The sequence below is a fragment of the Sphaeramia orbicularis genome, chromosome 11 (assembly GCF_902148855.1).
Source record: "Sphaeramia orbicularis chromosome 11, fSphaOr1.1, whole genome shotgun sequence".
Taxonomy (NCBI): domain Eukaryota; kingdom Metazoa; phylum Chordata; class Actinopteri; order Kurtiformes; family Apogonidae; genus Sphaeramia; species Sphaeramia orbicularis.
Window position 1 is genome coordinate 20,254,286 of NC_043967.1, and position 288,358 is coordinate 20,542,643.

The window sequence follows — 288,358 nt, forward strand, 5'->3', positions numbered from 1 at the left end:
CTTTCTGCTTGTACCCTTGGAGCTCTCTGCCTCTGCTAGAGTCACTTCTCCTGTGGAATAATGCAACAGTTGAAATACATTATACACAATATCTCACCTAAATCTCAACAGATAAGTAGAATCTTCACCAAACCGTACTAACTTGTTTTGGACAATCAAAAAATATTTAATAAATGGTGGACAAAAGAAGATTAATCTGCCAATAGACCATGAGTAAAAACAGGGGCATCTAAAAAAAATTAGAATGTGGTGGAAAAACTCAATATTTTTTTGTCAGCTCTTTCAGGAAGTCACATCTGTGTATTTTCTAGACTCATTATATGTAAACTAAAAATGTTTAAAGCTTTTTTTTTTTTTTTTCAAATTTTAATTTAGATACAACTATAGCTCAAAAAAATGAAAAAACATATCTTGAAATATTACAATATTTCATTTCAAATTTGAGTAATTCCCATAAATCTGTCAGTCAGGTTCAGTACACACTACCACAATCATGATGAAGACTGCTGAGTTGACAGTTGTCCAGAAGACACTCAGTGAATCCCTCCACAAGGAGGGTAAGCCACAGAGGATCATTGCTAAAAGGGCTGGCTGTTCACAGAGTGCTAGATCAAAGTAGATTCATGGAAAGTTGACTGAAGGACAAAGTGTGGCAGCAAAAGGTGCACAAGCAGCAGAAATGACCACAGCCTTGAGAAGACTGTCATGCAAAACCGATTCAAGAACTTGGTGGAACTTCACAGGGAGTGGTCTGAGGCTGGAGTCAGAGCATCAAGAGCCACCACACACAGAAGCATCTTCATAAAGCTGGTCAGCAAACACAAGCATGAAGTGCTCTAAAATCTCCTGGTAGACGCTGTGTTGACTTTTGACTTGATAAAACCCAGTGGACCAACAGCAGCAGATGACACAGCACCCAAACCATCAGTGACTGTGGACACTTCACACTGGACTACAAGCAGCTTGGAATTATGAGCAATGATCCAGTTTTCCTTCTCCAGGTGAGACTCTTCAGACATCTCCGGTTCAGGAGTGACTTGACATGAGGAATGTGACACTTGTAGTCACATCTCCGGACTCTTGATGCTGTGACTCCAGCCTCAGTCCACCCTCTGTGAAGCTCCACCAAGTTCTTGAATCTATTTTGCTTAACAATCTTCTCCAGGCTGCAGTCATCCCTGTTGTTTGTGCACCTTTTCCCACCACACTTTGTCCTCCAGTCAACCTTCCATGAATCTGCTTCAATCCAGCGCTCTGAACAGCCAACCCTTTGACCAATGATCTTCTGTGGCTGACTGCCTTTGTGGAGGCTGTCACTGAGTGTGTTCTGGACAACTGTCAGGTCAGCAGTCTTCCCCATGACAGTGGTGATGTGTACTGAACCTGACTGACAGATTCATGGGAATTATACAGCAGAAATCCTCATTTACTTAAACTAGAAATTAAATATTCAAACATTTTCAGGTGCATTTCTTTTTCTTTTTTAGCTGTAGGCTGCAATTATGTAAATGAAAATTAAAAAAAAAAAAAATGCTTGAAACCTTTTAGTTTATATGTACTCAGTCTGAAATATTGTGTTTTCAATGCCTGAAATAACAGTCAAAGAATATTGAACTTTTCCCTTATTTTCCTTCTAACTTTTTGAGATTACCTGTACATGAAAATGTGTAGAAACAACTGTCTTGGGCCAGCAAAGATTTGACTAAATTTTCATGCCAACTGACCAAAAGATACAATACACACTGGTTTATTCTATGTGATCTACATTCCAATCAAATAAAGTGTAAATGAAGGTGTAAGAGAATAATATGTAATACATCCACTTTTTTCTAAGGTCAGGATCAGAGTCTTCATCACCTTCACTTATCTCTGCTGCATTCACATCCAGAGTCATTTTCAAGTCACCTGTAGAAAAGAATGTTTTAAAAATATGCACATTTAATTGACATACACATATAATTGCAAAACCAATACATTTATTGTGTTCCAACAGTCATTTAGCAGCAGAGATGGTTAGTAATGAGCGACATCTACTTGAGTAACCTTTTGGGGTCAGTTTTACTGTTTGAAGTAGCTTCAGTATACTTTCAATCTCACTTGGGCAGATTTTTCAAGAAAAATCTTTACTTTGTTACATCAAGAATAAATGGTGTTACTAATGTTGCTACTTTTATTTATTGCTTTATAAATGTCTTTGCATGTTAAGAGGCAGGTTGTCAGCTGTTCCCAGGTCTGTTATTACCTCCGCCAAGGAGGTTATATTTTTGCCGGCGTTGGTTTGTTTATCTGTCTGTCTGTCTGTTCATGTGCGAAATAACTCAAAAGGTTATGGACCAATTTGGATGAAAATTTCAGGAAATGTTGATACTGGCACAAGGAACAAATGATTAAATTTTGGTGGTGATGGGGGGGAGGGGACTGATTTGCCTTGGCGGAGGTCTGCACTCTCCGAGTGCTTTTCTAGTTATTTAATGCAATCATGAACATGGGTAGGATGTAGGATATCAGCTGGTCCCAGGTCTGCTGGTGCAGCCACACCATTCAATAACTCTGCACAGAGCAGCAGCAGTATCACTTTCAAATTGCTATAAGAGCTAATATATACAGAAGAACAAACAATTAACAGTGCACGCTGCAGCTGTATGAATCTATAACCTCAGAAAAGTGCAGGTGTATCTGTTGGTGTGTGTCAGGCTTCATAGCTGCTGCTGTCTGCTCATGTAAACATTCAAGCTGAAGGTGGGTCATCAGCCTGATGAGGAGAGGGAGAAAAGTACAGACCAAACTATTCACTTGAAATAAGACAAACTACTTTTTTTTAGTGTTCATAACTGATATGATGTTTGAACCTCAGATGGTCCTTAGTTTGAGGTCAAACAGGAAGCACACATTATTTCAATATATGATGATGAAACATCACAGCATCATCTCCCAGTTAAGCAAATGAAGTCATTAAATCACTTCTGTAGAAATCTGTACTGGGATGACTGAACTTAAAGAGCATATAAACATGTGCAAACACCTGAAATTTACTTTTTGAACAACAAAAGTCTTATATGCAAGATTTGCTTATTTATTTCATATAGCATAGTAAGAATTACAGGATAACTACCAAAGGATGAGATTTTCATTCATTCATTTTCTAAACCTGCTTTATCCTCACTAGGGTCACAGGGGTCGCTTGGAGCCTATCCCAGCTACATGTATATGTATATGTAAATGTACTGTATATGTAGCTGGATGAGATTTTATTTTTAATAAAATAGAGTAACATAATATTTTGTGATCATACTGGGCAGGCACAGACTGGGAATACCTGTATGATGTATGTGGAAGAATATATTCAGGGGACAGTGTTTTGTTATAAAGGAACCCAGGTGTGTGTTAACCTCACCTAATGCATTTGCACTCTTACTCAACTAGTTCTTTTAAATTACTTATTTTACTTCCACTAAAGTTACTGTTCACTGTTCAGTAACACTAGTTTTAACCCAGTACATTTATTGACTACTCTACCTACCTCTGTCCCTGATGTGAATGTCATGCGCCCCCACAGAGCGGTCAGCAGCTGGACTGACAGATGACAGAGGGGACACACACTTAGATGTTCTGTGTGCAGATGATTTTGCTTCACAGATCCTAAATAATGGCATGGGACTCTGTATTCCTAGTGTAAGCATGTAAGTAGTTGGGCAGTAATGTACTGATACAATCTGGTGTAATCAACGTTTAAGCACTGTATACTCATTATGCTCTATTTTTTTGTCAAGATGGAGAGAGGGAGGGAAAAAAAACCCTGAGCAGGATCCCAAAGACCACATACTGTCAGGCACAGACAAAGCCTTCACTGAGTAATGAACAATCAATGCATTTAAAGGTATGTCATGTTAGGAATTAAGGGTCTTCACATTCTGTCATTTCACCCCAGGGTGAAACATTTATCATTTTAGATACTTGTACCGATCATAATGAATTTCTTAGCAGTGTTTATATTTTAGTTAGCCAGCTAATGTTTTTATCTAGAGAAATTAGCTTGTATTTGTTCTTTTTCTGAAGTTTTTTCCTGATTGTTGCAGGCATTACTCCAAGATCACAGGTCAGACTTCAAGTTAAATATATAGTGGCTGAGGCATTTTAAACTTCTTCTTTTAACATTTTCTTTGTTGTCATGGTACATATCAGCTTATATATCTAATGTTCCTTGCCAATACAGGGTGACCTCAGCCCTCTTTTCATAATGTATTATTCAACAGAAATATCAAATTCAGATTCCACTGTAACATGTGCTACATCAAATAGGGTTGTCTTTGTAACTACTGCTCACTGTACTACTGCCTCCTGCTGCACCTACAGGACAGACACATTCTACCTCCTATGACTGCAATCATAGTCCTGTCTGTTACTCCGACTACCTATTAATATCATTTTTCCTCCCTGTGTTACTACATGGAATTTTATATCTAACTTTTTTCAAAGTAAGCCATGAGGAGATTAACTGTAAAACAAAGGGGCTAAATCAGTGGAATAGCTTCATGTTTACATTCTTTTCATTTTAGGGAGTGGTGTATCCGCACTTGAGCATATCGAGCCATTCACCTTTGATGTGGAGTATCGTGAAATACTCTTGAAGAGTAAAAAGATGTTAACAATATTCCAGGAAATTACTTGTTTGATTTTACATGGAATGGCACTCGCTATTGGTAAGTTGACTTATTGATCTAAGTAATTACAAAATCTACAGTTTTTTACAGCCATCATTCCTTCCTTTGGCCAGTGCAGCTGTGCTGGTTTTTGCCAGTTGTTTAACATCTGTGTGTTTGACAAGCACATGATGGTGCAGTGATGTTGTTTTGTTGTTGGTGTGTACACACACACACACACACACACACACACAGCAGTAATTATATCATCTAGCCTGATTTACCACTGGCGGGCAGACCTTAAGACTTACAATGATCAAAGGCAGTACTATCCCATAATCTGTAATATAACGACCTCCACAATATTACCTGATACCAGTTGAGTTAAGCTGTTAGTTGAAACTCATACAGAAATAACAGACCTTGCCTCAGAAGAGTCATAATAGACATTAAAATCATCATGTACACTACAGGTGACATTTTGTAATGTCTAAATGTAGAATTCGTTCATAGTTTTCAGTTTTTCACTCGGAAAATGTAAAAGGATGAAATAACATTCAACATACATAGAATTCAACCCTGTGAGCTAGAGATCTTCTCAGGTACCTTAGCCTGGCAATATGACATGAACTCATTATTAAAGGAGGAAGAAGGTGAACGTTACTAAACACTGAATGTAGCGCCTTTAGCCTTAATGGAAGAAAGCAAACCATAATTCCCCTTGGTTTAGAAAGTTGGACTGACTGGAAGTTGAACAGTGATCAATTATTGTCTCCCAAAGCAATTGTCATTTTGCAGAGCATGGAATTAAGGAAAAAACAAAACACACACAAAAAAAACCAGAGCTATTTCAATTAAAAATAAAGATTAAAAAAATGTTCAATGAAAGTGTCCTTTCTTTTGTATCAGAAGATGAAGTTCTGTCCTGTGTTGGGTGTGTGTGTGTGTGTGTGTGTGTGTGTGTGTGTGTGTGTGTGTGTGTGTGTGTATACAGTTCTGGATAAAAAAATAAGAGACCTCTGCAAAATTATCACTTTCTCTGATTTTACCATTTATAGGTATGTGTTTGAGTAAAATGAACATTTTTGTTTTATTCTCTAAACTACCAACAACATTTCTCCCAAATTCCAAATAAAAATATTAATATTTAGAGCATGTATTTGCAGAACACGACACATAGTCAAAATAACAAAAAGATGCAGGTGTTTTCAGACCTCAAGTAATACAAAGAAAATCAGTTCATATACATTTCTAAACAACACAATACTAATGTTGTAAATAAATGTTGAACTAAAGTTCAGACATCAATATTTGGTGGAATAATCCTAATTTTCAATGACAGCTTTCATGTGTCTTGGCTCTCCACCATTGCTGTTGGATGACTTTATGTGGCTCCTGCCAAAGAAATTCAAAAAGCTCAGCAATGTTCTATGGCTTGTGTCCATCCATCTTCCTCCAGAAGTTTTCAAAGTGGGTTCAGGTCTGGAGATTGGGCTGGTCATGACAGGGTCTTCATCTGGTGGTCCGTCATCCACACCTTTATGGACCTAGCTGAGGCCAGGAGCATTGTCCTGATAGAAGAACCAGTCCTCAGAGTTTGGGAACATTGTCAGAGCAGAAGTCCAGTAGTTTTCAATAGTTATTTTTGGATTCCACTTACTTTTGTGGTACTAATAGCATTGTTTTTGTCTATTGGAAGAAGATAGTGATGGCCACAGTAGTGGTTTTTATACTTCTCCTTAAGTAAGACATGAACCAGGTGTTTATTAGGTAGAATAAGGTGTGCTCGTGTTGGAATTCAACAGACACAGGAATGGAATGGCTGTCATACGTGCAGACATGCTGATTTCAGAGGAAGTTGCAGTGGTCTCTTAATTTTTTCCACAGCTGTATATGTTCGTTCTACTACCCGGGTAGGTTTTGAGTGTTGTTGTCTGTGTTCATGGGTGGAGTGAGTAGAGGTTCTTGTTGAGGTGGATTCCACGCGGGGCCCCAACGTGCTTCCACCCGGCCTGCTCTGTTCTCCTGGCTCACCACTGAAGCGCTCAGGGTTCAGACTCAGTTTTTATCCAGCAAAAAAAAAAACAGTCTACACATGTAGTGCAGAAAACATCACAATTACTATCATATCTCATGTCATACTACTCTTACTCTGAACTTCAATATAATTGCTGGATACACCTCATGTCAGTTATTGTACATGAACTGAAATACATTTACAGTATTTTAATATGATACAGTTATTTACATAAATTTATATCTTTTTAACATAAATTAACTTATTTATCTTGTTTAGCTCTTTTAATCAATATTCATCGTTTAAGCATCAGCATTCATCTTTATAATCACAGCTTACATCTCTTTTTTTAAACATGTTTTTAGCTGTAAATCAGCTGTATTAATTTATTATTGCTAATTTAAACCTACAACTGTTTTTTACTAACAGCCATCAAACAAATCACATTTGGTACGTAACATTCATCAGGGAACTTTTTTTTTGTTTGTTTCTTATCACAAACTAGTACCATATTAACAGATATGTGCATCATGTACCATCTCCGTGTCCCTCACTTAATGCAGTAATGACAAGCTAGCACCTTTGTTAGCTCCCTTACAGAATGATACTTTTAATATCTGAGCTAACGTGATGGCGGATAACACTGGGGATTAGCATTAGCATTGGGCTAACGTGGTGAACAATCTTTTAGCATTCAATTTACACAGTATACAATGATATAGATAATACCATGGTAAGCCCAAACACCAACAAACACATCAACAAACATCAGTGACTCAGACTGGTTTTATGAAATCATCACAATTAAATAATTTTTTCATGACAATTCACATCAACAAGCTAACTTCAAGGCCTAGCCTCTAGCATGTATCTTACTGATATACAGATGTATACCCTTATTGTCTTTGAACTTTACTACAGAGGAGTAAGTATTCTTTTCATCCTCACGGTGGCACTATTGAATATTCAGAAAAGGTGTTGGGAGGCAATTTACCTCTTGTATTGTGTCTCTGATGAACATCTGTTTAATGTTTGTTGGGTTTTTTTGTTTTGTTTTTTTGCAGCAATTACCATCTTCACACAATAATAATAAGGCGAAACATAAAACTGAGATTAAAATCAAATTGATGCATCATATTTTAACAATGTAGTGAATGCAAAGTAAATGAAACTGTAAAATGTACATATTTACTGTTAGTTATCACACACATACATACACAGAATATGCGTCACCTCCAATGTGACCATTGATTCAACACAGGGGCTGTCTAACATGCGGCTCAGGGGCCAAATCTGGCCCATTAAAGGGTCTAATCTGGTCCATGGGATGAAATTGTGAAATGCAACAATTACACTGACAATATTAACAATCATTTTACCTCAGGTTCCACATTCAGACCAATTCAATCTAAAGTGAATCAGACCAGTAAAATACTGTCATGATAACCAATGAATCATGACAACTCCAAATTTTTCTCTTTGTAAATGTAAACATTTTCATGTAACTTTACTGTATTTACACTAAAACAAACTATGATTTCTCAAAATATATAAATGACCTGAACAAATATGAACAACCTGAAATGTCTTAAGAGAAGTAAGTGCGACTTTTAACAATATTATGTCTGTTATTAAATGTTTTGTATATTTGTTGATCCACTTTGATCTGTAAGTTGTAATGCACCTGTGTGAATGATAATAATGTTCAAATTGCGCCTATCTTTCTCAATACATTTCATTTTGTGTATGTTAGTCACATTATTTTAATCTCCCGAGACCCAGTAAGGAAACATTTTTGCCATTTTCCATTAAAGAATTGCCTTAATTGGAAACAGCATGATGCAATTGTTTTTTCAGATACATTTTTATTAAATTTTTTTATTTACTGTATATAATATCCTTTTAAGTGTCTTTTTTTTTTTTTTTTTTTTTTTTTTTAATAAAGCTGTAAAACTCTTGTCCACTACAAAGGACAAAAATGCATTGCTGGGTCTCAAGAGGATAAAAGATAGTTAGATGTAAACATTTTCATGATGTAATTTAACTGTTTTCATTGTGAAACATACAGGACAGCTTGGAGTTGACATTGTTTATATATTATTATGTCATTATTTTACTGGTCTGGCCCACTTCAGGTCAAATTTGGCTGATTGTGACCCCTGAAGTAATATGAGTATGACACCCCTGATTTAACATTAGTGCAGTTCACAAATGTGGCCACTAGATGACAGCAACAGGCTGTATTTTCCATGTTACATAATCTGGCACAACACCAAAATATTTGGACCAATCCCATAAAACCATGCCACACATGTAGACACAGTAAGTCATGTATTCTTGCAAATGCAGAGAATGACGCTGCAGTAAAAAGCTTGTATCAACAAACATTCATCATCAACGGGTCTGGACTCAGGGAAGTATTTGGTTCTGACGTCTGGGGGAAGACTTCATTGGGGGGGGGGGTTCGTGTCCGAGCTCGCCATGTGTGTTTAAACTGTGGAACCAGCTGTTGGGATTACACACATGAAGAGTCCAGAGAACTGTCAGCCTGTGTCTGGCTGCACACACACACACACACACACACACACACACACCCTCCACTCTACTTCAGCATGGCCTGAAGCGACCCCACCAACACTGACTGTGTGTTATACAGCTGCTACTGAATGAAACTGTATAATTGTTCATGTTTTTTTGTTTCAGGGCGTGTTTAAGTCTTTGAACATATTTAGATCTAGAACATAGTTTGGAAAAAGGCCAAGTTTCCTAATGTTCCGACTGCACTGAAGAATGTGAACTGATCAGTTGCACAACAGAAACATTATGTCTTAATCTGTGCACATGTAAATGAGTCAGAGAAGAAGTGGGATGAATAAGCATTTCAATTCATGATCCATTTGGTTGTTTGAACATATCATTATACAGAAACACGTCATAAATGAGGGGTCTGTAACATCTGGATCTGTAGCAGTAGGGCCTTCAGACACCAGGTTTCTTTAACCCGTTATCAGGCAAGTGACTATATTTGGTCATTTCTGCATACATTACAACACAGTGACAGCAACAGTTCCAGTGAGTCAACAATCTCAGGTCCAATGTGGTCTACAGGGTCTGTAAGGTCCACCTCTGTATGAACAGTGAGTGTACCTGCTTTGTTAGGTACCATGAAGTAATGGTACTAATGTAAGGAATGATGTTCAAAGGGAGAATGTGGATGTGGACAGGGGTCTGGATCAGCACTGATGTTGGTCTAATGTTCTAAAATGCACGTTCCTTTCATATTTTACATGTATTTTTCTTGTATTTTATATACTTCTTGGATTTATTTATTTCATCTTATTTTATTTTATTTTATTTTATTTTATTGCCACATACGGGCAAGGAACCAAATATGGTAACTTCACTGGCCTTGATTTTCTACATGACAATAAGCTATTATGAAAAATGTCACATAATAAAGTCTTGTTTTGTCCTCCAATAACACACAAAGGTTGAAATATTAAGTTTCAGAGTATTTCTGTAAACGCCCTGCAAAGGGTTAAGTCAAAAATAATTTGTTTTTCTATTTTTCTGTTACTAATGTAAGTAATGATGTTCTAAGTGATAATGTGTATGTTGACAGGTGTCTGTAACAGCACTTATGTTGTTGCAATGTTCAAAAAGTGATGTTCCTTTTACCTTACATGTGTTTTTATTGTATTTTTTATATATACAGTTGCGGAAAAAATTATTAGACCACCCTTGTTTTCTTCAATTTCATGTTCATTTTAATGTACAACTAAAGGTACATTTGTTTGGACAAATACAGGGTGACACAAAAAAACAGGAACTTTTTAACAATCCAATAAAACCAAGAGTGATGGAAGATTAAAACATGCCATTTAAGAAACAATGATGGAATTTTCATTTTTTTAAAATTACTTCCTGTAGATGGCGTCCTCCTGTACGAATGCATTCTTGAAATCTGCTGTTGAGATTCCTCATTGACCGCTGCAACATCTCAGCTGGGATACTGTGAATTTCATCCTGAATTCTCTGTTTTAACTCATCCAGAGTTCTTGGTCGAGTCGTGTACACTTTACTCTTGAGATAGCCCCACAAGAAAAAATCACAAACGGACAAATCTGGCAGTCTAGGGGACCAGGAAACGTTACCGAATCTTGAGATCACACGGTTACCGAACAATTCTCGCACAGCCGCCAATGGTTACTAAAATGGGGGTGTGTTTACTTGCTCAAGGTCACTGTCTCGCAGTGCTGCCACTTGCTAATGTCTGCCAATACGCATTTCAAAAATTCCCGTTTTTTTGGGTCACCCAGTATATACAGTTGCGGAAAAAATTATTAGACCACCCTTTTTTTCTTCAATTTCTTGTTCATTTTAATGCCTGGTACAACTAAAGGTACATTTGTTTGGACAAATATAATGATAACAACAAAAATAGCTCATAAGAGTGTAATTTCAGAGCTGATATCTATCCAGTTTCCATGTTTTCTTGATAATAACCAAAATCACTTCAGTTCTTACATCAATATCTATGGCATTGTACTGACAAAAACAGTGCTTTTAGGCATTCTGTGTTTTCTTTTCTGTCTGTTTTAGTCACATGATACACACAGGAGTTAGCACTTGATTGCATAAGCATTGTTTTTGATGACTTTCAAAGGTCTAATGATTTTTTCTGCGATTGTGCTGCTTGGATTTTTTGTTTGTTTGTTTTTGCTACTTACAGGTAAGGAAATACATATGGTAACTTCAATAACCCTGATTTTCTACATAGCAATAAAAAATCTTGAAAATTTTCACAAAAGTAGTAAAGTCTTGTTATGTCCTGCAATAACACACTAAGGTTGAAATTTTGAATTTTAGAGTATTTCTATGAGTGTCCTATAAAGGTTTAAAGGCCCCAGAGGTGATGTGCATGATGTTCTAACCCAGAATTAATAGCCCATAAAAACCCAGTGTGAGTTTTGTGGTAGTTCCCAAATGAATTTTTATCTCTATTTAACATTTCTTCAGTGATTTATCACCATTTATTATATCCTCTGAATTTAGCAATATTTCAGTGAAAATCAAGTATTTTCTTACAGTTAATTCACTAATCATGTAGATGTTCATAATATTAAATTAAAGTTGAGGGTTATTATATCAGAGACAGAGAAAACTGAAGAAAAAATGACTTGCTCAGCAAAGATATCATTAACTGAACATAAAAATAAGTGTCTCCATCCACTGTCATTGATCCAACTCCATGGGTTTTTACTGGTGAATCAATGTTGTAGAAGATGACGGTGTTTCCACGGTAACTAGGGAGCCTCTGAACGTCCAAATAGGTCACATCTGATGACCATGAAAAGATGACAAACTGCATTTTACACCAATTATTTACATGGATTGATGGGATTAGTGGATCAACAGGTATTAAACAGTCAGTGGTGGATGTTTGGGTCTTTATGGGATAAAACAATAAATCACAAAGTAATCCGGTTCATCTGTTTAGCTCTAACATGATAACATTTATGTGCGGATCTACTTGGGAAGTTTATGAATACAACCAGTCATGATATTGTTTGATACTGACATTAACATTTTAACATCAGGGTGAAACAAAATAACAGACATAGACACATTGTCCAACATAATCCTAGTGAAAGTGTGTCACGAAGGCAGCAATCAGCGTGAACAGCAGGATTATCTTATTGTATATGGTGATTCAGAGTTAAACAGCTGCTAATGTAAGCAGGAAGTTGATTTTATGTTTGCATTTTTCCACTAGTTAATCATGCATAATTCAGTCCACATAAACTGACACTGGGTGCTTTTTTCACAAATATACTTAGTGAACATCTTGCATTAGAATATGTTATAGAAGTATTATGGAAAGCAACTTCTTATATTGTGAAATGTGGTTTCTATTGTCACCTTCTGATAACACAACACTCTGTAGTTTATGGAAAAAAAAACTCTTATTTTTATAATTTTTCTAAAATATATTTTCAGGTCAAACTTAATTACCATTTTATAGAAATATGGAGAGTCTCAGTACATTTGAGGTCTACTGTATGGTTTCAGTTTTATTATAATTCACACATGAACCCATACAGACCCAGTGCTACTTTTGTGGCAGTTCCCAAATTATATTTTCTCTATTTTTAACCTTTTTTAAGTCATTTCATTTTGCTGTAATGTTATCCTCTTTAGTTTGAGGGGTTTTTTTTTCAGTGTAAATCAGGTATTTTCCTATATTTAATTCACTGATCATGTAGATGTTAATTAAAGTTCAGAGTAAATTCAAAAGTTATTTCATTAGAAACAGAGAAAAGTGAAGAAATAGTGACTTTTTCAGTAAAGTCTATCATTAACTGAACATAAACCAAGTGTGTCCATCCACTGTCATTGAACAAACTCGATGGGTTTTACTGGTGAATCAATGTGGTTGATGACACTGTTTAAATGTTCACTATGGAGCCTCATTCATTATAATAATATCCTCCCTATTTTGCATTTTTCAGTGAAAATCTGGTATTTTCGTATATTTAATTTACTGATCATTTAGATGTTCATAAACTCTCAGTGTAAGAAGTCACTTTTTTTTTTTTACCAAAATATATCGTTACCTGACCATAAAAAATGTCTCCATCCACTGTCATTGATCCAACTCCATTGGTTTTACTGGTGAATCCTGACAGTGTTTCCACATTCACTACGGAGCCTCTTAACGTCCAAATGGGTCATATCTGATGATCATGAAAAGATCACAAACTGCATTTTACACCAAATATTTACATGTATTGATAGGATTAATGGATCAACAGGTACTAAACATTTAAGATCAGTAATACGGGTTAAATTACATAATAATGGATTAGATTTCTATAGCACTTTTCAAGGCACCCAAAGTGCTTTACATTATTGATCTATTATTCATTCACTCTCACATTCTCACTCAGTTGGTGGTAAACTACATTTGTAGCCACAGCTGTCCTGGGGTAGACTGATGGAAGCGTGGCTGCCAATTCGTGCCGAACGGCTTGACACAACGGACTGACAAGGACAGAGCTGGATTAGAACCAACAACCTTTCAGTTATTGGACCACCCGCTCTACCTCCTGAGCCATGGCTGCCCCAATACAATACAATACAATCCAGGATTTGCACTTTTAGAATCAGACTTTATTGGAAGGCTTCTCCAAACACTACCAAACACTGGTATCACATGGACAGATGGTTTTACAGCTCTGTAAAGGTAAATCACCGCAGAGTTTATTTTATCTATCACTGTAACTGTTGCCAGGAAAATATAGAGAAACTGCGTTCACCTTACAAAGTAAGCGACCTGGAGTTTGTGCAGCCATGTGTTTGATTGGCCAACTAAAACTGCAGCTGCAAGTCACACTGCAGCGCCTTACTGAATAATGCAATGACTGAGGTCAAAAACTGAACCACATTTACATTTTTTTGCTGCTTGACCCAGCATCGACCCCTGCTGCCTTCATGGATGAGTGCCAGTCAGATGAATGAGAAGACTGTGTGTTTTCATGCAGAAAGGCGAGTGGTATTAGTCTGAACACTCCCTCATGCCGATGAAAGAAAATAATGAAAAATCTGAAAACAATACCACACCTCATGATGTAGGCTTTACCTTCTAACCAGCAGCTTCAGTGACATGCGTTCACCACGGCCATAGTTTCCATATCCCACCTGTTTGTAATGTCAGCACACAATGTGATGATAATGTATCATAACAAACAACAGCAGCAGCATCTGGTACATGTACAGTAGATAGCAACCCCCGAAAAGAACAGCACAGTCACACTGGGTTGTATTCACTGACATGTTTGGGACGACACGGTCCTCACCACCTGTAAACATTAAAATATTATACACATGTGCATTATAAAAACAAACAAATGACAGTTGTTGACATTAAAACTCAGATTGTGACTTTTGGACAAAGTTGAAAACATGAAAAAAGAGGGGGGGGGGGCTGTACTATGTACAGTAATGTGAACCCCCAACCCGGGGGTATTCCCTTTGTGCATCTCAGTGAATCTAAGGGAGGTGTGGACATTTCACCTTTGTAATTTGATTTAAAGGTTCAACGTCTAATATTTAGATGTACTGCTATGCCAGCAATTCGGCCTCTCCTATGGTGAAAGTATCTTAGTAGAGACATGTTATGCACATTTTGAAGTTTTTCATAGAAAAATGTTCATGAAAATGGAAAAAACAAAATATCAAACCCTGCTTTTGACAAGTGCAAAGAAGCTTGTTGACTCACTTGAGGTAGTTTTTGGTGTTTGCTGTTCAGAAAGATAGTTCATGTGCATAATGGGAAATGGAAACAATATATTTTTAATATTCTTAATTATACACTCCAAAAAAACAAAAACAAACAGCCCCCCACCACCACCACCACCACCACCAGAACAGTGAACACTATATCCCACTTATGTAAATCAATTTCTTCTTGTCAGCAATTTTTCTGAATGCCTTACACAACCAAGAGTGTGTCTAGCTTAGCCACTACCCAATAATTACCTACTCTGACCAGTAACATGATGCAGTTTTAATGCTTGTGAAGTCAGTGCATCACATACAGTCATATACAACTGGAACATTTTTAATGTGATGCAACAAGTGATGAGAAAAAAGTAGTAATAAGGGAGTGTCATAAGTTTTTAGACCAAAAAAAAACAGCCACAGTAAAACTACAAATCACCTTCATTTTCTGTGGAGTTTGTGTTGTCAGTAGCTGCATTAAAGATCTGTTTGGAATCATCCGAACAAGGTCAGAACTGTCACAGTTTAGTCTGAACCACAGATCAATAAAGAAGCTTATCAAAAATAATAACATCACAAAATTACTTTATATCTACTAGGGCTGGGCAAGTTAACATGTTATTACTGCGTTAACGCATTCATTAAGTAACACCGATAATTTTTGTTTATTTCACGTTAATGCCATTTTATTCTAACTCATATTCTTCTGCCTCTGTTTGTGTGCGTGTAGCGATTAGCTCGGTAGATAGACAACAGGTTTCCCAAGAAAGCCGGACGCCCAAAACTTCTCTCCAAATCTTTTACTGTAGACTCCCTGTAAAACTGCAACACACATACAAAATATGTCTCAGTTCTGTTCATTGCCTTAGTACATTTACATGGCATTATACATTTAAATGAATGGGAAAAAGATCACTAGCTCGATGCTAACTTGAATGGGAAAATCCATAGACATACTAATGATTAGCATTTACAGATTAATTTAAGATTTACAACGTCTTTTTATCCAGCAACAAAGGTTCACATCAGAGATATTTGATACTATTCATTCTTACAACAACTGAAAATAAAATACTCACAGGCAAACGTTTTTTGGGCCATACAAACAGAGTGACAGAAACATGTCTGTTAGTTCCTTCTTATGTCTGAACTGGCTGCGGGAACACTGACAGGACAAAACATACGTTAGTGCAACTTATTCCGACCACTAGTGGGCCCCCTTTGCTTGCTTTTAACAACTGAACATCACATATTATTGGGCTTATTAGTATTAGTACTTATTAGTGGGCTTAAGAGTCCTGTCAGTCACTCACAACCAGAAATAAACTGGTGTGGACATAAACATGGAGGAAAGTACCGGTCTTTTCCATGGACATTTTCATTTTAAATGTCTTCAGATGATGGGGTTGAGAAGGACAAAGTTGTTTGTAAGCACTGACATGTGGAATTATTTTTGATCACCGGAGTACTTCAAGTCTGAAATATCACTGAAAGGCAATACACGCTGTTGATGCCGGCACCCCACCCCCACCCCACCCATGTAACTATGCAATTAATCGTGATTAATCGCAGAAATCCACACGATTAATTACGATTAAAAATTTTAACCACTGCCCAGCGCTAATATCCACATGAGCCTACATGAATCTAATTCCTGTAGAAGAAACACTGTGATTCCATCATCAAACTCCTTTTATTTTCATTTAAAGCTGTGTCCAGTGGAGAAAACAACACCAGTGCTTCTAGTTTTTATCACTTTGTCATTGTATTTGACTGTAAAAGTTGTTTCATAGTTGTTCTCATCCCATCTCGTCACTGTAATGTTTTGCTCAAAGGCCCTGTGGCGTTAGTTTTCCTCTATATGAGTCCAACAGAGTGACTCACTACTCCCTCTAGTGGTCATAGAAATCCTCCAACCTATGGGTGTGAATAAATTCAGTTTATATCTCTATAATCTCATTCATCGGCATCTTTGGCAGAATTTCAGAACTCTGCATTCTAAACCCTCTAATGACACTTTTAGGTAATTTTTTTTTTTTTTTTTTTTATTTGATACATTATACCCCCTTTATGGCTTAAACAGACCAACACAAATTCATTAAAAGGCCAGATTTTTATATGCTTTTACTTATTCCATTCCACATCTCACATTTAACGCATTTTCTGTATACATATATTGCTCTCACTGCTCCAAAACAGAATGAGAGAGAGTCAAAATGTTCTCAGACAAATGTAAGTAACACAATATTTTTGCTACATAATCTCCATTAGAGTCTAAACCCTTTCACAATCTATGTTTCCACTGGTAGATTATTTCCTTGTAGAGTTCCAGGGGCTGTGCATTTTGAAATAAGAACATTTGTCTGAGAACTTTTTGACTCTCCCTCGTATTATATTTTACGGATTGGCTTCGTTACCGGTAACAGTAGAAATTACACAACATACCAGACGCAGAAAAACAGGAAAAATGCATCTAAGTCGTAAAGGTATGTGACATGTACAGTATCACCATTGTATTCAGGATGTGGTAAGGTCGGTGGTGTCTTAGATGTTGCTGCTGCAACTGACAAACACAGCCAGTAATAAAAAACATGTTGTTCAAGAATTTTCCTCTTCTTATTATCTGTTTTTATTTCAAGGATGCCACTTTCTAGAAGTATCCTCAAATATGTGAAACTGTGGTAACAAACAGATGATGGGAAATTATCTTTAAAGGTTTCCATCACCTTAAGGAGAATGTTAGAGTGTTTTCACCTGTATTTAATTGCAAAAAGGTTCTTACGTTCCAAATTATTCATTCCTTGGACTAGATTATACTACTAAAGCACGACCTCATAAATAATGGACAGTCTTACCTTTGCACTAATCCCATTCATTAAGCTACAAGGGATCATGCCTGGAGCTGTTTTCACTCTTTCTAGTACACCTGCATGCAGAAATGTGAAGGAAGTACTTGTGATTGTATGTTTTTTTTTTTTTTTTTACATTATAGGACATATGTGGATAAAATGAACATCCCTTTAACATCATCCATTTCAGTTTGATGGTTAAGAGTGTTTTAAGGTTAGGTTAAGGTATGTTGTGGTTAGGGTAAGTCTCCATGAAATCAATGTAAGTCAATATAAAACACATGGAAACACACCGTCTGTGTGTGTGTGTGTGTGTGTGTGTGTGTGTGTGTGTGTGTGTGTGTGTGTGTGTGTGTGTGTGTGTGTGTGTGTGTGTGTGAGTGAACTGGTCTGAGGGCCTCCATGTTGATGTTGATTGTAACACTACTTGACAGCTCCCAGAACAAAATGCCCCAGTTGCCAGAGGGAGCAGGCACTCAACTGCACACAGATACTTTATTTATAGGTGGAGGAGATCAGAGTGAGGACGGGTTCATGAGGTCAGCTGCCAGCACATCACTGTTTGTTTGGTTTTTTTTGCATTGCTGGATGGCACTTCAGACAAACCACAAACATGCGAAGAACGCTTTTTGAAGCCGGTGTCTGGGGAATTAAGAACAGATCGATGCAATTTTCATTCAAGCACTTTTTATTTTCCAACAGGAATTAATTACTAATTCAGTCCCACGGTATGTTCATACATGATCAGAAATATCACATAAAATATGAAGTGAGCGCATAAATATTTGTCCGTTTTTGGAGCAGAAGCAGAGCTGTTTTTAACCCATAAAGACCCAAACATCCACCATCGTCCAAAACCATCCACTGATCTAAAATGTTTACTAACTGTTGATCCACTAATTATATCAATACATGTAGATAATTGGTGTTAATCACAGGTGTCAAACATGCGGCCCAGGGGCCAAAACCGGCCCACCAAAGGTTCCCAATCTGGCCCACGAGATGAATTTGCAAAGTGCAAGTTAGGCCATCAAACTCAAAAATAAGATCATAATAACCTATAAATAATGACAACACCATTTTTGTCCTCTTTGATTTAGTGCAAAAAACATTAAATTATGAAAATGTTTAGATAAACAAACTATCCTTTAATAATAAAATGTGAATAACCTGAACAAATATGAACAACCTGAAATGTCTGAAGAAAATTAAGCACAATTTTAACAATATTCTGCCTGTTACTAAATGTTTTGTGCCTTTGTAGCTCTGACCTGTAATCCACATGTATAAATGATAAGTCGAGGCATAATATTGATAAAATTCTACTAATATTTCTTAACAAATTCCATTTTTTCCAGGTTATTCACATCCTTTTTGTTTGGATAGTTTGTAAATGTAAATATTGGCGTAATTCAGTGTTATTTTTTGCACTAAAACAATTTGGAGTTGTCATTATTTATTGGCTGTCATGCTCTTATTTTACTGGTCCGGCCCACTGCAGATTAAATTGGGCTGAATGTGGCCCCCGGAAGAAAATGACTTTGACACCCCTGGTGTAAAATGTAGTTTGTTGTCTTTTCATGGTCATCAGATATGACCCATTTGGACGTTCAGAGGCTTCGTAGTGAACGTGGAAACACCGTCATCTTCTACAACATTGATTCACTGGTAAAACTCATGGAGTTTGACCAATGACAGTGGATGGAGACACTTAGTTTTATGTTCAGTTAATGATATGCTTTCCTAAAAAAGTTACTTTTTCTCCAGTTTTTGCTGTTTCTGAAATAATGACCCTGAACTTTGATCTGAGTTTTTATGAACAACTTCATGATCAGTGAATTAAATACAGGAAAATATCAGATTTATACTGATAAAATGCTAAATACAGTGGATAATATTATAACAAATGGTGCTAAATCACTTAAGAAAGGTATAGATATAAAGAAAACTGGAAACTGAGAAAAAAAAAGTAGCACTGGCTCTTTAAGGTTAATATAAGCAGGCACCAAACTAGCAAGACCCCCACTGTTAACCTTGAATGGGTTCTGGATGTATCATTTGCTCTTAGTTATTATTCAGGCTTAACGCTTTATTGGGCAAGTGAATATTCTTGGTAATTTCCACAAACATTAAATATGGGTCCAATCCTGTGCCTCCGTGAGGTCAAGAAGTATGTTGGTTTTTATAACACTACAGTGATTCAGAGAGATTTTATAGATATTTTGAAGCTGTAAATAGTGAATATGAGTGATTTTTGTCAGTTTATGACCTTATAACAGTTGTTTTATTGTATGTGTTTACTTTTTTTGCAAGAGCTGTTCAGATGTTTTATGGCAAGAGGAGGGACACTGTTGTCACACCAACCAACGAGGAGGTAGATGATGATGTCCAATAACACACAAAGGTTGAAATTTTGAATTTCAGAGTATTTCAGTGAGTGCCTTAGAAAGGGTTAAAGGAGTTTCACATTGAGGACAGAGTTTCAAATGAAATTTCACATGGAAATATAATGGAAATTTATTAAAGCTGACTTTGTGGGTTCTTGTGAATGCTTGTACACCCCTGCGGAAAATTAGTGTGGGATATACATTGGACCAGTGACATCCTTTGTCCCAGCTCATGAACCAGCCCTCCTACGGACATGTCAGCCAATACTGGCTTTTTATTTACAAGCCAGAAAACCAAGAGTCGTGTTAGTAAAATGCTGGAAAACAGCTGCATGCAGCTGCTGGGTACAGTGGCACTGAGAGTACATCTATAAACCAAGACTGAAACCAGTCCAAAGAGCTGGTTGAAACTCAATAGTCAGGTTTCAGTACTCCACTGAGTAAACAGTTGGTTACTCCGCTAAGACAATCCTTGGAGCATGGCACTGTGGGAGTAATCTGACCCACTCTTCAACTGTGTCATAACTTTTAATCATTTATGTTGATATTCATGGCTGTGTAGAGTAAAAACAGCTGCTTAAGAATTTACTTACTTAAACACTGTCTATCATGGAATGTCAGCGGTGCTAAAGAGTTTACACAGTGTGAACATAAGATAATTATCTGCACATTTGATACTACTATCATTGCACAAAACAATGTAGGCTCACATATAATAACCATACAGATCAGATGTTTCAGGCTAGTGGGTTGGACAGGGTGTATTTTCATTTTAATCCCCCATGTTTCCTGACCTCAGTTTTCAAAATAGTAACTTCAGATTTAGTATTCACACTCATGACACTCAAATCACATCCACTCCACCCAAAGCTGCTTCAACACAATTGATGACAGAAACATGAATCCTAATCCTGGGGATATGTTTTAAAGGTCAAGAAATTGATTCATAACATACACTACAGTATAAATGTTTCTTTGAGTGTATTCACACAGTGGTATTATTCACAGTGGTGGATATAATCTAAGGGACTCAAGGTCTGAAATCTGTGATTGACTCATCGTCAGGCTGTAACTCAACCAGGTTAATACCTATACATCTGTTATACAGTAGATATTGAGTCCACTTTTAACCCATAAAGACCCAGTGTTATTTATGTGGCAGTTCCCAAATGAATTTTTCTCTCTATTTAACATTTCTTAAATTATTTATCATCATTTATTATAATACTATCCTCTGTATTTTGCATTCTTCAGTTGCATTTTTCCTATATTTAATTTACTAATCATGCAGATGGTCACAAAGTCTCAGTGTAATAAGTCACTTTTTCATCAAAATATATCATTACCTGACAATAAAAAAGTGTCTCCATCCACTGTCACTGATCCAACTCCATGGGTTTTACTGGTGAAATAATGTTGTAGAAGATGACGGTGTTTCCACAGTAACTATGGAGCCTCTAAATGTCCAAATGGGTCATATCTGATGACCATGAAAAGATAACAAACTGTATTTTACACCAATCATTTATATGAATTGACAGGCTTAGAGGATCAACAGGTATTAAACGTTATACATCCAATGTGATATCATGAATTGCGTACAGATAACACCACTTTTAATTGGCGTATTATCTGTACGTATTAAAAGCTTTCAGCGTGTATATTTACACCGCGTAAAATAACACACCATTAGCATGGTTAGGGTTAGCGATTAGCGGCCAGCGCATTGACACATCATCAAACACCATTAAATAACACGCGAATGGATGAAAATGTGTACATAAATGCAATAAACTGGCATCACATAGAATGTGATTTCATGAGGTCAGTCTGGTACATCAGTAGATGATTTTAACATTTGGGTCTCTAAGGGTTACTATTTTATTGCTGTTGATGATGATTAGATCAGCTGATTTTATATCAAAGAATGTGGTTTTTATTATGATGATGTCAAAACAAGCAAGAACCATAAAAGACAGTTGTGAACACATGAACAACTTAACCCATACTGACTAAAAATGAGTGAGTGTGGAATATGACTAAGCATGGGGGTCTATATGTGAACGGACTCATGTCTCATGACAATGCCCCTGGTTTGTTTGTTACATAAAGTTCCTGTAGTGTGACAGATCACTGGTCTGAACATCAACAGACTATTAACTATGCAAACAGGATAACAGCCAATACATGTATAACAGTATTAGTTACCACAACATCACCATCAGTCAAGAGGAAATATGAGAAATAAGAGTTTGACATTTAGTTTGAGAGTCCAGGGGCAAGTTGACTCAATTTGCCTTGGCAGGAATGAGTGTTCCTGTTAATAATAGTCACCACTATGACCCAATCTGTGCCAGAAACTTAGTTCTCTATGCCTGTGCAAAAATTACTTCCTGTCACTTGTATATTCTATATTCTTTCATTCAAGTGGTATAATAGCAAATCAAAGTGAAATATAATAATAATAATAATAATAATAATAATAATAATAATAATAAATTGCTACAAGTTTTTGTCTTATGAAGATCATCAAATATGTGATACTAATATTATAAATGGTTTGCTAGATTTCCTCTATTAATTCAGTTAATCTTTATTAACACAGTCCATAAGGCAATAGCGACAAAATGTGAGTGTTATGAGGCTTCTGCAATAAAAACAGAGATATGGCCAATATAAAATCAATATACTCAAGGTGGTTAGTGCGGTTGCCAATGTTCAATCACAGCACCGGCCTGGTTTTGTTTCTGTGTGGAGTTTACATGTTCTAGATGCTTGGGTTGTCTCTCAGTGCCACCTTCCAAAGACATGCCCCTTACAGAGTAATTGGCCCAGGGATTAAGTGGTTTGGAAAATGAAGAAACGAAAGTAACAGTTAACTAAAATATAATATAGTAAGAATAAAAAAAAAAAAAGTGCTTCAGTGCTGAAAGTTTCCTCAAATGCCCCAAATATTTTATGTTTTTAAAGTTACTTACATTCATTTTGTGATTCCTTACTCCCCTCAGTGTGACTGAAGTGCTGGTAGCTTTCTAGCCACCATTAGCCATTGTTAGCTCATAAGCTAATGATGGCTGATTGATTATCTGAAGGAAAAAAACAACAAAAAACAACAAAAGGTAAACAAGAAAATCTGTTAATGCCATCATCTTCTGAACTGCTTTATCCTCACTGGGGTCATAGGATTTACTGGAGCCTATCCCAGCTATCTATGGTCAAAGGTGGGGTACACCCTGGACGTGTCGCCAGTTTAGCTTTACCCTTCATTGAGCAAGTGACTATATTTGGTCATTTCCACATACATTACAAGACACTGACAGTAACAGTTACAGTGAGGACAGTGAGTTACCAATCTCAGGTCCATTGTGGTCTACAGGGTCTGTAAGGTCCACCTCTGCATGAACAGTGAGTGTACGTGCTTTGTTCGGTACCATGAAGTAATGGTACTAATGTAAGGAATGATGTTCAAAGGGATAATGTGGATGTGGACAGGGGTCTGGATCAGCACTTATGTTGGTCTAATGTTGTAAAAGTGTTGTTCTAACATTCTAAAATATATATTTCTTTCACCTTACATGTGTTTTTCTTGTTTGTTTGTTTGTTTTTTTGTTTGATTTGTTTTGTTTTGTTTTTTATCACTTACAGGTAAGGAACCAAATATGGTAACTTCACTGACCTTACTTTTCTACATAACAATAAAAAAATGTGAAAAATTTTACAAAAGTAATAGTCTTTTTAAGTCCACCAATAACACACTAAGGCTGAAATTTTGAATTTCAGAGCATTTCTATTGTATTTCTGTGCCCTATAAAGGGTTAACCAACTAACCTATTAGTACATGTCTGTGGATGGTGGGAGGAAGCCTGAGTACTTGGAGAGAACCCAAGCAAACATGGGGAGAACATGCAAACTTTGCACAGATAGGTCTTGGTGTTGGAAAACCTCAATGTATTTGATTAGAAAAAAATATTATATTCCATGACTACTAAAAGATTTACAACCATTGACTTTAAATTCCGTATTTTGACATAACTAAGTGATAGGATGCAGAAATTTTGAACAGGAATAAAATAAATCAAGTTCAAATCAGTCACCTTAGAAGACCTTCAGACTTATTTGCATTTCTTGTTTACTTGTGAATGACAAGAAGTTGGAATGAGCCTGTTGTGCAGACCTACATCCTGTTAATGTTGCACTGAGGCAGACTGAGTCCTACAGTGACTCACTATTCACTCTACTGTGTCAGACTGCTATGAAGAGACAGGATGGAGCAGGGTTAGCTGGTTAGCACCATGACTCCTGCAGTTGCAATGCTGTACACTGACATCTCCGGCACGACATAAAAAAATATTTATCTGCATCCTAAGAAGAATTTTTAGGTAATTTTCCAAAATAAAAACATTACAAGAAGCTCCTTTAACTTTTAGGCCCATGTGATAAAGACGGTGTGGCTGCAGGGGCCAGCCTCAGATGTCATGCTGTTTTCTTGCAAGGAGACCATTCATATCTAATGCTAAAGGCCAGAAATGTGGGAAGGGAAGATTTTCTTCTTTGTTGCTGTACACCACATCACTTAAATCACATGACCAAGGGGTAAAATGACATCTGTTTATCTCCATCAGCTTTAGTTCATACCACAACTTTAAAAATGTAGTGGAATATGCTGAGCAACTATGCATTTTATGACCTTGCATGCATGTTTTTCATTAATATTTTATGATACATAAAGTATTTCTTCTGTACAATTGCACTGTGGATGTGAGACATTATTTCAGGTAAATGTCCTGCTGTGAATCGGCATCTGTTTCAGTGTCATAAAAGCTGCTGTGAGTATGTGCTTGTGTTCATTTTCTTCAGTGGTTTTGTTTTACTGTGTGTTTTAGGGTCAAAACAGGGTGGAATAACAGAAGAAGACAAAAAGAGGAATTGAAATTTGTCAGGTTTTTACAAAATAAGCCACTCAGAATGTATATCAATAAGAGATTTAGGATGATGAACATGAACTGTGAACTGGAACACACTGAAAAATAACAAGTGTTTGAATTTTGGCTCATTAGTTTTTGTTTTGGGGCTTTTTTTTCTAAATCAGTCCAACTGTTTTCTTTTTGGCACCTGGTTGAACTCCAAAAAGCAGTAACACGGTCAAAACTGGGTAAAAACACGGTAAATAAATAAATAAATAAATAATGAAAAATCACTGCAACACTGCAAACAAGAGTAAAAACAAAAAAACAAGGAAAATGGTGTTTTAAAAAAACTGTCCGAACTGTCTATTTTTATAGCGAGTCGGTCTCACTCACTGCTCTGTGTTTTACCCCCCCATTCCACAGGCGGCAGGGGGTGCACTGAGCATGCTCAGATGTCTATGGAAAGCACAAGGTGTATTCTATCAGCACATTTGGAAATTTTTCCTACTGAGCAAACAGTTGAATTTTTATGACTGTTTAAAATAAATCATTCATTCGGAACGCTCACCACAGACACATCAGGGGTTAAAGGGTTAACATTACTGGTGAAACATTCATCACCATCATTTTGCTACACAGCCTGTTTTTGTCATACTTAAGTCACTAACATCATTCTGTCCTAAAGAAGCGGCAACCCAAGATCTGACAAGAGAGAAAAACAAAGACAGGAAATGATCATTGAGTGAAGGAAATTATAAAAAAGAAAGGAAAGGAAAACAGAAAAGGAAGGGTGAACATAAGAATGGAAAGAAAAGCACAAGAAAAGCAAAGAAAGTTAAAATTTCCCACATCTTTAAGTCCATTACATTTCACTGAAAACAGCCCACACATACGGTATTAAACATCAAAGCTGAATTTGAAGCAATATTAGATCAAATTGCATTACATTGGTTTATATAAAATTTTAATGATCCTTTTGCAAAAAGTGGGTCACTGCAGTAGGCAAAAAAACCACAGGGAAGAACAGATATACTGAGGATAATTAAACAACACACTGAGAATAAGATCATCACTACATTAATAAATAAAAGGAGCATATCTGTCTTTGTAACAGAGCTCATATTAGTTTACAAGAAAGTGGGTGATTATCTTTCCATTAAAGTTTACAGAGTGGATGTTTGTGCCCACACCGACTGCTCACATGATCACCATACAGATGGAAGCACATGCAGCAGAGTGAAGGGTGGAGAGAGTAGAAGCAGACAAGCTCCTGAGGCCAAAGGAAGTGTTGAGTTTCATGTAAAGACTGCTGATGTTCCACCGAGTCCCAACACCCAGACAGCTGCTGAAGAGGAGATATGACCAATGGAGTCTGTCTGTCTCTGTCTGTCTGTCTGTCTGTCAGGTATGTATGTATGTACGGTATGTACAGTATGTATGTATGTATGTATGTATGTATGTATGTATGTATGTATGTACAGTATGTATGTATGTACGGTATGTACAGTATGTATGTATGTATGTATGTATGTATGTATGTATGTATGTATGTATGTATGTACAGTATGTATGTATGTACGGTATGTACAGTATGTATGTATGTATGTATGTATGTATGTATGTATGTATGTATGTATGTATGTATGTATGTACAGTATGTATGTATGTACGGTATGTACAGTATGTATGTATGTATGTATGTATGTATGTATGTATGTATGTACAGTATGTATGTATGTACGGTATGTACAGTATGTATGTATGTATGTATGTATGTATGTATGTACAGTATGCATGTATGTATGTATGTACGCATGTACGTATGTATGTATGTACGTATGTATGTAAGTAAGCATGTATGCATGTACGTATGTATGTATGTATGTATGTATGCATGTACGTACATATATATGTATTTACGTATGTATGTATGTATGTATGTATGTATGTATGTACACATGTATGTATGTATGTATGTATGTACGCATGTAAGTATGTATGTATGTATGTATGTATGTATGCATGTACGTACATATGTGTGTATTTACGTATATACGTATGTATGTACGCATGTATGCATGTACGTATGTATGTATGTATGTATGTATGTATGTACGTATGTATATATGTTAAGTATGTGTATGTATGTACACTATATTGCCAAAAGTATTCGTTCACCCATCCAAATAATCAGAATCAGGTGTTCCAGTCACTTCCATGGCCACAGGTGTATAAAATCAAGCACCTAGGCATGCAGACTGCTTTCACAAACATTTGTGACAGAATGGGTCGCTCTCAGGAGCTCAGTGAATTCCAGCGTGGAACTGTGATAGGATGCCACCTGTGCAACAAATCCAGTTGTGAAATTTCCTCGCTCCTAAATATTCCACAGTCAACTGTCAGCTGTATTATAAGAAAGTGGAAGTGTTTGGGAACGACAGCAACTCAGCCACGAAGTGGTAGGCCACGTAAACTGACGGAGCGGGGTCAGCGGATGCTGAGGCGCATAGTGCGAAGAGGTCACCAACTTTCTGCAGAGTCAATCGCTACAGACCTCCAAACTTCATCTGGCCTTCAGATTAGCTCAAGAACAGTGCGCAGAGAGCTTCATGGAATGGGTTTCCATGGCCGAGCAGCTGCATCCAAGCCATACATCACCAAGTGCAATGCAAAGCGTCGGATGCAGTGGTGTAAAGCACGCCGCCACTGGACTGTAGAGCAGTGGAGGCACGTTCTCTGGAGTGACGAATCGCGCTTCTCCATCTGGCAATCTGATGGACGGGTCTGGGTTTGGCGGTCGCCAGGAGAACGATACTTGTCAGACCGCATTGTGCCGAGTGTAAAGTTTGGTGGAGGGGGGATTATGGTGTGGGGTTGTTTTTCAGGAGCTGGGCTTGGCCCCTTAGTTCCAGTGAAAGGAACTGGGAATGCTTCAGCATACCAAGACGTTTTGGACAATTCCATGCTCCCAACTTTGTGGGAAAAGTTTGGAGCTGGCCCCTTCCTCTTCCAACATGACTGTGCACCAGTGCACAAAGCAAGGTCCATAAAGACATGGATGACAGAGTCTGGTGTGGATGAACTGGACTGGCCTGCACAGAGTCCTGACCTCAACCCCATAGAACACCTTTGGGATGAATTAGAGCGGAGACTGAGAGCCAGGCCTTCTGTCCAACATCAGTGTGTGACCTCACAAATACACTTCTGGAAGAATGGTCCAAAATTCCCATGAACACACTCCTAAACCTTGTGGACAGCCTTCCCAGAAGAGTTGAAGCTGTTATAGCTGCAAAGGGTGGACCCACGTCATATTGAACCCCACAGACTAGGAATGGGATTCTGAAAGACTGAAGGACTGAAATTCATATGCGAGTCAAGGCAGGTGAGCAAATACTTTTGGCAATATAGTGTATATATGTATGTATGCATGTCTATACAGCAAAGGTATGTATGTATGTATGTATGTATGTATGTATGTATGCTGACTTTTTTGTATTTCCCAAGTGATTTATCACTATTTATTATAATAGTATCCTCTGCATTTATCATTTTTCAGTGTAAAACATGCATTTTCCTATATTTAATTTACCAAGCATGTAGATGGTCATTAAACCTCAAAGGTTATTATATCAAAACAGAGAAAATGGAAGAAAAAGTGATATGTTTCTTAAGTCGATATATCACCATTTATTAAAATATTACCTCTGCATTTCAGATTTTCAAGGTATTTTCTTATATTTAAATTACTGATCATGTCAGTATTCATAGTTTATTCTGTCTTTCTTTCTTTCTTTCTTTCTTTCTTTCTTTCAATTGAGCTGATTCGTGTTCAGAAGAGTTTGTGATAAATGTAAAGGTTTTAGTATCAAAAAAAAGCATTAAGCTAAGGAAAAACAGACTTTTTCCCCAGAACACAGTATATCATAAACTGAACATAAAAACCAGCATCTGCATCCTCCATGTTTTATCTACTATATGTTTTTTTACTGGTGAATCAATGTTGCAGACAACGACAGTGTTTCCACGTTCACTCTAAAGCCTCTGAACATCCAAATGGGTCATATCTGATGGCCATGAACAGATGACAGACTGCATTTTACCTGAATTATGTCATCATACTGATAATATTAGTGGTTCTAAAGTATTAAACATTTTAGATCAGTAGATGCTTTTGGTCACCAGTTGTTTAGGTCTGTCAGAGTTAAACCGTGCTGAAAATCAACTAATAATTTCTACAGAGGCTGAAGTTCAGACTGTATTTTGGTTTAAATATTAAACTATTATTATATGTCTTTGCATATTTATGCATATTTCCTCTCTGTCTTCTCTCTTTGTTTTTACTCAGATTTGTATAGTGTTTGTAATTTGTAAAGTGCATTGAGATACTCGCACTACATAAACCCAACTGAATTTATGTGTAGTAAATAGTACTACCAACATAACCATATAGATCCATAAAATACTTCATGTAGATACGGTTGGATTTAATTTACATAACATCAATTGCTATGTGATGTGCACAACCTACCACAAAATGTGAATGCAGCTGAAATGTGCATGTGCATGAGGTTTGTAAAAAGTATTTCTAAATTAAAAGAGTTAAGAATGCACTGACATGTTTTTATCATATATAAAGTTCTGTAATGATGACATTCAGCACTCATGGAACAATATTACCATTTATTTGCATTTAATATCATAGGAACATAGCACCCTACATACACATAATGTATGAATAAATGTGAATACTAAATACTACTAATGGTTCACCAGTCTGCACAGTTATAAAAGGTCTCATTATTATAATGGTTTTATATTGTATGTGCATTTAGTCATCTGACGATTATGTTCTCAACATATGAAGGAACCAAAGGGAATAGTCTCATCTACTACGATTAGTACTACTACTACTACTACTATTACTATTACTCCTCCTCCTCCCCCTACTATTGCTACTACTACTACTACTACTACTACTACTACTACTACTACTACTATTACTACAATTACTACTACCATTACTACTACTACTACTACCACCACTACTACTACAATTATTACTATTACTACTACTTCTACTACAATTACTAATACCATTACTACTACTTTAATTACTACTACCATTACTACTACTACTACTAGTATCACTACTACTACTACAATTACTACTACCATTACTACTACTACTACTACTACTACTACTACTACTACTACTACTACTACTACTACTACAATTATTAATACGATTACTCCTACTACAATTACTACTACCATTACTACTACTACCACTACTACAATTACTCCTACCATTACTACTACTACTACAATTACTACTACCATTACTACTACTACTACTACCACTACTACTACTACAATTACTACTACCATTACTACTACTACTACTGCTACTACTACCACTACTACTACGACAATTACTACTACCATTACTACTACTATTACTACTACTATTGCTACTATTACTACTACAATTACTACTTTTGGTTCTACTACTACTATTGCTGCTACTACTACTAGTACTACTACTACTACTAGCACTGTTGGTTCTACTACAACTACCACCATTACTACTACTACTACTACTACTACTACTACTACTACTACTCATACTACTACTACTACCACCATTACTACTACTACTATTATTACTACTACTCCTACTACTACTACTACTACTACTCATACTAATACTACTACCACCATTACTACTACTACTACTACTACTACTAGTACTCATACTAATACTACTACCACCATTACTACTACTACTACTACTACTACTACTACTAGTACTCATACTAATACTACTACCACCATTACTACTACTACTACTACTACTACTACTACTACTACTACTACTAGTACTCATACTAATACTACTACCATCATTACTACTACTACTACTACTACTACTACTACTAGTACTACTCATACTACTAGTACTACCATCATTACTACTACTATTACTCCTCCATTTAGGGCTCACCACAGTAGCTCTTCTTCTTCTTCTTCTTCTTCTTCTTCTTCTTCTTCTTCTTCTTCTTCTTCTTCTTCTTCTTCTTCTTCTTCTTCTTCTTCTTCCATCTGCCTCTGTCTCCTTCCTCTTCTACCTTCCTGTCCTCCTTCACCACATCCATAAATCTCCTCTCTTCCTCCTTCCTGGTATCTCCGTCTTCATCATCCTTCCATCAGTAAATTCACTATCCCTCTTCTGCACATGTCCTAACCATCTCAGTCTGGCCTCTCTCACTTTCTCCCCAAACGTCCAACCTGAGCTGTCCCTCTGAAGTGCTTGTTCCTAATCCTGTCCATCCTTGTCACTCCCAGACAAAACAGAACAGTCCTTTCTTATCATGGTGGAAACTTCGTTTTTAGCTTCTGATCCAAACTGTTATGGCATCTTTGAAAAATACAGTTACCGGATACTGAAACAAACATTGCCTCAGTAATTAAATTTGTGCAATGAATGTTAATCAAATATTCTAATATGTCCAAACTTCAAACAGTTTTATTAAATGTTTCACAACATTATATTTGAATTTTCAGTCTACTGAGGCTTTTATACATAAAGTACATCATTTTAATACATTTGAATCATTTTATAAGACATTTAAATTGAGTCATTGTTGTCATTTTGTGGCCACAGTTTACATATTTTCACTCATCTGTCATTATTTCTTAGATTTCCATAGTGTATATTTTTTTAAACAAAATGAATGCTGTGCTTTGACATTTTAATCAATCATTAAGATAACACAACATTTTATTTACCTCTCAAATACTATTTCAAACAAGTTCAATCAGATATGTTCACTATCCTTGCACCATAATCTGCACATGCATTTTTATTTATTTATTTTATTTTTATGTTGTTGTTTTTTTTTAGTTTTTTTCTGTAGCCAAAAATGTGTTCCGTGAGGTCACAACAACCTTAGCCTTTTGGCCATTAAAATCTTATCAGTGCATCCTTGAATCCAAGTGAATGTTTATACCAATTTAGGAAAAGCATTTCTGACACAACTGGATGTGAATAGAGAGACAAGACGTCACAGTGAGCTTGACCTTTGACCTTTGGTAACAAAATCATTTAAATTAGTTCATGCCGGCACTCATGACGATATTTGTACCAAGTGTTAAAAAAAACCTTGAGCTATTTTGCTAAAAAAAAAAAAAGAAAGGATAAATGACATCTCAGTGAACCTGACCTGTACCTACTGAAATAGTTTCAGTTCATCCTTGCAGCGAAAAGAACATGTGTCTCTGAGATAATGTCATAAATGGAACCAACTAAGTTATCTTACAGAAATGCCAAATCAGGAAATAATAATAATAATAATAATAATAATAATAATAATAATAATAATAATAATAATAATAATAATAATAATATATTTCATTTGTATAGCGCTTTTCATGGATCTCAAAGACACTTTTACATGCAGCAGATAAAAACAGAAACCAAACACATTAAAAACAGATAATAAGCAAGTGCAAAAGGCAGGTAGACTGTTATACTGCAACGGTTTAACCCATAAAGACCCAAACATCCACCATTGACAAAAATCATCTACTGATGTAAAATATTTAATAACTTCTGAACCTATTAACAAGTGTAAATAATTGGTGTAAAATACAGTTTGTCATCTTTTCATGGTCATCAGATATGACCCATTTGGACGTTCAGAGGCTCCGTAGTTACCGTGGAAACACTGTCATCTTCTACAACATTGATTCACCAGTAAAACTCATGGAGTTGGATTAATGACAGTGGATGGACACGCTGGGTTTATGTTCAGTTAATGACAGATTTTATTGAGAAAAGTCACTTTTTCTTCAGTTTTCTCTGTTTCTGATATAACCCTCAATTTTATTATGAGCTTTAATGGACATCTAAATAATCAGTAAATTACATTATGAAAATACCTGATTTTCACTGAAAAAACACAAAATACAGAACACAATATTATAATAAATGGTGATAAATAATTGAAGAAAACATTAAATATAGGGGAAAATTCAATTAGGAACTGCCACAAATTTAGCACTGGGTCTTTATGGGTTAATATTCATCAGATAAGGATCTATGTACGCATATGCTAACCCATAAAGACCCATACATCCACCGTCAACCAACAGCATCTACTGATCTAAAATGTTTATTAGCTGTTGATCAACTGATCTTATCAATACATATAACTAATTCTGGTAAAATACAGTTTGTCATCTTTTCACGGTCATCAGATATGACCCATTTGGACGTTCAGAGGCTCCGTAGTTACCATAGAAACACTGTAATCTTCTACAACACAGATTCACCTGTAAAACCCATGGAGTTTGATCCATGACAGTGGATGGAGACACTTGTTTTAATGTTCAGTTAATGATAGATTTTGCTGAAAAAGTCTGTTTTACCTCAGCTTCATCTTTTTTTGATACTATAACCTTTGAATTTATCACAAGCTCAATTCTCAGTCGAAAGAAAGAAAGAAAGAAAGAAAGAAAGAAAGAAAGAAAGAAAGAAAGAAAGAAAGAAAGAAAGAAAGAAAGAAAGAAAGAACATCTACATGATCAGTAATTTATATATAAGAAAATACCTGAAAAATCCAAAATGCAGAGGATAATATTTTTAATAAATGGTAATAAATCAACTTAAGAAACACTACCATGTGGAAGTTGCTACTAAAGTAGTTCTAGGTCTTTAAGGGTTAACTGAATGTGCCTCACCATTCTTTTAATGTCAAGGTCAGCAGCCTGATAATAACCAAATATTAAACAACTCTGACATCCACTGCTGATACAATCACACAACAGTTATTTATTCATATTTACATTGAACACAATCCTCTGCTGATCTTAATTGGGTTCTTACTGCCTGAAGGGAACCGGTTATGAGAGTCTGGATTTCAACTTCACCCTTGGATTCTTGCATATTTGCTGCTGAAGACTTGCTTTTCATTATGCGAGTCAAAATAAAGTAGCACAGCTCAAAATGACAAACTACTCCTACAAACAAAATCCAGGGCTGATATTTTTTTTCCCAACAAGGTGTGATTGCAGCTACAGTTTAGTTTGTGGTAAATATATAGTTTGACTCAGAATCCTGTATATATTCCACATGCTAGTTTTAATCGTGCTGTCATTGTAACTACATATTTAAAGACTGTAAATTTAACTACAGATCTAATCTTTGGCATATTATCAAGTAGTCTGAGAGGAAACTAGATAACTGTATCTTTTCTTAGGCTTTAGAAAACCCACCGTTACAGGAGACTTCAGCCAAACACAGCATTTTTTACACAGGTGATTGACAGCGGTAATGACCAATCACTGTCAAAAATTTCCCAGCTACATCCCTCCTGCATAGACTTATACATCAGTCAAAATCAAGGATGTCAAACATACATGCCTTAAATGTCTCAAGAAAAATAAGTGAAATTTTAACAATATAATGTTCGTTACTAAATGTTTTATGCATTTCTATTTGAACTTGCACTTATTTATCAGACATTTCAGGCTGTATGTGGTTGTTCAGTTTTTTGTTTTTTTGTTTTTTTTATGTAATTTTACTTTTTTCTCACTAAAACAAAGTCAACAAGCGGTGCCAGGCACAACAAACCCCGCCCCTTGTGTATTTTGGCATCAATCCAGCTGATGTCATCATGTCTACGTATGTGCTGATGTCAGCATATCAACTGCCTCAATATGTGTGCGAAGTTTGAAGTAAATTGAGACAAAATTGATGTTTTTATAGACATTTGAACCCCCCCCCCCCCCATTATAAGTAAATGAGAGAAAAAAATTTTTTAAAAATTCCTAAAAAATTTAACTTTGAGCTATTTTTCCCAAAATACAATGACATCTACTCTGGGTCACTGGCAATCTATAAATCAAATTTGGTATGATTTCAACCAACCATTTTGCTGCGACAGACATTTGAAATTCTACTCAAACTCTAATCTACACTGAACAAAAATATAAACACACCACTTTTGTTTTTGCTCCCATTTTTCATGACCTGAACTCAAAGATCTAAAACTTTTTCTGTGTACACACAAGGTTTATTTCTCTCAAATATTGTTCACAAATCTGTCTAAATTTGTGTTAGTGAACACTTCTTCTTTGCTGAGATAATCCATCCACCTCACAGGTGTGGCATATCATGATGCTGATTAGACAGCATGATTTTTGCACAGGTGTGCCTTAGGCTGGCCACAATAAAAGGCCACTCCAAAATGTGCAGTTTTATCACACAGCACAATACCACAGATGTCACAAGTTTTGAGGGAATATGCAATTGGCATGCTGACTTCAGGAATCTCCACCAGAGTTTTTGCCTGTGAATTGAATGTTAATTTCTCTACCATAAGCCATCTCCAAAGCTGTTTCAGAGAATTCATGAAGAACACTGTGCGAGGAAAATGGTGGTCACACCAAATACTGACTGGTTTTCTGACCCCCCTGGACCACCCAATACAGTAAAAGTGCACATTTTAGAGTGGCCTTTTATTGTGGCCAGCCTAAGTCACACCTGTGCAATAATCCTGCTGTCTGATCAGCATCTTGATATGCCACACCTGTGAGGTGGATGGATTATCTCAGCAAAGGACAAAGGAGAAGTGCTCACTAACACAGATTTAGACAAATTTATGAACAATATTTGAGAGAAATAGGCCTTTTGTGTACATAGAAGAAGTTTTAGATCTTTGAGTTCAGCTCATGAAAAATGGGAGCAAAAACAAAAGTGGTGCATTTATATTTTTGTTCAGTGTAATTCTAATGATGCAATTTGCCCAATATAAGTAAATAGGAAAAAAAAAAGATTTTAAATTATACTTTTCTTTTTTCTTTTGTTCAGACAAGGTACAGTTTTTAGATGTTACTTGCTCGACAGTTTCTGATTGGTCCGTCAATGCAACCAGCTGATAAATTACACGTCAGCAGCGCGTCGGATGATGCCTCTGAGGAAGACTGGAGTCACAGTCAAAACTGTCAAGCAGGTAACATCTAAAAACTATACCTTTTCTGAGCAAAAGAAAAAAGAAAAGTGTAATTACATAAACAGAAGACAAAATGAATGTCATTAGCCTTAAAAGATTTTAAAAATTCAGAAAAAATTAGAATTTTGACCTACTTTTCCTAAAATGTAATGAGATCTATTCTGGGTCACTGGCAATCTATAAACCCAGTTTGGTATGAATTGAACCAATAGTTTTGCTGCTAGAGTGTTAACAAACAAACCGAACCAAAAACAATACCCCTTGCCTCCCCTTTGGAGAGCAGGGTAAAAATTTTGATTATTACTTAAGGGGTTATTATGCCTATTATTTTACTGGTCTGGCTGAGGGGCTGAATGTGGCCTCTGAACTAAAATGAGTTTGACAGCTCTCGTCTAAATAGTTGTCTTTGCTTAGCCGTGACAATAGCTAGTTGATTTTTCCAAATGCAAAGAGCAGAATGCACCAGTGCTTCCTTTAGTGTCTCCTTTAGCCTGTGGACCACTGGACCAACCACTGCCTCAACCTTCACAAAAATAAATGATCAACATGACAGACAGGATGTCATCTTTTGCCACGGCCTGTCAGTATTTTAGTATCTTTTGAACTTTAAACAATAGGAACATGTTGTAGTACGTTGTAACCGAACCTATCCTTGGTTTGCATTAGTTATGCCTCGTTTGTTTTATTAAACACAAACAGATGCCTTGATAGAACTGGAAAAAATTAACTTGATCTTCAACAGAATGACCAATACAGCTGAATGGAACCATGCAGAGAAAAGCACATTTGTGAGTCGTAAATTTACCAATATGTGATAAATATATATAACATGTAAACCTAAATATGATTACATGCATAATAGTAGATTTGTAGACCTCATTTCTAGCTTTAAAGATTAAAATTTAGTCTTCAAAACACACACACACATAGTGTTTTTTTGGGGCGGTCATGGCTCAGGTGGTAGAGCAGGTCGTCCAATAACCGAAGGGTTGGCGGTTCGAATCCCGCTCTATCCTTGTCAGTCCATTGTGTCCTTGGGCAAGACACTTCACCCTCCTTGCCTCCAGTGCCACTCACACTGGTGTATGAATCCGTATGAATATTTGGTGGTGGTCGGAGGGACCGTAGGCACGAATTGGCAGCCACGCTTCTGTCAGTCTGCCCCAGAGCAACTGTGGCTACATATGCAGTTTACCACCACCAGAGGGAGAATGTGAGAGTGAATGAATAATGGATCAATAATGTAAAGCGCTTTGGGTGTCTAGAAAAGCGCTATATAAAATCTAATCCATTATTATTATTATTATTATTATTATGGTACACACAGAACTTAACATTATCAATTAGCATTAGCATCAGGACATTTGGAACAGTGAGCTGCCATTGAAGACATCTAGATCTTCATCAGCACCTAAGTCAAGGGCACTGACAGGAGAATTAACCTGTTTATACATGTGTTTTGTGGTGGCAGAAACCAGAGGACCCAGAGGAAACCATTCCTAAATGTAGCATAGTAATTTGGGCTTCATGAGTCCTATATTCATTTATGTATTGTATTATAGAAACGTTTGTCATTGGCTTGTCATTGTTTTGAATCTGTATGAAACTATTCAAAACCCAGAATAGAAAGATGTGGTTTTTTTACACTTTATATTACATTTCACCATGGCCAACGCATGTAACAGTGACCTAGTTGGATTCTCTCAGCCCCGTCTGCTGTCTTTTTCTTATGAATGTTACTTTAACTCATGTGTATAAATAGGACTGAAAAGAGGAATGTGTCTAAAACCTCAATTATTTAAACTTTATATGCAAGAGTATAAATTAGAGGTGATTTTTTGGACTTTTTGGACACACTCCATCTCTTGTCTTGTCACAGAAGCATCATGGCAGCTGTAACTGATGTTTTAACGTCATGTCTAAGCTGTGTATTCTTAGTTGCATATATCCATGATACCAGCTTGTACACTGATTTCTATGGAGGAACTCAGGTTGCCTTTTCTGCTAAAATCCTTATGCTCACTTCTAACAATCTCCGAGCCTCTTTTGTGCTCCTCTGCAGCAGCAAAACTGCAAAACTAGCTATTCTTTAAGGAGAAGGCTGGTCTAAGATGATGCAGCTTTTGCTTCCCCCATGAAATTTCACATCTGTATGTGGTACAAAGTGATGTTCACTACTTCCACTGCTGATTTATATTGTTAGTAAAGCCTTCGACTGGGGTAACCACACATATTTAGTAAAAAAACAGTTCAGAACACTCTTAGTTCTTCAGCCAACTCTTCAAGATCTTTCAGTACTCTCACTGACAAAACCACAATCAGAGAGCACTTCCTGAGCTGTTCTGAAACTGAGCCATGTGTTAAGTGTAAGACAACACTTTGTACTTTACAAAGGGCTTTTTCTTTTTTTTTTCAGGGCTTAAATACACAAACAAGAGACAAAAAAAACTCAAACATGTAGAAAAACTATGCCAGATTAAAGCTATATAGGTTATGTAAGCTAATTATAGCAAACTCACTGATCTTCCAACAAGATGAATGTTTGTGTGAGTAAAATTCTGCCTGTGAATCCTGATGTGCAGCAGCTGTTCGCAACCTGCACCGCCATGGACGTCTCCCTGAACATCAATGATTAGAATTAGATTAGTGTAAGAGTAGAATTTCACTAAATGCTAATCATCACGTTTAAGCACAGTGTAGTACAGAAAATGGTTAGAACATAAATAATACATAAGAGGGACTAATAGTAATAATTGCAAAACTGGAAAAATATGCCACATCAGTATTAAAGGAGTGATATTTTGCTTTTTTAAATGGAATTATGCATTTTAAAACATTTCCCTGTGGTCTACATAAACTGTAAATGCCATACTCAGGTCTGAATTCCTCATTAATTCAACTGCACAGGTCCATCTTCAACACTATTTCTGAGTACCGTACTTTCCAGACTATTGGCCACGCCTGACTATAAGCCACACCCACCCCATCTCCAACATCTCACCATCGATTCATTGATGCCAAGCTTATGTGCAGCAGCTCTGTTTCCTTCTTCGACAGCTGGATCAGTCGTTAGCCCGGAAAACATAAATTAGCTGCATCATTTTTGAGCCGCGTGTGGAAAAAAAATATCAGCTTATAGACCGGAAATTACGGTAATGACACCAGAAAGGTCGTTTTGAGCGCTGGCCCTTTAAATGCACATGAGCCACTTCACACCCCACCCCCTCCAGGTTGTTGACTGTGCTGCTCTGTCCTGTTCAACCACTTGTGTTTGTTAATACTATCAACAACTGAACATTTTAGGTAATCTGCTCGAAGTTTGGACATATTTTCAGTATGGACTACAACCGCTGCTGCTGACAAACATTTATTTTGTACTCGGAGAAATGTTCGTTGGAAGTCTTGACCTTATATGTGCAAATGTAGAGATATAACTAGTTATAGACGTAACAAATTAAGAAGGAATTGAAACAGGTTAAAGAAATCCACTTGATTTTTGCCGGAATTAATGTAAAGATAGCTTTGCAGCACCTGGAGGGTTCAAATTCAAACTTTATGAAATATTAGGGTCCAAATACACAAATAAATGAACCAAAGACTAATAAAAGTGGGTTTAACAAAATATGACCCCTTCAAAATATTGATTTGGATTCTGTAATGGCTGGATAGGATTGACAAGATTTTACCCATACCGGTGCCATTATGGATTCTGCGTATGAGGCAAATTTTTTAGTGATTCCCTAAGTGATAGTGGTTTTCAGTGTCAAGAAAGTGGTTTTATTATCTCTAAATCAGAACTTGGTGTAGACACAGAAATATGGCATGGGTGAGCCACAGGTGTGCAGGGGTTTCTGTTGAACTGTTGCTTCATTTGGAACCTGATGGGTGAGTCGAGGCGGCTCTAGCAACTGTCTGTCTGTCTGTCCGTCTGTTCCACCATGTAAAATGATTAAGCTAGAGGAATATTTATATAGACTTTGTTTTGAGTCTTAGCAAAGAAAAAATCTGTCTGATGTTGTTGTATAGTAACTGTTATATACATGGCATTCTTGGGATTTACCCCATAAAGACCCAGATACATATTTAATATTTATCACCATTTATTGTAATATTATCCTCTGTATTTTGCATTTTTGTTTTGTTTTTTTTCAGTGAAAATTAGGCATTTTATTATGTTTAATTTTCTGATTATGTAGATGCTCATAAAAGTTCATATTAAAGTTCAGGGATATTATATCAGAAACAGTGAAAACTTTGGAAAATGCGACTTTTTGAGCAAATATATCAATAATTGAACAGGAAAAACAAGCATCTACATGCACTGTCATTTATCAAATTACATTTCCTCATTTCCGTTCCCTGGTAATTCAACATAGTAGAGGATAAATGTGTTTCCAGGTTCACTACAGAGCCTCTGAACTTCCAGTTGGGTCATTTCTGATGGCCATGAAAAGATGACAAACTGTATTTTACACCAGTTATTTACATGTATTGATAGGTTTAGTGGTTCAGAAATTATTAAACATTTTAGATCAGTAGATGCTTTTGGTTGCCAGTGGTTGTTTGGGTCTTTATGGGTTGAGGTAATGATGTGTTCAAAAGAATATTTCAGCATATTGCTTTTGTAACCACACTGTTGCCATCTTTCTTTCTTTCAATATTCACTACATGTTATTGGATCTACCACAGAGAGGGCCAACCAGGAGGAAATATCGGATCAGACCCGGTAGAACCAAGTAAGCTTTATGCACTTGCTGCACGTCTTCTTCTCCATTTTTTCGCAAGACCATTACAATGCCACATACAGGCCTGGTATTTGTACTACATTGTTTTCAGTGGTTTCGTGTGGATGCAGCTATTTCCTGAAATGACTCAGTGTTTATGGAGCACTTTTTTGAAAAAGATAAAGAATAAGACTGGATAGGAAAAGATGCAGTTTTGTGTAGACGTGGCTTTAGTCCCTGTCACTAATGGTCCAATCTAGCAACAGTATGATGTATTCTGAACCTGGTGTAATGCAGCTCTTTTAATAATACAGAGTAATAACAGTGATAATCTACTGGTGATAGTGACTAATCACCAGTAGGCACCACTTCAGCAATAACTCATGGATTTTTCATAATGTCTCATTTGCCATTATGAAAAATCTATGAGAGTGAATTAATCATAGTGGATTTATAACCACTACACTAAAATGTTTTCCTTATATCAGTCAGAAAAATCAGTACTAACCAACATATTATAATTCAGCAGCATTTTAAGCTCAACTGAACTGTGTCCGCAGTGGAGAGCGTCAACTGTGAAAGGTATTGCTTACGGATCATGCATGCAGTTTTAATCAGCCCCGCTGAGCTTCACCGCTGTTGGTGTTTTTGGTTTTTTTTGACCCACAACTTCACTGGTTTGATTCAGTGTTTTCAAGATGGTCGCTCTCAGGGCTTTAATGCAACAGTTGAGTCTTTTACCTGGTGTAACCTGTTCAGCAGAAAAATGTGAACAAACCTGGTGAACCATACCCAAAATATTAGATCTGATAATGTTTGTTTAAGTTTACTCCTCCAAAAACAACTGAAAAATCATTAAATCACCCTCATCATTGGACTATAACCAGACGTGCAGAAACTTAAAAAAGAATATTATGTTTCTTCTAACATTAGGAGTGATGGTATTTAATTGAATTATAAGACTGTTCGATCTTGATGGCAGTAGTCCCTTTATATACTGACAGCAGATGAAAATAAACATACATTATATGACCATCATAAGGATGAGACCACTCAACACGCTGCAGACTGTTGAGCCATTACTAGTACTTAGTATTCATATTTATTATTTATTCATACATTATGTGTGTATGCAGCCTGCTACGTGCTCATGATAGTAATACAAATAAATGGTAATATTGCCCTGCAAGTACTGGATGTGTAATGATATACTAACACATAAGGAAACATTTTATGTGACAAAGACATATCAGTGCAAGAATTACTTATAACCATTGTCATCTCTGTCTCTCTCTCACTACATATATATATATATATATATATATATATATATATATATATATATATATATATATATACACCCCTACATTTCAACTGCATTTACATTTTGTGATCGCCTAAATAAATAAGAGCTTCCTTCCTTTCTGTAAATTCTTCATATGCTGTGCACATCACATACTAATTAAATGTTATTTTGTTACTGTTTATTGTTATTTTATATCTACATTGGCAGTACTTTAATACATGAAAATTCCCTAAAGAAATAATCTTGAAAAAAAAAAAAAAAACACGATGTACCCATTAATTCAGTTCACCTCTGTTTTGTTAATATCGTGCCACTATCTCAAGGCACTTCACAAATTACATATACTATATGAAGAACTTCTCAGAGCAAGCGACAGCTAGAGCAAGATTTCCCATATGACTGGGTTATTACTAACCAGGTGCATTGAATACAACTGCAACTAATACATTAGTTCGGTAAAAAAAAAAAAAAAAAAAAAAAAAAACACCATAAATAATTGTGCTATAGTAATCAGCTGTTGACCATTAGGAGGCAGAAAAACTTAGGTTGATGGACTATTAAAATAAAAATTAAATAATGCAGTTTGGGTAGTTTAAAAGAGTGCAAACACGTATCTGATCATAGAAACATTTCAACCTAAATATCACTCTGTACACTGTGTGGTTTTTTGTTTTCACATTTCTGTTCTGCAAACAGCTTTGTTTTTTAAACAGCTCATATACATTACCGGTTTTGCAATTATACTATATGCGGTTGTGGTTTAACGTATGGCAGTTTATCTTCCCTGTGCGTCTGTGATCTCTGTGGTGTTTCACACGCTATACACAGGTGTGTCTGCAGGTTCCCGCCTGTTCATTGTGAACTGTATTTAATAAAGTCAACCTCCACATATGAATGCTGCGTCTACGAGGAATTAAGTCAAAAACAGCAGCCGGTTCTGACATTTGTTCTTCATCGTCATTTGGCGTGCCTTTTTCTTTTTGCTGCAGTCTGCCATCGACAATATGACAGTGTTGCGATATTTTCCAGTTTTAGCTGTGATGCAGGCTGACAGCAGAAAATGTGTCAGCTACTAAAAAACATCAGCAGTAAACTCCGGCTTTGCTGTCATTCCCTCGGAATCAAAGAGAAAGGGCTGCTTCTGAGGCTCATAGTTTTGCTCTGACAGGGAAGAATACAGGGTAGAGGAGGTGAAAACGAGAGAGAACAGCCTCACATTTGCAATAAGTTGAAGATATAGAACATCATATTTTTACCTTGTTGTTTTTCCCTTTGAATTGTTATTCATAGTCCATGTAAATGTTGCTGTGTACCTTTATTTGTATACTGTATGGTCAAGCCATTCCCAAAATGCTATTTGTTCATATGTAGCCACAAAATCCCTCCTGAAAGCATTAAACTTAACAACCGTGGCAGCGTGAGAGATACCATTGGATCCCACTTCCTTCATTTGCATTTAAACAAAAAAGTTTCCATAGCATGTGTGTGTGTACCGGAGCTGAAAGCTTTTTAAAGTGGTACCACACTAGTCGATATGTTCATCAGGGCCCCGTCATGGAGCCACCAGACATTATTCTGTACACAAAGCCCAGATATCAGTTTCTAGTATAAAACCAGTCAAACGACTGCTCCTTCACATACTTGGAGAACGTCCAAGACAAGCATACAGTACAGGAAAGCAAAGGCAACGCAAGGTAAGTGATCAGTCGTACCATCCAAGGTACTGTATGCATGTAAGCAAGACTTTGAAACCTTTCACTAATTATTTACCTGATTGATATGTTTCTGCCATATGCAAGGCAGCAACCGGACGGACTGTCTGCAAAGAACACAGGAACATTAAATAAGGCAAAGTTGAATGTGTAGACTTTAACATACTTAATCAGTCACTTACAATCCTCCATTTCAGAGCTGTTAACCCTTTATTGGGCAAGTGGCTATTTTTGGTAATTTCTGTACACGTTCGCATTACAAGACAGCGACAGCAACAGTTCCAGTGAGGACAGTGAGTCAATAGTCTGAGGTCCAATGTGGTCTACAGGGTCTGTAAGGTCCACCTGTGCATGAACAGTGAGTGTACTTGCTTTGTTAGGTACCATGAAGTAATGGTACTAATGTAAGGAATGATGTTCAAAGGAATAATCTGGATGTGGACAGGTGTCTGGATCAGCACTTATGTTGGTCTAATGTTCTAAAAGAGATGTTCTAATGTTCTACAATACGTGTTCTTTTCACATTAAATGTTTTTTCTTGTAAAGATATTAACACATAATCCAATTGTTAAAAACCTGATCCTGATTTGATATGAGCTTCATAAACATACAGGTGAGATACCTATGTTATCTCAATTTACACAAATCTGTGGTAGCTGTGGTTTTACACCTGGCAAACAACATTCAGGCCTCAAAATTTGGGTAAACAAAAGCCTAAGTAAAATTGCAGATTTATTTAACTGTAACATTCTCATGTTGTTTGAAAATTTGAGACAAAAGTATGACACCAAACCAAAACACATTTTTAAATACCTGCAGATAAGAAGCTGCATATTTAAGATAAAGAGACCTTTATCTCTACCTACTCTTAGCTCTACAGAGGAAATAGCAACAAATGAACACTCTAAGAGGAAGCTGACCTCAAGTTTCTATGCAATAATCATGCATGGATCAAAGGTTTCCTCCGATAGTAAAAGATTGGCATGGTGTGAGGATTTAAGTTCTGTAATCCCAAATGAGGACTGGCAGAAGATTTGCTTAAAAATCTCAAACACAAACAATAAAAACCCATTTTAAATTACTTCAGTACAAGTGAATAATGAGAATATATGTAGCACCAACTCAGCTACATAAATATGACCTAAATAATCCCAACACATGGCAAGGCAAGGCAAATTTATTTGTATAGTGCAATTCATACATAGGACAATTGACAGTGCTTTACAAAAATAGAAAAGAGACAAGTTAAAAACATACATTTACAACTAAAACATAATCAGTAAACATAAATAATAATCAATTAAAATGTAGTAAAAGAGAAGAGTGCAGATAGAACCCTTTCAGTTGTTCTATGCACAGTTGAACAGAGCCGTTTTCAGCCTGGACTTAAACATTGTCAGAGTAGAAGCTTATCTCACATCATCAGGTCATGTTTATCTTATTGAAGATGAGTCTTACTGTGATAGTTCTGTTTTGCACCTGTGTTATTTGTTGTAGAGGGAAAACTTTCTCTGAAAATTAATAAACACACTGGTTGAAAAAAAAATTATTTTTTTTCTTGTATTTCTTTTTTTATTTATACTTCTTGTATTTAAATTATTTTTGCTACATACAGGCAAGGACCCAAATATGATAACTTCATTGACCTTTATTTTCTAACAATGAAAAATTTGGAAAAATTTCACAAATGTAATAAAGCCTTGTCATGTCCTCCACTAACACACTAAGATTGAAATTTTGAATTACAGAGTATTTCCATGTGTGCCCTATAAAGGGTTAAGTTTGCTCTAAGCTGAAGGTCATCACAACAGGCCCCAGCACAGTTAGTTATTAAATATGAGGTACATGCACGCACATATTAGCCAAAATAATCTAATTTAGAGGTGTTTGTTACCTTCTAGTCCAGTTCTCTTCTCTCTCACCAAGTTCACTGAAGGTATTAGATACTGTTCCTCATCATGTCGTTGCCATGGGGTCAAATAGTCACTCCACACTGGACATCATTAACATTCATACAGTACTGCACAAAAGTTATTGTTTAAGCAAGGGTAGAATGATGTGTTATACTGTGTGTGTCTGTAAGTATAGAACAGCATTAAAAACAAGAATTTCAGAAAAAAAAAAAGTGCATATTGACATATTATATCTTGTATTTACTGTGACCTTTCTTTCTATTTAACATGTCTTGAACTGTTCTGGGCAGACCTTTTGAGGTTTATTGAGCTAATCTTGACATATTTTACACCAGGTTCCATTCAACACATGTCCTATGTTTCTTATTATTTGAGACAGAGATCACACTAAATTCCTGGAATTCATACCAAATTTGGTTTATAGATTGCCAGTGACCCAGAACAGATCTAATTATATTGTGGGAACAGCAGGTCAAAGTTAAAATGTTTTATACATTTTTAAAATCTTCTTTTCTCCCATTTACTTACAATGGGCGAAATTTCAAATATCTATAAAAACATAATTTTGGTTTCAATTTACTTCAAATTTGGCACATATATAGAGATAATTGATATGTTGACAACAGCACACGCATAGACATGATGACATCAGCGGGATCAATGCCAAAACGAGCTACACTACGTGCGAGGGGCGGGGTTTGTTGTGCCTGGCACCGCTTGTGTTTTGTTTTTTTAACCCATAAGGAACCAATGTGACATTTGTGTTGGTTCCCAAATAAAATTTTATCTCTATTTAACCGTCCTTAAGAGAATTATCACTGTTTATTGTAATATTAACTTCTGTATTCTGTGTTGTTCTTTTTTTTGTTTTTGTTTTTTGGTGAAAGTCAGGTATTTTCCTATATTTGCTTCACTGATCATGTAGATGTTCATAAAAGCTCAGAGTAAAGTTGAGGATTATTATATGAAACATTAGAGAAAACTCAAGAAAAAGTGACTTTTTCAGTCCAATCTCTTATTAACTGAACATAAAATAAGTGTCTCCGTCGACTGTCTTTGATCCAACTCCATGGGTTTTACTGGTGAATCAATGTTGTAGAAGATGACAGTGTTTCCAGGGTAACTACAGAGCCTCTGAATGTCTAAATGGGTCATATTTGATGACCATGAAAAGATGATAAGCTGTATTTTACACCAATTATTTCTGTGTATTAGTGGATTAACAGGGATTAAATGGTTTATATCAGTAAATGAGTTTGGTAGATGGTGGATGTTTGGGTCTTTATGGGTTAAAAAAGAGACCGGGAAATTGATATTATGCTCATTACAGCTGTGTAAAATGAAAATACTTAAGGATGACCTAAGATTTCTATTCAGTACTGTACATATATCTAGTTAGTAGCAGTATATATTTTGTTCCAGATAGCTGCTGACAGCCTGCACCCCACCCCACCCATCCACCTACCAAAAAAAAAAAAAAAAAGCCTGTCACAGTTATTACATTACAAAAATTAACAGTTAATATGTAAAATCTGAACTAAAATGTAGTTTTTAGTCATGTGTTTCTGTGTTATATCATTAATAATAATAATTGCAGTTACATACTTGATATGTATATATGTGTGTGTGATTATCTCACTACTCCAACAGCGCAGACTCTGTTCAGGCATTATCTATATTTTCCACCCTTGTGTGTTGATCACGTGTGCTTTTTTTTTTTTAGTCTGTCAGAATGAAAGTAGGAGTTTGCAGAAGTCTGTGCAACACACTTTGCTGATGAGTCTGTAAAGTCATAACAGCAAACATAAATGTAGCACAAATCATAATTTATTCAGCTGTTGTACTGAGTCATGGGACATCCTTGTTTCTGTATCATTAAATCATAAATGCTAATATCTTAACCCATAAAGACCCAAACATCCACTGGCGACCATAATCATTCACTGATATAAAATGTTTATTAATTCCATCAATTCATATAAATAATTGGTGTAAAATGCAGTTTCTTATCTTTTCGTGGTCATCAGATATGACCCATTTGGATGTTCAGAGGCTCCAATAGTTACCGTGGAAACACCATCAACTTCTACAACATTAATTCACCAGTAAAACCCATGGACTTGGATCAATGACAAGGGTTGGAGATGCTTATTTTATGTTCAATTTATGATATATTTTGCAGAAAAATTGATAGTTTCCTTCAGTTTTCTCTGTTTTGGATATAATAACCTTCAACTTTAATCTGAGCTTTAATAAACATCAACATAATCAGTACAATTAAACATAGGAAAATTTCTTATTTTCACTTTAAAATGTAAAATACACAGGATAATATTAGAGTAAATGGTGATAAAGTAGTTAAGAAAGGTTAAAAATAGAGAAAAATTTATTTGCAAACTGCCACAAACATAACACGGGGTCTTTATTGGTAAAGGTTTACCCTTAGTTGCTATCTATAGGGTAATATATGTCCCCATCTCTGAGCCAAACTGCAAATGAGCTTCAGGAAGCATTCTATCAGCTTCAGATCTCACTACAGGAGCTTAGGCTGGTTCTGAACGCAAAGAAATCTAAATGTATGACTTTTGCTAAGGCTCAGCCATATTCCATAGACGACAAAAATCTGTATACTTTGAAGGGGGGCAGAATGGAAATAGTTCCATTATCTAAGTATTTAGGCGTTTAGTTTAATGGAAACCTTCCTCGAAGACAGAGGTTCTCGTGGACATTCTCCCTGGGGGGGCCACGAGCAGATGGGGGGTGTTGCAAGTGTGAGTGTGTTAGCGACTACTGTTGTACATCACAACGGTATAAATCATCCCCCCCCAAAATATGCAAATGCTGATTGGTTTCTTGGTTTCTTCTTCTGTCTGCTTTTATGATGAGTGAGAGAGACTGAGCGGCTGTCGCGTCTTCACTGGGGGGGGCGGGGGGCAGCAGGATGTCAATGATAAGGGGAGGGGAGGGGGGAAGGGGGGCTCACTTTCAAAAAGGTTGAGAGACCCTGCTCTAAGATACACACAGAAAATGTAGTGAAGAGGCTGAAATTAAGACTAGGCTTTTATTTGAACTCATCATTGTGATCATCATTCTCACATATATCACCTTTACATATTTGTATATATAAGGCTGCACTGGTAAATTCCTTTAATATTTCTGCAAATTCATAGTAGAGATCTCTAGTGGTCTTCTCTATTTCTCATCAGGTTCAAAAGGTGTGTTCTGAGCTGCATTAAAAAAAACAAACAAAAAAAAAAAAAACAACCTTTGCTTATTTTGCTTCTTGTTTATGGAGCAACTTGTAGAGTTCTACACCTGAAAAATGTACTGTCATTGGATAATTTTGACAACTTTGAGTTAACTTTTGAACTGAAAAATGGGATTGTTTGATTTAGCTGGGTTTATTCTCTCCTTGTTTGATGACACTCACTGAAATGTTTGTTTTTAGTACTGTTGGTCATTCATTCTGTTCATGGGGTTGTTTTTAATTATTATATTTATGTTGTGATTAGGGTTTAGCTCAGTCATTTTTAGTTGTTATTTATTTTATGTATTGTGGAGACAGGTGCAATAATCTTTTGCAACATTCTGCATATACTCTCATAGCATTGTTCTGTTTTTATGTATGTGTGTAACTGCACTGTTTGGACATATTGTTCTGCAGTTTTTCAGCACCAAGAACAATTTTCCCTCGGGTAAAAAAAAAGTACATTTGATTAATTGATGCATTTTAATGTTCCTTTAATCGGAACTAGAGTGCCAGGTCTCCCTCATAAAAGAGATCTTGATCTTATTGGATTACCTGGTTAAATAAAGGTGGATATATCCTCCTGAGACCCAAGAAAGTAAAGATTTTAGCTTTTGTACATTACATAACTGCCTTGATTGGAAACAGCATGATGCAACAGTTTGTTCAGACACATTTTTTTAATGGAATGTCCCTTGACAGCATTTCTGTATTTTTTTTTTTGTAAGGTAAAGCTATAAAACTCTTGTCCCCAGAGGACAAAAAAGCATTGTTGAGTAAAATGTGGAGGATACAATGTGCTGTACATTTAATTTTAAACAACGTAAACAAAAATAAATATATCTTTTTTTTTTTTGAACATTTTTTGTATTGAAGTCAAGGTAAAAGACAGTGGCAGTCAAACAAGAAAAAACAATATTTTTGGATTTTCTGCATAACAAAAAAATACAATACCCACCCCATCCCTCCCCCCACCCTATAAGTCCTGGGCAATGCATCTCCATCTAAGAATAAATAAATAAATAAATAAATAAATAAATAAATAAATAAATAAATAAGCAAAACAAATAGAGGCAATAATATTAGTAGGTATGACAATCATCTGACATAAATAAGTAAACAAAAAGAAGACAAGAGTGGAGTTGGTCTACAAGGAAGATTTGAGAGCAAATGAGGTTGTGTTGTGTTGGGCTGCGTAACAACACATATATCTATTTTAAAGAAGACTGCACTTCCAAATTTTTTGAGGGAGGGCACCACTAAGCAATTACTCAGGACAACCAAAACATAAGTAGACAATGTAATAAAATATAACATAATACTACTACTGACTGATAATAATATTTTGACCTGATTTTTGTTCCTGACTTATAGTTGAAGAAACCAGACAGTTAATTGTGGTTTAAATTTGGTTATTTATTGTCAGATCATGGCAAATGCTTCAGAAATCGACAAGTAGAACATTTAAAACAATTACAATGATGAAAAAAAGAGCAAAAGTAAGTAAAAAAACTCTGAAGGATTTTGTAAGCATTTCAAATAACAGTGTAAACAATACCCTTTTTACAATATGTGTCACAGTATTATTGCATTAATATTAATAATAAATAAATAAATGTTGTTAAATATTAATAGACAAATTATTTTGTGACATTACTAATTTTTTTGTAGCCCAGCCTACTGTTAGCAACAATACCCCTGAATGTGTCCCAATACCTTTGTCTATATCCTCCTGAGACCCAGAAAAGGAAATTCTGGGTTTTGTTTTACATTTAATAATTGCCTTGATTGGAAACATCATGATGCAACAGTTTTTTCAGATACATTTTTTTAATAGAATGTCCTTTGCATTGGACAGCACTTTTTTTTTTTTTTTTTTTTTTTTTGAGTTAGGAAACTCTTGTCCCCTATAAAAGACAAAAATGCATTGCTGGATCTCAGGAGGATATAGTGCATGTACATGTCACTATAATGTTGTCACTATACATGTCATATCTTCCTGAGACCCAGGAAAGCACTTTTTTTTTTTTTTTTTAAACATTAAAGAATTGCCTTGATTGGACACAGCATAATGTAATGTTTGTTTTGTTTTGTTTTGTTTTGTTTTTTCAGATGATTTTTTTTTATTTTTATGGATTGTCCTTTGCAGTGGACAGTGTTTTTTTTTTTTTTTTTTGTTTGAATTTGTGAAATTCTTGTCCCCTACAGAGGACAGAAATGCATTGCTGGATCTCAGGAGGATATAGTGCATGTACATGTCACTATAATGTTGTCACTATAGATGTCATATCTTCCTGAGACCCAGGAAAGTACTTTTTTTTTTTAAACATTAAAGAATTGCCTTGATTGGACACAGTATAATGTAATGTTTTGTTGTCGTTTTTTTTTTTTTTTTTTTTTTTTTAAATGGAATGTCCTTTCCAGTGGACAGTGTTTTTTTTTTTTTTTTTTTTTTTTTGTAATCTGTGAAATTCTTGTCCCCTACAGAAGACAAAAATGCATTGCTGGGTCTCAGGAGGATATAGTGCATGTACATGTCACTATAATGTTGTCACTATAGATGTCATATCCTCCTGAGACCAAGGAAAGTACTTTTTTCTTTTTTTTTTTTAAACATTAAAGAATTGCCTTGATGGGACACAGCATTAATGCACTGTTTTTTGTTGTTGTTTTCTAAGAGGTTTTTTTTTTTTTTTTTTTTTTTTTTTTTTTTTTTTTTTTTATGGATTGTCTTTTGCAGTGGACAGTGTTTTTTTTTTTTTAATCTGTGAAATTCTTGCCCCCTACAGAGGACAGAAATGAATTGCTGGGTCTCAGGAGGATAATGCAATACTGCAAAATTGCTTCCCCAAAAGAAGGTTTTAACAAGATAATAATAATAATAATAATAATAATAATAATAATAATAATAATAATAAGTTACAATAATATATTTCCTGCTCTGTGTGCATGTACCAGGCCTACAGTAAAAACAACCAACCACCATCCACAAAAAAAAAAAAAAAAAAAAAAAGAGTTGGAGTTTGTAATAAGGGCGAGGCTTATTTTGTTCGGTTCCTGCCCATGATTCAGCTCTGTGATTCCCCGTAGCGATCAGTGGGAGCGCTACAATTGTCAGTTTGGCCAGAGTGTCGCTTTTTTTTTTTTTTGGAGGCTTTCTTTTTTTCGGCTCCATGTTGAAGTTTTTGCGTCCAGACCTCAGACTCTGGTAGCCGTGTGTGTGTGTGCTGCTGTTAGCTCCTGCTCCGGTCCCTCCACACACACGCACACACACACACACACACATAGACAGACAGACAGACAGACAGACAGACAGACAGAGCCAGTCCTCCACAGGCAGAGGCAGACACACGGGCATATCCCTTCGCCTGATTTGCACTAGCGCGGGTCATTTCAGGTTAAACCCTGGCGGTGTGTCCCGTTCAGCTTAGCCGACGGAGAGCAGCGCCGGTTCCAGCTGAAGAGGAATGCACAAGCACTGGGACTCCATATAATATTTGGATACGAGTTTCGTCTTGCATATGCGGTATGTTTCATTTTTGGGGTCTTTTTTTTTTAAGTAACACTCGCACTGACAGCCTGTTCCAAAGCTGACAGTAGAGTCTTTTACTCACTGTATATTGTGTTTTTTTTTTTTTTTTTTAAGCTAAATAATATTGTGAATTTGAATGCCTCTCATGTAGCCACCTCCAATGGGTGCTTTAAGGACATAATAGCCGAACTACATTAGTGTTTTCTGAAATTTGACGCTTCCTTGCTAGTCAGGAGACGATACACACCTGGAAAGAACATGATTTAAACCTTTCCTGAATCCTCTGAGTGTGTTTCACAATTCGGAGGATAAGTTACACACCAAGCAACTACTTTATTTGCGCAACATTAACAGTTTATAATTTGGACACATTGGCTGCTTCCGCCCACGACGGCTGTGTTTGGTCGGAATGAGAGATAGCGTCACTAAAAATAAAAGACAAAACTAATAAGAAAAGTTCCATTCGAATTGAAATCGTATTGTTTTTGCCACACGCCGAATTGAATATCAGGTTGTGTTAAGTGAAAAAGTGTCAGGTTTAATGATTTTATTCAGGTGCCATTTTGACTAAAAAGCGCGAGCGTTTTCAGTTGACAGATAGTTGGCACGAGGTTCTGACAGCAGACGCAACGGGACAGAACAGTGTTAGCTTTTATAAGATACTTTACGGGCCCTAGTTATTATCATTCGTAGCTTAAAGAGTCCTACAAAAAAAAAAAAAAAACTGGCACCGCTGGTACTTGTGTCAGAAATCTAGTCCTCTGCTTTAGCTTTTTTTTGGCAACTTCACTGAAACAGTCGATCAACATCTGGAATGCCAAATAAGCAGACCCCTTCACTGTCCATTTGTGACCCAGCGGTTGGACTTTTGGACATTACTCTACTGTGTATCATGGCATTAGACAAACATAACTCCCAAGACAGGCTGTTGGTGCTTCATTTGACAAATATGCAGTAGTTAGGCCACCGGTCATAGAGACGGCTGTTTTCTGGGTGTTTATTAAAATATGCTGACACATAAACAAACAGAAACTGTCCTCTGTGCCTTGCCGTAGTTCGTTGGTGACATGTTACCGTATGAGCATATTTTGATGCTTTCAAATGTACGACTAAAAAATCTGAAAATGTACGACTATTAGTCTTCTTTTTTTGTCTCTAAAGATGCGAGTATGGAGGGTGGATAGGAATGAGGCTGTGACAGCAGCTGGTGTTACAAGTGAGGTTTACCACATTTGTCAAAGCACGTTGTATTCCAGTGCCAGCAAAAATGCAAATTATTATTATTATTTTTTTCCCCAAAACAGCAGCAGATGATTGCAAATAATCTACTCTACATTGTCAGCCTGTTATGAAATTGTTATTCATTGCAATTTTACATTTCACATTGTCTTAGTAATTCCCTGAAAAAAATCTCTATGCTGTATCTCGTTCAATCTATTTAACAAAATATACCAGATATTTAAAAATCTCTGCAATAATTCCATACCATTGTAATGCATCAAAGTGCTATAACAGTGACGTCACATGAAACCGCACTGCACTAAAATCCATTTAAGTCATATTAAAGCTCTATCAGCAAAAAGGGGAGTTTCCAAGGAGCTACCGAAGGCAGCATCAGTACTCAGCAGAGGGTATATAAGGTCACTTGTATGTTCCGTGGGAGCTTGTAAGGACGTTGGTATGCCTCATGTATGAAACAATGCTGCCTACTTAATGCATATTATTGAAACATATAGTGATGATAACAAGAAGCGCTGAGCTGGAAAGCTTCAGTTCTACATTTTCAATTAAATTAGAAATCCCATAGTTGTGTTGAAACTTGTTGGGCTGCTTTCACAGCGAGCTGCAGGCCCCACCCTGATAGAGACATTTTACAATTTGACAAAACAAAACTTGACTCCTGGCAAGGAAAAAGTACAGTCAGTACAAGAAATAGTTTAACTTCAATTCTTTAATTTTGCATCTGATTCAAGAACATATATCTATTTTTTTTAACCTATTATTATTATTATTATTATTATTATTATTATTATTATTATTATTATTATTATCTCGTTAAAACTTTCATTTGGGGAAAGCAATTTTGCAATATTGCATTATGACATCTATAGTGACAACATTATAGTGACAACTACATGCACTATATAGGCAAAGGTACTGGGACACATTCAAAGGTATTGTTGCTAACAGTTGGCTGGGCTACAAAACAATGACTGATGTCACAAAATAATTTGTCTATTAATACTGAACAATATTTATATGTTAATATTAATGTAATACTACTGTGATAAATATCATTGTAAAAATGGTTTCATTTCATCTTTAGAGTGAATATTGTTTACATTGTCATTTAAAATGCTTACAAAATCCTTCAGAGTTTTTTTTTCTACTTCCTTTCACACAATCTTTTTTTTTTGTCATTGTAATTGTTTTAAATGTTCTACTTGTAGATTTCTGAAACATTTGCCATGATCTGACAATAAATAATCATTTTAAACCACAATTAATTGTCTGGTTTTTTCAAGTATAATTCAGGAACAAAAATCAGGTTTTAAATGAACAAGAAATAGCAATTTAACATTTATCATGATAATTATTGACAAGTGACAACTTTTTTATCATGCTGTTTCAAATCAGCAGGAATGCGAAGTCCTAATTCTGTAGGTCTGATGTGTCCCAGTATTTTTGTCCATATAGTGAATTTAATTTCCCAACAAAGTGATGGTAAACCCACACAGTTGCGTTCACTCATTCTGTCTGTTAAGACTCCTTACCAGTGTGTGGGTATGAATGGATGATGCCAGACTGACTCTGTTAATCCTCTGGTCATTTTGGCACACTTGTGATGGCCAAGTCACACCTGCATATAGCAACTGCACTCAGGTCGAACAAACACAACAGACTAAGATAACTATTTTACTGAGATGAATTCACCGTAGTTTATGGACTGCAGTAAGAGGATAATAAGCTATTTTTCACTAGCAACCTAGCATGTTAGCTCCCTGCTGAAAACTGATGCATCTGCAAATGTTTCCAGGAGACACTTTTGTGATGCTTCAAGCCATAGAGTACATACAAGAATGAGAAAATACTGATAACCCCACTATCAATGTGTCATCAGAGCAGAGCTGTGCTGTGACACAATAAATCAGTTTGACATAAATTAGCATTCTTTCATGTTAGATTTGCACTGATCTCCATAGGCCTATCTGGAAATAAAATCATGCCAGATTAAAACTGAGACACAGAGTCTTAGTCTAGCAGCCCAGTATTTACTTCTGTTTTAGTGTTGCCATGTCGATGTCAATATGCTGTAAGTGCGAGTAATTGTGAAAGTGTGTAGCTTGTATCACTAGCAGCCCATGTTGTGTGCTGATATGTGTGTGTGTGTGATAACTGAGTACACTGTAAGTAATTAAAGTGCCTACATTATAATAGTTTTTTTGAATGCATGGAGTGTGTTTACATGCACAAGAATGTGCCACTATTTTTCTGAATGTGATAATATTCAGAATGACGTCTTGTAAACAGAAAATTCCTCCAAGATGTGTCAAATTAGGCCTTTTCGATTCAGATATGTGGGATGGGCTGATATTACTCTTGTTTTATGAGGATTTGATGGACATGTATAGAACTGTAATTTGGACGTTTATTGCAGGTTGTGACAAAGATCTGTGATTAAAATGGATGTTCTAAGTGAAAAAGGGCATATCTGGTTAGAAGGTGAAACATACCAACTGTTGAATATTAATGTTATTTGAATGAAGAATAGAGGGAGGGTGAGTTCACACTTTGTCCCAGACATTTTTAAAAATTAGATTAGGGCAGTGTTACTCAAACTTTGGGGCACAGGGGCTTGCAGGGGTGGGGTGGGGGTGGGGGTGGCGAGATTGCTCCTGGGTATTTTTTTTTTTTTTTTCCAGGTCGCAGGCGGAACTAATATTTTGGCGTTGGAGCACCTCAAACTCATTTTGAGGATGAACAACAAACAAATCCACTGCCATGGTGATTTCTCACTTGACTAGACAAACAATGTAGTTTTGGAGAACAGACAAGTATCTTACAAGTGTGAAAAGAGTAATGTGCAACGTTTCCATTTTTGCACAATTTGTACAGTTTGCACCTTATTGTTCAGAGAATAAGTGCAATGTAAAACAGGCTCATTGCAGCCACTGGTACTGTTAAAATATTAATCTTTGGTACCAGAAATGTGTTGTTCTAAAAATATTCCAGTTTATTGTTATAGTTATAATGTAATTGCACATATAACATTTTATTTGGAAAACTATTAGCTATCTCAGAGAACAGTCTTTAGTGTATTTGAGTTCTTTTAATTTGCACAACAAATTATAAAAAAAAAAAACCCTAAAAGATAATAATAATAATAATAATAATAATAATAATAATAATAATAATAATACTGATGTGTCTTTCAACAAATACACTTACACCAGAAATATGCACAAATCCTAAACAAATTTGTATTTGATCAGAACAGGATCTAATGCTATATCACAAAACATTCCTCTGTAAAAACTTTAAGTGCAGGATTTGGATAAATAAAGTTTTAACATCTGGCTTTACCAGAACAAAACACATAAAAATGAATTAAATTATGTTGTACAGTTTAAGATCCTGCTCAAATGTTCATATTCTATTATTTGTGAGAAGAATGCATAGTGGACAATCCCCGAATCATCCAACATCATACCATTATTTTTGTGCAGTTCCAACAAAGGAACTAATATCTGCCTCTGTCAGAGGTTAAAAAGAGCTTTAAGGTTGCTTGAAATAACCATTATTTAACAAAACAGTGTTATCAATTTCAAAACATAACGTGCTGCACACATTTAATCCCCCTTGGCCAAATATAGTGTAAGATTCTGTTGGAAATTACAGTCCTATAATTTAGATTAGATTGTTTTTGTGTAAAACTTATTACATACATCTTTATATTTGAAAGTACTCAGATATTATAACTGCACAAGGGCATTTGACCATTAAAAAATAGGCCAAGGTCACTTATTTTCAATAGGCTTCTGATCCATGCCAAGATGCATCCACAGTATAAATTTGGTGCAGATATATCAATGCATTGTTCAGATAATGCGATTATGTCGTTGAATGGATGGACAGACAGACAGATGACAAAATGATTACAGTACCCCTCGGCCGAGGGGTAAAAACTACATGCATAACCTGCGATATCACAATTCTACATTTGTAGCACACAAACAACAGAGCAAAATACCCATGTATATTATAAAAGCCAAGTGGCCTCTGTGTGTGTTTGTGTGTCTGGGGATTCATGTAAAATCTGTAAAGAGCTGACCTCTGCAGTTTGGCAGACTTCTGTATTTTTGGTCAAGGAACAGACTAATGAAAACGACAAGCTGATAGGACCAATATTAGTTATTTTGGAATATAGTAGCCTTACAATCATGTTGCTATACCTGGAACGCTTTGGCGGTGACTGCTGGACAAACGCACAAATACACAACAGTATAAAAACTACCACATCTAGAACCCATTGATCCCCATGAAAACCCCAAACCTCAACGAAACAAAATCCCAATGCACTAGTATATAAGTAAAAGAACTCACAGGATTCACAAAAAAGCAAAACAACAACCAAAATGAATCTTTACATGTCTGCATTTGAATAAATACCTAAAAATGTCAATACAGTACTTTTTAATATTGACAGTATTGTGGAATAAAATATTGTGATATATTGTGGAACCTATATTTCCTTACACCCCTATTTTTGATTGACATCTCTTTTACAAGGTCGACCTGGGCAAGAAGTCAAGCAGTATTTAAGAACCACTGTGTTCATGCGGTGTTTTTTACACAACGGCTGCTCAGATTAGATTATCAGTTACGGCCTATTATTTTTTCAGCCTGTCCATGTGCCCTTAAGCATGTACATTATTTGAAAAGACAGCACATGAATGTACTAAAGTGCATCTCCTGTTTCAGTCATAACTGAAGGCACATGACACTTGTGCTCCTGTTTGAGCAGTATATTAGTCAGTACAAACAGACCCAGACTCACTAACAAATAATTAATGCCCTAGTGTTTAGAGGCTCAAAAGTGTTGATCTGACAAAACACTTCTTCAGCAAAGATATTTGTAATACAATATGTATCTCTTATAATGTAAGCATAGACTAAGTTGTGTTGTTCTTCTTGATTCAGCAGAATTTAAAGCGGCTGGGTATGAAAGCTGGCCAGTGTGAGCTGCATGCAGGCACATGCAGACATAGTTACCCCCATTTAGAGAACTTAGTTATACGATCGTTACCTTCTTTGAGTACATATGGTTCCTCCCAAACATTATGAGGTCAGAATACTATTGTAGAGCTGTTACCGTAAATCACATTGGAATAATAAATCTCTAAAGGCAATTATACAGTATCATGTTTCCATTATGGTTTGGATATATTGATGTGCTAACTTAGATATAAGGCTATAAAACAATGTGATATTAAAGTATAATGGCTTTGATGTGTTATCTTGCATTTTCAGCAAGTAACTCCAACCATCAATGAACCACAATCACTTCCCTCCTGCATGTGGAAGTATTTAGTTGTGATTTCAACATCGCCTCTTACAATACACTGAAATGATTGCATAATTGTAATCATACATAATTTACCCCTCAAAGCCTCCCCCAACAAAAGAAATCACATAACATCAGCAATTACTTTAATCTATCTCACACTTGAAATATTCAGTAATGGTCACAAGTTAATTTCTACCCTCCACGGCAGAGGGTGTTGTAAGGATGTGGGTGTTGTTTGGGGAAATGCGCCCCTTTAGTTGCTCTGATAAAAGCTTTGAATAGAGGTATAAGCGACCTCTCATGCATTTTGCACGTGTCAGGTAGAGCTATTGTTTGTGAAAGAAAATCACATTGGCTGTGAGGGTTCTAGTAACAGGGTACAGGTAACGGGATCCAGGCGCTCACACCGGGACACGGCAGGTTGAGTTTAACGGGAGCACACTTAGTCAGCGAGGCAGAATTACAGTTGGCAACCCGTGGACTGAATCGAGTAGAGGAAATATGTGGGCAATCTGGTAGGCCAACAGGAAGACATGTGACTTTTGGAACATTTATCCAACTTAAAGGAGCCTTCTGCATATTTTATGACGCTGCCAACAGAACTCATCTGGGTCAGGGATTTAAGACTACAAAGATTTGAGGAAAACTTGTATTTGTAACATAGGGCCTTCAGTTTAGTCTGGAATTATGGGAATTGTAGTATTCAGCCTTATGCTCAGTCACTTAAATTAAATTAGGAGCAAAACTGTTTCAACTTACAATTGCGGAAAAATTATAAGACCACCCCTTGTTTTCTTTCATTTCTTGTTCATTTTAATGCCTGGTACAACTAAAAGGTACATTTGTTTGGACAAATATAATGATAATAACAAAAATAGCTCATAGTAGTTTAATTTCAGAGCTGATATCAGACATTTTCCATGTTTTCTTGATAATAACCAAAATCACTTCAGTTCTTACATCAATAGCTATGGTGTTGTTCTGCCAAAACAGTGCTTTTAGGCATTCCATGTTTTATTTTCTGTCTGTTTTAGTCACATGATACACACAGGAGTTAGTACTTGATTGCAGAACCATTGTTTTTAATGACTTTTGAATGGTCTAATAATTTTTTCTGTGACTAAAAATATGAGTGAAAGGGCTGCCTTATATTTTTACATCACATGAACAAACACAAACATGTTCTCTAACATACTGTACATCATGTTGTCTCAATGAAATAGGCTATCCCTTGTTGTGTGTACCTCTGTTTTTTTTTTGGACACAGATTTGTTAGTTAAACTGTTAGGGTAGTTGTTTGAACTTAAAAATTTAATTAAGCTTAATTAGAAATTTAATTATGTAGACTGTTGTTTCATCTCACCAGTCATGGCTGGTGATGGAATCGAACACAGGACCTTTTTGTACCTTTATTTCTAGCTGTTTAATTTTTTAATTTCTTTACAAATCGCTATCTCACCTAATGCTGACGAGGACATTAATTGAAATGTAGTAATAGTAACAACAACAACAAAATTACTGAAACTGAAATTGCTGCAGCTGAACTGTTATAATAATACTAATACTAACACTACTACTACTACTAATAATAATAACTAATAATAATAACTAATAATAATAATAATAATACAAAGTTCAAAATCTTATTTGCTTCTATAATTTCAAACAATAGGAGTCCATACAGTTGAGGCAATTTCTTAAAATAAATGCATAATGTGTGTTCTAAAATGTATCTTATCTTATCTTATCTTATCTTATCTTATCTTATCTTATCTTATCTTATCTTATCATTACATGCATGCATCACGAACAGAGGACCTTTGCACTCATTTGGAATTGTTTTGGATGCTGCCTGATATTTATAAACACAGTATTTATTTGCTCAACTTTACTTATTGTACAAGCAGTCTTCATAAAACCGTTTTTGTGCACCAAAACCCAGACTACAAATCCAGTATAGCTGTATAAACACATATTTTCCGTGGCTTGTCAGTATGTTTCTCATGATATAAACCTAATTCACTGATAATCACAAATTGGTTATTTCAGCTTTGGTGAAGGCATTATAAAGTACACAGTGATATATTCTGTACATGAGTTATAACATGAGCAAAGTAGCTCAACAACCACTATCAACTACTGTCTTTGCTTGTGTGTTTGTGTCTGTATGGGTGTTTCATATAGCCTACACATTCCAGTGGACCACCATGGGGATGCCTTTGTCAGACTGACTTCAATAGATTTGACTTGAAATAACAGAAGACTGAATAATATGGACTCAACATCACAGGCTAAACTTTGCGCTCAACTCAACTTTATGGCTCGAGGACATGCGGTTTATACACCTTATCTTCAAAACCCAAGTGAAACTAAATCCCTGTGAACTTATGCTCAACTGAACTTCTTATGAGTCTGCTGATTTTATGGTAGCACTGTGTTTCCATTATGATCATAAATGTTAACTGGTGCAGCCCACTGTTACAGTATGTCCTGTTCACTCTGAGAAGAACTCATCGTATTGATAACATTTATTACACAATTTGCAGGTCTTTATCACTTGAACAAAATAGTTTTTGCCCACCATAATGTACTGTAGGTGATACGATAGGCCTAGATCCTGTAACCGGTGATGTGACTATGTACCAACTGCAGTTTATTGAGCTGCTGTAACAAGAGGATGCTGCCTGCCCCGGCTGTCTTTAGTGGATTTAATGGTCGTGTTTATGAGGGGGAAAGACTTAAAAAAGACTCACTGCAATGAGCCTGTCCTGCTGTTTGCACCTAAACTGAATTTCTTCTCATTTAGAACATTGTCACAGCCGCAACAGTGATTGTCTCCTGTATGTTACAGGTTATGTTAGACCTCATGGACAACCAAATGTGATAGATCAGGTTGAAGGAGTTTATTGTGTGAAATGATGCAGGAGTTGATTGGACCTTTGCTGATACAATGCTAGGTCCTGAAAGCTAATGATAGCTAACTGCTGCAGATAGAAGGCTTACTTTAGTTGGAGAGACGCTATGGTAACGTAACTATCTACCTCTATATGCATATATCCCATAGTCATCAGACTATATGATAGTTGACTGTAATCCCTCCATATCATACCAGTTTTTAAATCATTATGTGCAATTATACTGTAAAAGTGTAAACAATATGTATGTATGTACAGAAAAAACATGCATATTGGGGTGGCACTGTGGTGTAGTGGTTAGCCCTTTTGCCTCAGAGGTAGAAGGTTCTGGTTTCAATTGTCAGTCGGGCCTCGGCCTTTCTGTGTTGAGTTTGCCTCCTCCCTCTGTCTTGTATGGGTTTCCTCTGGGTCCTCCAGTTTTCCCTGCCATTAAAAATTAGCATATGTAGCCTAATTGTCCTCTCAGTGCCCTTGACCACAGTACTAATGAATATCTAGACTTGGTTCCTGAGCACCTCCAATTGCAGCTCATCGCTCCTAATATAGTAAGTGCTAATGCTAATTGCAAATGGTAATGCTAGGTGGTGTGTGTGTATTATGATGGGTAAAATGCAGACCAAGTTTTCCTATGGGGATAATAAAATGAGTTAATCTTTAACTTTTGTGGTATAACATTCTATCTTTTCCATGTTGTGGTTGTTTCGTGGTGAATTAGGGCTCATCTCTGTATTGTAAAACGGATACTCATAAACAGAAGTCATTGCGGTGTGTACTTTGTTTTGAAAGAGCTGCAAAATTAATCAACTCACAACTTTAACTTGTGCAATTATACTGTCAAAAAAGGTTGCAATCTATATGCAAAATCAAAGTTGCTGCATTAAAAAATGCTTTATGTGTTTATATATTTGTAATAGTGTGTTGGAAAAACACGTATATCAGAATGATCAGTAATCTTCCTTGATTTCCAAGCAAATAGACTTAAATTCTAGTCACAATTGCAATTGTTCAATATAATGGCAATGTACTTTTTCACCAAATCATGCTCTTTAACAATTTGTTGCTTCATATTGGACCCAGACTCTGCAAGAAACAATTAACAATATGTTGACTGGTTCAGTAGTATAGTTTTCATAGACTTGCTGTTTACTCAGTCAGTGTCTTTAGCTAAATTTTGCCTACAGGGAATATTTTGAATTAATTATGTCTAACATGATGTGAGCAGATGCTATGAGATGCTCATGTGTATGTCTTAATGAGCCCACAGAAGACAACATTCAGGGGCTGTGTGTCGCTGTAGGTTTCTGTTCCAGGGTTAAGTAAAGCTCACGGGGTGATGCCAATGGAAATTGTTGCAGCTCAGTATGAATGTCTTGTAAAACATAAGACTCACAGGGACACTGGTAACCCTATGAGGAAAGAACAGTTTGATCCAGTGTGAGTTAAACTGTCGCTGTCAGTCAGACACCAGAAACCCTGGCATCTTAAACCTCTCTGCTGTCCCAACAAGCAGTGTGCTGAGAGTGATAAGTGCAACAAGCAAAAACATTCTCTGTACTATTTCCTCACCCCGTCAGTATAGATTTGTCAGGCAAATCTGCGAATGCAAAAAAAAAAACAAAAAAAAAAAAAAAACATGCATTATCAGTATTTTTTGGTGGCAAGTTGTGCAGCAGAATAGTGTGGAAACCAGTGATACTAGCACCAAGGCGAGACTCCTGACAAACTGTGATGGCTGTTGGCTTGTTTGGCTCACTGCACATATTTTGCAGCTGTCAGAAACAACTGCTCACATGGCTCACATATAAGAGTATAGGGGTTGGACTTTAGAAAACAAGTGCCCGTATATGTCTGCCGCAATGGGAATCAAGACCTCAAGTGTGACACAAATAACTACCTTTTAGATGCTAATTAGTTCTTATAAAATCAATGCATGTGCTTCAGTAATAGGTGTTTTTACAACATCCTCAGAGTCCTGCAGCAATACTGCTGTCTGTTATAAAAGCTCTGCAAAAATATACATTTATGAGATCACATTTTTACTGGAACTTCTTCTTTTTCAGTTTATTCACACTAAGTATGAACTCATCATTCAGTAGTACAGAGACTGATTTTTAGTGCACGTAAAACCCACGAATAGTGTAATGTGCATTTGTTCTTTTACTTTCCACTTGCTCGTTTGATCAGAATCAATTTTGTTTCCCACATGAGTTTGTAACTGATGGGCCTTTGGCTCAGTAAGCTCATTAAAACACTGAATCAAAAATCTTTCTAATACACTTGTACCTGTTCGTGTATGTGGCCATCTTCAGCTTTGCACTGCTCCACTGGTGTTAAACCTGGCTGCAAACTGCTGTAAAATACTTTATTTTCCATTCTTGTTTAATTGTCATTTTTAAGTATATCTAAAAGTAATGCAGTGTTTGCATTGTAATGACATACAAGAAAATAATGATCAGGGCTCATGGCTACTGACTCAGGGTGTTTATCAACTCCCTAAGTTTAAGTTTGTTTATGTATTGGTATATTATACTTTGAACATGTAAATCTGGGTTATTTATATACCTGTTTCCCAAGGGAAGGGCCTTGACTCTAGAATGAAGCAAATATCTCAATGTTTTAATACTTCTGATAGCTACTGGGGTGGCTCCAAAAAGCCCTGGGTCCCATAGATTTACACTAGATGTAAAAAATACTATATCAGTCATTTTTTATTCACTCATTCCATCATCCATTTTATGTGGACCCACTAATGAGCGATTTGGTGGTTCATCTTTAAATTTTCTCCCTGTTACTGAGATCTTAGGTCAAATAGAAGACTTTGAAGGGTGGCTGATTCCGCTGCTTCCACTAACAAGACTATAAAGTGACATTGTTGTGCAATGCTTGACAAAGTTTACGTGCTTAACCTCACCTATGACCTCTTGCAGATGACTCTGATGCCTCATATTACTGCAGCTCTGCCCCTTTTATTCAAATATGGTCACTTCCTACCCTAAAAGGCCAACACAGCAGCGATCAAAATACTGGCATCAGAACTGAAGGTCAGAAACCAATGGCTGAAGTCTTGGATCTTCCATCCAGTAATTATATACAGTCTATGCTTTCTGCTTTTGCTTATCCATATAGGACATATCTCTAGCTTTTGTCACTGCTTCAGTTGATGACAGTTTCCCTAACCTTTTGGACGCTGTCATTTGTAGTGATTAACTCTTAGTGTTCTATCAGACAGTAGAGACGAACAACCAAGGGTGGAGGATTTGTTCCAAGTCAGTTATCTACACGATGCATTATTGTGGTGTCTACTGGAGTCTCTAAACTCGGATAAGGGCTTCCTCTGCCCTCATAAACCACAAACAGGTGCAAACACATTACTGGTATTATGTAAAACCTTGGAAATTGTTGGGATTGTAATATCTATGTAAACAGGCCTATTATTACAGGAGTCATATGCTTTGAGGGCTTTGGCAGATACATCTGTCACTTGGTTCTAATTAGCCTGCCGTAGACTCGTTTTAATTTTCCATAACCTTCATGTCAGGGTAACACTGTCAAAGTCAGAGGCGTACTGTAATCCATGCTATGTCAGTGAGGAGAGTCCAATTAGAAACGTATGACACAAGAGGTGTAACGTTAAAGTCACTGACACTAACAGCAGAAGAACAGAGACCAGAGGAGTCCCTTGTCTGGACTGTGGTGGTGGTGGTTGGGGGCTGGGGGGGCTGGGGGGGGCTGTCGCTGAGTGAAAGTCAACTCTGAATTTCCCCGTTGGTGATGTGGTGGTGGTGATTTGACTGAAATAGTGAACAGCAGGGCACAGTGAGTGAATTATACACTGTTGTGCAGCTGTAGACCTGATAGAGAATGTGTCAGAAAGGTACTGATATTGAAAGAGCGGCATACATCCAGTAGATCATTGACTGGCAGAAAAGTCATTGATCAAACAAATCTACTTGGCAGAGTGGGAGTAGAAGAGATGTAAATGGAAAACACAAAAATGAAAGGAGACAGCCTGCTTCTTCAGGTTTGGTTAGGACTTCGTAACCCCTACTGAAGTTGTCATTCACAGAAGTTAAAAGTCCAGGATCTTATTGAAGAAATGACTTATAGTAGTGGTGAATATGCAGCAGTAAATCGGTGTGTTTTTGAAACCTTAGAATGAGCCATTGTATATCTACACAAGGAGTAAGCTACTTCTCAGGGAGTTCCTTCCATTTTGTGGTGGGTGGCATCCAGCTTACAGGACATTCCTATAATATGATGAAGTGAGTATCAGATGTATTGTTTCCTTTACTAACAAATCCACATCAGATAAACAATGCTCCATCTGGAGGACCTTTTGTTTTCATGTGTTTAGTGTTCTTGCTGCCATCATAGGGAAAGGTGACGTGATTTATTAACTTTTAAATATCCATGTTTTTAATGTAAACTTAAGTTTCACTCAGGTTTAGGGTTAAGCTTATAAATAAAGTGAAGGTCTGAGGTTAAACTGTATGTATTAGACTCCAGTTCAAAGGGGCCATGGCAGTATATTTGTTTCTTGGTGCAATACAAAATTCCTAGTATATGCTGAATATGAGCAGACTGGTGTTTACACATCCTCTAAAAATCTCTCACATTTTAAGTGGATGGTTGTCAGTCTCGCTACAGTGTGTTTTATTAGAGTTCAGGCTTTGGTTGGGTCATTTAAGGACACTCGGAGAGTTGAAGCCTTTCCAGTGTTGCCTTGGCTTGGTGCCTTAGCCACTTGTACTTTTTCTGCTTGGGGCTGCATACGCTTAGAAGGAGGGATTCTTTCAGGATACCGCCATTCACAGAGCCCTCAATACAGACCAGACATCCAGTCTGTTAGCAAGAACTATTTACCACATCGTGCTGCTGTCACCACCAAACTTAATGTCAAAAAATTGTGTTAGACAGATGATGAGAGTTTCCAAAGCGCAGTGTTTTTGTCCAGAGATCAGGCAATTCTAAGGTTTTTTTCCCCTCCATTGGTTAATTCCTTTACATGAGCACATGAGGAGTCTAAGAATCATTCAGCCACATCTCTTGATCTGTATCAGAAAGCAATGTTTGCAAAGCTTGTCATGGATATAATATAGAGCAAAGGGTAAAGTTGTTGTCAAACTTGATTTTTGTTTTTGAGACAGCTCAAACAGACCATTGATTTTCTTGTTGGCCTCATAGCAATGAATTGTGTTTATATTCTTTCTGTTCCTTGAGGTTGCTTCTGATTTCAGTGCCTCTCTTACACGTCTTTCTGGAGATGGTGGGCGTAATTCTCATTGCAGATAGTAGAGCTACATTTATTGGAGATACATGAACTTTAAACTATGCTTATTGCAGATTCTAAGGAAGTAACTACTCCATAATTTGTGCTTCTCATGTAGTAGCATCCAAGATACAAACTGCTTCACTGAAAAATCCAAACTTCATAATTCCTGTTATGATGAAAAGGTTTTAGGGATTCTGTAAATTACCTCAAAACTGCAGGGTTTCTAAGAAATCTTTCAGTTAATTTTGTCATAGAAAAATATGGATATAGCCTACTAATCAAATGTATGCTGACTAGAGGTAGACCAGTAGTGGATGTTTATAAGCCAACATAATCAGTTACCTTGTCTTGACGTAGCATGGAGCTGTAAATGTGTTAGCTTTAGTAGTTCAGTAAAAGTTATTTCTACAACAACATCTGGAGTAACAAAGGACAGTTTGTTCAGGGTCTGGTAACACTTTACCATCTTTATTCGGTTATCGTATGAACTGCAGGAAATGAGCACATATGTTCACATTACATTTATAGAAATCACATTGACTTTATTATCTACATACACTGCACATAATGTACAGTCAAAGATCATATACAACCTTTGAAATAAACCACATCATATGGGAGTCAGTGCAGCCACATATAAAATACTGTCCTTAACCTTGTATGAATTTAAATAAAATCTATAATAGGAATTTATGTTAGATTTCACTTGATAATATATCACTCTGTTATGCCATTTTTGTTTACCCTTTGTAGTTCTGCCTAACAGTTCTACACTCCAAGATACATGCACAAATGCAGCCTACTGTACTTTAAATACTAAAGATATGTTATTCACATGATGTTTTAAGTCTAAAATGTGATCATGAATTGATGAACCTCAAACAGATCTGATTTGTTACTTGTGCTTAATCCTGTTATACCTATCTAGCTTCATGATATTAAAAAAAAATGCCATGTTGAATTCTTTTTCTAATTCAGTTGTGGTCGGAGGAGTGGTGGGTGGTGCTTGAAAATCACTGCAGTCAGAAGGTGCAAAAGAGGATTTCCCTCTCTCTGAAAACACACCAGCTGGGACATGAAAGATGCCAAGCTGCTCATCTTCTTTACCTACATAGAAAAAAAATTATATTATTTTTGCTATGAGTCATTAGAAATTTGACAGCTTGCAACTAGGTCTGGGTGATCTCAAGATCTTAATCGATCTTAGTTTGGCAGCACAGTGCTGTCTAAACCTGCCTACTCAGCTAGTATTTGTTTTAAATGGCCCAGTACAGACCACAATTTAATTAGGGTATGTTGCAGAGTGTTGCATTATGGGACTGTTGCATAAATGTCACTAATTTACATCTGTTTGTAGCACTAGTTTAGGATCCAGAATGCACTAAGGTGTTCTGTTTCAGCAGATTCAACTTCCAGAGTTTGTGTAATGTGTCGTCTTACTGCTCCTGGAGAAATGGTGACTGAAGAATTACCGAAAGACCTTGTGCTGCTATTCCAGATGCAGAAATCTGACGCGTAGTGTAGTGAGTCTGTTTTGCACAGACACTTTAGAGTTTTGCTGGAGTTTAGAAATGTTTTGGATTTTGATACAAATTAGGCCACAGCCTTTGTAGTTAATGGAAGACACTGCAGCAGTCACAGATGTGTATACTGTTGGGAAAATGTGGACTTGTACTTCATCTAGATATTGTCAGAATCTTCAAATTATGTTGGTCTGAAAGGATGCAAGTGTTTATAGTTACATAACAACACAAAAACCCCCTTGCACACAGTCTTACCCTCTGAAAACCAAAGAAAAGTTGGGGAAAATATGCCATACTTTGGTTCTAACTTGCTTACATTTTGTGAGACCTGAGAAAAATTTGAGTCATGGGACTCTACCTCAAAAGATCATCATATGATCTTTTGGTCAAATCCACCAACCCTATTTGCAGTAAATTCTAAATATCTAGAAAAAAATTTCCTTGGATGAAAACAGAGATATCATAATGTCAGGTTTAGGGATGCACCGATATCAGTTTTTTCCAGACCAAGTACAAGTACTCACATTTGATTACTTGCTGAAACAGAGTACTGATACGAGTACTTAATAATACCATTACAGTTCTTACTTAGTTTTGGAAATGTGCTTTATTTTCGTTGTCATTAGTCTGACTGGAACAAAGTGCTGCTACTGACATTTAATGAGTTGGAATGAGTGTTTCTCAATCAATCCACCAGAGGGCGCTGCTCTGAATTAACCATACTGGACAAATACCACGAAGAAGAGTTACGTTTCTTGAGAAGAAGAAAGTCAATAATAACAAACATGGTGATGACAGAAGAGGTAACACTAATGTGGATACTAATGTTGATATTGATGAGGGTAGTTGTCATAAATATGTCAGTAGTTTTTCTCTAACTCACACAGTCGCTCTTTGAACAAATCCACTACCTCCACGGTTCCCGGTGGTGCTGCGTCTCCATCTGGGTACACACAGAGCCTTATATATAAGATAATATGATGATCTTTATATAGCTCTAGGTATGCATCTGCAGGCTCCCAGAAAACAGACAGTATTATGTATGGAATGTATGCAGAGGATGGACAGAACGCTCCATCCGTATCCATCTGTGCCTTTAACATAGCTTGCAGTCACCATTACTTTTATCACCGTTTATTTTGAACAATCCACACTGCTGACATTACTCCTTAGCCGCGTACCTGCTGCACTATGAGGTAAACGTCACACTGCCGTCAAGTGGTACCGGTGTGTTTGTGTCAGAGCACTTTTACGAGTACAAGTATTAGTACACGCACTCAGTACTGGACCAATACCTGATAGTGGTGTCAGTATCGGTGCATCCCTAGTCAGGTTTAACACATAGAATATCTACAGGTGCTTCAAACTTCTGACAGTTTTATTTGCGTAACAAGATAATGAAACAGGAAAAGAAACAGTAAACATGCTTCAGGTCAAGTTGTAGAGGTTGTGTCACTGCTTGCTCATATTACTCACATTTTAATTCCCTGTAAACCTTTTTTGAAAAAAGCAAAACAAAAATTCTTGTCAGAAACATATGCCAGCATTACTGAACTCCACCAGAATACATTATCAGAGGTACTTATTCTAACTTCTAGCATGGTTGTTCCTCCCGGACACCAGATGTTGAAAGACAATTGTTTTCATTTCTGACTCCTGCAGCTCCTGATTCTTAACATTTGATTTCGATAAGCCTTGACCTTAATCCAATAGAAAAATTCTAAGCTGAACTGCAAATAGCAGGTTTGTGCAAGTAGGTCCAGAAACTTGACATCAGCTGAGTCCTGCCAGGAGAAATGGACTAAAGCTCCTGCAGACTGTGAAGTTTCTGAAAGGCAAATGTGTTTGATTCAAGTAACATAGTGGCATCACATAGTAACAGGTGTACAAGTGTTTCGACCTTCTGAGAATGTGATAAACTAAATAGAACTAAACAGTTAAGTTAAAGATCATAATTATAATTCAGAGCTATAATAACATCAGAATAAAGCATAAAACAATGGTAGTAGATGCTTCACTTGGTCAAAAAACACAAAATTTAAATGTCTATAAATTAATCAAATGCATCGTCAAGGATGTGGAATGCATAAAAACAAAAATACAAAAGGACTCTTGCAGAAAAATATTAAATATCAACGTTCAAAAAGCATATACAAACATAATTATTACCTGAGGAGACACCATTGCCAAGATGTTTTGACAACAGAAAGTCTTCATCAGGACATGAGGGCAACAACAGCCAATTTAGCCCTTTTGTTTTCCAAAATAAAGTAACTGAACTGTATCATAAATATTGAAATAAAATGACCAACAGAATTTGTTTACATTTTAGTGCTGTCAAAATTTAACAAAAATTATGCAAAATGTATATTTCCTAACATAAAAAAGTCCACAGAACAGCAAACCAGTAAAGTAAAGTCATAAATACTTGTAGAGATATGTTCATTCAAACGTTTCTTAAAAGAGCTGTACATACACATGACAGAATCAGGAAAGCTGTGCTGTGATATGTAATAACAGATGTTTCATATATGTATGGGTGTGCACATGTTCTGGCATCATGGCAAAATCAACATACTATAAAGAATACACTTCCATTCTAGCATTTCACTCTTACACTGAACTAACTTACAAGTGTTTTCATACATTTACACTGTGGTGGTGTAGATTCAACTCTCAGTGTGTTGAGTTTACCTGATATCTCACACTGTGCTGGTTTCCTCCATGTCCTCTGGTACATGTAGGTTAATTCTCCTGTCAGTGCTCCTGACCACAGTGTTGGTGAAGGTCTGGAGTTGGTCCCTGATTGTCTTCAATGGCAGCTCACTGCTCCTTATGTGTGCTAAGTGCTAATGGTAATGCTAGATGCTAAGTATGTATTATGATAAGTCTAACGCAGACACCCAGTTTCCCTGCGGGGATAAGGGTCTGAGGGTCTGTGACATCCGCTAGAAACAATACTTTGTCCAAATGTAGCATTCATACGACTTCATCTCACTGTTCCATGATTTTACTTTCTATCGACCGAAATCAGAAGTAGCAATTCCAAGCAGCGCTTTTTAGGTCACTGGGGCTACATTTACATGTAGTCAGATATCTGGCAAAACAGAGATTTTTCTTTGTGTTTGTGCCTATCGTTGACATGACAACAATGGGCATGCAGACTGAAAACGATGGTTTTGAAAAACTCTGGCCAAAGTGGTGATTTTGGCAAATGTCTGTTTTTGCATTTGCATGTAAACAGAGGGAAACGGAGATCTCAGACCAATGTCAGTTTTCAAAGGAAATATTCTACCACTCTACATACGATGATGCAGTATAGAGGAAGAGGATGGAGCTGATTTGTGAAGTTACAAGTATTAAATGAGAAAATAAGGAAGTTTGGTGCTAGCGAATGTTAGCATCTTAGCTAAGTAGCGCCCACTGCATCTGCTAAAAAGGACCTTTTTGTATTCATTGATATAGAATAAGGCTTTTATGATGTGTTTCCACATCTTCATACCTTGTATTTTGTTTATCAGTCCTTTATTTGCTCTGTCCAGTTCAGTGGAAGATAAATGAAGTAATAATTTACGTTCGTGCACAGTGGTCTTCTTGAACTAAAGACAAAACCTGATTGAAGCTGTTAACGACTACAGAACTAACATGGTTCGACTCAACAGAGTTCAAACGCTTTTTCATCTGCACATCAGAAAAGCAGTTTGTGATGGTAAAAAAAAAAAGAAAGTCAGCGGCTCATCCATTTACATTGCATTACACTGGTTGTACGTCTCGGACTTTTTTGGACCTACAACCAGGAAAACACATGACGGTTACATCTAGTGCTGCCGCGATTAGTCGACTTAGATGTAATCGACCATGAAAATTAGTCGACAGCAATTTTGTTAGTCATTTTACCATTGACCGCCTATTTATTTTTGGTCTCCCTCCCATCTCAAACACAGTAGGAATGGAATCTCCCTGTAACCGCTGCCAGAGACAAGTCACAGGTACGCCGCAATGGAACGGGTACGCTGCAGCACCTGGGCAATCCATGCTGGCATTGGCGCCTGCAGCGTACCTCAGACCTTGGATCCATGCGTACCACATTCATTCTCCACCCCCCCACCCCCTAGGATTCAAAAATAAAATGGACACAACAAAATAACAAACAGTTGATTTTTTTTAAATTTGTCGTTTACATTAGTCAACTAATCAAAAAATTAGTCAAAAGATTAGTCGTTAGAAAATTAGTCGTTAGTGGCAGCGCTAGTTACATCATAACTTACCATCCCCATAGGTTCATAAGGGAAGTAACGTTTTGTTGTGATTCTTTTCAGGATTCTGATTTGTTAAAGGTACTCAATTGTTTCATCACACTGACATCTACAGGCTTGACATGGTCTTGACTGTGTAGATATACAGGGTCGTGTAAACAAAGATTTTTCTGAAAACAGCTACACGTGCACTCGGTTTTCCAAAATACACGGCTACGTGTAAACATAGCCTGGGTCTGAACTCTCTGACATCCTTTGAGCAGGGTTGTCATTGAATGATTTCCTCTCTTCAGCTTGACCTACAGTTAATTTTAAACCCTGCAGTGTAACCCCTGTCTGTCGTCATTGCACTCAAAGTGTCCCAGATCTTGCAAGACTCAATAGTGACTTTCACAATCGGATGTCTGTTTTCGTTGAATATTGTTTGACAACCATAAAACACTTCGCTAAGATGTATGTAAACCTCAGCCCTCAGCTGCAGACAGTTGTTTAGATCATAAACTACATGCATTTCCTTCCTCTGCTGTCCTGTTAAAGATACACCGAGATTAACAGTCGGATTTGCACAATCAGTAAAAAAAAGGCATAATAATATGTTGTTAAAAGAGCACAAATGACTGTTTTTATCGATTTCCTCCTCAGCCCACTGCTTCCTCTTTCTGTTCAGCATTTTTTTTTAGTGAGCAAATAAAAAATGCACATAAAAACTGGGGAAAGGAAACATACTGACACGTTTATCTCCTAATGCATGTAGTGACTATGACAGTTTAATTCTTCTGTTACCATTTTCTGATAGGTAAGATTGTTTTCCTTTGCCCCCCTCCCTCCACTGCCGCTGCAACTTTCAACCTCTTCTCAGCATTTCACAGAGACAGACACTCGGATGGAAGGAAGTAAAACATGATACCGATGCAAAAAAAGCAAAAAAACAAAGGAAGCTGTCACACTGTGCCCCAAATGCTCCTAACACTTTCTTGTTTCTTTTTTTCTTGTTCTGTAGACTCATATACATGAAGACAGGTTGGCCAGTCATCTTACATTTTCTGTATTTCTTTTTTTGCCATGAGGTGTGTTTGACTCATCCTTGTCTTTCTGCTTTCTCTTCCTGTGTCAGTTCTTTTTTTTGTTTGTTTGTTTCTTATGTGAGTCTCTAATGCATGACTGAGTGCTTTTAAGAAAGAAAGTATTATACAAACTCGCAAACATCTGACTGGGTGATTGTTTCCGGATTTCTGTCCTTTTTTTATGAATCTAAGCAATTATAATAATTCAGTGATAATGGGACTGTTTTAACCAAATCTGATGGGGAAATACACACTTATGGATGCACGTAATTTTCTTCCAATGGACTTAAAAAAATGACACATGGTTGACACATGGACGCTGTGCTCAGATTGCTGACAGGCTTTCAGAGAAAAAAAAAAATCACGTCTCTGTGGGATTTTCAGAGAAGACACATCAGGCTAATTAGATTTACAGACATCTAAGTAATCTGATGATTCACCCTGATTTGGGGGGGAATGGGTGAAAAGTAAACAAGAAGGCTTCAGTGTTTCTACTGCAACAGCTCTTAATGTTGGATTAAGGCAGATTTAGACTTGTACCTTAACCCTTTTAACTGCAATCGGAGTCCTAAGTGTATTATATGTCCACTAAACCCGTCTTTGAAATCTGCTTTGGGTTTGATGAAAACCAGAGCCTAAACTTAAGTCTGCTCTGGTTTATAACACCAGCGTTTGGAACTTGAGCAAAGATTTAATGGGAGTGCGTTATAAAAATGCTTCTTTGAACTGGTTTGTTTCCATGTGGTATGATTGGAACTATACCACGATATAAATTGGTTAAAAAGCCCATGACAAAGCATGCTATGTATGTATCAAAGCTCACTGGAGCCTTTGTGGGTCTGCATTAGGAATGTGCTGTAGATTCTCAAATGTATTGAGAGCAGATGGAGCAGATGGATGTAATTTTTGGTTGCATCTTTGACTTGAGAAAGTCTGTTTTCCAAAAATGTAAAAACCCTGTTTTTTTTTATTGTTTTCAATGATGCATGTAGCATTATTATTTGAAGCAAATAAACAGAAAGCTCTAATAAACTTCAGTGCAGTCTGCAAAGCAGTGATGTAGCACTAATATTAATGAATGGACTGCTAACAAAGATTTAAAGCATTAAAAGTGATTGTGCTTTCAGTCTTATTAGAAAGTTCAGTAGCCCACTCCAAACTTACTTAGCCTTCAAGGTTGACCATTTTTAATTGGCATTTCAGCAAAACAGCCTGGAACTAATGCGTGTTGTATTTTGTTCTGAAAGAAAAAGTTCTTTGACATTTCTCTAAGAGGAACCCCTGCGGATTGGAAAACACTGCTGTTGATCACAGAGGTTACTGTGCAGCATACAAATTTAAAGTTCAGCGAAAGAGAGCAAACTCTGCAGCAGTTCCCAGAAAAGCATAGACACACACACAAATAAAACTGTGGCAGCCAGAACGAGTGTTTTTCCAATATAAAAGACAGGCGGGGTGCCGGCCCACAGATTTGAAGTAAAAGCTGCAGTCTTGTCTTACACTAAGCTGACCTTTTTTTTTCCTCAACATGTTATTTCTGCTTTTTCCATCGTACACAACAAGTGTTTCACTTAACATGTGCCTTGGTCCAATTGCTGACACACTGACCTTAGCACCTCAACCATTAGAAATTATATGTGGTAGCTCTGTGGAACCAAACCAAACTAAATCAAAATGAGGAAACCAAAGGAAATGGTTTTAGAAAGCTGAAATGTATAACCATAAAACAGAAGAACAAAAACAGAACTTGCTTGACTCTTTTCCATATTTCCAACTTGAGAGTCTAGTGGGGCCACATTGTAATTGTGCCTTTTATGTACAAGCTGAGGCAACAATGTGACAGCATAACAATGTATCAGTGGAAAGTATGCCCATTGTGCACTGATGACTGGGCATTGATAGGCTTATTTGGTTACGCGTTAAGTAGGCTACAGTAGCTATAATCTTCCTTTAGTAGTCTAATCCTCTTCTAGTAGGTAGCAGGAACATTGTTATTTTTCAGTCATACTTTTTTCAGTGTACACCTCTATATAATTTCTATATTTGGTTTCACTGAGAAAACATATCCTTTTTGACTTAACCCTTTACAGGGCACTTAGACAAAAACTCTGAAATTCAACATTTCAACCGTAGCGTGTTATTGGAGTACATAACAAGACTATTTTGTGAAATTTTTCAAAATTTTGTATTGTCATGTAGAAAATCAAGGTCAGTGAAGTTACCATATTTGGTTCCTTGCCTGTATGTGGCAATAAAATAAAATAAAATTAAGAAATCCAAGAAGTAAGTATGTATGTGTATATATACACAAGAAAAATACATATAAAATGTGAAAGGAACATCACTTTTACAACATCACAACATAAGTGCTGATCCAGACCCCTGTCCACATCCACATTATCCCTTTGAACATCATTATTTACATTAGTACCATTACTTCATGGTACCTAACAAAGCAGGTACTCTCACCTTACAGACCCTGTAGACCACATTGGACCTGAGATTCTTGACTCACTGTAACTGTTGATGTCACTGTCTTGTACTGTGTGCGGAAATTACTAAAAATAGTCACTTGCCTGATAAAGGGTTAAGGTAATGACTGAATTATGTTGACCCAGGTAAAGAGATAGATAGATTGCTTTTAAGTTTAAAGGCTAATTGATGGACTTGAGGGACAATTCATGAAACCAGATGATTATTTGTGGTTGTGAAGAGTTTTTTATGGTCATAACGTGACAAACACATGTCAGAAATCTATAAGTACAACTTTCACAACAATGTTAAAAATAAAATATTTTTTTCAAAATCCATTTATATAACATTATAATTACAAAAAAAGCATAATTAATGATCACTGTTTCAATGTAATTATAACCACTGCTCTTTATACAAAATTATCATGGAGATCTGATATAGCACAACAATTATTATTATGTAATCTCCCAGCCCAGGGTGTACAGATATTTTTACATGTTAAGTGAAGTACATTGTGTGTCAGCTGTTAAAAACCCAATAGACAAAAGATACATTAGCTGTGTATCACCATGTTGCCAGTTGTGGCTTGTTTTATAGACCTTCTTCATGCAGCACTGCCGGTGGGTGGGAGAAATTAAGGACAAATTCCTCTATTAATGAACACTTATCTATATAGATTTACAGTGTTCCCCATAAAGTTGGAATAATTTTGTTTACAGACACGTTTCTCTCTTTATTCCTATATATACACATCAGTAACGACCTTTGACCAGGTACAATGAGTCTCAGTTGCACCTTATCTATCAAGAATAAATCACATTGTCAAAAGCATTTCATGAGAGGAGGTAAAAAATATTTTTTCCAACTTTATTGCCAACAGTGTACTTTGTAGTGTTCATTAATAGTATCATAATTAATGTAGTAAAATGAGCACTATTAAAATGAGTACTAAACAGTGTGGATGGGAGTATGAATAGTAGCAGCTGTGTTTTTATATATGTTTATGCCCTGGGGCTGTTGTTGACAGATTTGAGTAAATATGGAATTGGATAATGGGCGAAGTCAAGGGCATCATGGATGGACAGCCCACTACTTTTTGAACCAGACAAGTTTAAGACAAATATTACACATAATTGGAAAGGTCTAAGTGCCATCTTAAACAAACTCAAAGGGCAAAATTTAGTTTCAAATATTTTTAAATGAAAAATATCAAAAACTGCTGTGTCACAGATGTACAAAAAATTAATGTCTATTTTTGCAAAGTTGCTTTTTTTTTTTTTGCAGTTTTGCAAAGTTCTCAAAAATGAAGTTCCTATGACATTTTCATCCAAAAATGTCTTCAGTGTATACCTTAAACGCTCTATTTTACAACCTAATGATTGGTTAGAGGAAAAAAAAAATTTGATTATACCTAAATAGTAAGAGTTTTGACAAATGGCAGCATCACAGATGGACAAGAAAAGTAAATATCAAATTAAACATTTTTTATTTCAGTTATCAATATCATGTTTTTTGTTTGTTTTTTTTACAGTGTTTAGAACATACAAATAATATTAACATTATCAACAAATGTATTTTGCATAGCATTTATTAATTTTAAACACTGTGTGTTTAGAATATGACATAAATAGCATAATAATCAAATATCAGTATATTTGGAATAAATTTGTTTATTTATGAGAGTTTATAAAATGAACCCAGAATGACGGCAGAAAACGTTGTCACTTTCCAAACATTCACATTCATAAAACTCAATTTTTTGAATTTTTTTTTTTTTACAAATTTTTTCTTGTTTCAAAATACATTTTCCTGAAAATATAAGTAATTACCTACCAAAAAAATATTACTTTGGTGTAGATTATTGACATTTAATTTTTTTGACCAGATGTTAACCTTCCCTTGACTTCGCCCTAATGCTAAATTCAAAGTACCTTTATCAAATATCAGTGTCATTCCCAGTGCTCTCCCAGAGATTTCTTCACTGATGACACTCAAATCTGCATCTATCAAAACAAGGTGGGAAAAGATTTAGAACTTTTTAACTTCATAGAAAACTTATCAAATTAAAACAAGTAGTCTACTTTGAGTTTTGTGTAAAAATACATCCATCTTTGGGAGTTTGGCATATATATTAACCCTTTATAGGGCACTCATTGAAATACTTTAAAGTTAAAAAATACTTAAACCTTAGTTTATTATTGGACATCATCATCTACCTCCTTGTCGGTTGGCGTGACAACAGTCTCCCTCCTCTTGCCATAAAACATCTGAGCAGCACTTGCTAAAAAGTAAACGTACAATAAAACAACTGTTATAAAGTCATAAACTGACCAAAATCATTCATTCACTATTTACAGCTTCAAAATTTCTATAAAATATCTGAATCACTGTATAGTGTTCTTAAAACCAACATGCTCTTTGACCTCACCGAGGCACGGGATTGGCCCCATATTTAATGTTTGTGGAAATTACCAAAATAGTCACTTGCCCAACACAGAGTTAACATTTTCAGGGTTTTTAGCTCAGACCACCCCTTAAATAAGTGATAATATGTGAGACTACTGTCACCAGTTGCTGTCCATACCTCTACTGACTTACTAACTGAATTAATGCAGCTGATAATGCTATTTTAGACCGACAAGTGAGCCAGTATTATGCAGAAGGTGATAGGTAGGGCAGTGAAAAAAAATAGACACACGATGCAGATCACCATAACTACAGATGAAAAGCTTTATACTCTACCCCAGTAGTAACACGCACTACCTCACCTTGTTGTACAGTGAAAATATAACACACCTGACATGAGATTCTTATGAGTCACATCATATTTAAAACTAACTTGGTGAAAGTACAGGAAGGAGTCACAGTTTACTTGGGAAATGGATTTTACAGTTTATTTTTTATATATATACAGCTCTGGAAAAAAAAAACGAGACCACTGAATTTTCCTGTGAAATCAGCATGTCTGCATGTATGACAGCCATTCCATTCCTGTGTCTGTTGAATTCCATCACAAACGATGCACCTTCTTCTACTTAATAAACACCTGATCCATGTCTTATTTAAGGAGGAGCAGTATAAAAACCACTACTGTGTTCATCACTATCTTCTTACAATAGGCATAAACAGTGCTAATAGTACCGCAAAAGTAACTGGAATCCAAAAATAACTATTGAAAACTACTGGACTTCTGCTCTGACAATGTTCCCAAACTCTGAGGACTGGTTCTTCTATCAGGACAATGCTCCTGCCCTCAGCTAGGTCCATAAAGGTGTGGATGACGGACCACCAAATCAAGGTTATAATAGTTTTGGATTTTTCATTATAGTTTAGTTTTATTTAGTTTTGACTTTTTTTCTATAATTCAGTTCGTTTTAATTTGTTTTTAGAGGAGGGTTGCTAGTTTTTATTAGTTTTCTTTTTTTTTTTCTAAATGGTTAGTTTTAGTTTAGTTTTAGTATTAATTTTAGTTTTGTCGTATCTTTTATGTTCTTCGCCGTCGTATTCAAATAAATCCCAGACAGGATTCTGCTGCTTTCTCCCAAATTTAGTCCACATGTTCCAGGTAGAGTGGGGACGAGAAGATGACTAAACGGCAAGTGACGAGAAGTGACGAACCGTGAAGTACCGTATGGTGCTGCTAGCTAAAATTGCTAGAGCGAAATAAATCGCTTTCGTATCAATCTGACATTGACAAAGATGAAAACAAAGGGAATTTTATCCATAATTTTTATATGTTTTAGTTAGTTTTGTAAGGACACAATACAGTTTCAGTTAGTTATCGTTTTTTTCTTTTAATTATAGTTTTTATTTATTTCAGTGAACGAAAATGTTTTTTCAATTCTAGTTTTTGTCATTTTGTTAGTTTTCGTTAACGATAATAACCTTGCACCAGGTGAAGACCCTGTCATGGCCAGCCCAATCTCCAGACCTGAGCCCACTTTGAAAACTTCCAGAGGAAGATGGATGGTCATAAGCTATCAAACATTGCTGAGCTTCTTGAATTTCTACACCAGGAGCTGCATAAAGTCATCCAACAGCAATGGTGGAGAGCCAAGACACATGAAAGCTGTCATTGAAAACCAGGGTTATTCCACCAAATATTAATGTCTGAACTTTTCCCAAGTGACAACATTAGTATTGTGTTGTTTACAAATGAATATGAACTGGTATTCTTTGCATCATTTGACATCTGCATCTGTTTGTTATTTTGACCATGTTTCGTGTTCTGCAAATACATGCTCTAAATAACAATATTTTTGCTTGGAATTTGAGAGAAATGTTGTCGGTACTTTAGAGAATAACACAAAAATGTTCATTTTACTCAAACACATACCTATAAATGGTAAAATCACAGACAGTGATCATTTTGCAGTGGTCTCTTATTTTTTTCCAGAGCTGTATATTTTGGAGTTTTGACCTTTTCAGATAGTTTTCTTTTCGCTGCTCACTGTTAAAAATAGGTCAACCTGTACTAGTACTCCTTACTTAGCTCAGCATTGCATAAAGACTGGAAACAAGGTGAAACAGCTATTCTGGCTCTTCAAAGGTTCAGAAATACACACCAGAACTCAGATGAACGCATTGCTCACATCTCATTTGTTATTTCGGGAGATTTTGCCTGGCAGTAAGAAATGGTGTAACTTTTACTTCATGGCTCTGTGAAGGAGCTTTGTAAATATTCTAAATCATAGGAGGGCACAGCTAATAATACCTTCATGAACGCAGGGATGGTCTCTGCAGTTAATCTCCGGACACGTCATTGGGCCAAACAATGACTCTTGTAACGTTTTTGCTCTTGGCAACTCGAGCCCTTCCCTATCGTATGTAAGATAACTCCCCTTAAACGTAACCGCATTTGTTTGAAAATCACAAGTGGCTCTATTTGCATCATTCATTTTCCATGTTTTGAATATCTACTTGATGTGTCTAATTTTACCTCTGTCTTATTATAGAACAGTTTTATGTGCCTGTCTTTGTTTTTCTGATAGGGTTCAGCTGGTGTAAAAATTTTCACAGGGGTTTGATATGAAGCCAAACCCTGGACCTAAGTCCCACCCCTTCCAGCTGTGCCCCATGGGACCTTCCTTTGGAAATAATCGTATTGCAGGCAATGGCGAAAAACAATTTTTTATTTAATTTTTTTTAATCTGCTTTGTATTACAGTGTTTTTCAACCCCACATGGGCTCACCTGGAATTCAAATGGGGTCACCTGAGATTTCTAGTAATTGATTGAAAAAAAAATAAAAAAAAATTAGGCCTACTCATAAAAAATATTTTTTAAAGATTCAGTATATATTTCATTATAATTAAAACATCACACACTTTTCCTATGAAATCCACTTTAAATAAAATGCAGGATATAATATCTGAGAGGGCATATCTTGATTGATATGATCATGTGATTGTGTGCGTTACTACACTAAAACTGGACCGAACAGAAAATGGTTAGATTTTTCCACCCGTCTGGCCCTGCTAAGACATTTCCAAGAGAAACTGAGAAGCAGACACCAAGAAGGTGCATTATATACATTATATAGCCTAAATGTTGTCTGAAATTAGCGTTTATTTGCAACATAGTATAGCAAACTATTACGTGGTCAAAAACAAATTAATTTTAGCAAAAAAAAAGTCTCAGTTTTGAATGTCTGGGGTCGCCAGAAATTTGTGATGTTAAAATGGGGTCATGAGCCATAAAAGGTTGGGAACCACTGTTGTATTATGTTCTCATTCGCATCTGTCAGTTTAAACAGTCATTTTACAAGTGAAGAAAGTTGCAGTTTGAAGTATCAGACTGTGAAAAGAAGATACAATATGACTTTATTGATCAGAAAACAAAGTGCAGAAGACAGGCAGAATATTTTAAGAGTGAAACAGGAAATATAAAACAGTATCTGCTGTTTGTATTACTTATTCCTGTACATACATACATATTTACATTTTTGAAATATAATTGGACATATTGATATTGATATGATATTGGGGGGATTACTGTGAACTGTTGTATAGTCATGTCATGTATGGCCAAAGAACATGAATCAAATGTCTACAAACTTGGAAGTCACATCATAACTGTGTCTCTCACTGAAGATGTCTCTGCAGCTTTAATACGACCAGATGAGGTAAAATGCTGCTCTAGTATCAGTGACATGCGGTCCATGTAGCTGTTTAACACAAAGCTAAAAGTTTCTTTATCATGTTAGACCTGAACTGTGACTTTCTTGGCTTTTAAATTTATATTTTTAATCAGGGATGTCAATCTCATTTTCTTTCAGGGCCCAGTTTAATCTCCAGTGGGTCGGACCAGTAAAATGATAGAGTAATAGCCTATAAATAATAACTTCAAATTTTTCTCTTTCTTTTAGTGCAAATAACATTAAATTATGAAAATATTTACATTTACAAACTAACCAAACAAAAAAGATGTGAATAACCTGAAAATTCTGCAATTTTAAAAAAGAAAAATAAGTGCAATTTTAATAATATTATGCCTCAATTTATTTATACATGTGTATTACAGATTGGATCTACAAAGGCACAAAACATTTAGTAAAAGGCAGAATATTGTTAAAACTGGACTTAATTTTCTTTAAACACTTCAGGTTCATATTTGTTCAGGTTATTCACGTTATTGTTAAAGGATAGTTTAATGTAAATATTTTCATAATTTAATGTTATTTTTTTGCACTAAAACAAGGAGAAAAAATGGGAGTTGTCATTATTTATAGGCATAATGTTATATAATTGTTTTCACATGAAACCAAGAAGAAGTTTTGGAGTCATTATTTATAGGTTATTATGGTATTTTGCTTGAGATCACCATTGTTTTGTATATGGGCCCTGAACTAAAACCAGTTCGACACCCATGTTAATATCTTCAGTGTAATTTTTTATCCAGATTCTTCCCACAGGCCGGATCAGACCCTTTGGTCGGCTGTGTGTTGTTTGACACCTGTGTTTTAAATTGACAAACATCATATGTGTAAATGGCACAATTCAAATAGGATATAAGATTATTTCTCTCTTGCCACTGACCACAATTCATGTTTTTTCAGAACACAGGTCTCATGGAGTGCACCGAAGGGGCAGGAATTTCGGTTCAGTGCCCATCTAAGAACATAGATCAACCACACTTCCTTAGCTTTGTGTTGGAGATCTGTCTGACACACTCTGCTTTTGTTCTAGAACAGGGCAAAACTCTGGGGATCTCTATTATTAATTTGATCTCACTGTGTCCAATGTCATCTTCATCGTTGTCTTCATCATCTTTGTTAGCAATTTTTCACATATATTCTCTGACAAAACCACTGGTCGGATTCATTAATTTAAATTTTTTTTTTTTTTTTACTTACAAAATCACAACAACAACAAGAATCTACAAGTCACCAGAAATTAAAAAAAAGCGATAAGTAAAAACCAAAACAAAAAAAAAGAGACAATAGTCACGAGGGAAAAACAAAACAAAACAAAACAAAAACAACTGATAGATGACAATAGACAAGAACAAGACAATACACAAAAATCATAAGGGGAAAAAGAAAGACTATATACACACACACACACACACACTACAAACAAAAAGTTAAGGATATTATTTCTTTTTTTTTTGGTCATTTTTGCCATTTGTAAATAAAACTATGTCTGGTCATTAAAAAAATGTGTTTCAATTCAATTCACACACAAAAAAGTAAAAAGCGCTGTGCAAGAATCCCATGTTTATTTTTTATTATTATTATTTTTTTCTGTCTCTTTCTGTCTATTGTCTTCATTTATATGTAGCTTCCTTCGGGCAGTGTTTTCAAAATTTATTCACAGTTTTGAGAAATGTAAATTTTTGAATTTTTGACCATTTTCTTAAATATGTAAAATTTGCCTTTACTTATAATGGACCATATTTTGATGGCTTATAAAATGGAAATGGAGATATAAATGTAGTTACTGTTGAGCACTGATAGGAGGTCATATATGGACTTTAATTAAATTAGTTGAGTTCTCCTCCAGTGAAAGTACCACCTACTTCTATTGGGAGATTCAGCTCTTGCATCAAAACCACAGGACTCTTATGTAGCAGCACAACCTGATAACCTCACAAATTCAAGTTATTACTGGCTCTTAGAATATGCCAGTGAGCTACAAGGTTGCTGGTCCTGTTTTTTTGTTTCTTTAAATGAATCATACTCGTCATGGGCGACACTGAGGACAGGATGTATCTTTTTAAACCAGAAATGAGAAAATGAGATGTGGTTAAAGATCTGACACTCGACCAGACTTACAAAACCATAACTCAAACCAACTGAAGTTTCTGTTCTCAAGTGTCTGTGCCTTTTGTCAAGATGCACAGACAACTGCTGACTGGGATGAAAGCCTCTTATGTGCCAAGTAACTACACGTGTTAACTGTTGAATCGTCCTAGACATCGTTATTTCCCAGGTGACTCACATGAAGCACAGTTTGAGTGTGACCTGTAGTTGTTAGATGGTGACGGCAGATAATCGCATGTGCCATCTTTAAACTGACAAACACTTCCTCCAGCATTCTTCACGGAACATAAAAAGGTCACATTGGCATCAACGGTTCAGCACAGACATATTATCTATTCTGTCTGTGTATGATGTAACACTTCAAAAATTATTTACAGTGATAACTGATGTTCTGCTTTTTCTTTCTCTTTCATGTAACTGGTTGGTGATGATCTATCCTTTATACATTTGCAGGTAAGCAGTTCCATTTTATTCCTTTTTGAAGATGTAGGTTGTGCCTGTGTGGAGGTTATACTAACATCAGTGAGTTTTGTTTTTTGAATTTATTAATAATTATTGAAACAGGTCATATTTTGCTAAACCCACTTTTATTAGTCTTTGGTTCATTTATTTGTGTATTTGGACCCTAATAGTTCATTAAGTTATCTTAAGCTATCTTTATATTCATTCCGGCAAAAATCAAGTGGATTTCTACAACCTGTTTCAATTCCTGCTTAATTTGTTGCGTCTATAACTAGTTACATCACGACATTTGCACATATAAGGTCAAGAATTCAGACGAACGTTTCTCTGAGTACGACATAATTGTTGGTCAGCTGCAGCGGTTGTAGTCCAAACTGAAAATATGTCCAAACTTCGAGCAGATTACTTAAAATGTTCAGTTGTTGGTTGAACGGGACAGAAAGCACAGTCAACAACCTGGAGGGGGTGGGGTGTGAAGTGGCTCATTTGGCTTTAAAGGGCCAGCGCTCAAAACCACCTTTCTGGTGTCATTACTCAGAAATAGGGTTGAAGATGGACCTGTGCAGTTGAATTAATGAAGAATTCAGACCCAAGCAGAGCATTTACAGTTTGTGTAGACGACAGGGAAATGTTTTAAAATGCATAATTCCATTAAAAAAAAAAAAAAGCAAAATATCACTCCTTTAAGTAAAACAGTTGTGGTCATGAGTTTGAGCAAGACAAGGTGATAAACAAGAGTTATATTACATTGTATAACCACCAGGATGTGTCACAGCAGCAGTAGAAATAGCAATAGTAGTAAAAATGTATTTTCTAAAAATGGCTTTCTATGTGAATCTGCCTCTTAAAATAGGGGGTGTGACTCCCAGATCAGTTTAGGAAGTACCAGACTGATTCCAGCTGGGTCACCCGCATGCGTGAAACTACGTCACAACTTGCGTTCCAACGTTTCAATTTACGGCACACACGATCTTCAAAAAGTGTTCTGAGCATTGAAATAACGTCATTTTAGTAAGAAATAATATATCATATAGTAAACAATATATCAAGAAATTATAAAAACATGTAAAAGTTATTTTACACAACTACGGTTTAGACAAAAACTAGTCGAATTCTTGCCATCGATTAAGAACACAAAAATAAATCTTTAAAATAAATGCTATCTAAAATTTCCATCATATAATATTGCACAGTAATTGCAGCAGAATAAAACCAGGCTTATAATAATAATAATAATAATAATAATAATGATAATAATAATAATAATAATAATAATAATAATAATAATAATAATAATAATACATTTTATTTGTATAGCGCTTTTCATAGAACTCAAAGACACTTTACATACAGCAGATAAAAACAGAAACCAAACACATTAAAAACATGTAATTATTGCACGTTGCTAATATTTTATTTTAAGCAGGACTGATCAAACACTTTTCTTTTCTTTGTTGCTGTTGATTATGAGTGTGTGATACTAAATACTTCTCATAGAGTAGTATAAATAAACTATGAATAGCATCATTATTATTATTTAATTAATTATTAGTTTCCTGAACCGATCTGGTAGTGACAGCACTTTCTCAAACCATCCGTCTTAAGTATTTCTTAAGTGTTGTAGAAAGGAAAACATGTGATAGCCTTGCACATGCGTGGAACCTATCTGGTTCTCGAACCGATCTGGTAACGGCAAGGGGCTAGCATGAATGCTATAAGTATAGCTATGATTAAAGCTAGTGCTAGTGTAGTTTTTAATATTCAACACCGGAACCAGAGAATAGTCCATCATGTCATAATAGTGATAATATTAAGATCACACAGTCTTCACTACAAGGGTTTCCTAATATTTTCTAATAGTAGTTAACTAGTAGCTGTTGACTAGTGAGCGATAAAGTTAGCCGAGCAGTGTTTTTCTCAATTCAGGACTGACATTTAGCACTTGATATTAGACTTCTTTTAATATATTTTATCTTTTAAAGGAAAGCATAATATTTAGGGCTGGGCAAGTTAACGCGTTATTACCGCGTTAACACATTCATTAAACAACGCCGACAATTTTTTTTTAATCTCACGTTAATGCCATTTTATTCTAGCTCGTATTCTTCTGCCTCTGCTTGTGTGCGTGTAGCAATTAGCTCGGCAGATAGACAACAGGTTTCCCAAGAAAAGCCGGACGCCCAAAACTTCTCTCCAAATCTTTTACTTGAGACTCACTGTAAAACTGCAACATACATACAAAATATGCCTCAGTTTTGTTCATTGCCTTAGTATATTTACGTGGCATTATACATTTAAATGAATGGGAAAAAGATCGCTAGCTCAATGCTAACTTGAATGGGAAAATCCATAGACACGCTAACGATTAGCATTTACAGATTAACTTAAGATTTGCGTCTTTTTATTCAGCAACAAAGGTTCACATCAAAAATATTTTACACTGTTCATTCTTACAACAGCTGAATGTAAAATACTCACAGGCAAACATTTTTCAGGCCATACAAACAGAGTGAAAGAAACGTGTCTGTTAGTTCCTTCTTATGTCTGAACTGGCTACGGGAACACTGCAAGGATCAAACATACGTTAGTGCAATTTTTTTCCGACCACTAGAGGGCCCCCTTTGCTTGCTTTTAACAACTGAACATCACATATTATTGGGCTTATTGGCTTATTAGTATTAGTACTTATTAGTGGGCTTAAGACTCCTGTCAATCACTCACAACCGGAAATAAACTGGTGTGGACATAATCATGGAGAAAAGTACCAGTCTTTTCCATGGACATTTTCATTTTAAATGTCTTCAGATGGTGGGCTTGAGAAGGACAAAGTTGTTTGTAAGCACTGCAATGTGGCATTATTTTTGATCACTGGAGTACTTTGAGTCTGAAATATCACTTAAAGGCAATACACGCTGTTGATGCCGGCACCCCCCCCCCCCCATATAACTATGCAATTAATCGTGATTAATTGCAGAAATCCACACGATTAATTGCGATTAAAAATTTTAATCGCTGCCCAGCACTAATAATATTAAATAATAATGGGTTTGCTTAATAATATGGTTAAATAAGATACAGACACAAAAAAGGGTTGAAAGTTGGTTAGGAATTGCTTCAGTGAAATTTTCATTGATAGATAATTTGTATTTACTGATTTTTTTAACCAAGACTGAGAGAAAACAGGCCTGATTTAAGTGCTTTCATTTATTTAACAACCTTACTTTGTCTACTTTATTCATCAGCATGTTGCAAAAGATCAATAATGTGTCAATATTTTAAAGTCACTTTTATTTAGTCTGACATTTCCAACTCACGCAGGACTTTGAATGCAGCACAGTATCTGTGTGCTTCCAGTCATTTGCTTATGGGGTTGATGGCATTGGATCTTGGAAGTGGTTCATAGCACATGCGCTCTTTTTTTCTGGGTGGTGTTACAGTTGTTTTTTCATAGCTGTTAGCATTTTACCGGTCCAATATTAAGTCATGCCACTGACATGTAGCCCACCACAGCTTGCAGGCTTAGTTATAACTTCAAAAATCTCGCTGATATTTTCCAGGGCAGATTCCACCAGCTGCAGCTGTGTGTGACTTATAAATGGTTGGTCACTCATATTTCGCTGGCAGATATTACTTTTCACTGGCCTGGTGATAGAGCAACTGAACAACACACCTGTTAAGACTGTCTGTGTGTCACGTTTATTATGTGCCATTATAATATAAACCAGGAAGAGAGCATAATTAGCTTCTTTCACATAACTGGCATTTGTGTATTTATTATGTGCATGTAATTCAGGGATGTCAAACTCATTTTAGTTCAGGGGCCATGTTCAGCCTAATATGATCTCAAGTGGGCCAGATCAGTAAAATACTAACAGTGAAAAAAGTAAAATTACATACTGAAAATGTTTACATCTTCAAAGTTTCCTTAAAAATCTGAATAACACGAACAACCTGAAATTTCGTAAGAGAAAAAAGTGCCATTTTAACAATATTAGTCCTCAGTTTATCATTTACACTTATGCATTACAACTTACAGGTCACAATGGATCTACAAATATACAAAACATTTCGTAAGATAAGATAAGATAGGATAAGATAAGACAAGACAAGACAAGACAAGACAAGATAAGATAAGATAAGATAAGATAAGATAGGATGAGATAAGATAGGATGAGATAAAATAAGACTGGATGAGATAAGATAAGATAAGATAAGACTTTATTGATCCCACCATGGGGAAATGTAACAATTTACAGCAGCAATATTCAACACACCAGTGCAAAAGAAAGGTGGGTAGAAATAAATGTTCTTAAAAGTATAAAAATTAAAGATATTTACATATTAAATAGTGACATAGTAGCAGGCAGAATATTGTTAAAATTGTACTGACTTCTCTTAAGACATTTCAGGTTATATTTCTTCAGCTTATTCACATTTTTGGTAAAAGGATAGTTTGTAAATGTAAACATTTTCATCTAATTTTACCATTTTACACTAAAACAAAGAGAAAAATGTGCTCTTGTCATTATTTATAGGTTGTCAGGATAGTATTTTACTGGTCTGACCCACTGGTCTGTATGTTGCCCCGTAACTAAAATTATTTTGAAACCCATGATTGTTAATATGTTCATTGTAATTTTTGTATTTTACAATTTCATCCCATGGGCTGAATATAACCTTAAATGAAATGTTTTATTGAACAAGTTTGTACCGTTTCTGATGAAGTAGGTATCATTTTATCACCCGTTTATTGTTTTATGTGTGCTTCAACCTTTCAAATGTGCCTTCATTCATCATAACCTACTTGTGTAGTTTTGTTCTCATAACATTTTCCAATTATTCAATTAGCTTGTTTTATTGCTGATGAAATATTCCCTGTTTTTCTTCCACTCTTTCATGGTCTGCCTCTAACTAATGATATTTAGAGGCATAATTTTGACAAAAGAATAACATGGGGCCCTGTGTGGATATATACACGCTACCTATGTCTGTGCCTTAAGCAGAACCTCTAGTTGTGTGGTCTAATGTGATCCTGTTATAATCGAGAGTGGATTTATGTTAGGTATGAGGAGCTTATGAACCCCCTGGCAGAGAGTGTGAGGAGCTGCACTGTGTTTTCATGCTTCAGGGAAAGTTGAAAAACGCTCTCAGGCTTGCATGGGGTTGAATTATTCATGGAGACAGAGGGAGAGGAGCTGTAAAAGCCTTCATCTTCACTTTTCTGCCCCTGGCTGCGCTGCTCTGTGGTGCACTCCAAGTGATGGGGTGAGTTTAGGTAAGAAGGCACACGAATATCCTTCTACAATATCGATAGCATATGTACTGACGGCGCAGGTCGAAGCAGGGTTAGGTGCTAATGGGATACACCAATCTCCCTTTTCTTGTGGATTCCATAACAGATCGTATATTTTTGACATGTTAGTGAGCCATATCTAAACATATGTTTTGTGTTTGGGTTTACCCATCATGCTGGTCGTCACGCTGACATCCTCATATAACGCATATTGAAGCTTTCTCAGTTGTCAGCAGGTTGTAAAATAATGGCCAGATGTAAATGTAGTGTTAGCAGGCATGGAGACAGAAGTGTGACGGCTGCAGTACCTACTTACATGGATGACCAGGCTAGCCACAGTGGAAAATATGAAAAATAGTGCAGAACGAATCCTTTTAGCTCATAACAAGTGTTGTTTTTTGTGTCTAAATCATTTCTTCCTCTGTGCCTTAAAGCTCCACTGTCACCCAAAAACGATTAAAAAACACTTGTATGAGCATCGCTATAGTATTGGGTGACATCTATTGTATTCTGACCTTTCAGCTGCCCCATGAGAACACTGAATTGTGTCTTATTTTATCTCTGAAGCTTTTGCTAAAAATTGCAGGACCCATCTTTCATTTAGTGAGTCAAATCACTTAACCCAGAAAGACCCAGTGCTACCTTTGTGGCAGTTCCCAAATTAATTTTTCTCTATATTCAATCTTTCTTAAATAAATTATCACAGTTTATTGTAATATTATCTCCTTTATTTTGCAGTTTTTCAGTAAAAGTCTGGTATTTTCCTACATTTAATTCACTGATCATTCATTAAACGTCAGAGTAAAGTTGAGGGTTATATTATCAGAAACAGAGAAAACTGAATTAAAAGTGACTTTTTCAGCAAAGATATCATTAACTGAAAATAAAAACAAGTGTCTCAATCACTGTCATTGATCCAGTTCCATGGGTTTTACTGGTGAATCAATGTTGTAGAAGATGATGGTGTTTCCACGTTTATTGCAGAGCCTCTGAACGTCCAAATGGATCATATCTGATGATGAAAAGATGAATGACTGGATTTTACACCAATTATTTACACGTATTGATAAGATTAGTGGATCAACAGGTATTAAACATTTTACATCAGTAGATGGTTTTGTTCAGCAGTGGATGTTTAGGTCTTTAAGGGTTAAACTGAGGTATTCCATGTGTTGCTAAACAAACCAGAAACATATTAAAAACATATCCAATGTCAGTAATGTGTCATGACACACAGAGGATGTTATGGGAGTAGGGGTGTAACGGTACAGAAAAATTTCGGTTCAATAAGTTTTCAGTCTAGGAGTCTTTGGTTCGATACGTTTTTGGTACAGTGAAGGAGACCGATTTCATTAAAGAAAAAACTTTAAATATAACCGATCTTCACAAAACAATGCCGGCACAACGCTCTTGTTTTGTTGACTTGTCTCTCTCCATTGACATAACTGACAGGGAATCTGAAATGCTCCCAAATCTGAGACCTTAGAGCAGGGGTGTCAAACTCACTTTGTTCAGGTGCCACATCCTTCCAGTATGATCTGAAGTGGGCCGGACCAGTGAATTAATAATATAATAATATGAAAATAATGCCAACTCCAAACATTTCAATGTATTTTATAGTGAAAAAAGGTAAAATTACATTATGGAAATGTTTACATCTATAAACTGTCCTTTTAAAAATGTGAAAAACATGAACAACCAAGAAAAATCTGAAATTCATTAAGAAAAATAAGTGCAATTTTAACTCTGTTTTGCCTCTGCTTATCATTTGTAAATGTGCATTACAACTTACAGATCACAATGGATCTGCAAATTTACAAAATATTTTAGTAACTGGCAGAAAATGAGTAAAATTGCATTTACTTCTCAACACATTTCTAGTTTTTCCTATTTGTTGTGAAAGGCTAGTTTGTAAATTTACACATTTTCATGTAATTTCACTTTTTTTTTTTTTTTTAACACTAAAACAAAGAAAAAATTTGGAATTGTCATTATTTGTAGGTTTTTTATGGTAGTATTTTAATGATCTGACCCACTTGAGACTAAAGTAGGGCTTTTTATGAGCCCTAAAGTAAAAGGATTGACTGTTAATATCTTCAGTGTAATTTTTGCATTTTACAAATTCATCCTACGGGCCAGATTGGACCCTTTGGCGGGCCGGATTTGGCCCCCGGGCCGCATGTTTGACACCTGTGCCTTAGAGAAGACAGAGGGTCTTCCAACTCTGGCTTTGTACCTGTGATGCTGCTCTGAGTGGGCATACTGGTTCACCTTCAGCATGTGGATTTTGCGTGGACTGCTTAGACCAGGGGTGTCCAATCCTGATCCTCGGGGGCCAGTATCCTGCATGTTTTAGATGTATCCCTCCTTCAACACACCAGATTCAAATGATAAGCCTAGCATCAAGCTCTGCAGAAGCCTGATAATGACCGTCAGGTGTGCTGGAAAAGGGAAACATCTAAAACATGCAGGATACCGGCCCTCGAGGACCACGATTAGACATCCCTGGCTTAGATGTTCATCTAGGATATCAAATATTGCACATGGGTTCTGCTGTGTACCTTCAGCTTCCAGGTTCGTGTGGAAACTTAAGGCAAGTGTTTGAGTTCTTCACATTGGCTACATGTATTTGTTCAGTACACCTCTGTATCGTATTGAAGACCCCAAACTAAAACAGTTCATTTCAAACGAGTGCATCGTTACACCTATATATGACAGTGACAAGCAGTGGTGTGAAGAGGCATACATGGAGTCAAAAACACAGATTTCTTTGCGTACATTAGGCTCAGCCCACAAGAAATGCAGCAGTAAGCCCTGTTTAGACACCGCAGACATGCCATAGTGTATGTTAAGTATTTAGGAAGCAAGTGTCCTCATGCACATGGAATGAAAATAAGTTCCTGTTCATTTTCTGTTTCTTTTCAGGTGTTCTTAGAGTGCACACACTCTCTGAAGAAGCATTTTAGGTAGATACAAATATTTTCAGTGCAGGCGACAGAGCAATTGAACTGAGAGCCATCCTGACATATTATCACTCTTTGAAGGTGTCATAACTCACATTTTAGCACAGAGGTATTTGTTGCTCAGTTGTCACAGAGACATTCTGCCATGTTGATGAATGCAAAGCTCGATATATCAATCTCTACTTATTTCTGTATTGGTGTCCCTCACCTCAAAAACAGCTGAGGTTTTAGCTGTGAGAAATTCCACATTTTGTAAGCTGTTAAGTGTGTGTTTCTGCCAGTGATGCAGTCGTACACACACATTACATATGCCCACACTGGCTTGCATTTGGACACAAATAGTCCATGTATAAGAAATCTAAAAGCAGCCAGTACAAGACTAAGATAAACAAGCTAACATTCAGTCCCTGATGATGGCAAAGCAGTAAAAGCTACAATTATTCCAACATATGGGAAACCTACTTTTTCAGTCTAATTTAGCTACACTCATAACTTCTCCACTGAGATTAATTTCCTGATCAAAACAGAAGCATTCATGATTAAAGTAACTATTTATTGTTTTTTTTTTAGAGAAAGAGGAGTTGATTTTAAAGCCAGAATGGGGGTTCTTTGCTGTGTGTGTGTGTGTGTGTGTGTGTGTGTGTGTGTGTGTGTGTGTGTGTGTGTGAGAGAGAGAGACTCAGACCACCTGATTACTCATTAGATAATGCTTCTAACTCCAAAAAATGCTGCATCGACTCCAGATTTGGAAGAGCAATTACTGAGCTTTGTGAATTGGCATCATTTGTGTTTTTCTTGGTTAAAGTTTAAATCATAAAGACGGATAAAGCGCTACTTTATTTTTTCATGTAATCCTGTAATATTGTTGAATATTTTAATGATCTCTGTTGGTTCTTTATGTAGCCTCATCAGCAAAGACAAAAATACTTCAAAAACAACTACACAGTAACAATAACAGGGTGATTTCTTTTTCCCCAATGTGGTCTTACAGGCAACACTTCTCAGGCTTGTTGTTGTTTTATGGTGGTACTTTATTTTCAAGGCAGCCCCCTCTAAAGCAACCAAAGTCAGAGCATGAATGTCTCCCTGAGCTTTAAACAACACAGATTATGTGGCTGACTGCAGCTCTGTGCTGCATGATTGACTGATATGTATCTGTGGTCACTTTAGCATAAAGTCTAAAACTGTGTTTCTCAGATTTTTATATTATACATGAATTAATAGTGTTATTGTGGACAACATCAAAGGCATGTGAAGAGCAGAAGAGAGGCCTCGGTTGTAAAAGATTAAATAAGATGAAAACGATGTAAAAGATGCAACAAGATTTTCACAATTTCAAAAGATCACATTTAATATGCGTGGTTCCGTCAGGTAACTTGCGTCATAGCCCATTGTCAGGTATGTGTGAATACTAAGTCAGTGCTCCGTCATACGGGCATGGTTAGCGACATGTTACCTCCTTCATGGGCTGTTCAGCACTGGTACTGACACAGAGTCATTGATTTGTCTGATTACCTGGGCTGTGATGGCCTGGTCACTGACCTCATGCAGCAGACACCAGTCTAAGATGACACATTATTGGCCAGTGCTGGGTCGTGTCTCTATAACAATGGCGGAGTGCAAATGCAAACACTTAGGGTGTTTTCAGACTGGGTATCTGGATCTGTGTTGTACCTGGATACGATCACACCTGTACTGCAGATATTGCATTCACAAACCTGTACCAAGGCCTGTGTGGGTGTTACAGGGCCGAAACAGTAGGTGGCGATGCGGAAGGAGTTCTACAGCTATCCAGCAAACGTGGAGGGGACAAATCCTTATGTCGAAGGCAATATTTTTCTATCTGTTAACCTGTTTGAGGCAAAGAGAAGAAGAGTGACCTTCATTGTCCCTGATATATCACCGAGTGGTTCGGTTGATAAGGCGATCCAGTGCTGCATGGATCCGAGGTTTTTTCAGGAGACAACAGGAGCGCGGTCTATGGTCTTGTGGTGATTAGGTCACTTCCGTTGTCAGAGTGGTGATTAGGTCACTGCCAGTCTTGGGTACAGGTTGCTTTTACACAGCAATGTTCCGTACTGGAATCCATGCAGTCCATACCCAGGACTACCTTCTCAGCTGGGCTCGGGTACGGTACTTGCACATGGAACGTTTGCATTCACACTGATAAAAGTAAGGAGACTTTGGGGTCCAATGTACTTGGATATGTACTCAGATAGCTAGTCTGAAAACAGCCACTCAGTCTTGCTCACTGACTGCTGCTTATTTACTCGCACTCGATCACCTGGAAACAACAATGGTTGTCACTTCTGGCCGGCAATGGCTGCTCCCCATAGGTTCTTCCCCGGTGCGTAATTCATGTAATAAAAAGATCCAATGTGGTGCATTTATGGTGATCTTCTTACTGAATTATGCTTCTCTTGCTTATGAGTAATACATTAAGCTCAGTTAATGTCATAAGCATGACCAGTACATGTACACTTTAGATTAAATAGAAATTAGGTGAAAAACAAAAAAAAAGCACAACATTAAAATGATGAACAACACCAAATTGATGTATAAGATGCAATGAGACAAAAATGCTAAATAAGTAATGCAACAAAATGAAATCAACTCTGGAGAAAAAAAAGAAAGAAAATGACACAGAGACAGTGTTTTGACAGCAGAAAGGTTAGTCATATTTGTTTGTTTCATTTGACAGTTAGCTTGTGATGACGTGCCTTGCTTGCAAGAAGTGATTGCAGAGAACGGTATATTATTTCTGTGTGAATGATGTTCCAACATTCCAGCGAAGTGTATTTATTTAGCATTGTTTTGACGACGGAAGAGTCTGTAAAAATTATCATGATGAAATTTGGGGCGTTTGGGAGGCAACATTTATCTTTTGGGTCTGGAGCTGCAGAGAATTGGGAACCACAGATATATATTTGGATCAGAGACAAGTAATTTACTACCATAACTCATCTGAAAGTCATTTTACAGGTTCAGAAATCTTGGTTAAGGGACATTTGTGGAATAGTAGTTGTAATAGTGAAGCTGTGCATTGCCTGTGCCTTTAGCATGTGAGTCGTCTCTTGGGTTTTGTGCTGTGCCTTCACCTTTAAGGGGCTGTGGAATGGGAGCCTTCAGCGGTGTGGCCTGTTATGTAAGGCTTTGGCTGTGGTGGCCAGAGCTGCGTGGCCCCAGCACTGTCCCACTGCCAACAAGCACAGGAGGTTTCATCACTCTGCTATTCCAAAGGGCCCCTCTGCACTCTGGATATTGTTTAGTGCTGCTCTGTAGTTTGCCTAGTTCATTTTCTCTTTTTTCTGTCTCCTTCACACCAGCCATCTGTCATCCTCCGTGATAGCCTCCCTCTACCGTCTTTTTCCTCATCCACTTTCTTCACTTTTGCTGACTCACTCCACTCTGTGAAATTATAATGCACTGAAATAGCTGACTGTCTCCTATGCTCTTATTGCACCATTTTGTTTTTATATCTGCTTCTAGTCTGTGATTCCCACTCCACTGAGACTGTGTCTAACAAGAAGCCGCGAATCAGGATGGCTTACTCCCACTTGGTGTTTTATTTTCGTAGGTGTAAAAATACATCATTTGGTAGAACCACTTGTTATTTCTCATAAGACGCTCTGAAATTAGTTATCGCCATCTGTGATTCTTGTAACTGAGATTTCTCAAAGATTTTTTTAAATTAAATTCACCATGAGGAGTGGCAGCAAGGTACAGTACGAAAATATGGAGGCATCATAAAAGTAATTTTCAATGCTTCAGTGCTTCACACATAAGCATTAGTAACCAGTGTAGCAGGTTGGTTTCACAATCTTAGATCATAATCAAAGTTAATTTGACACTTGATTTATGTCAGGGGATTTTACAGATGTTTTTTTAATTTTTTTTATTTTTAACCTTTATTCAACCAGGTAAGTTAGTTGAAAACTGATTCTCATTTTCAATAATGACCTGGACATAGGGGGACGAACAACCAATCACCCTCACATTCATACTGACTTGAATAATTACAGTCTCCGGTCCCAGGATCTGTTATCCGGCAGTGGTTCCCAACCTTTTTTGGCTCATGACTCCATTTTAACATCACAGATTTCTGGTGACCCCAGACATTCAATATGGACACCTTTTTTTTTTTTTTTTTGCTAAAGTTAATTTGTTTTTGATCATGTTATATTTTGCTATACTATGTTGCAAGTAAACAGTAATGTTAGAGAACATTTAGTCTATATAATGTATATTATTATGGACGGAGGCAGAAAAGCCAGGTATAAATTACTGCTTAAAGTGAGAATTTTATTTTCCTTGGTCAGGATATGTACAGTCAGTCCAACTTGGATTTACAAGGCTGACAATTAATGCTGAAAAAACAATAACTCAAACTATGAATTATGAAAGAGCTGCAGCATCCGAAACTGACCACAATGAACATTTGAAAGATAAACAGAACCTCAGTGCTTCAGTTTCAGCTTCACAGTTTGTCATGTCTTTTATGGATTGGGATTGTCTGTGTCAACTCACCATATATTTTTTTATTAGTATGTTTCTATTTATTTATTTATTTATTTATTTAAAATCAATTTCTAGAAATTTCAGGCAACCCCATGTGGGGTTCTGACCCCAAGGTTGAAAAACACTGCTTTATGGGTTCCAAAAGTCAGAACAAAACTAGGAAAGAAAGCTTTTAAATATTCTGCTCCCACTGTCTGGAACAACCTAAAAAGGACAGTAAACTAAAGGAATTGGTCTCTTTTAATACATTCAAAGTCATTTTAAATCAATGGGAAAAGGACAAATGTGGGTGTAGATGTTTTTCCAATTGACTGAATTGGGTTCGACTTTGAGATGCTTTTAAGGAACATTATTGTTATGCTTTTAGTACCTTTTAAAATAATGGTGATGTTTTATATGTATGTTCTTATAAGTTTTAGTTTGTTTTTAGTACTTACTTTCATTGTGTTTATGTATATTAGAGTGGATGTATGGCTGTGATTTCCATTTTGTGTAACTTCTGCTGATGCTGCTGTCTTAGCCAGGACACTCTTGATAAAGAGATTTTTAATCTCAATGAGCTTTTTTTTCCTGGTTAAGTAAAGGTTATAATAAATAATAAAAAAAACAACATCTATAGGCAATTTAGATTAACCAATTAACCTACTAGTGCATGTCTTTGGAGGTACCCAGAGAGAACCCATGTAAACACAGGGAGAACATGCAGACTCCCCACAGAAAGGTTCCTGGTGTTGGAATTGAGCTCAGGACCTTCTTGCTGTGAGGTGACAGTGCTAACCACTGCACCGTTAGAAAATAAATAACAATACGGATAAAATGTTAATACTCCATTGAGTTGAAAATGGCTCATTTATTAGTATAGTTACAGTATTTTGGAGACATGTTTGCACGCAGGCGTTGCACTGACCTATATCTTTATAGTATTAATGTTGCTGGCACACGTCACCAGGCTTATATACTTATTTCTGTCTGTTTATAGCAATAATTTAGCCTTTGTCTGCACTAAGGTCTTTACTTTTAGCCCACATAAACTTGCAGAGTTTGTGCAACATTCTTTGCTGCAACTCAATAAATAATGATGAAGACCTACTGTCTTTTAGCTACAGACTGCCTTAAGAGTTATGGTAATTTTAAAATTATTTCTGATTGAAATTTTGCTAGTAATTAATAGGAGCTTTGCAGTTGTTTGGACAAGTATTTACTTTGTCTAGATTAATCACTATTGTAATAATTTCAGTCCAAAATGATGCAATGACTCAAGTAACGATAACAAAAAACCATCTCCCACAGCCGTAACCAGTGGAAACCTGAGAAAACTAGAGAAAATTGGTTATAGTTTGGTTATAACTTGCCTACATTCCATAGCAGGTGATTCAGAATGTGGATCATGACTCTACCTGAAATGTTGGCCATATGATCTTCTGCCAAGATCATTCAGCCCTACTAATAACTAAACAATGATAATACAAAAGTATAAAAGTGCTGTGGTTTTTTTCACCATCTTTGCATCATATGAATCACTTGTTGTGTCTTGAACCTGAACAATCAAACAATTACATAGTTTGTTTGGTGGTTAGACACCTGGCTTAAGTTGAATATTTCCTTCTTTTTAACTTACATTGTGATGAGCAATAATTTGGTCACTGAAAAGAATTATATTGCGTACACAGAGCATTGCATCATGGGTCAATAGCATTATTGTTGCAAGGCTAGTGAGTATATTTAAGTCTGTTTATAGTGATTCTTCAGGGTCTGTCGGCAGTAAAAGTGAACAGCTCTGACATGTTTACTTGTCACAGTAAAGTCATGAAAACTGGTTTGGATCCTGTTCAGTTGCAGATGGATCTGAATCACAAGTAGTCATGTCTAAGAAGTGTATGTTTCAACATCAGTTATGGACATTACTGAACTCGTTAAACACATTTAATCATGTTAAATTATACTTTGTTTTTCCTGTACATCTTTGCCACTCAGTTGATGATGTTATGGAGTATTTACCTTTATACTGGATTAGCAAAGCTGTGACAATGTGAGTGAGTGCAATGTATCGCTGGATCCAAGACAAGCCCATGAGATAACAAAGATAGGCTGGGAATGGAGTGATAAGGTTGGCATTAGAGGGAGTGTTGCTGTATTCTACTCATAACTTAAAAGCTTTGTGAAAAGGGATGCAAGTTATTAAGACATTCCCTACTGCAGCAAACTATTTTTGGTCTATGAAGAGACACCACCCCCAAGCCCCACCTCTACCCCTGCCAAGCCTCAAATAGTTTCTCTGGTGAGTACTGGCAATGCTCCAGAGCCCAAAAGATGACATTCAGGCCTGCCCTCATATTGTTTCTAAACACGTCTGTATCAAAACAAGGAGATTTTATTATTTTATTGCTTTATTTTACATTATTATTTATTTTAGCTGCACATCATTTAGGTTGAATTTAAATTACCTATATTTGTCATTGAGTTCATTAACAGGTGATCCCATGATGTACAAACACAGCTTCTTAACTAGTAGGCAGTGAATGAGTGACAAATTTTACCAATGAAATGTAAACAAGACTAAAAGTGGAGTAACTCTGAGAAAACATGTTCACCATTACTGTTAATAACATGGGTATGTTGTTTTCATTCATTCATTCATTCATTTATGCAAATCCTCTGGAGCACAGATGTCAAACATACGGACTGTGGGCCAGAACTGGTTCTCCAAAGGTTCCAATCCGGCCCACAGGATGAATTTGCAAACTGCAAAAATTAAACTGAAGAAATTAACAGTCAAGGATGTTGAACTTGTTACCCTCGGCCACACTGGCCACAGGGTATTGTCATCAGTTGGTTGTCCGTCCATCCGTCTGTCTGTCCATGTATGTGCAGAAACTTTGGTATACACCACTGGTTCTCAACCATGGGGGGGCAGCAGAGAGTCATCAACAATGATAAGGTGAGGGGAGCTCACTTTCATTGTCTCACAGCTTTATCGACATGTCCTCCACATACATGTCTGTCGCGTTACTTGTACAATTATGTATTGAGGTCTGGATTGAGGACATATTTAGGTCCGTGAGCGGGGGGGTGGGCATCCAGTACATCGTCCATCCATCCGTCCGTCCGTCCGTCAAAAAAAACTTTGGCGTAGACTGAAGGCTGAGGGTTCTCAAGTGTGCGCACGTTATGTTTTTAGTTCATGTTCCATATACAGACTGATCTGATCTCAAGTAAAATAGCAGCATAATAACCTATAAAATATAAACTCTAAAATTTTATCTTTGTTTTAGAGCAAAAAAAACCCCTTTCAATTATTAAAATATTTACATTTACAAACTAGCCTTAAACAATAAATTGTGAATAACCTGAACAAATATGATGCCTGTTACGAAAGGTTTTGTGCCTTTGTAGATCGGATCTGTAATGTACATGTATGAATGATAAGTTGAGGCACAATATTGTTAAAATTGCACTACTTTTTTGTACAAAAGTTCAGTTTTTTCAGGTTATTCACATTTTTTTTTTGTTTGGATAGTTTGTAAGTGTAAATATTTTCATAAATCAATGTTATTTTTGGCACTAAAACAAAGACAAAAATTTGGAGTTTGGAGTCATTATTTATAAGTTATTATGTGATTATTTTACTGGTGAAATTGGGCTGAACTAAAATGAGTTTGATACCCCTGCTCTGGGGGGTTTCAGGGTGTTGGAGCCTGTCCAAACTACTATTGGACAAAGATGTGGTACACCTGGGACAACTTGCCAGTTCATTGCAGGGCTGATATACATAGACAAAACAAATATTGACTCTCACATTCACATCTACGGTTGATTTCCATTGACAGCTTAACATATTAAGGTGCATGACTTTGGAATGGAGCAGGATTAGCTGGAGAGAACCCATGCAGATGTGAGGAGAATATGAAAACTCCACACAAAAAGATAACCAATGACAGGCACTAGGCTAAAACCCAAGGCCATCTTACTGTGAGGCCACCAAATCATCTCAAATAGGCTCTTAGTGCTATGAATTACAGCTGTGGGATGTCAGAATTTTTGCAGTTTGTGGTTATATGGTGATGATTGGTATGTCATTCATGGTAGGTCATATACTATTCAAGTTTTTGTTTGACAATCCTGGATAAACAGGAGCACTACTAACATCCTGTACTTGATAAGTACCTGCCAGTTATTTAATTACTGTAGACCTTAGATGACATTAGATAATGCCATTAATAAATATCAGTCTGTACTTAATGCTGTTAATAATGTGATTCTCATTAAATCAGGGTTTAAACAAACAGCTACAAATGTAAAAAACTTAGAGCAAAGAAAGCTGCCTCTGTTTATCCCTTAATGAGACATTAGTGAAAAGGCTGCAGTTATGCACTAAAAAGCCTTCCTGAGATTTTATGAACAGATAATTTCTCAGAAGTGCAACATATTCTATGTGGATTTGAGAGCAAGAGCAGTGCACAACTTAAAAAAACATGCAAATAAGTTGGTAAAAAAAAATAAACAGCATTAAGTGCATCCTGTGTGACCAGGCCTCAAGGAAGTAGGAAATGTGTGTGTGTGTGTGTGTGTGTGTGTGTGTGTGTGTGTGTGTGTGTGTGTGTTTTCAATTTGATTCCTGTCTGAATTTTTAAGCTCACTGTCAGCATAGTTTCAGTGGATTATTTTGCTTTTGGGATGTCTGCTGTGTTTCTGTGTACCTAAGCATGCACTAACATTTGGTGTCATGGGTGTACTTGAGTCTCTCGAAGCATTCACATAGTTCTGTCATGCAGCTACTAAGTAATGAGAGGTGAATTATGTATTTGTGATATTTTATTTATGGCGTTTTGTCATATGACATGGTCTTGATCAGGCATATCCTGGCCAGTATTAATAGGAAATAAACAGAGGAGGAGCACCTACATTACTTTGGAACTGTAAACAAATCAGCTTTGTTGGTACAATGAGAAATACCCATAAATAAACACTGATGTTTCCTTAAAATCTATTGTTCAGAATTATCCAGGAACAGTTTTGATCCTTGTCTGAAGCCTCTATTCTTGTACTAGATTTGGAAGGGGCCATATTTTCAAGAATAACAACCACTAATGCAAGGATAAGTCGTGCATGCAGTGAAAGTTGGCAGAAGTTTAAATTCTCTCCCCGACACGTATTTAGGGATTTACTTAAAGTTCACCCTGTTCAATCAAGCACAAGGACGATATGAGAAAGTACGTACATGCATTATTCTCAGCTGTACAATTAACCATCTATAGTTACTCACAGTTTGTCCTGCCAAGTGTAGGAACATGCACTTACCTTTGTCATCATGCTTAATTGTAATCCGGTGCTTTCTAAGTCTTCTTTAAGTTGTTGCAGCTGCATTCTTTACCTGGAAGACTTAGAAACCACCAAATCACAGCTAAGCCCGGTGTAGCAGAGACAAGTGTGTTGAGATCATTCTTACCATTTTCATACTTGACTGTGATTAGGTGCTTTCTAAGTCTGAGATTAGTGTTGGATCTGGCAAGAATGTACCTGCAACAAGACAAAGAATATAACAGAGATGAGAACCAAACCTGACAGCATTACCTAATTTGTAGAAAAATGTACTTGTATGACTTAAGCATCAAAGTTTATTTTGACCAGTACGTATTACTAAAAGGCAGCTCCACTTAGTAGGGTTTTTCCAAAGTTTTTAACACTGCCTTATGATCATCTTGTCAAGATTTGTAGTGTAGAGCTTGTTATTTCTGTGATATTTCTTCCTTATCACATGAGTACGATTTTAACTTTTTTTTTTAATAAGTATTTTAATTTGGGGGATTTTTGTTGATAACATAAAATACAAGTACAGACACGACACAGTAGACATGGTCCATATGTAGACCAAAACAAGACAACAAAATAACCACAAAGACTACCAGTTCATAAAAGATTTTGGTAAGTCAGTCCATCAGGTAGTAAAAGTGTTCATTAGGTGTCAGGAGCTGTCAATGAGGTGAAGGGAGTGTCAATGAGTGTCCAAAGGAAGGTCCTAAAGTGCCATGTTATCTATATATTGACATAGCAAGAAAACAAACAGTGGAGAGGTACAGTACAGAATAGTTTCATGTGCCTAGCTTGACGCTGTATCTTTGTGTTGATATAACCAATGAAAGGACCCCAGATTTTGAGAAATTTGGTGTGGTTGTCTGACTTTATGAATCTCAGTTCTTCAAGGTATAGACAGGACACCATATCATTCAGCCATTTCTTAAAGCAGGGTGGAGAACTTGACTTCCATTCCCTCAAAATGACCTATTTTGCTATAACCATAAAACATGAGAGCTTCTTGTAGAGCTATTGGGAGAGTAATAGAGTGGGTGGAGCATTGTAGTATTTCAAATATACCATCTGGCTGCAGTGGCTTATTATATACAGGGTGTATAAAAAAATATATATACTTTTTGAAAAATTACCCCCAGTTCCGCATCTGATAATTTTTGGAATTTTCTTTTATGGACATCGGTAGTTAGGGGATTGGTGGATATTTGTCCAAATTTACAGACCCAAGTTTTCTATTAGGGTTAGGGTTATACTGGAGGAGCTGAAGTCTAGCATTGATGGAACATGCTTTAACCCTTTCTAACCCCATTGCCCACAGCTTTTATGTGAGATCTCCTCACCAGTGTCCTTAATCCATGTGTCTCTAATGTGATGAGAAGATGTTGTCAGTGGAATAAGTGAAACAAACTGTGAAATCAGGCCTTTGGATATAGGGCTTCTAGTGATAAGACTGTAGACAGTTTTAACTTTTTAATATCAATCTAGTCACTGGCAACTTTGATGAGGGGTTAGGGGTTATAATTGAGCCATGTTTTTGATGTACTTTAGGTTACTTTTTTTTTAGCCAATTGCTATTAGATATTTCCTTTGAGGTAAAATTTTAACATATGAATTTTGGCTTAAATGTCCATCTGTTGTAAACCTAATCCTTAACCCTAACTAAACATTCCATGAAAAGGGTAGATTTTAAAAGGTTACAGTCATAAAATGTCTTAGTATGTATACACCGGTTGACATTTCTTGGTCACTTAGCCGCACTTTATTGGATATTAATGGGCTGTGTGAGATGATGTGGATGGTGTAAGTGTGAGCAATTCCCCTGGCTCGGAGTCAAGGGAACTAGGTAAATTACTGGATGTAGAAATGCGACCCGGCTCTAATGGATGGAGAATGAGATAATCAAGAGGCTAACAGCAGGAGAAATATTTGTCAGCAGTGAAGAGCTTTGTACTGGGCTTTAGACATACAAAATGCATCCATTACTCCTAACTCTACAATGGCCTTTCTTATGCAGTGACTCCAATTTTATGTTCCTTCAGGGTGCATGAATGAATCCTTGCACAAAGGCCTGCTTCCAAACTCACAGCTGTGCATGAGACTTCAGCTGGACTCACTGCCCTAGTTTGGCTGCATACTGACACACACACAAACATAAGCCAGCACTGGGAGCTCAGGCACTGGGAGACAGAGCACTCAGGGTACACGGTACATGGGAAGGCAAAACAATATGCGCTATCAGACCGCTGAGTGAGCACACTGACCAAATGAAAGAGACCCCTGTCCATCCTGTTTTTCTCACTTTGTAGTGTTCCTTGTTGTGATGTGGCCTAGATTCCCCTAAACTGGGTGCTGTGGTGAAAAGTAGCACTTTGTATACACAGGGTACACTAAAGTATGTGTGGTTTTGTTAGTGCTCAAGGATTTGGTGCATTGGTTATGTCTTGCCTGACTGATTACATGGAGTCCATCCATCTGCATTCACTTTCAATGGGATGTGGGCTAGAAAAAATGAGGGTTATCCTGGAGTATCACTTTTGTTCAGGTGATCTTAAAGGTGGGGTGCGAGATGTTTTCCTGGAACATTTTTTTTAATATATATTGCTAAAAATCCCCTTCACACCCCGATTACAACCAATTAATTAAATGCTCTAACACAAAAATTTAAAAAATGTAGTCACCTGTGGAACAAGGTTATTATCGTTGACGAAAACTAATGAAATGACGAAAACTAGAATTGTAAAAACATTTTCGTGAACTGAAATAAATAAAAACTATAATTAAAAGACAAAACGATAAATAACTGAAACTGTATTGTGTGCTTACAAAACTAACTAAAACATAGAAAAATTATGGATAAAATTCCCTTCGTTTTTGTCTTTGTCAATGTCGGATTGATATGAAATCGATTTATTTCCCTCAAGCAATTTTAGCTGCTGGTACCATGTGATATTTAACGGTCTGTCACTTCTCATCACTTGTGGTTTCCAGTCGTCTTCTGGTCCCCACTCTATCTAGAAACATGGAGACTAAAGTTGGAAGAAAGCAGCAGAGTCCTGTCTGGGATTTATTGGAGTATGACAGAGAAGAAGAGAAAAGATATAAAAAAAAACTAAAACTAAACTAAAATTAAACATTTATGAAATAATGAAAACTAATAAAAACTAGCAAACCTGCTCTAAAAATGAATTAAAACTAACTGAATTAAAGAAAAAAAAAGTCCAAACTAAATAAAACTAAACTATAATGAAAAATCCAAAACTATTGTAACCTTGCTGTGGAACGGACAGGACTGAAAAAACACCATCCAATCATTTTGAGCACCCAGTTGAAATGATTGAACGGTGATATGTCTATCAAACTCAACTGCCACTTGTCCCTCCCCCCTCTGCGCGTACCCCTCTTTGTGCATGAATCATTCGTCCTCAGAGGCTTGGAGCGCTGGTACAAGAAACAAAGCCAGAGCCAGAGCTTGGCTATATTAGCTATATTAGGATGGAAAGTTCACAAACCGTTTTGTCACTGACATAAATCACTAGGAAATGTAACATTACCCAGATAGGTATGAACTGAGACTGTTCTGTCAGAGCAGAGGTGTTGGAGGAGACTGAATGAGGTATGCATGGATCTGGGCCAGCAGAGTGCAGCGCTTGTGAACCCTCAAGAACAAGCTTTGCGTGTGCCGGTACTCTGGAGGCGTGGCTTCGGGAGGATGTCTGAAGAAAGGGGTTTGGACTTTTGAATTGAGTCTTTTCAAAATGTAGCTTGCTCGAATCATTTTTCTAAGATCTTATACCCCACCTTTAACTTCCAGAGCGTGAAGGATTCATACAGATCCTATGTAACAGGACTTGGTGCATTATATCATCATACATAACTATCAAGGATAAGCTTATATGTGGATAGACACCTGTACCTTGGGGCTTGTTATAACACCTGAGGTACTCTATGGTCCAGATTGTGCTTTGTTTTTTACACAGTGATGTACGAGCCAGAAACTTTTGGACAACATCACTAGAAAGGGGAGACGAGACAAGAGATGCCTCTCATGTGCTGTTTGGTGGGTTACTGCAGTTTTGTTAATGTTGTGTTCACTGAACCTGGTATTATTTCTATATCCCGAGCACATTCAAAATAGAGGTCCCCAAAGCAGATGGGAGCGACAATGGCTTCTTCATCTGTTGCAAGTTATTTAGTCACTCTAGTCACAAAGGAGTATGAGTGGACCGTTTGGATGTAGAACACATAAACATAACGCAACATGAATTATGTTCCTGTTGGACTAAACACTGAAGGTACAGTCTGAAGAGATTAACTGTTTTGAGGGTTCTCCTGGCTGAGCATGCAAGGGTGGTTGCGATTGAAGATGTGTAGCAAATGAGACGTTAATGCAGAATTAGCTTTCTTATGACAAGATCAGAGTTGTCAAATGGTGGATGAGAGGCTGGTTTGTAAGGGTTTTTGGTAACTATGAGTGACTGCCAAAGTCTGACCAAATTAAGGTATGTTCTGTAATGCATAATCTTAACTTCTCTCTTCCATAACGATGGAAGTTTTAATTTAAGAAATGTGAGAGGTTAACCAGATGTGGGTACAAAGTGGAACATTGATGTTGTGATTAAAGAAGATGAAGGATCTTAAAGAAAAAGATCTCAGCAATTTTCAGCTTTTTATAGAAGCGTCTTTCCAGCCCTACTCTTTTACCCAGATCTATTTCCAACTTTAATTTTGCTTAGTATTTTTAATGTAGCAGATTACTTTTAGCAGTTTTAGGGAGGATTATTTTGCTCCATTTTCTTCCCAGATGCTTTGACAAAAAGACAGACCACAACTTTCCCTTCTTTCAATGTGGTGTAACGTTGACTTTAGACTGGGTTTTCATCTACAGACACACTAAATTCACTTTTCAGGCAATTATATCAGCATTTAACAAATCTAGATCTGCAAAACACTTCAGACCTAACTGAGAGCACAGGTTGGTGCCAAACATTTTCCCCCATAGTATGAAAATTTGCTTGGCCTCTTTCCAGACCAGTTCCTGTTTCATATCAAAACATAGAACCAAGTGCATCCTCAGTTTGCAATACTACCACATGGTCACAATGGATTGCAGCTAGACGGCACACCTCTTTTTGTATTCTCAAGTTGGAACAAGCAGGCAGAAATACTAGCATGGCCTCTTTGATGTTTTTGGACACCTGCAAGATGTCAGCTGCTGTCATTTAATACCAAGCTTTGCTGATGACTTCACTATAATGCAAATAAAGAAGAAAATGTCATCATTCAAAGCCTAACGATGTTACTTGGAATAAACCAGGCTCAAGGTGCCTTCACAAATACTTGTCAAATTAATTTTGGCACACTTCAAAATGAAATGAAGGTGAAAATTAGGCATGTCTATCAACTAGTTTGGACTGGATACAATAGACTGCACAGTGTTGTCTGCAGTATATGATACATGTGGTTATAAACAGTAGGAGTTTTTACATTGCATAATGCTTTTTCATTGATAAGATGTACCTGCTGCTGCTACCATTTTACTTGATAAAAATGATGAGTTAAATATGCCACATCTGAACTTATTACCTTATTAAGAAAAGTGTTTCTATCTCCCATTAAGCCCTTTTTTTTCTAAAAACACTAAATCAATTTCAGGAGAGCATAGAAAGTCGTTTTTTTTTTTTTTGCTTTTGTTTTCCAATTATGACTTTCTAATTCAATATTGCAAGTGTAAAATCATGGCCAATGAAAAAACAGGACACGCAAGACTATCCAGCAGCAGCTTTTCCCTAACATTATCTCTACAAAAGACCTACTGAAAGGTCTTGCCCTTTTCTTTATCAAACTAGACAGCAGAGAAAAGACTGTAGCAATGTTTTCAGAGTGTAACACTGTTAACCTGTAAGTGCTTAATGTATTACTTCAAACACTCTGCCCATGCACAGATTGGATAAAAGATTGCACAAGGCATGCTCAAAGCAGCTTAGACCCATTGAAAAGAATCAGATGAAAGCATCCACTCTGCCAGTGCTGTGTACAATGGAGCTGCTTGAATGATTGTGGTCACACTCCAGTACATGTGTCAAATTTTGGGCACATTCAGAGTGTCCTATGACTGGCAGCGCTAAAAATGAAAGTTCATATGATTCATTTTTATTGTAAACGCTGGATCAGCCAAACTAAAATGTCTAAAGATGTATTTAATCAGTGCAGCCAATAAAAGTCAATTGTCGTCTGAAGGTATCTTGATCTTATTTTGCACCATGTATCTCTGGTATGATGGACCAGATGAATTTGGCTTAAATTAGAAAACAGAAGATGTGAGTCAGATGTGAAAGGAAGAACCACATTTGGGCCCTGTTTCTCTTCATCTTTTTCAGATGTCTCTCACCAGTGTCAGGCCTGCTCTGTTAGCCTGCTTTCATCTGTTTTTCATACAGAGCTGTCTGGAATAGTTACACATTTAAGCAGAAGAACTACACAAAGCTCCGCCTCCCTCAGTTTGTCTGCTAATGCCAAGGGTTGTCTCAAAAACAAAAGCAACACAAAAAAATGCAGAAGGTGGATACAGTACTTTTGGGGGGAGAGGGTGAGAGGGGGGAGGAGGATGCATGCTGGCTGCCAGAAAATGTGTGCTTGAAAGCTGGATTGCTTTCAAGCAGCGATAGAGGGGGAAAAGAACAAGACAGAGAGGCCAAGGCAATGAAGGAAGTAACGGATGAATAAGGCAGAGAGACGTATTGTGAAACTATTTTCCGATTGCTAGAATGCCAAAGGCTACAGAGTCAAAATCAAACCAAGTATGCACATGTTGTGTAGGCCTTTAGGCGGGCAAGAGGGCGAAAGAAATGTTTGCTGTCATTCCCTTTAAATTAAGCCATGGGCAGGGAGAGAGAGAGAGGAAGCTTTCTAATAACACGTTGGAGCTCATTGATTTCAACATGTGCCTTTTTCTGTTTGGTTTCCTGGTTTTAATTTGGGGCTGAGTATATTCTGGCAACACTTGTACTCTTCTCCATTTTGCATGTGGTTGCTCAGTGAACTGGTCAAAAATGCGTGGGGATTTTTGCTCATGCACAACTTTACAAACTCCTCTTTTTTTTTTTTTCTTTTAGCAACAAAACCAGCAAGTCTGATTGGTGTTGCATTGCATCTTTGACTGCATGGTGCTGTGCAGTTGATATCTGGGTTTGAAACTGTGACTTCTTGATGATTATCAGTTTTATCAGTTGGCTCAACTTTTGATCAAAGTGGATTTTTATTAATAGTGTTCTTTTCATAATGTTCCAGTCACTTTGAACACAATGCAATGTGACCTATGGCTTATTTAGTTTTGAACTGGATTTCTTTGAAAAGACTCATACGTGAGTTGTTTCTTGGTGAGATTTTCACATTCCTTAAAAGCATGCACTAGTCAGGTTGTCAAGGCAACATTTAAGGTTCATTGAGTTATATTTAATAGCATCTATCTGACTAACTTCACATTCACCTACAGTGGACACTCAAGCACCTTCATCAGAAACAGTTATTGGTCTGTTCTGGGCTTTTTGCCTCAGATTTTACAACAGTAACCCTGGTCTGCATTGTCCTTCCATGGACTTATCCTGTCAAATCTTTCCTACTCACTGAACGTTTTCACCTGTTAAATAGACTGATTATGGTGTTTTACAGAGAGTGTCTCCCTGACTGATGGGTTTGTAGCTTTAATGTTGTAGGAAAATGAATTTATTTCATTCTGAAGTGATACTCCAGCACCTCTCTTCTAAACTGTTCAGTTGAGTTTGTAGTCCAACGGCCCGAAGGTCTGATGGACTATTGGTATCAGTCGTCGTCCGTTGTCCCTCCGTCAGCCATTTTTCAAGAAAGGTATTCTCCAAAACCATCAGCCAGAATCAATTGAAATTCTTAGCAGAGGTATCTTGGGGCAAGGTCTACCAAGTTTGTTCAAAGAAGTGATAAATATTGATTTTTTAAAATTTTTTTGTGATTTTTTTTTTGAAATTTTAAAAATCCCCATTGGTTTATAATGGGACACATTTCAAAGCGCTGTAACTTGAAAACAGCTGAAAATATTGATATAATTACTATTGACAAGAGATAGGAAGTGACATATGGGCTTTCAGTTGGTGCCATGACCTTTGACCTTGAGTGACCTTGAAAGGTCAAACCCAAGGTCATCTATGTCCTGATTTCTACAAACTTCTCCAAAACCATCAGCCAGAATCAATTGAAATTCATAGCAGAGGTTCCTTGGGGCAAGGCCTACCTTGAGTGACCTTCAAAGGTCAAACAAATGTCAATTAATGTCTTAAAATATGCCGTTGGACTACAGGACCCATGGTCCTATTTTTCTTGCTATTGAAGAAATCTGTAAGGTCTGTTAAAATTGCGTGTCACATAATGGACTTTATAATGATCTTTTGACCAGATTACCCAGCTGTAGGTGGACGTAAACAAATGTAAACCAAAAAAACCCATATATAATATTTAATATCTGCAGTTAGATCCTCCTAAACCTTCTTAAATCTTACACATTGACCCTTTGATTATTAGCTAGATGTGGCAGTTATTTGTAATTGTACTTGAACATTCTCTTCTCTCCATATATTTAAATGTACCTGTAGACTCAGAGGTTTTGGTTATATGACTGTATTGCAAGTATATTGTGGAAGATGGTTCTACTGAACTTAAAAACAGCCTTCATGTGTGTAGACTGCATATGCAATCCCATCAACTTTGTAGGTTGGAACATTAGACAGTATAAAAGAACAAAATGTCATCAGCAAGTGTTATCTATCTTCTTCACAGTGAATCTTTGTGCACATACCTGAACATATTAAAAAGATTCCTTTGGTGCAATATTTGTATTACAGAGTAGAATTACACATTTTTGATTATACAGTAGATTGTACTTGACAGAAGTTAGCGTCAGAGTTTATTTTGTACACTTCCAAAGCCCACATCCTCTGAAACCTCCCATAACTCTCAATTTCCTGCCACTGCAGTGCATTTACAGTTATATGACAACATCCTGCTGTGTTGTCATGCCTGTGTACAACGGGGCACATTAACCAGAAATTATAGTGATGGCGATGACAACTCTGGATGGCTTCATTTTTTTTCCTGTGTAAATATGTGAAAGCTGGATCCACTTTGCAGTGGTTGTAGAAAGGCTTTCACATGTGTAGTATCCACATGAACACTCCTGATACTGTAGATGTTTACTGCAGTGAAGCAAAGCCTGTTGCTGCCCTGACTGGATTATGGGATTTCACTCAGAAACTTTCGTTTTACCCTTTCATCGCGGACAGGGCTGGAGGTTTTTATTCGACATGTATGGTGCACGTTTCAGCTTAACCCTGCTTACAGTGCCAATAGAACATGTGCCTGTCTGCCTCTATATTGAGTAAAACACCGGAGATAGGTTTTTCCAAATCACAGACTTCACAATCCGATACTGTTTCCTTGTTGTATTTATTTCCCCTTTTTGGCCTCTCTAATAGCCATAAAGTATTAAGAATGAAAGAGTTGGTGCGACGGGCACAGACAGGGGCAAGCTGTTTATCATAGTCTATTTCTGTACTTTGCCCGAGGTTGAATGCTCAGGAATTACACAGTTGCTGTTGCCAGATGTGGATCAAACTGTGACCTCAGCTTTGGCGTTTCACCTTTTTAAAGACGCCTGCACATGTAGAAAACACACACAAACAAGAGTCACGGTGTGTGTATGGCTCCATAAATACCACTGCTGTGTTCTTAATATGTTTCCACAGTCGGCCAGTAACTGTGCCAAATCACAGTGTGTGTCTCCTCCACTTTCATTTAACTTTTGGTGACATTGAAGGGACGCCGCGGAGCATTTTAACTCATCATAGCGCTGAGGGCAATACTTGATGTTAGTGCTTTTTAATTTATTGCATGTTCTCCTGGCACATGCTGACAGATGCACACAATTCATTATACTATAGACATATAAACAGCTGGTGGAGGTAATTAATTTTAAATGCAGCAATAAAAATAACAAGACAACAAGATGATGTAAACAAACCAAGGTTTATTCAAACAAGATTCTGTCAGTGTTTTTTTTCTTTTGCATTAGGAGATGATTTCAATATGTTCACATGGCCTTAAGGACACAATTTGTCTTGGTGAGAAATGTTGAATGCAATGCAAAAATGTGTTTGTGTACAGAGAAACCTCCACAGGCTACCTTTAATACTGCACCTGTTTTTACTGAGATGAAATGAATCAAATCCCCTCTCTCTGGTGTTTAGTCTTGGTTTTAGGCTGTTCGTAACCATCTCAAGAAACAAATACCGCATCCAACACAGGCCTGCTGAGAACAAAGAGAATTTTGAATTATTTTCCTCCTTCCGAGTTTTGATCTGTTGTCTTTTTTCACTGGGTAATACATACTGTGTATTGTGCAACATCTTCTGAAGAAGGCCTGCATTCAGCTTTCATCCTTTTTCAGAGTAATACAGTGACCAATCTGTATGAGACCTAACTACTGTGCAATAATGTGAAATACTACTTTTTTTTTTTTTTTTTTTTTTTTTTTTTAACGTTACGGGCATAATAAAGACCACTATATTAGCATTCTCTAGGGCTCATGACATTTCAGAGCAGAAATCCGAATGTATGTATTGATAAAAAGACAGTGTGTTCCTGGAGTTTCCTAGCCATATTTTAAGAGTAACTGGCACTTACTCCAATCCCTGTCAACAGAAGTTAAAAAAAGCTAAATAAATAACTTTTCAGCATAATAAAAATTATATAACAGCTGTCTGTACAGTCTATTTAATGGCTTTCTGTGAGGCTCAACGACATTTAGTAGTTCTAAAAAAATGGCAGATACAATCCCAACTGTCTAAAAGAAATATACAGATATAATCAGAGCTGGATCATCAAGTCAGTATTTTCACCATTATAGTTTGGTCTAATTTACGGATGAAAAACCTGGTAATTTTCATGTCAGTCAGTGTCATAAATTTGGAAAAATAGAGCGTTGACCACAGAATTCTTCCAAGAAATAGATGCTAGAAGGAAGAAAGTGAAGACCATCAAGAACAATAACATTCCAAGGGAAATGCATGTTGATGTTGATAGCTGTTGCTTAGTTTCATTCTATGACTGACACTCAGTACAATACATTACTCCATTAATTGCTACATTAATAAGTCAACTCACTCATCAGTGTGTCAGTCAATACTAGAGTTAGTCACCCTGCAGGACGTATAGAACAGTAGCTTAAAGACATTTCTGATTCCAAGCAGTTTTTAAAATCCTGGCCTTGTGGAGCGGACTTGCCTTTGAAGGGGACTTAAGTGTGGTATTGCAATTTCTAGGGTCTGTCACATATGCAGACCATCTAAGAAAAGCATTTTTACACATAGTCAGGAGAAAAGAACCAGCTATAAAGCAAAAAATGTATTTTTCTGTCAGAAAATTGACTTTTTATCAACAGAATTTGGGTAATTTGCATCACTAATATTTGCAAAGACAAGAATATCTGTATGATCAATTTACTAAATGTTATGTTTACTCTATTCATGTGAGGCGGCAACTGGAAGTCAGCCAGCTTGGGTGGAGGAAGTCTGTAATCCGTTTGCTCCACGGGCCCAAAAACACACAAGTGGAAGCAACATCCGGTTAGGTTTTATTGCCAGGAGCCAGAAACATGAGAGGTTTCATAGAGTTGGATCACAGTATGTGAGTCCAGCATCCAGTTCTAATAAATCCCTGTCAAAATCACAGCAAAAACAAAGTAAGTTCTACTCAATTCAGTGCAAATATGTGCATTCCATGTTTTCTTTTCTGTCTGTTTCAGTCACTTGACACACACAGGAGTTAGTACTTGATTGCATAATTATTATTTTTGGTTACTTTTGATGGTCTAATCATTTTTTTCCGCCACTGTATGTGTAAACCCATATTTGTGTTGTACCAGTGTTCACTGGGTTTTAATGGCTGCAGCACCAAAGTGAAGTCTCTAAAACATCTAAAATTAAGTACAGGTTTTCTGCCCACACAGAAACCTGAAGTTGAGACACCGTTTCCATGAATATGTCCAAAAATGATGTTACTCTTTTAAAGAATGTTCAAGTCTAGCACATGTAGAAGGTGAAGAGGGTTTAAATTTCACTTTATTGTCCAAAATAAATACACAGAATTGTCTTAAGATAAAAAATATTTGTGTGATCTCAGGCTAGAATGTTCTTGCTGCTGGACAGAACCTGCATTTGTTGCTTCTAATTATGCATTTACCACCACCGCACACGTCTGATCAGATCAAGAAGTTCTTTATATAATGAGCCGTCAAAGCACATTCAATTCACACTCTGCAGTTTTCCTTTCAGAAATGTTTAAACGCTGCAAACTTTGTTTTTGGGTGATCATCAGAAGCAATTTTTGTTATGTGCACTTTGTTTCCATAGTGACGGGCTGCTGTGGCTGCCTCCAAACACCTCTTAGAAGGAACATTTTTGCAATAAAGGAAACTTTCACACTGGTATATTTTACTCATGTACAAAATACAGATGTATTATGAAATACGTATTCAGGATATGCATGTGCTTTGCAGTGGGCTGTATCTGTAGATGTCCAGAGCACCCCAGGGCAAGAAATATGACAACAAATAACATTCCAAATCAAGATCTTGAAACATGATGCTAAAAAATGTCAACAGGGCTCAGACTTACAGCTGCACATTAACCAGAGCCCTACTGAAAATGACCCAAAGGCCGATAATCAACCGAGACTGGCTCATCACAGATGCTTTACATCGTGGAGCCCCATAAACCCTGGCTGTAAATGCTGTATAGGCTGTAAGTCTAGTTTCCTCTTGTCAGTTGGTGATGACAAGTGAAAACATCTGAGTGAACAGGCTATTTTCTGACCATTACATCTCACTGCTTCGCGCTTAAAATGTTCAAGGCTTTTCACAAGGGTACACCTTTTCATTTATTACACAACTGGTTTTGTGACAATGAATGTGCACTGCTTTTTTTTTTCTCTTTTTTTTTTTTCACATTGAACTGCGGTTGCATCTTGCTCATACAGTCGCATTTTTCCCATGAAACAGCACTTAAAAGATGCAGTTATGGGATTTAGTCTGTCTGAAATGGAGCAATAAATCAGCATAGAGAGACAACAAGAGTGAAAATTTTGTGAATCTGAATAGTCACTGCCAGATCAGATAACACAAGGAAGCAATGACACGGCCAAATGAAAAAATATTCAAGGCTACAATTATAGATACAATGGAGCCATGTGGAGGCCTCAGAAAGAATGCCAGAAAGGAGGATCGTTTATTAAAATACTCATACAAGAATTGGAGAAACTGGCAGCAGTCGAGTCACAGGTGTAGCTCAGGACATTAACAAGACTGAGATATAGGCTACTGTATGTGCAAAATGTTGGTAAAAATACCAAAAAGTTATTACAAATGACAGGGAGGAATATCCCCATTACTTATAATAATAAGTTCACCCATAGGGCAAGGACCTGTGGAAGTATCTTAAAGGGACCACTGACGTTGGCTCCAAAAAGTCCTGGCTCCTATAGGCTTAGACTAGAACCTATAATACTAATGCTGCGTTTCCACTACGTAATACCGACTCGACTTGCTTTTTGTGTTTCCATTACGTAAAAGAACCTAGACTCTGGTACCTGGTACTACTTTTTTAGTACTAGCTCAGCTGAGGTTCCAAAAACAGGTGAAGAGATAATAAAATGTGACGTGTAAACACTGCAGACCACTGATTGGTCAGAGAGTGGGCATGCCATTTAAAAACAAATACAGATTCAGAAGTTTACAGTAAATGTAGCAGTAGGCTAATCCATGATGACAGTCCACAAAACGACACCGTGGTCAGTCGAGGAGGTTCAGACATGTCTGTCCTTGGTGGCTGACAAAAGGATTCAGCGTGAGCTTGACGGGGCGACATGCAAACGAGCAAGTTTATTTACAACTCTCTGAGCAGACGTCACAGAAGTTATGCGCAGCATTGCTATGACGTCCAGGTACTCTAAAGCCAGTAGTATCCTGTAATGGAAACGGTCTCCAGGTATAGTGTCTGGTACCCAAGTCGAGTCGAGTAGCGGAAACGAGGCACAAGTTTGCTTGTTTTTTTCTTGGGAGTCATTCTGATCTTATTTGTTTTTCTTTGGAACCTTTAAGAAGTGACCCAGTGGTCCATCTTTAAAATTTTTCTCCGTCAATCAGATCTCAAGTCCAACAGAAGCCAATTTCTGCCCTATCAGGCTTTGATTGGCAGGTCTGTGCGACAGCTTGCTTACCTGCCAAGTCAGACTTTTGCTTTATTTGATAAACACTTCCTGACAGACAGTGCCACTGTAGTTGTGTTAAATAGGTTACATCAACAAATGACTTTGTTATGTAATGCTTTATGAAGTTGACATTTTTACTCTTAGTACGCTGGTGTTGATCTCACTTCTGATCACCTCAAGCTGTTGTAGTTCCACTTCTTTTTTTTTTTCCCCAGTATGGTCCATGGCAATGGTCAAATTGCAAAATGCTACCTTTAAAACAGCAGCTCATCAGCCTTACAGCGACATCTTTAACCCTTTGTAGGACACTCTTTGAAATACCCTGAAATTTCAACCTTTGTATGTTATTGGACATCATCAATCTCCCTCCTCTTGCCATAAAACATCCAAGCAGCACTTACTAAACAGTAATTAATGCAAGAAAACAACTGTTATCAGGTCATAAACTGAAAAAAAAATCACTCACATTCACTATTTACAGCTTCCAAATGTCTATAAAATCTCTCTGAATCACTGTATAGTGTAATAAAAAACACGCTTTTTGACCTCACTGAGGCACAGGATTGGCCCCATATTTAATGTTTGTTGAAATAACCAAAAATAGTCACTTGCCTGAAAATGGGTTAAAGTTATTTTGAAGCATTCACAGGAAGTTTTTCATTCACAGTTCATTCATTCATTCATTCATTTATTTTCTGAGCTGGGTAATCCTTTGGAGGATCGTGGGGATGCTGGACTCTGTCCCAGCTAACACTGGGCGGAGGCGGCATACACCCTGGATGTACTGCCAGTTCATACAGACATGAACTACTCACTCGGATATACCTACAGGCAATTTAGAGTGGCCGATTAACCCATTAAGGTGCATGTCTTTGGATGGCTGGGGGAAGCCGGGGCACCCACACACTATTAAATATTTTAATTATAGTAGAATTAGAATAAATGTAGGTAATAATCAACCTTTGCTATCATGCCTCCTTCTACTTTTTGCACAATCCTTCCTTAAACACACTTGTAATAAGGTGGAAGGTGTACTCTGCAAACATTCTTGAGGCTGTGTGCATCTGCTCGATAAAACCTCAGTGTGTTACTTTGCCTGCAGCACGGACATGGGAGAATTTTCTGTAGAAAACACTGCTGCAGACATGAGTGGTCAGCAGTAGATCAGCAGGCAGTTAAACACTCACATATCCTGAAAAACACAGACCTATTGTAAACCTGGCTTGTGTGATGCCAAGTCTGCTGTAAAACGTCACTTTGGCTGTTTCTATTTTCCAAAGTCATTTTTTTGGTTATTGTCCAAAGCTCATAATCATAGATAAGAGCTGGAATGAAGATTGAATGGTATCCAAGCGAAGAGTCTCTGATTCAGCCTGGCCCAATATAAAGGCAAATTTAGTCCAGCTCATGCACTAACTGGCAGTCATGCTCCTATGAACTCTATTATGATTACAACCTATTACATCTATTTAATGGTTTCATATGTCGCTGAATGGAAGGAGAAATCAAGTTTTTAGCTTAATTTTACTCCGCTTTGATGTGTGTTTTTGGTCGAACAGCATCTATTTTAATCTATCAGCCCTTCTTTTTTCTTAGGTCACTATATGCCCCACTTTCAACTCAAGTAAAAATGGATTTGTTATTTGACCTGCCAGGTTCAAACTGGGACATTTGGGTTTAAATGTGAGAGGCCCATTAGAAATCTAAGTTACCTGTAACTATTATTCAGCAGTAGTTTCAACAGCTCCAACTTTGATGTCAACTTTAATGAAAATGGCCTTTATTTGTATGCTTTTCATACATCTTTGACACAGCACTTTTTTTTTTTTCCTGTGATAAATATGCAGTTTATTTGATTTGCAAAAACAACACAAAGACTGCTTTAGGCGCACAGACAACAGGAGGTGTTTTTATTGGTGTCTACTGAAGACTTGGAACCAATCCCGTTTCTAATTACAAAAAGTTGCCAGGTGCATTGTACTGGTGTTTTTTTTTTTTTTCTTTCAGTTGTCACAGAATCATGCAAATGAGTACACACATGAAAATAAATTGCCAATAGCCACAACAGAAATAGATCGTGATGAATGAATAATGATAACACGAAAGAGACAGGGAGGTGATCATCAGTGGTCTGTCATCAAGCAGACAAGTGATCGGATATGTCGTAGATCTTCAAAGAACTGGGTCACAAATGACAGAACGGGATCATTTTTTTTATAAGATGTTAATGAAATACCTAATTGTAGTGTTGTATTTGATTTTCTTTTCTGAGTAAATGGATCTCTTCATCGTCTGCCCACTTGTGTCAGACTTCTTTTCAGTAGTGTTGATGCCTCAAAGATTCAATAAAATTCACTTGTGTTTGTATAATTTGTACACGGTTGTTGACATTAGCTAACTCCATTTTAACAACTCTCTCATGGGCTTATTTCCATATTTCCATGATAACCATCTGCATACTGATTTTGTTGTAAAGGACAGGTTTTTTCCACTGGACTGCCTTTTTCAGTGCTCTGATGCTTTTACAGCAGGGGTGCCACACTCATTTTAGTTCAGGAGCCACATTCACCCCAATATGATCTCAAGTGGGCCGGACCAGTAAAATAATAATGGTGAAAAAAGTAAAATTACATTATGATAATGTTTACATCTACGACGTTTCCTTAAAAATCTGAATAACATAATCAACTTGAAATGTCTTACGAAAAACAAGTGCAATTTTGACAATATTCTGCCTGTTTATCATTTTACATTACAACTACAAATACACAAAACATATAGCACCAGGTATAATATTGGTAAAATTACATTTATTTCTCTTAAGACATTTCAGGTTGTTCATATTTGTTCAGGTTATTCACATTTTTTGTATAAGGATAGTTTGTTAATGTAAACATTTTCATGTAATTTTACTTTTTTTCACTAAAACAAAGATAAAATCTGCAGTTTTCATTATTTATAGGTTATTATGATACTGTTTTACTGGTCTGACCCAACTGAGATCTAATTTGTCTGTATGTGGAACTGAATTAAAATGAGTTTTACACCACTGATTCTTAATAAAATTTTTGCATTTCACTAATTCATCCCATGGGCCGGATTGGACCCTTTGGTGTGCTGGATTTGGCCCCCGGGCCGTATGTTTGACACCTGTGTTTTACAGTCATTGACAGAAAATATTTAAAGGTTTGTGAGAAAGCCACGTAATTGAAACTTCCTCACAGTCTTGTTCTTGATTCACAGGCTCATATTCATCTCAGCGCCTCAGTGCACTCAGTCATGGTGTCATGACCTCAGAAACCCAACATACACTTACATAATACATCACACAAAAATTTGAGAAGCTGAGAAGACACAACACAGAACAACATATAGCATAACAGTTTCACTAATGTTGTCAATGGACTGACTGCTTGAGATCCAGACTCACCAGTAGGGATGTAACGATTACCGGTATAATGATAAACCGCGGTAAAATTGCAGATGGTTAGTATTACCGTTTCAATTCTAATTATCATGATAACTGTGTTTGATTATCACACTTTTCCGGAGAAAATGCCTATGTAAAGACATGCTTTTATGTCAAATATTTGAATATGGTTTGACTTTATTACAATTTTAATTGTATATACCTAATATTTGGAACCAATATTCACTTTTAAAATCTTTGAAAAGGTTCGTTAAGCATCTTTGTGTTATTTATGCAATAAATTATATACATTTTTCAAACCGGATTTTATATTTTGTTGTGTTTTCTGTCCTTTTATGTTTTTATAGTAGGCTAAAGTGAAAAAAATAATAGGCAGATGATATAAATGAAGTTGTGCTGAAAAAAAAAAAAGATCCCAAACATGGGTATAGTAAACATTTGTTTATATAGTATATAAGGGCAAAATCAAAAGTACTGAAAAATGGACAAAATAGGCTCAGACCACTAAGGGTTTAATACTTGAATTTTTCTGCCAAGAGAAAGTGCATTGCGCCAGTTATTTTATTTGGTTTTGTTGTTGTTTGTTTTTTTTTGTTTTTTTTTTCAATACAATGTGGGTAAATTATTTCAGTGTGTGTATAAGTACGTTTTGAACATTTTGAGCACAATTTCAATAATACAGCAATGATAATGATAACCGTGATAATTTTGGTCACAATAACTGTGATATGAAATTTTCATATTGTTACATCCCTACTCACCAGATGATCAGATGTTCACTCACTCCCATCCTCAGTTCATGACTTTACAACAGTATAGAAAGTTTTCCATAGTAAAGAGAATCAACCAAAGGTATGTAATGTCCACAGACTCTTAAAGGGGTTGTATTTTGCTAAACCCACTTTTATTAATCTTTGATACATTTACTTGTGTATTTGGGGACCCTAATAGTTCAAAGCCTCCCCACGTCCGAAAAGCCCCCACGGTGGAGTGTTTTGAGTCTCATCTTAAGACCCACATTTATTCTCCAGCTTTTAACTCTGTGAGTTGTGTGGTGTCTTATGTATTTACTTATTTAGATTTATTTTATTACTTTTAACTATTTGATTTTATTGTTTTATTTATAGCATTGTTGTAGTTTTATGTACTTATTTATTGTTTTTAGTGTATTTCCTTTAATTGTTTGATTATTTTTATGATGTGCAGCACTTTGGAATTGTTCTTCTTGTTTATATGTGCCATATAAATACAGTGGATTAGACTGGATTGAAAAAGTTTGAATTTGAACCCTCCAGGTGCTGCAAAGGTCTCTTTATATTAATTTTGGCAAAACCCAAGTGGATTTCTACAACCCATTTTAATTCCTTCTTAATTTCTTATGTCTATAACTAGTTGCGTCACGACTTCCGACGAACCTATTACCTAACTTTTTCGATTACCTTAAATTTTCAGTTGTTGGTTGTATTAATGAACACAAGTGGCTGAACGGGACAGAGAAGGACGGTCAACAACCTGGAGGGGGTGGGGCGTGAAATGGCTCATGTACATTTAAAGGGCCAGCGCTCAAAACAACCTTTCTGGTGTCATTACTCAGAAATAGGGTTGAAGATGGACCTGTGGAGTGGAATTAATGAGGAATTCAGACCCAAGCATAGCATTTACAGTTTATGTAGACCACAGGGAAATGTTTTAAAATGCATAATTCCATTTAAAAAAAAAAGCAAAACATCACTACTTTAAGAATTGCTTAAAATAGACTGAAATAGACCTGCTAGCCTAGCCGCAGAAGATTACCTTCCCATCCTAACCAAGATAGGTTGCGTGTGAACCAGTCTTGTTTAATTTAAAAGGCAGCCTGATACTATCTAGTACTGACTTCTACAGGATTTCTTTAGTTTTTGGCACTGTACAATAAATGAATTTTTGATCCATTTGCCCAACTAATATGACAGTAGTTGAATATTCAGGTCCAGGCCTATTTTCCATAAGAAATCCTTATGATCCCAAGTGCCTCAAGCGCATCTCTTCTGCTCTTCTACAGCAGCAACACCAGCCAACATTCACTACTGTTAGCTTAGAAACAGAGTTAGCAAACATCACACTCCAATACAAATCTAATCCTGTGTATTGAACCTTTAAAAATAATCTGCAGTTGACATGAGTACAATGCTACTACCATCAACAGGATTTGTAGCCTATAAATCTATGAAACTAAGGCTTCTTACAAGCTTTTGTAAAGGCGCTGCTTTGTTTTCCGATATTAGATAGACAGGTTTGACTGTCCAGAACTGGCCTGGTCCTTTTCCAGCTGTTGGGAAAAGCTGTGTGTGTGCGCTGTTCAGGGTCAGAGAAATCAATCTTTTACAGCCCAGTGGCCCCAGCTGTTGGGTGGAGATGAGCCTAGTGTACACAGAATATGTTGACCACATGCCAGATCTTTATGGATCCAGAATCAAAAGGCGTCCAGGCTCTTGTTTCAGTCCCATGTGACAATAGAAGGTTTATTGGTTTACACCGTTGTACGATGTACGGGCTCAATAGCTGGACGTCTAACTGTATACGGAGCTGTGTGACAACCTCTGTGTTCCACATAGATATAATGTTGTGTAATTACAAGGTTTTTATTGGGTATGTGGGTGTTTTTCTCCTCAAATCTGGCAGGGTTCCTAGCTAGCGAGGGTTGTGCCAGTGTGGTATCCAGGTTTCTGCCCCAGAGACGTGGAAACGGACCAATCAGAGGAGGAGTTTTGGAGAAAATCCTAGGGTGCCCATTACTGACCTATTTGCAGGCAGGCTTTGACACTCTTTGAAAACCATATAACTGTTAAAGCAGCCTTATTAGGATGATGCACGGATCAGCACTGAAAACACCATGTTGCATTGCACTTCTCTGGGTTTTTTTTATGCATTTCTCTTTAAAAACAGACTTGCTTTTTTCTCTTTGTTTTTCTGTATGTACTGATTTTTACTTTGTGGAATGCGTCAAAACAGCCTCCTGCACGTCTGCCAAGAAACATGTTGTTCATCCAATACCTTACCATGGTAGTGGCAGACTGGCACCAATCTTGTCTGTGTGTCCTACCCTCCTCTTTCCCAGTTCTGCCTGATTGTCTGGAAAACCTAGTATTTACTGTGAAGAACTGGGCAGTACAAAACCAGTGGGAGGAAAAGCCCCACAGACTCCACCTTTAACTAGTTTATAGCTGTCTGGATTTAGATGTCAAATGTGCTATATAGTTCACTTCCTTTGCTATATATTTTCTTTATGGTGCTGCCTGGGAAAAAAGGTCAAACTACAAAGACTAAGGAGGAAATATTTGTTCTCGAACTACAGTATATGTAGGAGTGTTTTTTATTTTTTTATGGTGTGGTGTGTTCTATGAATAGGCTCTGCTGTAAGATGGTGGGAGAGTTCATTTTATTGCTCTTGTTACCAACTTGTAAAAGAATAAATACTGCTCAGATGAAAACAAGAAATTTGCTCTCACTGCTGACGTATTGGCCAGCTGGCAACCGAAGGACTGACAGGAGTAAAGGTCATTACTTAGGGATAGAAGGTCGGATTTTAGAGTTGTTGTTTTGCTGCCGGTCTTGGCAGCCAAGAGAGCGTCTGCACAATGTCACATTATAGCATAATGCCTTTGTTAGAATGAATTATGTTGTTGCTAAGATATGCCCATTATGTTTCCAGGACTGTGGCCATACTAAACTGAATAATAGATAAGGTTTCACTTAAGGTGCTATCTGGGATAAGCTGCAGGAAACTAATACACATGTCATTGAGGAATACAGTAATCCTGGATTCTGGGTGGACGATCTGTCTTGCTGTGCCACAACATCTCAGATGAAGTGTACTTAATTATTCATGAAGTCAAAAATGTGTTATGTTCTGTCATTGACAAATGATCAAAATTGTTCTTTTTTTGACAGTCATTCAACATAATGGTAAAGTAATGTTTATGTTTAACATTTTTTTTCTCTTTCTTTCTCATTTCTGGCTCTTTCAACGGACTGGAATTGGCTTGACAATGCAAAAAAAGAAAGTATTATTTACCCTGAGCTTCATCATCTGTCATAACCATATATATGCTCATAAATCATAGTAAATTGACTTACACTTTGATCTCATGATGGCTGTAGTAGCAAAAAGCTGTAAGGTTCAAACTGACAGTGCAATACAGTTTGCCTTTGTTAGCACACAAAAACAATTGTGTATGTTGTGCAGCAGACAGATGTTTTTAATATTACAAGAACTGTTGGAGAACTGGATATTTATGCGGTCTAGCTTTTGGAAAAAGTTATCCTTTAATAATATATTAACGTTTATGGTTAAAATCAGTCAGTATTGATAAGTGATTAATTGTGGGTCATTTATAAAGAAAAAACAAGCAAGAACTCAACACTGACATTTGTTAATGTCAGCAAGGTCCAATTATGGAGTAGAAATGAGTACATAAACAATATCCTGACAATATCTTTTAGAACATAGTGAAGAATGAATCAATAAAACTTTTCTTTGTATCCATATTTTCTAAATTAAATGTAATTTCACATTCAACCTTTTTCCACATACTCTTAAAGTGTACCTGTACTGGTCCTGCTTACAACATTAATTGTGCTTTGTGTATTATAAGCAAGACAAGTGCAATTTATTTAAAAAAAATAAATGTCATAAATGCACCACAGTGGACCTTTTTATTATGTGAATTACGCACTGGGGTAGAACCTATGGGGAAAAGCCATTGCCAGCCAGAAGTGATGTACCTTCATTGATTTTGGGTGATACGTAGTGTGAGTAAACAAGCAGCAGTCAGTGAGCAAGATTGAGTGGAAAGCATGTGTTCGCGCTTGATGTTTGTGCAGCCATCAGCTTTGCACTCCACCATTGTCCTAGGGACGTGACCCAGTACTTACCGATTATGTGTCATCTTATGCCACATTTCCACTATGTGATACTGGCTCGACTTGACTTTACGCGTGGCCTTTTTGTGTTTCCATTACGTAAAAGAACCTGGAATCTGGTGCCCGGTACTACTTTTTTAGTACTTGCTAGGCCAAGGTTCCAAAACGGGTGAAGAGATTGGTCAGAGAGTTGGCTCTGTGTCATTGCATCATCAATGTGCGACATGCCATTAAAAATAGAAAAACAGATTTGGAAGTTTACAGTAAATATACTGGTAGGCTAATCCATGATGACAGCCTGCAAAACGACACCGTGGTCGGTCGAGGAGGTTCAGACATTTCTGTCTTTGGTAGCCAACAGAAACATTCAGCGTGAGCTTGACAGACAACACACAACGAGCGAGTTTATCAGCAACTCTCTGGCCTTATTAATAATGCTTATGGCTCATTTTTGTAGGAGGACTATATATACGACATATAGGGATGTAACGATTACCGGTATAACGATAAACCGCGGTAACATTGTCAACGGTTAGTATTACCATTTAACTTCTAATTTTCATGATAACCGTGTTTGATTACCGCACTTTTCTGGAGAAAACACCGATGTAAAAATCTGCTTTTATGTCAAATATTTGAGTATAGTTTTAATTTATTACAATTTTAATTTTATCTACCTAATATTTGGAACCAGTATTCACTTTTAAAGTCTTTGAAAAAGTTTGGTAAGCATCTTTGTGTTATTTATGCAATAAATTACATACATTTTTCAAATCGGATTTTATTTTATTTTATTTTTTTTTTGTATTTTCTGGCCTTTTATGTTGATACAGTAGGTTAAAGTGAAAAAATAATAGGCAGTTGATATAAATGAAATTGTGCTGAAAAAAAGATCCCAAACATGGGTATAGTAAACATTTGTTTATATAGTATATAAAGGCAAAATCAAAAGTACTGAAAAATGGCCAAAATAGACTCAGACCACTAAGGGTTTAATACTTGAATTTTTCTGCCAAGAGAAAGTACATTGTGCCTATTATTTTATTTATTTTTGTTTTTGTTTTTTTCAAAATACAACTCGGTTAAATTATTTCAGTGTGTGTATCAGTACTTTTTGAACATTTTGAGCACAATTTCAACAATACCGCGATAATAATGACAACCATGATAATTTTGGTCACAATAACCGTGATATAAAATTTTCATATTGTTACGTCCCTAATGACATATATATAAATATATGATAAATGGTGATAAATTACTTAAGAGAGAAAAATTCATTTGGGGCCTGCCATAAAGTAACACTAGGTGTTTATGGGTTAAATCCGGCCGATAAGTGTGACCAACAGCTCGGTGCAGCAGTGATAGAAAGGTTTGAGCTGTAACTGGACACTGATGTGATGATGTTTAGTAGTGCTTTTAAAGGTGTGACAGTGCAGAGCAGGTAGTGGCTGCTGTCATAGGCGGATTTGGCCTTCTGCCCTACCCCACCCCAACCCCCAGCCCCCAATGCCTGGCCCGCTGGCTGCCTCACTGTCACATCTGGCAGGAAACAGAGGCGGCTGCTTGGAGCCGACACTGCCTCTGTGAGTGTGTATTTCCTTCGAGTTCACGCCCTCTGCTCTCCTGGTGAAAGTAATACACACCAACACACCTCAACACAGCTATCTGCATACACAGGTCAGACAGGGGTCAGGATGTCATGCAGCAACATGCAGCAGACGTTTGTATGTCCTTGCTGCAGCGTTCCCAGTGGCGCTGCACAGTGGAAAGCCAGTGGGAAGGCTGACAAAGAGCCAGCTGGCACAATATGCAAGGTCAGTGTTAACAACTCTACGAGGGTAATGTATGACCCCGGTTAGATGGACACACTGAGAAACAGGAACCACATCTTAGTTTTTCTTTTAATCTTTTTTTTTTGTCTTTTATCACACTGTCTGAGCCTCATACATTTTTGCTTTTGTTTCTGTAATGATTCTGTTAATCATGGGGGTTAATCGGTTTCTTTAATCTGTAATCAAATCAAACAAATTTCAGAGCGAATCTGTTTGGCGCTGCAATCAAAAGAAAATGTGCTGTAAGCAAAAATCTGTGTTCAACAAAAACCAGATTAAACAAAGCTATCTTTAGCAGGCAGAAAAAACAGTGGAGGTCATACATAATAATTATCTTTTCAATAAAATGTCACCGAATGTTTGTCTGTTTTTCTCGCAGTTTGTTTTATTAAAATATATTAATTAGTTGCAGTTACATCATTTTATTCGTTGTTGCTCAGGTTTTGTTCACTATTTGGTTGCACATCAAAAATATTTGGCTTGTGGTTCTACAAAAAATAAAAAGGGCATTGTATCAAAACATTTTTCCTGTCAATCAAACAAAACATCTCTTAATTATTTTCCCATCATTATGTTATTTTACCTTTGTACTTCCACTGTAGTGTCCTCATTAAAAAAAAACCCAACTCATTATGTGGATAAAAATTAAACTTAGGTGGAACTATGTCGCAACAGTTTATGATCATTTATCAGGCACAAATAAATGCAGCAAACAGATAACAGTTTATTATGTTTCAGCTACGAATCAATGAATAAAAATCACAAGAGTATGAACTGTTAGTGTCATTTCTGAGGCAAAGTGTCTGACATGAGCTGCTTTTATCGGTGTGTTTTGAATATTTTGTGAATTTTTCTGTCAGTGCAGATGAAATGACTTGTTTCGGATTGTGAGCCTGATAAAAGGCGTCACACTGGGAATTTGCCACATTTTTCAGTATTTTCAGACATTTTACAAGCGGAACGGTTGATTATGAAATTATTTTAGCAGCCCCTGTGTTTTTTAAGCTCCACAGCACATAATATATATTTTTCCTACAGTAAAATGTGCTTATAATCGATGTATGAGTTTGATATCGGCATCAGTCACTGCTATGACTCATGATGTTGTCGGACGGTAACCTGATCTGTGTGTGCAGATCTGATGACAAACAGCGAAACGAGAGGACAGCTGAGTCAGACTAAAAACGTTAGGTGAATTCCTCCATCTTTCACTGATTCTGCCAGTATTTTTGTCTGCTTTCTCTCCCCTCAGCTCCCCTTTCTCCCGCCCTCTCTCTCTCTCTCTCTCTCTGCATCTTTTCCCTCTTTTTTTTTTTTTTTTTCATTGTGAACAGCTTACTGCAGTATCCTTAAAGTCCCTGCATGTGTCCTGAGTTGTCCTCTCTTACCCAGCATGCACTGCAGCGATCTGGAGCTCTGTCGGCTCAGTATGGGCGTACACTTTTGATGTCGGGGGGGTGGGTGGGGGAGGAGGTGGGGGTGGGGTGTGCAGACGCTGTGATGCTGCTTTATACACTCTTTTCAATGGCTTCCCTCAGCGCCCACTGCTGTCATCAATTTGAAAAGGTTTTTTTTTTTTCACCCTCCCTTTTTGCTTTTTTTTTTTTCATTTTGGCCCAGGAATAGTGTCTATGTCCAAAAAAAAGGGTAAAAAAACTTGGTATTGCTGCAAACAGAGTCTGCGAGCGGGCGCATTGTCCTGATGTGACCCACACTCGCTCACACAGGGAAAGCAGCAACTGTCAGGCTGAAAGGGAGGAGTGTGTGTGTGTGTGTGTGTGTGTGTGTGTGAGTGTGTGAGCGCGTAAGATGGGGATGTTAGCACAACTAGACATGCATGGAACTCAGACATTTTTTCACATTTATGTTTATATTGAATTTTTTTTTTTTTTTTAATTGATTTATTTCGAATGTGGATATGATACAAGCTTCCTGATTACTACTATGTGACTTCTTTGCACAACATAATATAGAAATGAAAATTCAAGGAAGCATAAAATAATGATACATGTAAAAGAAAAGAAAGGAAAAAAAAAGTCCTATTCGAAAGGAGTGAGAAGAAGCATAGCTTATTAGCTCTCACCCCTTTGTCTAAACCAACAATATGTACATATATACATACATACATATACCCTATAAATGTTGTATTTCTTATCTACATATTCTTTCCATGTTATTTATTTTTTTATCCTTTTTTGTTGATTCACTAAATGCACAGGACATACAGAGAATTTAAATACTGTTCCTCTCTCACCTTGGTAATTAATTCCATGCAGTTAAAAAAGAGATCAATGCAGAATAAGAATAAAAAATAAAATAAAATAGAACAGAATATTAAATTGTAATATGTAATAAAAATATAGATCAAATCTATTTACGATAGTGGTGGTCATGCAAATAGATTAACAGTAACAAAAGGTGAGGAAATGTGTAATGGAACAGTTTAGGAGGTGTATGAACAGAAATGCAAATGACCAACAGCTGCAGATTTGGCAATAGTGCAAATGTTTGTGATAAAATACACATCATACCATGGCAATAATTCAGTCAGTGACTCATTCCTTCATCAAGTAGTGAACTTTGAATCAGCAACTCAGAATAACTGATTTATTGTCAATAAACTAATGACAACAAGATCTGTGATTGTGAAACACGAGAATCATTTATTAATTTATTGTTTTACCTACAAAGATCCAGTGCTAATTTTGTGGCAGTTCCCAAATGATTTTTTCTCTCTAATTAACCTTTCTTAAGTGATTTATTACCATTTATTCTTATATTATTCTCTATATTTTGCATTTTTCATTGTAAATTCTGTATTTTCCTATATTTAATTTCCTATACTTAATTTAGGTGCTCACAAAAACTAAAAAGTAAATTCATAGGTTATTTTGTCAAACAGAGAAAATTGAAGAAAAGTGAGTTTTTCAGCAAAGATATCAATAGCTAAATGTTAAAATGAGTGTCTCCAACCACTGTCATTTGTGAAACTTCATGGGTTTTACTGGTGAATCAATGTTGTAGAAGATTACGGTTTTTCCACGTTCACTACGGAGCCTCTGAACGTCCAAATGGGTCATATCTGATGACCATGAAAAGATGACAAACTGTCTTTTACACCAATTATTTACATGGACTGATAGGATTCGTGGATTAATAGGTATGAAACATTTTAGATCAGTAGATGGTTTTGGTGGATGTTTGAGTCTCTACGGGTTAATATATTTTTCGGTAAATCTCCAGCTTTAAATCAGAATCAGCTTTATTTGCCAAGTATGTAAACATATTTCTTTGTCGGCAGTTGTCGTCTCTCTGGTATGAGTTAAACAAAAATGTAAGAAAAGTGGAAAAAGAAAAAAGAAACAACATAAAAATAGAGGAATAAAACATGAAAATCCTAATTGTGCAGTTATGAACAACAGAGAGTGAGTGTTTAGTAACAATATGTAAGATTCACATGTTGTTAACCTCATAGCATAGTTGCCTTAGTCATATTTTTTTTTAGGTCATAGCCAATGATGAAAAATGAATCAGCAGTGTTTGAGGAGTAAAGTTACACAAATATCACAGTTTGGCCAAAAATATGACTTTGGTAATTATGCAGTGAGGCTAACAATGTGCTTGTGTGCTTATGTGGAGTTTGTGTTGGAGTTTGTGTTGCGGTGGAGCTGGTCACTTCATGTTGATGTTAGCTTTGGTTTCTCCTCATAGACAGTCAGGAGTTGGCCACCTCTGATTAATTTTGTGAGACTGAATTCATGGATTTTTTTTTTTTAAACAAATTAATAAATATACATTTTTTGATGACGAGACTTTTAAAACCATCATATACAGTTCCAAAACATGTTGACATAACAAAATACTACATCTGCAGTCACAGTAACGTTTGATTTATATCCCCTGACTTTGTTTAGTTAAAGAAGTATTTGTTATTAGACAGTAAATTTGGTTAACGCCCCATCATTAGAACTCCTAAAATACACTTAAGTTGAAGGTGTGGTACCCAGGATGGAGATGATACCACCTCCACCACCTTTTCAGCTATTAAAATAATATTAGCTAAGGCCTGTTTTGGTCACCCAGAGGACACAGGTCAATTTTTCCATCAGATCACGTTATGTTCTACAGCACAGGTGTCAAACATGCGGCCCGGGGGTCAAATCTTGCCCGCCAAAGGTTCCATTCCGGCCCACGGGATGAAAGTGCAAAAATTAACCTGAACAGTCAAGGTTGTCCAAATCATTTTGGTTCAGGTTCCACATACAGACCAATGTGATCTACAGTAAAAATAACAACACAATAGCCCATAAATAATGACTACAAATTTTCCTGGGGAAAAATTATGGAAAAAAATTTAAGTGGAAAAAAATAACATTATACTGTGAAAATATTTACATTCACAAAACTATTAATTCACAATAAAATGCAAATAAATACATAAATAAAAACAAAGATGAACAACCTGAAATGTGCAATTTTAACAATATTCTGACTTTTACTAAATGATTTGTTCATTTATAGATCCACTGTGATCTGTAGTTGTGTTAATAATAAGAGATAGAATATTGTAGAAATTGTTCAAATTTTAGTTCCAAACTCCAAAATTTTAACAATATTCTGCCTGTTACCAAATGTTTATGTAACATTGTGTGTAAATGTACATGTATAAATAATAAGTCGAGGCAAAATATTATTAAAATTGCACCAATTTTTCAAATGAAATTTCTGTTTTTTCAGGTTATTCATATCTTTTTTGTACAATGTAAATAATTTCATAATTTAATTGGGTTTTTTTTTTTGTACTAAAACAAAAAGAAAAACTTGGATTTGTCATTATTTATAGGTTATTAAGTCATTATTTTACTGGCCTGGCCTGCTTGAGATCAAATTGGGCTAAATATGGTCCCTGAACCAAAATGAGTTTGACACCCCTGTTCTACAGTGTTTAATTTCTCTTCTGCTGTTGTTACCTTAGAAATAAGGCTGGCTAACATTAGCAGATTCCCACACAAAGTTCACATAAGCTCATGAACATGTGTGTGCTTACAGATTGTCCTTTTAAACCACTAAATATTTATTTAATTTACAGTTATGGAAATAGTACAAAAACATAAAATCTTCTTATGTAAGAAACTGAAACCCACACTTTGTAGCCTATAATTGATTAATATATGAGTTTAATGATTGCATGTGTCAGTGATTGTTAGTTAATGACGAATTAGATTAACATATTGTTAAGAAGTTTGTGTCGAAGTTATTTGTTGCGGGTGAAATGTTGCCTGTTGATTCAAGCTAACTCTTTCTTTTTGGCATTTTTGCTTTTATTGGAGATAGATTATGGTGGAAAGATGCACATATACATATATACTAGGGGTGTAACGGTCAATTCGGGTTCAGGGCCTTCGATACAATATAGAAGTGTATGGAATAAATACATGTAGCCTATGTGAAGAACGCAAATACTATGGAAGCTGGGTGGACACAAGCAGGACCCATGCGCAGGGTTTCCTCTATATACATTCAGCAGCGGTGAATTCTCAGTGCTGCAGCTGCAAAAAAAAAAAAAATCAAAAAACATGACAACAGAGAGTATTCCAGAGGCACAGAAGCCGGGTCAGACATTGGAAGCATGATAATTTTCACTTTCGGTTTTTGGTTTGTTGCAGCTTTGTGGCACAAAAGAGTCCATGGGTTCCTTTAAAGCAAAAAGGTTGTTATTTTTTAACTCAGGTTAAAATCCAGTGAACCTGCTCCTCTTCTCCTTCACCGTCCCTCTGCTGCGGTGTTACTGTGAGGTCACATTCACAGCACCTCAGGAAATACTGTGAGGCATTCAAAAACACTCAGTAAATTACAGTGTTTGCCATAAACGAACATTGAACATTCAAAAATACATAACATGTGGGGTGCCTGTTAATGCACAAATGACTGAACAATATTTTGCAGAAATGTCTGTGTGTCCCACAGGTAGTTATGGAGCGTACCCCCCCCCACACACACACACACACACACCCCTTCACTGGTCTCCTTCACTGTACCGAAAATGTATCGAACTGAAGACCCCTGTATACCGAAAGCGTACCAAACCGAAATTTTTCTGTACCGTCACACCCCTAATATATACACATATATACAGGTTGTCATTCTGGATGTGGACAACTAAAATGGGGTTATCTAGTTAGGATCTTTCACCAATCAGCATTTTTTTATGAGGATGACAGTATGATTTGTTGCAACAGTTGCCCGAAATTTGGTTTCATTAACCTGTGATACTTTAGCTCTACCAGTTATTATATAATAATGCTGTAATACACATGCATTTGAAAAACTTTTGCAAAATAATTACAGCTCAGCGCCCACATAACTTGGTCTTTGCTGAGCTTTCTACACGGTGGCCTCGTATTTGCTTTACAGACATATTGGGCTGTTTATTCAGAGCTGTGCTGAAGCGTCCCTGGCAGCGATCACAGCTTTGACTCAGTGTAGCTGCAGCTGTTTCCTCAGGCAGAGACAGCTCACACTGCTCTTTGACTGAGGCCAATTATGTCAGTTTACTTCTGTGTTTATCTGGTTTAGTGTCTTCACTCACTTAAAGGTAGTTTCATCTTACAGCCTTCATGCCAACAAGGAGTTTATCTCACTTTCCTCATATTTTCAACTTCTGATAACTGTTTAAATGCCAGTTTGAAGACAAATTTGTTGTAGATCGAATAGACAGCTTCTATAACATATATTTATTTATTAATTTACTATATATAATGTGTTTTTGATTGTTTATAGCCTGGTTTATTAAGGGTAGATTTTAAGTATAATAATCATTGTGAAGCATTTTAAAAGTCATCCTATTTTAACTTAAAGTTCACTCATGTGAGGAAATAATTTAGAAAGACATTTGCAGTAAATAGACTTTTATAACTTTAAGTGTAACTGACTGTTTTTTTTTACCCCACAACCAACTTCTGACCAGAGAGTATTGTAATCATTTTGTCGTCCGTCTGTCTGTCCGTCTGTAATTATCTGAAGAAAGCATTGAGATATCTGCACCAAATTTATGCTGTGGCTGCATCTTGGCTTTGAGCAGAAGCCTATTGAAAATAGGTGACCTTGACCTTCTTTTTCAAGGTCAAATGGCCTTGTGCAGTTATAATATCTGAGTACTTTCGAATATAAATATGTAATAAGTTTTACACAAAGACAATCTCATCTAAATTATAGGGCAGTAACTTTCAACAGAATCTTATACTATATTTGGCTGAGGGGGATTAAAAGTGCACAGCATGTTATGTTCTTAGTAGGGCTGCCAACAAAAGGAGGAATATGTATTTTCTCTCCTGGATTGAGAGTAGGAAAAGTTATAAAGTTACCAGGAGAAAGACGCACACTTGAATAATCATTATCTTGTCTTTTGGTTTAGTCTAAGGTGACATTGTCATGGATGACTGCTTGAGTTATTATGACCTGAAATCACCATCCTACCCTAGCAATGTCAAAGCTGTAAATAACCCATAATGCAACACTTCACAGTGATTACACACAGCATACAACTTTTTCAAATATGATAGCCAGAAGTATGATTAGATTAGATCCAAATATATTGACACTACTAGAGTAGAAGGACGTCAACAAAGAAATCTAGTTTTACTTCCAATCTGAAGCAATTAATGATTAATTTGTAAAAGTAAGGGTAATTACTCCCTGTTTTTTTTTTTTTTGTTTGTTTTGTTTTTAATGGTTTTTGGGCATAGAATTTCTAGGTGCAGCCAAGGGATGGAGGGTGCTGCTCTGTGCAGATGATGTGGTCCTGCTGGTCCAGTGCATGCTATGACCTCCAGCAGGTATTAGGGCATTTGCAGTCAAGTGTGAAGTGACTGGGATGAAAATTAACAAGTCTGCCATGGTTCTCAGCTGGAGTAGCATGGAGTAACAGAGCAGAGAACTGAGCTGAAAGGTGGAGGTGTTGCTATCCTCTCATCTGTAGACATGAGTGGAATGGTAACTGAAAGAACTGGAAGAAGAAGAACCGTCTATCAGGGTTCGTACGGGTGTTTGAAATCCTTGAAAATGCTTCTGTCAAGGTCTGAAAAGTGCTTGAATTTTAGTTGAAGTGCTTGAAAGTGCTTGTAATTGTAACTCTATCATGTGATTTATTTATTTTGAATATTAACTCTGCCAGGTTAGATGGCAAGCCGAAGCTACTTACAGAGAGTTGATACATTCGGAAAAATAAAACTTTATGTCAAAAAAAGACCAAATTTCCGAGGGCTGTCAGGTCGACTCCAGGTACGTTTTTATTTTAATCTTTGTCTCGGTGCGAGTGTGTCTGAAGAATGCCAAGTGGCTTCCCTTTTTTTGGATAAAACTTTGTGTTCTCCCTTCTTTTCTAAACGTTTTGCTATTATGAAACATTATATTAGATGTTTATAGCATAATAAAATGTACATCACTGTGATAAAAAGTGAAAAAAAAAAAAAATCATGAGTATAAGTTTTCCTGTAGATATGTGTTTTAAGGTGCTGTGCTGGAAAAATGTTAAAATCACCCTTAAAAGCGCTTAAATTTGACCTTGAAAATTTGTTCGAAGCCCGGTCTTTATTTGTCGGTATTTTATACATGAAACATACATACATATATACATATAAACACTGAAATTGAACCTCTGCAGTTAACCAGTCACTAGCCTTGGGAGCACATACATGGCTGAGTGCCTTGCTCAAGGGCACTCCAGGCAGCAATTACTCTGCCAGTCTGGGTTATTGAACCAGTGGCTGCTTCTCCATCCTTCTGTTCCACGCCTGCCCCCTCTTGGCTGTGGCTGCAGGAATGAGTTACTCGTGCAGCTCTCCTGTGGATCTACGGAGAAGCTAGTTAAGATGCCTCCCTGCTGAGGTGTTCCAGGCATGTCCAACTGGGAAGAGACCCAAGGGCAGACCCATGACATGCTGGACAGATTATGTTTCTCAGCTAAAGGAAAAATTACAGGAGGTGGACGGGGAGAAGGATGTCTGGGTTTTTCTGCTCAGATTGCTGCTCCTGCAACTTGAACCCTGATAAGCAGAGGAAAATTTATGGGTAGAGAGTCAGTAGTCAGTAATTTATTGCAATATTTACCTTATTTAGTGATAAGTATTTCTACTTATGGTTAATTTTCCACCCTAAATTGCTCCAGATGTGATTGTAAGACTAGTTGCTTTTCCATTGACCCTCAAATTGTGCAAATATAACTTGTGCATAAAAATTTACCTAATGGAAAGATGACAATTTTGCCAAAAGTCTCATTTTTTGATTAAAAGTTTTTGCACAGGCGTAAGTTTTTCAGGCGTAGTGCAAATGGTATATCACGCAAAACTGCAATGCAAAGACCTTTTTTCGCAACTAGAGTCAGCTGAATTTAAAAAAATGGATGCTGACGTACATTACAACAAGCGAAGAAGAAGAAGAAACATGTCGCGTATGTGTGGACACACCAGGAAACCAAATCATTTTTTAATTTAGTATGAGATAGAAGAGTAATATATAATAATAATAATGAATATATCTGTAAATCAACACCATATTTACGCTTGTCGCCATGTTTAGGGAATGACTGCTCGTGTCATCCCATGATAATAAACAAATCATTGCATTTGTGATTTAATGGAAAAACTGACATTACACACTTCTGTTTTTTCGACATTTAATAAATATCTGTAAAGTTTTGTGCAGATGTCAATGGAAAAGTGACTAGTGACTGGTTGTGTGTTTCTGTGTGCAGGGTTCTTAAAAGTTTTCTATCTATTTAATATCTGTGTAGATCAAGGGTGTCAAACATGCAGCCCGGGGGCCAAATGCAGCCCACCAAAGGGTCCAGTTCAGCACCTGGGATGTTTTTGCCAAGTGCAAAAATTCCAGAGTCTTGAATTGAATTAAGCAAAAAAAAAAAAAAAAATAGCTTGAATTAAGGAAAAAATCATGAATTAAGCCAAAAAAAAAAAAAAAAATCTTCAATTAAGTAAAAAAAAAATCTTCAATTAAGCCCAAAAAAATCTTCAATTAAGGAAAAAAGTCTTTAATTAAACTAAAAAAAAAAAATCTCAAATTTAGCAAAAAATCTTGAATTAAGCCAAAAAAAAAATCTTCAATTAAGTAAAAGAAAAACTTGAATTAAGCCAAAAAAAATCTTCAATTAAGTAAAAAAAATCTTGAATCAAGCCAAAAAAAATCTAGAATTAACAATTTAAATTTTTTTCTTGGGTTTAGTGTAAAAAAAACCCCATTAAATTATGAAAATATTTACATTTACAAACTATACTGTAACAATAAAATGTGAATAACCTGAACAAATATGAAGAACCTGAAGTGTCTAAAGAAAATTCGGCCCAATTTGAACTCTTTTCTGCCTGTTCCTCAGTGTTTAGTGTCTTTGTAGATCTGATCCATAATGCACATGGAGGAATGATAAGTTGAGGAATAATATTGTTAAAATTGCCCTAAATTTTCTTATGTTTTTTTTTTTTAAATTTAAATTTCAGTTTTTTTTAGTTTTTTCTTTTTTTTTTTTTTTTTTTTTGGATAGTTTATAAAAGTAAGTATTTTCATAGTTTAATGTTGTTGTTGTTTTTTTTTACACTAAAACAAAGATAAAAATTTGGAGTTGTCATTATTTTTTATAGGTTATTATTTTATTCTTTTACTGGTCCGGCCCAATTCAGATCAAATTTAGCTTAATATGGCCTCGGAACTAAAATGAGTTTGACACCCCTGGTGTAGATTAATTCTACATAGTGTGTAAAAAACAAACAGTGCAGAAATTTGTCCTATATTTTTTTTTTTATTTCCTTCTTTTCTTTAACCAGTTAAAACAAGAACGGCACCTCTTCTTTTTCCGTCTAAACATAAAAGATATGAATACACTGTAGTGCCTTTTCCCAGCAGATAAGACTTAAACCTTGCAACAAACAAAGGAAGTTACAGAACAGCACATTAGATTAGATCAGAAGCTTCAGGTGACGGGCTTTGCGGTTTGTGAGAAACTCGCACACACCATCAAAGCAAGAAAAACACAGTCCTGCTGAATAAAAAAAATAAAATAAAATAAAACTCACAACAGGCTTTGATCAAGTTTTCTTCTGGCATTGCACTGGAATTGCTTCCATGAGATGTTTTTGCACCTTTGAAACAGTACTGTAGAGAAGACGGGTGTGTCTGTCCATCAGACCATCAGTCAGTCCACATTATGTCTCAAAGGCAATATTTTGGTTTATCAGGCTGTTCCAAAATTGGTGCAAACATTCGCTTAGATGTAAGGATGATTTTGGTGGTCAAAGGTCAAAGGTAGGGATGTACGATATGACGACATTAGATTGTGAAGGATTAGAACATATCAATGATCCAATAAAGCTGAGGGATCATGGAATCATCTTTAATATGATGTAGTCAGAGCCATAGAGTATTCAGTGGCTCTGGATGGAGTTATATGAGACGCACAGACGCATCACGTCAGTTCACGTCCTCGTCACGTGGATTTTACAAATGTTGTGTCGCGGGAGTTATGGCTGACAGCGAAACGGAATAGTTGCTTCCTAAAAAATACTCCACTTCCATTGTATGAAATTGCTTTGGCTTCTCCCCAAACAACAAAAACAGTAATTTGCAAAATTACCAGCCTGTGTTAAGTATTATTTGAAATGGGCATTTTCTCATTGATTTTTTTTTTTTTTTTTTTTTTTTTTTTTTTTTTTTTTTTTTTTTACTTTTCATGTTTATTGAAATCTACTTAAAAAACCTAGTGCAGTTTAGTTTTTATGTTCAAGAGTGTTGTTGTTTACATTTTAGTATGTTTATGTTCTCGGTGCATGTTGGCAAAATTGCACAAACTACCCAAATAAAAAATGTTCTAGAAGGTTCTTTGGGCTAAATTGTCGTTTTTATTTTTTTTTCCTTTTAGGGCTATGTTAGACATAGGGAAATTGTTTTCATTGTTCCAAAACTTGTAAATTAGTCTCAAAGATCAATGTAAAGAAACGGGATATAATCGAGATTGTGATTTTATGTTTAAAAAATGGTGATATGATATTTTTGCCGTATCACCCACCCCTAGTCAAAGGTCAAGGACATCTCATGTGTCATTTGTATTAGTATAATTTTACAGTAATACCAGAAGTTTGGCACAAATATTCACTTGACTGATGAAGACAGGATGAAGATAACCGACCTATTCTTTATATGGACTCTATACATTAGCTGATTAGTCAGGTCATGTAGTTGTCCATTGTGTGACGTTTGTTTTTCTTTTTTTGGTTGACTTATTTCCTTCAATATATTGGAATGTTGTGTTTAAATTAGTCGTTTCTTTGTGCCTTTTGTTCTATCTATCTATCTATCTATCTATCTATCTATCTATCTATCTATCTATCTATCTATCTATCTATCTATCTATCTATCTATCTATCTATCTATCTATACATTATCTAGTAACAATATCAATATATTATGGTTACAATACCGTTGAGTTGTCAAGGTGCCAGGTGTCAGACTCCCTCACATGCCCACCAATGCGTACCACAGCTACTATCTAATTCTGTGGGAAAAACTGTGCAGTAAACATTTTGTAACCTCCAAATGCTTCGAATGTGGCCTCTAAAAACCACAGATGCACGTCAGGTGCCAAAAAGCAGATTGAGCGCAGATGATTGCAGTAAATAACTGGATGGAGGCAGAAAAAGTGAGATGGCAGTGATCATCCTCTAAGCAAGATAATATGAGGAGATATTTAACAAAAACACACCTGTACTTAGACGTTGGCTCAGATGCTTGTGAGCTTTGAAAGGCAGTAATGTCTGCACCTGCGCTAGTGATCATTACACTGATGTAATACGTGGAATCAAATGAAGTCGCAGTTTTTTGTGCCTAATTTTCTAACATTCAGCTTAACCCATGAAGATCCAGTGTTACTTTTGTGTCTGTTCCCAAATGATTTTTTCTGTAGATTTATCCCCATTTATTATAATATTATCCTGTGTATTTTGCTTTTTTTTCCAGTGAAAGTCACACATTTTCTTGTATTTAATTCACTGATCGGGTAAATGTTTGTAAAAGCTCAAAGTAAATTCAAATGTTATTATATCAGAAACAGAGAAAACTGAAGAAAAATGGACTTTTTCAGCAAAGATATCAAAACAAGTGTGTCCATTCACTGTCATTGATCCAACTCCATGGGTTTTACTGGTGAATCAATGCTGTAGAAGATGACAGTGTTTCCACGTTCACTTTGGAGCCTCTGAACATCCAAATGGGTCCTATCTGATGACTATGAAAAGATGACAAATTGTATTTTACACCAGTTATTTACATGGATTGATAGGATTAATGGAACAACAGGTATTAAACATTTTAGATGAGTAGATGGTTTTGGTCACCAGTGGCTGTTTGAGTTTTTATGGGTTAAAATATCATCCGTATTCAGAGATGTTATACTGTGGAGCTCAACTACAGTCAGTACTGGTTATGTAATGTAAAAACGTCATTTCCACAGAGGCTATTTTATCTTTTTGGGAAGAATGTTTTCCCACTTGAAATAACATATTAATACACCCAAAAGCTGCAACACTAAATGCAGCATTGTTGACCTGAGACTGTGAAGATCACTTGATTTTGCATTTGTCAAGTAAGATATTTAACCCTTAAAGACCCAAGGAGACACTGGTGACTAGGGATGTAACGATATGAAAATTTCATATCACGGTTATCATTATTATCACGGTATTGTTGAAATGTGCTCAAAATGTTCAAAAGTACTTGTACACACACTGAAATAATTTAACCAAGTTGTATTTTGAAAAAAAAACCCCAAAAAAACAACAAAAAAAAACAAATAAAATAATTGGCACAATGCACTTACTCTTGACAGAAACAAACATTCAAGTATTAACCCTTAGGGGTCTGAGCCTATTTTTTTTTTTTTTTTAATTATTTTTATTTTATATACTATACACAGAAATGTTTACAATACCCATGTTTAGTATCTTTTTTTCAGCACAACTTCATTTATATCATCTGCCTATTATTTTTTCACTTTAACCTACTCTATCAACACAAAAAGCCAAAAAACACACAAAAAGGATAAAATCCGATTGAAAAATGTATATAATTTATTGCATAAATAACACACAGATGCTTAACGAACCTTTTCAAAGACTTTAAAAGTGAATATTGCTTCCAAATATTAGGTATATAAAATTAAAATTGTAATAAATTAAAACTATACTCAAATATTTGACATAAAAGCATATGTTTACATCGGAGTTTTATCTGGAAAAATGTGGTAATCAAACACGGTTATCATGATAATTAGAATTTAAATGGTAATACTAACCATTAGCAATTTTACCACGGTTTATTGTTATACCGGTAATCGTTACATCCCTACTGGTGACCAAAGTCATCTACTGATCTAAAATGTTTAACAACTTCTGATCCACTAAACCTATCAATACATGTAAATAATTGGCATAAAATACAGTTTGACGTCTTTTCATGGTCATCAGATATGACCCATTTGGATGTTCAGAGGCTCCGTAGTTACCATGGAAACACCGTCATTTATCACCAGTTTGATCAGTGACAGCGGATGGAGACACTTGGTTTATGTTCAGTTATTGATATCTTTGCCGATAAAGTCACTTGTTCTTCAGTTTTCTGACGTAATAACCCTTAACTTTAATCTGAGCTTTTATGAACATCTACATGATTAGTAAATTAAATATAGGAAAATACCTGATTTATACTTAAAAACACAAATGCAGAGGATAATATTATAATATATGGTGATAAAACACTTCAGAAAGGTTAAATAGAGAGAAAAATTCATTTTTGTAATTGCCACAAAAGTAGAACTGGGTCTTTATGGGTTAATGCTAGCTTTTGAAACAATAAGCTGAGATGTTTTCACAGTATTTGTGTCCTCTCAAATGCGGTTGTATTTGCTTTGCTGAACTCCATAAATATCCACAAATCCACATTTTTGAGGTCATGCTGTAGCACCATCCAGACAGCGTACATATTTCTTAGAGTTCAGTGTTAATTGAAGGCTAAGTACACATCACAAATCATACTGTAATCATGGAAAGGAGACTTTGGAGCACGGATCAGAGGAAGAAGGAACTAGAGGGCCTCGCATTCATTAAGTTTCCCACAGACCACTCGACACACCCCTGGTAGGAAAATAGTGCGAGGAGGAGCTCTGCCCAGGCCCGCCGCCTCTGCTCAACCGCCAGACTGCCCACGTGGTCTCCGGGTCTAATTGCCAAATTGTCTCACTTTTTCTTCTAATAAGCCATTCATAATTTAAACTCATGGTACTTTGAACAACGGAGATGAGTAACAGGATAGACAGTGCTGAAAGTGTGCGTCACATTGTCAAATATAACCCAAATCACCATGGAAACTGAGTAACGGTATCAGTGGGTGCTTTTTCACAACTCTGTCTCACACAGACACTCATATTTCTTTTCATTATCTCGTCGTGCCTTTCCTCATCAAACTGTGCATGTACACACACACGCGCACACACACACACACACACACACACACATCTGCCTCGTTAATAGAATCACAGTATGAAGTTATTTATTATTAGTAGTTATTATTGATACAGGTGGGATTTTTAGTAATTTATTCTGATAAAGAAAATTAGAATAATCCACAGTGTCATTATTATTGATACTATTGATTTAAAAAAAAGTATTCCTTCAAATTGTGACTGAGGCCTGTAAGTAGCTCAGCTGAGGAAGGCCTTTAGCCGGCCATCGTTTTCATTTCTCTCTGTTTAATATGTGTTTTTACCCTGCCCCCCCAAAAGGGAGGTAAGGGGTATTTTTTTGGTTCAGTTTGTTTGTTTGTTTCCTTGATTGTTAACACTCTAGCAGCAAAACTATTGCTTGAATTCATACCAAATTGGGTTTATAGATTGCCAGTGACCCTGAATTGATGTCATTACATTTGGGGAAAAGTAGGTTCAAGTTAAAATTTTTATGAATAAAAAGTAAATAAATAAATCTCTCATTTTCTTATAATGGGTGAAATTTCAAATGTTGATAAAAACATTAATTTTGTTTCAATTTACTTCAAACTTGGTACACGTATAGAGGCAATTGCTATGCTGACATTAGCTCACATATAGACATGATGACATCAGCTGGATCGATGCCAAGATAAGCTACAATACATGCGAGGGGCGGGGTTTGTTGTGCCTGGCACCACTTGTTGGTCATATTTTTGTACAGAGACATTGCTGCATATTATTATTAGCACAAACTCCATTTCAAAGTGCAGGTCCAATATATGAAGTTTGTGTTGAAGTCTGTGTTGGGAGATAGCTGTTTGTTGATATTTGCTGGCTACATTTTCAAGCTAACAGTAGCTAGTGTTGTCTGCTGCTCTCAACAAGTTTATGGAAATGCACATCATTTTTGTTTTGGAGATTTTTCAGTGAGGGTTTTGCTGTAAATGCACTTGACATGTTTTGGAAACTCAGCTACTGAAGTCACAAGCGAACACAAGGATTTTCACTGAAAAAACAACACAGACGCCACCAAACACTCCTCATAAGCACACGTACATATGATTTGTTGAATCTTATGTACTGTCTCAGATGATAGAAACTGCCAGACTTTGGCTGTGAAACATTGGCATTCTTACTCTGTATTCATGTAGAAATGACACAAGATTCACAAACTGCAATTTTTATGACTCACACATATACACTCACAGTAACTGAGATTAGATAATGACATTTTGAGCCTAAACCAGACATAGCATCATTGTATTGTTTAATTTATTCAGTTAAAGGGTAGAAATGCTGATGCATGCAACCATGCATTATGCTCCACTGGTATGCACATTATATGAGTAACATGAGTGACATCCCTGCGTATGCCGACCGCACTGTAGGAGACAAAATACAGATGTTTACTGGAAGAAACATAGAAATATTTATGCTTAATTACATGAGATTCTTGATTAGGCAATTAATTGTTTGAAAAGTATTCACAATTCAGTATTAGACACACTTATGACAGTGAACAGAACTTAATGTTTCACTTTTGAGAACCAGTCAAATGGGTCTTTTTCAGCTGAAAAATGCCTCATTAATGATTCATGGACTTTCCATTTTATGTTCTGCTGCAATCTTCATCTAATGTCCTCTATTGTAATATTTCTAGAGTCAGGACATTAAAAGGATTGTTGGAAAAGACCAAATGCCTTTGATAAAATGGGATGACTTTACTTTGATGAGGTTTCCTCAACCCATAATTCTGTCTGTCTCAATGTCTTTACTGAGTGCAGAATCTTCTGTGAAACAGTCATCCTGACTACATGTCATACAATACGTGCCAGGGGCGGGGTTTGTTGTGTCTGGCACCACTTGTGAATTCAGAACTTTGGATTTATTACCCCACCCCCCCCAAAGCGGAGGCAAGGGTATTGTTTTTGGTTCAGTTTGCTTGTTTCTTTCTTTGTTTGTTAACGCTTTAGCAGGTAATCTATTAGTTGAATTCATATCAAATTGGGTTTATAGATTGCCAATGACCAAGAATAGATGTCATTTCATTTTGGAAAAAGTAGGTCGAGGTTAAAATTGTTGATGAATTTTTTAAAATCTTTTTTCTTCTCTCATTTACTTATAATGGCTCAATTTTAAATGTCTACAAAAACATCAATTTTGTTTCAGTTTACTTCAGACTTGGCACATCTATAAAGGCAATTGATATCCTGACATCAGTACACACATAGACATGATGACATCAGCTGGATCGATGCCAAAATAAGCTACAAACACATGCGGGGGGCGGGGTTTGTTGTGTCTGGCACCACTTGTTTAGAACAGTCTTGTCTTAAAGTATAATTATTTAAAACTGAGATTGATATTTCCATGTCTGACAGCATTGCAGAAATGTTTTGGTGTTGGCTGGCCTGTGTGAGCGTGTGCGCAGTTGGAGGAGTAGGGGTTTGATGACTGTACTGGTATTGTCTGAACAACATAAAGCTCAGTAGATAATGCCACAGGAGGGCATATAAAACAGACTGATTTTTCTATAATACTGCAGGGAGGATTTACTAAGGCCATTGCACCTGTTTTGCATGCATATACTGTATGTGATGCATTCTGCCCCAAACACAGGCAGTGTATTTATCAACCAGATACACCAGTTTGGACGTACAGTTTGTAAGTAATATTAACCAGTGTTTACAGGGTGTGTCTGTCCTAAAAGGTTAACCGTTCACTACATCCGTTTGCCGGTTTGTTTGCTGATTGATTGGCTTGTGTATCTGCATCTGTGAGCAGGAACAAGGATACACCAGTTTTAATGAAACTTGGCAGAAGGATCAGTCAGGGGCCAAGGACAGGCTCATTCAGTTTTGACACATCCTGTAAAAGGGGGGAGGGCCAAGACACTCTCATTATCTTAGACCAGGGGTCGGCAACCTTTAACACTCAAAGAGCCATTTCGACCTGGTTTCCACGGAAAAGACAACACTGGGAGCCGCAAACACTTTTTGATATCTGAAATGAAAATGTTAGCCCATATATACCGTAAATTCCTAAGCCGCTACTTTTTTCCCACACTTTAAACACTGTGGCTTATACTCCGACGTGGCTTATACAATGATTTTACCGGCGCCTCGGCGGTGCCTGCCGCGGCACGCCTCGGCGGTGCCTGCCGCTGCGCGCCTTGGGGCCAACGCTAGGTGCCGTTGCACCGCCGTACCATGGCTCGGTCCCAGGTACCGTGGCACCGCAGTGGTGCCTTGGCTCGAGGTGCCGGTGGTGCCACGGCACCGGTGGCACCCAGTTGTGGCACCGTGGTGCCATGGCACCTGACAACCGAGCAGTGGCACTGCGGTGCAACGGGCACCCGGCACCGAGCCCTGGTACAGCAGTGCCACGGCACCTGGCACTGAGCTGTAGTACTGCAGTGCCACGGCACCTAGCGTTGGCCCCGAGGTGCCATGGCACCTTGGTCGTGCCATGGCACCTGGCATCATTAAATGTTCTATTTTCTTCAGATATTTTTCTTTTCTTAGATTTCTCCATACTTGGCCTACCTGGGGTTGAAAGTCTTGATAAAAGTACGGCGTTTTGGCGGGCTGTCGGAGAGTGTGACGCATATTTTGAGCGACGAAAAATAATATTATATATATATAAATATATATATATATAATTTTATTTAATATTTCGAGATCACAATAATCTTACAATTTACAACTACAATTAAACAAACGAACAACACAAATAAAATACTTGTTCAGATATTGTGCAGTTTTGGTGTCGCAGGGCATTCTGCGCATGCCGGCTGCCGGCTGACACGTCAAGTGCTGTCAAACGTCTCTGAAGAAGGCGAATGCTGATCACTGAAATTGCACAAGGTCTGAAGAAAGAAGTTAAAACTTCGACTTAATAAGAAGACATGATACACGTTTTTGAGACAAATAACATACACTTCAATCGGACACTTATAATTTATTTTCCCAAGCCACGCCGAGCCGCAACAAAAGGATGAAAGAGCCGCATGCAGCTCTGGAGCCGCGGGTTGCCGACCCCTGTCTTAGACCAGACCAACCTTAAATTTGATCTACTTTTCTGGAAGGATCGTACAGATCTTAGCATTACCAAAACTAACAAAAACCCTCTTGACAAAGCTTTCTAACTTTGCTAACATTTGATTTAAATCACTTGTTTGTCACTGTTACCACAGGGGGACCTACAGGTTTATAGCATTGCTGCTGCTGGGAGTGGTTGCTAGGCTAATGAGTTTATTTCAGTCTGAAATTATATTTTACCATCCGTCTACTTTTAAGTGTTCAGATTTGGTCAACACTTGCTAGTTTGTATAACAGGCTGTTTTGCTGCCGTTGAAGAATAATAATAAAGAAGAACTGTCAATATGTCGACTGTGGTACCATGGTTATATTAGTTTTGGATTTTTTATTGCAATTTAGTTGTATTTAGTTTGAGGATAAAGCAGGTTCAGAAGATAAATGAATTAATATTATAAGAGGTGGCCAGCTAATTTAAAGGAGGATCATGGAAACCTAAATGTGCTCTATTGGATTCATTCAGTGGTTGAGAGAAAAGATATTTTATTTTTGCCAAATAACACTTAAAATACATTTTAGACACTCATACAGCAGCAGGGTGTTATTGACATTAGCTAACTCTCTTCTAAGCTATTGACAGCCTCAGTTGCTTACATCCATGACATTATCTTGACACAGATCGCACCCACACATTTGATTAAAAACAGTACATGTATTTGCACAGATCTGCTCTTCAGTGTTTTAACATTTTAAGTGGGGGAGGCTTCTGGCGACAAAGCTAAACTGGGAAACTAAAAACCCTGTTATTCGAGGATGCTAGGATTAGAAGATCAACCATTTCCTAATCCCAGCCTCTGTCCCATGATAACTCACACAGAAAGTGCCAGAAACACATGCTTTCATTTTGGAACAGCTCAATATTATATCTAAAAGTGATAACTGACTTTGGGAGCATCGTGTCTAAGTCTGAGACAGGAAAATAGACTGAATTTAGGCTTCATGTGGGAAAAGGCAGATTCACATAGCAAGGTTGATCCAAATAAGAGGTAAAAGGCTTCAGCTCACACTGGGGATCGAATCTGAACATCATTCTCTGCACTGGCAGGATGAAACCACCCATTTTCATTATTTATATATTTTAAGGTTGTTATTTTCTTAACAATTGTACGTTGTGCATGAGCACCTTAACACAGTGACACAGAATGCTGTTTTAATCATGTTTACATACACACTAGGGCTGGATAGTATGTCATAGTATCATATTAGAGTTTAATCATGTTTACATACACACTAGGGCTGGATAGTACGTCATAGTATCATCTTAGAGTTTCAGTAATGACTTGGACTGTCACAAGAGAGAAATTTACTGTCCGCTCCAATACAGATATTTTTCTAAAAGGGTATTTTCCCTGTCTGGTTAAACTAAAACTGTCCACATGACCTTCATTTTTACAAAATATCTCTAACTCTAACTAAAAAACAAAAACTGACAACAAACTGGTGCAGTCACTGCTAAACTTGAAACTGTGGACACTGCAGAAGACAAGATAATATCATGTCATGAATTTGAGCAGTAATGACAAGATAAGTTACAAACTGACTAGTATTAATTATGTATTAGTTCCGTTTTTTTAAGCAGATTCTTTATATAAAGGTATGTCTCCTCGGGCACGTGTCTATGTCGTAGACGTTGCAGTTTGGGTGATGTGGTTGTGTAGTGGTTAGCACTTTTGCTTCACAGCAAAAAGGTTCCCTTTCTCTCAGAATTTCTGCGTTGAGTCTGCAGTCGTTCTCTCTGCACTGACTTCCTCTCGGTGCTCCCTTTCCCCTGCCATTAAAAACAGACATACTTGGGTTAATTCTCCTGTCTGTGCCTCTGACGGTGCTGATGAAAGATCTGGAGTTGGTCCCTGGGGTCCGTCAATGGCAGCTCACTGCTACTAGTCTGTATGCTATGTGCAAATGCTAATGCTAATGCTGGGTTAACCTTAGCCTTTAAATGTTTATGTGTTGACCATAACCTACTGCAAGTCACACATTGATATATACCTGTATGACCTGTATTTGTGTGAACTGGGGTGTGACACTATAATTACCCCGCCCCCTGAAGGGGAGGCAAGGGGTATTGTTTTGGTTCAGTTTGTTTGTTTGTTTGTTTGTTAACACTCTAGCAGCAAAACTATTGCTTGAATTCTCACCAAACTGGGTTTATAGATTGCCAGTGACCCAGAATAGAACTGATTACATTTTGGGAAACGTAGGTCAAAGTTACAGTTTTCATTAATTTTTAAAATCTTTTTTTCCCCCATTAACTTATGATGGGCGAAATTTCAAATGTTTATAAAAACATCAATTTTGTTTCAATTTACTTCAAACTTGGTACATATATAGAGGCAATTGATATGTTGACATCAACACACGCATTGACATGATGACATCAGCTGGATAGATGCCAAAATAAGCTACAATACGTGCAAAAGACGCCTGGCACCACTTGTTTTCTAAGTTATTCATTCTTCAAATGGATACACAAATTAGAATTTTCAAGAATCGTCAATCTTGAAAGAGTTTTGAGAAATCCAAGTTTTAGGACCTAAAATGCTGGTTACGTGTGGATGAGAAGCTCAAATGTAGAGAAAAATCATCCTTTGTATAACATGTAGTAGTATGCACAGGGAATTAATTCTCTTACATCGAATAATGACTTTTCTTTTCTGTTTATTTTATTCTAAGTCCAACACTAGTGTCATTATACACCTATAGTACACCAAATGAAGAGCCATTTCGTAAGAATGACAGAGGAGACATACAAATAAAATTGCATTTCTGTTTGCTTTTTAAGTTTTGAAAAGAAATATGCACAGATTTAACAAACTAAATAAATAAATAAATAAATAAACAAACAAAGCCTATTCCTGAATTATACAAAGACATTACTGATAATGACAGACACAAATAGAAGCTGAAGCCTAGAGAAGAAAATGACACAATAAGATGACATCATTAGAAGAGTAACATATCAAACTGTTGCAGATGTTGTGGAATTATACAAATTTTGGCTCAAAACATTGCATGAAGGTGATTCATATAATTTGAGACAAGCATAATGAGAAGTGTAAGGGGTTATAAGGTACAGTTCAGTCATACCTTTACTGTTAGTGCACAGTCTGTAACATTTTTCCGATCAGTTTGTCAGCGGTTGTACGGACACCACACAGGGCTCAAAATTAACTTTTTGACCTAGGAGCACTGTGCTCCTAACCCTAAAAAGTTAGGAGCACAGGCTAAAATCTAGGCGCACCACTATTATATAAAAAATTTGGAGAACAAGCAAAACTCTTGGCCATACCAAGTAATATTCCTATATGTATTTAAGCAATGTTAACAACCTAGAATAAAGTATTTGAATAGAGTATGAAAGAAAAAGCTTACATTGACACAGGTGCAAAACAATTGTCAATGTGTGGTATATACTTTAGTTGGTTCTTGGAGAAGAAAGACGAATCACACCATTATTTGCAACAACCAACTTTTTTATTTCATGGTCTAAAGGCCCTTAGGGGCCGTTTACACGGCGTCGGCTTCAGTCGACTCCGGGAAGATTTCATGGCGGATTAGCCTTCTGTTAACATGGAAACGGTGCCTAGAGTGCCTGAATCCGGAAACTTTTGATACCAGGGTCCAGGGTGGAACGTTATCGATACGCTCCGCATTCCGGCTCCGTGTTAACGCGAGTCGGAGCGTTCCGGGGTAAAATATGACGTCACCGTATGCGTGCGCAGCCAAGAACCGCCATTTAACCCACTCTGGGCCAGTTGGTGGCGGTAATGCGCCTCCAAGCTGGTTTGCCAGCCTCTATGACACAATAAAGCTGCAGAAAAAGAAGGAACAACCACAACAACAATGGCCGGTTTCAGAACAACATACGTGCTGCTAACTGTGCTCAGCTCGTCTGTCCAGACAAAGAAGTCCTGCGTCTTTGTACGACCACTCGCCATTGTTGTTTGTAAATAGTGTTGTCCGCCTCCTCCTCTTCTTCTTCTCCTCATTTAAAGGCTGTCTAAACCGGAAATTGTTTGTGCGCAGGCGCCTGTTTTACCACCACTGTTTCACTACAGCTCTACATCGCCAGCTACTGGTCTGGCATGGCCACTACAGCGTATTCATCCGTCCTCGCGGACTCATGTTAACGCAGATCGTTATCATAGCGGCGGCGTCTTAACGCGGAATGATTTTATAACGCAAAGGAGAAATCTTTGCGGAGTGTTGCCGTGTAAACGTACCCTTAGTCACTGTGGTCTACACCACGCCTGAAGTCAAGTCTCCTTGACCTGGTGCCCCTTAGTCACTGTGGTCTACACCACGCCTGAAGTCAGGAGATTGTTTCAAACGTCGGTGGAGTTATTTGATCCCTTTGTTTATGCCGCCTGCGCACGCGAGGGGGCGGGGACTAGATTTTCCGCTTCAGTCAGCGGGGCGTGGAGCTTGTTTATTTTCAGCTGACGAGTTACTTCTGCAGCCATTATTCTAGGCGCACGTATTAATTTTCGCTCATTTTTTTATTGGCGCACCGTGCGATCGTAATCTCAAAAACAGTCGCACTACCGAAATTCTCAGGCGCATGCGACCGTAATTCAGTCGCAGTCACGAGCCCTGTGCCACATCACACTTTGTTTCTTCATCACGTGATAGACTCGTCTTTATGTGTAGTTTGGCTAAAGATTGAAGTGGGGAGGATGTGTAAAAAAAAGGATGTTGGTTCGCTGCCTGTTAAACCACATTTTTTTTCTCATTTTCTGTTTCCACGAGTACAGAATCGTAGACTTGTAGGTGTGCAGGCTTTGGACTTTTTTAGAGGCTTTTTTTGGTGTTATTCTCATTATAAAACAATGGGAAATGAATAGCCTTTTTCAAGTTTCTTCCTTGACAATACACAAAACATTCTAACAAAGATGCATGAACAGACATTATTATTACATTACATTATTACATTGGAATAATGTAATAAACAGGCAAATTACTGCAAGGTATGACCTGACATATACAACAATAATATAAATGTTCTTGTGATGAGTTAATTTCTTTATGTATCTGTGTGGAGATGGCTTTGTTGTGGTGATGCTCCTCTGATCCTTCAGCGTTTTCTTTCTTTCTTTTTTTGAGTTCTTCATGAGCAATTGAAGTAATGGGGGTACATAATTAAAGTAAGTCCCATGATGTTATAAAGCAGAACTGTATTTTACCGAACAGCCATTAAAATAACTGTCACCTAAAGTATGTTCTGCTTTATTGGGTAAATCTGTTCAACTACACATTGACACAAATATATAATAGGCTAACACATAGGAGCAATATTTAGACATGTAGACATGGTCAAGGTGATCTACTGAAGAAAGGTGATTTAAGTGACTTGGCTGCTGGTGTGAGTATTTTAGAAACTGTTGGTGTACTGGGATTTTCACACACAACTCTCTATGGTATATAGAGAATGTTCCACAAAATATAAAATGAACAGTGTACAGCAGTTCTCAGGTTGAAAATACTTACCTTTTTGATGCCTGAGGTCAGAGGAGAATGACCAAACTGGATTGAGCTCATAGAGAGGTAATGGCTCAAATAACTAGAGCAGAAGAGCATCCTGATGTGCAATATGTCGAATCTTGAAGCAGATGGAGCACCACATACTAGGGTTGGGAATTTCAGTTGTAAGGCCGATACGATCTTCGCATCTCGATACAGCATCTGTGATCCGATATATTAAAGATATGTGTGTGGCACCTCGTGATGTGATATGATACAATTCACATCCAAATCCTGATACACAGCGATTAACCCTTTCATGCATGAATTATGAGAACCTTAAGATTTTTTTCCTGAGTGTTTTTATTCCTCTTTAGGCATTAAAAAAATAGTGCAATTGGGAAAAAAAATGTATGAACTTCTTTTTCATGGAGTTGCAAAAATGTCCACTCAGCTGGACACCATGCATTTAATTTTTGAAGCAAAGAAACATGTATTTACTGATATACTGTGTGAAAACTATGTAATAAAAACATGTTTAATGCTGCTAATCCAATGTTTTGTCACATTTTAACATACTCTAATACTAGTTATTACTTCATGGAGATAATATGAAAAAAAAAAAAACACCTTTTTGTTAAAAAAAAAACAACCCAACAAACTGTTAATTACAGTCTAATAATGATATCGAGCAATTTTTTTACACTTAAACATATCACTGCAGATTAGGTGTATAAAGAACAGCAAATTTACAATAACGGTATCAATTGCAGTGTGTGGGATGATGTATAAGTGTCCACTGTGTTGGCTGATATGGAACTAAAATAACAAAACCCATGAATATATAAGAGAACAGCTGCAGAATAGCTGTCCACTGTAGTGACCTCTATGCATGAAAGGGTTAAGCACATTCTGATTCAACACATTCATTCTGGTAAAAAAAAAATATGCAGTGCAATTCAATGAGCTTGATTATTTATTTATCAAATAAAACTGTGACTTTTTACAAAGTGGCTTTTGTGCAATTTCAGAACACGTGCTTCACATACAGTCACATGAAAAAGTTAGGACTTTGTTTCCAAAGTCGTTTCACTACATGTTTCCAACGCTCAACTTCTTGTTCCCTCGCCCAGTCCATTTGTAATGTAGGTAATACAGAAAAAGGTTCTGTCACTTTAAGAGACATCTGCGCAAGGTATTCTGGGATGTGCTGTTAGACTGGTATATCACTGTTTAAGGAAGTATCTCCAGTATGTACAGCAGTATTCAATGCAGTTGATATAGTAAAAAGTACATGTTAAGAAACCACACGTCGTCACCTCCCTTCTAAATTTGTTAGATTCAGATACAGACGTTACCGTATTCATCCACGGCGCTCGTGCCACAGTGCATCCACTGAGCTCATACTGTCGTGTACAGTGTACACATCTGCAAATCTAGGTGGTCTTGGTCTGCTTTGAATCAGAGTTTGCATGTTTGCATTCACACCTAAAAGAAAAGTCTGGACTTTCTGGTGAAACAAACTCTGGTCCGTTTTAAATGAACCAAATGAAGTAGGTGTGAGTACACCCTAAATGTACATAATAAAAGTGGGTGAATATTATTAGATGTGTCATATCATATGACGATGTGGCCACAGTGTATTGATACAAGAGAACAGAAGGCCAAGCAAAGGTTTAACAGACTAGCCATCATCTGCAAATGAATGAATCAGTTCACTCTGGAGAGAATATGTAAATTAGTATCACATACAAATAGGACTTGATTGTGTTGTACTGTTTTGGATAGACAGAGTTATTAAAACAATTATTCCCTTTCAGATAGAAGTGCGGTGTAAAATTTCCCTGCTGAGTTGCAAATGCACATGCATGCGAATATGTGCACATTTGTTTTTGTGGACAAGTGTGTTAAAAAGTGCAACAAACAGCCACCGACAAAGCACAGAGGGAGGAAAACCATTCCCATTAGAGCACCCATTAAGTCTGATTGCAAGTGATTATGGTTTGTCGGCAAGAGATGACCAGCCCTGCGACTCAATTAATGACAAAAACAAATGCTTTCCGTTCTTGCTCTCATGATAATCAAACTGCCTCCTGTTTTTTTGTTTACATTTTTTCCCCTTTCCCTTCATGTCTCAATGTGAACTTTAACATGACTTTCAATGATTTTTGGCGAAACACCAGAGTTTGAGTCAAATTGAGCATTCATGTCTGCGTCACTGCACATGTTGTTTTGTCACTGCTCTTTTATTTATGGCTGTTTTCCTCTCAAAATGCTCTGCTACGCTTCAGGGACTGATATAAAAAAAAGAGATATATTGACTCTTTGGAGGACTGTTTGTCCAAAAGGGAAAAAGAAATGTATACTGGGATTTCTCCACCCTTACTGCAAGGGAGAAGTATTTATGGTCATGACCACATGTGGCAAACACCAGAGGTTGAAACATGTTTTAAAGCTGCTGTGGGAGTCACTTTTGTTGAGCGTAGTGTTACATATAGGGTACTGAGGCAGGATGTAGTGTTTGTTATACATCCTGCTGCACACACACTAAGCACAAAGGTGTTAAAGCTTCCACTCCTGTGTTTAGCTGTGATGGTATGTTTCCTTTAAGTGTGCCTTGTTAATTTTTTAAAGAGGTGTTAAAAACAAAACATAGACAGTGAGTGTTTTTAATATCTTTGCCCTCACTGAGTGAAATGCTTTGCAATTTTAATACCCACCTACTGCTTGGGTTAATGTTTCATGCTGTGGCAATGTGTCTGCAGTTGTTTCTGGCCTTCCTGGGGACCTGTTGTTTTTCGTATCTCGTCTGAGATTTTCAACTTGTTCATTAATTTAACCGGTTCTACATATGTGTGTGGTTTTTTTCTAGGTGTTTCTCTCAGGGAGCTCAGCAGCTCCTCAGTGCTGCCCGGAGTCAGACTTCACCACTTCCTCTGGTAAGACCCTTACATTGCTCAATTCCACACAGTTGTACAGCTTCCAGAATGCCAATATACGATGTCTGGATACTAGACCTCCCTGTCGTGGCCAAGATGCACACACACATGCACATAATCGGAGTATCAGTGTCTGTGGTGATCCCATGTAATGAAGCTGAAGTCTTGGGGATATTTCAGGATAAATCATTATGTGTCAGACTGGTGATGCATCTATCTTCTGTTTCATGTTTTTGGTTTTTAAAGCTGCAGGCTCTTTGTAAATGTACTGTATGCTAATGTCAGGAAATGCTCCACCTATTTGTTTTCGATAGCTGTTGGAAACCACAAAGGGTTATGCTTTGTGTTACTGCAATACACACAGGTCTCATATGCAGTGCTGATATGCCAAACTGTCAACAGCAGGGGGAGGTCACGTAACAGAACACACTTAGGTCTACGAAAACCACCAGTGAATTGACGCTATGTATCTACAGTCTCTAATAGAAAGTCATTGCTGGTTATTTTGACAGTTGGTCAAAACACCACTGTGTCTTAAAATCTTCACGTGCTGTGTCAGCCGATAGTTTACATTATAGCTCTGTTAGCTTAGCTCTGTTTTTAAGACAGAATACAGCCACACTAAAACCACAAATCACGTCTGTTTCCCATATGGTTTGTGGTATCAATAGGAGCACTAATAACCTGTTTGGAATCATCCAAATAAGATCAGAACTGTCACAGTTTAGTCTGAACCCCGGATCAACAAACAGCAAAATTAGCAAAGATAACTAGATGCACTCGGAGAGCGCAGACCTCCGCCAAGGCAGATCAGTGCCCTGGATTTGGATGAAAATTTCAGGAAATGTTGATACTGGCACAAGGAACAAATGATTAAATTTAGGTGGTGATCAGGGGTGGGGGGCACTGATCTGCCTTGGCGGAGGTCTGCACTGTCTTTTTTAGAAAAGCACTCGTAGAGCACAGACCTTCACCAAGGCAGATCAGTGGCCCCCCCACCCCCGATCACCACCTAAATTTAATCATTTGTTCCTTGTGCCAGTATCAACATTTCCTGAAATTTTCATCCAAATCCGTCCATAACTTTTTGAGTTATCTTGCACACAGACAAACAGACAAACCAACTCCGACAAAAACATAACCTCCTTGGCAGAGGTAATAACATCATATAAATATATAAGTAGCTGGGATAGGGATAGCCTCCAAGTGACCCCCATGACCCTAGTGAGGATAAAGCAGGTTCAGAAAATGAATGTACAACATTATACACTTTATACCTTCATAAGCCTCATAATCAAACTGTGATTTCAGTATCACACTCCATTCTTTTAATTCAGAGCTGTGTCCAGTGGTGAAAACAACAGTGTTTCTAGCTTCACTGCCTTAGAAAACTGGCACACTTCCACACTGACCGAACCATTTTAACCTTGTTTTATCGTTCCTTTATTGAGTCTGTTTTATCTTTTTGCCTGGTGGCATGGTTCAGTCAGACCTCAGCTGCAGAGAGAAGCTCACTGAATCAAATAGTCAGATGGTCCAGTTGCCTGATTGGTGAGTCCCAGTCTTGTCCCGCCTCCCTGTACACTAAACAGGTACAGAGAATGGCTTCATCAGTTCTTAATAATGACTCCCATCCTTTACGAGGTGAATTTCAGCTCCTTTCCTCTGGACGGAGGTTTTTAGTCCCAAGGTGCAGGACACAGCGTTATAAAAACAGCTTTGTTCCTGTCGCCGTCACTGAGCTCAATAAGAAATAATGACATTGCACTTTATTTACTTATTTATTCTATTTCTTTGCTGTATTTATTATTATTGTGACTTCTAATTTTTTAATTTTATGTTCTTATCCTGGTTTTTATCCCAGACTGTTTTTTTTCTTCTGTGGGTTTTTTATTGTGTTTTATTGCATCTTGCTTTTAATTATTTGATCTTATTTATTTATTTTATTCTTTTACTTATCCATGCTGCTATACTGATGAATGGTGGAACACTGAGCACTTTTTGTCCTGTCTTTTTGTCCTGTCTGGAAGCTCGATCAAGTACCCGCCTAACAGGTTCAATGTATGTCTTGCTGTAATGCCAAAAGCAATCACGTCATCTGCAAAACAAATCTACCCACGGGTACAAATAAAGTAACCTTGAACCTTTCTATCACTAAAATTTGTTACTTAGTGCTTCTTATCCTATTTTGTCACTTTCTGAGGCTTTGGTGGACTTAGTTTTACGCACAATAAGAGACCGGCAGAGTGACTCACTACTCCCTCTAGTGGTCATATAAATCCCCTGGTCCATCTGTGTGACTATATTCAGTTTATATACTGCTATATCTGGAAGTAGAAGTATTACATACAGTCTCTTTAACAAATGCTAGAATCCCTCTCCCCATGGACAGACTATAGCAGTTAATTTGGATGTGACAAATAGCTTCCCATACCTCAGATTGACCGGTTGACCCAGTCTCTCGGTCTGGGCCTATTAACTGCAGTTCTGTCTGCACTGAACTATTATAGGATACACACAGTGGCAGAATGATGGCCTATTCAGCCTTCTAGATACAGCTCTGGTGCTCTGTGCAGACTGAAGCAGACCGATGCTATCCTCAGCCGTGGCATCTTTCCTGGCAGTGATAATGGATGTAATTTTATAATCTCTGTATACCAAGGGACCAGATGATCAGGATAGTCAGAAAGGATTATTAACCCAGACCGTGAGTTTGAAATTTCAGGTCAGTCGGCCAGAATTTCCTTTAAAATAATAAGGCGTCATCCCTGATGCTGCCATGGTTACGCTATGCAATGTGTGTAGTAATATACACATGCTACATGTCCACATTACCAGAAGAACATCAGCTAAAAGCTCAACAAAACTAACTTTCAGAAAATAGAACACATTCAGAACAACAAGCACTTAAATGGGCAAATATCTAAAACAAGCTAACAGTCCAAGATCAGCGTATGTCATGAATAATTTCATAAAACAAAAGACCAATGCAACACACTTTGTATCAGTAAGATAACACTAAGCAGATTCAATAATACAAGTATTATTTTTCTCCTACTAAAACTCACCGAATGAGCCAAAGAAGTGCAAAAATAAGACTTGAATTATAAAAAAAATAATTATGAATTTTGTCTTACCTTTATTGTTTTCTGATCATAACTCATATTTATATGACTAAAGCTACTCTATTGTTTTGAGTTGCATCAGTGTTTTTTAACCTTGGGGTCTCCCGCAATTCAAATGGGGTCACCTGAAATGTCTAGTAATCGATAAAAATAAAAAATTACTAATAATAAATATATGGTGAGTTGAGAGAGACAATTCCAATACATGAAAGACATGACAAACTGTGAAGCTGAAACTGAAGCACTGTGGTACTGTTTATCTTTCAAATGTTCATTGTGGTCGGTTTCAGACGCTGCAGCTCTTTCATAATTCATAGTTTGAGTTATTGTTTGTTCAGTATTAATTGTCAGCCTTGTAAATCCAAGCTGGACTGACTGTACATATCCTGACCAAGGAAAATCAAATTCTCACTTTGTGCAGTAATCTACACCTGGCTTTTCTGCCTCCGTCCATAATAATATACATTATATAGACTAAATGTAGTCTAAAGTGAATGTTTATTTGCAACAAAGTATAGCAAACTATTACATGAACAAAAACAAATTAATTTTAGCCAAAAAAAAAATTTCTACACTTTGAATTTCTGGGGTCGCCAGAAATTTGTGATGTTTTAAATGGGGTCACGAGCCAAAAAAGGCTGGGAACCACCGAGTTACATTGGAATGATTACATCTTGAAACAAATGTCCCAGGGTTTAACAGGATAATTTCTAATATTAACTTAATCTTTGTGTAACTGTCATAAAAGTATGGAGCTAAATCTCATAACTTCAATAACACTCACTACATGAATTACCTCTGATTTGATATTACATACAGGTCTGATGAGAAAAGGTTACATTTCCAGGAAGAGCAAAAGAAAGATTAAATGACAGTTAAAATGGAAAGGGAAATGGAGGTTTCGATTTAAATGTAATCACTGAATAAAGCTGAAGTGAAAGTGAAAGCCCTAAAAAGAGTTCATCACTGAGAGCAACTGAATGGTGTGTAACCTGAAGTCTAGTCAGTGAAAGCATAAATATCATGTGTTGTACAAAAGCAAATGGTGAGAGGACTGTCAGCTAGTAATAAATTGTCAGTGCAAGAGGAAGACATGAAAGCAGTGAAACAGTAAAGGGGAGACCCCCATTATGCTCTCTCAGAATTGTGGTTTGTGTGATATCAACGCTGCCATGTGATACCAATATCATATTGCATTATAAAATTAATCTTGTGCCACTAATTTTACTGCTGCCCTGCACTGCTGAGCCCATTCAGACCTTGCCCATGGAATATTTCACTCAAGTCAGAGTAAATTAAAAAATATTCAGATAAGAAAAAGCAAAGCTAAATTTAATAAACCACAGAATGCGTTTTAAAATGTGACTGGCTTTAAAAAACAATGGACATGCTGTTGTCCAGACTGCATCCTAGGGCCGTCTCACTAACAGTTTGACTGTCACATGGGTGCACTAGAGCAGAATGTTAGCCATAAAAAGTACAAAATGCAAACACTTCATCTGTAGGGTGATTCTGTCGCTCACTGAGGGCTTTGAAAATGTTGCTGCACTCAGCACATGCTGTCACCTCAGCTGACATCAAAGCTCACTGTGACTGATTTAGCTCTGAAAGATGACACAAATTATGACATAGGGGGTTTGTCAATGCAATAAAAGCAGCTGCTTCAACTATCCCGCTGCAAAAACATGTGTAAGTCTATAAATTTTGTCACGACAAACCCGGGATTATAGGTATTGAAAGGGGGGAAATACTGCCTAGTGTATCCCATAAAGACCCAAACATCCACCACAGACCAAAACCATCTACTAAAATGTTTAATCAATACATGTAAATAATTAGTGTAAAATACAGTTTGTCATCTTTTCAGAATAGAATAGAATAGAATAGAATAGATCTTTATTGTCACTTTCACAGGAACAATGAAATGATCTTTGATCTTTTCATGGTCATCAAATATGACCCACTGACGTTCAGAGGCTCTATAGTTACCATGGAAACACCATCATCTTCTATAACATTGATTCACCAGCAAAAAACTGTCATTTATCACCAGTTTGATCAGTGACAGTGGATGGAGACACTTGGTTTATGTTCAGTTATTGATATCTTTGCCGAAAAAGTCACTTGTTCTTCAGTTTTTTGACATAATAATCCTCAACTTTAATCTGAGCTTTTATGAACATCTATATATAGTACATTAAATATTGGAAAATACCAGACTTTCACTGAAAAAATGCAAAATAGGGCGGATTATTTTATAATAAATGGTGACGAATCATTTAAGAAATGTTAAATATAGAGAAAAAGATCATTTGGGAACTACCACAAAAGTAGCACTCAGTCTTTATTTATTTAGTCCTTTATTTATTTTAGTTAACCCTTTACCGCGCAAGTGACTGTTTTTGGTCATTTACGTACACATTACAAGACAGTTCCAGTGAGGACAGTGAGTCAACAATCTCAGGTCCAATGTGGTCTACAGGGTCTGTAAGGTCCACCTCTGCATGAACAGTGAGTGTACCTGCTTTGTTCGGTACCATGAAGTAATGGTACTAATGTAAGGAATGATGTTCAAAGGGAGAATGTGGATGTGGACAGGGGTCTGGATCAGCACTTATGTTGGTCTAATGTTCTAAAATACATGGTCCTTTCACCTTACGTGTGTTTTTCTTTGATTTTTTTTTTTTTCTTTTTTTGTCACTTATGGGCAAGGAACCAAATATGGTAACTTCATTGACCGCGATTTTCTACATGACAATAAAAATATTAGAAAAATTTCACAAAAGTAATAACGTCTTGTGATGTCCTCTAATAACACACTAAGGTTGAAATTTAGAGTTTCAGAGTATTTCTTTTTTTCTTTTTTTTTTTTTCTTTTGCAGTTTTCAGTTATGTAAAACACACAAAACAAAAAACAAAACAAAACCAAAACAAAACGCAAAGGCTCAGATGTGTGTAACAACTAATTAATTAATTAACTAGCCAGTCCTTGTTCAAAGAAAGAAAGAGGGGCAGAGGTAGAGGACAGTCACTAGTATACAGATATACTCCTTAGTCCAAGTTTCACAGTATTTCTGAGTGTCTTATAAAGGGTTAAACATGACAGTTTATTAAACCTGAAGAGCAGTTTTAATAAACCTGTGTTTCTCAGTGGAGTTGTCATAATGAAAACAAAAAGGCCTCCATCTGGCTTCCATGAAACGGGAAATGTGTTAGAGGTAAAAAATTTAACGATGATGACGCCAACACCGTTCGCGGGTCTGCAGGTGATCGTCGGCCACAGCTGTCAGCCATTTGTCAAAAACACCACCGCTGTGTTCTCGCCGCCACCCGTGAAGGCAGTGCACGGATTATTGGTCGTTTTATTATCAGGATCCACTCAGCTCTCAGTCTCCAGTGAGGGATCATGCTCATGACTGTGTGCAGTGTAACAGAACCACTGTACCATTTCCAAAACACACCGGATAGCCCCTGTGTATCAGTAGGCCTTTTTGACATTGGCCTGTGTGTTTTTTCCCGGCAGCTAGAGAACTTCATGTAATACGAGCGGTGCACTGAAGAGCCTCCCAAAGTCATTCGGTTGATTCTTTTATCAGCTTTGAATTCTTTAATGAAAACACCATCTGCTGTCCTTTTCATGATACAAGTTGCCATGATGATGAACCTGGATCACGTTGCACGGTGTGATTCATTGTCGTAAATTAAGTATTAGAGAGCTCTGGGCTTAATGGTCGGCAGATCAAGATGAACTCTTATCTGAATGCCACCTCCAATAAGATGCATATTGGTCAAGGCTGTGGCTATTGTTTACTGGCTGTTATCAGTGTTGATTCATGATGCAGCCAGACATTGGGCACGGCGAGATTAGCACTGAAGACTGTTAACGACGGCTGACATTTAGCCTCAGATAAAGCCCCGATGCCCTTTGAGGAGTTTTCAAAACAACATACGGGTAACATTTTTTATTGCAGGTGAATGAATAATCTGCTGCTGCTGTTTTGCATGTTGCACCAGTCTTTGTTTATGCATGCTTTGTTTTGTGGATTTGCCAGATACAGATCACCTCAACCACTGCAGTTTAGTTAGAGAAGGGGTGTCATACTCATTCTGTAGGGCAGGGATGTCAAACTCATTTCATTATGTGGGCCACAGTCAGCCCAATTTAATCTGAAATAGGCTAGACCAATAAAATAATAGCATGATAGCCAATAAATAATGACAACTCCAAATTGTTTTAGTGCAAAAAAATAACATTCAGTTATGCCAAACTATCCAAACAAAAAGGATGTGAATAACCTGGAAAAAAAATGCAATTTGTTAAGAAATATAAGTACAATTTTATCAATATTATGCCTTGACTTATCATTTATACATATGCATTACTGATCAGATCTACAAAGGAACAAAACATTTAATAACAGGCAGAAAATTGTTAAAATTACACGTAATTTTCTTTAGACATTTCAGGTTGTTCATATTTGTTCAGGTTATTCACATTTTATTGTTAGAGGATAGTTTGTTGTAGGGCTGCTCGATTATAGAAAAAAAAAAAAATCACGATTATTTTGGCAATAATTGAAATCACGATTATTAAAAACGATTATTTGTTAACCTTAAAGTTGTTTATTTTTTTCTTGCAAAACAATGTAAAATATACTCTTTAAACATAAATAAAGCTTTTAACCACTAAAACAAAGTATGTTCACTTTTGTATGAAACAAAAAAATCTTTGAATGCAAATAAGTATACTGTAAATTCAAGTATGTTTCCTTTTGTAAATAAATAGTGCACTGTAATTAAACTGCTATAGACTTGCCATTGAACTGTAGCAATTTAAAAAAAAAAAAGCTCACGTAAAGTGCAAATTATAAATTCAAGTATGTTCAACGTAGTATGAAACAGTAAATTCAGTGGCGTGCCGTGAGGTTTCAGTTCAGGCCTTCGGTACACATCAGCCACCTACAATACATACGTTAGGGTTATACGGGTTAGGGTTACGTTAATACGGGAGTTGCAGCGTAAAGAGATTCGGAAACTGAAGATTGCATTGCGGACGAAGTTATAGACGCAGTTGTTTTTATGTGTTTTAGTTTTTCATGAGATTATGATAAAGGTGGCGGTGGTTAAACTTTAGATGGTTACAAAGGTTTCTTGTGTTAGCGGTCGGTGCGGACACAACTACGAAACACTTTTTGCATGTGATGTGTTTTTGCTCTTCGTCTTCTTCATCAAACCCAAAGTGATTCCATACAGTTGAATTTGACTTGCCTTTTTTGTTTACCAAGCACTTCTGCTGTGATTCTCCTGCCGTTTTTCCAGCTAGGTACAACTTTCCTCTTGGGGTGGACCTGCCGGCTAGCTGGCAGCAGTAGCTTAGAGGGGGGCGGGGCAGAGCAGCTCATGGTAGCTTGCGTGCGCGTGAATTAAAACGACTCAAAATTAATAATCGTTTTTTCTCGATTACATAATTTTTGTAATCGTTGCGTGTAATAATCGAAATCGTAATTGAATTTTGATTAATTGCACAGCCCTAGTTTGTTGATGTAAACATTTTCATCATTTAATGTTTTTTGCACTAAATCAAAGAGAAAAAAATGGTGTTGTCATTATTTATAGGTTATTATGATATTATTTTTGAGTTTGATGCCCTAACTTGCATTTTACAAATTCATCCCGCGGGCCAGATTGGAAACTTTGGTGGGCCAGTTTTGGCCCCTGGGCCGCATGTTTGAAACCTGTGCTATAGGGTGTATCAAAAAAAAATATATATTTTGAAAAATTACCCCTTCTTTCGGATTTGATAATTTTTGGAATTTACTTTTATGAACGTCAGTAGGTAGGGGATTGGTGGATATTTGTCCAAATTTACAGACGCAGGTTTTCATGCATGAGTGAGCAGGGGCAAATTGCGCAGTCCCTAACCCTAACCTTAACCCTAACTTGGCCTGTCCTCAGTGACATTTTCAGGCCTAAACAAGTTGAATTAACTTTGAAAGGCAGGAACAGCTGTCATGGGTAAAGAAATGAAATTGACATGGTGGCCAAAGTGTTAATGCTGTGACCTGGCAATTTTATGGAAAACAAGATGGATGCCCATTGTCCCCTCCCATGACCTTTGATTGAATTTAAACCCCACTGCTACTTTGTGCAAACCAGTTTTAATTTGGATTGCGCAATTTGCCCCTGCTCACTCATGCATGAAAACCTGGGTCTGTAAATTTGGACAAATATCCACCAATCCCCTACCTTCCAATGTCCATAAAAGAAAATTCCAAAAATTATCAAATGTGGAACTGGGGGTACTTTTTCAAAATCTATTTTTTTTTTTTTTTTTTTTTTTTTGATACACCCTGTAGTTCAGGGGCCACATTCAGCCCAATATGATCTGTAGTGGGCCAGAACAGTAAAATAATAACAATGAAAAAAGTCAAATCTCATTATGAAAATGTTTGCATCTACAAAATTTCCTTAAAAATCTGATTAATATGAACCTGAAATGTCTTTAGAAAAATAAGTGCAATTTTAACAGTATTATGTCCCAGTTTATCATTTACACATGTGCACCAATTACAGTGGATCTACAAATACACAAAACATTTAATAACAGGCAGAATATTGATAAACTTACACTTACTTCTGTCAGTCATATTTGTTCGGGTTATTCACATTTTTTGAAAGGATAGTTTATAAATGGGTCCAATCAAGTGAAAGTGAACATCAACATGAAAAAGTAAATTTGCACATCATTTATTAAGTGGGCTCATTTTTTAGCGAAAGAACTCTATTTTATGGAACTGTTATCCTTTTTAAAATGCCACTTGTTGTACACCATAGCTCAAATTTGACGCTAAAAATTATATCTAAAAAATTTGAAAATTTATTTTATCTGTTGATTATATGGGTGATTGTTGAGTTTCAAGTATTAGATTTTCATAAATTTGGGAATATTATTGATATTTTTGAGTTTGAACATTTGTGAGTTGCTTAAAAGGCCCTGTCCATGTCTTACCACAAAAATACCAATTTTTAGTTTTCAAGTTACTTAACTCAGATATTTGAGTGAAACTTTCAGAAAGTAATGCTCTTTTGATACATTTTGGGTGATGCATACAATGGTAAAGAGTCATCCACATGTTACTGTGGCAACCTGTCCATGTGTTACCACATTCTCATGTCAATAAAACAGAGGCTTTTCAATATTTTACTCCAAAATTTATTTTCAGCATAGTTGAACATAATATTTAAAAGGTTTTGTCCTACTTGATATCAATTTCTGTCGAGAACCACAGGTTTTGAATATTTCTGTAAAGCTTAAAAAATTGATGTCGGTTTCAAGTCCACGTGTTACCAAGCAGTAATTTGACATTTTTCACCTAAAAATTTTAGCTCCCCAAATGTTGCTATACATAATGTTAAAGTGCTTATAAATACCTACTCAAATATGTATATACATGCATATAAGTTACTCTGCTTACATGACAGAGACTGTTGAACACCAAATGTGTCCACATGTTACCGCTTGATCGGACCCAAATGTAAACATTTTCATGTAATTCTACTTTTTTATACAAAAACAAAGAATATGGGGGGTTGTCTTTATTTTTTATAGGTTATTGTGATAGTATTTTACTGATCTTGACCCACTTTTAGATCATGTTGGTCTGAATGCTGAACCTTAACTAAAATGATTTTAACATCCTTGATTGTTAAACCTTTTATAGGACACTCATTGAAATACTCTGAAATTCAACATTTCAACCTTAGTGTGTTATTGGACATCATCCTCTACCTCCTCATCAGTTGCCGTGACAACAGTCTCCCTCCTCATGCAATAAAGCAACTGTTACAAGGTCATAAACTGACAAAAAATCACTCATATTCACTATTTACAGCTTCAAAATGTCTATAAAATCTCTCTGAATCACTGTATAGTGTTATAAAAACCATCATGCTTCTTGACCTCACTGAGGCACAGGATTGGACCCATATGTAATGTGTTTGGAAATGACCAAAAATAGTCATTTGCCCGATAAAGGGTTAATATCTTCAGTGTAGTTTTTGCATTTCACACATTCATCCCTCGGGCTGGATTGGACCCTTAGGTGGCCAGTTTTGGCCCACGTACCGTATGTTTGACACCTGTGAGTCAGAGGAAACTGAAGAACTTTGAATATGTCTCTATGCCTGAGGAAAATCTGTGATAGAGAGTCACTGTGATGTTCAATAAGTGCAAATATGCAAATATGAAGGTGTACACAGTAGTTTTACAGATGCCCTGTTTTAGCTTTATTAGCGATGCTACCAAGACAAACTCCAAACACTGTACAAGTATTGAAGTTAAACTCTTAATTTGAATAACTCATTTTAGCCTTCCAGAAATTATAGTTTGCAAATGCATGAAAGGGTTTTTTCTCATTGGATTTCAGGTAGCTTTCCTGATGTTTTTATCGTGTTTATCATGTTTTTATCACTCTGACAGTGAAAACGGATGTGAACTAATGTTTTTTTTTCTACCAACTCCCATTATTGACTTCCCATATCTGTCGGAATCTTTATTGATTTCTGGTTTGTTTTCTGTGTAGAGAAAAGAGTAGGCCTTTCAGCACCAAAACAACCGCTTTATTGTTTGTGAGAGTGAACCTGAGTAAGTCTAAACACTCTCAAACACAGAGCTCTGGCTGGACTGTCTGCTGATTAGTCCAGTCCTAAAAATATTCTTCATCTTTGGCTATACAATGGCAATATAAGTCTACAGGTTATGTCTGCAGTACTATGTCTATATCTTAAATAAAATATCATGTATACAGCTGTCTAAATAGTTTTGACTTTACTGTCACTATATCTTATGCATGTGTGTATGAATGCATGTTCACATAATGCAGTTATTGTTCCTGACAAAGCTTCCAACCAAGCAACTTATTTGATGACATTAACCCTTAAAGCCCTACAGCTATTTTTGAAACGACTTTCCAATACATTTTTCTATACATTTAACTTTTTCTAAGTGATTTCCTCACCATTTCTTTTATTTTTATTAACTTATTGATCATGTCAATATTCTTGAAAGGTTAGAGTAAATCCAAAGGTTATTATATCAGAACAGAGAAAACACGGCATCTCCGAACTCCTTGAGATCAGTCCCCCGCATGAACCTCCTCTGTACTGAAATCTGGCTCCATCGCGTCAGATAGTTATGCAAAGTCAGAAATGCCCATTTCTTCTAAACTGCCTCTTTTGAAATCCATTTATTTTATTTTATTTCTCTGCAGGAATTATTTAGTTCTACTCCATAAATGCCATTGCCTGTACTGTATCCCTAATGGTACAATAAATTAATCATTCAGGAATAGGACATGCTTTTTTTCATGAAGTATATAAACAATATTTAGCTTTTATTCTTATTGACCCTATTGAGAAAGAAATTCAGGTTCACAGGAAAATCACCACTTATCAATTAATCGTTACTCGATTGACAAGGTCAGCCAACTAATGATTAAGGAATTAATCGATAATTTGCATCCCTAGTCCACACTAATACAGACATTTTGCAAAGCTCACATTATTCTGCACGCTTGGGCCTCTTCTCCACATGTAAGTGGCATTTTAAGGCACTCAGACGGGGATTCTCTTAATTTTGTGTAGCCATGTGGACACAGAAAACACAGACCCAGTCATAAATACTGTATCTATTGTCACTGTCTGTAGTCGCCTTGTCCATGAGTTATCATATATAGGTCATAAAGATGTATAAATCAGTGTCCTGTTGTAGATCAAGGCAGTAAGGACACAACTGGGTGACACTTGTAATGGTGTAGTGGTAGAATCTTTATAAAACCAACAAAACAACCCAAACTTTTCACTAACTCAAATTGATGACTTTAGTTTGTTCTTGCAGTTCAAGTGCATATAGGAGATTAGCCTCTGCATCTGCTGTGTCTAATATGATCCACAGTTTAAAGTTCAGCAGACACAATAATTTGTCTGCGTTTGCACCAGGCTGTACTCAATTTGGGTTGTAGTGTGGACAGATGCAGGGTAAAAATACCCATTTAGAAAATAATCTGTATTGTCTGTGGACAGAGCATTACACTGACAAACCCAATCAGCCTGTTTGTGTAGTTTTTTTTTTATTTTTTTTTAAACTATGTAATTGTGATCTGAGACAAAGGCTGCCTTATGGAGTTTTTGCAAGTTTAGATAAATACCCTCTCCAAAAATGTCACATAAACTATGGCAAATGCAAAAAGTACATGGACAACTCTATATCGAATACCACAGTCCAAACCTGTAGAAGAACGCAACAGTATTAAAATGTGTTTTTCGGTCTTTCACTTTTGTAATGGTTCAAGCCATTTGGTTCCAGGAGCAACTGCAATGCTAATGATACACAGTTGCAGGTAAAACGAGGTTAAAAGCTGCAAGAGATACAGGTAGTCAGGAAGTTTGCTCACATGTTTGCAGAGATTTTCTAACTTTCAGCCACAAAAGCATTGATGAGATTGTCCATAGATGCTGGATGGATGATAAGGTCTGATGAGCAATTATCATTCAAGGCATTGTGTGGGACTTGGTGCAGGCCAGTCAAGTTCTTTCCAACACCCTCTCGTGGAAATGACATTTACATACAACTAAACGGCTTCCACAGTCAACACATCCTGGCAAATACAACCACTTTCTGAGTTATGTTCAGGGGCAACCATTTTGTATTTGAATGAATTAAGTGACAGATTTCTATGATATGACAGAGCAAAGGTTAAAAAAAAAAAGAAAGAAAAGAATATTTGTCAAATTTAGGATTAGTGCTGCAACAACGAATTGATTACATCGATCCAAATTGATTCTTAAAAGAGTTGGCAACGAATTCGACAGTCGATTCGTTGGGTCTTTAGGGACGTTAGTATTGAGGCGTGCCCACATGCTGCGTAGTCTAACAGAGGAAAACACAGAGCAGCATGGCTGAGGTTTCAGATGCTGGGCCAGATTTTTAAAGCTTTACAATGGCCACAGCAGCCATGTTTACCCAAAATGTAATGTGCTGTTAATGTAACAAAACTTGAATATGGAAGTTAAAAATGGCCTACATGGCCTTACATGTCGTGATTACTTTAGCCTGCTAGCTAGTTAGACACTGTCATCATAATTATAATGTGTTTATCCATTTCCGTTTGTCAGGCCACCAGACTAACGATACCTATCAGAGCTGGTTGAAGGCTATAACTTGCTGGTGTCTAGCCATAACAAATTTAGGTAGTAGGCTAGTGCTCACTAACTATACTCGAAGCCATTGCGGTGATATAATCATTAGTGACTTGTCTGCAGCCTATATTGCTTTGGGTTAAATACTGATCTTTGAGAATTGAGTCTTTTGTGTTTATCCAATGAATCAATTAGTTATTAAAATAATCTACAGATCAATCGATTATTAAAATCGTCGACAGCAGCAGCCCTACTTCAGATAAGATTTTGGTTTGATGGAAGAAGAAATGCATCTCATTTTAATGTCTTCTTTCAAGTGATGATATTTCCAGTCCTGCCAGTGCCTAAAAATAAGCATAGAAATGTTGGCTATTTTGTTGAAATATTATAAGTTAAAATCAGTGTAGATGTCCAGCACATTAACAGCATTTTGTTTCTGAAAAGGACAAATTTACTGTTGTCAAAATCTAGAATATCATTGGTTTATGTAGATTTATATTCTTTCAGCTATACTGTCCAAGCATCTGAAAATGTCATCACTATTGCACCATAATTGTAGATGAAACTTAATAACATTCAAGAATTTGTGCTGTAACTTCTGGGACATCTTCTTTGTATGTGCAAACCCTTTGCAATGATCTTTATATTTACAAGAAAATTAGACTTTTCACTGAGAAACCATTCAGAGATGCTTGAACCTTTGACCTTTGATTCAGTCATTCCTGCTCCTTTTCTTCCTCGGTTCAACAGTCATTAGCTTTCAGGGTGCAAGATAAACAACACATTATAGTCAGAAGAATGTTCCTATGGGTGAAAAGTTGATGCTGCTGATACAAAGCTTGTGTTTTTCATTTACTTTATGTCATGGCCGAAGAATGTTGACTTCTTTCATGCCTTGAGCTTCTGCCCTATTTGGATGACTTCTTGTATTGTTGGCCTTCTCTTTTGAGAGATCTGCTGAATTCGCTCATATTGGCAGCGGTTTTTACAGAACAAAGCATGTGAAGCGTCTACTGATAAATTCATTTGACTGTAGGTGCTTAAATTCTGCATCAGAAGGTTCATTCTACACTACTGTGGGAAATGGTATCTGCAGTGCAGTTTGCAGTGGAATGCAAATGTCCTTTCACCTTTGGTTAACTGTGTTTTTTAATGAGGAAAACATATTAAACTTTAAGACTTTTTTTGTGGATACCGCCAGTTTCAGTTTTCCTGTTAAGAAGCGGACAGCAGTAATCAGTTAATGTGTTTTCTGGATGATAGCAACAAGGCAAAAGTACAGCATGTACTCCATTAGCGGCCTATTTCCTGTTTCCTGCCTTCCCCCAGACTTCTAAGAGCACACTTGAGGGTTATATCACAGTGCTTTTTTGTATTATCATAGCTGCTGCCTGTCCATGTTATTAGATCAAATTTTTGTCTATGTTAAGATAGGACTATTTGTGGTTGTGTTGCCTTTCAGAAAATGTGTTCTTCAGTTCATAATCTGATGAGAGTGAAGTTTAGTAACACAGCAAATTTAGGCAATCCTGTCATCCACATCAAGAGAGTTTTATAGTTTTCTTGTGAAAGTCACACATTGTGAATTTGCTTTCATGCTGTAATCGTCTCTATCATTCCTATTACAGATCACATTAAACTGCTTCTTGACATCCTGAAAATGTCTAAATGGGGCATATGTTTGATAGTCAAGTTAAGGAAAGGAAATATTAATGCAAAAATGCAAGGATTAGGTTTCCCTTTAATACATCTCGCTCATTATCTTCATTAACACCACAGTATGTTAAGATAAAACATTCAAGAAAAATCCAGTTGCTAAATTTAACATTAGCTTTAGTCATGGAATAATTTTGTGCAAACCAGTTTTCATTAGTGCTTGTTTTTCAGGAGTTTGAGGGAGTTTCTTCAACTGTGTTCCACTGCACAGCAGGGGGTAGATCGTCTAAAAAAAATACATTAAGTCCTGCTATGCTCCTTTATTAGTGAAGTTTATAAAGCTTGTGGGGCCTGAGGGAGTGATAAAAATGCCAGCCAAGCCCTTAGCAGGAGATCATACACTTTCCAAAACAAAAAGGATAGGATATGCCAGTCTTTCCATTAAAAGTGCACTGTGTAGGATTTAGTAGCTTAGAGCAATGAGGATGTGGAAGCAATTAGGCGAATAAACCTCGACTATCACCTTCTCTTTGTAAGTGGGTAAGGAGAACCAAAGTTGGCCACTAAAAGAAGAAAAAGCCAGTGTTTGGTTTGTCTTTCTGAACGTAGGCTGCATATAATCAGTGGATGGAGGAACTGTGATATCATCCATTGGTTTATGAACAGCTGTGACCATATTTGGGCAAAAAGGGGCAGAGCCTCTGGGGCCTTAGAGGTCAGGAGAATTATTTACAGATTGAGTAAAATGGTGAATTCATCAAGCGTTGTGTAGAGTCGACATCACAACCAGTGGGGTGCTAGCTTAAGTGACCACCCCTTAGTTGCCCCCCCCCCAGTTGCAAATTTAGTTGCGGGGGTTGATGTCTTCCGTCATACAAGGTCCGTCACTTTTACAATAACGTACTGCATCCCCCTGCTCCCACATTCTTTCGGGGATGGGGGGGGATGGCAGGAGGTTGATGCTGATTGCTAACTTCCCATGGGTTCATTTGGAGCCAAGTCCTCACCCCAGTCATGCCGATAACTGTAAGATGGCAAACACAATATGGTCGACTCCATGGAGCAGGACTTGCTCTGGGATTCTTTTGGCTTAGAACATTTCACTACAAATACACACTAAGCTTTCTTTCACACGCAGCAGATGAGACAAGCAGGAACTCAGCCACAATATCCCAAACTAACCACTACACCACCAAAGCACTTCCAGATCACAGTTAAGGGTTCTGCTGTTCGATTCCCAGGTGGACAGGGGCCTTCTTTCCTCTGGGTCCTCCAGTTTCCCCTGCACAATTCTCCTGTCAGCACCATTGACCCAGGTACTGATGAAGATCTGGAGGTGGCTCTCAAGTGCCTTCAGCTCACTGTTCCTAAAATGCTAATCACTGATGCTAATTTCCCTACAGTGCGTATAAAGTCAGCTAACCTTTCAGTTGAGTGATAATGATTGAATAGTAGAAATGATGAACAACTTAATACTGGTCAGTTATGTTTGATCCATGTTGTTCAAAACTCCATTTAATCATTGATGTGTAGAATGGTGAAAGCTATTAACAAAGACAAAAAGAAACCACTTAACCACTTATCTATGGTAGCAACACAAAAACCAAAAGTAACTAGAACTGCGAGCAGTTATGAACGGGGGCCAAGCCTCCCCGCCCACTCGGACCCCAGGCCCCACAGAGCCCACGGAAGTCGTCCCCGAAGGACGTGGGTCTGGGGCTGAGCTGGTGGAGGCTGGGCCCCGTTCATAAGGGTTTACAGTTGGAGTTAGTATTCCACCGTCTGAGCCGCTGTATTCACTGGAATGGGACAAATGCACCAGTAGAGTGGAAGGAGGAATGTGTGGGACTGGGATTAGTTGGAATAGATTACACTCACGTTGACCAATCATTACTAAACTTTACAGCTGGTCTCAGGAGTGACCCCACATCATACTCACCGAATTACATAGAAATCTGTAAAGGTGTTTCAGAGATAAAAATGTTACATATTTGCAGCTCCCAGTAGAGGCTAACATTTGTCAAATTCAGCTCATACCCTCAGAGTGACATGTTAACCAAGTATCTAATATTTGGAGTTGATAGCATTTAATTTGTCTGAGATATGTAATAGTTAACATTTTTTTAGCTAGCTACAGAAATTTATTCATTAATAATTTTAACATTTTTTGACCGAAAAAAACCCTTTTGATAACTTAGTATCATGTCTATGAGAAGAGCATACATGCTAAGATTCAAGGAGATTGGACCAAATCCCAAGTAGGAGTTTGAAAAAGTAGGTTTTCCAGTTTTTGCAATTTTGCCGGTTAAAAAGTCGTCCCCCAAATCTGCCTGAACACACCCATGTGATTCAACCCTATTCAGGGAATCTGAGGATATGAGGTTTTTTCATATGTGACATACAGTGTGGGAGTTATAGACCAAAATGCATTGTCTTTGGTTCTATCGCCCCCTGCTGGTGGAAATATATAATTGTTTGCGTCTCAGTTCCGTGCAGGGGTCTGGACCAACCCTCCAAATGTCAGCGCTCTACCATGTACGCTTTAGGCTGCAGGAACAGTTGGAGCCGGATTCCCTGCATTCACTGGAATGGGACCAATGCATTAGGAATGCAAAAGGAGGAATGTGTGGGACTGGGATTTGTTGTAACAAATTACACCCACGTTGACCAATCATTACCAAACTTTACAGCTGGTCTCAGGAGTGACCCCACATCATACTCACCAAATTTTGTGTGAATCGGACCAACTTTTTTGTGACTTGATATTTCTCTGTTTATAGCGCCCCCTATTTTCCGATTTGTACCAAATTTGGCACAGAGCCTCTGGATGATCTCTAAAACAAGTAACTAAAGTTTGATGTTGATAGCATTTATTTTGAGAAAGATATGCAACAATATGTGTTTTTTAGCTAGCAAAAAAATTTGTTCGTTTATAACTAGCACATTTTTTACAGTAGCAAGCTGATTGTGATAACTTTAGATCAGAAGCCTCTGGAGATTGTATGTGCAAAGTTTGAAGCCAATGGGGCTTAAACCCTAGTAGGAGTTCGAAAAAGTATGTTTTTGATATGTAGCGACTTAGAAAGAAAAATTTGCAGTGGAAGTGGGCGTGGCCTATGTCAAAAGACTCAACTCTATCCAAGGAATACAAAGATGTAAAGTTTATGAATGTGTCATTCAAAATGTGGAAGTTATACGCAAAAACGCGTATTTGTCTGTTATAGCGCCACCTAGTGGAGCACGTCCACAGTTTTTGCTCTGGTAGATCTGTGTCCTATTCTATAGGGTCCATAGAAATTTCACAGCCCTCAGCAGAACAGTTCAGCTGTAGGAAATGTTTGTTGTTTAAGTTGAAATAAGCCACGCCCACATTGTTCAGCCACACCCACCTTCAAGATATGGCCTCAGGATGGGCCCTCCATCATACCCAACAAATTTTGTAGAAATCGGTCAAGCCGTTTAGGAGATATAAATTTTTTATATTTGCAGCGCCCCCTAGTGGCCAACATTCACCAAATTCAGCTTATACCCTCAGAGTCACATGAGACCCAAGGATCTAAGATCTGGTGTTGATAGCTTTTACTTGGACCGAGATATGTAAGAGTTAGCATTTTTTTAGCTAGCTACAGAAATTTGTTTGTTAATTATTTGTGTATTTTTCAACCAAACAAAATTATTGTAATAACTTTGAATCAGGTCCATGAGAAGAGTGTATGTGCCAAAATTCACGCAGATCGGACAAAGTCCCAAGTCGGAGTTCGAAAAAGTAGGTTTTCCAGTTTTCACGATTTTACGGGGAAAAAAGTCTGGCGGAAATGGGCGTGGCCTAGCTCACGTGATTTAGTACTATTCAGGGAATCCAACGATATAAGGTTTTTGAATGTGCGACATACGGTGTGGGAGTTATAGACCAAAACGCGTTATCTTTGATTATAGCGCCCCCTACTGGTGAATATATGCGCCTTTTTGCGTCTGAGGTCCCTGCAGGGGTCTGGACCTACCCTCCAAATTGCACCACCGTACCATGTACGGTTTAGGCTGCAGTAACAGTTTTATCAACGGAAGAATAAAAATAATGATGAACTAGAACTGCGAGCAGTTATGAACGGGGGCAAAGCCTCCCCGCCCACTCGGACCCCAGGCCCCACAGAGCCCACGGAAGTCGTCCCCGAAGGACGCGGGTCTGGGGCTGAGCTGGTGGAGGCTGGGCCCCGTTCATAAGGGTTTACAGTTGGAGTTAGTATTCCACCGTCTGAGCCGCTGTATTCACTGGAATGGGACAAATGCACCAGTAGAGTGGAAGGAGGAATGTGTGGGACTGGGATTAGTTGGAATAGATTACACTCACGTTGACCAATCATTACTAAACTTTACAGCTGGTCTCAGGAGTGACCCTACATCATACTCACCAAATTACATAGAAATCTGTAAAGGTGTTTCAGAGAAAAAAAAATCACATATTTGAAGCGCCCAATAGAGGCTAACATTCGTCAAGTTCAGCTCATACCCTCACAGTGACATATCAACCAAGTATCTACTGGTCTCAGGAGTCACCCCACATCATACTTACATAATTCATTAGAAAACCGGTTTAGCCGTTTAAGAAATATAAATTTCTCATGTTTGCAGCACTCACTAGAGACCAACATTCACAAAATTCTGCTCATACCCTCAAAGACAGATGAGAACCAAATATCTAAGATCTGGTGTTGATAGCATTTATTTTGACCGAGATATGTAATAGTTAACATTTTTTTAGCTAGCTAAAGAAATGTATTCATTTATAATTGTCGCATGTTTCGACTGAACGAAATTCTTTTGATAACTTAGTATCATGTCTATGAGAAGAGTGTACATGCCAAGATTCACACAGATCAGATAAAATCTCAAGTAGGAGTTTCAAAAATAGGTTTTCCAGTTTTCGCAGTTTTGCCGGAAAAAAAGTCATCCCACAAATCTGCCTGACCACGCCTACATGATTCAACCCTATTCAGGAAATCTGAGGATATGAGGTTTTTTAATATGTGACATACAGTGTGGGAGTTATAGACCAAAATACATTGTCTTTGGTTCTATCGCCCCCTGTTAGTGGACATATATAATTGTTTGCGTCTCAGTTCCGTGCAGGGGTCTGGACCAACCCTCCAAATGTCAGCGCTCTACCATGTACGCTTTAGGCTGCAGGAACAGTTGGAGCCGGATTCCTTGAATTCACTGGAATGGGACCAATGCATTAGGAATGCAAAAGGAGGAATGTGTGGGACTGGGATTTGTTGTAATAAATTACACCCACGTTGACCAATCATTACCAAACTTTACAGCTGGTCTCAGGAGTGACCCCACATCATACTCACCAAATTTTGTGTGAATCGGACCAACTTTTTTGTGACTTGATATTTCTCTGTTTATAGCGCCCCCTATTTTCCGATTTGTACCAAATTTGGCACAGAGCCTCTGGATGATCTCTAAAACAAGTAACTAAAGTTTGATGTTGATAGCATTTATTTTGAGAAAGATATGCAACAATATGTGTTTTTTAGCTAGCAAAAAAATTTGTTCGTTTATAACTAGCACATTTTTTACAGCAGCAAGCTGATTGTGATAACTTTAGATCAGAAGCCTCTGAAGATTGTCTGTGCAAAGTTTGAAGACAATGGGGCTTAAACCCTAGTAGGAGTTCGAAAAAGTATGTTTTCAATATCTAGCAACTTAGAAAGAAAAATGTGCAGTGGAAGTGGGCGTGGCCTATGTCAAAAGACTCATCTCTATCCAAGGAATACAAAGATGTAAAGTTTATGAATGTGTCATTCAAAATGTGGAAGTTATACGCAAAAACGCGTATTTGTCTGTTATAGCGCCACCTAGTGGAGCACATCCACAGTTTTTGCTCTGGTAGATCTGTGTCCTATTCTATAGGGTCCATAGAAATTTCACAGCCCTCAGCAGAACAGTTCAGCTGTAGGAAATGTTTGTTGTTTAAGTTGAAATAAGCCACGCCCACATTTTTCAGCCACACCCACCTTCAAGATCTGGCCTCAGGATAGGCCCTCCATCATACCCACCAAATTTTGTAGAAATCGGTGCAGCCGTTTCAGAGATATAAATTTTCCATATTTGCAGCGCCCCCTAGTGGCCAAAATCCACCAAATTCGGCTTATACCCTCAGAGTCACATGGGAACCAAGTATCTAATATTTGGAGTTGATAGCATTTAATTTGTCTGAGATATGTAATAGTTAACATTTTTTTAGCTAGCTACAGAAATTTATTCATTAATAATTTTAACATTTTTTGACCGAAAAAAACCCTTTTGATAACTTAGTATCATGTCTATGAGAAGAGCATACATGCTAAGATTCAAGGAGATTGGACCAAATCCCAAGTAGGAGTTTGAAAAAGTAGGTTTTCCAGTTTTTGCAATTTTGCCGGTTAAAAAGTCGTCCCCCAAATGTGCCTGACCACGCCCATGTGATTCAACCCTATTCAGGGAATCTGAGGATATGAGGTTTTTTTATATGTGACATACAGTGTGGGAGTTATAGACCAAAATGCATTGTCTTTGGTTCTATCGCCCCCTGCTGGTGGACATATATAATTGTTTGCGTCTCAGTTCCGTGCAGGGGTCTGGACCAACCCTCCAAATGTCAGCGCTCTACCATGTACGCTTTAGGCTGCAGGAACAGTTGGAGCCGGATTCCTTGCATTCACTGGAATGGGACCAATGCATTAGGAATGCAAAAGGAGGAATGTGTGGGACTGGGATTTGTTGTAATAAATTACACCCACGTTGACCAATCATTACCAAACTTTACAGCTGGTCTCAGGAGTGACCCCACATCATACTCACCAAATTTTGTATGAATCGGACCAACTTTTTTGTGACTTGATATTTCTCTGTTTATAGCGCCCCCTATTTTCCGATTTGTACCAAATTTGGCATAGAGCCTCTGGGTGATCTTTAAAACAAGTAACTACAGTTTGATGTGGATAGCATTTTTTTTGAGAAAGATATGCAACAATATGTGTTTTTTAGCTAGCAAAAAAATTTGTTTGTTTATAACTAGCACATTTTTTACAGCAGCAAGCTGATTGTGATAACTTTAGATCAGAAGCCTCTGAAGATTGTCTGTGCAAAGTTTGAAGACAATGGGGCTTAAACCCTAGTAGGAGTTCGAAAAAGTATGTTTTCAATATCTAGCAACTTAGAAAGAAAAATGTGCAGTGGAAGTGGGCGTGGCCTATGTCAAAAGACTCATCTCTATCCAAGGAATACAAAGATGTAAAGTTTATGAATGTGTCATTCAAAATGTGGAAGTTAGAGGCAAAAACGCATATTTGTCTGTTATAGCGCCACCTAGTGGAGTACATCCACAGTTTTTGCTCTGGTAGATCTGTGTCCTATTCTATAGGGTCCATAGAAATTTCACAGCCCTCAGCAGAACAGTTCAGCTGTAGGAAATGTTTGTTGTTTAAGTTGAAATAAGCCACGCCCACATTTTTCAGCCACACCCACCTTCAAGATCTGGCCTCAGGATAGGCCCTCCATCATACCCACCAAATTTTGTAGAAATCGGTGCAGCCGTTTCAGAGATATAAATTTTCCATATTTGCAGCGCCCCCTAGTGGCCAAAATCCACCAAATTCGGCTCATACCCTCAGAGTCACATGAGAACCAAGGATCTAAGATCTGGATTTGATAACATTTATTTTGACCGAGATATGTAAGAGTAAGCATTTTTTTAGCTAGCTACAGAAATTTGTTCGTTAATTATTTGCGTATTTTTCAACCAAATAAAATTATTGTAATAACTTTGAATCAGGTCCATGAGAAGAGTGTATGTGCCAAAATTCACGCAGATCGGACAAAGTCCCAAGTCGGAGTTCGAAAAAGTAGGTTTTCCAGTTTTCGCGATTTTACGGGGAAAAAAGTCATGGCGGAAATGGGCGTGGCCTAGCTCACGTGATTTAGTACTATTCAGGGAATCCGAGGATATAAGGTTTTTGAATGTGCGACATACGGTGTGGGAGTTATAGACCAAAACGCGTTATCTTTGATTATAGCGCCCCCTACTGGTGAATATATGTGAATTTTTGCGTCTGAGGTCCCGGCAGGGGTCTGGACCTACCCTCCAAATTGTACCACCGTACCATGTACGGTTTAGGCTGCAGTAACAGTTTTATCAACGGAAGAATAAAAAGAATAATAATAATATTGAAGAATAAAAATCCGTACAAAAACAATAGGGTTCCACAGCACCGCTGGAACTGTGGAACGCGTATGCTGGCATACGCGTCCCCCAGTCCCCGCGGGCTTGGCCCCCTAACTAGAACTGCGAGCAGTTATGAACGGGGGCCAAGCCTCCCCGCCCACTCGGACCCCAGGCCCCACAGAGCCCACGGAAGTCGTCCCCGAAGGACGTGGGTCTGGGGCCGAACTGGTGGAGGCTGGGCCCCGTTCATAAGGGTTTACAGTTGGAGTTAGTATTCCACCGTCTGAGCCGCTGTATTCACTGGAATGGGACAAATGCACCAGTAGAGTGGAAGGAGGAATGTGTGGGACTGGGATTAGTTGGAATAGATTACACTCACGTTGACCAATCATTACTAAACTTTACAGCTGGTCTCAGGAGTGACCCCACATCATACTCACCGAATTACAAAGATATCTGTAAAGGTGTTTCAGAGATAAAAATGTTACATATTTGCAGCTCCCAGTAGAGGCTAACATTTGTCAAATTCGGCTCATACCCTCACAGTGACATGTTAACCAAGTATCTAATATTTGGAGTTGATAGCATTTAAATTTTCTTAGATATGTAATAGTTAACATTTTTTTAGCTAGCTACAGAAATTTATTCATTAATAATTTTAACATTTTTTGACCGAAAAAAACCCTTTTGATAACTTAGTATCATGTCTATGAGAAGAGTGTACATGCCAAGATTCACACAGATCAGGTAAAATCCCAAGTAGGAGTTTCAAAAAGTAGGTTTTCCAGTTTTCGCAATTTTGCCGGAAAAAAAGTCGTCCCCCAAATCTGCCTGAACACACCCATGTGATTCAACCCTATTCAGGAAATCTGAGGATATGAGGTTTTTTAATATGTGACATACAGTGTGGGAGTTATAGACCAAAATGCATTGTCTTTGGTTCTATCGCCCCCTGTTGGTGGACATATATAATTGTTTGCGTCTCAGTTCCGTGCAGGGGTCTGGACCAACCCTCCAAATGTCAGCGCTCTACCATGTACGCTTTAGGCTGCAGGAACAGTTGGAGCCGGATTCCCTGCATTCACTGGAGTGGGACCAATGCATTAGGAATGCAAAAGGAGGAATGTGTGGGACTGGGATTTGTTGTAATAAATTACACCCACGTTGACCAATCATTACCAAACTTTACAGCTGGTCTCAGGAGTGACCCCACATCATACTCACCAAATTTTGTATGAATCGGACCAACTTTTTTGTGACTTGATATTTCTCTGTTTATAGCGCCCCCTATTTTCCGATTTGTACCAAATTTGGCACAGAGCCTCTGGTTGATCTCTAAAACAAGTAACTAAAGTTTGATGTGGATAGCATTTTTTTGAGAAAGATATAGCAACAATATGTGTTTTTAGCTAGCAAAAAAATGGTTCGTTTATAACTAGCACATTTTTACAGCAGAAAGCTGATTGTGATAACTTTAGATCAGAAGCCTCTGGAGATTGTCTGTGCAAAGTTTGAAGCCAATGGGGCTTAAACCCTAGTAGGAGTTCGAAAAAGTATGTTTTCAATATATAGCGACTTAGAAAGAAAAATATGCAGTGGAAGTGGGCGTGGCCTATGTCAAAAGACTCATCTCTATCCAAGGAATACAAAGATGTAAAGTTTATGAATGTGTCATTCAAAATTTGGAAGTTATAGGAAAAAACGCGTATTTGTCCGTTATAGCGCCACCTAGTGGAGTACATCCACAGTTTTTGCTCTGGTAGATCTGTGTCCTATTCTATAGGGTCCATAGAAATTTCACAGCCCTCAGCAGAACAGTTCACCTGTAGGAAATGTTTGTTGTTTAAGTTGAAATAAGCCACGCCCACATTGTTCAGCCACACCCACCTTCAAGATATGGCCTCAGGACGGGCCCTCCATCATACCCACCAAATTTTGTAGAAATCGGTCAAGCCGTTTAGGAGATATAAATTTTTTATATTTGCAGCGCCCCCTAGTGTCCAACATTCACCAAATTCAGCTTATACCCTCAGACTCACATGAGAACAGAGGATCTAAGATCTGGTGTTGATAGCTTTTACTTGGACCGAGATATGTAAGAGTTAGCATTTTTTTAGCTAGCTACAGAAATTTGTTCGTTAATTATTTACGTATTTTTCAACCAAACAAAATTATTGTAATAACTTTGAATCAGGTCCATGAGAGGAGTGTATGTGCCAAAATTCACGCAGATCGGACAAAGTCCCAAGTCGGAGTTCGAAAAAGTAGGTTTTCCAGTTTTCGCGATTTTACGGGGAAAAAAGTCATGGCGGAAATGGGCGTGGCCTAGCTCACGTGATTTAGTACTATTCAGGGAATCCGAGGATATAAGGTTTTTGAATGTGCGACATACGGTGTGGGAGTTATAGACCAAAACGCGTTATCTTTGATTATAGCGCCCCCTACTGGTGAATATATGTGCATTTTTGCGTCTGAGGTCCCTGCAGGGGTCTGGACCAACCCTCCAAATTGCACCACCGTACCATGTACGGTTTAGGCTGCAGTAACAGTTTTATCAACGGAAGAATAAAAAGAATAATAATAATAATAATAATAATATTGAAGAATAAAAATCCGTACAAAAACAATAGGGTTCCACAGCACCGCTGGAACTGTGGAACGCGTATGCCAGCATACGCGTTCCCCCAGTCCCCGCGGGCTTGGCCCCCTAACAAGTGGTGCCAGGCACAAAAAACCCCACCCTTCACACGTACTGTAGCTTATTTTGCCACTGATCCAGCTGATGTCATCATGTCTAAGCATGTGTTGATGTCAGCATATCAATTGCCTCTATATATGTGAAACAAAATCGATGTTTTTATAGACATTTGAAATTTCACTCATTGTAAGTAAATGGGAGAGGAAAAAAGAATTTAAAAATTCATAAAAAACTGGAACTTTGACCTACTTTTCCAAAAATGTAACCACATCTATTATATGTCTCTGACAATCTATAAACCCAATTTGGTATGAATTCAACCAATAGTTTTGCTGCTACATACAGGTGAATTTTCGCCCATTATAAGTAAATGGAAACAAAAAAATTAAAAAACAAACCTTAAAAAACTTTAACTTTGGCCTACCTTTCCCAAAATGTAATGACATCTCCTCTGGGTCACTGCAAATCTATAAACCCAATTAGATATAAATTCAGCTAATGATTTTGGTGCTATAGATATGTGAAATTTCACCCCTTGTTAATAAATGGGGGAAAAAAGATGATAAAAATTGATTTTAAAAAACAATTTGAACTTTGACCTACTTTTCCCAAAATGTAATCAAATCTATTCTGGGTCACTGGCAATCTAGTTTTGCTGCTAGAGTGTTAACAAACAAACAAACAAACCGAACCAAAAACAATACTCCCCTGCCTCTCTTTCGGGTGGTGGGGTAAAAATTATTCAATGAGGAAGTAAAACCAAAACTTGGTTACATGTTCAGTTGATTGGTTGCCAAACGCAGATCAAAAGTTGTCCACTGAAAACTACAACCATCACATCTGACACACAATATGTTTTTTTCACTTGATTCACAGCTGCAAAACAAAATCCTAGCACAAGACTGAATGAAAAAAAAAAAAATGTTGCGGGTAATACATGTCAAATGCCATTACTGTGTGTGTGTTTCTGTCTTCCTGTTTGTGATATTCAGTACATTGTTCAAAGCATTAATCAGTTTGTATGTGCTGTCATACCGGTATGTAGGCGAGGTGATAAACTGCATCAGGGCGTGTTTGCGAGTGTATATTTCTTCAGCATAGTTTCATGTTTCTTTACTGTTCTACAATAATACATAGAACACAGTGTTCTGTCTCTGGTCATGCAGGATGTGGTCGTTGTGGTGGAGAAATTATGTCTCGCAGTGTAAAAGAGGAAGTTCTCACCCACAGCCTTGAGACAGCTGCTTCATTTCCAACTTTCAAGCACACCCCCAGCATGGTGGAATCCTATAAGTGAACCCAACTTCTAAGAGTCAGAGGTTTTCGTAGATAAAAGTGAAAGCTGCGACAGAATGAAAGGGTTTAGCTTTTGGATGGGTGAAGTGATTCCAGTTGTGGTTTAAGTCTTGAGAGTAAAACCCAGTTATTATCAGACGACTGTTGGTTGGAATTGGGAATGTGATGACTTTAGTGACCTCTTGAGTTTCCTCTGTGGAAGTGTTTTACAAGGTCTGATCATGTCAAACGGAGCCACAAAAGTTTCGAGATGAACCAGGGTGAATGATTTAGTGTCATTTTTATTTTTTGCTCAAAAACTTTGTGGTTAGCATTGACTTCAGCAAAGATAAGTGGAATAGTTTGGAAATGTTGTATGTTAAGATTAGATGACTGGAAATTAGAATCCTTTATTTTTCCAGATGTAATGGTTTGATTGCCAAATAGCTGGATCTCATTTCTCACACACTTTATGTCACTTCATATTGAAATCATTTACTCCTTTCACAAAACAAATAATTTTTTTGTATCAGCGCAGCATCATTTTGTTATTTTGCTTAAATGAACAAATTAGCATCATAGGCTAACTACCACAGTTATTCTTGTGAGCATTTTAGCATGCTGTTTCCTTGTTATGATACTGCAAAAGTCATTTCTGGATCTAAATGGTCAACAATGGCGAATTCTTTATGCAAGTTTAGTGTAACTTCTGTATTCAGACAGGGTTTACTTAGAAATAAATTAACTTACAACAGTGATTAGTGCAGTTTTCCATAGTCAGCAGTTTATATCTAACAGATTGCAGTCCACAGGGACATATTTAGGAGAAGGCCTCACAAGAATTACTGTTGACACAATCTGAATACAATATACAACTAGAAGCACTCGGAGAGTGCAGACCTCCGCCAAGGCTGATCAGTGGTCCCCCCCCCCCGTGGGCCCCCCCACCCCCGATCACCACCAAAATTTAATCATTTCTTCCTTATCCCATTTCCAACAAACCCTGAAAATTTCATCCAAATCTGTCCATAACTTTTTGAGTTATGTTGCACACTAACAGACAAACAAACAAACAAACAGACAAACAAACCCTGGCAAAAACATAACCTCCTTAGCGGAGGTAATAAAACTGACAGTGTTTCTTCAATGTAGTCAAAGGTCTCAGTCTGTTTACGGCAGTGCATTGCTTCACTTTGTGCTCGGCTGTGTGCTAACATATAGCATCACAATATTCATGTTCCACTGAGCTGGACGATACAGATAAAGGGCTGACAAATGAAATGCCAAGTGTGAAGATGTGGAAGTCTTCATAAAAGCCTTATTCTGTGTCTGATCTGGTTTGGCAGATGCAGTGGAATAGTAACTGATATTACTGAGCTATATGCCATTGTTTACTAGCACCAGACTTTTTTTTTTTTTTTTTTTTTTTGCCATTTCTTTAAGTGAAACTTCACTGAACAAATTCATGAAGTCTTCTGTTCTTTATCATCACATGTAAAATGGTAGAATGACAACTGTATATTAATAGGGACTGGGACATAGAATACTGCAGCATATTGAATCCAGAGGAATGAAGAGAAATGTCTAAACAAGCAGATTACTAGCATTTAGCTAACTCTCTGATATGGCCTCAGAGAGCTGCTAGTCCAGCAACAGGCTTAAGTTCACTTCTGTTTTGTTCGATAAGACAAATGGATAGTTTTTATTTCTGTTTACTATGAATTAACCTTTTTAACCTAATTCATTGAAAATGGCATCCCCAGTGTTGATGTGATTCTAGCTTGGCACAAAGCCTAATGGGTAATACAAGCTAGCATGGAGGCTTAGCTCATACACAAAGCTTATATGTGGACGTACAAAAACCACTTAATACACATTATGAAAAGCTCATTTCCAAAGCACAGAGGAAACACGCAGTGCAGTGTAAATTGCACAGCTCATAGCTCAGCACTCTCTCATCAAGAAAAAAAAAAAAAAGTCAGATTCTCCCGTGACTCCATTTGGGCTCCTGGCAGTCTCAGGAAAGTCAAGGACAAAAATCAATCAGTACATACAGTAAAGCAGAGAAAATGTAAGACACACTGTAACTTCATGCCTGGAGCACTACTGTTATGTTCCCAAAGACAGGGGAAAGACTCTGGAGGGTTAGTTGGTTTATTTTTGTATATTTGGAGAGAATAAATTAATTGTGATAACCTTGATACAACTTTTTTAAGTTTTGTAGTTGAACAACTATGGGGCAGAAAATGTACCATGTGAAGCCCTGATACTTGCACATAATTTAAAGTACCTAAATTGAAAGTGTTGCCTAACAGGGTTATGAATTGTAGTATTTTTTATTACTATTATCAGTGTTAATTACAGCCCTATTGAAAACACCACTATAACATTTAATTAATGAATCACATCATGATTAACTACAAATTAGTTCCCCATGAAATGCTAGCTCAATTATTTGTTTATTGTATCTTAAAATGAAATTCGAAAGAAATCCAAGGAGCTGTTATATACATAATGAAGTTATCTGCCAAGCCAATGCCATGCAGAGGTTAAACATCAGATGGACAAACAGTCAGAGAAAGTAGGAAATGTCAAAGCTCAATGAAAAGGTTAAAGGATGGACTCAGGCTACCCTGCTTTCTGCCACTGCAGCTAATTTACGCCTGCGGTGGAAGTCCATTATTGTCACTTTTGTTTATTTGGGACACTAATGTGCAGAAATGGCAATTAGAGAGTCACAAAAGCACTCAGCTGTGTAATCCCCCCTCCCCTTTCCAAAATAAATAGCCATCTGTGGATCTTCTATCTCATGGAATCAGGTTGTCCTGAAATGCTTCGATGAGCACCTACATAGGTGTGGCCGACAGATGTTGAAAGCTGGTCTCATCTCATTACCTCAGTGTCAGTGCGTTTTGTACATGTTTTCACATTTTAAAGTCATTTTAAATTCTAACATCCAACTGCAGAGACCCAAATATTCCAGCCACTCACTAACAAAATGGTTAAAAGTTTTGAAGCTAGAGTGGAGTTCAGAAAGTAAAACTCAGGTTGGAGTACATCCAAGGCAGTCACTGTGAAACTCAAGCCCAAAATCAAATGATTGAGGTCAAAATGTCTTGAGTATTTGTAGAAAGACGTTGATGCTTTCTGAGTGGGAGCCAGCTGGATATAGGGAGATTTAAGAGAAAGAATCCCATAACTTAAATACTGCATAAAGCCTTCAGCCATAGTAGCTGCTTCCTGTACGCAATGTAATCTGAAATTTGTGGAAATTCTCACAAATATTCATGGGGTTGTGACAGAGCAGTAGAGTAGCAGTAACATAAACTAATCATCAATGATGAGAGTGATGATGAGATTGCACAGTACTGGGCCGATGTAGTACTAATACTTAAAATGACAGCTGGTAGTCAGAGCTGATGCACACAATAGTTTGTTTGTTCGATGCCGTCTGTGTTAGTTTGCATGTTAACACCATAACTCCTACAAAGAGAGCTAAAATAATCAACCTTGGCAGTTATGTTGACCAAAGATCAGTCCCTTCAGAAAAACACGACTATACAATCGCATAATTCAATAAACAATGAAGGACATGGCACACATTATGCGAGGTCCGCATTTTTTCAAAAAGGGCGTATGTTCACCACAATAATAGCATATTTCTGTGCAAAATATGTGAAATATGCTGGGCTCGTATGATTTCATAAACCCCACATTTTTCTGCATAAGGTTTAAAAAATATTTGTAACTTAACACGGGTAGTTATGTAATATGAGACATGCAATGTCATCAGCTCGTGAGTCCGCAGAGGGTAAACTAACTGTGAGCCTCAGAAAAAATCCTGCAAGATGATGTAAAACGCAGCTCATTTGCCAACAAAAATATCTGCAAAAAACAGAACAAACCAATACACGATGTCCAACACAAAAGCATGTTCATATTATTTTACATCCCATGCAACTGTATGATGGAACATAAGAGAAAATTGACGCTGGAGCCACTTTTCAAACATTTGAAAATTATTTCTGCTGCAGCGATAATAATGTTCTATGTTATATCTCTAATAGCCTTGAAACAGATGGCCTGTTCTACCTCACCGTTATGATACAGGAAGCAATTATTTTATTTTTGACACTTGTGACTTGGGAATGTTAAAGCCATGTTTGAGCCATGCTTAGAAAATAAAGAACTAAAACAGAACCAGCACTTTCTGTGATGTAGTGTATGTTTACTTCTTGTATGTTTGATTATCATAGGATGTAATTAGACATTTGTCATTTAGTAGTAGCCTAGTTAGAACAGGGTGTGGGAGAAGAATCAGTGTTTTTCATTGAAACGCATGTTTTTCCAGTTTCTGTATATTTCTGCTAGCATTTTTCTGGAGGGACGGAAAGATGTACTAAAAGTTCAATCTTGAGTTGTAACCATGCCACAACCCGGGGGTCTTCAACAGGAGATGGGATCCAATAGAAGACATGGTTTAGTTCTCTGCATAAAGATCTACTTTCTGGAATTTGTTGATTTCATAATGATTGGACAACTTCTGTGGTAACCATTGACATCATATCCATAGACTTGTGAACTGTGACATCACATCTACAGTTTGTCATGTAGCTGAACTTGGATCAAACACTTGCATGTTTATATATTTTTCCTTCTTTATCATCAAAACCAAAGGTGAAAATCAGCAAACTTAGACAATATGTCACTCATCTGTCACATCATAAGAAATCTACTCTGCTGAACTGAAAGAGTAACTGTCAGAAACGTCGTTAATGTCAGGGAACTGATATGATTGGCACACAGAGGTCCATGTGATCAAAGGTTATGCTGGTATGCTGACATCAACAGTGAAACCGACGAGACTGGACTCTTTACTCTTTAGTCCCTGTGGCCATGACTGTCCCTGGTCAGCCATCAATTTAGGGATCTAAAGGTTGAAATTAGAGTAAAAAAGTAGCGTTAACCAAAGACTTAAAGAATAAAGACGTAAAATTCCAATATTTAGGTGTAGCCAAGTTACGGCCTTCAGGTCTAGAAGGGTAGGCCAGGGTCTGATTTAACTGAATAAATAGTTCAGATCCTTCGATTGCATTTAATTACTGCAGTGATTAATGTGTTTCAGCTGCTAAAAGTTCTTTAACCCCTTAACTAATGCAGTGAGTAGCTTCTCATTTCTTAAATAACTATAATTTTGATAGAGAACATAAAGACAGAACTGTGTTCTACTTAGATCTGCACAATATACAGGGTGGGGAAGCAAAATTTATAATATTTTGAGGCAGGGATTGAAAGGCAGTGTATCACCAATTAGTTTATTGAAAGTCATGAGAATTTCAATCTTCAAATCATATTTTACTGCATTTCTAACGGTCTTGTTGTCTACCTCAAGTGCAATTGCCATTTTTCTCATGGATTTGGTTGGATCCTTTAGGATTTTGGATTTGAGAGCTTTAATAAAAGCTTTGGTACGTTTTTTGTTGCTTCCTCCACTTCCAGACTTTCTCGTAATAGTTTTGCTCATAGTCATTCTCTTCTTTACTTTATAAACAGTCTTTATGGACACTCCAACTATTTTTGAAATCTCCTTTGGTGTGACGAGTGCATTCAGCAAATCACACACTCTTTGACGTTTGCTTTCCTGATTCCTGATATGGGCAAAAGTTTCTGAAAAGGTATGGATAATAGTGTTAGGTATGATTATGACATCAATATATGTTTGGTTTCAAAACAATTGACATAGTGCCTGCTGAGAAAAAACAACTAAATGTTCATTGTAAATTTTGCTTCCCCACCCTGTATTGTTTGAGCATCGTCATCGCAATGTACTTGTGCGCAATAGTCACAGGTCCTGCAATGTAGGAGGCACATGAACTCGACGTGTTGTCATCTAATTTCGTCTTGGGTACCTGATACACACCGTGTGCAGTGATCCACCAATCACAATAGTTCTTAATCAGTTTGCCAAAGCAGACCACGTCCCTGCGCATGGAGTGAGTCGCTGCTAACGACATTGAAAAATTAGCAACGAAGAGAAAATCACTGAAAAGGAAGACTTGGTGGCAAAAAGAAAAGCAGTGTCAGTTATCTGGAATTATTTCGGCTACAAGAAGGATGATACTGAAACACGTGTTCAGTGTTGACAGTGCCTTACAGCTGTTGACACAATGAGAGGAAACACAACTAATTTGTTTGACCATTTACGTCGGCACCACACAGCTATTATATCCTCCTAAGTATATTTTTCATATCGCAATATATATCACAGTGTAAAAAAAAAAATAGCAAAGTCAGTTTTTTCCAATATCGTGCAGCTCTAGTTCTAATGTAAAGAATTAGAAGAGAAGGGGATGAAGTGATTACCCATCATGCTTAGTGCCTACAGTGTATGCCCTGCCCACAAATTGGGGGGGGGGGGGGGTCTAAAGGTTAAAGTTCAAAGTCACAGGATCAATCCATTATTTTGAATCCCAATAAAGTCTACTGTCAACTATGAACATTAGAATAAGGATAGGTTAACTCAGGGGTGGGCAATTCATTTTCTTATGGGGCCACATGAGAAACTTTTGACAGTTAAGGGTCGGATCAATACATCTGCAGCTCTGCTCAAAATGTATGTCTATAAAAACAGTCAATGAAACAATACAATGAAAATGCGGAGCACAGAATACAACTATTTAATGAATATTCACAAAAACATTTTCGAAAATGTGCAACATCAGCTCCACATTGACTTTATACGAAAAACAATACATCCACCCACCTTTGTTTGTATATGTCAGTTCCTTTCTCTTTTTTTAACATCTAGAGTCCATGTCATGTTAAAAACTCTGAACTGAATCAATCTTTCTTTTTTTGGCGTTAACTGACCAACAAACCAATCAGTGCAAAAGCCTTATGCTGAGTACGGAAAGTAAGTGCGAAAAAACGTTAATTTAGCAGATCCTTCAAAATAAAAGCAGTGGCATTGTATTCGTTACATGTATTATGATGATATAAATTTGCATTGACTTTTAATTTGCCAATGACCTCATGCGGGTCAGTCAGGGTCAGCTGTACAATGCCCAGATCTGGGTTAACTGTATCAAAGTTTTTCACTCTTTCATTACACTATGTTTCATACAAATCTGTATTAATAATTCCTAACACAAGACACTACTATTTGCCTCATTTACTGGTGAAATTATACAACACTACTATTATTGGCCAATATCAGCAAATATATTGACTGATACTGATGTTCAACCAACATATATGTACATCCTTATACACCTTGTACACCTATATTTCCATTTTTAGGAATATTGAAGGTATTATATGAAGAAAAAGTCACTTTCAAATGTACAATGCTAAAGAGAACAATGAGCATTTGATCGGAATTTGACTGAGACAAATGAAGGAATTTTATCAATGCCACAACTGTTCTTGCACCAACATTCAGTGTAACTTTGAGCCAGTTTTTCCCTCTCAGTCTCTCTGTTTAGTCGATCGGCTCAGTTACATCTGTCTGTAATGTAGAAATCTGACAGGAGGTTATTTATAAAAAAAAAAAAAAAAAAATACCCAGAAGAGGAGTTTCACTTTGCTCAGTATCTGTATCGTCTCACCATCTCAGGCTCCTACTGTAACCTGTAATCATTAATCTTTCCTGTCATTGTACATGTGCACTTTTGCTCACTATACTTGTCTGTTTTGCTGCCTTTTCCTTTCCATTGATCTTCTGTTTTTTTTCTGGATACAGAATATTTGGGCATCTATCTTTCTGTCTGTGTCCTCATTAGAGTCATGGAAACCTGTTGTATGGATGAACCAGCTTTCGGGGGCCTTCCCCAGCTGTTGTCTAGATATTAAATGCTCTCCAGGGTAAAAAAAGCACCAAACTGAAGCACAGTTTCCCATAATCCTTTTCAAGGCAGCTGTTCTTTCCGTGCAAAGGAATTATGAAGGCTGTAATGCTTTTTACATTGGTTTTTTTTTTTCTAAGCTGGTTGACAGATTTTCTAATACTGTGTGTAAGCTGATTTACAAAATAGGAGATTATTGCTTGGTTTAAGGTTTAATACTATTTCCATGTCTTTATCTGATGCTACTTATCTGTAGAAGTGAAGGACTCCGTCAGTTGATGGTGTTTATTAAGGTGTGTCACTGAATTTGGACTCCTCAGACTACAGGCTTTTTGTTGTCTTCCACTATGGTAACTGAATTATATTTGGTTTAAGCATATTTATTTGTACCTCCACCAAACCACAAATTTTGTTCCTCCTCTAAAACGCATGAATAAATAGGTCTAATAGACCCACAGCATATAATTAGTCAAATTTCTATTTTCTATCTAATCTTAGTCAGATGAAAATAAAAGAACAGCTAAACATTTCAGTGGATCTTGTCAACAAAAAATGTGAGAGTGAGAAACTTTAACAATAGAATTCAAACTAAGTGTAATTGTATTTTATATAATAATGGAACAATCCAATAATGTGTAAATTATACTGGCTATCCTCCCTTATATCTTTGTTTTTAGTTGTCATTGTTATGGAAATCATGATTGGTTCTGTGCATCCATTACTATATATTTCCAGAGATCAGGCCAAAAAAACACTATTTTGCTTTTTTATTGTTTAATAAGCTGACAGTATATTTGTTTACTGTGTATATGTATATACACTAAGAATAAAATATAGTGCAAGAGACGCAGGAAATATAATTTGTACTCACCTATTTGTGTATACGCATCAAGAAACATTGATAACACTTTCTTTGCTCAGTCATTTTATAGAGTTGGCCTATTTTATTTTGCCTGAATATAGTAAAGTGACAAATACGGTCTATTGAGAAACATCTCTGGTATTTATTAACCCTTTTCAGACTGCCATTATAACGGGCTACCTAGGTGTCTTTATGTTTTTATTTGCAATAACAGTGTCAGAAAATATCTTTTTTGGCCAATTCTTTTGTACCTGTGTTTTCAGGAAGAACTTCAATTTCAATATCTGGTCATTAATTATTATTATTATAAATAATAAAAGCTTAAAATGATGTGTTTTAGTTAAAAAAAAGATTAAAACAGACTTGAAGTTTTTAACATATTTATTATCAGAAACAACTGTAAGTGTCCATAATGAAAGTTTTGCCAACAACAGTAACAATGGCAGACGACTTTACATCACACAAGTTTTATTCACATGTTCCATGTCTTCTTCTGTTTTTGATGTATTTCTGTGGCAGTGTTACAGCGGCCTAGCATATACAGTATTCTAGGCCTACAGCATTTTCAGTGGGTTTGTCTGGACACACAGATTTCTTGAGATGAAACCATGTTAACAAAAATCTTTTTTGAAACTAAAAAGAAATAGATCCTTTTCACCTCCATGTGGACAAGGCAGACACAGTCTCAATATCACTTCACTGGGTTTCTTTAATATGGTCAGTGAAAAAAATCTGAATGTATGATGCAAAAGGCCTCCTTTAGCTCTTTCGCTTTTGTGTTCATACAGTACGTAGTTCTCTGTATTTTTTCTTGGGATACAACAAGAAAAAATACAGGAAATATGTGAACATTATTAAATGAATGGTGTACAGGCTAAAGTTAGTATTTATTATAACCTGCTTCTACAGAACAAATAGTAGCCTAAGCAGTAAAAACACCTGAAATGTGTTCAATGAATCCTGACGTAAAACACAAGAAAATTAATATAATAAATCTCGTATTGTCTGAATAAAAGAGTCCAAGTCATTTTAAGTGCACACAGAGGTCACACACACTGTTTTAATGAAAAGGTTGCTGTTATTGCTGTCATATATCCTGGTTGTGTCTTAATACACAAACTCAGAGTCTTGTACGTGTGGCCTTCATAACTTTGCTAAAACAACAAATCTAATAGTGGCTTTGCACTTTTGGACAGTATTATATATTAGTGATGTCATTCATATTTTTGCTCCATTGTTTATATCATAAATTCTATCATTTTTATTATTTATGTTTTTTTGTGTCCGTTCTCACCCAACCTTGCATTAGCTTAGCAGCTCAAACTGATCATTATCGCTTTGTCCTACTGGATGTATAACGCGGCTACATTATTTTTGAGCTATGTTATTTGTGGTGAGTGACTAATTGGTCCCTCACCAGAATCTGAGGCTTGTTTTACAAACTGTGTTTGGTTGAATTTAATGTGCAGTAGGAAATGAGACCGCTCATTGTTGATCGGAGTCAGCAGATAGCATTGCATGGCTGGGTGTTGTGACTTTATTTGCCATTTGAAGATTTACATCCTAGTTTGTGGTTAAGCCGACAGTTTAACAGCTCCCCTAGGAAAATCTTCACAGACTGATGGATGTGGTTTATTAGCTAACAATATGTAACATGCAAATGGCAAGAATGAGTTTAGAACTGCAGGGCATCACTAGGCGACAGTCCTGCCAGTTTACTCCAGATTTGGTTGTTATGTAATTCTATGTTAAGCAAGTTGATGATCTATTTCTGTACCTGAAACACACACACACATACGCACACACTTCATTTAACTGCAAACAATTATGCTCCACACCAGTTTGGGCCTGTAAACTCAGATTTGGATGGCTTTTATGTTAATCATAAGTAGACCACGTTTTCACTTGAGTAGATGCATAAATGAGCATGACTCGTGAAACCTCTTCATATTAAAGCGTGTTGTTGATTGCGTACGTGTGGGTTCTAAAATCGCTTTGTTTTAGGATACACAAGCTCGTAAATGACCCTTGATGCTGTTTGATGATCTCAAAGCGTGCCGCAGTTCCGTTTAAATAAGCGGCAGCACAGATAAAGGAGTCATTCGAGCCTCAGTGGGAGGATACATGCTTCAGACCTCACTTCCTCCAGCTTATCGTCACCATCAGAGGGATTCGTCTTGTTGTGGCTTCAGCTACAGGACAGCAGTGTGTGTGTGTGTGTGTGTGTGTGTGTGTGTGTGTGTGTGTGTGTGTGTATGTGTGTGTGTGTGTGTGTGTGTGTGTAGGCGGACTCACGAGGCCAGCCAGTCAAGGACATTTAGCTTCCTGGTTTCTCAGCTTACCAGGGCCTGTTATAGTATAGACAGATACACACTGTGACTCTGTAGAGACAAACACGGCTGCTGTGTCATATTCAGTAACAGGCCGACGGAGGGAGGAAGAGACGCTGCTTCATCCTGTGAGAGAAGCTGCTAAATGGACCGTGTATCCGCTGGCATGGCCTTGGTTGCCCTACCGCTGTTTATTTATTATTTATTAGTATTTACTCTCCTTGCTTGCTACGCCGTTTGAAGCTCTGAAAGCATTGTTGATTCAGAAAAAGCATGCATTCGAGCCAATACACGCAGCATTCATGATAACATGGATTCAGCCCATGAGGGAGATGATAAAATAAGAAAATTGGACTAAATTATGTGCCATCACAAACGAGATGTTATGCAAATTGTTAAATGTGTGCATGTTTTTTGACAGTATACGTAATACACTAGGATAAAATAATGTGTAAGAGAAGCAGGAAATATAATTTGTACTCACCTATTTCATATTGATGATGCTTTTTTTGTTTAGTCATTTTAAAGAGTTGGTCTATTTTATTTTGCTTGAAAATAGTAAAATGAGGAGTACAGTCAAAAACATCCCGGGTGTCTAATATTGGCTTAAAAAATTATCCTCTATCTCCCTGGTGATAAAAATTGTCGATCACGTACATTAAATGGAAATGATGACCTACAATCTCCGCTTACAGGGTGGGGAAGCAAAATTTACAATATTTTGAGGCAGGGATTGAAAGACAGTGTATGACCAATTAGTTTATTGAAAGTCATGAGAATTTATTTGCCACAAGAAAATTTACATAATAGAAAATGTTTTTATTCTATGTGTCCTCCTTCTTTCTCAATAACTGCCTTCACACGCTTCCTGAAACTTGCGCAAGTGTTCCTCAAATATTCGGGTGACAACTTCTCCCATTCTTCTTTAATAGTATCTTCCAGACTTTCTCGTAATAGTTTTGCTCATAGTCATTCTCTTCTTTCCATTATAAACAATCTTTATGGACACTCCAACTATTTTTGAAATCTCCTTTGGTGTGACGAGTGCATTCAGCAAATCACACACTCTTTGACGTTTGCTTTCCTAATTACTCATATGGGCAAAAGTTTCTGAAAAGGTATGGATAATAGTGTTAGGTATGATTATGACATCAATATATGTTTGGTTTCAAAACAATTGACGTAGTGCCTGCTGAGAAAAAACAACTAAATGTTCATTGTAAATTTTGCTTCCCCACCCTGTACAACAACACAAGGGTGTAAAATATTAGGAAAAATGAGACTTTTTCATTCAATCTGTGGACAGTAAACAGTATGTAAATGTCTGAATGTCCCTGTGACCATTTCTCTGTTTGTTTTGTACCTTATACTAAAACAAATCAAAAATAAAATCCAAAAAAAAAAAAAAAACATCCCTGGTATCTATTAACCCTTTTAAGACTGCCATTATAACAGGCCACCGAGGTGTCTCCATGTTTTCTTTGCAATAAACATGTCAGAAAATGTCTTTTTTGCCAATTCTTTTGCACCTTTGTTTTCAGGAAGAATGTAACTTTCAATACCTGGCCATTAATAATCATTATTATAAATAACAAATGCTTAAAATGGTGTGTTTTAGTAAAAACGATTAAAATGGACTTGAAGTTTTTAGCATAGTTATTATCAGAAACAGCTGTAAATGCCCATAATGAAACTTTTTGAGATTGCAAAAAGAAACTTTCAATTATTTTACGTCTGATCAGACATGCATTTTGGTCTTGAACATTCAGTATCTATATTATGGATTCATATTTTTTGCTATTTCCTGGTGTTTTTTTAGCCTGTGTGGAAGTCTCTGAAACAGTTCCTTTCTATTTGTAACAGAGCCCTACATTGCTGCCGTAAAGTGTTGTATAGTGTTGGAAAGTTCAGGATCTCAGCTTGACAATAGCGTTTGAATTTTGTGGATAACATAAACAGTTCAGGAGTTACAGTAATTTTTTGATGCAAAATGCAGCGCTGGAGAGATTACCATTTTTAAAGGGTTAAACACTTAAAAGCTCATAAATGCATGCACAGAAATGAATAATTTCATTTCCAAATTAAATATTAGAGAGCAAAAAATTATTTATGTCCTCAAGTTGTGTTTATTTATTCTTAACATGACACTGACTGAGGTCAAAAGAGGATGAAAAGAATGGTGAAATAATAAACAATACAATAAACTGCTGCACTACACACATGCTAATACACTATATACAGTCACGGAAAAAATTATCAGACCGTCAGAAGTCATGAAAAACAATAGTTATGCAATCAAGTTCTAACTCCTGTGTGTATCATGTGTCTAAAACAGACAGAAAAGAAAACATGGAATGCCTAAAAGCACTGTTTTTGTCAGTACAATGCTATAGATATTTATGTAAGAACTGAAGTGATTTTGGTTATTATCAAGAAAACATGGAAAATGTCTAGATATCAGCTCTGAAATTAAACTCTTATGAGCTGTTTTTGTTGTTATCATTATATTTGTCCAAACAAATGTACCTTTAGTTGTACCAGGCTTTAAAATGAACAAGAAATTGAAGAAAACAAAGGTGGTCTAATAGTTTTTTCCAAGACTGTTTTGGAAATGGTATCAATAATAATAATCAATATTAAGTTAAAATGGCAGCTGATGGCAGTGAAGTAAACCATCATTAAAAGCTAAAAAGCAAAATCATTGTGCAGAAGTAGACGGTTTCACCAAAAAAAGGGAGAAAAAACGAACACACTAGTGAGTATTTCAAAAAGGCATTCCAACTCTTTGTGCAGTTTCAAAAAATTATCAGACTTTAAGTGCCCAGGCTCTCAATGCAACGTATGGCCTTGAAAATATAGATTATTTGAGGTACTTAAAATGAAAAGGCTGTTGGATGTGACTGCATACAAACACAGGCGGTGTCTGATTTTTACAAGGTCCTTCAAGAAAGCAGAGGGGAATCCACATTATATAAGAAACCAAAATGGGAACAGAACTGAAGATCCCAATTACAGAGGAAGAATGGGATCAAATGTATGAGACACAAGCTACAAATTCTGCAAAAAGAGGGGAATTCTGTTGGAAGAATTCAACAACAGCTACAATAAACAGCATTTTCAGAAGCTGTGTGGGACTACGGAGGCGGATCAGTCCCGTATTTTCTGGAATTCTCCAAAAACAAGACCATATTGGTAAAATGATAATGCAAATATTAAAATAATTTTGGGCGATGATGAAATTCCAAATCCCTACTCACTGATGTATCTTGGGAAAACTGGGTGTTGTGATGGTTTTTTTTGTTTGTTTGTTTTTTGTTTTTTTTTTAACTAAGGTTTTGCTTGTAGAAAATAAAAAAGCACCACTCCATTTCAAATACAGATAAATGTTAGGGAATTGTTCGACTAACTGAAATTGTTGACAGTAAATGGAACTATATACTACAGCATACTGAACTACTTTAATTCCAAATGGATGGTTATGGGTTGTTTTTATAAATTTTTGCTAAAATTGAATAAAAACTTAAAATATGCACATACAGTTTACCATTGCACTGTTGCTACAGTTCTATTAAAAAGTTTCCCATGCAACTTTTCGATACCATTGTTTGAAACTCAGCTTTTAAGCAAAGAACAAAATGTACTCAGGGAAGAAAAACACACCTTCCACAAGTGTTCCTACCCGAGGCAAGAGTTTTTAGTTAATCTGTGTCATGAGTTTTCCTCACTACCTGTTTGATGCTGAAGGCGTAGAATGGCAAACGGAGAATCAGCAGGGACGAAGATGGCAGAAAGGAGCAGCATTTTTCACAATCAAATGTTACCGCAGTCAGAACATTTGCATAATGTAATCATGTAAACAGGGATATGAGTACACGAATAACGCATTTAACTCTCAAAGATCTAAACAGGCACCAGTGTCCAAAAGCATCCACTGATACAAAATGTTCAAGAATGTTATATAACCACAAATCCTATCGATACAGTGAAATAATTCAGAGAAAAATTTATTTCCAAACTTTTCATCATCATGAGATGTCTTTTTTTGGATTTTCAGAGACTCTATTTATTCCAACATTGATTTTCAAGCAAAGCTCATGTAGTTTGACAGACAGTAGTTGTAGACGCTTGTTCTTATACTCAGATAATGATATATTTTGCTGAAGAAGTCACTCTTTCTCCAGTTTTCTCTGTTTAATGTAATAACCTAAACTGTATTTAAATTTACTGAGCTTGCACGAAGATCTATATGGTCATTTAAATCAGGAAAATACCTTATTTTGACAAAAAACCACAAAATGCAGAGAATAATCTTCGATAACAGGATGAGAACTCATTTAGAAAAGGTTAAACGTAGGGAAAAATTCATTTGGAAGTCACCACAAAAATGGCTATGGGTCTTTAAAGGTTAAATAAAACATCCAGAACATGATCAGTACTGGTGTGCATTGACAGTTGTGCTGATTATTAGCATTAGTTTACCTCTGTTTTTCATGACCCATGTTAATGTGTTTCTAACAGTAAGTATTCACATTGAAATAGACCACACTGTTAAAAATGTACAGAAAATACTCATTATGCAATAAATACAAACAAATACAAACAAATGATTTTTACAAAATATAGAGGGGAAAGGACTTGGGGGGAATCAGTTTGTTTTTCAGAGTGGGCCTTTGCGACATATGTGTGGATAATATCTAGTTTAAATATGGATATATGAATATATTATTATTATATTACTATATAGGACAATATAGAATATTATAAGTGTTTATATTATATACAGGGTGGGGAAGCAAAATTTACAATGAACATTTAGTTGTTTTTTCTCAGCAGGCACTACGTCAATTGTTTTGAAACCAAACATATATTGATGTCATAATCATACCTAACACTATTATCCATACCTTTTCAGAAACTTTTGCCCATATGAGTAATCAGGAAAGCAAACGTCAAAGAGTGTGTGATTTGCTGAATGCACTCGTCACACCAAAGGAGATTTCAAAAATAGTTGGAGTGTCCATAAAGACTGTTTATAATGGAAAGAAGAGAATGACTATGAGCAAAACTATTACGAGAAAGTCTGGAAGATACTATTAAAGAAGAATGGGAGAAGTTGTCACCCGAATATTTGAGGAACACTTGCGCAAGTTTCAGGAAGTGTGTGAAGGCAGTTATTGAGAAAGAAGGAGGACACATAGAATAAAAACATTTTCTATTATGTCAATTTTCTTGTGGCAAATAAATTCTCATGACTTTCAATAAACTAATTGGTCATACACTGTCTTTCAATCCCTGCCTCAAAATATTGTAAATTTTGCTTCCCCACCCTGTATGTATATGTGTATTTGGTTTTTGTTTGTTTTTTACTTTTTATTGATATCTAAGAGTGCTGATACTGGTATGATAATTTGTAAATGGGTATTATATTAGTGTATATAGGAATACGGACCTGTGATATCGTTACACTATTATTATCGTTGTTGTTATTATTGTTATTATTATATTATTGCTGTTATTATTATTATTATTATTATTATTATTATTATTATTATCATTATTATTATTATTACATTGATATTCATACAAAAAATAATTGCTATATAGAGATCATAAGGAATAGTAGAATAGAGATTGAGGGTAGGAGTATATAAGTTTTTACTTCTTCCTACTCCTTGTCGAACATGTTTAATTTAATGAATTTATTATTGTTTTGGTTTTTTTTGTTTACTTATCAACCTTTTATGTATCATTACTAATATTTTGTTGGTTGATTTTGTTTTGATTTCACTGACTGCATGTTCGAAATAAAGATTTCAATCAAAAAAAATAATAAATTCAAACAAATATTTCTATTCCGACTGGTCATTAAATATGACATTATAATACATAAATTTGCAAGAAGTTAATGTTACAGCCGTGAAGTAACAACATAAATACATCAGATCAGTGTCTGTCTTGCAGCATTAGTACTTGTTGCTTAATTATTAACCTTTGTAAATAGAAAATGCAAGGGTAACCAGGTTCTGCCACTAGATGTCACCCTACACAGGAGGGAAATGCCCTGCTCTTTAACAGTCTGTGTGCAGTGTTAGCTTTGACAGACTGTAATAGTGGCTTCCTAAGGTGTAAATCAGACACTTATTTCACACCATCACAGTGGTCCAATTCGTCTTCACTCACAGTTTTAGCTGTTTTTCAAGATGGCACAGTGCAGATAACCAGCACAAAATACCTTTAGGACAACTGGTCTGAAGCGCTGTTGTTGTTGTGTGCTATTACCCAGAATACACTGTGTGACTGCTGGTTTTCCTCTGTTCAGCTAGGTAGGTACCCAGATGTCTGAGGAGGATCTGAGGATGACGTTTCGGCCTTGAACCCCACCAGTATGTCAGGTAAGACTGATTGTATCCTCCACAGCACACACTCACAGTTGAAGTAGAACCTTTCTTTGCAAAAACAAAACCAGGGGTTGATTTTACGGCCAAGTTAGAAGAGCCACACAAAGAAATTAAATGTCTTTTCTCAAAAATGACAGATAAATGTTCTTTGACAGTGAGTTTAAACGTATAAAAACTGTGAAGCATCACCTAACTTTTCAACTGAGAAGGATAAGAAAGTTATAGGCCATTATTTTTAGTTTCAATAAAAAAATCAGGGACTCTATAGAACATTTAAAAACAAAAAAGATACATGTTAATCAGACACTCTACTCATGTTCAGTAATGGGACTCAAACCTCACAGCCGGGTCACTAATGGTGCTTTTCCACCTCATGCTACCAACTCAACTTCAACCTCGACTTGTCTTTTTTGGTTTCCCTTAAGACACAAATGGTGAAATGTATGTGGATTTTTAGTGTTTCCTTTGGCACCTAAAAAAAAAGAAGAAAAAGTTATGTACTACAGCCTGTGTTACATTTATTTGCAGGATTTTTAAGCAAACCTCAGTGCTGTTTGGGATGTAGAATTTTCATGAAGTTTGGTGAAAAACCTAGTGTGTGCTTGAGGAGAGAACTATACAGTCACAGAAAAATGATTAGACCATCCCTTGTTTTCTTCAATTTCTTGTTCATTTTAATGCCTGGTACAACTAAAGGTACATTTGTTTGCACAAATATAATGATAACAACAAAAATACCTCATAAGAGTTTAATTTCAGAGCTGATATCTAGGCATTTTCCATGTTTTCTTGATAATAACCAAAATCACTTCAGTTCTTACATCAGTAACTATGGCATTGTACTGACAAAAACAGTGCTTTTAGGCATTCAGTGTTTTATTTTCTGTCTGTTTTAGTCACATGATACACACAGGAGTTAGTACTTGATTGCATAACTATTTTTTTTATTACTTTTAATGGTCTAATAATTTTTTCCATAACTGTATAATCTAGTATAATTTTGGACCATTTTGTATCATGTACAGTCAATTCCATAAGAACTTACATTCTATAAGACACATTCGATCATTTATCACCATCACAGCAGATCTGAAATGAAACAACCAAGGTATGATGGAGATGTGGATGTTCAGCTTTAATAAAAATATTGCAGAACTAAAACCATTTATCATAAAATCTGTCCATTTTCAGAGGTTAATTACTACCAACTGACAGCAGCTTCATGTCCAGATGTGTCCTATTCCCTAGTTATTCTATGACAAATGAAGCACATTAAAGGTCTGGAGTGGATTCCACATGTGGAATGTAGATGTGGTAGCTGTTTATTCTCAATATGAGATTCAAAGACGTGTTAATGCAAGTAAAGGAGGCTGTTATTAGGCTGAAAAACCGAAATAAATCTACTAGAGAAATAGCAAAAACTTTAGGTGTGGACATATCACATATGGTACAGTCTTAGAAGAAAGAATCACTGGTGAGCTCAGCAACTCCTAAAGACCTGGAGGGAAACAGAACACAACTTACATGGATGATTACAGAATTCTATGGCTGGTGAAGAAAAACCCTCCAGCCAAGTCCAGAACACACTTTTCATTCAGTATGAAAAACAATCCTCCCATTTATAATGACCTCAGTTTGTCCAGTTATATTTTAGCCGCTGAAAATGGACAGTCTGTGTTTAAAACAGTTGTAATTCCTAATAAATGTCATGCACTATTTTCATTGAAAGCCATTGATTTAAAGCTGGAAGTCCACACATCAACCACATCTTTACTGCTTCATGTCAACTCCACTGTGGTGATGAACACAGTCAAAAAAAAGCAACATTTATTTTACTGTCTGAATACGGTAAGATCATTTTTAATTTTTTTTTATTTCGAATATATTAAAAAAAAAGAAAAAAAAAGTTAAAAAAAAAAAAAAAAAAAAAAGCATTCAAAAAGGAGCTGGATGAAGTACAACTTCACCCCATTTTTTTCAACTGATCACCAAAATAAAATAAGACTTTATTTATCCCAAATTTCACAGTTAACAGTAATAACATGCAAGACAGAAAAAGACAGGTAATGAAATATGAAGTGGAAAAAAAAAGAAATCTGGCATTTCTATAAATATGCATTTACATTTAAATTGAAATATTATTTACATATTTACATTGTAGTTGCACATGCACATGTTGTGATATGGGGGGGGGTGTTGAAATGTCACTGTCCAAATACTTATGGAACTGACTGTATGTGCACAAAAATATATTAAAGCATCCAAAATATCTAAATAAAGAAAAGAAAACTTGAAGTGCATTAGAGAAGTCAGTTCAGTTTCATTACGCTTCATGTGGCGTTTAGGTGCTGCATCCAGACCCTAATAATAATAATAGGAAAAACCACTACTTATCCTGTATGTATTTATTATTTATTATACTTATACCGATGATTATACACCAAGCTTTAAATCCACGTTGTTTCGAGGGAGACAAAGTTCTGTGTCACGCTGAAGATGACGTCAGGGCAGTTTTGGGCAGTGTTACTATGACAACCAGCTACATTGAAGGGGGTTCCACGTCTGCAGTGGGAAAAACAGTTTGAGTCAAGTTGAAGCGGTAAGATGCGGTGGAAAAGCAGCATCAGGATGCCTTCGACCCTTGTACTTTGTAGTTGTTTTTGTTCGATGCTGTGTTCTAACCGGTGTAGGCAATAAAAGCAGGGTGGTATGAATATTAATACATACATCAGTACAGTAAATGTGGCCTTAAAAACACAGCTAGAATCTGACTATAGAACGAACAGGTATTCAGCAAGGACGATGTTGTCAGTTAAGGATGTTTACTTTACATACACTTAACATCTTTTACAATCCGAAAATACAGTTAAGAACAGCTCCCTTTTAAAATAATAATAATTTAAAAAAAAACATATTGTAGCTTGTGTTACGTCTCATCCAAAAATGACATAATTTCTGGGAGACCGTTAGAAATGTGATGACTGCTGGGTGTGACGTAATCTGAAAAACACACATCAGAAGTGCATTCTATGAGTTTCACACCAAACTCTATAACACCACCTTAAAGCCACACAACAACCTTGACTCGATGAGGTGTCAGAAACCAGACAGACACTTCCCAAGCATCTGATACTTTACTATTCTGGTACCGCTTTGATCAGATGAAGGAAAAAAAAAAAAAAAAAAAAAAAAAAAAAAAAAACCTCCATCTGAATTCTACATAGCAGACTGAGTCACTTTTGCCACTTTTGCCAGTAAACAGGGTCCTCTAGTGGTGAACAGCGTCCACTATAAGGAATAAACAAATATTTATTGCATAAAATCAAGAAAAAATTAACACATTCAACCAGTAAATAGTTTTAATTGTATAGGTGTCAGATTTTAGAAAATAAATCCAAAGCCAGTGAGCACCAAATGACTTATTTTTTTAAGACTAGGATCATTCATGAATACTTAAACATTGAGGATCGATCTTTTAATCCATTTTAAACCTGGATCTCTATAGTGTCACTGATGCGACAATAGGTGGCGCTGTGTTTGTTTACCCTCTACAGATGCTGAGTGAATTATGTATGGATTTAGCCGATAGCCTTGGTAACCTCTTACACATGTTATAGACCCCCAGACAAGCGAGCATTTGAGGAACACATCCCCTCGAGACGACACACACACTGAGTGATCATTTCTATGCTGTTGTTTTGGGTTTTCACATGAACGTTGATGTTGATTTGATGTGAAAAGCAGAGGAGCATCAGTGTGCCTCTCACCTGTGTGACTGAATACATAGCTGTCTTATTTTTTTAAAGTGCCTCTCCCATCTATTTTAGAGCCAGCAGAAAAAATGCTCCCCCCGCTGGAAAGATGAGGCCATTCAGAATGGTATATTTATCCTCCCTCTCAGCTACTGGCTTTTCCTGCTGTCTGTCAGAGCTTTGGAGCTTTCATTAAAAATGTCGGGCTTTTCTCTGAGGAGCCGCTTTAGATGTTACACCCCTTCAGACTTTGCTTTACACATTATGAAAGGCTTTAAATGACTTATTCTTTAAAGTTTGTCATTTGTCAGAAGCGTTTTCTATACTTTTCCATCTCCTCAGGGCTTCCTCCTTCTGAAATTCTTGCAGCTAAAGATCATGTTGAATTTTATGCAGCTGATGTGGGTATTGGGTGCAGTTTTTTAGACTGGTAAGGGTTTTTTTTTTTTTTTTTTTTTTTTTTATGCTATTAGTGAAATCAATTTAAGTGCAGCTTTAGTAGAATTCCTCATCTGTAACAAGTGAAGCCATAAACAGAACTGCTTTGACAAAACTGCAAGGGACAACATGTCCACTGTGCTTTTCTTTGGCCTTTACAAAACTAGGGCAAATTGTACTTTTCACTGGCTAGTAAATATGAGACAGAAGTAGAGCAAGAGGAAATCCTAAAAAAAATGAAGGAATGAGCTCAGTCCACGTTCTGGATGTCAGGAAACATCATGTAATAAAACACCTGAAGACACATTAACCCACATTATGTGCAATACCGTAAATGTACGCCTACAGTTCAAGAACAAAACATGTTTTGACTTGTACAACTGATGTATTTGTGTTGGGTTCTTAAAGGAGTGATATCTTGCTTTTGTTTTTAATGGAATTATGCATTTTAAAACACTTCCCTGTGGTCTACATAAACTGTAAATGCTATGCTTGGGTCTGAATTCTCCATTAATTCAACTCCACAGGTCCATCTTTAACCCTATTTTTGAGTAATGACACCACAAAGGTCGTTTTGAGCACTGGCCCTTTAAATGCAAATGAGCCACTTCACGCCCCACCCCCTGCAGGTTATTGGCTGTGCTGCTCTGTCCTGTTCAACTATTAACTGAACATTTTAGGTAATTGGCTCAAAGGTTGGACATATTAGGTAGGATGGGGCTACCTGGTTGATCCTGCCAGTAACATATGCTTGTCTCAAAGATTAAGCAATGCAAGTCTAAGTACATATGGCCGGTACAGTGAAACTGCAAAAATCAAAGTCTTACCAAGTGTATTTTTCTCATTTCTAGTCAAAATATCTCATCACACTTAAAATAAGACATAATCACCTAAAGAGTAACTTGTAAGTGAGTTATAAGAACTTATTTTTTGACAATAGATCTTGAAAATCTTACCAAGATAATTTTCACTTCTTCCTTTGGCAGATTTTTTTGCATGAATTAAGCACAAAAAAAAAAAATCTTGAATCAAGCAAAAACATCTCTTTAGGTGATTATGCCTTATTTTAAGTGTGATGAGATATTTTGACTAGAAATGAGAAAAATACACTTGGTAAGATTTAGATTTTTGCAGTGTATGGACTGCAACCGCTGCTGCTTCAAACAGTTATGGTGAGAAATGTTTGTTGGAAGTCTTGACCTTATATGTATATATGAAGCAAAATATGACTCCTTTATAGCCTTATATGTATAATATCTATCAGTTTTACCCATAGAGCCACAGTGGATTCATTCATGAGAAAAACAATGAATACTTCTTTTCATAAGTGGTTATGTAAAAAAAAAAAAAAAAACATATCTCAAACTACAAAGTAATGCATTTACTAAAGAAAAACAGTTGTAGACCTCTTGTAATGATTAAAGCTGTAATGGTGGGTTCAGTATGTTGTTTTTATGGGAAATGTCAAGCCCAGTCTTCATCATATACTATGGAATGTACTGGGGAAAAAAGCAGATTTTTGCATACAAACATTAATATGAAGATGAAATAGAAACAAATTAGATCACCATCATCTCCTAAACAGAAGATATGTTCTTGTAATTCTAAATCGCTATAATTGGTTTTCTGTAGTGAATGTAATGTGTGAAGCAAACAGGAACCCAGAGATAAAAGACTGAAGGATAAGAATTAAAGATAAGATTGAGTGATATTTTATACACAAACATAAATGAACAGATTCTTCTGATTTTTGTCTTAAATATGCTCTGTCATATCTTCTCCCACTGTCTCCCACTTGTTACCACATTAATACACTTGGTGATGCGTTGTTTATTTAAACACATCATTTCCACACTGACAACTGTTTCTGGATACTCACCTCTGATTGGTCACTGCTGACTAGGGGTGTAACAGTGCACTCGCTTGTACCAAACCGTTGCAGTTTGAAGCCTTCGATATAATATGAAGGTGTACCGAACGAATACATGTAGCCTATGTGAAGAACGCAAACACTATGGAAGCAGAAAGGGCAAGCAGAACCCATGTGCAGGGTTTCCTCTATATACATTCAGCAGCAGCAAAAAACCCCAAAAAACATGACAACAGAGAGTATAACAGAGGCACAGAAGCCGGGTCGGACGTTCTAAGCATAATTTTCACTTTTGGTTTTCGGTTTGTTGCAACTTTGTGGCACGAAAGAGTCCACGGGTTCCTTTATAGCAAAAAGGTTGTTATTTTTTAACTCAAGTTGGCAAAATCCAGTGAACCTGCTCCTCTTGTCCTTCACTGTGCCTCTGCTGTGGCGTTACTGTGAGGTCACATTCACAGCATCTTAGGAAATACAGTGAGGCGTTCAAAAATACTCAGTAAATTACAGTGTTTGCAATAAATGAACATTGAACATTCAAAAATACATAACATGTGGGGTGCCTTTTAATGCACAAATGACTGAACAGTATTTTGTAGAAATGTCCTAGTTATGGAGCATACCCTCAACCCTTTACTGGTCTCTGTCACTGTACCAAAAACATATCGAAAATGTATTGAACAGAAGACCCCTGTACCGAAAACGTACCGCACTGAAATTTTTCTGTACCGTTACACCCCTACTATTAATATTCTATTAGATTTCTACCAGTGTAAAGTCATTCACGCTTTACTTATTGGCTGATGTCTTTAGTACATTCTGCACCTTCAGCAGAATGTTGCATCAGCCTGTTGCATAATAACCTCCTGCTGTACATTATGCCTTACTCGTATGTATATATATTAAGTGGATGGTTAAAGGTTAAACGTGGCTTTGATTCGTCTGTCCCAGTTTTCCTGTGTTGTTTGCGTCTTCCCTGAGGCTACTCCACCAGATCAAACAGGACTGTATTTGCGTGATTTACTTGCTTTTGTCATAGATATCAGATTAGTGAGCAACATGGTGAGTATAACAGGTTTTAATGAGGATGTGGATGCAAGGCAGCTCTGCTTGGTTCTTTTACTATTATTTAGTCATTTTAACGTCAAGTTTCACATCAGAGACATGCATATATTCTGTCAAAGCAAGTTCTACTTGACACTGTAGATCTTAACCCATAAAGACCCAGTGCTGCTTTTGTGGCAGCTCCCAAGTACTCTCTATTCAACCTTTCTTAAGTTATTTATCAACACTTATTCTAATATTACCCTCAGAATTTTGTGCTTTTAAGTGAAAAATATGGTATTTTCCTATATTTAATTTACTGATCATGTAGATGTTCATAAAAGCACTGATTAAAGTTAAAGGTTATTATATCAAAAACAGAAAAAACTGAAGAAAAAGTAACTTTTTCAGTAAAATATACCATTAACTGTGCATAAAAGAACTGTCTCCATCCACTGTCACTGATCTAACTCCATGGGTTTTACTGGTGAATCAATATTGTAGAAGATGATGGTGTTTCCACGGTAACCACAGAGCCTCTGAACGTCCAAATGGGTCATATCTGATGACCAAGAAAAAATGGCAAATTGTGTTTTATACCAGTTATTTACATGGATTAGTGGATCAGTAGATGATTTTGGTCACCAGTGGATATTTGGGTCTTTATGGGTTAAGCTAATGTTAGTTTAAGATTGCTTTAACCCTAAGATGCATAAGGGGGTCAAAAATGACCTAGTGAGGTTGTTTTCATGCAGTATCTTTATAATCAAAAGTTATTATTTCATATTCCAGGTATTCCTCAAAAGACATGTTATTGACATTATGCCATTTACATTTTTTACTTGCATTTTATAAATTGTATGAAATTTTAGTTTTTGTATTACTTCCACATGATGCCATAGGTGGGTCAAAAATGACCCACATTCATTTTCAACAGAATTTCATCTGAACATTTGATTCATTCTACATTCTACAGCAAGACCAAAGGAGGTGTAGACACCATGGACCAGATGGTTTACATCTACACCTGCAAACATCAAACACAAAGGTTTAACAAACATTTTAAAATGGTTGTAAGAAGAAGCATGAAATCATTCTTTTGCGGATTAAATTATAAAACCAATGATTAGTTTTACCATGACAAAATAACAAAGGTGTCATAAAAACACATTGATTTTAACATGGGTCATTTTTGGCCCACTTATGGAAGAGTGGAGGGTCCAGACACTCGTTCATCTCAGGGTTAAAGAAGAAATACAAGCATTCTGGAGAGTTTTCCAAAATGATAATAGATTCAGCCAGAAATGTCTCCGGCTCTACATGTAAGTGTGTGAAGAGAGAACTGAGTATTTAAGAACTGTGGGAGTGGAGCAGATGAGTGATGTGTCTATGGTTCTAAATGAGCCAACGCTGGCTCAGTTATAAATGGAGCTAATTGGGGCGGGACACACTGAAACCATGACCCATCACAGAGAACACAGAACATAGGTGCTTCGGACTAGATCTAACTCCAAGCCTGCATGGACGACTGGAAAACTAATTAATGTAATGTTAATCTAAGTATTAATCTAATATTATATTGAACTGCAAACCGCTGTGTCAGACTGAGCCTCCTGAAATCAAAGGTGATGTTCCATGACCAACATTTCCATCTCTAATATTTCAGAGGCAAAAACGTCACTGCAGATTAAATCAGTTCGGAGACTTTTTTGTGTTTTTCCCAGTAACACTGTATGACCTAGATTTAGTTTAGCAGAGTACTGTGAATAGATATTCTACTGTGTAAAAAGTATTTGGACATATTTATATACTAAAACACTGATATGGTAAATTTGAGGTTTGTGCTGCAATCCAAATATTGATATTTCTATTAAAACATCCAAACAGATTCCAGTTTGACAATGAACGATGTTATAAAGTGTGAGGCACTGAGCTCAGATTGTATATTTTATTATTATCATTATTATTATTATTATTATTATTATTATTATTATTATTATTATTAAGTTATTGCTTTCAATAGTTTCCCCTGTGTACATCTTAGGCTCCTACAGATGTTTACACACACATACATTCATTCATACATGTGGACTGTAGGCTCATTTTCTAAAGTGTATACCTGTGACATGTCCATTTTCCCACCAGTCAGTGTAAAGGACAAGATTATATATCTTTTTTGACTTTGTTTCATCTCAGTTGTCAAATCAAGTGAAACTAGCTGCATAACATGGGTTAAAGCTTGCACATGGGTTCCTAATTATATTCATTCAGTCATTTGTAGTATATTTTTGTCCACAAATAAATGATGTCATGTTTGAGATATTTTTTAATTTCTTAATTATATTCTTAAAACATTTTTATCAATTTTAAAATGTTACTTTGAAAAGCAAACTATATATAGCATATTATAGAACAATGTCAACATCCATTTTGTGACTGAGTCCTTTGGTCTTGCTGTAGAATGTAGAATGAATCAAAGTGTCATTGAAAATGAATGAACCTACAATTTCATTAAATTTATAATAGGCAAGTTAAAAATTTAAATGGCATGATGTCAATAACATGTTTTTTGAGGAATAGCTGGAATATGAAATAATAATAGACTTTTCACTACAAAGATATTGTCAGAAAACAGCCTAACTGGGTCCTTTTTGACCCACTTATGCATCTAAGGGTTAATCATTTTCATTAATTTCTTAGTATTTTTTTCTGCCAGTGTTCATGTATTCCTGTTGAACTTGTGATGTTTAACCCTCAGTATATTTCATTGTCATATTAGCTGCTATGCAGTGAATCAGAAAATGCACACTGGCTATAAACTCTATGATGTTTGTTGACATGACACTGTTCTATAGCTTTCTCCCCTGTAGTAAACAGCACTAACAGGTTCCACTGGACATACACTGGGTCCTCACTGTGTCTTCATGGGAATGAAATGTACTGTATAAATCCAGTTTGGCTTGCTTATTTTCTTGCTATTCATGTTTGAAGCAGCTGGTGTTTGTCTCTGGATGATATCATCTGTAGTGTGTCTCAGCTGTTCAGCTGAACAGCTCACACTTGTTCAGGTTCCCAAATGGTTGGTTTCCCCCTGAAGCAGATAAATAGATGTCATCCCTCTGCTCATGTGGTTCTTAATGAGGTCAGAGAGAAACACAAAAGCAATAATGACCAGAACTGGAAAAAAAACAACAACACTGGGAATAAACTTAAATGTATGAGCTATGAAATTATGTATTTATTTATTTAACCATAAAGACCCAAACATCCACCTGTGACCAAAGTCATTTACTGATGTGACATATTTAATACCTATTAATTCACTCTTTCTATCAATCCATGTAAATAATTGGTATAAAACACAGTTATTCATCTTTTCATGGTCATCAGATATGACCCATTTGGACGTTCAGAGGCTCTGTAGTTACCGTGGAAACACCGTCACCTTCTAGAACATTGATTCTACTATATACTATATGATACTATATGATAGTATATGATATATACTGACACTATATGATAAAATCATATAGTGTCATGAATGACAGTGGAAGGAGGCACTTGGTTTATGTTCAGTTAGTGATAGATTTTTCTGATAAAGCCACTGTTTCTTCAGTTTTCTCAGTTTCTGATATCATAACCCTCAACTTTAATCTGAGCTTTTCTGAACATCTACGTGATCAATATATTAAATATCTGATTTTCACTGAAGAAAGGTTAAAAACAGAGAGAACCATTTGAGAACTGCCAAATATGTAGCACTGGGTCTTTATGGGTTAATCATAAAAAAGAAAACCTTGATTTATTTGCAACCCGTATTCATTTAAATAAGCTACAGAACAGAAAGAATAATGAGACCAGAATAAACCTGCTGCATGCAGGGAAATCAGGTCAGAAAGTTTCATAAACCCCTCACAGTAGCAAAAGCATCAAAATGTGGTGTAAATTGTTCGGAACAGTTCCTCTGTGAATAACTCCATACATTTTATTCCAACCTCATAGCTGTGTTTGATGAAATCACAGTAGGAGAAACGGCATCACATTTCAGACGCCTGCACAAGAGTATAGGGTTATATTAGGATTTACTTCAGCTGTAACATTTTGGGCATAATTATAGCTCAGATTTCTGAGGAATCAGTGGTAGAAAATATTATATACTCATATGTAATGTCAATATTATATAAATGTATAGAATTACTGTAGCATTTCGGCTGAAGGTTAAGTTCTCAGTTTCAGTTTTAGGCACGAAAACTTATTTGAAGAATCTTACTACACTGGGAATCTCTTATATATTAAAGTAAAAAAATTTAATTGTAACTGAAACATCCTGAATCAATCAGTAAAAAAATCTGAATGTGGTGATTTGAGATGGAAATCAAACTGAATCTGGATCTCATATGAATCAGAAACAGTCCTATGAAAACAAAGACAGATATTTGTATATTATATACAGTATAACTGAGTTGTCACATTAAGTAAAAAATCTTCCAAAGGGGTAAAGAAACTTCGGCTACATTTCTTAAAATAAGAATAAAACCATAGCCATTGATGACTGTAATGGGGGAAAAGGCCATAATGTGATCAACTTCTGTTTACTATGAGCAATGTAAACACAGTTATTCAACATAGAGTCAATGGTCTGAAAAGGAGAAGTGGTGCAAAATAAGGAAAATAGTTTTGCTCCTTTGCTTGGATTTTAAGCAAATCATTGTTTTCACTGGTTTCTGGTTAATAACCTCAAAGACCTAAACAGCTGCCGGTGACTAAAAACATTTACTGATCTAAAATATTCAAGTGGTGCCAGGCACAACAAACTCCACACCTTGCACGTATTGTAGTTTATTTTGGCATCGATCCAGCTGATGTCATCATGTCTATGCATGTGCCGATGTCAGCGTATGAATTAGCTCTATATATGTGCCAACTTTGAGGTAAACTGAAACAAAATTGATGTGACGTACTGTGCAAAGAGTAAGAGTATCAAGGTGCAAAAAAATAAAGATTGATTGTGCAAGATACAAATTAAATAAAAAAAAAATTAATGAAAACATATGGATTTGCACAGACATAGTTGCATGGAGCTAAGTCAGTGTTTTTTTTTGTTAACACTCTGGCAGCAAAACTATTGGTTGAATTCATAGTAAATTGGGTTTATAGATTACCAGCGACCCAAAATAGATCTCATTGTATTTTGGGAAAAGTAGTCCAAAGTTAAAAATTTTTATGAATTTTTAAAATCTTCCCATTTACTTAAAATGGGCAAAATATGTGCAAGGGGCAGGGTTTGTTATGCCTGGCACCACTTGATTTTGGTTTTGTTTTGTTTGTTTGTTGGTGAATACTTTAGCGGCAAAACTATTGGTTGAATTCACACCAACTTGGGTTTAGAGATTGCCAGTGACCTAGAATAGATCGGGTTACACTTTGATAAAAGTAGGTCAAAGTTAAAATTTGTGATGAATTTTTAAAACCTTTTTTTTCTATTTACTTATAATGGGCAAAATTTGTTAATGCTGACATCTGCACAGGCATAGACATGATGACATCAGCTGGATCGATGCCAAAATAAATTACAATACGTGCAAGGTGGGGTTTGTTGTGCCTGGAACCACTTGTTTTGTTTTGTTTTTTGCAGGTGCTCCATGGCATAAAATGTCTCATTCAATACAGTTGAATCATTGTTCACTTTTTCAGGAAAGCCTAAATCAATCCAAAACAGACGTGACCTTTGTTTTGAGGTCAAGGTCAAATTTATTTATATAGAACATGTAAACGAAAGTGCTGCACAAATCTGCAGATCCCAAAACAAGATATACTAAAACTAGTAAAATAAGAATAAATACAAGATATACTAAAACTAAAAAAGGGGATACACAGTAATAGGATAAACAGCATCTAAAAACACAACCAGAAGATAAAACAAATAAAAGTCACACACTAGAGGTTTGGGTTAATCCTTTCTAACTTGAACCTTTAGCGATGGGAGCCTTCTGTTGTTCCCCTGAGCTTAGCCTGAATATTCACCCACTAATGTGTCCTCCTCAGGTAACGCGGAGTAGCCGGGGACATCTGGCTCAAGGGTTCGCGTTAATTGAGGGCCTCGGGGGTAAATGAGATTCCTTACATCCAAAAATTGTTCATGACCGGCCTTGAACTCCAGTAATCAATCAGGGAGGGCATACATATGTGTAGAAGCCCGACCACAGCACATTGTGGCATCGGCGGAGAAACTGTAAGGCAACAGGAGAGAAAAGAGTGCAGGGAGGAAATACAGAAATAGATATTCACATGTCAGGAATGTCTGGACTAAGACACACAAGATGGTTTTATTCCATGGGGATTTATGAGGGTACTTGGCATTATTCTGCAGAGGAAGCGCAACGTTTTCATCTGACTTTTGTTATTCTGAGTTTGAAAGAAAAGAGAGGGGTGAGTGAAAAATGTTAGAAAAATTGAAATGTACACGCTGTTTTTATTTTTCCTCTTTTTGCTATAATGACTGAATTAAAGTATTAACAGCTACTTGAAAGCAATAAAATATGAGAAATAGTCTCATGTGAATATTAAAATGTCTATGGCTGTATCAAAGCTGCATTCACTTATGTAAAAAAAAATATAAAAAAAAAAAAAAAAAGCTTGCAAAAATTGCAAATAGGCCACTAATGACTATTATGTAAGATGTCGATAAAGTACAGTGAGTTCAGTTGCTAAATAAAACCCAGCAGAATGATCCTGAAGAGGTTTATTTGGCACCAACTGGCTGTACAGAAACCCATTTTTTCTCATTAAATCAATAAATAAATCAATCATTTGACTAAAAGTATTGATTTAAGAATGCTCTTCGGAAAAGGCTCCTTACAGAGATAATTGGTCAAAGCTGCGTAATATAAATTGCTGTATAATAAGGACAAGACATTGATTTTATTGCAGCTTCAGGCGTCTTGAACATTGATTAAGGAATGATTCAATCTGGACATGTAAGTGTACGGGAAAAAAAATAGATATAATTAGACTGAAGGAAATGGAAATCTGTGTTGTGCCTCTAGTAAAAGAAAGGAAAAGAAATGAATCTAGATAAAATATGTGACACAAATAGACACAAATGGTACCAACGCAGGCGGTAATTAAAATATTAAACCTCAGAAGGAAAAAAAACCCACTCAGACACCAGATTGTTTCAGTATTGACGGGCGCCGCGCCGTCCGATCGAACGCTCGCCGCGCCTTCCACAGTCATTTAAGAAACTCCAAACAAGATTAGTCCATGGCAAGGACGTCACCTCATCTAAAAAGTTAAACTGGTATCAAGCCTTCTGTGAAAGCTGATTTGCCTCGCAGGGCCTGGCTCTTAACAGCTGCTGCATGTTGATCACATCAACTTGTCACACACTCACACATATTACATTAATGGACGGAGTAATCCTGAGTTAAGCCTTTTTAACAGTTCATCTGGACAGAATGTATGAGCGCGGCACTGATCATTGTCTTTGTTATTCTACAGCAAATACAGAAATAAACCACAAGACTGATCTGATTGCAGTATTTTGTGGGGATAATATTAGATAGTATTATTAGAATGTAATTAAAGATCAGTGTATGTTAAAATTGTGCGCATTTTTTTTTTTATTTTTTATGATGCTGAAATCTGTCACAATGCACATGAAAACACATTTATAAAACAAAACAAACAATAATAATAAAAAAAAAAAAAAAAACCTGCCCCTCACACTTATGGTAGCTTATTTTGGCATCGATCCAGCTGATGTCATCATGTCTATGCATGTGGTGATGTCAGCATATCAACTGCCTCTATATATGTGCCAAGTTTGAAGTAAATTGTAACAAAATTGGTGCTTTTTCAGACATTTTAAATTTGGCCCACTATAAGTAAATGGGAGGAATTTTTTTTTTTTTTAAATTCATAAAAATTGTGAACTTTGACCTACTTTTCCCAAAATGTAACCACACGTATTCTGCATCACTGGAAAACTATAAACCAAATTTGGTATGCATTCCACTAATAGTTTTGCTGCTACAGACATGTGAAATTTCGCCCATTATAAGTAAATGGGGGGAAAAAAAAAGATTTTAAAAATTCATAAAAAATTTAAACTTTGACCTACTGTTCCCAAAATGTAATGAGATATATTCTGGGTCACTGGCAATGTATAAATTAAGTTTGGTATGAATTCAAGTAATAGTTTTGCTGCTACAGACATGTGAAATTTCACCCATTATAAGCAAATGGGAAAAAACATTTTAAAAATTCATAATTTTTTTTTTTACTTTGATATACTTTTCCCAAAATGTAATGACATCTATTCTGGGTCACTGGTAATCTATAAACCCAATTTGATATGAATTCAACCAATATTTTTGCTGCTAGAGTGTTAACAAACAAACAAACAAACCGAACCAAACACAATACCCCTTCCCTCCCCTTTGGGGGGAGGAGTAAAAATCAGGTGATTAACAATAAGGAAAACTCTGATGCCAACAGTGTGTATCTGTGTTTAACGTTGGCTTAACTAGTTGATCTTTCCATGACACCTGTCTTTACTAAATCACTTACTCAGTCTGAGTGTTTGCCAAAGAATAGAGCGGATCCAAATTAACAATATATGAGTGTGGGTGCAGGTGGAATGCTGGGAGACTCAAGGCTGTTGTTGAGACTTAAAGACGTCAAACTCATTTTCCTTCAGGTCCCATATTACTGTCCACAATTTTTTTTTAGAAATTATCTGCCACAGAGATTAAATGTGCTAAATGTTATGTATTTTAATAAGATTAATTGGAAAACAAATGACAAAAGTGCTGCTTTGCTGATGTTTTCAATGTATATGATAGATAAGTGTCATTATACATATATATTGGTTTATGTGCATTTATACAATAGATTTATAAATCTTCCACTAGATAGAACCTGTAAAGTGAATGTATTGTCATGTGCAGACAGTGTTTTGAAGTAGGTCTGGGTAGTTCAGAGATAAATATTCCTTTGGGGTAAAACCCATTCTCTCATTAATTCTCCAATTTCACATTTTGACCAAAGACTGTATCTTGGAAACTTCAGCCAAACAACATTCATGACTGGATTTTTTTTTTTTTTTTTTTATCAGTGACACACATGGTAAAATGTCACGACTTTTATTCTGGAAGTATTTTTCTTGTAGATTAGTGTATTCAGCCCACTTTGACCTCAAATGGACCAGACCAGTAAATTAATAGTATAATGACCTATGATTAATGACAACTTTAAGTTTTTCTCTGTTTTAGTGCAATGCAAACATTAAATTCTGAAAATATTTACATTTACAAACCATCCTTTCACAAAAAAATGTGAATAACCTGAAAAAACTGATATTTCAAGAAAAATACGTGCAATTTTAACAATATTATGCCTCAACTTATCATTTATACGTATGCATTACACACAATGTTACGCAAATATTTGGTAACAGGCATACAATTGTTAAAATATTAGAATTTGGAACTAAATAAAAAGAATTTCTACAATATTACATCTCAGCTTATTATTAACTTACAAGATCACACTACATAAAACATTTAGTAAGATTACAATTGCATTTATTTTTCTTCTGAAATGTCAGTTTATTGACATTTTATTTAACTAGGTGCATTAGTATAACTTTAACATCCCCATGTGGCTCTGAGGATGGTAAAGGCTGCGTTGTCATTTAACTCTGTCAGTGTTTCTATGAACTTATGTGTTTGTCGTGTTTGAGAATGCTTTTTATTCTTAGTGATAAATGTTTGTCTTTATCCTGTAGTTGCCCCTGAATTTCATATCAGTGATAATAAAGAACAAGGAAATGATCAGCTGATCTGGGGTCAATGCACATGTCTGTTAAATTTATCATTTTCTATTAAAACTATTTATTCAGTCATTTGTACATAGGTTTCTTTTTTTCTGTCTTTCTTTCTTACTACTTTATTTTTAGCACTTTTTTTATCTTAAAACTTCAGTATAGTGATTCATTCTTTTTTTTTTTTTTTTTTTTTTGTTACTGAGTTGAATATGGGAGTAAATTTCTCCCTGGAGATCAATGAAGTTCATCTATATAGTTATGTCTTTGAGTAAATAAATATAACTGACTTATTTGCACTTTACCTTGTGTTATAAGTCATAACTCTGAACAGTTTTGATCATAGACTCATTGTTAGTAATTAGAAGAAAAGTCAAATGTCCTCTGCTTCCTGTGTTTCTGATGTCATCACAGTGTGTCCACAGATCCTTATAAAGTCTTAAATGTCATTGTCCTAAATTAAGTCCTTCATTATCCTTAAAATTGATAATTAATCCTTAAATCTTACACTCAAAAGTCTTAAACATCCCACAGACACAATAAATAATATCACTATATTTGTTTTGGAATCTTTGTAGTGAGTGTTGATAATTTTTTTCATAACTGAGATGGGAATGAGTGGTTCAGGTATGAGCTTTAGCAGCTTCATCAGACACATTAGTCACAGAGAAACGGAAATGTAACACTAGCTGGATTAAAACATGGTTATGATGGTTCAAGACAATAACTATGAGGTATGAGGTAAGGTCTTCAATTTAACCGAAGACGTCTTTTTATTTATTTTAACCTTTATTTAACCAGGAAAGTCTTATTGTGATAAAAAAATCAAACAAATAATTACTGTCTTAACCCATAAAAAAACAGACATCAACCGGTGACCAAAAGCATCTACTGATTTAAACTGTTGCTCCACTAATCCTATTAACACATATAAATAATTGGTGTAAAATGCAGTTTATCATCTTTTCATGGTCATTAGATATGCTCCATTTGGACGTTCAGAGGCTAGTTACCGTGGAAACACCATCATTTTCTACAATATTCATTCACCAGTAAAACCCATGGAGTTGGATCAATGACAGTGGATAGACCTGATTTATGTTCAGTTAATGATAGATTTTACAGAAAAAGTCACCTTTTCTTCAGTTTTTTTCTGTTTTGATACAATAACTTTTGAAATTACTCTGAGCTTTTATGAACATTTACATGATGAGTCAATCAAAAATAGAAATAGATGATTTTCACTGGAGAAAATGCAAAATGCAGAGGATAATACTTTAATAAATAGTGATAAATCAATTTATAAAGGTTAATAGAGAGAAAAATTAATTTGGAAACTGCCACAAAAGTCACACTGGGTCCTTATGGGTTAATTAAAAATTAAGAGTGTCCTATCTTAAAAAGTGATAAATTAGTCTTCCTCAAGATACCCTGGAACCTATTAATATCATTTCGATTGTTGAAATGGTCAAAACACAACTAAAAATGTCACTCTGGACTCAACAACTTAAAATACATTTGTTCATTTTTCCTTTCTAGGTTGCATATGTAAACAAGTCTTAAAGATGAAAGTGTTTTTGCAGTATAAAAAAATAAAAATATGTCTACATTCAACAAGTCAGAGATGTGTAACTGAGAGTGCCTGGAGCTCCACATGTAATGAGATTAAACAAGCAGGGCTCCACATTCAGACATGTCACCCTAACATGAGTCAGATGACACCTTTAAGTCATGTTAGGTGTCATTTTACATCTGGGCGCGTAATCACTTTGACGGCTTTTAATCTTATGTTTTCAACCTGTATTATAGGCTTAACAGCAGCCCAAACAGGCCCAGTCATTTTAGAGGCAAAGGTCTGGGAAATGTACCTTTATGATATAGAAAATAATACAGATTAAATAGAATTTCAGATGACATATTCTTACCTATATGATATTTACTTTTCCATTGCATTTTTTTTTTTAATTGTCGAAAAAACACTGAAATGTAGGAGTACATGAGTGGGGTTATTTCATGATTTTTTTTTTTTCTGGCAAAAAAATGCTGGAAACAGAAACATAACTACGTAGATATTGTTAATACTTCATCATATTTACTTTCCAAGTGCTCATTTATCAGTTTCTCATTCAGTCTCATGTTGTTTCAGCTTGTAGAACTTTAAAACTAAATCAAAATCAGGGAGAATTTATCAAACTTAAAATTTTATTGTTGATTTAATAGTCTTGTATTTCATCTTTCTGACAGTACGATAACACTCTATATTAAGTGATGTAATAGAAAAAACCTCAGAGATAAAGTGCTGTAACTATGGTAATAAATAATACAATAAAAGCCATCTAGTAGCAGACTAAATTGTACAAAGGAGCCAGATTATCTACATTTCTACATAATCCTGTACACCAACTGTATTGATCGTCTCTTTTTCGTGAACACAAGCGTGCAAGACCGTCTGCGACCCAAAGTTCACATAAGTACAAGCAGCAGGGATTTTAAAGCCAAAAAAGCACGCATCTTTGCTCAGACATTGCCATGTGGTCACGCAGTGACATGTTTCAGACTCATCTCCGTGTCAGACTGATTATAACGTGTCCTTGTAGGAGGTGTTTTGTGATGTTAAGGGGATAAAAAAAGAAAAAAAGCGTCACGAACAGGACTAAAAATGCTAATACACTGATGCAAATTAAGTTGGAATAGAATATTTGTATCTATTTTCATGAAATAAATGTGTCCGAAAACAAAATTATCACAATTTTATGGGTAAATATGTAGTAGCTTGTATTTATGATTGTAAAATATCCCTGTAAGGTTGAACATTAATGCAAATAAAATCAACACAATAACACAAATGATAAAAAATTGTAAGAAAAATAAATATAAAATGTACCATTAACTATGAATGGTCACCAGTATGACTGTCTGTGTGTAGCATCATCCACATCTAATGAACGACTTTGAAATAATTATTAGATCACTGCAAATAAGTTGTTAAAAGTCAACATGAGTCATAATTGTGACAAATGTCAGTCAAAATCTGGCAAAAAAACATGATATGCTTGCTTTACAAATCAACTGTAATGAAATAAGCTATATATATATATATATATATATATATGAAGAGACAGGTTTTTCAATAACAAGTAACATATAAATAAAAAAATATCTGAAAGGAGTTAATAGTGACAATGAACCAAACAGGTTTCTTTCATTTTGGATGGATAATACTGTGAGGTGTGAAAGCTTGATAAATGTATCTTTTATGTAAGTCTTTCATTTACCTACTATAATGTAATACTAATAATGTACTTTATTATATTGAATTTACAAGTGCTCATTTATAAGTTTAATTATAATTTTTGTATTTTTCAGCTTTAATAAAAACATGTTATAAAAACAATTTATGTTTCAAGAACAATACACATTTGTTTTATTGATTATTATTATTATTGTTAGACATATGATTTATATTACTTCTACAGAGAATTCCAGGCTCATTAACTTCCCAAGAAAGTACAGGTTTTGGCTTTTTTACATGAAATAATTGCCTTTTAAAATTTTCTTGGAATGTCCTTTGCAGTGGACAGTGTTTTGTTTGTTTGTTTGTTTGTTTTCAATAAAGCTGTGAAACTCTTAACCCCTACAAAAATACATTGCTGGGTCTCAGGAGGTTAATGATTATTTCCATATCTGTTCATGAGTACATTTTACTCTTCTTTGTTTGTATCATTTTATAAAGAAAGTAGAAAGTGTTTGTATATGAGTAAAAAGGCCACAGTCCTCTGAAAACCTGCTTTTTAAAATTATAATTACTAGTGACAAAGTGCTGATAGAGAGTACTACGATAACAAAAACTATACATTTAATCTGTCATTCCATCATTTGTATAGTTTGTCTTTAAATTTAATATGTAAATAAATGATCACCTTCACACTCATGCTCTCAATAACATGTTATTCACTGTAAATAAAAGTGGAATAGAAAAACATATTGAAATCATGTAACAGTTAAATTTAGTTTGATTCATTAGTTGTTTTTTTTATACATTTAAATTCACACAAATGACCAACAATCTGGAACTTATGCTTTGTTTATCTATTTTTTTTACACATAGTACTCATATTTCTTGATCTGTCCTCTACTATACGTGACAACACGTGGCATCAGAGTCTGAATAAATGTCATCGATTGGGTGAAAGACCTGAATCCGTGCAGATAGTCCTCCTCAGCATAAGGCTTATCCCATCTTTATTGAACAGGGAGCCTAATCAATAGAGCTGAGCATCGCCGCTGTATTATCTGAAACATCACGCAATGTGTCAGTCGTTGTGTGGTATTGATTTTAGAGCTTCATCATTACTTATTTGAACAGTGTCACTGGCAACATCATTAAAACCTTTTTTTTTGTTGCTTTTTTAGCTCATGTTGTAATTGAGTTATTATTGTTAACCCTTTATTAGGCAAGTGACGACTATTTTTGGTAATTTCTGGACACATTACAAGACAGTGACAGCAACAGTTACAGTGAGTCAACAATCTCAGGTCCAATGTGGTCTACTGGGTCTGTAAGATCCACTTCTGCATGAACAGTGAGTGTACCTGCTTTGTTAGGTACCATGAAGTAATGGTACTAATGTAAGGAATGATGTTCAAAGGGATAATGTGGATGTGGACAGGGGTCGGGATCAGCACTTATGTGGGTCTAATGTTCTAAAATACATGCTCCTTTCATCTTACATGTGTTTTTCTTGTTTTTTTATATATACAGGGTGTCCCATAAGTCTCCATACATAGGAAAAATAAACGTTTCTTGACATAAACCATTTTTATTTATATAATATGCTCTATATGACTGCCATTTTGTCGGGAACACATTTCCTCCACACATTTCCTCCATTTCCTCCGCGTGTCCTCCACTGCTGAAGAAATATAAAGAAATACATGTCAGAACCATATGTATTATGTCTCCTATGTATGGAGACTTATGGGACACCCTGTATATACTTCTTGGATTTTTTTTTTTTTTTTTTTTTTTTGCCACTTAATGGGCATGGAACCCAATATGGTTTTCTACATGACAACAAAAATTTTTAAAAGATTTCACAAAAGTAATAAAGTTTTGTAAAGTCCTCCAATAACAGACTAAGGTTGAAATTTTGAATTCCAGAGTATTTCTGAGTGCCCTGTACAGGGTTAAGCTCATAATTCTAGACATCAAGAGGCTAGTGTTATGTGTGCAAAACAAAAAACGGTGTTAAAACCTTCTTAGTGTCAATATTGTCTAAATAGTTGGCAGGAATAATTCTCCACTCTGAGCTAAGTGAGTTCATATGCGGATTCTGTAGGGAGAACCAGTGGGATAAGACGCAAGCGGTTAATGCACCAAGGTTAAAGGTGGAAGTATTAGGAACCGTATTAGTTCTCATAGAAGCTGTTAACGAACTCCAGTTGGGTTTTTCCCCTCTCAGAGTCCTCGCAGAACTTCTTTTTTCTCCCATTCTTTGATTGTTTACCACTGGCCAATTCTCAATAAGTGGTTCTTCCTGCAGGTGCAACACACAAGGTCTTAATCTGTGGCGCAGCTAATGTCTGTGGTACATCGAGGATTTGCGGGGTGTAAGATTAGAGCTCACCGCCGTCATAAATCTCTGCTTCTCAATTCGACTGGGTGGCAGCGGGTGGGGCAGTTGATAGAAGTTATCTGTGGGCTGTGGATTTGCTGGATAAAAGGTCGGTGCGTCTCCACGTAGGGTCAAGATCTCTGGATTTCTTTTTGTCTATTTTAGGCCAAGAAACATCTCAGTCTTGTGGGAGTGGCCACGTGTTTTTTTGTTTCTAGGATCTTTGACTTTCCAACCTGACGACTTGAAGGTTTTTGCGGTTGTTTTCCGTGTCTCCATGATGAACTACTGTATACCGGATATGTATGAGATGCCCCACACAGCGGTGGGTGGGTATACTGTTCAGGGCGGTGGAGACCACTGTATGTACCAATGTGACGGACCCGGGTACGGACTCTGTGAAACCCAACCGCTGCACCACCACCCACCCTGTGAGGAGCAGGTGTGGGCCCCCACTCAGCACTACTCCTGCTCCTATGCCGGTGCTCCACCGGTTTTTAAGAGCGAGTTCTGCAGCATGGACATCCCGCTTAGTCATTTCCACCATCAGCCTGAGTATTTCCAAGAGATTAAAGCTGACTTTTCACACCTTCAGTGGATGCAGGGTCCACACAGGAAAGGTACGACGTCCAGGTCTGAGTGAACCGGCTTTGACCGTTTGTTGTTGTTGTTGTTGGTGAAAAGTCGTTTGTGAGTCGACAGGAGGGCTACGTCGTCTGTAGAGATCTGAACGTACTGATGTCTACACCTGATTCGCCTTCGTCTCAGTGGATTTGTGAATATTCTCGAGGGGTTTGTATGCAACGATGGCTCCTCTTTGATCAACTAATCGAGGATGTCTGGGATTTTCGATTGAAGACTTAAGGCATCATGTGGTGGCCGGAGTGTGTGTGTGTGTATGTGTGTGGGGGGGTGAGGGGTTATTGATTAATGTGAAGACAACAGAAGGCTCATGCAGAATGAATTGCTTTCTTCACAAACCCAAAAAAAAAAGTATTGATCAGCTTGTTGACCTCTGGTATTGACGTCTGCCAGAGGTCAGGGCGCTGAAGTCATTAGGCTGAGTCCGAAAATGGGACAGGTGTTAAGACAGACTGTTAACTGTTAAATAAACACTTAATGTTGGATGTTGGACGTGGAACCATCAGACGACTTCTAAACCTCCTTGAAGCTGTTTCAGTGAAAAACTCCAGTCAAACTGTAAACGTAGCTGTTCTATTCATGGATTTCTTCTAATTCTGTCCAAATAACAAGCATTTAATGCTAAAATGAATTTATACTAACTGCTGCTTAATGTACAATACTCTATTAAATAGTTTACAGTGTGTCTACCGGTCATTATTAGGCAATGGAAATTGTGAAATAGTGTCGCCACAAACATTTTCATTTATTTTATTTTGTGATTCAACCTCTTTGGGATTCAGTTTGTGATGCTCCGAATCTTTCCACTGAGCTTAATTCTATCTATTTACTTTGCATTTCCTGTGTCCAATATATAGATTAACCTAACTGACTCTAATGTTTCCAAGTAAACCACGTATAATCTTTTTTTTTCAGTGCTTTACAGAGAAAAAGATGATTAAACCAAAAAAAAAAAAAAAAGATTAATGTAATAAAAAAGCATTAAATGTAACTGTGCGGTACCTGTCGACACCCTGCTTTACAGCATCAATTCTGCAGTCTTTTCTAAACGTGACATTAAGCGTTTGCTCTTCTCTCCAGGGTACATACCAAGTTACCTAGACAAGGATGAGCTATGTGTAGTGTGCGGGGACAAAGCTACAGGCTACCACTATCGCTGCATTACATGCGAAGGTTGCAAGGTAACACACAAGTATTAACGCTGTTGTGACGCTGCTGTTTCATTGTATTATTTGATGATGGTGGTTCGGAGCATCTGTGATCATCTGTCTGTCCTTCAGGGTTTCTTCAGGAGGACGATCCAGAAAAATCTCAACCCAACCTACGCCTGTAAATATGAGGGGAAATGCGTCATTGACAAAGTGACCAGAAACCAGTGCCAGGAATGTCGCTTCAAGAAGTGCATCGCGGTGGGAATGGCGACCGACTGTGAGTGTTACGCCTAAATGTGTTTTTAGTGTATTTTTATTATTTTGTCATCTTCTCGATCTGTAACATCACATTTGGCCTCAATGATTCAGTCAACAAAAAGTGAAAAGGCTCTAATTTTGATGACTTTTTTCAGCTATTTTTCAACTTTCTTATTGTCATATAATTAAATAGCTCCAAAGCTTTGCACTGTGACTCAAGGACATACATCATTTACAAAAAATCTATTGAAATTATTCTTCATTTAATGACTAAAACATATCATATTATACAAATAGTCTTTAGTTGGAGGCCTTGCACAAATAATAAAACAAGAGATAAGTTGATTTTAATGATGCAGTGGTTGAAATACTTTCTGTTATCAAGGGAATATCTCTATATTCGTCGTTAGTTGTTTGTTTTTTTTTCTCTGGTGTAAAATTCAGGTTCAGATTTTGGTTTATACTGCCAGTAAAGACCTAGTAGAATGAAGCTGAATTATCTTCTATATAACCAGACAGGCTTGTATTCTGCCAATAGGGTAAGTACATTTTCTTCAGATTAGTCTAAAATTCCAGCCACTGAAATCAGAACAAAAAATGCCCCCACAAAAATTAAGCAAGTTATAATAATTACAAACATCCATACAAAGTGGTCTTCCTTTTAAAATGGAAAAAAATAATTTTTCTCTGTTTGGATTTGATATAATCCATTGTTTTGTTTTGTTGCTGGTTAAGTATTTGCTGCAATATCTTATTTAGACCAAGTTCAATATATCTCCTTAAAATGAGAATAGTTTTCTGATGAAAAACATGCTTGAGAAGATTGTTTTTCTAATCAGAAGAAAAATAATATTCATTTCCCAGAGCTGTTCTCTTTTATTTGCTTTAAACTGCTTTTTCTCAGAGTAGTTTTTATTTCGTGTTTTTCTGATTTTGAGTTTGTAGAAGCTGAAATGGAAAGATGAAAGAATGTGGTTTACAAAAACATTCCTTATTAAATATCCCATGTGGTGCAAATTCATGAACCATTAACGCTGGGGTAAAAATTAATAAATGTTATTTGTACTTGTTATAGTTTGTGGTGCAGTAATTATTGTACTTTATTTATTGATTTATTTCATTTTGAGCCTGTTTTATTTTTTTTTTTTTTAAATGTCCTCATTAAATCAGTTTTTACAGTTAGAATCAGTTTCATTAATGGTGAAATAAACATGAATTAAATCACAGGTAAAGAGTTACTTGTACAATAGACTCATTAAAATTCATCACAGAAGAATACTATAAAAGCAGCTCCTAATGTGAAGTATCACAGTTACATTCTGACTCATTAACCTCTGATCCTCATCCTGATTCTTGTCAACTCTCATTGTCACCCACTCCACCCCCATCCCCCCCATAAACACACACACACATACACACACCCTCCCCTCCCTCCTCTGGACCCCCCCCCCCCCCCCCCCCCCCCCCTCTACAGTGGTGTTGGACGACAGCAAGAGGCTGGCCAAGCGGAAGCTAATCGAGGAGAACCGGGAGCGCCGTCGGAAGGAGGAGCTGCAGAAGACGGTGTGGGACCGGCTGGAGCCCACCCAGGAGGAGTGGGACCTGATCCGCATGGTGACCGAGGCCCACATGGCCACCAACGCACAGGGCAACCACTGGAAGCAGAAGCGGAAATTCCTGGTGAGATATCCTCTTCCTCCTCCTCCTCCTCGGTCTTCACCACAGCCTTCATTGTATTGATTTCCCTGTCATATCCACATCTACCCGCCCCCCCCCCCCCTTCCCTTCATCCATCCATCCCCGTCTACCCCCACCCTTCCCTCTCCCCTCTCCCCCTCCCAGACCCCTTTCACGTCGCGCCCCATCTCCTCCACCTCAACCACTGTTCCACTGTTCCCTGTGTTAATATCTCCATGTGTTTTTTTGTATCTCCTTGTAGAGTGGGGAGAATTAGCTGGACGATGGAGAAAAGTGTGTTCCTCAACGCAGCAGCACTAATTTATAATGGAACATCTTATTCTTGTCTTTATTTTTTCCGTGTCTTGACAAAGCAATGATTCTTAATCACTAATACTAATAACTCGCTTTTTTCGTGCTTTTCATTTATCTCTCTCTTTGTGTTTGTAGCTTTTGATTTCACGCCTCACCTTTATTTTGACTAATTTTGCTTTCTTTTCTGTCCAGATTGAAAGTATGTCTCTACTGTTGACTTTAGCTTGGGTTTCTGTGGCACCATCAGTCAGAGCACTAACATTTGTTTCATACTCTTACAATACTCTTACTTACAATTAAAAGTTTTGCGCTGAACAGTGAACACGTCTTTAGAATTTACATAAAACCATGAAATGTTGGCGGCACATTTGCGAAATTTTTGGTCGCTTTAAATGATTATATATTAACATTCAGAATGTTTTCATCGATAATTTGTCAAGATTAAAAATGACATAGAAAAACATCGTTTGCGGCTAGTCATCTGCTCCCATTCGAGTGTGTCTGAGGACCTGTTTGACATCGCGGTCCTGAGTCTGATCGTCACCATAGAAACCCATCTGATTTCTGTCCTCACCTGTTCTTCTATCTGCACACTCTTTCATCTGTCTTCAGTTTTAACTTGTTTTCTTTTTAGTTGGCTTGACACGGGTTCTTCATTGAAACTTCACGATTCCTGTTGATTATCCAACAGGTCGAGGAAGCTATGCTTCTTAATGAAATAACATGTAATTTATTCTATACTTCTGACCAGAGTGCAGCGGGGGTGAAGGAAGCTAAGGTAAGACACAAACTGAACTGTGACTAACTCTGATCTAATTCATTTCATCTGCGGCCTCTGAGTGTGTAGCATCATGATTAACCCATAAAGACCCAAACAGCCACTGGCAACCAAAAGCACCTACTGATCTAAAATGTTTAACAACTTCCTATCCACTAAACCTATCAATATGTTGAAATAATTGGTGTAAAATGCAGTTTGTCATCTTTTCATGGTCATCAGATATGACCCATTTGGATGTTCAGAGACTCTGTAGTTACCGTGGAAACACCGTCATCTTCTACAACACAGATTCACTAGTAAAACCCATGGAGTTGGATCAATGACAGTGGATGGACACACTTGGTTTTATGTTCAGTTAATGATGTATTTGAAGAAAAAGTCACTATTTCTTGAATTTTCTCTTTTTGATATAATATCCCTCAACTTTTGTCCAAGCTTTTATGAACATCTACATGATCAGTGAATTAAAGAGAAAAATACATGATTTTGACTGAAAAAAAACCCCAAAAAATACAGAGGATAATATAATAATAAATGGTGATCAGTCACTTCAGAATATTTGCATATAGTGGAAAAAGTATTTTGTACTGCCACAGAAGTAACATTGGGTCTTTATGGATTAATATCAGTGTACTGGATATTAAAGGAATGAATTAATTTAATACATGTAATTATATTGATATCATTTTCAACATAATTACATCGCGTTGCTGGCAAATTCAGTGTAACTAAAACTTTATTCAACACCAAATTTCTAATTGTGTATAAAGTGCATCTATATGTGGAGCCTGTTGACAGACTGACCCTCACGTGTGTTCTTTCAGCCTGAGGATATTGGTCAAGCGTCCATGGTAAATGCGCCTGAAGGAAACAAAGTGGATATAGAAGCCTTCAGTCAGTTTACAAAAATTATCACCCCTGCCATAACCCGAGTGGTGGACTTTGCCAAAAAACTGCCTATGTTTTGTGAGGTGAGTGTGTTTGCCTATTTGCCAAACTTTATTTATTAAAATGTAGGTGTACAACATAGAGAAAAAGAGTTCATGATACTTCTGTTTGCAGACACAGTGGACACAGGCTGACCGTGTTCATTGTCCAGTTCCTCTGTACATGGACAAAAACTGACCTCTTGTTGACTTTTTTTTTACTCACATGAAAAATACCAGTGCAATGAAATCAGTTATTGCTTCAAAGCTCTATTCTCAGTAAGACCCCACCACCCAATTATTAATTCTATTTAAAAAAAAAAAGTGCATATATGAAAGAAATACAAACAAATTAGTGATATGTATTAAAACTGTCATTTAAAGTGTTAAAATTCAAAAAAAATTATTCAACTTTTGGGCAAAGTTGAAGTGGTTTAAGACATTTATGTCAAAAAAATATTTAATTTTTTAATTTTAAAAAATATTCATATATGGTGATTTTATGGAAGTTTTTTGTGACATTCAGTCCGTTTTTGGCTCCAGTGTAATAAATAGAAGGGTTAAATAAAAGAGCATGTCCCAAATTACTTCACAAATGTACATGTAATTATTAATTCTAATTATTCTTATTATATCATTATAATAATTCTATTATTTAACTGTGTTTCAAAGACAAGTGGTGACTGTCCCTGCATCAGATCACTTCTCCAATCTGCTTCATGAACTAATTACCTGTAATGTTTATCTCTTTTTCAGCTGCCTTGTGAAGACCAGATCATCCTGTTGAAAGGCTGTTGCATGGAGATCATGTCACTGCGAGCGGCCGTTCGCTACGATCCAGAGAGCGAGACCCTCACGCTCAATGGGGAAATGGCGGTCACCCGGGGTCAGCTTAAAAATGGAGGCCTGGGCGTAGTGTCGGATGCTATCTTTGACCTTGGCGTGTCACTGTCCTCCTTTAACTTGGATGACTCCGAGGTGGCTCTGCTGCAGGCTGTCATCTTGCTTTCATCTGGTAAGAGCCTGACGACCTGGATTCAACACATGGAAACACTGATTAGGGTCGGATTAGGGGGTCTCAGTCACACTATAGTCCTAAATACACTATATGGACAAATGGGACATGTTGAATTCAGGTGTTTGTTTTCTAACAGGGTTCTGGGATACAAAACAATAATGACAAATGTCATAATATAGTTTTATATTGGGATAAATATCATTGCATTGGTTAGTTTGGTTTTAATTCTTCTCTTTGCTTCCAAAATGCCTCAGAGATAGTTTTTACTTAATCTATCTCAATATTGATTTTTTTTTTTTTAATTTCTAAAATATTTTTCAGGCTCTGACTGTAAATAAAATAACCATCTACTGTCTTCACATATCCCATTAAACGTTAAGTAAATATTGATGTTTATATCTCAAATTAGTATGAACAGGACATCTTACAGCTGTAACTATGATGTGTCCCAATATTTTTGTCCATTTACAAGGTTTCTGCAGGTCATTAAAAAGCATTAAAAGTCATTAAATACATTTTGTGAAAATCAAGGCATTAAAAAGCATTAAATTTGATGTCCAGAGGCGTTAAAAAATTAAAAACACTTGATGGAGAAAAAAAAGCATTGTTATTCACAATTTATTTTGGTTTTATAAACATTTAATAATTTTGATCAGAAGTATAGTGTGATGATTGACAGGAAGAACCCTTCAATTGTCTATTGTTTATGGCCGATACACAAAGTCACAACACTGGATGCTTGGAATGCAACGTGCTGTGAGCTTGTTCATGCCGTGGCGAAAGAGTGGAGGGAATACTCGCAAATGTTGGAAAAATGGGAAAATGCAAGTTTCAGCAGAAGTGATTGGAGCACGAACTATTCAGAACCTGGTTAAAGCCTGTCGATGGTAAACGGTCATAAAAATATATATAAAACTGTATCTGCAGTTGGACATGGCCATTAAATTTGTTTAAAGTGGCATTAAAACGGGTATTAAAAAGCATTAAATTAGATTTCCTTATATCTGCAGAAACCCTGATTTAATTTATAAACATCAATATCTCCTTAAAGTTTAATGGGATGTTTTTCTTCCTGAGATGTGAAGAAAATAGATGGCTAAAACTATAAAACTATATTATGACACTTGTCATTATTGTTGTGTATCCCAGACCCATTAGAAAAGAAAGACCTGAATTCAACTTGTCCCAATAATTTTGTCCATGAAGTGCATATTAGCATTGGAAAATGACCAAATATTGACAGTTTTCTGGCAGTTTTACTTGATATCTGCCATTTTGTTGATGTAATCAGCATGAATAAAACAACAGCACAATGTGAACAGCTTTTCCTGTGTAACCTTTAACACATGAGAGACAGAAAATAAAATAAAATAAAATGTTACTTACAACACTGCTCTCTTTTCAAAGCAAAATCTGGACTGGAGCGTAAGATAAGCATAAGAGGATTGTTACTGCGTTTGTCACGTCAGCTCGACTAAACTGTGGACCGTCAGTTTTTATGCAGTAAAGTTGGAATGTTTTACCCACAGTTAATAGTCGTCATGTCTCTTTACAGCTACTGTTCAGTAACAGTACAGTAAGTCATAACTGTGAAAAAAAACAGACTTATAATTAATTATATGTCTGTTCATGTACTTAGACAAAAAATATCCATGTAAAAGTGGTTTGACTGATTTAAAAATTATTCTGTTTCTTCCTCTAAACAAAATAATCTCCAGATTCTACATTATAGTACAACAACAGTCTGTAGTACAGGACTAACAGACAGCAGAGTGTTATCAGTGACTAATCAGAATGTATTTAATAGCAGGAGAGAATATAAGCAATGAGGCTGATGCTGATAGAACATGAAAAATTATATATATTAATACTGGTATATTTTACATTACGATGAAGATAGGCATGTTTTTCACAGTACGTCATGCCCAACATATTAATTAGAGCATTACAGAATAGTGTTAAATGTATTTTCTCTATCTAGAACAATTGTGCAGCAAAGTGATGTATCCAAAATGACTGTATTTTCACATGATTTATGTTATTTTGTGGACAGTCATCACTAGACAAGTCAATAAACACTGATAACATTTTACTGATTTACTTAGAGTTACTCTAAAATAAAGCAATCAAGTCCATAAATTCACTTGTGGACTTCGTAGGTCTTCCTTCTGCAGTGAACAGATTGTACATGTGTATTTTCTGATGTGAAATCCATACCAAAGTGTGGTCCAGTCATTTAATCAGCATAATCATTCTAAGGAGCTTTGTCCGGGATTGATTGGTTTTGGAGCCAAACCCACAATTTTTCTCTGCTACAATCAATCAATTCTCAAGCACCTCAGTGAAGATCAATACTGCTCTGCTGTACATGTAAACATGTACATGACGTGGGGTGCACCCGCCCATCTGTCTGCTTTACTGACACGCTTACAGAAGCTGGGCTCTGATCAATACAAGTTTGACCCAAATCACTGCAACTGAGAGGACTGTGCAAAAGTATAAAAATTATAAGTCTTTTGGGAAACTGTATAAAATCAGAAAATATAGGTTGACAGATGATATGCAGACAAATATATAATAGCAACTATTGTTCTTATGTCAGCCATTATGTCAGGTGTATACATATATACTGTACATATACATGCCTATAGAGCCTTGGATATTATGTCAGAAAGAAGGCATGACATTGATTTCATTGCATTGGTGTTTTTCATGTGAGTAAAAAAAATGTTCATTCAATGTAAGCGTTTCCATGAAGGTCCTGCACTGAACAAAAACTACTAATGCAAAGAAATCAGTGTTGTTGCTAATCTTTGCCATGTCTAAGACTGATAGAAAACAATGTTTCATCCCTCCACTGTGTATTGTATAGAAAATATCTCATATTTTGTGGTGTTTTTGAATAAAACAAGTAGCATATTTACTATTATTACTTATTACATCAACCTACAGTAATGAAGCGTAAGAGCACAAACCTACAGTTACTGAATCATCTCAAATCATGTCAAACACCTTTGTGTTTAGTTTTTATTCTGCTGATTATTTGAATACTGCTGTCTTAATGATCTATGTATTTATTCATTTATTAACCTTTATTTAACCAGCAAAAAAGTGACACGTTGAGATTAAAAGCATCTTTTGCAAGAGTGCCGTGGCCAAGACAGAAGCAGCAGAATTTACAGATAATAGACGTTTCACCCATACATCCACACTAAAACCATGCATAAAACATCATACTGAAAACATACATTTAAAACACAACCAAGTGGTGCCAGGCACAACAAAACCCGCCCATCACACGTATTATAGCTTATTTTGGCATCGATCCAGCTGATGTCAGCATATGAACTGCCTCTATATATATGCGCCAAGTTTGAAGTAAATTGACAGAAAATTGATATTTTTATAGACATTTGAAATGTTACCCATTATAAGTAAATGGGGAAAAATAAGATGTAAAAAATTCATTAAAAAATTTTAACTTTGACCTACTTTTCCCAAAATGTAACCACATCTATTCTGGGTCCATGGCAATCTATAAACCCAATTTGGTATGAATTCAACCAATAGTTTTGCTGCTACAGACATTTGAAATTTTGCCCATTATAAGTAAATGGGGAAAAAAAAAAAACATTTTAAAAATTCATAAAAAAATGTTGAACTTTGACCTCCTTTTCCCAAAATGTAATGATGTCTATTCTGGGTCACTGGCAATCTATGAATCCAATTTGGTATGAATTCAACCAATGTTTTTGCTGCTAGAGTGTTAACAAACAAACAAACAAACCAAGCCAAAAATAATACCCCTTGCCTCCCCTTTGGGGGGCGGGGTAATAATTTAAAAGGTGCCAACAAAATTCAGTAATGTTCCTTAAAAGCATCTCAAAGCAGAACCTTATTCAGTCAGTTGGAAAAACATCTACATTCACATTTATCCTTTTTCCCATTCATTTAAAATAACTTTGACTGTATTTGCAGAGACCAGCTTCTTCATTTTAATGTACCACTGTTTAATTAAGACTCCTCTGTTCCTGGGTTAAAGTCAGTCTCTTTGTGTGGATATAAAACTGATCCTTTTTTTTCTGTTTTCATCGTCAGATCGTCCGGGTCTGACTAGTGTGGAGCGAATCGAACGCTGCCAAGAGGAGTTCCTGCTGGCCTTTGAACATTACATCAACTACCGCAAACACAAATTGGCGCATTTCTGGCCCAAGCTGCTAATGAAGGTGACGGACCTACGGATGATCGGTGCCTGCCACGCCAGCCGATTCCTCCACATGAAAGTGGAGTGTCCCACTGAGTTATTCCCTCCTCTCTTCCTGGAGGTCTTCGAGGACTGACCAATGGATTTAGTGTATGTGTGTGTGCATGTATGTATGTGCGAGTGTGTATGTGTGCGTGTGTGAGTGTGTGTGCATACGTCAGCGCCTGGGCACCCTGGTGGTCTCAGGGATGGAACCAGCAGAAGGCCCATCACAATGAACTTTCTATTAGCACTACTGAGTGTCACTTCATTCCATAGAGTAGGAGTAGCTCTCTGGTCTAGTTTTGGATGGAACCATTCCTTACAGTGCGGGTACATGTGAATAGCATTTTTTTTTTTTTCTGTTGTTATTATTGCAGATATAACCTCTCACCTCGGATTTTACTATAGTTTTATTTTGTTTGTTAATGATTGTACAGTTGGCGTAATGGTGATTTTATGACACTTGCTCATTCATTAGAAACCATGCAAATTATTTTTCTTCCCTTATGCTGAAAATTCAGAATGGCTGCTCACCTGACACACAGATTCAGTCGTCGTAAGCAACCCTTTGGCCTTTTCCCCACCCTGCTCAGATTCATTTGACCCATTGGCGGGTTATTATGTTACCTGTCATGTAGTCATTTATTTATCCGGTGAGTGTCTGGACTCTTCACTTTCTCACCATCTTACTGTGACCTGACCTGGCAGTCAACCCTCACTCTTAAGGACATTAACCCACATGCCTTGTCGTAAAAGCTCGGGGTAGCCACCAGTTTCAACATTTAGTCGTGAAGCTGCGTTCCAGAGAAGTACGATAAATCTACATTATTTTTTATCTGCAATTTTGGAGAAAATGCCAGATGATTTCAAGTCCAACACAATGTATTTGATGTCATATCGTGGCAGCATGCACAGTAAACACTACAATACCGTTAAATATTTTTACTATTTTCATGTTAGTATACTATGCCCATTATTTAGGCTAGTTAAGGTGTAAGTAAACGACGACTCTTGACATGTAACGTAACACCAACAGTTGCCAATGTGCTTTGAGTGAAAGGCTCTAGACACCACATTAGAGCCATTATGGAAGATTAAAAACACCCGATGATTTTATTTTTGAGAGAACTTTTACATTAACAATCAAAGTTTAGTTTGCATTTTAAGGAATTATAACATTGCAGACTAAATATATATATAAAGAAGCTTCTGCTGAAAAGAATAAATTCATGAAACAAAAAAATGTTGTATTAAAGCTGCAGGAGTTAAAATCACAGAATGCACAAATATGTTCTGTCTTCTCTAAATATAAATATAGATGAACCTGACGCTGTTTCACACAGTTATAGAAAAGTTAAGCCACTTGTCCAGACCGCCATCTGCCAGAATCTGATCAGCGATTGGTAATTACAGCTGTCAGTCATGTATTTAACTCCCATAAATGTCTGAAAACACCTGTGATTAGACAAAAACCTGCATCGTGGAGTAAATTTTCTACAGTCTGGAAACACAGGGTAGGAGTAGATGTCCTCTCAGACCAATAAATGACAATATGGTAAGAAGTAATAATGGAATTTTTGCACAGTGATGCTAAAAAACAATCAAGCACTGCAGCTTTAAGCAAATAGATCAGCCAGTGAATGCACCACAACATGATAGATACTGAAAATTAAAATACTAAAATTGAAAACAATGAAAACAGATATTTAAGACAGACTACCTGTTAAACTGAGAAGTTGTGGAAGTGGTCTCAAAATCTAAAAAATTAAACAATATTGTTGTTCTTTAGGGGCTCAACACAAAATATAATTATCAATGCAATGGTAGAGAAATTTCCTGCTTGATAAGAAAAAAAACTTTTTAATTCCTTATTGCAATTTATTCCATTTTGATTTGTAACAACAATAGAGTTGACAAATGGCTCTAATCTGCTGTCATAGCTGCACTGAGGACTGTCTGGCCTGAGGAAATCCTGCAGATGCTTGGAACGCAGTAGTAGCATTAATGTGTTGTTGTCAGAGACTGGTCAGGACTATTTTTAAGCACATAATGACACCGATGTCAGGAATAGACAATCATACAGTAAAGTACTCGTTTTGTGTAACAATGCCACATGCTGTGCCAAAACCAGGTGAATGATGCCCTCCTATTGAATCCCTGCCGGGCTTTCAAAGCGATACCAAGACTTGACTCATCGTGTTAGTTAGTGCACGCTGCTTGCAAACACTCGTCGTCTTTTAGTCCCCGTTTGCGGCCTCTGCTAAACCATCAGTATGTTGAACTGTTTCATCTCGGCCATGTTGCCTCAGTAGTCACATGGAAAAGGATTTCAATGTTTGTTTGTTTGTTTTTTTTCTCCAACTGCCCGAACATGGGAGACTGTGTGTTCAACAGTGACGTCATGGTGCTATGGTGGGTTGGGGAAATGGCTGATTAAACTGTATTCTTATTTACATCCAGATGCAGAACATGATCTGTTTGTTTAACAGCCAGCTACTATATTTGATGGCATGCATATACACTAACACACAAACATGCACATATACAGTACATACAGTATACCTGTACACATACTGTACACATGCACATATGCATGTGCCTAGATAATGTATGGGTCAGACCCCCCCACTGTGACCAACCGGTGGAGGCCAAGTGACTATTGGCTGGCCCAAAAACAGTATAATTCCTCATCAGCAAGGTACACTGACAAAGCTGGTGAAATTGTGAAAACGTAGCGCTCTTTCCTTTCTCTTATTTTAACCGGTATGTTCCCTTTTTATTTTGTTGTTGGAAACAGCCTCTGTATGGTATTGTCGTATGCAATGTGACAGCCATTTGCTTTGTATATCTCGCTTTTTCAAGCTTCACACTACTCCTGAAAGCAGCTTGTGTTGTTTTTTTCTCTTTTTCTGTGAAGTGATGCCTTTTATCAAAGCAATAGATTTGCTGCAGTGTTTGAATGACCCCGGACCTCACACACACACCTCGCAACTGTACAGACTCAAAATAAATGCACAGACAATCAGAGGGAGAGAGATAAGAGGGGGAGGGGAGGCACCCGGGCTCAGACCACCGAGTCGGCGTGTAGACCCGGGCCTAAAAAAGGCACATTGGCCACGTTTACATGCACCCGGGTTGTCCAGTGTCTGCTCTAGGTTGTCTTCGTGTCCAGTTGTTTACAGGAGTCTTTCGATGCCTGTGACGGAGCCTGTCTGGTGCTATTAATAAACCAGTAAACAGTGTTGGCAGAATGGTAGAGCTGAAGGTGATGTCCCGTTAGTTCCTGCACCTCACCACATTATACATAAGTGAAAGAAAAACAAACCCAAGAGCATCAAGAATATCAGTGGAGACAGGAACAACGGGTCTGGTCACACAAACACACACATCGGATGCATCAGTCTTATTTTTCAGTGTTACTCTAATGGCCCTTTTGGACCAAAACTGTCCCAGGAACTCAACTCAGGAACTCAATCAGGTCCCCTTGGTGCGTACGTGTTTGCGTTTCCACTGCATCTGAAGAACCGCGATTAGTCTAACAAAACAGATTAGCAGCTAAGGCTAAGGGATTAAAAAGTGACAGCTTTGTGTTGTTGTTTGTAATTTACTGTTGCATGACCTGGAGAAGCATCTCTGTCGTAACCCACACTTACCTCCTTTTTTAGACTTTGTAGACTTAGACTCAGGAGTTCCGCTGCACGGTTTACTTTCATTCAACGTAGGTAACATTCGAAGAAGCATCCACGCTAATTCCTACAGTAATAGTAACAGGCTGTTGCTTGGTTGCGGTCTGAACGGCCTCGTGAGTCGGAGACGTTCAGTGCTGTAAAACCAATACCTGCTAGACTATCAGCACATTCTACCTCAGGCGCAGGGATTTACTGTGAGGCGCAAACTATGGCCGAGGAACCAAAACATGTTCCTGCGGTGAGACGTTAAGTTCCTGTGTCCTTGTAAATGTCTTTCTGTTCCTGGAGAATTTCATGAGCTGGAAAAGGGCCATGATGAGAGTAGACAATGGAAAAAAAAACGAACATTCACTCGATGGCTGTGGCAGTTCATCACTAGGGGGTGTATAATCTCCACAATAAACTATTCATACTTTTTAGGAGTCATAGTTGTTATTGGACATTTATATGCAGATTTATGAGAATGTTTAATGGCCATAAGCACAAGAACAGCCACATTCATCCTGCTTTGACTCCAGTGTTTGTCTCTTAAACCATGTCTTATAATTTCTGTGAAATCCCAAACTTGGGTATTCACTTATAAATATAATATAAGATGATATTTTGCTTATAGAAACATACTTAATTCATCTAGTACGTTAAAGAATATTGACTAAAACTACTTTAAATTCTTGCCAAACATTCTTTTTGTTTCTTAAATCATAATTTAATTTGTATATGTTGAGATTTGATAAGATTTTATTGATACCTGTGCTTTTGTCATACCTGCGTATTAATCTGACTCTTTAGTGAATCCCTTTCTGATTCCAGATCAGTTTTCATCATCATTGCAACTGTTTAATTGTGTTACAGTCGGAATGCAGTGTAAAAACAGAGTAGAAATAAAAATACCGATTCTAGCTGCAGTTCTACAATAGTATAGACGCATGAGTTTTACAGCATTGTTTTACAGCATTGTTTCCATTGAACCACTGCAAGAAAATGATGATGGCATCAGCAAAAGGACTTTCGAAGCTCAGACAGATGCAATTTCACTGGATTAGATAATTTAGAACCAGTTCTCGATATCGATCCCTATCTGTGTGAGGAGGAGGAGGAAGAATCACAGCAATGAAGAAGCCGTCTTTCTTTCCTGGACAGTGAGTTAAAATCTGAACAGACTTCATTCAACATAGTCAGTGTTGTGGAGCTAATGATGAACTACACAGCCGTCAGTGTGTGATTTGTCAGATCTACATCTTCATCCTGAGTCCGTTTGTGCAGCCAGACCCTTGTATCTCCTATTGAATGTGCACTTGTTTCCACAGAGTGAGATGGGGCGATGAAAAATAAAGACTGCACTGAAAAATAAACCCCACCATTACATTCAGACTGATCTGGGAATGGGTTTTTTTTTCCCTTAAATTCGCAGTAAAAAGTGAAGCCGTAACTTTCTAGAACTGACGCTCGAAAAACAGGCCGCAACTTGTGCAGACGACAACCACAAACTTCACAGTCGAGAAACAGACACCAATAAATGTTGAAATCATTATTTCACATGTTAGAAAAGACATGAGGAAACTCAATGACAGTGTTAGAAATGAAAAAAGAACATTTCCATCAACCTTAAATCCACATTTATCAGATTAACATGGCCACTTAATGGAACAAACAGTTACTTTTATGTTTATGTTTATGTTTATGTTTACGCATTTGGCAGACGCTTTTTCCAAAGCGACTTACAGGGGAAAACCAATTAAATCACTCAATCAATCAAATTTTATTTATATAGCGCCAGATCACAAGAAAGTTATCTCTTGGCATTTTATATATAGAGTTGGTCAAAACCAGACTCTAAGTCAATTCTACAGAAACCCAACAGAATCCTTTTAGACAAAAATCCACATTAGCACAAATTTAACAGTGCAGTTTAGTTTCTGGAAACATTCCTTTAACTTCTGCATGTTCCTCTGTTAACCCTTACATCCACTGAACTATTTTTACATCAACTTCCAAATTCACTTTCCTCTACATCCAAGTGATTTATAACCATTTACTATAATATTATCCTCTGCATTTTGCCTTTTTTAGTGAAAATCAGGGGTTTAATTTACAATATTTAATTTACTGATCGTGTAGATGCTCATAAAAGCCTAGAGTAAATTCAAAAGCTATTATAAAACAGCAAAAACAGAAGAAAAAGCTACTTTTTCAACAAAATATATCAAAGGAACTGAAAAACAACCGTCTATAACCTCTGTCATTTCCATGTTCCTGGACGTCCAAAAGAGACATATCTGATGTTGCGGAAAAGCTGATAAACTGCTTTTTTTTTTTTTAAATCAAGGTCCTTTTATTTTCAAACGTATAACAAGAAATGACTTGGGCATGAAACTATTATATCAAGTTCCTATCCAACTACCCCCTCACAAGTACTGGACCCTCATTGAGTTTATATACACCCGGACATTGTATACACACATACAATAATATATAAACCCCCTTCAAATATATGATAAAACTGCACTTACTGCACAAATTATTAAAAAGCACTGACAGAGTCAGTCAATCAGTAGATGCTTGTTTAGATCTTCAGAACATTTTTGCTTTAAACAGCTTTATATAATTTATCTGATCTAATTATTCTATAAGATTGTCTGTAATTTAATCCATTTAAAAGTAAAAAAACTAAAGCTGAAACTCAAACATACTCCACTGAGGGACATTTATCGTGGTCTGGGAGTCTTTGAAGGTTGTGTACGAACTGGTATTAATAACCGTTAAAAAAAAAAAAAAAAAAAAAAAAAAGAAGAAGAAAAAAAGAAAAATCCATCACCCGGCGTAATTACTTGAATAATCGTCACAGAGCTGGTGCATGTAAACGTTACCGATGCTGACTGCTGGTTCAGAAAATGTTTACTGTTCCCGAAGAGGTGCCAGTACGCTGTTGTCTCTCCCGCGAGTTGTTACTCTTAAGGTTACTCAGTTACATACCAATAACATGAGTTGCACCATAGAAAAGCTATTTTACAGTACAAAGGAAAAAGGATGTATATTTTCAGACTGCAGATTTTTTTTACGGATGTTGTTAGCATAATATGAATATGATATTGTTTTGCATAGAGTTAAAAAATAAAAAAAAAAATTTAAAAAAATACAGTTTCTTGCTCTCAAACCCATTTCGATGTCTCCGCAAAAGAACTTCGAGCAAGGTATGAATCATAAATGACACAAAATTAGTGCAGCATTAGTTCTATGATCAAAAGTGATGGATTAGTGCAGTTGTTGGACTTCACTGTCAAAAAAAACAAAAAAACAAAAAAAAAAAAACAAACAGCACAACTACACGTGAACACATCTAAAGGACAACTTCTCGGTCAAAGCGTAACCAGCATCATCCACCATCGACACAGATCTCTCTCCTTGTGTGTTTGAGTGTCTTCTTGTTCAATTCATCTGTTTCAACACGTACTGGAAAAATAAAACTGTCACAGAGAGAAAGGGCAGTGTGATTCAAGTGTGTATAGGTGAAGGAGTGAATTTGTGCTGACGAAAAACAGAAGATGCAGAAAAAACGTTTCCGGTCTAAAATTTGCCGTCTTGCACTCTGCGTTTTTTCTTAAAACGCGCCGTGGGTTGTGTCCGCACGGCATTTCTGATGTGACGACTTCAGGATGAAATCATTTTGATGCTCATGACACGATGATGATTGCAGCTAATGTGAATTGGCTCTTGAGAATAAAGATGGTTTTGAGAGACTTTGGTTTTTGTGCTTTTATTTCTACTGATTTTTTTTTCAGCCTGAATGTCTCAGTTTGTCTTCACAAACTAAATTGCATACAAAACCTTTTTTTTTTAAGTAAAATAGATGGAAATGATACGTGAATTCATTTTCCTGTTTCCAGTGGTGGAAAGAAAGTCAAAATTTTACACACTTGAGCTTGGCCACAGTGTTGTTGTGTATATAATATTTAGAGCAGTGATTCTCAACTGATGGGTCGTGACCCAAAAGTGGGCCGCAAACATGTTTTCAGCGGGTCCCTGGTCTTCGTCTGCGCAAAAAATAATGTTAAAAAATCAATCCTGTGGTTTATGACCCTGCCCCTGAAGGAGAGGCAAGGAGTGTTGTTTTTGGTTTGGTTTGTTTCTTTGTTTGTTAACACTGTAGCAGCAAAACTATTGGTTGAATTCATACCAAATCGGGTTTATAGATTGCCAATGACCCAGAATAGATCTCATTACATTTTGGGAAAAGTAGGTCAAAGTTAAAATTTTTTGATGAATTTTTGAAATATTTTTTCCCCCCATTTACTTATAATGGGCAAAATTTCAAATGTCTGTAGCAGCAAAAGTATCCAGTGAATTCATGCCAAATTTGGTTTATAGATTGAAAGTGATGCTGAATAGATGTCAACACATGTTGGGAAAAGTACATCAAAGTTTAAATTTTTAATGAATTTTTAAAATCTTTTTTCCCCCCCATTTACTTATTATGGGTGAAATTTCAGATGTCTCTAGCAGCAAAACTATTGGTTGAATTCATACCAAATTTGGTTTATATATTGCCAGTGACCCAAAAGGGATCTCATTACATTTTGGGAACAGTAGGTCAAAGTATAATTTTTTTATGAATTTTTAAAATCTTCCCACTGACTTATAGTTATAATGGGGCGAAATATGTGCGAGGGGTGGGGGCGCGGCCAGGGGGCCTGTGAAATGCCCTGTCCAGCCTGCCAGAGCTAAACAGACCCCTGTTTGACAGTCACGGCTGCCCCCCCTCCCGGGCCGACAATGATGGATGCCCCCACCACCACCACCATTTCCTGGTCAGCAATCACGAATGTCCGCCCCCTCGTCCACCCCTTGTATCTACAACCCTGGTACTCCCTGCTCCTCCACCAGTATCACTACCCCCCCCCCCCACACACACACACACACACACACACACCTCCTCTGCTCCCTTGACCATGCACTGACCCCAAAACACCTGAAAAACATTTCAACACTGACGTCCAACTTTGACTCATCAACCCCAATTTGACCTTGAAAATGAACGCCAACGCCAAGAGAACTCAACCTAGAGATTCCAAAGTTGCAGCTAAAAATGAAACATGAAGGAGAAGTGGACATTTTAGTTTAGGATAACTGGGTTGACACTGATTGATGGACAGACAGACAATACCCAGTAAAACCTGGCAATGTCTACTACACAACTTTTTTTGTTTTTAATATCATTCTATGCTTTGTCCTCATATAACCTTTTTGATGCTGAATTGATTCTCGACCTTGGCTTTTTACTCTTTATCACTTCGTCAGTCTGTCCTTGCCGCCTTCCACATGAATATTTCTTTGCTTTCAGACTCGTTAGTAATTATCAGCATCTTTCAAAGGGCCATAAAACCCTGAGGTTACTTTAAAGCTTTAAGGTTATTACTAAAATATTTCAAAAGGCTGTAAAACACTTTCCCCTGCCGCTGCTTATCTCTGCAGGCACCCAGCCTCCTCTGCTCTTCATCAAATACATCAAACTTTAAGGCATTAAGTGCATTTGGACGCAGACAAAGGCGAACATGATGAATCAAAACATTCCTTATCGGGATGTTTCTTCGACTGCTTCACAGGTGGTACACTTCCAATGATCTGTCACGGCGATTATTTGGCCATGAAAATATCCTTTTATTCTGAGGCAGAGTCATAGCTATGTTAAAGCTAAAAGCTAAATCACTGCTTTGATTTAATAATTATTGATAAAGATAATGAGTGGGTAGTTAATAAAAGTCTCTACAGGGGCTGGGGTCATCGCTCAAATGGAAGCAACTGAAATGAAGATGCGACATATTGTCCATGTAGATTTATCTTTTTCAGAGCATCAGTGACAGCAGCTGATGTAAGAGGATAAAAAATGGTCGGTATAACCACAGGAAAATGGATCATTGGTGTCAAAATCAGTTTAGTTCAAGGGCCACATTCAGCCCAGTTTCATCTCAAGCGGGCCGGACCAGTAAAATAATAGAATAATAACCTATAAATAATGACAACTCTTTGTTTTGGTGCAAAAAATTAAAAGATCCTTTGTCCCCACATTAGACAAATTCTATTCTATTCTATTCTATTCTATTCTATTCCTTGTCATTATTTATAGGTTATTATGATTGTATTTTACTGGTCTGACCCACTTTAGTTCATAATGGTCTGTATGTGGCCTATGAACTTAAATGATGTTGACACCCTTGAATGTTAATACAGGGTGACACAAAAAAACGGGAACTTTTTAACAATCCAATAAAACCAAGAGTGATGGAAGAAAAATATTTTGTTCATAGTAATTGAAACCTTAAAACATGCCATTTAAGAAACAATGATGGAATTTTCATTTTTTTTAAAATTACAGGGTGACCCAAAAAAACGGGAATTTTTGAAGTGCGTATTGGCAGACATGAGCAAGTGGCAGCACTGCGAGACAGTGACCTTGAGCAAGTAAACACACCCCCGTTTTAGTAACCATTGGCGGCTGTGCGAGAATTGTTCGGTAACCGTGTGATCTCAAGATTCGGTAACGTTCCCTGGCCCCCTAGATCGCCAGATTTGTCCGTTTGTGATTTTTTCTTGTGGGGCTATCTCAAGAGTAAAGTGTACACGACTCGACCAAGAACTGTGGATGAGTTAAAACAGAGAATTCAGGATGAAATTCACAGTATCCCAGCTGAGATGTTGCAGCGGTCAATGAGGAATCTCAACAGCAGATTTCAAGAATGCATTCGTACAGGAGGACGCCATCTATAGGAAGTAATTTTAAAAAATGAAAATTCCATCATTGTTTCTTAAATGGCATGTTTTAAGGTTTCAATTACTATGAATAAAATATTTTTCTTCCATCACTCTTGGTTTTACTGGATTGTTAAAAAGTTCCCGTTTTTTTGTGTCACCCTGTATCTTCAGAGTAATTTTTACATTTCACAAATTCATCCCAGTCAACGGCCTGATTAGACCCCTTGGCATTCCAGTTTTGGCCCGCGGGCCGTATGTTTGACACCTGTGAAGCAGTGCCTGTGAAAATAGAGATACTATATGGGTGCTTCTATGAAACTGGGTTTATTTTGGTGTCTTTTTAGAGCCAATAATAAAAGAGAAATTTAGACATATTACCCCCCAGGATGTATCTAACGATGACCTCAGATACATGCAAAAAAAAAAATCTACTCTTGCTCTGAGCCATCCCAAAATTAATGAATTTTTAATAAAATATTGGGGCCAAAAATTGGGAAATGAAAACCTACCTAGGTGTCAGTGCATTTGATCTGGAAAACATGGCTTGAAATGGTCTTATATAGTGCTATAAATAAAGCCACTGTGTCAAATTTGACGATCCTAATGGTTTTCCTAATCCACACATGCAGGTTTTTCATGAATCCACTCACAATACATGTGGAACCTGCCCATTTCAATACAAATAAATCATGAGTTATTTTGCAACAGCAATCATTTTTGTGAAACACTCTGCCTTGCATATTTAGTTCGATTCCCAAAATGTACCTGTGAGAGAATAAAAAGATATTCAAAAAATAGTAGCGTGTAATTTTCATGTCCTTTTTTACCATGTGTTATGTTCTGACGCACTTCTATTTTTTCCCCTTTGTCTTTTGTGTTTTTTTTGTTATAATTCTTACTTGACACTTTGGGCAAAATATTATGTATTTAGTATGTTTCTTTAATAGATGGCCAATTGGTTTTCCCGCCGGCTGAGATTATAAATTGGACCAGTGCTGGGCTCTCGTTCTCTCTCGCCTCCTGTTCTCTCCACCTCCTCCAGCGATGCCGGCGTCCGGAGCGCGCACGTTGAGGCGCGCATCCACTCCATTGGTCCACGCAGGTTGCGCCACGCAGGTTGCTCCATGCCAGCGGGGTTTTTTGTTAGCTATTTGTTAGCTTATCCTTTTGTTTGACCAGGTGGATCCGGACGTCCTGTTTTCGTTTTTTCTTTCGTTAGGGCTTATTTTTGAAGTTTGCTTTGTTTGATAGGGTAGCGGTGCGCTGGCAGCTTCTACGGCCCTGTACAGGGTTGGCCTGTCCAGCGCACCGTCCTTATGTTTAGTTTGCCGGTCCACTCTGGTCGTTTCTTTTGTTACTTTGGGCACGGGGTTTAAAAGGGGTTATTAGATTCCGCTTCATTGGAACCTTGTTTGGTACAAACGAAGAGAATAGCAGAAGAACAAAAAAAACCTAACTGCAAATAAACAAAAGTTTTTCTAATTATACTCCTTGACTCCCGGTGTCCTTGGTAAATATGTTTCACCCTTCGGGTTGTAACAGATTTATGGGGGCTCAGTCTAATTAGAACCCTAGGTTTGAGTTATTTTGTAACTCTTTTGATAAGTTATCTTTTGTGTCTTTGATAACTTTGGGTTGTGTCACTTAGTTTTTTTCGTGACTTAATTTGTGTATTTGGTACGTTTTGGACTGCATGTGTTTCGAGTTGGGGCTTCTGTTTTGGCGTGACTGTGAGCACTTAAGAGGTCCAGCTGTGGTGTGGGTATTGCTTATTTGTGTGTTAGCCTATTGTTTTCGGGCTGCATAGATTCTAGGGTAATCATGTCTTTCAACCTAGATGAGTTTGTAGAAGCACCCACTTTGGAGGCATTTAATGCCTGTTCAAAGGGAAACCTTATAGCTGTTGCTGAGCATTTCAAGGTATCTGTCTCAAAACAAGCAAAAAAGGCAGTTATTAAGGCAGAGCTGTTAGACGCTTTAATTCAACGTGGAGTGTTCCCTACTGGCGTAATGCCTAAAAGTCCTCCACGTTCCCCCTCATCGCTTAATGCAGAGGAGACAATTCGTTTAAAGGAACTCGAATTAGAATTAAAACGGCTTTCTTTGAGGGAAAAGGAGTTGGAATATTCGAGTATTCTGGAACAGAAAAGGTTGGACCAGCAGACTCAAATTCGCCTTCATGAGGTGGACCGTGGTATTGTTCCACGACAGGCTGAATTTGATGTGAGCAGGAATATTCGTTTAGTTCCCCCTTTCAACGAAAAAGATGTGGACAAATATTTTGTCTTGTTTGAAAGGGTCACCACTTCACTTAAATGGCCAAGGGACGTTCATTGGAACCTTGTTTGGTACAAACGAAGAGAATAGCAGAAGAACAAAAAAAACCTAACTACAAATAAACAAAAGTTTTTCTAATTATACTCCTTGACTCCCGGTGTCCTTGGTAAATATGTTTCACCCTTTGGGTTGTAACACCATGTTGCATGTGGATTTTTGTATAAACATAATAGAAAAATGTGTTTTATCTGAAAAATAGTTTCTCTTTTATCTCAGTAAAGATTTGAATGGTCTGAATTTTTAGCCCCCATGTCCTGTTTTTAGGGTCCAGTTTCATAGACGCACCCATATGTAAAATGGTTGTAAATTCCTACATGTTTAATGCAGTATTTTTGTTAAACTTCTTGAATTAAAACAACACTTCAATCATATCTTGCACACAGACAATGTCACCGTCCAAATACTTATGGACCTGACTGTATATGGTTAATTGTGAAAATCCACAGTTCCCATTTAAGCCTAAAGTGGAACACATAACTGCTGTATCAGTAACTTGTAACACACAGGAGAATGGAGCTGAGTACATGGTACATAAAGTGGATTATGGTTGCAGGGAGTCTGTGGGTTGTGAGATGAATACAAAACACAACAGCTGGTAACGCTCCAGACAAGTGTATCAGAAACCGCAGGAATTCATCTTTGGAAGCACGTTTATGTGAAATTAAACCACTAACAATAACCCTGCCTCAGGAACACCTCGGAAAAATAGAACGCAGTTATGCGCTGCATCCAAAACACCCTGAGCAGCTGGTGTTGGACCGAACACAACCGAGAAATGGTCGTTAAATACATAAAAAATGAGGCCTGCCAAGTTAAAACATAACAAATTTTAACAGGATGCATCAATATTTTTGCTTTGAATGTCCATCTTTCTTTGTGACAAAAAGAAGGTTGTAACACAGAATAATAATAATAATAATAATAATAATAAGTCCCGTGTAGTGGGTTCTGATTTCCTCTAATAATATTGTTGAGGCAGATTGCATTTGATAGTGTACAGCACTTTACCTCCTTTCCGTCGGTAATCAGAGCATAAATTTTTCATATTTTGTTTCATGTGATCACTACAGTCCTTGGTGGAAGGATTTTTTCTTTTTTTATTTCTGTTTTTTAATGCAGTGTTGCCTGTTCAGCCAGAGTCGATGTCTGTATTTTATCCTCAGATGAACCCAAAGTGCAGTGAGGACAAGCGTCGTCTCGAGCAGAATCAAGGCAAACAGCACCACCATCTGGACAAATATATATCACATGTAAGTCAGCATGAATCCCCTCAGCTGCATGAACCAGACCTCATCAATAGAAAACCGTGTTATTGATAACAGTATGGCTCCATTCAAACTATTTATCTATATTTTAAAGGCAAGGTAATGCAGTTATAGTTATACAGTGCATAAGGCAGTTGGTGAGGGTACAGATTCAAGTGTAAATACTGAATGTGCATCTGGACCTAGAACAGCTGTAAATCTGAGCTGGGTTCCATCATTAGAACCCCCTCCTGGTCCTTACAGGCCCACGGGTCAGACCAGACCAGACGTAACCCCCTATCTGTCTTACAGGTCTGCTATATGGCGGTGTGCATGTGGATTTAGGACTGTGAATCCAGATTTGGACCAGACACGTTTTAAGGACATGGCTAATTCTCAGTGTATGAGGTGTGAAAGAATATGAGCCGGAGATATGAGTGTAACCATAGCAACAGTGTATGGAAGTCTACATTCAGAGGTATGAGATGTTTTTGTGTATAGACATTATTTTTTTATATGGTACGGTGAGGTGTGATGACTGAAACCATGAATAATGTTATAACTTTCAATCATTAATAATCATATTTCCTGTCCTGTCACGTGAAGATATTTAACCCTGTATCAGGCAAGTGACCATTTTTGGTCATTTCTGCACGCATTACAAGGCAGTGACAGGAACAGTTACAGTAGTCGCTTTTCCATTGACTCTCAAATTGCACAATATAACTTGTGCATAAAAATTTACCTAATGGAAAAACGACAATTTCGCCAAAAGTCTAATTTTTTGATTAAAAGTTTTTGCACTGGCAAGAGGTGGTTTTTCAGGCGTAGCGCAAATGGTATATCACGCAAAACTGCAATGGAAAGACCCTTTTTCTCAACTAGAATCAGGTGAATTAAAAAAATGGATGTTGACGTACGTTACAACAAGCAAAAATGAAGAAGAAACATGTCGTGGTATGTGTGGACACACCAGGAAACCCAATCATTTTTTAATTTAGTACGAGATAGGGGAGTAATATATAATAATAATGAATATATCTGTAAATCAACACCGTATTTATGTTTGTCGCCATGTTTATGGAGTGACTTCTCGCGTCATCTCGCAATAATAAATAAACAAATCATCGCATTTGTGATTTAATGAAGAAATCAACATTACGCACTTCTGTTTTTTCACCATTTAGTAAAGTTTAGTAAAGTTTCACGCAGATGTCCAATGGAAAAGTGACTAGTGAGGACAGTGAGTCAACAATCTCAGGTCCAATGTGGTCTACTGGGTCTGTAAGGTCCACCTCTGCATGAACAGTGAGTGTACCTGCTTTGTTAGGTACCGTGAAGTAATGGTACTAATGTAAGGAATGATGTTCAAAGGGATAATGTGGATGTGGACAGGTGTCTGGATCAGCACTTATGTTGGTCTGATGTTCTGAAAGTGATGTTCTAATGTTCTAATGCCATGTAATACCATCTAATGTTTTAAATGCCATGGTCACTTTAAAGTTTGATGTTTGCACTATGGATACTTGTCACTTTATTTTATTCTATTTTTCTATTTATATATATATATATATACATATCTTAGATGTGCCTTTTATTTTATATTATATGTGTGTAAATATGTATGCCAAATGCCAAGAGCTGCTGGCCGAAATTTCGTTGTGCCTCGCATAATGACAATAAAGATTCTATTCTAAAGTACATGTTCCTTTCACCTTACATATGTTACACCCAGGGTGCGATTTGTTGGGTAGGGGGTGGAAGGGATCAAACCCCCCCTCTGGTTTTTACATCCCTACGTCTGCTCAATGAATTTCATCCTGGGGGGGGGGGGGGGGGGGACAACCAACCAATAACTGATATAAAAGGCAGGTGGTGACTGAGTTTTCTTCCACCTATATCCTACATTACTGGCACTAACGTTCACCTGAACCAAACTGTCGGCGGTCTCAGAATTCGTGAACGTCCCCATGCACTGGGGCACCGTAAAGGGGGGGTGTAAATGTGACAAATTCATGGGGCCCAGTATTTGTGCATCCCCCCTCTGTTTTTTTTTTATTTTTTATTTTTTTTTACAAATCGCACCCTGGTTACACCTTACACTATTTATTTGTTTGTTTATTTATTTATTCTTGCCTCTTATGGGCCATATACCCACTTATTTTTCAGTCAGCATTGCATATACCCACTTCTAAATCCCCCTGATGTGCACCATTCAGTAGTATCTGAGCCAAATTGCTCATTTTTTCCCCTCAGATGGTGAAGCCATGACCCACCCTACTCTGCCTCTAATTGGCTAGTACTTGCTGCCATCACTGATTAGATTGGTTAACTTTAGGTATGAGGACTGATGAGCCAATCAGAGGCAGAGAAAGGCGGGTTATACCAAGGAAAATATTGCTAACTATTGCCACCTCTGGAACCTGATTGGACACCTCAGGTGCCAGTGCCACCCCAGTTGACTGACGGTCACTGCGCGTCTCTTTGATAGATGCGCAATTATTGGAAATGCGAATGACAAAGGCAGAATAAACGTATGTGAGTGACACATACCGAGAACTTACTTTCAAGGATTACATCATTCAGAAGTAAGTTTTAAGGTGGTTTCCAAATGACTGACTGTTTAAACTACTGGCCATATGACTGCACATTTAGAGGAGAAGAGGTTTTGCCGGCAATAGTTAAACTGTGTGAGTAGGCTAACGTTAAGAAAGGCTAACGTTATCCTATGTTTGCTTCATGACGAATACATTTACATTCATGCAGCTGCTTGTGTGACCAGTAATACCTACAAACTGCTCCTAATCAAGTCATGGTAATTTTATAATAGGGAGTAAATACTACTGATGGATTTTTGGGTAAACTAAGTAGAGTAGTCTGGCAAGCCACCGTTTCTAAAACAGCACTTTTCTGGACTACTTAAAAAAAAAAAAAAGAAGCCAAAAATCGAAAGTATACCAACTTCCCCAGGAACCACTACACCACTGCTTATGGGTAAAGAACAAAATATGGTAACTTTATTGACCTTGATTTTCTACATAACAGTACAAATTTTTGAACATTTTCACAAAGTAATAAAATCTTGCTATGTCCTCCAATACCACACTAAGGTTGAATTTCAGAGTATTTCAATGAGTGCCCTCTAAAGGGTTAAATAGTTGAGAATGTCATTGAGCTGTATTTACTCTAGTGTGGTTTTCAGAGCAGTAGCACTAATCTTGTATCATTGTCCGTGGCCCAACACACTGAGGGTCATACAAGGCCCACTAGGACAAGTCTGCCACACGGGTCACTGAACTAACAGAGTTTCCTGCTGTTCTTCATCATGACTAAACGCTTTCTCTGTCATCTTAGCTGAGGCCACTGCATGAGGGGAAAACACAGGGAGATTCAGAAACGGAGAATAGACCGGAGTGAAAGACCTATTCAGCATCTTTTCCTTCAGTAAAAGTACCAATATTTCACCTCTCTGTGTTCGATTTGCATGTTCCCCCCATGCTGTGTGGGTTTCCTCCACTTCCTCTAGTTCGCAGGTGCCAAAACCAGCCCAACAAGGGGTCCAATCAGGGATGAATTTGTGAAAAGCAAAAATTACACTGATTTTATTGTCAATCAATGGTGTGAAAATCATTTTAGTTCAGGATCCACATATAGACCAATTCAACCTCAAGTGGGTTAGACCAGTAAAATAATAACATAATAACAGAAATAATAAACAAAACAAAATTAAAACATATAAATTTTCTCATCAAAAAAAAAAAAAAATTAGATTTACAAACTATCTTTTTACAAAAAATGTGAATCATCTGAAGAAACGTGAACAACCTGAAATGTCTTAAGAGAAGTCTGTACAAGTGTACCAATATTCTGCCTGTTATTAAATGTTTTGTGTATTTGTAACTGTAATGTAAGCTGTAATGCACGTGTGTAAATGATAAACTGAGGCAGAATATTGTTACAATTGCATCTATTTTTCTTAAGACATTTCAGGTTGTTCATGTTATTCTGACATTTAAGGAAACATTGTAGATGTAAACATTTTCATAATATAATTTCACTTTTTTCGCTGTTACTTTACTGGTCCGGTCCACTTCAGATCATATTAGGCTGCATGTGGCCCTTGAACTAAAATGACTTTAACTTCCCTGCTCTAGATTCACCCAGTATTAAACCATGTCTTTTAATTTCATTTTCCAGTCAGAGCTTTGACCAAGGTCTGTCTCAAATCTGAAGTTATAGTACTTTGACTCCTCCGCTTGTATCTGTGGTTGAAGGCTGAAGAGGAGCTTGGAGTAGAGACAGCAGCGTACTGCTTTATGTTATGATCTGTCAGATGAATGTTTATCAGTGGCGGCTGCTCGTCTTTCAGACAGGGGAAGCTCATTGTCGGCTTACATCAAAAAAAAAAAAAAAAAAAAAAATTGTCAAGTTATTTAAACATAAATTCAGCCCTCCGTTCCTTTTTAAGAAAATGCTCAGTGACCTTATCGTACCAAGTAGGCGTCTTTTCCAGGGACTGGACCAGTGTCCTCTGAATGTCCAGCAGAGCTGGGCTGCTTAGATTGCCTTGGCCCATTGTGTTGTGGGTGTAAGACTTCAGCCTTTTTAAACTACAGATGCTCCTTTCACTCCGACCTAGCCGACAGTTTGATTGATTTAACTATCTACAAAACAATATTAAACTCGAACAAGAAATGATTAAATTATGTAACTGAAACAAGAAAACGCTGAAATGCTTATGTTAAATTGAAACAAGGAAGTACAATGAGTGTGTTTTATTTACAGTACAAGAAATGAACGAGTAATTTCGTAGTGGTTTCTCTCTGATTTCACAGCAGAATGTGCGGAGGTATTAAACTGAACTGTGTCAGTGAAGGAGAAGATCTGAAAATAGCTGTCAATCAAAAGGGATTCAGCCTTTCGACTGATCCTCCAATCAGCACGTGGGATTCTGGCGTCCAGCCCGGCTGAGCTCCGCCCACAGCTCCATTCACCCCCAGAGACGCCCGGTGTCCGGGGGCAGGAAAACATTGTGGCATTTATCCAATTACCGTCCAGTTTTGAGGCAATGAAAAAAACTGTTCCATTCAGTCCCATTGAAGCCCAGAGACGCCCGCAGTCTACGGACAAATGCACTGAGCAGAGATGGATGAGAAAACAGCACAACGGGAATGTATGAGAAGTGAACAACATCGCGTCTGTTGATTTGTGATAAAGCTGATTCTGAACGAACTCATCTTTGAGATGAACGTGTTCTAACACATCTGTAGTCAATAAAATGTCAACACAACCGTACATATTTAACCATTTAATTTTCGTAATTTTAGGGGAAGCCGAGCTTCCCTTGCAGTCTATGAGAAATCTCCACTGATATTTATGTAGGTTTATGGATGACTTTTAATACAGTTTACAGCACAGGTGTCAAACACACGGCCCGGGGGCCAAATCCGGCCCACCAAAGGGTCCAATGAATGGGATGAATTTGTGAAATGCAAAAATTATACCGAAGATATTAATCATTTTAATTCAGGTTCCCAATTTAATCTGCAGTGGGTCGGATCAGAACAATACTATCAGAATAACCTATAAATACTCACAACTCCACATTTTTCTCTTTGTAAATATAAACATTTTCTCATCATTTTACTGTATTTACACTAAAACAAACTATCATTTCACAAAAACGCGAATAACCTGAACAAATACAAACATTTTGAAATGTTTGAGGTGTCAGTTTTCCCATATTCTGCCTGTTATTAAATGTTTTGTGTATTTGTAGATCCACTGTGATCTGTAAGTTGTAATTCACGTGTAAATGATAAACTGAGACATAATATTGTTAAAATTGCATTTAAGTTTTCTTCAGAAATTTCAGTTTGTTAATGATATTCACATTATTTTAAAGCAGGGGTGTCAAACTCATTTTAGTTCAGGGGCCATATTCAGCTAAATTTGATCTGCAGTGGGCCAGACCAGAAAAATAATAACATAATAACCTATAATGACAACTCCAAATTTTTGTCTATGTTTTAGTGTAAAAAAAACGCCATTAAATTATGAAAATACATACTTTTATAAACTATCCAAAAAAAAAAAACTGAAAAAACTGAAATTTAAATTAAAAAACATAAGAAAATTTTGTGCAATTTTAACAATATTATTCCTCCACTTCTCATTTCTCCATGTGCATTACGGATCAGATCTACAAAGACACTAAACACTGAGGAACAGGCAGAAAAGAGTTCAAATTGTGCTTAATTTTCTACAGACATTTCAGGTTGATCAGATTTGTTCAGGTTATTCACATTTTAGTGTTACAGAATAGTTTGTAAATGTAAATATTTTCATAATTTAATGTTATTTTTTTGCACTAAAACAAAGGAAAAAAAATAAGTTATTAATTCTAGATTTTTTTACTTAATTGAAGATTTTTTTTTTTGCTTAATTCAAGATTTTTTTTACTTAATTGAAGATTTTTTTTTTTTTTTTTGGCTTAATTCAAGATTTTTGCAACATTTGAGATTTTTTTTTGGCTTAAGTGAAGTTTTTTTTTTTACTTAATTGAAGATTTTTTTGGTTTAATTGAAGATTTTTTTTTGTACTTAATTCAAGATTTTTTTTGGCTTAATTCGAGATTTTTTCCTTAATTCAAGCTAAATTTTTTTTTTTGCTTAATTCAATTCAAGACTGTGGAATTTTTGCACTTGGCAAAAACATCCCAGGGGCCGAACTGGACCCTTTGGGGGGCCGCATTTGGCCCCCGGGCCGCATGTTTGACACCCCTGTTCTAAAGGATAGTTGATAGATGTAAACATTTTGACCGCAAAATGTTACTTTTTTTTGCTCTAAAACATAGAGGAAAGTTTGGAGTTGACATTATTTATATATTATTATGTTATTATTTCACTGGTCCGGCCCACTTCAGATCAAATTTGGCTTAATGTGGTCCTGAACTAACATGAGTTTGACACCCCTGGTTTACAGCATAGTACAGTCTCTCAGTAGGTGATGTCATACATTTGTCTATTTGACACACGTTTATCAGGAACTGGATCATTTTACATGTCAGTTTGTTTCTCTGCCGTTTACTTCCTGACCCTGTGACCTCATTACAGTCACTGTTATCACCTGGACTCTCTGCTGCTGTCCTCTCCCTCACCCTGCCACACCTTTTCAGCCAATCCCTTTCCACCTGTCTGCTCCCTCCCTCTCTCAGCCACACCCCCCTCATCAGCCAACTCTGTTCACCTGATAACACAGCTGCAGCTCATCAGACTGACAGTATATACAGGGTATCCTAAAAAAAATGTATACACACTTTAAATAATTGTAAAGTAGGTGTTTATTGAAATTCATTTAATTTTCAAACTGTAATAGAATTTAAAAACATCATTTTATTGTTTTGTCACCGCCTGTTCTCAAACTGACGTCCGTTCTGGTCCAGACAAAAAAAGTCTAGTGGTGTGAGGTCTGGGGAACTTGCCAAAACAGGTGGATTGGACGAGGGGTTTTGTTGAATACCCTCCACGTTCACCAGACCTCCATCCACTAGACTTTTTTTTATGGGGATACCTAAAAGGCAAAGTCTACGCTATGAGACCTGCAACAATTATTGAACGTGAATGCACGCAAAAACCAAGGAAATTGTTGCGTGATGTGTGCGATTCCATTGCTTGGCGTTGTCAGCAGTGTCTGGACCAGAACAGATGTCAGTTTGAGAACAGGCGGTGACAAAACAATAAAATGATGTTTGTAAATTCTGTTACATTTTGAAAATTAAATGAATTTTAATACACACCTACTCTACATTTAATTAAAGCGTGTATACAGGGTGGGGAAGCAAAATTTACAATGAACATTTAGTTGTTTTTTCTCAGCAGGCACTACGTCAATTGTTTTGAAACCAAACATATATTGATGTCATAATCATACCTAACACTATTATCCATACCTTTTCAGAAACTTTTGCCCATATGAGTAATCAGGAAAGCAAACGTCAAAGAGTGTGTGATTTGCTGAATGCACTCGTCACACCAAAGGAGATTTCAAAAATAGTTGGAGTGTCCATAAAGACTGTTTATAATGGAAAGAAGAGAATGACTATGAGCAAAACTATTACGAGAAAGTCTGGAAGATACTATTAAAGAAGAATGGGAGAAGTTGTCACCCGAATATTTGAGGAACACTTGCGCAAGTTTCAGGAAGCGTGTGAAGGCAGTTATTGAGAAAGAAGGAGGACACATAGAATAAAAACATTTTCTATTATGTCAATTTTCTTGTGGCAAATAAATTCTCATGACTTTCAAAAAACTAATTGGTCATACACTGTCTTTCAATCCCTGCCTCAAAATATTGTAAATTTTGCTTCCCCACCCTGTACATTTTTTGGGACACCCTGTATTCACTTCTCTGCTGTCAGTTATTTGTCAGATTGTAGTTCAGTACCTCTCAGACACTCCTGCTCTGTCCTTTTCTCTCGTTCCTGTTTCGGACCTCCGCATGACCTTTGACCACGTCGCTCTGCGTCCCCCCCCCCGCGTAAACCTGCCGGCCTGTCTCCCACCTGCCTCTCCTTCGTCCTGGTCCACGCCTCACCGCCTGTCTCCCAGTTACCCACCTGCCTTTCATCCTGGACTACGTCTCATCGCTTGTCTCCCGATTACCTGTCTGCCTCTCACCTGGAATCACTTCTCTCCATTTGCTCCCCCCTACTGTGGGTTTTAATAAATACGCTTTAATAAAGACACTGAACTTACTCTTGCATCTGTATGTTGCAATTGGTTCCTAACCACCCCCATGACAACATGACAAATACAACTTCATTCTGAAGAAAACTTTAACCCATAAAGATCTGGTGCTGCTTTTATGGTAACTCCCGAATAATTTGTTGTCTCCATTTAACCTTTTCATAAGTGATTTGTCACCATTTATTATAATATTATCTTCTGTAGTTTGCATTTTTCAGTGTAAATTGTCTATTTTCCTAAATTTATTTGACTGATCATGTAAATGTTCATTAAAGCTCAGAGTAAATTCAAGGGTTATTGTATCAAATCAGAGAAAACTGAAGAAAAGTTGACCTTTTTCAGCCAAATATACCAACAACTGAACATACAAGCAAGTATTTACATTTGCGTTTATCAGACTCCATGGGTTTTACTGGTGAATCAGTGTTGTAGAACAGGGGTGTCAAACTCATTTCCTTCCGAGGGCCACATTCAGACCAATTTAATCTGAAGTGGGCTGGACCAGTACAATAATACCATGATAGCCAATAAATCATGACAATTCTAAATTGTTTTAGTGCAAAAAAAAAAAAAAAAAAAGACATTCAATTATGCCAATATTGACGTTTACAAACTATCCAAACAAAAAGGATGTGAATAACCTGAAAAAAATTAAATCTGTTAAGAAATATGAGTACAATCTTATCAATATTTTGCCTCGACTTATCATTTCTACATATGCATTACAGATCAGATCTACAAACTTGTAATGGACAGAAAATACTTAAAATTGTGCTTAATTTTCTCTAGACATTTCAGGTTGTTCATATTTGTTCAGGTTATTCACATTTTATTGTTAAAGGATGGTTTTTAAATGTAAATATTTTCATTACCTCCGCCAAGGAGGTTATGTTTTTGCCAGGGTTTGTTTGTTTGTCTGTCCGTTAGTGTGCAACATAACTCAAAAAGTTACGGACAGATTTGGATGAAATTTTCAGGGTTTGTTGGAAATGGGATGAGGAAGAAATGATTAAATTTTGGTGGTGATCGGGGGTGGGGGGGCCCACGGGGGGGGGGGCCACTGATCAGCCTTGGAGGAGGTCTGTGCTCTCCGAGTGCTTCTAGTTATTTACTGTTTTTTGCACTAAATCAAAGAGAAAAAAATGGTGTTGTCATTATTTATAGGTTATTATGATATTATTTTTGAGTTTGATGCCCTAACTTGCACTTTGCAAATTCATTGCGCAGGCCAGATTCGAACCTTTGGCGGGTCGGTTTTGGCCCCCGGGCCACATGTTTGACACCTGTGTTGTAGAAGATGACAGTATTTCCACGGTAACTACAGAGCCTGTGAACATCCAAATGGGTCATATCTGATGACTATGAAAAGATGACAAACTGTATTTTACACTAATTATTTACATGGATTGGTCAGAAGTTATTAGACATTTTTGATCAGTAGATGCTTTTGGTCACAGCGGTTGTTTGGGTCTCCATGGGTTAATTTCATAAGACTTACTACTACCATTGCTTGTATTCTCCAGGTCTGATCCCCAAAAAGACGTCCAGTAGACTTCAAGCAATGGCCAAGGATACACCAACGGTCTGTAGACTGAAAAAAAGAATAGACTCTGATATTATGTGCAGTTACTTAATTACTTATCATGTATTTCTGTTATGCATTCTCTAAAAGCAGCAAGCAGAGCAGTAAGAAGCACTAAAACAGCATAGAGATAAATTCTGGAAGTAGAGTAAAACAGAGGGAAGACTATGCCGAAAACATTAAAGCTAAACACTGTTGCGGCCTCATACTCCGTTCGGAACCGGTGTTTTTGTCAGACACATGCAGGTGTTAACCATAGGGCCATATTATAAGAATTGGAGCATTGGAATATCTGACACAAGGCACAAGGCTGGGTGTGTGATCCCTCAAAACTGGTTTCCTGCACCCCACATTAGGCATTTAGCAGAGGTCTGGTGTTCCACTGTGAGATGTGCTGTTGCATGTGTCCTACTCCTACTCCAGATGTACATAGCATATGTTGGTTGCTAAAGAACCCCCCTGGAATGTGTACAAATCAGACTCTAGTGGAAGAACAAGCAGGGTAAACACTCCTTAGAGAAGGCAGAGTGGGAAAGGTAGCTCAGTAGCCCAGAAAGTGTCCCAAAGAGGGACACGAACAACAGAAGAGCTGAGTGTAAATCACATATGGGGGGACATCACACTGCAAAAAAGGAGTGTCTAAAACTAAGATATAAACATTAAATCTGAGGAAAAAGATAGTCAAAACATATGAAATATCTGTCCATGCAGCAAGATAATTTCACTTGACAAGATTTCTCGAATTGAGATAAAAGAAATAAGAATGAAATAGAAATAAGCACGTCTACAATGTATGAACACTTCAAATAAGAACTTAACGGTAACACTTTATTTGAAGGTCTAGTTTATAAAGCATTAAGCGCACATTCATAAGACATTATAATACATTTATAATGCATTATAAAAGTCATTACAGCAGTTTATGATCATGTACAACAACTTATACCAATGTTAATAAAGTATTATAAGTGTAGACCTAATGTATTATAAATTCCGCTTTCATAATGTTTTATACATCCATACCAAAGTGACAACAGTGTTTGTAGGAAGAATCTCAAGTCCTGGGTTACATAACACATTATAACCATCGTAACTCTAGCCAATTATAAAGACACAGAGAACTGCTCTGACACGTAGTTTCTGAAACTGAATAATGCCTTATAAACATCAATAATAATTTACAGGATGACTTTAAGAGCTTTTAGGACAGTGACAACACTGTAAAAGGTTATTAGCAATTGTATGATATTATAACACAAGTATGATGACTTACGAGCAGTATCTGCTGGCTCTAAGTAAAGTGTAAGTCAAAAATTATACATCAAAGTGTTCTTAATAACTCTTTATTTTGCAAAAACAAAACATTAAAAGAACAGAGACAGTAAATAGAAGTGTTACATGTTGCTTTATACATAAATAAAAAATAATGTGGCAGCTCATACAGTGTTGTCACTTTACTAAAAGCTCTTTAAGTCATCCTGTAAATTATTATTGATGTTTATAAGGCATTATTCAGTTTCAGAAACTACATGTCAGAGCAGTTCTCTGTGTCTTCATAACTGGCTAGAGTTACAATGATTATAATGTGATTATAATGTGACTTGAGGACTTGAGATTCTTCCCTCAAACACTGTTGTCACTTTGGTATGGATGTATAAAACATTATGAAAGCTGAATTTATAAATTTATATTATGCCTTCACTTATAATACTTTATTAACCTTGGTATAAGTTGTTGTACATGATCATAAACTGTTGTAATGACTTTTATAATGCATTATAAATGCATTATAATGTCTTATGAATGTGCGCTTAATGCATTATAAACTAGACCTTCAAATAAAGTACTACCAAATTAACTCTTAAAACAAGATAAATTATCTAATACTCCTAAATCTAAGATTTTCATCTTGGTAAGAACCAAATAATTTGCAACGCAGAAAAGCAGAAAAGGAGAAAAGGACATGTAATTTCCCAACAGAAACTGAAGTGACACATCAAGTTGATGTGAAAAATAAAGAATTGAGAAGAAGCGGTGGTGTTCTTCAGTAACCAGCCCACTGCTCTGTGTGATAGTACTAGGGTGGGTGAAATACAGAGATTGAACTTTACTGGAGTAAAGTACCTTTGGTCCCAGTGACTAATATAAGTATTATAATACATGACTTCATTAGATTCATACTGAATCATCAGTGCGGTTCCATCATACGTATTACTGTTGTACTCTGGAGGTAGAGCTAGTTTCAGCTGCTTTTAACTTTTTAATCCAGTACTATCTGCCTCATAGAAGTGTCACTGTCCTCTAAACCCCACCAGCTGCAGGCTGACTTTTGTTTCCCCTAGAGGGAAAGTCAACCTCTGCATTTCAACTATCTTTGTACAGACACAAGGACCAACAGCTGCCACTGAGGCCACCTGGGACCAACTCCAGATCTAAACCAGTGCACTGATCAAAGCTCTGACAGGAGAATTAACCTAGCATACAAAACTGTACTCAACTTAAGTACAAATATGTCAGATGCACATCAGTCACAGTTATTTTCCATCTCAAAGTGGAGAAAGGGAAAGTTCTACAGGAAAAAACATGACAAAGAAGCCGTACTTCTTCAAGTTTACTGTCCTTTCCTTGCTTTCATGCACTCCTTTCTTTGTGTGTAATCAGAGGCTGTTTGCATGGTTTTGTCCATGTAATCGCTCAACTCATGTGCGTCTCATGTGTTTCTGACTGTGGAGTCACAGTCTTTAGTTCTAAAAGATAAAATGTCTCCTCATGACAAAAAGTTCTCACTGCCTGTCATTACAACACTCAAGAATAACTTCATCATCATTTCTTGGACGCATTACTCACCATAGATTTCTGGCTGCACCCAGCAAAGTCTTGATATAACTCTATAATTCAAGCATTTTCATTTTAATAGAAAACCTTTAATTAGTTTAAGTGCTATTTAACATTAGCTAAGATTCTCTATTTTTTCCTTCACTATGTCAGAAAAATAACAGGCATCCCTTCATGCTGGTATTCTATTAAACTAACATGCATTACAGCTGAAACTATTGTGGTTCATATTCTTGTGATTTAGTATTGTTTCTGATCATGTAGTCTCTTAACTTTTATTGTAGTCAACTTCATTTTTTCAGTTGCTGCCATTAAACTGTGAAATACACTACCTTTGCACATCAGGCAGGCCGACTCAATTTCTATTTTTAAATTCTCTCTTAAAACATACTTTTTCTCTTTTGCTTTTAACTCAGTGGCTTAAATTGCTTTGATGTATAGTTACTTTTATTGTTTTTATTAATTCTTTTATGTATTATTTGTTTTTCTGTTTGTGTACAGCACTTTGGCCAGCTGTGTTGTTTTTAAAATGCTTTATAAATAAAGTTGACTTGACAAAGAAAATTGCAGTGAGTATTTTTGGACCCTGATTAATTGTTTTTTCAATTAATTCAAGTAATTTCCCAACTGCTGTTCACATAGTGATTCACACTAACAGTGAACTGCAGCAGTCATTGTTTTTTCATGTAAATGTGACCTATCCTTGATAGGTCACAGTTTTACAAATATTTTTTGACTCAGTGCAACATTTCCCTTGTAACTGGTAGATTTGTGTTGTCTGCAGGAAGTCAGGAACTTGAAGTTGACAATTCATGCTGACACTTGCACAGAAATCCTGGTTTCATCAAAATGGACTTCCCCTAACATCTGGATATGCCTTTTCCCCTTCATTGTATTGATATGTAAATATACGTATACATGGGTCAGTTTCACTGTACTATAATATCACTATAAGGTGCTTTTGGTGTCCTCCCTGTAGAATCTTACTGTCACCATGAACAGACTGCAAAATAATGAAATTCTGGGCTTTTATTATGAATGGACAAACACACATATATATCAGTACAATTTTAAACCTCTTGAAATGTGATTTTATTAATTTATACAATTCTCTTTGAGGGAATGTACATGATTTATGCATGTCCCTCACACTGCCCTTCTAACTTTAGTGAGTTTGATAAGTGTTTAAATAAAAAAACAATTAAAATACTTTCTAGACATTGTCATTATACTCAACAAGTTTTTCAATAAAACAAGTCATTTGGATAATTTGTACTTCATTTTAATATTTAACATTTAACATTCTACACATGTTCTTGTAATTGCTGCCCACCCTGTCACTTTGGAGGAATCACCCCTTTAATAATGTGGTTGATATCATTGATGACATCATTATCATTTGAGTGTCTTCTTTGGCGGTGGAAACAAAGACTACGAGAACCTTTAGTATTTACATTTACATTTCAAAATCTTCATCATTTTGTGTTTGTACTTTGATGTGGTCAAGCTTAGCATGTCCACCCTGTCACCACAAAATGTCACTTAATTACAAAATTTTTAAGAAATTCTAAATATACTTGTTGAACATTACACAATCTTCTTCAAAGATGATCTACTTTGACAACTCAAGGTCCAACATGTGGTCATTAAATGATAACTTTAGCCAAAACTGTCCACCCTGTCACTTATTATATCCACGAAACTACATTTGGCTCCATAATGGTTTTACCTTGAACACCACTGCCAGATCCGCCGCCGGATATCCTTCATGTGAATCCAATAACTAGGACAGATTTGGTTGGATTTCTTATCCCTTGATAACAAACATAGGGGACCCCTTGTGGTAGAACCCTATCAATTTCAGCCTCCTTATGAGTATTATAAGTCATCCAAATGGTGGTGCTTTAGATGAAAATCAGTTTTTTGGACATAAATCAAGCAATAATAGGCCAATTGAGACCAAATTTGGTTCATATTGATCGTCTTACAAATCTCCATTTTCTGGCTACCATCCAGAGTTCATACGGTGTCATTTTCATTCACTAGGTGGAGTTTTGTGGGAAAAATTGGTTCTCTGACCATTATTCTGCCACTATCAGGTTGATGTAGCTGAAACTGAGTTCATATCAATAGTCTAACAATTCTTTTTCTTCATGCCACTACCTTGAGTTTATGTGACGTCTTATTTTGACACCAGGTGGTGTGTTTTTTCCAAATGGCTGGGGGAGTCAGTGACAGGGTGGACATATTTGTTTGATCTTTTGAGGGCTGCTTGAACCTGACCAACATGCATTTCTAACAACCTACAGTCTACTAAACACATTAAACATATATATTTCAGTGGAATATCTTATGTTTTTTGGGGGGGTCTGAAAGGCACCTTATAGCGATACTGACCCACATACAAAAGAACACAAAAGTGTAAAACTGAACTGAGATGTCCTTTTAAGTGCCCTGACATGTTAACATGACTCTGCATGTCATGTCACGATCTCTCAAGTTAATATGAACCTTTCATTTCCTCTTTCTGGACTGACCAAAGCCTGAAGGGAACCCATTGGATTTGTTCATTGTCTGGTCCATTTTTTCTTAAGGACATATGTTTTCTTTGTCAATATCATGATTGTAGTGTCATACAGAGTCACTACTGACTACAGGTTTTATCATGATACTGATAATCATAGAAACTACCATCATGTGTCTTTTAATGCAGTACAACCAAATATTAAAGGAGTTACCCCAAAAAATAAGATCAATTTTTGATTTATTCCTATAGGGACCTTTGGAGGTAGCATGTCATCCAGTGGCGTCTCTCTCGAGCTGCCCATCTGCTTCAGCCCTCGCTTTTCTGATTTCATCTGATTCTAACATGCACACTTCCATTTCCAATAAAAAAAAACCCAAGATGATGAGAGCCAAAATGCCAAATTCATAGCAGTAGTTCACAAACTATTGGGTCACACAGGGGCTTTGGTCACTATTTCTAGCAATTTGTGGCAGTTGTTACCCATCTGAATCTTAGAGCTGTAGAAACTTCTCAATTCTAAGATGCACTGCAATACAGCAAGTCAGTAATCAAGCATCTGCAGCGTCCATAATAATTATGCTATATTAATGCTCACTATTGTTTTTTCAGCCTCAGACTAAATGATAAAGTTGTAAAGTTACGCTGCTACATTGCCCTCCTTCATTGAATTGTGATATTATAAGTGACATGGTAAAATTATTACCTTTTACTACTGAGATACATACCATTTTGCACAAGCAGAATAACAAACAGAAACAGCATATTGGTTACCATGGTAATTAAGTGTCGCTTCTGCCTGTAACACTGTTTTGACTTCTACAATTTAATGTCATGGCTGTACTATGCTTTGTCAGTGTTGACTTCTTTCTCTGTTATGTTGAATTTATTTTTCTCCCCATAAAACTGAAGTTCACTGAGCATCCGAGTGGGTTTAAAGTAAGTTTGGACTGGTCTCTGTCACTGTAATAAACACACAGACACACACAGAACACCTGTCAGCTTCATAACTTATGGCTGATTTGTTGCTGTTAACATTTTTACTCATCTCACTGTTGAGTTGGGTTTATTTCTCTATTGCAACTGCATCTCTTCTGGTTTCAGAGGCTGCCATTTCTGGGGTTGGTTCCATTTTATGTTTTACATGCAGGTGAATATTCTAAAATGGAGTTCATGTGGTTAGTTTCATTTTGTTTGCCTTAACTCACTTCTAAAATTAATTAACATTGCTAAACCTATCCAACATGCTTTCATGAGACACCGTTCACCATAATATTTTGGGTTCACTGGAAGCCCATAGAGGAGCAAAATACAATATGTCAGTCCCTAATAGTCTGTATAATTAAAGGGAAACACCGGGTAACAGAATGTAGATTGCAATACTTATTTCAGGAGATGATGTGGCTATTCTTAAAGTTTCTATGTGAAAACAAACTGTATTTTATGGATTTCAGCTCTACTTATAATGGATTGTCCTCAAATGGACTGGGTAAATGCAGCCATTTATATTACAGACTGTTGTAGTCTGATATTTTAAAGTCCATTCATAAATAAGAGGAGTCGAGATTTACATGTTTGAAGATTGTTTGTATTTATTGGTGAAAAACTAAAAGTGCAGTATTGTAGAAAAATAACAATGCCAACATTAAGATTCATTGCCAATCACTGTCAGTTGAATCATAACTGAACTGAATGAGGCCAGTGATAATTCACCATACTCTAGTGCAGGGGATTCAAACTTGCGGCCCGGGGGTCAAAACCGACCCGCCAAAAGGTCCAATCTGGCCCGTGGGATGAATTTGCGAACTGCAAAAATTTCACTGAAGATATTAACAATCAAGGGTGCCAAACTCATTTTTAGTTTAGGTTCCACTTTCAGATCCATATGATCTAAAGTAAAATAATAGCATAATAACCTGTGAATAGTGGCAACTCCATTTTTCTAGGTTCTAGGTTCAACTGGACTAGTTTTGCTTTTTTGAAGCAAAACTAGTCCAGTTTAACCTCAAGGAACTACTAAAAAGAACAATGACCTGTGCAAATGAGAAATTGAATGAGAAATTGTTCTTATTTTAATTCGAAACTCCAAAATTTTAGCAATATTATACCTGTTACCAAATGTTTGTGTAACATTGTGTGTAATGCACATGTATAAATGATAAGTTGAGGCAGAATATTGTTAAAACTGCTCTTATTTTTCTTTAAAAAATTCTGTTTTTTCAGGTTATTCACATGTTTTTTGTGAAAGGATAGTTTGTACATGTAAATATTTTCATAATTTAATGTTTTTATTGCACTAAAACAAAGAGAAAACGTAATTAGAAAAGTAATTAGAGTTTATGATGCTATTACTTTACTGGTCGGCCCACTTGAGATCCAATTTGGCTCTAGTGGATCTGCTTACTGGCTCTGCTAAGTTCATATTTTTACACCTCTTCCATGTTTATAATACTGTCTGCAGCTCTGTTACACAACTGAGACACAACAAAAGTTTGGTGATTTGTGTTGGATTCATTTTGCATTATCTTCCACTTATTTTATGCCTTGTTTGTCCCTGCACTGCATCAAACACAAAAGGCAAAAAGAAATAAAGAGAGCATCTACAATACATCTTCAGCTAACAGCATGCAGCATTATAGCTACTGTATTATACTATTAAGCTGTATTTTATTTAAATAAACTACATTATGACCCAGTAGACTGAATGAGTGAAATACTTCCTGCATATACTTGTATCAGTGCAAAAAAAGCATCATAACATTTTACTTCCCCTTTGTTTAATTAATCTGATTTTATTTTATCTTGCTTCATCTCATGTCTCATTTTTTCCTGAACAGAGCAGTTAATGTTTAACTGTTAGAACATTTGTAGAACAGTTATGTTTAGTGTTTTTCGTTTTCTCTGGAACTGCTATTTGACACCTGAAGAGGACAGACAAAAATAATGAAAAACTCAATGATCGAGAAGTCGGAGGGGTTATGGTAACTATACCAGAGAGAAACCAAATAAAATACAGTATGAACTGTGGCTTGACCTACAAACCAAACCCAAACAGACCACAAGTATGTTGTTTCCTGTGAGCAGAGAAATGGGTAACTTCAGTCAGTGATATATCTGGGTGCTTCTATGAAACTGGTCCCTAAAAGCAGGACAGAGGAGCTAAAAATGCAAACCAGATGTTGACTAATGTTATGAAGCAAGTTTGGAAGCACTTTGGGTCTATTTTAAAAATAAATATTTAATGAGATAAAAGAGAAACTATTTTTCAGCTAAAACACATTTTTATTTGACACGCGCATACACAAATCCACAAGCAACACGGTAAAAAGGACACAAAAATTACACACTACTGTTTTTTAGAATATCTTCTTATCCTCTCACAGGTACATTTTGGGAATCAAAGTAAATATGCAAGGCAGAGTGTTTCACAAAAATGACTGCTGTTGCAAAATCACTCGTGATTTAAACGTGTTTAAATGGGCAGGTTCTGCATGTAACACAAGTGGACATGATGGGTTACGTTTAAAACCTGGAATAAGACTGCTGATTCATGAAAAACCCATGTCCGGATTAGAAAAAACACTAGGATTGTCAAATTTAACACAGTGTCTTTCTTTATGGTGGTATATAAGACCATTTCAAGTCACCTAGGTAGCTTTTCATGTCCCAAGTTTGGTCCTATTTTTGGCACCAATATTTTATTGAAAATTCAGTAATTTTGGGATGGCTCTGAGAAAGAGTATAATTTTTTTTTGCATTTATCTGAGGTCATCATTAGGTACATCCTTGGGGGAAATATGTCTAAATTTATCTCTTATTATTGGGTCTAAAAAAGCTGGCAAAGTGCCAGATTAAAAAAAACAAAAAAACAGTTTTATTAAAAGACCCAAATTATATTAACCTTTAAGTTTTACATATGCACTACTAAGTAAGAGTGGGGCATCTTGAATGACAAAGTAATAACAATATAGACAATAAACAACACAAAAACACTTGAAACACAGACCAGTCTATGAATGGAGGACTTCTAGTTTTGCTGCTTTAACCCTTTACAGGGCACCCATTGAAATACTCTGAAATTTAAAATTTCAACCTTTGTGTGTTATTGGACATCGTCATCTACCTCCTGGTTGGTTGGCGTGACAACAGTCTCCCTCCTTTTGCCATAAAACATCACAGCAGCACTTGCTAAAAAGTAAACACACACAATAAAACAAATGTAAGGTTATAAACTGACAAAAATCACTCATATTCATTATTTGGGCTACAGCTTCAAAATTCTGTAAAATCACTGTATAGAGGGTATGTACGTGACGTCACCACTAGCAGAAGTCACCGCGGTTCCGCCCACTGAGTGGCAGAAAAAGGGAGATGAGCGGCAGCGTTGGCTTCAATACTGTCTAAACTTAAGAACAAAATTTAATAAAAAATGGGGAAGAGCTGTTGTGCGATTGATTGTATGAACAGTTTGAAAAGCAGTCGGAGCTATCGTTTTACAGGCGCTGAAAGACAAAGAAAAGAGAAGTAGATGGATCCACAAATCCAGGAAACCAAACCTAGATTTGTGGATCCTGTTTGGTGTCAGGTAACATTAGTTTATGCTGTATTTTTGGGTAAAATCAGACCTTAAATGACGTATTGTTTTGGCTAACGTTACTTCTTAGTAAAGCTCTTGGTTTTATGATCAGATCTTTCATGGTTTTTGTCTTCATTTTGTGATTCTGAACCTTGTGCTCCTACATGATTAGTAAACTAACTTAAACTGAGGCTAACCTAGTTTTTCAAATACGGGGGAACTGGAGAATAAAGCTACGACAGAGTTAGGGCCACATAAGAAAATAAAAACGCTTGTGACTACGAGTATAAAGTCATAAAATATGGATAAAAAACCCGTAATTTTATGATAATAAAGTCAAATACAAAAAGAATCACAATGTTATGAGGATAAAGTCGTAGTTATAAAAAAACTCATAATTTAACAAAAATGTCGTTGGTTTATGAGATTAAAGTCGTCATATTCCGACAATAAAGCCATAATATTACAAGACTAATGTCGTAATTTAAAAACAGATGGGGAAAAATATAATAATTTACAAGAATAAAGTCGTACCCTGATCGTCCACAGTAGCTGAAGCTCTCCCAGGTAGCAAAGAGATAGTGAGATGGATCTGGAACAGACTCGCTGACCAACCCGGCCCGAAACCGCTTGGCAGATCCATCCCGGTGTCCAAATGCACATTGGGCCAAAACAGATACTGCTCAGCCAAACGGATATTCTACAGAAACGGTACAGCTCTGGCCCAGCTTTGTATAAAGTACTTGATCTGAACTAGACATAAATCTCCTCAGTACCAGCAGATCATGCATATATTCATTGGGGTCAGTCCACGGTCTACTGTAAATGCACTTTGGATCATCTGGTTCTGGGCCCTAGTTTTGGACCCTGGTTGTCAGTGATGATGAAACCATGTATATTTGTTTCAGGTAAAAATAGCGATGATCCCCTACACCCTGGATGTCCGGATACACGATTTCTGTCCAAATGTCAATGTTCGTGGACCACTTGTTCTTTGGTAGCTCGTACGGATCCATGTCCAGTCCAACTGTCCTTAATTTAATTTCATATTTCACATTTTTCCGGTCTCGCTGTGTTTACTGCTACACTGTGTCATGTTGAGCAAGTTGGTTTTCGCCACTCAGTCTGCCTTAGAGGGGCGCGGCCCAGGGGGGAAGTGATGTATGCGCATACCCTCTATAGTACAGTCTACTCTCATTATAGCGCCAACTTCCATTCACGGCCAAATTGGCGGTATAGCGAAAATGGCGTTACAACGGGTTGCGTCCATAATGTGCATGTCTTTACTATATGATGTCTATGCTGCCTCCGTTAACCCGTTCTAATTGCGTTTCTAAATAAATTTTGTTATGTTGTAAGGGATCATTTAAAGTGGGAAAACATTTTAAGCATTATTATACCGTGTCGGGAAATGACACCCCATCATCTTGAGGCTTTGGCTTAATCCCACGTCCTCTTCCCGACATCCTGACCTACTGAGTGTTCTGCGATAAATGAACGGTGGCCGTTCCATAGACCTACTCATAGCTTGTCGCGATCAGCGTCTGGCGCGTTTGTTTCAGTGCATTGTTAAAATTTATGTGTACTCGATGGCAATCACGCTGGCGGTATAACGGTCGGGAAATCAATGGTATAAGTGTTGTTTGTGCATGGAACTGGGCTGGCGGATGGCGATAGGCGGAAATGGCGGTAGCTAATGGAATAATGCATTGGGGATTTTTGTGCAATGGTTTTGGTCGGCGGTGAGTGAAAATGGCAGTATAACGGCGGGCGGTTTAACGAGAGTAGACTGTATTATAAAAACCAAGATGCTTCTTGACCTCACTGAAACACAGGATTGGCCCCATATTTAAAGTTTGTGGAAATTAACCAAAAATAGTCACTTGCTCGATAAAAGGTGAAGTGTATCTCATTAATCTACTGTATTTATACAATACGTTTATGTATTTGCATATTGTCAAATGCACACTTGATATTGAGGAAAAACTGTCCATTTTCTGTGGCTACTATCCATTGACCCCAGTACAGCCCCAGAGCAGCTAATATTAGCCTTGAACAAGATAACCACACGTGGGCTCATCTATATCCTACCTCGGGGAAAGTCCATTATCTCTCAGTCCCCACTCTCTGACTGCCTTTTACAAATAACACTTATCAACAGCTGCAAGAATGTCACACACCAAAAAGCCCCACCCGTTTACACACAGTCTCTCATTGTCATGTCATTTCACTTTTAGGTTTGCACTGCATAATCCACGCACTGCTTCTCCAATGAATGAGATTTTGATCAGTTAGCCTATGACAGATGGGTTATTTTTTCTCATGTTTAACTTCCCATTAAAACTCACAAGCTTATTCGTACTGATGACCAGTATACGACTGGTCCTGAACATGTACCTAGATGTTTCTTTGGTGAAAATCATGTGAGTCAAGTTAAGCTGATGCTAAAATTAAAATCACTCATCAGGTCAAACAGGTCATGTCATGTGAACTTAATATAATAATAATCGGTCCTAAATGAAAAGCTGAGGCATTAATATGGCCCTAGAGCTATAAACAGCCCCAAAGTGGAATTAGTCATTGTTTTCTCATACACACAAAATATGAATCAAGGTTAAAATAAACTCATTAGTAAACAGAGGTGACATGTAATGAAGCATTTTTGTTGACACAAAAATGACAAAAATAACACTGACACCAGAACTACTGTACATTTAACTCAGTATACTTAGTATTTTACCAACTTTTGATGAAATAAATCTTGAAATACAATACTTTCACTTGCAGTATAGTATATTCACAGGGTGTTTTTGTAGTTTTACACAAATAAGTGATCTAATTCTCCTTCTTCCCCCTTCTGCTGTCATTTATTTATTTATTTTATTGTTTGTTTGTTTGTCTGTTTGTTTGGAAAGTACAGTGGACATTAACGAACATCTGTACTGGGGCAACATCAGATGTAGCTCACATAATATGCATTCCTAGTCCCTAATCAGGTAATAAAAAAACATCACAATTAAAGCATTGAAATTAAGTATCTGAATTTTTTGTCTCGGAATTCAACTCTTCATATTTTCACTACCTCGTTTTCACTTTTATTTTTCAATGTTCATAAATTCAGAATAAAAAAATTCACATTTTAAAAATTCAAGTAATATAAATTCAGCTTTCTCAAATTCAGATTTGACGTCACATGACCAACCTAACGTAACTTGATTGGGTGGCTGTTGGTTTGACTTGATAAGGAACTGATTGCTTATCACTGGTTTCCCGGATGTTAGTTCCGAATTTTACACCTCAAATTTTGGCATCTGAATTTGATTAACTTGAATTTATATTACTTTAACATTTTTAATGTGAATTTTCTATTCTGAATTTCTGAATACTGAAAAATAAAAGTGAAAATGGGGTATTGAAAATATGAAGAGTTGAATTCAGAGACAAAAAGTACAGTTACTTAATTTCAGTGCAAAAAAATTTTGTACTAGAAATTCAATGGCTTTTATAGTTCAAAGTTTGATGAGACTGATTTACTTCCATACATTATGCTCTATATTCCATAGAATAGAGCCATCATAAGAAGATTTAGGTACATTTTCTCATGAAAAACAAGCTGGGACATGTATACATGTAGCTGTGTATTTATACAAACGGGTATTTCCCCACCTCCGTTTTCAGTAATAACATTGTACACATTAGATCATTTTCAGAAAACCTTTCATCTACCTTTCATGTTGTTATGGTTATGGTGGTTACCAAAATCTCTACTTTGACTTTTCAGAAATAATCATTTTCAGTGACTGAAACCAGAATTTTCATAAGAGGAAAAGAGACATAAGAAAATAATTGTTTTCCAGATACCTTGCTACAAAAATACATGGCATCACTGTCAATGTGACTGTGCCAAATTCCTTCTTCTTCATTGTCAGGTGTGATCATGGTTAAGTTGATGGTGACAGCTGTGTGATTCTGTTGATTGTATAAGGTCAACCCTGCTCATTAAATAAATATTAAAGTTAAAAGTGGACAAAAACGGTAGGAGTCACTTCATCTGACATTTACTACAAACATTTGCATCTTTCATGTACATGATAAAATTACCAAAAAAAAAAAGGTCAATATTTTCAGATCTGTCAGGTGTTACAATAATTTAGGCCACCACTGTATGTATCCGGTTTAAGACCACATATAAAAGTGGCTTGGGTTTAAGTTGAAAAAACCAAACAAAAAACAACTGATGTGTGCTGTTCAGACTGGCAGATGTACAGCTCTGGAAAAAAATACGAGACCACAGCAAAATGATCACTTTCTCTGATTTTACCATTTATAGGTATGTGTTTGAGTAAAATGAACATTTTTTTAATTCTCTAAACTACTGACAACATTTCTCCCAAATTCCATATAAAAATATTGTTCTTTAGAGCATGTATTTGCAGAACACGACACATAGTCAAAATAACAAAAAGATGCAGATGTCAAATGATGCAAAGAACACAAGTTCATATTCATTTCTAAATAACACAATACTAATGTTGTCACTTGGGAAAAGTTCAGACATCAATATTTGGTGGAATAACCCTGGTTTTCAATGACAGCTTTCATGTGTCTTGGCTATCCACCATTGCTGTTGGATGACTTTATGCAGCTCCTGGTATAGAAATTCAAGAAGCTCAGCAATGTTTGATAGCTTATGACCATCCATCTTCCTCTAGAAGTTTTCAAAGTGGGTTCAGGTCTGGAGATTGCGCTGGCCATGACAGGGTCTTCACCTGGTGGTCCGTCATCCACACCTTTATTGACCTAGCTGAAACCAAGAGTATTGACCTGATAGAAGAACCAGTCCTCAGAGTTTGGGAACACTGGGAACCTAATATTGTCTGTTCATTTACAAGGTATCAAAAAATAAGTAGAGTATAAGTACTTTTTTAAGTAATGTGCAGTTGAATTAAATACAGGCATTTAGTAAATCTGTATGACTTTAGCGTTGAACCTGGACTATATCTACAACAACAATAGAAATGAAAAAGAACCATCACACATAAAGTTAGATGGGATTTAGTTTAAGGAATGAAAAGTCAAAAATACATGTTCTACGTTTTTTAAAAAGAAATTAAGGATAAATAATGATGGTTAACTTCATTTAAAATGTATTCCAGATGGATTAAGTGATTCAACAACCAAGTACTGTGTCATTTTCTTGTGCTAGAGCAGTGGTTCCCAACCTTTTTTGGCTCGTGACCCGATTTTAACATCACAAATTTCTGGCGACCCCAGACATTCAAAACGGAGAATTTTTTTTTTTTGCTAAAATGAATATATTTTTGATCATGAAATAGTTTGCTCTACTATGTTGCAAATACACGTTAATTTTAGACGACATTTAGTCTGTATATTATTATGGATGGAGGCAGAAAAGCCAGGTGTAGATTACTGCACAAAGTGAGAATTTTATTTTCCTTGGTCAGGATATGTACAGTCAGTCCAGCTTGGATTTACAAGGCTGACAATTAATACTGAACAAACAAGAACTCAAACTATGAATTATGAAAAAACTGAAGCATCTTAAACCGACCACAATGAACATTTGAAAGATAAACAGTACCACAGTGCTTCAGTTTCAGCTTCAGTTTGTCATGTCTTTTATATATTGGGATTGTCTGGCTCAACTCACCATATATTTTTTATTAGTAAGTTGGGTTTCTTTTGTTTTATTTTTATCAATTACTAAAAATGTCAGGTGTCCCCATTTGAATTCCAGGTGACCCCACGTGGGGTCCCGACCCCAAGGTTGAAAAACACTGTGATAGAGCTTAGTTTCTGAATGCACATGAACTGTACTGCAGTTTCTTGTGCTACTCCCCCATACATAATCAACCTGATTTGAATAAATTACCCTGAAATTTGGGTGTGATGGAAACACAATTACCAGGAATTCTTTTTCCCAAATAAGTTCCTGTAAGGAAGTTCCTGGGATTTTGGTGGAAAAGGGCCTATTGTCAGAGCAGAAGTCCAGTAGTTTTCAATAGTTATTTTTGGATTCCAATTACTTTTGCGGTACTAATAGCACTGTTTTTGCCTATTGTAAAAATAATAATAATAATAATAATAATAATAATAATAATAATAATAGCTTTATTTGTATAGCACTTTTAAAAACAAAGTTTACAAAGTGCTTTGACAGAGGGCACAACAGCAGGATACAAGAAGTAAAAACACTAAAACAGAAGCAACACAATAAGAGAGATGTGTACAACAAATGCAAAAAATATGGCACTTCGAATAAATTAAGTGAATCGGAGTAAAGAGGGCAGGGATAACGTAACATGAAATCAATGCAAAAAATGAATAAATGAGATAACACATCATGTATGAGAATATAAGTTAATAATCAAACAGAATAAAAATCAAATTTTCAAAAAATTAAAATTAAAAATTAAAAAGGGACAGACATCACATAAAAGCAAGTCTATAAAAATGGGTTTTAAGAAGCGATTTAAAAGATGCCACTGATTCCGCAAGCCTTATCTCCTTGGGCAGGATAGTAATTACAAGATAGTAATGGCCACAGTAGTGGTTTTTATACTTCTTCTTAAATAAGACATAAGACACTTCTCCTTCTTAAATAAGACATGGATCAGGTGTTTATTAAGTAGAATAAGGTGTCCTTGTGTTGAAATTCAACAGACACAGGAATGGAATGGCTGTCATACATGCAGATATGCTGATTTCAGAGGAAACTGTAGTGGTCTCTTAATTTTTTCTGGAGCTGTAGGTCAAATATGGGTGAAAAAGTCAGATTCTGGCCACTTTTATCTGCAGTGTGAACGTAGCTTCCTTAACATACAAGTTACACACATTAAGCCCGAATGGGTCTGGCCCCTAGCTATATAGATGAGATGCTAGTTGACTACGAGCCAGTACGCAGCCTTAGATCCTCGGGCAGAGGGCTCCTGGCTGGTCCAAAGTCGAGGCTTAAATTGAAAGGTGACCGGGCCTTTTTCATCAGGGCCCCTTGACTTTGGAACGGCCTGCCCGAGGAGATAAGGCTTGCGGAATCAGTGACATCTTTTAAATCGCTTCTTAAAACACATTTTTATAGACTTGCTTTTATGTGATGTCTGTCCTTTTTTAATTTTTAATTTTAACTTTTTAAATGTGATTTTATCCATCTTGATTACTAATTTATATTCTCATACATGATGTTGTTTTATCTCATTTATTCATTTTTGCATTGATTTAACAGCATCATATTACATTATCCCTGCCCTCTCTACTCCGATTCACTTAATTTATTGTTAGTACCATATTTTTTGCATTTGTTGTACACATCTTTCTTATTGTGTTGCTTCTGTTTTAGTGTTTTTACTTGCTTCTTATATCCTGCTGTTGTGCCCTCTGTCAAGACACTTTGTAAACTTTGTTTTTAACCCTTTCATGCATAGCGGTCACTGCAGCGGACAGCTATTCTACAGCTGTTCTCTTTTATATTCATGCTTTTGTTGTTTTAGTTGCATATCAACCAACACAGTGGATACTTATGCACCATCCCACTACGCTGCAATTCATATCGTCACTGTAACTTTGCAGTTCTTGAGATACCTGATCTGTAGCATCAAAAAAAAAAAAAAAAAGTTGTTGTGTTTTGGGTTTTTTTTTGGCATATTATTTGAGTAACAACTAAAGGGTGGGGAAGCAAAATTTACAATGAACATTTAGTTGTTTTTTCTCAGCAGGCACTACGTCAATTGTTTTGAAACCAAACATATATTGATGTCATAATCATACCTAACACTATTATCCATACCTTTTCAGAAACTTTTGCCCATAAGAGTAATCAGGAAAGCAAACGTCAAAGAGTGTGTGATTTGCTGAATGCACTCGTCACGCCAAAGGAGATTTCAAAAATAGTTGGAGTGTCCATAAAGACTGTTTATAATGTAAAGAAGAGAATGACTATGAGCAAAACTATTACGAGAAAGTCTGGAAGATACTATTAAAGAAGAATGGGAGAAGTTGTCACCCGAATATTTGAGGAACACTTGCTAAAGTTTCAGGAAGCGTGTGAAGGCAGTTACTGAGAAAGAAGGAGGACACATAGAATAAAAACATTTACTATTATGTAAATTTTCTTGTGGCAATTAAATTCTCATGACTTTCAATAAACTAATTGGTCATACACTGTCTTTCAATCCCTGCCTCAAAATATTGTAAATTTTGCTTCCCCACCCTGTACAATTATAAAATATTAATATGTGAGAAAACATCAGATTAGCAACATTAAAAAACATTTATTTCATGGTTTTCACACAGTATGACAGAAAATGCATGTTTTTTTTGCATCAAAAATTAAAAGCATGGTGTCCATCTGAGTGGATATTTTTGTTAATCCATGAAAAATAGGTTCATAAAAAATTAAATTTCAATAACATTGTTTTTTCATGCCTAAAAAGGAATAAAAACACTCAGGAAAAAAAAAATCTTAATTAAGGTTCTCATAATTCATGCATGAAAGAGTTAAAGGTGCTACAGAAATAAAGCTGTTATTATTATTATTATTATTATTATTATTGTTATTATTATCATAAGTACAGCAGAAATGGATAAAATGGCACAAATTTGGTATAAACTTTATGGGGCAAGTCTGCTCATGTCTCCACAGTGAAAGCCACACACAGACTGGACCTCATATGATCATCATTAAGTGTTCAGTCAGTGGGAGGAGGAGGAGGAAGGCTGTTCATACTGCACAGTGAAGTGGATAAACTGTACACTCGCTTTTCTCTCCATTCAAGCCACAGCTCTGACCGAGCAGTCGAGTAGCCTAGTCTACAACAAAACATTTACAGCTCACCCAGCTACTTTTATCGCCTTTTTTCATTTTGTTGAGTGACGCTGTAACATTTCCATCACCCGGAGCAGACTCTGAAGTCATTTTGCGGTAAGTTTATGTTTTTCTTCTACCCACTGGTTTGTTTTACACGGTTAAACACACGCTCCTGTGTTTCTCCGTATCCCCCCTGCGGTAGTGTTATGTTTTCTCGGTCAGAGGATGTTTTTTTTACTCACTTTTTGCGACTTCTTTCACTCAGTCGTAGCATCTCTGGAGTCTCGTGCGCGGCACATGTGAAGCTGATTTCATAGCTGGGAAACGCACGCGCACTTTGCTTGAAATAGATGACTGCCGGGAAGTAGGCACGCGCACTAGTGCCCGTGTGTCTGTTGGCTCGTGTATAATTGTACATAAACACAGGAGGAATGTTGGAGGGAGTCTGTCCACTGCTAATGTGTCCAACTGGAGCTGTAGTGTAATGTTCTTCTGCTTTTCACTAAAATGTCATAAAAAATACTTTCGTATAAGTTTAGACATAAAAATTATATCATAGTCCTGGGCAAAAATCAATCATCTTTGCTTAAATATCCAAGTCTTCTTCTTCTAAAATGCTCCTCAATGTACAGTACTGTGCTAATATCATAGCCCAACAATAGTTTTGTTAGTTTAGTGCAATTCTAATGATCACATATACAGGGTGGGGAAGCAAAATTTACAGTGAACATTTAGTTGTTTTTTCTCAGCAGGCACTACGTCAATTGTTTAGAAACCAAACATATATTGATGTCATAATCATACCTAACACTATTATCCATACCTTTTCAGAAACTTTTGCCCATATGAGTAATCAGGAAAGCAAACGTCAAAGAGTGTGTGATTCGCTGAATGCACTCGTCACACCAAAGGAGATTTCAAAAATAGTTGGAGTGTCCATAAAGACTGTTTATAACGTAAAGAAGAGAATAACTATGAACAAAACTATTACGAGAAAGTCTGGAAGTGGAGGAAGCAACAAAAAATGTACCAAAGCTTTTATTAAAGCTCTCAAATCCAAAATCCTAAAGGATCCAACCAAATCCATGAGAAAAATGGCAATTGAACTTGAGGTAGACAACAAGAGCGTTAGAAATGCAGTAAAATATGATTTGAAGTTAAAATCTTACACAAGAACACCAAAACACTTGTTGACAACAGCAACAAATCCAACTTTAGCAATTTTTGGGAATCATGTTTATGGCCGCCTTCTAGCCCAGATCTAAACCCTCTGGATTCTGCTATTTGGGGCGTTTTAGAACATGTTACCAATAGAACATCACACAGCAATGTCGACTTTCTTAAAGATACTATTAAAGAAGAATGGCAGAAGTTGTCACCCGAATATTTGAGGAACACTTGCGCAAGTTTCAGGAAGCGTGTGAAGGCAGTTATTGAGAAAGAAGAGGACACATATAATAAAAACATTTTCTATTATGTAAATTTTCTTGTGGCAAATAAATTCTCATGACTTTCAGTAAACTAATTGGTCATACACTGTCTTTCAATCCCTGCCTCAAAATATTGCAAATTTTGCTTCCCCACCCTGTATGCATTTATTTGTCTCTGTATCAAGATACAATCTGGATTTATGTGAAATGCATGTATGTACAACAGTAAAATCCAAATATTCGGGGAAAACAGTTTCTATAAGCCAAAGGGGAAGTATTTAATGCTGTGGTTCCCATCCTTTTTTGGCTTGTGACCCCATTTTAACATCACAAATTTCTGGTGACCCCAGACATTAAAAACTGAGACTTTTTTTTTTGGCTAAAATTAATTTGTTTTTGATCATGTAATAGTTTGATATCATATGTTGCAAATAAACGTTAATTTTAGGCAACATTTAGGCTATATAATGTAAATTTTTATTAGTAAATTTAAATTTTTTATCAATTACTAGAAATTTCAGGCGACCCCATTTGAATTCCAGGCGACCTCAGGTGGGGTCCCGACCCCAAGGTTGAAAAACACTGATTTAATGTGTCCTCCCTTTGCACTTAACATGTCTTTAACTTTAATTTTGTTCATATAACATGAGATGGATTGCATTTATTTTCTGATGTTTTATACCAGGTTTCATTCAACACAAGTCAGATGTTTCTAACTGTTTGTGCTGCGTCTTGTCATGGGGTCAGGGGTCATACTTGACCCTTTATAGGGCAGCATACTGATAGAAATACTCTGAAATTCAAAATTACAGCCTTAGTTTGTTATTGGAGGACACAACAAGACTTTATTACTTTTGTGAAATTTTTATTGTTATGTTGAAAACCAAGGCCAATACAGCTACCATATTTGGTTCCTTAACCATCAGTGGCAAAAAATAATAATAATAATAATACATGAAATATGTATAACATATATATGACATGTATGTTTCGCATATTTCCAGATTGTATCTTAGTCATGGTAAATACACTACAAACAAAAAGTTAAAGATATTTCTTTTTTTCTTGTTGTCTTTTTTTGTAAATAAAACTGTCTGGTCATTAAAAGAATGTGTTTCATTCAGTTTACACACAAAAAAGTAAAAAGTGCTGTGCAAGAATCCCAAATGAAAAAAAACAGCCCAAACATTAAAAATATCCTCAACTTTTTGTTTGTAGTGTATGTTTTGCTGACAAATTGTAAAATAACCTTGTTACACAGTGCTTGATGAAGCAAGTTAGTGCTTAGCAACAGCTGACCCCTGACCCCTTATGCCCCCAGTGCTCTGCCCCTTTTGTCAAAGTATGTTCACTTTCCAAGAAGCCAAAATATTTACAGCCAAATCACAACCTAATGGTGCCAAAGCAACATTATTGGACCACTAGAGGTGAAACTCTTGGGCTGGTTGGAGATGGATGAAAAAAGAAACACTTCGCAAGAATGTTTTCATTAATCAAGTATAAAAGTAGGATGTTCGAAGACTACCAGATACCAATGATGACAACTAGCAATCTGGGGATGTTATTCCGTTGACTGACTGGGCAGTTTTACAAAAAACAAAAGTCTATGAGTGTGGTTACAAAGCTGAAACTTGATGTTCCTCCTTCTACTATTCTGTTCCCAGGGTTATAAATGTAAACAATTTATGGTTTCTCCTCTGTTACAGTAAACTGAACACCTTTGAGTTTTTAATCCAAATAAGATATTTAAGGACAATGTCATGGGGATTTTTCACCAATTTCTGACATTGTATGAACCAAACAGTTAATCAGTTAATTAAAAATAATCAACACATTATATAACAAAGAAAATATTCATTAACTACGGCCCTAGTTTGTTCCTTTATCATGTCTTTTCTGTCTCTAGTCACCTAGGTCAACATCACACCCCACAAAACAGTCGTAAAATATTTAAAGACGGCATATCTGAGCTTTAGGGAAACGAGTTTGGGGTTAAAGAAAAGTCCCGGCAACTGTTCAATAATGTAAGCGAATGACTCAACCCACTGAAACCATGTCAAGCTGAGGGGAGTTTGTACTGTGGTTGATGTTGGATGGGTGGAAGCAATCATCTGGTGAACCGTTTCAGATGTCTGATCTGTTTGGTTTTTGGTATTTTTTCCCCTTGTTTTTCCGGACTGACTGCCAAAATCATAATCTGATTTATCTTTCACATTCCCCCAACCAGGAGCTGAAACTTTCTTGTCTCGTCCCTTCCCTCTGGGCACAAATCGTCCTTCACACCTGATTACTTTAAATATTTAAATACTATGAAAGCTGAGCCGGTGTGTGTGTGTGTGTGTGTGTGTGTGTGTGTATCTGCATGTATGCGTTTGTGGTCAGTCTTAATTTGTTAACAGGAGGCAGGTTCCTTTATGCCTGGTGAGTCGGTACCTACTGTTGAGTACCAGACTCTGGGGCATGTGGGGTCACATTCAGCACATGAGGGTTGGGGTGTGTTTCAATATCTGGACCTTCTCTAAGGCCCAGTTTACATGACAATACTCTGGGTGAAAACTACTAAATATTTTAGCAGATGTGCCTTTAATTTAGACGCCAACAGCATTTTTGGGGGTTGAAAATGCAAAAAAGTGAAACCACCTTCCAGAGTGGAAATCTTAAAAACACTCCACAAGGGATGTAACGTGCGTGTGCATGTTATTATTACTTTGTTCCAGAATAGAACTTGGATAAATAATTTCAATGTGTACTTTTTGAACATTTTGAGCACATTTCAACAATACCGTGATAGTTTTGGTCTCAATAACCATGACATAAAATTTTCATATTGTTACATCTCTGCGCTCTACTCTCACTGTCTAAAGGAGTGTTTTTCAACCTTGGGGTCAGGACCCCATGTGGGGGCACCTGGAATTCAAATGGGGTCACCTGAAATTTTTAGTAATTGATAAAAATAAAAAATAAAAAAAAAACTTACTAATAAAAAATATATGGTGAGTTGAGAGAAACAATCACAACACATAAAAGACATGACAAACTCTGAAGCTGAAACTGAAGCACTGTGGTTCTGTTTATCTTTCAAATGTTCATTGTGGTCAGTCTCAGATGCTGCAGCTCTTTTGTAATTCATAATTTGAGTTGTTATTTGTTCAGTATTAATTGTCAGCCTTGTAAATCCAAGCTGGACTGACTGTACATATCCTGACCAAGGAAAATCAAATTCTCACTTTGTGCAGTAATCTACACCTGGCTTTTCTGCCTCCATCCATAATAATATACATTATATAGACTAAATGTCATCTAAAATTAACATTTATTTGCATCATAGTATAGCAAACTATTACATTATCAAAAACAAATTAATTTTTGCAAAAAAAATGTCTCCATTATGAATGTCTGGGGTCGCCAGAAATTTGTGATGTTAAAATGGGGTCACAAGCCAAAAAAGGTTGGGAACCACTGCTCTACAGGATTGAAAATGTAAAACTGCGTTTTCTTGTTGTGCAGAGTTTACATCACAGGCACACACCAGCACAAGAAAACAACAACATGTCACATTCTTTCCCTATGATGGACCTTCAAGTTGCCCTAACTGCAAAATTGTCAGTTTTTTTGCGTTGCTTCGCCATGTTCTGTTTCCTTTTTTGTGATTGTATTTTGTGACAGGAGAGAGCCGGAAGAGAAGTAGGAAGGTTCTACACAGGCACTTGGTCTTGGTGGTGGTGCTGCCACCTAGCCACCTTTTGTGCATATTGCATCAATAAATAGAAAATTTCACACACTTTTGTGTATCCGTCCGCATGCAGATTTTCCCCATAAAACACAGGTCTAAATGTGGTATTAAAAGTGTGAAAGCAACATCACTTTTGCGTTTTCGGTTAAGATCATTACCATCTACAGGGTGGGGAAGCAAAATTTACAATGAACATTTAGTTGTTTTTTCTCAGCAGGTACTACGTCAGTTGTTTTGAAACCAAACATATATTGATGTCATAATCATACCTAACACTATTATCCATACCTTTTCAGAAACTTTTGCCCATATGAGTAATCAGGAAAGCAAACGTCAAAGAGTGTGTGATTTGCTGAATGCATTCGTCACACCAAAGGAGATTTCAAAACTAGTTGGAGTGTCCATAAAGACTGTTTATAATGTAAAGAAGAGAATGACTATGAGCAAAACTATTACGAGAAAGTCTGGAAGATACTATTAAAGAAGAATGGGAGAAGTTGTCACCCGAATATTTGAGGAACACTTGCGCAAGTTTCAGGAAGCGTGTGAAGGCAGTTATTGAGAAAGAAGGAGGACACATAGAATAAAAGCATTTTCAATTATGTCAATTTTCTTGTAGCAAATAAATTGTCATGACTTTCAATAAACTAATTGGTCATACACTGTCTTTCAATCCCTGCCTCAAAATATTGTAAATTTTGCTTCCCCACCCTGTAAGTGTAGCCTAACTTGATCTAAAGGGGAAAACTGGAGAAAGCATCAGCTAATGGAAATTACCTTTAGTGATTTAGTGATTTAGTAATTTAGTAACGGAAGTTGTCTTTGCTAGATCACAATCGGTGAAATAACTCTCAATGAATGCCTGTGTGTGTTTTTTTTTTCCAGCTGTGTACAGCCTTGTCTGCTGAAGCCATGTTTTCCAAAGCCACTGCCAACATCGTTCGCCAGATTGACCCTGAAGGAAGCCTCATTCACGTGTCCCGACTAAATGACTCACAGAAGCTATTTCCCATGGCGCTAGTTGTCAAACGCAACCGCTTCTGGGCCTGGCAGCGACCTAAATACCAACCAACAGATTTCAGCCTTGGTGACCTGTTGCAGGGTAATGAGAAGCTCAGTCCTGGTACGTGGCATAAGTACTCTATAAAGAACTACTGCATAGAGTGAACAGAAATTGTTTAAGCTAAATGAGCACAATCTTTTTCTACACTATTTTAATGTAGAAATATCTTTAGTGCTCATGGTGCCTCAAACATGAATACTTTCTTCTTTCTTGGTTCATGTGATCTGTGAAATGTGCACTAACAGAGAAATCTGCTTTTACCCACATACCTGAGTGTGGTGATAAAATCATCCAAGGAGCAAAGACCAGACCGTCCTTAGTAGTCTAAACTGTAATACCACTGATGGCCACTAGATGCTGACTCCATAAAGACCTGGGTCCACCAGAATTACACTAACCCATGAAGACTCAAACAGCCACCATAAACCAAAACCATTTGTTGATCTTAAATTATTAATACCTGTTGATCCACTAATTCTATCAATACATGTAAGTAACTGATGTAAAATGTAGTTTGTCATCTTTTCGTGGTCATCAGATATGACCCATTTGGACGTTCAGAAGATCCATAATGAACATGGAAACACCGTCATCTTCTACAACATTGATTCATCAGCAAAACCCATGGAGTTTAATCAATGACAGTGGATGGAGACGGTTTATGTTCAGTTAATGATAGATTTTGCTGAAAAATCTCTCTTTTTCTTCAGGTTTCTCTGTTTTTTATAATAACCCTCAACTAATCTGAGGTTTAATTAGCATCTTCATGAAAATTAAATATAAAGAAACACCGGATTTTGACTTAACAAAAAAAAAAAAGCAAAATACAGAGGACAATCACTTACGAAAGGTTAAATAGAGAGAAAAAATCATTTGGGAACTGACGTAAAAGTAGCACTGGGTCTTTATGGGTTAAACCTCTCTCTCAAAATACCAACATTTTTTTCCCCCAGTTATTCTGGTCTCATTTGTTTTATTTGAACCTTCTAATAATAAGTGCTTTTTTGATTCTTCTGTTATTAAGATTTTACAGAAAATAGAAATCTGATAACTGTTGGTATTAATGACTTACAGCTTGATTGTAGATGAGTCTAACATGGCTTTCCATTTATTTTGCTATGCAGATGTAGGACGAGGTTTGGGTCAGTAGGCTAACATTTAGCTTTAGCTCAGCCATCACCCTTCACACTTCCTCAGCCCAGCATTTTTGTCCAAATATATTCACTTCTTTCTCCAAAAAGCTAAGATGACAGTGACAAAAGCGCTAACTCCTGGCTTCAGAACAGCAGAGCAAAACCAGTGGGTGAGGTGGCTTCGTCCATTCATTATTTACAGTTCATGGTTTGATGTAAAATTTGATGCATAAGCCAAGTCATCAGGTGCAATTACAGCAAGATAATGCCCCTATTTAAAAACTGCAGACTATCAGCCAACAAGCCACTGTAATTTGATAACTAATTTACAAATAATGAAAGGAAATTGCCATCTAGATGTTGCACACAGCAAAAACATGTTCTTAAATGACTGGTGTGTAGGATTTAGTGGCACCTTGCAATGAGATTATGCTTTAAAACCAGCATACACTGCAAAAATGTAAATCTTACCAAGTGTATTTTTCTCATTTCTAGTCAAAATATCTCATCACACTTAAAATAAGACATAATCACCCAAAGAGTAACTTTTCAGTGAGATGTAAGAACTTATTTTTAGACAATAAATCTTGAAAATCTTATTTCAAGAAATCTTACCAAAATAATTTTCACTTGTTCCATTGGCAGATTTTTTGCTTGAATTACACAAAAAAAATCTTGAATTACACAAAAAAAAAAAAAAATCTGCCAATGGAACGAGTGAAAATTATCTTGGTAAGATTTCTTGAAATAAGATTTTCAAGATCTATAGTCTAAAAATAAGTTCTTAAATCTCACTTACAAGTTACTCTTTAGGTGATTATGTCTTATTTTAAGTGTGATGAGATATTTTGACTAGAAATGAGAAAAATACACTTGGTAAGATTTTGATTTTTGCAATGTAATACTTATTACTTTTCAAGGTTGTAAGAGAACCACAACTTTACCGTAAAAGGCTTTTTTATCCTTAGTATTATAACTTAGCAGTGCAAAACACAAGTACACAAGTAGTTTTTTGAATACTGCTTGTTTAGGGCAGTCTTAAATTACCTAAAAAATCTGAAATTATTCACACAACTTAATATTAACTTTGTGTGCATGTATGATTGATGCATGAAGCCCTTTGTCATTACTTATTATTCCAATGCTTCTAATTTTTTGTTAGGAGTGTCTGAGGAGGATTTTCTGACCTATAGCGGGGCCCATATGGACAGAATCACAGGCAAAGTGGAGACCCAGGCCGGTCCTGTCAGTGCCACCTTGGAGGGACGAGGTTCTTACAATCTCCAGTCATCTTTTGGAAAGCTGAAGAAAAAGGAGCTGGATGTGAAGAGGCTTGTGCGTGACTCTGAAACAAGGTGTTATATACATCCTTTTCACAGTGATTACACACTTCTAGTAGAAGATAGTGAGGTGCAGTCATTACATAGTGGGACTACACTGATAATGAGATCAGTGCTGTGAAATTCTACTTAGACATGAGACATCAGATACCTCAGTCTTGGCACGCAAGCACTCAACAAAAACCACAGAGAAATCAGAGATCAGTCACACAATCTTACTTGAACTACAGTTCGGTTCACTAATGTGCCTGTGTTTATATAACTGGGTTTCCGTTTCAAATCCTTTCCTGACTCAAAAAGATTTATTAACAGTTTCAACAGGCTGAAGGGACACTGTTTTGTTATAACTAGAGCTGCACAATATATTGTTTGAGCATCAACATCGTGATGTACGTGTGCACAATAGTCACATTGCAGGTCCTGCAATGTAGGTGGCAAATGAACTCACTGTGTTCTCATCTAATTTCAGCCTGGGTACCTGACACACACTGCATGCAGCGATCCACCAATCACAATCATTCTTAATCAGTTTGGAGTGAGTCGCTGGTGACAATATTGTAAAATGAGCAACGAACAGGAGAAAATCACCGTAAATGAAGACTTGGCGCCAAAAAGAAAAGCAAAATCAGTTATCTGGAATTATTTTGGCTACAAGAAGGATGATATTGAAACACATGTTCTGTGTTGACAGTGCTTACACCTGTTGCCACAACGAGAGATAACACAGCTAATTTGTTTGACCATTTACGTCGGTGCCACACAGCTATTATATACTCTTGAGTATTTTTTCATATCGCAATATATATCGCAGGGTTAAAAAAAATCACAATGTCAGTTTTTTCCAATATCATGCAGCCCTAGTTATAACTATGCTTATTAGACTATGTACACCATTTAAATGCATTTAGCTGCTGTAGATTGAGACCAGTTACTCTTTGGTCCAGGATGGTGAACATGCAGCACATGCTGATGCAGCAGCTGGAGAAGAAAGCTGAAGTACTAGCAGTGGTCAAAGACATAGTCATCACCGCTGAATCCTGCAGCATCAAACAGACAAAGAAGGAGCAGTGTGCCTTGCAGGGGGTACTGGGGCTGGTGGGATTGCTTGGGAGCTTTCTTAAGGTAAGTCAGGAGTGGGGCTTGTGCTCTGTTTGTGGCATGTGAAGTAATTTGTGAGAATTAAACCCATAAAGACCCAGTGCTACTTTAGTGGCAGTTCCCAAATAATAACAATAATAAATTATAATAAACTTTATTGCAGATACAAGTCCATATTGCACAAGCCTACAACATACACACATCATACAGAATAAACACAATAAAAAGGAGAGATAGAATTTGTGCACATTATAAGATATACTGACTACTGGACCAATGCCGTCTCAGTTTAGAAGTGAAATGATAGCAGCTTTTCAGGGGGCTGACTAGGGCCTTCTATCATGTGGTTCTCTGATATATCTAAGCAACACATAAAACTGAACTAAAACCACATAAAACTAAAAACT

The 288,358-nt window shown here is 36.8% G+C and overlaps 2 protein-coding genes and 1 long non-coding RNA gene across 7 annotated transcripts in view; 2 read left to right on the forward strand and 1 right to left on the reverse strand.

The window, feature by feature from the left end:
• LOC115428825 (uncharacterized) overlaps nucleotides 1–131 on the reverse strand; it is a 1,101-nt gene extending 970 nt beyond the window's left edge. The window contains exon 1 of the long non-coding RNA XR_003936699.1: nucleotides 1–131. This exon is cut by the window's left edge and continues 7 nt beyond it. This is a non-coding gene — a long non-coding RNA (uncharacterized LOC115428825).
• Nucleotides 132–52,068: 51,937 nt separating this feature from the next.
• Nucleotides 52,069–242,274, forward strand: thrb (thyroid hormone receptor beta). Of its 5 annotated transcripts, none has more exons than XM_030148144.1 (10): nucleotides 52,069–52,526; nucleotides 155,834–155,900; nucleotides 201,415–201,487; nucleotides 225,758–225,858; nucleotides 225,958–226,105; nucleotides 227,561–227,766; nucleotides 228,770–228,856; nucleotides 229,684–229,830; nucleotides 230,542–230,800; nucleotides 234,902–242,274. In XM_030148144.1, exons 3-10 carry the CDS (start codon nucleotides 201,481–201,483, stop codon nucleotides 235,141–235,143), a joined length of 1,197 nt encoding a protein of 398 aa, XP_030004004.1. In that variant the 5' UTR covers nucleotides 52,069–52,526; nucleotides 155,834–155,900; nucleotides 201,415–201,480; the 3' UTR covers nucleotides 235,144–242,274. The 5 variants fall into 5 exon arrangements, 4 of the variants coding, with proteins under 4 accessions (XP_030004004.1, XP_030004005.1, XP_030004001.1 ...); XM_030148145.1 differs by having other exon boundaries at nucleotides 201,419–201,487; XR_003936703.1 differs by lacking the exons at nucleotides 52,069–52,526; nucleotides 155,834–155,900; nucleotides 201,415–201,487 and adding an exon at nucleotides 223,627–224,655 and having other exon boundaries at nucleotides 234,902–240,402; nucleotides 240,611–242,274.
• A 35,825-nt stretch (nucleotides 242,275–278,099) lies between these two features.
• LOC115427802 (gasdermin-E-like) overlaps nucleotides 278,100–288,358 on the forward strand; it is a 15,325-nt gene continuing 5,066 nt past the window's right edge. The window contains exons 1-4 of the mRNA XM_030146470.1: nucleotides 278,100–278,268; nucleotides 284,203–284,440; nucleotides 286,676–286,868; nucleotides 287,798–287,975. Of these exons, the coding sequence (XP_030002330.1) occupies nucleotides 284,230–284,440; nucleotides 286,676–286,868; nucleotides 287,798–287,975 (582 nt within the window). The 5' untranslated portion in view covers nucleotides 278,100–278,268; nucleotides 284,203–284,229. The remainder of the gene's footprint in view (nucleotides 278,269–284,202; nucleotides 284,441–286,675; nucleotides 286,869–287,797; nucleotides 287,976–288,358) is intronic.

Excerpts from the sequence above, each read along its gene's own strand:
- thrb (XM_030148141.1), top strand. The coding sequence starts at position 224,313 with ATGATGAACTACTGTATACCGGATATGTATGAGATGCCCCACACAGCG. Across the intron at positions 227,767-228,769 it reads AGCAGAAGCGGAAATTCCTG|GTCGAGGAAGCTATGCTTCT; the intron begins GTGAGATATCCT and ends ATTATCCAACAG. Across the intron at positions 228,857-229,683 it reads CGGGGGTGAAGGAAGCTAAG|CCTGAGGATATTGGTCAAGC; the intron begins GTAAGACACAAA and ends GTGTTCTTTCAG.